Source organism: Schistocerca piceifrons, chromosome 6 (genome assembly GCF_021461385.2).
Source record: "Schistocerca piceifrons isolate TAMUIC-IGC-003096 chromosome 6, iqSchPice1.1, whole genome shotgun sequence".
NCBI classification, from domain to species: Eukaryota; Metazoa; Arthropoda; class Insecta; order Orthoptera; family Acrididae; genus Schistocerca; species Schistocerca piceifrons.
In genome coordinates this window covers 397,329,015-397,617,372 of record NC_060143.1, presented here as the reverse complement: position 1 = coordinate 397,617,372, position 288,358 = coordinate 397,329,015, and the positions used below count along the sequence as shown (strand labels likewise).

General features: G+C 42.2%; 1 non-coding gene across 1 annotated transcript; it reads left to right on the top strand.

Annotated features, from left to right (window-relative positions):
- Window positions 1-182,332: 182,332 nt before the first annotated feature.
- Trnas-gga lies at window positions 182,333-182,416 on the top strand. Its single transcript is given in 2 exon segments — window positions 182,333-182,372; window positions 182,382-182,416. It is a non-coding gene; the product is annotated as a tRNA-Ser (tRNA).
- Window positions 182,417-288,358: the final 105,942 nt, after the last annotated feature.

Sequence of the window (288,358 nt, the reverse complement as noted above, 5' to 3'; positions counted from 1 at the left end):
GTAAGTTTTGGAGAGGAAAATTAATCGTGTAATAGTGACTGCAGCTTTAGTATATTGTTTCTCAAGTGGAGACTGATATCACAATCGTTCAACAGTAGAAGATCTGAAAATCGTCTCACATAGGTCATCCATCATCGAAATCAATGTATGTCCCATGACTGTACCAGTGCGGTCGAGCCCTTTGCGATCACCAGATGAAGATGTTCCTTGTCCTCAGATATGGAGGTATGATTCCCTAAACGCTTGTTTTACAATGACCTCCGCAACAGTCTAACCATAATACAGATTTTTCTCCCTCACTGGGAAAGACAACATTAATAAGATACCTAATACTGACCAGACGTTTATTTACCAGGTTTCGATGTTGTCGCTAGAAGATTTAGAGTTTCAAAAAAAGATTTCTGAATTATTGGTCCTAAATAACCATTATTTTCTTCTTAAACTATATTAAGATAGGTGATCAATTTGAGAAAAAGCAATTTGAGTACCTTACCTCAGAATAAGAAATCTGTTCATCTGGATATCCCAAAGGGCTCCACAGCACAGTTACAGCGGTGGAGCATATTTGGCTTTTGATGTTGGAAGAACTTTGTGTGAATATTTGCAGATCTAGTTCTGTTGAATTATTATGATATCAATCTCCACCTGAGAAACAATACAATCAAGCCGCAGTCACTAGTATATAATTATCTTCACTAGGGCTCACCACTGTTCTGAAATACGCCTGACACAAATCGGGATATTTAGAGGATCACCTCGATTGTTTGAAGCCCTGCTGAACTCCGTTTAATATTGTATTTGTCGAGTACATTATGTGAAGCAATTTCGTTCATTTTAGGTGTTAGGTATAAAAAAGCCGCTACGCTTTAAGAATTTCTTCACAGGTTATCATTAATGTAATGATTTTGTATCGTCATAATGAGTTACTGATTGTTATCAGTTATCAGAATCACCGTACATGAAACGGTAAAACAAAAAACAAAGAAACTTCCTGGCAGATTAAAACTGTGTACCGGACCGAGATTCGAACTCGGGACATTTGCCTTTCGTGAGCATGTGCTCTACCGTCTGAGCTACCCAAGCACAACTCACTACCCTCCTCATAACTATACTTCTGGCAGTACCTCGTCTCCTACTTTCTAAACTTCACAGAAACTCTCCTGCGAACCTTGAAAATCTCATTCTGGAAACATCCCCCCGGCTGTGACTAAGCCATGTCTCCGCAATATCCATTCTTTCAGAAGTGCTAGTTCTGCAAGGTTCGCAGGAGAGCTTCTGTGAAGTTTGGAAAGCAGGAGATGAGGTTCTGCCGGAAGTAAAGCTATGAGGACGGGACGCGAGTCGTGCTTGGGTAGCTCAGTTGGTAAAGCACTTGCCTGCGAAAGGTATATGTACCGAGTTCGAGACTCGGTCGAGCACACAGTTTTAATCCGCCATGAAGTTTCATATCAGCGCACACTCCGCTGCGGAGTGAAAATCTCATTCTAAAAAACAAAGATATCAATTTCAATGGTAAAATAACAATTTAAAACATAAAACTAATATAAGTAAAATAAATAAATAAAATAATTATAAATGTTAAAATTTTTTAATTATGTATGTTGAAAATACTCTCACAGCACATTGCGTACAGTTTATTTTCCAAAAATGCGATTTTAGGAACCGGTGTAATTACACATGGATCTACGTGGTTTGAAAGTTTGTTGAAACTATGTTGTGACAAAAGTTATAATTTTTCAAAATTGGTAACTGTGGTGCAGTGGTTTGCTAAATTTCAGAGTATTACAAAATCTAATCATACAGTTTTCAAGAACGTTAATTCCGAGTCAATTTTTATATGAAAAACGTATTATCATTAAGAAGATATACCCTCTAGACGGTGATTACTTTACGCGATGCTTTTTACCGTTTAAAAGTGGAACTAGGTGGAAACGAAGCTATACTTCCAGACTTGATCAAGATCGTTTATTTACACTTGGGAATGTTCACTTGTTAATCTTGCCCTATTTTTACTGAACAGTTTTTTTAGCATACTATTGTTGTTTCTCATAGTTAAAGACAATAATAGTACACTCTACTTTTATTCCATTTTTCTTGATTTTAATACTGTTGGTAACAGAGTATTCTATCTCTGTTTGACGAGTCTCTGTTTGACGAGTTTATTTTCTTGCCCCCTCTCGGCTGTTTAACGACTGTTGCAAATCCCTGTGGCCTTAGCCATCAGGCCTTCTTCATTCCTCCTGGAACCTGCACTGCCCCACCTTCGCGTATTCTGTTATAGTTTGTTCCCTCACCAGTGATGATCCACAGTCGCAAGTGTCCATCAGCAGTTTCCTCGCACGTGCTGCACCTGAATACACTAAGCTCCATATTGCACCTACAAATATTCACTTTGTGCAGCTTATCTCGAGGAGTTCCGTCATGGATTACAAAACATAGATATCCATGCTATACTTCTGTCAGAGACCTGTCTCAAATCAAGCATTCCAAGAAGCTCGGAAAAACCTGACGGCTACGTCTTTCTAAGACACGATAGATGTAACAGACGAGGGGGTTGAGTAAGGGTATAGTACTATATGGTTCACAACCTACGGTGTTACACACATCGAACAGAAATGAAGATAAATGAGTAGAATGTGTGTTCATAGAGATCAAATTCCTTGACAGAAAGTGCCTAAAATGTGTTCTTTACAAGCTTCCTAAGGTATGTGTTGTGGACTGGCAAGACAGCCAATCCACTAAGACAGGAAGCCGAAAGGCACGCGTTTAAGCTCACGCAGGCTGGCGTGAGGTCTGGAACAGGACAAGTAATGGAGACTAGCAAAAACGGTACGTAGCTTCTGGAATACTTAACTTTAATCCATAATTGGTGAACATCGCTCTTGACGGTACATGTTTTACAGCATCAATATTGACTGGTAATGGCGCCTTGCTAGGTCGTAGCAAATGACGTAGCTGAAGGCTATGCTAACTATCGTCTCGGCAAATGAGAGCGTAATTTGTCAGTGAACCATCGCTAGCAAAGTCGGCTGTACAACTGGGCGATTGCTAGGAAGTCTCTCTAGACCTGCTGTGTGGCGGCGCTCGGTCTGCAATCACTGATAGTGGCGACACGCGGGTCCGACGTATGCTAGCGGACCGCGGCCGATTTAAAGGCTACCACCTAGCAAGTGTGGTGTCTGGCGGTGACACCACAGTATGTATGGTTGCGTGCTTCGAAATTTCTGTTTCAGGTCTCGAAACATATACGAGCACAAGATGTTAGCTGGTGACACTAACATAAATTTTCTGCACAATAGTTCCTTCCAGTGCGAAATTTTGGCAGGTGCTTTCTTCTTCAAATGTGTCACTGCTTCAGGTTTCTCTTACCCATTATAAGAGCTGTAGCCATTCTCTCGTACATGTATTTGCAACTAAATCCCCAAATACAGTGTTTCTTACCTCTCGACTATTTGCACCTGGCATGTCTGCCTGTGACTCAATTTTTATGACGTACGCAGCAGAACGTCCCAGAAAGAAAACACGACTGACCACATACCGAGCCTTCAAATGAAGTAATTTATCTGAACTTGCAACTAAGGCGCACGAAATAGTTTGAGTGACGTGCCGTCTTCCGTTAATTTCTTGGACATAAACGGAAATCCTCTCGATTTACTAACAAAGTTACTCACGTTTGTGACAAATGTGCTCCCATGCAGACCAAAACAATAAGAAGGAAATCTGTACTTGGCTAACTGAAGAAATAAAACAGCTCATGGATCTGAGAGATTGGGCACATCGAGGGTACAAACTATGCCCTAAGTCCGAAAGTCGTCTTGCCTACAAGCAGAACAGAAATAGCCAGTCGAGCCGAGACAAAAACAAAACTCAGGAATGCCCATACGTTAACCGACAACAGATATAAACTAGCTGACCTATGGAAAATCGTGCGCTGTTTTGGTATAGGCAAAGTGAAAGTTGCAGCTGATTTCATTACCGCAGCCGAAAAACTCAACCGATACTTTACATTAACAACTACAACAATTGAAGTGCAAACAAAACAGAAACTCATTGGTTCCTTAATGGTGGCACACGATTGTAGTCACGAAAAATTCTGACTAAAGCATGTTACTCGTAATACTGTCACGAAAGCTGTCATACATATCAGATCAGCTCTAATGGACACGATGGCATCACAGTCCAAATGATGAAACTTGCTATTGACCCACTGCTGTCCACTATAACTGACATAGTGTCCCATTTCCTCGCTTCATGTTCTACAAACCATGGATGGACAGCAGCAGGCAGATTCCATGTTCCTAGATTTCCGAAAAGCATTTGACATGGTGCCCAACTGCAGACTGTTAAAGGTCCGAGCGTTTGTGTTACGTTCCGAGATATGTAAGTGGCTTGAAGGCTTTTTAAGTAGCAGAACGTAGCATCTAGTTTTCGACGACGTGTGTTCAGGGTACCTTCGTGAGTGTGCCTGGGAACCGTGATAGGAACGTTTTTCTTCTCTGTGTACATAAATGATCTGACGAACAAGGTGAGCAGCAATATATAAGGTTGTTTGCTGGTGACACTGTGGTGTTTCGGTAGGTATCCTAGTTGAATGACTATGGGACCACACAAGATGATTTAGATAACATTTCTGTTTCGTGTGATGAATGACAGCTTGCTCTAAACGTAGAAAAACGTAAGTTAATGCGGGTGAATAGGAAAGACAGTCTTGCAACATTCAAATGCAGCAATAGTAGGGTGTAGCTGCACACAGTCACTGCGATGAAATATCCAGACGTAACGTTGCAAAGCGATATGAAATCGAATGAAAACATCACGTCGGTATTAGGTAAGGCGGATGATCGACTTCGATTTATTGGGAGAAGTATGGGAAATTTCTCGCCAAGTGCAGTGTAATGGTATCGCTCATACGTGTCGCATCGCTAGCAATGTGTCATGTTGGGTACCATAAAGACCCAAAGGAGCCAGGCAGTTTTAGACAGGTCCTATGGTTCTGTATTAGTTCCTATAATCTTTTCATTGTACACCAATGATGTGTCATCAATTTTCTCCTGCTGAAAATACCCAATAGACCTGAAGATAGCTATCGAGAATCTTAATACCGACTTTTGTGCACTATCAAAATGGGGACAGTCTATAGGGTTACACGGCAACCCATCCTAAATCTCAGAGGTACTGACTGGTAATTCTAGACTCATTAGCGCGAATTATGGGTAATTCCTACCACGTTCAATCCTAAGTGGGACAAATATCAACTTTTCTATCACAGCATATGTTCTAGAAGAAACAATAGATGAAAATATAAATTGGGCTGAGCACGTAACTGCTGTGTGCAAGACGGCATCAGCCTCTGTCCATGTCTACAAAAATATACCATAAAAAGCTCTTTCCTCTTGATCAGAAAAAGAAATTTCTACGAACACATACTGTATATTACTTCCAATCATTCATTACACTGAAGTTACCCTGCAAAATCTTTCTCAGGAAATCTCACTGTAACGTTACCTAGTTATTAATGTCTGTGTTCGTCGTATATGTGATGTCTGACTCTTTCATCATATTTCACCAGCATATACTTGCCGATACTAACTGCGTGCAGACTGGTGCAGATATATACCCTTTGGATTCTCTACTGTCTTACCAAAGTACACTGTCCTTCATGTTTCTCCTCAAACTTAACGTTCTTTTCTCAACAATTTTGCAGAAATACCCACTCCTATAAGAGAAAAATTCTTTTTACACCACTCCATGGTTGAGCACTTTCACGAAGTCCTTCGCAGCGGATGCAGGAACTCGACTCTGACATAACCTCCTGCACTATACTAGATAACTGAATAACATTCACAACTTCAGAATAGAGCTAGCTACAGAAGCATAAAAAATGGCTACTACTGTTCCTGAACGCACATGTTATCGCCAAACATCCTTACATTTCCTTTCCCCAGAACTCGCTGTATCGAAAAACATCTATTTTGTAGACCTACACATTCTTTTTATATCTGCCACTATCAGCATTGTCAGCGCTGTCATGATGACCGTTTTTTATTGTTATTAAAGTTATTAGTGGCGGCAGCAGCGGTAGTAGAAATACTGCCAGTATTAACCTCTCAGCTCATAGCATTACTTACTCACCTTATTTGTACTGATACTATAACCATTTTAATACTATTTATAATATTAAAACTTCCATTTTTTAGGTAAATATGACGTAAAAATGTACTTCATACGTGACACTTTGGTCCGATGCAAGACAGTGCCTGATGGCCCTAAGCTGTTGAAAAGTAAATAAATATTTCTCCTGAAAGTAGCTTTAAGCTGATGGCTGGGAGTTTAACTGTGTGTGCCACAACTGTAGCTACTGGTGTCTCGGCTGAAGCAGAAGTAAGTGTCACGTTTGCAACCGATTAGGATGCAGTATCTGCTATCGTTCATGTTCCATTCAAAACTGCCCTATTAACGATGTCGACATATTCTTCGCATTTCTTTATATCAGCGTGTTAGAAAGCAGATCCTGAATTGTGTCATCTCGGGCTCTCGAACAGTCCAACACCTCTTTCAGTCGCGGTAGAGTGTACTTATAATCTGTATCTTTGTCTTTACCTCCCTCAGCAGTTGCCGTACTAAACAGCGTTACTAGCTTTCTTTCACTGATTCGTTTCTTACTGAAATTGCTCAAACGTATTTCTGTGTCCGTCTCCACGTCATACCTTGATTTGATTTCGCATGCGAACAATCAGAGAATATAGTACAAGAAACTGTCCATAGATTGCGCTATCGCGCATTGGTGCTACGCTGGAAAATTCAAAGATTATAGCAATACAAACAAACAATAGAAAGCGCTGCCTGCTGTTAAATATTTTATCATTACACGACTTTGTTAAAACCACTACTATCCAACCTGTGAATGAACCTCACCATACTTGCAGAGTTTACCTAATATACATTTGATAGAATAGTAAAGCGTACAACTCATTTGCTGTTCCGAGGCTATATGACTAATGAGTGTTCTGCTATCTGCTGTCTCAGCTCTTACCTCGACTCGCGGGCGTGCAGCAAGCGGACGACGATTTTCGTCTGGCAGCTGGACTCCCACTCCACTGCCATACTATCCTAGTCACAGGTTCCGGGTGTCTGCACCATATTATGCACCGTGCATTAACTGACGTGTAACGTTTACAGCTTTATTTTCGTCTCCAGTCAGAGATACATGTATTACAGAGATGACTAAAGATCAGAGCAATGAACATCATGTCGAACGTGTATTCGATGTAGATGGCTGAGGAATCACTCATGACTTAATGTAAAGCCAACTATGGAACTTGTAAACTTTTATTTGCCTTGACTTTGTGAAACCAGGAACTAGGGCTTAAAGGGCATGTTTGGCTATGTTTGTCTATAATCTTTCCATTTACTGCCTCTTAATGACTGATATTTGACTGCCCACTGGAGTCTTCCTCTTCTATATAATGTAATCTTTAGGTCAGGTGGCACTAGCAACATGTTTTAAAGTGGCATTTTTATCAGCGATCCCCCATAACTCATCCACAACGTCATTAAATATAATGTTAGCGTGTCCCTTGACCCACATAAATGTTAACTTCTACCCGAGAGTACAGGCCTCTTTTTTGTGGCATTCGTAGTGACCGCTACCATTAGATTAGTTTCCCTGAGAAGAGCTCACGTCTGAATATCTTGGAACAACCTTCTACAGTCCAGTAAAAGCGCAATGTTTATATTGTGAGTTTCTGCAACTAATTTAAAGCTTCACGCACAGTTCGTTGGCGCTTCTGTGGAAAGTCTCCCAGGGAAGTGAAATCAGATTCTTTGCAACATGTGCTTGGGCACAGGAATACGCAACAACGCCTGCCATTTGCTGTGGTTTTGAATCCGCCATTATATACACTACCGGTCAAAAGTTTTCAATCACCTGTCACAACTATGGATTTTTAATTAAAACAGGGAATTCATTCTAAATGTTTTATCACATCCCCAATTCCGATAATAAAACAAGTATAATCATGCAAAGTTGGAAGAACAATTCACATTATTTGTTGTCAGTGTTTCACTTTGATTAACGATTGTCGTTGTTGTTTGTCGTTGAGATTACTGACTTCTGATAGCTTAACAGTGGCCAGAATAGCAGTGCACAGATTCCATTGTTCCGTGATTCTATGGCTGAGCAGACATGACGACTCAACCCTTATTTGCCAAGGATTACACACTGAAGCCATGCATGACTATCATGCTCAGGACGAAAGGTGAATTGTAGTAATGACTTACGGCACACAAAATGAAAATTATAGGCGCCTCAGCAAAACGAAAAGTTCTCCGAACTGTGTAACCACAAACGAGATAGAGACAGTTTACTGTGGCCACTGTTAGAGGTCAGACTGTGGGGCAGCTGGTGGAATTTATGTTGTTATTTAAAATGTAGAATGTAATGTAGAAAGGATGCATTTCCCGGCCGATTAACCACATCTGGGGCGGCGGGTGGAATTATTGGTTCAAATGGCTCTGAGCACTATGGGACTCAACTTCTGAGGTCATTAGTCCCCTAAAACTTAGAACTAGTTAAACCTAACTAACCTAAGGACTTCGCACACATCCATGCCCGAGGCAGGATTCGAACCTGCGACCGTAGCGGTCTCGCGGTTCCAGACTGAAGCGCCTAGAACCGCTCGGCCACATCGGGCGGCGGGTGGAATTATTGTTATTTAAATGTTCCTATTATTTATTTAATGCAGTTGTTTGCCGTTCTCAACACTGGCTCTCTAACTACAATATTGGCAACCAGAAAGTGACTAGCAAAACGTGAAGCCTGTAATTAGAATTCCTAGTGCCCACTTCATCTGAGAAATACACTTATAACTACAGCTTATAGCTCTGAGGAATTAGGAGATTGTCTGGAATTCATAATCAAAAACGATTCTGTCTAAAATGTTCACTATATTCTGAAAGTCACAGACCAAAGAAAAGAATCCACACAATCCAACTACCAGAGCAGTTCAGAGTCTAATGCGCTGATACAACTACAACTGTTCAAATTGAATGTTTACGTGAATGCTCGCCATAATTTGATGATAATGTTCATCAAACGCCACGCTAAATAATGGTAGAATGTTTGTCCCGCGGCGGCACGTGAAAATACGACATACGCAAACTGAAGATAGATCATTAAAGTCATCCCAGAATTAACACTTCACTCGAAAACGATTTCATGGTTACGCGTATCCCGAGTAACTTATTACGGCATCCGAGGCTGTTTATAGCAATGATACCGATGCGACGCGACTCCCGGTACAGATGGTGGGCTAATCAGCGTCTGGAGAGAACTGGGGCCTTACTTCCTCGCGCAGCATTCTTACATACACTCCTCGAAATGGAAAAAAGAACACATTGACAACGGTGTGTCAGACCCACCATACTTGCTCCGGACACTGCGAGAGGGCTGTACAAGCAATGATCACACGCACGGCACAGCGGACACAACAGGAACCGCGGTGTTGGCCGTCGAATGGCGCTAGCTGCGCAGCATTTGTGCACCGCCGCCGTCAGTGTCAGCCAGTTTGCCGTGGCATACGGAGCTCCATCGCAGTCTTCAACACTGGTAGCATACCGCGACAGCGTGGACGTGAACCGTATGTGCAGTTGACGGACTTTGAGCGAGGGCGTATAGTGGGCATGCAGGAGGCCGGGTGGACGTACCGCCGAATTGCTCAACACGTGGGGCGTGAGGTCTCCACAGTACATCGATGTTGTCGCCAGTGGTCGGCGGAAGGTGCACGTGCTCGTCGACCTGGGACCGGACCGCAGCGATGCACGGATGCACGCCAAGACCGTAGGGTCCTACGCAGTGCCGTAGGGGACCGCACCGCCACTTCCCAGCAAATTAGGGACACTGTTGCTCCTGGGGTATCGGCGAGGACCATTCGCAACCGTCTCCATGAAGCTGGGCTACGGTCCCGCACACCGTTAGGCCGTCTTCCGCTCACGCCCCAACATCGTGCAGCCCGCCTCCAGTGGTGTCGCGACAGGCGTGAATGAAGGGACGAATGGAGACGTGTCGTCTTCAGCGATGAGAGTCGCTTCTGCCTTGGTGCCAATGATGGTTGTATGCGTGTTTGGCGCCGTGCAGGTGAGCGCCACAATCAGGACTGCATACGACCGAGGCAAACAGGGCCAACACCCGGCATCATGGTGTGGGGAGCGATCTCCTACACTGGCCATACACCACTGATGATCGTCGAGGGGACACTGAATAGTGCACGGTACATCCAAACCGTCATCGAACCCATCGTTCTACCATTCCTAGACCGGCAAGGGAACTTGCTGTTCCAACAGGACAATGCACGTCCGCATGTATCCCGTGCCACCCAACGTGCTCTAGAAGGTGCAAGTCAACGAACGCTGGTCCAACTGAGGCGCCAGGTGGAAATGGCATGGCAAGCCATTCCACAGGACTACATCCAGCATCTCTACGATCGTCTCCATGGGAGAATAGCAGCCTGCATTGCTGCGAAAGGTGGATATACACTGTACTAGTGCCGACATTGTGCATGCTCTGTTGCCTGTGTCTATGTGCCTGTGGTTCTGTCAGTGTGATCATGTGATGTATCTGACCCCAGGAATGTGTCAATAAAGTTTCCCCTTCCTGGGACAATGAATTCACGGTGTTCTTATTTCAATTTCCAGGAGTGTATAAAGCCGCGGTGCGGACGGCTAAGGGAACGCCTGATCAAATCGGCTCTCCCGACTAGCCACTGGGCTAGTAATGCACCACTTTAAGTTATCGAATAAATCATTGCTTCCTTTGCTGATGGCCGATGAAGCTCTCAATTTAACTGTGCATTCAGCACACAGGTAATTAATCATAATAAAAGTCTGATGTGGCTAAGTCAAACATTTTGGGCAAGAGAATTTATTTAATTACACTACATGCAGTAGACGAGCTCTGAACTTGCCCTTTGGAGGTACGCTATCGCTATGGTTTTATAGTTGTTTTGTTGAAACTTCTCACATCTTTATGATTATAGCGGATCTACCTTCTACTTAAATTTAAACACCCTAGCCTTATTTATTCGTCTACGTAATCTATCTTGCTTCCTTAATTTCTAAGACAAAAACCAGAAAATCATGAATTTCAACAAAAATTTTAATTTGTGGGATCCAGAATACTGTTCCTAATAAATTATTATGAAAAAGGAATCTAAATATAAATTTTTAAGTCTCTAGCTCTTTTCTGTTGCGCCAATGATTTTTACAGAAAAACGTTCAAATTTCGAAAATAGTTAAAGTTATCGAACTGATATTCAACACATATTGATTTAGTATTACTCCTGACATGTTAGAAACTTTTCAGGTTATTTACTTGATTTTTAAAGTATTGCGCAGCATTTATGACGTCAGAGCTAGTTACAGCGGACTAGGCTGGCACACAATGGAAAGACTGATGAGAATTTTATAAGGCATGAGTAGGCTGCTTCCCTACATCACCCTATACTTAAAATTTTTTTTTAATGTTAATGAACGAAGAAAAAAAATTAATGACAAAAAGGGAAGCAAGAGTACAGCTTAACTCCCTCTGAAAAACTTAAATTGAAATGTAAACATATAGAAATATTAAAAGGAAACTGATTACCTACTTCAATTATTTAAATTGCTGGCATGTTCACTGCCTCTTAAGCAACATTATCCCTCAAAATTTAAGCAAAATCAATGAAACACTTTGGCATACATATTGCCTTAGACGGACAAACACATAAAAATATGTAAAACTATGAAAATCTTAAATCCATTAAATACATTTTTACATACACAAATTCAAAGAAAATAACACAATTATTCATGATACATAAACAGATGATTACATCTTAGGAGTCTTTTCTAAACCTGAAAGAAAATTTCACAAATCATGACAATTTCATTTTTACACGTGTGGTTGTAGCCGCTTTGGCTGGCATTCTACACTTCCATTCACAAGGGTAGAGGAGGGGATGTTGCTGAGATGTGCGTCCTTTACGTTCACTCTAAATTACATGGGGACAGGGGAGGGGTCACTGTGAATTGTGTCCAAGTCACTCCACACTTTCACGCAGCTACCAGGCTGCCATTATCTGGTTTGTCCTGTAGAACAAACAAAAAGAGTGCCTCAGACTCTGTGCACTTAATATCTAAGGGTGGGTCACAATGAAATGGGGATATATACATTTTATCTTTCAATATGTTACTGGAACAAAGTTAAAAGAACTTTTTAAATTTTACTCTCACGGTTACTTAACTGTCATAAAATTGATAACCAAATGGCTGAAAACCCCGTTGGTCACGTACTAGAGAAAATTAATGCTCAAGGCATACAATCATAAATCCTATTTAATTTCAATTTATTATTTCTGGGCCGGAACACTGAACCAATGCTCGGTACATTCCTGATACATTTGTATTTTATTTACTTAGCTGACTCATCTTCGATTGCCTTATTCTTAGAGATAGTATGAGTATATTTGATTAGCAGTTGTCTTCTCAACCTCTTTCTACATGTGAGTAACTTGTGGCAATAGTACAGTTCTGAGTGTTCAAAATACACTACGTTTAGTTGACTTCTAAATCCACTTATTGGTCCTCTGCTGCTGTGTCAGTTCCACATCTGCAATTATGTACTTACTTCATCGAAGTGTATTTATGCTGAGCTATAAATAATGTTTCACGTCTGCCATTATGTTACTCAATTATGTTGCTAGTGTATGTACTTATTTAACACTCACCCTATTAACATCTAAAGCATAGGGCACCACATTTATTTGATATCTATAGTGTATTGCAGCTGATCAGTTTGCTCACGTGGTAATCCATTCCCACTCGATCGGACGCTGAAACCACAGGTAGTCTCTCTCGACCTACCACTAAAGTACATTAAGTAATTATGGCTAAGCGTAATGCTAAATTCCTTAAACCTATAGGACACCATGAGCTGCTCTGTCTCATCTAACATAAGGGTACCTATGGTCACATTTACGCCTCCAACTCATAACCTCAATACATGGCGGTGTGTCCTGTCACACACTACACCAAATAACGGCCAGCTCCAACCTTATAAAAATTTGAAGGACGTGTCCTTCACGTCTCAACCACAAACACTGTTCAATTCTGTTACACTGCCATTCCTTGCTACACAAGGTGAGTTCATTCTTACAACTTACCTGCATATTTTTCATAACACTAAGCAATCGCTTTTACTATTAATCATTTAGCTCTAATGCATACACTAGGTTTCACTACCACTTCAGATCCTGCTTGTACACGAATTTGTATATCTTCTTAAAATTACTGCTGGTGGACCATTTCCAATAAAACAATAACTTTGTACTTATAATATTACCAGGGTTCTATACATACTTGTTACTCAAATACCTTTGTATCTTAATTACATCATACTTCTCTGTTGTTTATGTCACTGTTAGGTTTGTCACATTAGGTATTTTCTTCACTAATCGGTGGATAGAATGATTACAGAACTCATGGCTTGATAGCCATGACGGAAAATTTTCGTATTGGAAAGACGAGGTCGAATGTTCAGATGGATAGAAAACATGAAGAGAGAGTGAAATCTGAAATGTGAAAGAAGATCTCACACAGCTGGGACTGCACAGCTGCCACACTGTGTAGAGGTTACAGAACAACCTCCTCCCATCAGAATTCATTAGTTTATTATTGGCTTGATAACCATAACGGAATACTTTAGTATTTGAGAGTAAGAGCCGAAATTTTGGTGGATAGGAAAGATGAAGAATGTGTGAGACCTGAAAAGGAAAGAAGATCTCACACAGCTGGGACTGCACAGCTGGGACTGCACAGCTGCCACACTGTGTAGAGGCTACAGAACAACCTCCTCCCTACAGAATTCATTAGTTTCAGAAAATTTTCGTATTGGAAAGAAGGGGTCGAAATTTTTGTAGATAGGAAAGATGAAGAATGAGTGAGACCTGAAATGGGAAAGATCTCACACAGCTGGGACTGCACAGCTGCCACACTGTGTAGAGGTTACAGAACTCCCTCCTCCCTACAGAATTCATTCACTACCTATGAACTTCTTTAGGTCGATCACGCTCCTGAGACCTAATAGCTTTTTACTTTTAGGGTACTCTAGCCTATATGCATTGTCATGTGGTTTTCCTATGATCCTGAAAGGTCCTTGGTATACGAACATGAATTTCTTTGTTTCTGCATTTATTTCCTTTGATTTTTTCCTTGGTTTTGACAAGGACTAACTGACCTATTTCAAAACTGGTCGGTACAGCTTTTGTGTCATGACGCTTCTTCCTTTCTTTCTCTGTGTTTAGCTTACTTTTACTAAGATTAACACCTTCGTCCCAATATCTCCTATTTTTCAGAACTCGTATAGGCAGCTCCCAAGTTTCATCATTAGTTACTACATGTTTATCACTAAAAGGTACTGTAATTACTCCAGTTATTGGCAAGACCAATTTTAACTGGCTTCTTTCAAAGTCAACAACACTCTGATATTTCGACAAGAAATCTATGCCAATTAAAACCTCAGTACTGAGATTATTTACAATTAAGCATGGATGATCAATTAAATTACCATTAATGTTAAAGGGCAGCAGAGTTTCTTGTTATACCGTTTTTTACAGCTTGCCAGTAGCACCAATTATTCTTAGTCCTGATACCCTCATTACTATAAGCTTGTCTTTACCAGGTAATGCATCAAAGAAGGACTGAGATATCGCACTCACCTCACTTCCACTGTGTAAGAGACAACGTACATTGATACCCAACATATTCACTATTATTATAGGGTGGCTTATTCTAGTTTGTACAGGTGGTTCCTCAAACTCATCCAATAGTTCCTTTTGTATTTGTCTCCAACTAAAGTGATCGATATCTGTCTTCATTACATTTAGGTCAAAGTGTGTAGGGGTTTCCTGAATTACATTTTCAGCTGCCTTTTCCAGTCGATCTATTAATTTCAAATCGAAACACCGCACGACTTTATTACATTTAGTTTGCTGAACATGACCCAAATTACTGTAGTCTGAGCGATTCCGCGCCTCCAGATCGGGCATAATACTAGTTACAGCTAAACCACTTTCACTATTATCGTCGGGTTCCTTCTCAAGTGACATCTGGTCACAGCTACTGGGTTCATCGACCCCCGACAGGCTACCCTCTACATTCTCACTTACCTCCTGTCCTAAATCTATTAGTACAGCATCAACATCCTGCACAGGCAATTTAGATAAGAGCACATCATCCTCATCGTAAATATAAGCATGAATTTCTTCTGCTTCTTCACAAGACAATTCAGTATTTTGTAGCTCCTCCCTACCGTTACACTGCTGCGCCTTCTCTTTCTCTTCCCACTTAGAAAGCGTCTCTAACACGGTATCTATCAAATACTGTGAGTGATCTAATATTTCTGCTGTATCCTTAGATGCTACCGACCCCTCATCCACATGTTCAGTCTGAGTATTCTGATCTGTCTTACCAATTACTGTAATTACTGGCTTAGGAAAAGTAACCGCCTGGTGAGCGCCAGTGTCCTCACAGACGGGAACTAGTTTTCCTGCCTCGGCCTACTACTGTTTCCTTTATTTGCGTTATAGTTAACTGGCACAGCATTGCTTTCCGCACTGTTGTTTACCTGCATAATTTTGTTCAGAACAAAATTACTATCATTTGGATGCCATGTTGGTTCTGATAACTATTTCTACAATTCCTACCTCTCTTAGGATGGCGGACACCTACTGTTCTGATGTTTACATTGCCATTCTGCTCGTTCTTAAAACTACTACTAGTGTTATTAACATTTATGTTATTACGTGCTTGCTCCTCATTGGCAGCCACACGCTCTACACGTTCCAAATATTCAATGAAACGAACCAGATTGTCTCTAGGGGCAGATATAATTCTAGTTTGCCAATACCATGGCAGTTTGGCTTCAAGATCTAGTATTATCATTTCAGGTTTTATCATTTCGGCCAAATGTGACAAACGGGAGATCCATGACCTACCAAACTCCTTAATAGATTCCTTGCCTGCATTGAAGCGTTTTCCACTCAAAAATTCTCTCAACACTTCATTTCGCTTATTACTAGACCAATACTCATTAATGAAAGCTGTTTTAAATTCCGCTAATGTTTTACACTTCAACATAACATCAGCTGACCAACGCATGGCGTCACCTGCTAAATGGCTTCTTATAAATGAGATTTTCTATCGTTCAGACCAAGTTGGTGGAATCACATCTTAAAAATCGTTCCAGAAATCTAGCGGGTGGATATTTTTATCTGGATCGAACCTCAAGAACTGCCGACACCCGATAAAAGCGGCGTTTGCAGCTACAACTTGTTGCATACTACCATTGCCAGAAGTTACTAAAGCTACTTTACTCTCAATGTTAGCAATGTTAGTACTGATATTTTCTACTCTCATTTCAACATTATCTACTCTTTGCACAATATGAATAGTATCAGTTTTGATTGCATCTACTTCTGCTTGACATATGTTTACTTTTATATTAACATCTTTAAACCTTTCTGAGCACATTTCAGATTCCGCCTCGATCTTTTCTGTTAACTTGTGCTCCAGCTTCGCATCTTCCATTTGGAAGTCTTTGCAAACCTCAGCAACTTCGGATTTTACTGTTTTATACATTTCAGAAAATTGTTGAGCAACCTTTTTCTTAATATCCTCATGGTTGTAATCAATTTTATAATTCAAACTGTCCAGATCCTCTTTCAACTTATTGCAACCAGCCTTGAAGGTATTGTCCATTACCTCCAATTGTTTATTAAAACTAGTTTGGCTGGCCACAATCTCATACTTTAATTCAGCTGTCATTTTAGCATTACTGGTAGCTATTGCTTGTAATATAACATTTAAATCAATAGCCCCAGTATCTTCGGGTTGCTCACTAGCTGGCTTTTTATCACACTCAGGTGACGAAAAACTGGCTCCAATACCAGAATCATCAAAACTAAATGAAACTTCTGATTGATCAGTCATATCTAACTTATCCTTTTTAAACTCTACCACCTATGATGACTGTTTCGCTTTTAACTCATCAGATAAACTATCATCCAATAAATTAACAATTTCTGATTTCAGCTTTATTACAGGGGTCTCTATTATTGAATCATTGCCCCTTTTCACACTACTGTCATATTTCCCTTTAACATTACTATTTTCATGCATATTTATATTTGAACCGTTGTCTGGATTTACAGTTCCCTCAACAAACACAGGTTCTGATTTAAGTTTCACCTCGGTTTCTTCTGGCAGTTCCATCGCCAACAGTCTTTTAGTGCAGGTTAGTAAGATTTTTAAAAGCCTTTAGCTTAACTTAGTTCCTTCTGCACGACGTATGGCGTTGCCGGCGCGGAGTACCAGGATTACTGATGCGACGCGGCGCGTTGAACTGCAGACGGCACTTTGACGGCTGCTGTGTGGCCCGCAACTGCAGACGCTGCTCCGGTTGCGCCGGCGGAGGACTGTGGTGAGGCGAAACTGGCTTCTCGCGATGCCGGCAGCGCCGCTAGACTCAGTGCCAGCTCCGTCAATCCAGATGCGTTGTTAATCCAATTGCGGCATTCACATGCACACATAACACTATCACTGTTCTATTACTCAGTTGCGTATCGCATTTCACTCCCGAATCCGAATATTTAAAAATCACTTTCACTTTTACTCAGTTTCTTCTTCCCGGCCGATGCACCAATTGTCGGGTGGCTGGTGGAATTTATGTAGTTACTTAAAATGTAAAATGTAATGTACAAAGGAAGCATTTTCCGGCTGATTAACCATATGTGGGGCGGCAGGTGGAATTATTGTTATTTAAATGTTCCTATTATTTATTTAATGCTGTTGTTTGCCGTTCTCAACACTGGCTCTCTAACTACAATATTGGCAACCAGAAAGTGACTAACAAAACGTGAAGCCTGTAATTAGAATTCCTAGTGCCCACTTCATCTGAGAAATACACTTATAACTACAGCTTATAGCTCTGAGGAATTAGGAGATTGTCTGGAATTCATAATCAAAAACGATTCTGTCTAAAATGTTCACTATATTCTGAAAGTCACAGACCAAAGAAAAGAATCCACACAGTCCAACTACCAGAGCAGTTCAGAGTCTAATGCGCTGATACAACTATAACTGTTCAAATTGAATGTTTAAGTGAATGCTCGCCATAATTTGATGATAATGTTCATCAAACGCCACGCTAAATAATGGTAGAATGTTTGTCCCGCGGCGGCACGTGAAAATACGACATACGCAAACTGAAGATAGATCATTAAAGTCATCCCAGAATTAACACTTCACTCGAAAACGATTTCATGGTTACGCGTATCCCGAGTAACTTATTACGGCATCCGAGGCTGTTTATAGCAATGATACCGATGCGACGCGACTCCCGGTACAGATGGTGAGCTAATCAGCATCTGGAGAGAACTGGGGCCTTACTTCCTCGTGCAGCATTCTTATATATAAAGCCGCGGTGCGGACGGCTAAGGGAATGCCTGATCAAATTGGCTCTCCCGACTAGCCACTGGGCTAGTAATGCACCACTTTAAGTTATCGAATAAATCATTGCTTCCTTTGCTGATGGCCGATGAAGCTCTCAATTTAACTGTGCATTCAGCACACAGGTAAGTAATCATAATAAAAGTCTGATGTGGCTAAGTCAAACATTTTGGGCAAGAGAATTTATTTAATTACACTACACGCAGTAGACGAGCTCTGAACTTGCCCTTTGGAGGTACGCTATCGCTATGGTTTTATAGTTGTTCTGTTGAAACTTCTCACATCTTTATGATTATAGCGGATCTACTTCTACTTAAATTTAAACACCCTAGCCTTATTTATTCATCTACGTAATCTATCTTGCTTCCTTAATTTCTAAGACAAAAACCAGAAAATCATGAATTTCAACAAAAATTTTAATTTGTGGGATCCAGAATACTGTTTCTAATAAATTATTATGAAAAAGGAATCTAAATATAAATTTTTAAGTCTCTAGCTCTTTTCCGTTGCGCCAATGATTTTTACAGAAAAACGTTCAAATTTCGAAAATGGTTAAAGTTATCGAACTGATATTCAACACATATTGATTTAGTATTACTCCTGGCATGCTAGAAACTTTTCAGATTATTTACTTGATTTTTAAAGTATTGCGAAACATTTATGGCGTCAGAGCTAGTTACAGCAGACTAGGCTGGCACACAATGGAATGACTGATGAGAATTTTTTAAATCGTGAGTAGGCTGCTTCCCTACAAGACGTAATTCACCCTTCAGACAGGGGGTTCATAGGGTTCATAGAACCACCTTCACACTATTTCTTTACAGTTCCACTCTCGAAGGTCGCGCAGGAAAAACAAACACTTAAATATACTGAACTCTTTCTGCACGAAAACTGGTTTCTCTTATTTTATTTTTATGTTCGTTTCTCCCTTTGAGTGGGGTTGCAGCTTCAGTACAAGCTAAGTGGGGAACATTGTTCTCTTATGGAACCAAACCGGCCAGTTTCCTTAGTTCCACTTATATAAACAAAGCTTTCACTTATGTACTTCTTTTGCTCATTTAGGAGGTGATCTATAACTATCATGACAGTTACTATGATTTATGGCCATGATAGCTGTCGAGTAGCCTACTTGCGTTCATATTTACTCAGAAATTCGAATAGTTCCAATGTGAAGTGGTGAGTACCATGTCCATCTCGGTAGCTATGTGGTTAGCGGGGCGGATTGCTAAGCGAAGCGTCCCAGGTTCATTTCCTGCTAGGTGGGAGCCCTTACTTTGGTATCATCATAATTGACATTACTATTGATAATGCTGAATGGGTAGGGCCCAGAAGCCAGTAAAAAGTACAAAGTAAAAAACTATCATTATGAGGACGGCAATTTATGACCCACAAATGATGCCTTTCCTCCCCCACTGGAGCAGTGTGCGCCTTCTCCTACCAACACTGTTGTCATGTGTTCGCATTGGTCCTCCCACCACCGTCACCCCCATCCTCCCTAGTGCCTTCATCACACTGAGAGTGTCATTCTTAGACTGTACCTCCACTGGGAAACAGCGTGAAACATCTGCAATTTCCAGCACGGTAATGCATCCTCAATGCTGTTTACCGATTATTTGAGGAACATGGTTATAAATATGGGACTTAACATCAAAAGGCACCAAAAAATACACTTTTGCTATTCTCATATTGTAGTAAATAACGTTCCTACATAAGAAGAAAATAGGACTTTGTAACTAACATTACAGCACATGAATGGCAATCATGCGAAAAAATGTCACTATGCATCAACAAAATACTCACTTTCTACTTTGACAGTACAATACTATAGTAAATAACAGCCATATACGGTATCAATGTATTTTATTATATATTTCTGCTCAATAGCACTCCACTCAGTCGGGGCTACTTGAGAGAGAAGATCAATGCAGGCCACCTCCTCCTTCTCGTCCGCTCCAGTAATAACATGGATACACTGCCTGCTGTCTCTCTTGCAGTATGATTTGTTTCAAATTCAGAATGCTTAAGGAAGTGCTGCTGGTTTAGCACAACCAAGAGGGTACTTGCTAATAGAGAAAGGGAGTAGCCCTCATTACCAACGAGTCCACAGCTCGTGGACTAGCGGCTAACGTTGCTACCTCTGGATCACGGGGTCCCGAGTTCGATTCCCGGCCGGGTTGTGGATTTTCCCTGCTCGGGGACTGGGCGTTTTTGTTGTCCTCATCATTCCATTATCATTTATGAAAGTAGCTAGACTGCACTGTGTACAGATTGGGAATATGTACGGGCGCTGATGACCGCGCAGTTGAGCACCCAACAAACCAAACATCATGATCATTACCAACTGGTTCCGCTAAACCACCCGTAAAATTTATACAGAAGAAGATAATAAGACTTATTTTTTAAAAAAGCAATTTTTATTCGAACCTTCATTTATTACCTTCACAGCTTAGTTTAATGGGATATGGGCCATCAACATAGCAATTTCCATCGAACGGTAAATGCTTATCACAGAGTCATACTTGGAAATAACCTCATCACTATGAAACACAGGTGGTAGCTTTTGAAGTTTCTGTGTTTTATTACACAAAGCAGACATTAGTTTTTCGGAAACAGATAGTAAGTACTAAATTGCATTAAATTATAGCGCTCATCCATAATTTTTTATAAACTTTAGGTATAACTTAATAAACTTTTCAGATACAAGTGGGTAGAGAATATATGTTGCTATCGTTTCACCCAAAAGAGAAAAGTCAGTCGTAAATGTACTACGGGAGATGGTCTAGATAAGTATCTGACTGATTGCTCCACATAGGAATCGGTACATGTGGAAATGACAATTGAAAACAAGAAATTTTTGAAGTTTGAGAAATACCAGCACGAGTAGCGTTGCCCCTTCACAGCATACAGTGACTTTAAATGTTTACTCATTTCTAACGCGCTCTGTAAGGGAGACAGCACTGACACATTTGCAATCTTTACAGAGCAGCAGATACCATACGTAGTGTCATAAAGAGGTGTATGATGGTATGACTCAGGTAAAAATCGTTTGAGATCATTTGTCAGGGATAATTCTGAGATTTGGCTGCTCAGTGAGGTAGAACAACTTGCGTGGTATGTTGATCACATTTATAGCACCAACATATCCACGATCAGCTCAGAGGGGAATGATGCCTTATATGAGAAAGCTGTCATATGCCATACTTGAAACGTCATACTTGGGGGCTGCCGTTAGACAAACGAAAAATCCGTGTAGAAATCAATGTCATCTAACGGGGAAGTTCTGCAGCACAGCATACACTGTATGCAACTTAAACAACTACATGCCATGATTCATACTCACCTCCTTCCACAATTTGAGCAGTTATGATGACGATTTCATAACTGTGCACTTGGGCGATTTTGGTTTGTACAAAGACCAGATCATGTTCTGCCTGAGAGTGTTGAGACACAAATCTCGTTGTCGAAGCGAATGACGCCAAACATTACATCACACGATTTATGCAAGTGCTGCTTTAGAAATGCGTTAAGAAGGGCACGTAACTCTCTAAAGCTGCATTTGCCGATGATGCGAACTTCCACTCATGACTAAGAATGTTGTCTTTCCTTACGAATACCTGGATTTCAAAGAAAGACTCAGCGAAGTCACCCACATTCATCGGTAATCTTACAGGCAATGTCATAACGAATTCAGAGTATAAGCATCTATTGAATGTTTAGCAGGAATTCAGCGTCTATGATTTAGGTGAGTATGCAAACTATATATGGGCATGGACATACGACTACTTGCAGATATTTTGGAGAAGTTCTGGATAGCATGTATGACGGCTTACACTTTGAATTCCACATTATATTACATGTTGACACTGGATTTTTGATCAATGTCAATATGGTGCTCTTTTGAGAATGCATCATGCACGGTGGACTTCGGCAATGTGTGAAGAGACACGCCATGGCAAACAAGACGGAAATGGACGGACAGTTCAAAGCATATGAGAGTGTGAGTTACATCACGATCTTCGTGTTAGCAGCTTATTCGGATATGCCACGCAACATAATCTGGTTGTTGGGAAGTTTCGATGGCTGTCTGAGGAGGACAGCCATAGATTAGGTGATTTCAAGAGTGCGGCAGCTGATCTCGTAAATGGTATGGTGTGAAAGTAGACTTGGCATATCCTGCTAGTTTGCATGATACGCATAGCAATTTACCGCTACCTGTGGAGCATCTCGACCCGTGAATGGACTCCAGCCTCAAAGTAATGACGGCACTGGGGGAAAACAGAGATGCATTATGCACTGCAGATACCTCCAGCAACGAATCAATTTGGAAATGGCTCTGACTGGCGTCACCCATGGCATCTCTTTCAAGTGAAGTCACTGGTTGAGGAAATATATAGACGTTAAAATTGAACGGAGAGCCCTTGTGGCATGTGACTTCGGAAAAGATATTTTTAAAACTGATGAATATTGCTATTTTCGAGAAAAACATCGACAGTTTAAAAAGACACCACAAAACTAATGAAGTTTGCTGCTGGGAGAGGCTTTATGGCGTGCATTATGATGTCGCTTGGCCAAATTTTAAACATGCCACATTTTTCAGTTAAGGTTTAGTCGTTCAGGAGAGGGATAAGTTTTCGATGTAGGTCAGGAGAACTGTTTATGTTTGTATGTGGTGTATATTTGACATTTCCTAACTCCATGTGCACCGATTTTACTATGCCCTTCTGAAGACAAAATTCACTGATACAAAGTTACTTTATATGGATACAGACTGTTTCATCTACTAGGTGAGAGATTGCGATCCATATAAAGTAATGAGTTACTTAATGTGGAGGAATTCGTCACGTCTGGATATTCGACCAATAATACTGACAGTTTACACGTCAAAACAAGAGGGTTATCAGAATCGAATCTACTCGGTTTTGAAGCTCTATCAATTCGAATGCAATTCTCAAGATTTCTATGACTATTCCCGCCATCGTTGTCTGGAGTACGACTGCTAACTGCAGGGGACTTATATAACCACGATTGTGGCGGTTGGCACCAATCAGAGAGGGCCGAAACGATGCGAGCGAGGAAGGTGAGGTGGGCAGCTCGTAGCAACTCCGGACCGCCGCGCGACCGAGTGACTGGTGGAGGAAGAGCCCGGCGACACGTGTGGAACTGTCGCTCTCTGCAAGCTCCCTGCAAGCGTTAGGCATCCGCCGTGGTTTCCTTTCCACACCCAGAGCCCGCCCCCACGCACTACTCACTGTGTGTCTCTTGTCTCTCTTAAAATTGTTGTTGTTCGTTCATTTTATAACGGAATCCCAGTACCTTCACGCACAAGCCAAGACTCTCGTTTCTCAAACAGTATTTTGTGTCCGTTTGCCAGGCAATGCTCAGCTACAGCCGACTTGTCAAACTTCTTTTTTTTAAGATGTCTCCCGTGCTCGGTACGACGTGCTGAATTATCTGACCTACATAGATGCTGCTGCACTCGCAAGGGCACCATACACGCGGGGCACACGAAGAGCTATGGCGTCTTGAAGAGGGCGCAGCATATCTTATATTTTGGGCCGGGCTGGAATACTGGTATCAGTCCATGTCAGTACAATACACGTCCTAACTTGCTGCTCATTTTCCCACAGTGTGTCTCCTACTATACTGTAAAAATTTTCTTAGCATGATTTTTCTCTGCTTGCTTACACATTGTAGTAAGCAACGGAAACTATAGTGCGTTTAAAATTAGTTGCGACTTCTGACAGTTCAGTGCTATATTCCACTCATTTCAAAATTATCATCACTATTTAGATGAGGTTTAGAATAGATTCTTCATTCATAAAGCTGGCCGGTGTGGCCGACCGGTTCTAGGCGTTTCAGTCGAACCGCGCGACGGCTACGGTCGCAGGTTCGAATCCTGCCTCGGGCATGGATGTGTGTGATGTCCTTAGGTTAGTTAGGTTTAAGTAGTTCAAAGTTCCAGGGGACTGATGACCTCAGATGTTAAGTCCCATAGTGCTCAGAGCCATTTTTTTTTCATTCATAAGGGTCTGTTGTACTCTTTCCTACGACTAACCGGTGTTATTTTCCTTTGGTAACGATTGCCTTACTGTAAACTTTTATGAGGTTTACGCGATCACGGTCAGCTACCTCTCTGTCCCGTACGCCGGTTAGGAAGGACGAGGTTACAAGGTTCCTAGATTAGCTCTACTAAAACGTATATTTCCTTTCTTGTCTGTATGCTAGTCACGTTGTTCTGTTTGGATACACGTAAGAACTTGAATATCCGTGAATACGTAAAGAAACAAGAAGGAAATATACATGTCCAGTCAGTAAGAACATCAGCTTATAAAAGTCCCCCCAAATCGAACGAACTCACTCCTGACAGCAAATACAATAGAACGAAAGTACTCATCGTGCGGCGCTTCGTCGCTTCCGGCAGAAATATAATAATCTCGTCGCCCCGTGGCTGCCGGAAATAAAGGCCTAGTGCCCTTTGCTAATGACCTTAAATATCAATTATAACTGGGAAAAAAATCCTATGATGAAATCTTCTCGGGTGATTAGCCGCGAGCGGTGGCGTCGTCTAGTTGTAACGTTTCGTTGAGTTTCATACCCATCATCTTTGCCTGAAACTCACCGAAAATTTGCGACAAGACGACGCCACTACTCCGCTGATCACTCGAGAAGATTTTATGATCGGAAAACGCCGAGAAAGGCTACACACTTATATAAACGGTCCTTGTACGATAAAGTCATCCAATGTCTCACCCTGTGCACTCATTATTGTAATCTTTCTACATCGCCTCAAAGGCTTAAGTATCACCGACATGTTGTGCACATACTATCCATCTCCTTCATTTTACTATGCATACGCGCCCACGGTTATGAAAATGGTGGTTACAAGCTATTCAACGATTCTCTTCAGGTGCGAAATGGGTCGCCTGCCTTTATATTTGCGACTCCACAATGTTATCGTCAATAATTTTCCTGACTCTGTATGGCTCACAGCATGTGAATAAAACGTTCTGGTTATTATATCTAATTTTGAGTGATTTCTATTATTCTTAATACCCGCAACATCCCACTGTGCTCTACAGTTATTTTACGATGTCTTATTGTTCATAGATAAGCAAGTTACATTCTACCTATACAATGACGAACCAAAACGTTACGAGCACCAGCTTGTCCGTTTTTTCCAACGAAATACGTCACTGATTCTGCGTAGCAGGCATCCGACAGATTAATGTTAGGTTTTTGCAGGTATGTGGCATTAGACGTCTATGCACAGGTAACGTAATTAAATAACGGACCACTGATTTCCGTTAGCGCTCATGGTACCCGATAGCGACCCAGATGGATTCCTTAGGATTTACACCAGGTGAATAGTGTCGTGGAGACATCAACGTGAGTTCGCCATAATGCTCCTAAAATGACTATGGAAAGGTTCTGGCTCCGAGAGACGGACGGTTATACTGCTGAAAGATGACATGGCCGCCGGGGAAGACATCAAGCATGCAGAGATGCAGATGGTTCACAGCTGTCAGCGTATCTACGATTACTACCCCACGTCCCATGCTAGCGCAGGAAAATGTCTCCCATAGCATAACACTGCCGCCACCAGCATGCGTCAGTGGTGAGCTGCACGTTTCGAGAAGTCGTTCACCTCGATGACAGCGTTTGTGGAAACAACCTTCGACTAGTGTAGCAAAAATGTGATTCGCCCGATAAACTGACATGTTTCAATTGATCGGCAGTCGAAACTCCATGGGCTAGTGCCCACTGAAATCGTAATGTATTTGAGTCATCATGTGAACACGTAGGGGTTTTCTGCTGCGAAGCTCCATGTTCAACAATGTGGGATAAATCGCGGGGTCCGAAACAGTTGTACGTGCTCCAGCATTATGGCGTTTCGGCAGATATTTCACAGATCATCATCTATCCTAACGTACAGAGCAGACAAGCCTCCGAAACTCACGTTCGGGAGTCGTGGAGATCCAAATATTTAGGACCTAGAGATAGTTTCGCTGTCCTTCTACATCTTTCCGTAGGTGCCGACGACAGTAGCACGTGAACATTCGTCCAGGTTGGCCGTTTTTGAGAACCTCGTCCACAGGCACTGCGTAATAATAATCTGCCATTTGCCAAAGTCGCTTATCACAAGGGATATCCCCATTTTCAGCTCATATCTTCGCTAGGCTGAAAACCCGTCCCTGTCTTCACCGCTTACATATTCTTGTGGCCGTGTCACATGCCCGCAATGCCACCAAGCGGCATCCAACGACGGGGAAGGCAGTGATCATAGTGTTTTGGCTTATCAGTGTATACACTTGTACGCATACCAATTGTAAAAGATTCACGAGCTCTCCTATCGCACTTCCAGTGGACACAATATCTCTATCTTCTGAATTCCTAAAGTTACACTTATTACAATTTGTCAGTTAAAGAAAGGTTCCTGTAATTGCACGCCTCTAGTGGAAAAGTCGTTTGATATCGCCTCATAAATCTTCAGCTCCACACTGAGATTCAGAAGGTTCTCGCTGTGAGGAAAGCCATTTATACTAATTTTCATCCCGGTTGCCAAACTGCATCTCAGTGTTTCGTTTCGACAACTGAAAAAGCAAATAGGCATGGAAAAACACTTATCAGTAATTCACCAATATTCCTGTACAATGAAACTCTACTGCTCTCCGTAACTGCAGCCAATTTACCAGCCATTTTACTCTCGCTTCGAGAGTCATTTAGTTTTTTATCTAATTTCTCTCGGACACCCGTCAGTTCGTTTGCAACTCTTACGAGGTACTGCAAAACTGATTGTAATTAGTGAAGTTCGGTGGAAGGAGGAACAAGACTTCTGGTCAGGTGACTACATGGTTATAAATAAAAAAATCAAATAGGGGTAATGCAGGAGTAGGTTTAATAATGAATAGGACAATAGGAATGCGGGTAAGCTACTACAAACATTGTGGCCAAGATAGATACGAAGCCCACGCCTACTGCAGTAGTACAAGTTTATGTGCCAACTAGCTCTGCAGATGACGAAGAAATAGAAGAAATGTATGATGAAATAAAAGAAATTATTCAGATTGTGAAGGGAGACGAAAATTTAATAGTCATGGGTGACTGGAATTCGGCAGTAGGAAAAGGGAGAGAAGGAAGCGTAGTAGGTGAATATGGATTGGGAGTAAGAAATGAAACAGGAAGCCGTCTGGTAAAATTTTGCACAGAGCACAACTTAATCATAGCTAACACTTGGTTCAAGAATCATGAAAGAAGGTTGTATACATGGAAGAAGCCTGGAGATACTGACAGGTTTCAGGTAGATTATATAATGGTGAGACAGAGATTTAGGAACCACGTTTTAAATTGTAATACATTTCCAGGGGCAGATGTGGATTCTAACCACAATCTATTGGTTATGACCTATAGATTAAAACTGAAGAAAGTGCAAAAAGGTGGGAATTTAAGGAGATGGGATCTGGATAAACTGACTAAACCAGAGGCTGTACAAAGTTTCAGGTAGAGCATAAGAGAACAATTGACAGGAATGGGGGAAAGAAATACAGTAGAAGAAGAATGGGTAGCTTTGAGGGATGAAGTAGTGAAGGCAGCAGAGAATCAAGTAGGTAAAAGGACAAGGGCTGGTAGAAATCCTTGGGTGACAGAAAAAATACTGAATTTAATTGATGAAAGGAGAAAATAAAAAAATGCAGTAAATGAAGCAGGCAAAAAGGAATACAAACGTCTCAAAAATGAGATCGACAGGAAGTGCAAAATGCCTAAGCAGGGATGGCTAGATGACAAATGTAAGGATGTATAGGCTTATCTCACTAGGGGTAAGATAGATACAGCCTACAGGAAAATTAAAGAGACCTTCAGAGAAAAGAGAACCACTTGTATGAATATCAAAAGCTCAGATGGAAACCCAGTTCTAAGCAAAGAAGGGAAAGCAGAAAGGTGGAAGAAGTATATAGAGGGTATATACAAGGGCGATGTACTTGAGGACAATATTATGGAAATGGAAGAGGATGTAGATGAAGATGAAATGGGAGATATGATACTGCGTGAAGAGTTTCACAGAGCACTGAAAGACCTGAGTCGAAACAAGGCCCCGGGAGTAGACAACATTCCATTGGAACTGCCGACAGCCTTGGGAGAGCCAGTCATGACAAAACTCTACCATCTGGTGAGCAAGATGTATGACACAGGCGAAATTCTCTCAGACTTGAAGAAGAATATAATAATTCAAGTCCCAAAGAAAGCAGGTGTCGACAGATGTGAAAATTACCGAACTATCAGTTTAATAACTCACAGCTGCAATATACTAACACGAATTCTTTACAGACGAATGGAAAAACTGGTAGAAGCTGACCTCGGGGAAGATCAGTTTGGATCCCGTAGAAATGTTGGAACACGTGAAGCAGTACTGACCCTACGACTTATCTTATAAGCTAGATTTTGGAAAGGCAAACCTACATTTCTAGCATTTGTAGACTTAGAGAAAGTTTTGACAATGTTGACTGGAATACGCTCTTTCAAATTCTGAAGGTGGCAGGGGCAAAATACAGGGAGCGAAAGGCTATTTACAATTTGTATAGAAACCAAATGGCAGTTATAAGAGTTGAGGGGCATGAAAGGGAAGCAGTGGTTGGGAAGGGAGTGAGAAGGGGTGTAGCCTGTCCCTGATGTTATTCAATCTGTATATTGAGCAAGGAGTAAAGGAAAGAAAAGAAAAGTTCGGAGTAGGCATTAAAAATCCATGGAGAAGAAATAAAAACTTTGAGGTTCGCCGATGACATTGTAATTCTGTCAGAGACAGCAAAGGACTTGGAAGAGCAGTTGAATGGAATGGATAGTGTCTTGAAAGGAGGGTATGAGATGAACATGAAACGAGGGTAATGGAATGTAGTCGAATTAAGTCGGGTGATGCTGAGGGAATTAGATTAGGAAATGAGACACTTAAAGTAGTAAAGGAGTTTTGCTATTTGGGGAGCAAAATAACTGATGACGGTTGAAGTAGAGAGGATATAAAATGTAGACTGGCAATGCCAAGGAAAGCGTTTCTGAAGAAGAGAAATTTGTTAACATCGAATATAGATTTAAGTGTCAGGAAGTCATTTCTGAAAGTATTTGTATGGAGTGCAGCCATGTACGGAAGTGAGTCATGGACGATAAATAGTTTGGACAAGAAGAGAATAGAAGCTTTTGAAATGTGGTGCAACATAAGAATGCTGAAGATTAGATGGGTAGATCAAATAACTAATGAGGAAGTATTGAACAGGATTGGAGAGAAGAGAAGTTTGTGGCACCACTTGACAAGAAGGGATCAGTTGGTAGGACAAGTCTGATGCATCAAGGGATCACCAATTTAGTATTGGAGGGCAGTGTGGAGGGTAAAAATCGTAGAGGGAGACCAAGAGATGAATACACTAAGCAGATTCAGAAGGTTGTAGGTTGCAGTAGGTACTGGGAGATGAAGAAGCTTGCACAGGATAGAGTGGCATGGAGAGCTGCATCAAACCAGTCTCAGGACTGAAGACCACAACAACAACAACAACAACAACCGTTGCATAGTCACTACAGGTCCCACAACAACACTTATTAGATCTGATTCGTCGTTATTGAATCAGTGTTGAACTACATCTCCCAGCTCCAGGCTAACATTTACTGCATTTTCATCCGCCACAGAAACAGCTTCCTGCCTCTAAGTATGCTCTTTAATCTTCTCGCTAACCTGTAGTGTATGCCCATTAGCTACAGAAATAATAATCTCTTCTTGAACCTCTGTACTCGTGCATTTCATTATGCTTCATAACTTGGTTCGCAACTTACTGCACAGCTATGATCCTATCTTCTACATCAGTCTGTTCTCTTTCATTAGTACTACATTCCGTTCTTTCGTTTCATCTGAGCTCGTTTCAATTAGTTCCGATTGTCCAAGATAAGAATTAACTACTTTGTTCCCTTTTTGCAACATTTCTGCACTGTTCGTTCACTACATTTGATCTACACCCCGCAAATCCAGTTGCTTAAGATGATCTCATTAAGTTTCATATATTTTATACCCTCAATAAAAAATTTTCCCGAAATATACTTCTGCTTTCGGATCTTTCTCCCCTGCAGATTTGAGATTTCTGAGTAACGCTCTCATATCGTCTTGAATCCAATAGACAATAGAAACATATAGTTCATTGACCATAGTCCTTTCCATCTTGACGCTGTAAAGTAGTAACGATCTACACAGCGTATTTCGGAAACGAAAAAATTTCATACATAACCACATTTCGGGCTCGAGATTCTGGAGTTGGCGGTCATGTGTGCGTGAGGAGTGCTTGCTTGTGTGTATGAATAGTGTGTGTCTCTCTTGTGGTGATGAAGGCTGTGCCCGAAAGCTTTATGTAAGTGTCTATTAATTGGATATTTCCACAACTTGACGTGTCTTCTTTAGGGTAAGTAGCAACCTGTCTTTTCCTACGTTGTTGGAGAGAAGTGTGTGTGTGACCGCTATCCATCTCAACCGTCGTTACTTAAAACTTGCTACCATACAGTTTGCAAAGAAAATGGTATAAGACTCCCTTGGAAACCTTATGGTACATGTATTTATACATTGTGAGACGACTGGAAGCTGTTTTGAATGCCAACGGTTTTCCTACACCTTGTTAGCCATGGTAATGGTATTTCCCTGAATTGTTCACGCTCTGTACACACACACACACACACACACACACACACACACACACACACACACACACACACATTATTTTTATTACGTTTGGTGGTAATATTTTTTTACTTTGTTCTCCTTATACTTATTTTCAGTTTAATATTTTGAATTATGTTACCACTGTATTGTCAAAGAAGACGTTTACTCTGTGTTTTCACCACTTCATGTGAAATATCTTTCGCAATGTTGTTCACCTGTATTGTATGATCTTTGATAACGATAATCAGTTAGATTAATGATGGTCCTGTAAGCAAAAAACAGGTTAATAAAATAAATTAATACTGTTGAACATCCAGTTATGTACTTTTCATTTATAATTACGAAATCGCACCACAGATATACTTAAGATTCATTTAGCATGAATTTTAAATGATTGTTCAAACTTTTGGTATCGCGATTACTCCTTTTCTAAGTTTTTATATTTGTACAAAGTTGTCGGTAGTATGGTAAAATAAACCTGCGCCACACAGTGCCTAACTGTATAACGCTTTTAAGAATTTGGTAGCTGGATCACATTTTGACCCAGTACGTTCATTCAGTCATTCATATTTTAAAGGTTAATGCCTTGTCGATGCAACCACTTTCTTCTGTCTCAAAGTCCAAGCATAATGGAGAAGTGATGGGAGAAATTATTACCTGAAGAAAAATGAACCTATACGAAACTAAATTTTAAACAGAGTTTCTGTTTCATGAAACTCGATCTAAGATGGAGAACATAGCCAAAAAGTCAGCAGTGTTGCAAACAACAGTTTTTCTTATATATTTAAAAAACTACAACTGTGATCGAATAACATTACATGAGAAAGTTCTTTTTATTTATTTTTTTCATTTTATATCGACTCCTTTCTTATGTTTCGACATACATCGAAAATGCCGTTAAAATCTGGTTCTCTATAATTCATTAACATTCATGTTCCCATGCTTGTAATTTACTATACGTATATTTACGATAAGTGAAAAAAGTGTTGTCTGAAAAATTAATTTTTTTTTTCGGGTAATTGGTTTTTTTAAAAATAAATGTGCTCTCGATAATTGGCTAGATCTTCTCACCAGGTGGCACTAAATTAACTGTTTTAGGCTAATTTTCTTCATGGAGAGTTGTGTTCCTGTGATAGTAAATAACTTTTTCGGTTTTTATTAATTGTATGGATGGAAAACGACTTAGAAAAACATGCAATTTTATTGGGTATATTTTTTTAAACTAACTGTCGCAGTTTTTATTTTATTTAAATAACTTTTAAAGAAAGACATTATTGACACTTTTTCACGAATTAAAGAGAAAGAAATTCTTCGACCTTGTGCAGACTAGGTCACGTTAAAAAATCTAGTAGAGGCAGTTAACATTTTAGAGCTATGTACTTTGCGGAGTCTGGCATTGAATACTTATATCATCAAGAAAAAAATACTGGGATATGTTTCATTGACTTTTATTACAAGTAACAGAGTAATGAAGTGAAACATGCAAGGATGCAGAGCTTTTGTTATTTCCTATACGTTCATAATTTTTTGTTTCCAGGTAATGATTTCTGCAAATTTAAAATTAGGCCGTCACAGAATGCTTGGATTAATTGGCTGTTCGTTTTATTTTCGTGTAATCCTCACATTCTATCCTCTTCTCGATGTTTTCCAAATTCTTCACCCTAAGCCATCCTCCTAGTTCCTTTCGCAGCAATTTCCCTTCAAGAATATTAATGATGAAGGTTTTGTGCATGATGACACGCCCAGCGAATTTTATTTTTCTTTGTTTCAATTCCTCCAGTCATATCCTCTCTTCGTTTACTTCTCTTTCTTCTTTCGTAGCAGCCATTTATTACTTTGAAAAATTGGTCTTTCATGTTGTTACCTAAATTTTCCGTAATTCTGCAGGAGACTGTTGACGACATTTAGGTGGGGTAGGGGGCGGGGGCTCTTGGTCCTAAAGTATAATTTTAAATTTAACAGATCGCACATTTGAACAGGTGGAGCAATCTTGGTACTGATAAAAAAAAGGGAAAAACTATTACTTCTGCACTTGATTTGGAAACGAACTTTTCACTTTTAGAGAAATTTAATTGAGGATGAGCCCTCGAGAGTCACATTAATCTAGGTTGCAATATAGGTTTGAAATGCCGCAACCTTCAACAACCCCAAGAGGACCGGTTTGAAAGCGTCCGGTACGAAGTATGTGCAAGTATTGTACCTCAGGAACAAAGGCAGCAGCGGCGAGCGAGTCGGACTGAAAGAACGCCCATCTTCACCCTCGCGCCGTCTCTACTGCTCACCGCCACCCCCATCACCCCTCCCCCCCTCTCCGCCACAGAGCAGGCAGATATCAGCGGCCGGCTACGACGCCACGGCGTCAGTCTCTCTCGCGAAGCCTTGCTGTTGTGACGTCACACCAGAGGACGGAACAGGTAAGACGCCGTAGCCGCATAACGCAGTACTGGTTACAGTCTGAGTCGCTGAAATGGGGACGGTATAGCCGGCTTTCCGTAGAAATCGGTCGGTATGTTTGTGGTGACAGAGATTTGTAGCGTAGTCCGAGGTCTATGTTAGGTAGAAAGGTGAGTATTTGGTTGTGAGTTACCAAAGCAAATGAATCTGAATGCCAAATAAAGGCTGTAGTAACGGGTTGATCTGTAACGTTGCCTAATGCTTAATGCTTTCTGCCATAATTAATCGGTCGATTTCAGCCGAAAGCCAGTCGTAATGTACTCCTTTTCGTTGCTTGCGTACGCTGTGATGATTGTAGGTGGTTGTAGAAACTTTGCATGCTATAGGAGCTCACTTGACGTATATTTCCAATTCTCCCACCCCAGCAATCCGCACATCTCTCGTCGTGTAAATAGATACCATGGAGTGTGCTCATGAAGTCTGGTTTCATTGCGGATACGGTACTCTGTCTCTCTTATGTCATGCATTTGTCGCTGTTTTTCCAGCAGTGAATGTTCCTGATGATTTTAGTGTTGCTAAATACAAATGTACACCTCAACTTTGATTTAATATGACAAAAATTTCTCAAAATTTTGTTCCATTTCGTTTCATTTGTTGTAAAAAGAAACTAATAAAACTCTTTAAACCACACATTCTAAAATTTTTCTATGCTTTAACTGCGTAGAATAACATTAGAAAACAACATTAAACCTGTAAACAGCATGAAGTAATTTTATAAAGATCTTACAAAGTATTTTCAAACTTAATACCCCATCATTAGATATTTTTCGTGTAAAAGTATTGCACTTGTTAAATTCTGACATTACATAAGGAAGAGAAAGACATCACAATTTGCTCTTGCAGTGCTTTTATGGCTAGTAACGATAAAGTGTCAATACGATCTATTGATAACCCCATTTATAATGCCTTAATTTTCATGTATTTCAAATTAATATATCCAGTATTTTCCTCCATAAAAATTCTTGGTTGATAATCATACTGCAAAGTATGTACAATAACATAGCTGTTTCCAGTGGAATAAAACAATATTTCGGCACTGAGGGAGACCACATGTTACAAAAATTAAATAATTTGCCAGTAATTCAAAACTAAATTTAACCACTTGAGTTATAATAACGTCACTGCTTGTGTTATTGGTCTCTAATAAAAGTAAATATTGCCGAAAATTTCCATAATAAGCGAGTTAAAATTATTAATGAAGTATTTTGGAACTATTTATTTTATATCTGGATGTATTTTTGCATCTACACTTTGTACGGATGGTAAAATATATACTGAGATAAATTAAATAACTGAAACGCACCAAAAAACATAACATACATGTATCAAGTATATTAATGACACAGTCCGTCATGAACGCCATCTCAAGCATGGTGGGTAACTGCTTTAATGATATTTTGTTAGTGCTCTAATGAAGAGGTATTTCGTGAAACATATATTTTTTTAGTAAGAATATTAATCCTTATACTTTAAGACAGAAAAATATCAGCATGTATTTTATTATTTGAGAGGTGGCTTATACGAAATCGATTATCCAGTGGCTGTATGAACACTCTTTAAAGAGTGAAATGAATAGTACTGTAAATTACAACAATAACAAAAATTAAATCAGTGTGTGTGTGTGTGTGTGTGTGTGTGTGTGTGTGTGTGTGTGTTTTATAGTGTGATTCTAAAGCAAATGTTAATTCAGGTTCACATGTACCTCAATTGACAACATTTGTTGCTATTTTTTTGTATGCAGAAGAAACAAGAACGAAGGAGAATGTGTACATATATTTTATTTAAAGTCTTGGGCTCTCTTTTTGGCTTGTGTTGCTGATCTCACCTTCTAATGTATGTCTTTTGTTTGTTTCTCACTCGTATACTTACAGACCTGACACCTTTAGTACTACAGGCAGCAACTCTTACGACGACTGCTCGCTTACAACTTGTACAAAGTAACTATGTCACCAGGTTTTTTACTTTCATCTCAGCTATTTGTGTATATACTGCTATTTACCTAATTAGTGGTGCGGTTTATCTACAAACTAAGATGACGATCTTCACTTACTAAAGCTGCTTACAGTGTTAGGTCTACTCTTCATTTACGTGAAAACAGGAATGGCATTTTTATTTTCATCACGTCTTTTGTTTTAAATTAACAGTAAGTGGAAATGTGTAACTAACCTTCCGCTTACCAAAAAATTTGTATAGCTTTGCCTATCAGTTGGACCTCTCAGGCCTGTGATGTTTAAATTGTCAGAAATTGACATTATTTTGACAGCTTACGATGTAAACGACTTTTGAGGTATAAATACTTCTAAGTTATTTTATTTACTTAAAGTTTATATTTCATAAAAGCATAAATTTTATGCTTTTACTGGTGGCTTTTATTCTTATTGCAAATTTGAGCTGGATCTACAGACAATAGCAGAATGTTCCGAGTATAAAGCTTATAACACGTAAATTGACTTTTTCTATCGTTCTTCTCTACACAATACGCACACCTGCTCCTTTTCTTAGCTAGTGGTTTCACTGTTCCTTCCTTGATCCGTTGTTACTAATGAGATCATTAGCTTATTTATCCCTGCTGGTTGTTCTTGAAATTGGTCATTACGCTTTCATCTATCATGTTGAAGAAAACCACTGATAACCGGCGCCTTGTGTTTCTCTTCACACACTAGCAAAAATGGTTCAGATGGCTCTGAGCACTATGGGACTTAACGTCTGAGGTCATCAGTCCCCTAGAACTTAGAACTACTTAAACCAAACTGACCTAAGGACATCACACACATCCATGCCCGAGGTAGAATTCGAACCTGCGACCGTAACGGTCCAGGCTGTAGCGCCTAGAACCGCTCGGACACAGAGGCCGGCTACACAGTAGCATCGGGTCGTCTGGTGCATGACGTCAACAGCGCCCTTTGTGGCGTTGTACTTCATTATATCCTCAGGCTTCTGTACTTGTGATGATGACACCGTTGGTTTCCCACGAAGAGAGCTAAGGACGGTAATAGCTTTGTTTTTATTTGAAACATAGGAGACTGTCATCACATCTGGTTGAAAACCAAATAATGTGTAGTATACTTCACGTCCTTTAGCTGTGACAAAATTAGCATGCACTTCACCTTTATTTTTTTCGGATAATACCAACTAGTATCAGATCTTTTGACAACTAAGGAGGTAAATCGAGAGACCAAAAAAAAATTGTTACGAAAATCTACTTAAAACAGTATGTCTATATGTAATGTAACAAATGTACCAGACGCTACCTGTCGGTACTGGTTTTATAATTGATATAAATGACGTGCATTCTGCCAACCAATTTTATGTGTCACAGCATGTGAAGGTTTCTGTGAGTGGACGGGTTACTCCTGTAACCGAAATTGCAGGTACGGTCTGGTACATTTGACGATGATAGTATAGGAACTTGAGTTTCTGCGTGTAAATTTAATATCTAATAGGCATAGTTATCGAGTTTTCGTTTGCGTCTGAAAGTAAACCGATTTTGTGACATGTGGCGTCTATAAAGTGGATGGATATTCCTTATGATTGGAAGTGCAACACTTTGTGGTCACTATGTCCCCTTTCCTTCAAGACAATGAACAAGGTCCAAATTAATAAAATGCAATCTGACTATCCTTAGTTATAGCTATGAAGGGTCACCCATGGGGTGCCGACCTCACATCTTCCATTAGAGACCCATTCGTGCTACACTCTAGCTGTACCTCTGAGCGCACTAGTGCACGGCCACTATCATCCCGCACAGAGGCTGCAGACCAGGCCACAAAATGTGACGACCGCAAGGGCGCCTTTGGGAATCGATTCGGCCACCCATTAGCGTCATAAGTTGGATGGGTAACGCCTTCAGATTTCCAGGCCGGCATCCCGTACGACACCGCCTCTACCAACATCCCAATCCCCTGAACATGCCAATCATCGTCAATGCGTGCTGACCTCTGCGAGTCAATAAATCCCAGCCACGTGTGTCGCTCCGTCCGCCGTTGGCTAACACCAACGAGAAGCTATTTTGCGCAGTATAAATCCTGACACTGGATGTAGTCACAGCCAGCACTGTCTTACCGACGTCCTCCTGCACTCCGAGTTTCGCATCCTGCACACTATTCCCTGGGTCTTCTCGTACACTCGATTCTAAAACCGTGAAGCTATCTGCAAAGGCAAGACAACTGACTGCTAACTCGACCTTTTGTAACCGATTTAAGTCTAGACTAACCTGTGTGTCTTCCATTTACAAATACTTTTCGCCAGCAGGCAACTGACGAGGATTATGGGTACCCCATTCTTGTCTGATATCAGTTCTGATCTCCAAGTTCCTTGATAATTCCTCTCTAAATTTTATTTTGGACTTAGATATGATAAACAGCGTTTAAGGTCGTACTGGATAGGCCCAGCTCGTTAACTGTGTGAAAGAGGTGATATCTGTTCAAATGGTTCAAATGGCTCTAAGCACTATGGGACTTAACATCTGAGATCATCAGTCCCCTAGACTTAGAACTATTTAAACCTAACTAACATAAGGACATCACACACATCCACGCCTGAGGCAGGATTGGAACTTCCGACCGCAGCAGCAGCGCGGTTCCGGAATGAAGCGCCTAAAAGCGCTCGGCCACAGCTGCCGGTAGGGATATCTGTATGCCGGGTAATAGGCCTTCGGAAATCGACTTCAATTGCTATGTCAGTTGAGATGTGGGAATATGGAGGATTATTTCCACATGTAAGGGGTCTTCAAGTCTTTGATCGCAGTTGGAGAAAAAAGAAAATGCTAAAAGGCTTGCTAAAAGCCAAAGCAATTATCTCTATAAAGGGGAATAAAAATAAATGTAGCTGTAGAAGTATAACTCTCAGTCTACATATTGTACGCCAAAATTGTGAATGTAAGACTAAGGAATATCATGGATAAACTAATATCTGAAGAACAATCAGGACTTAGAAAGGAACGGTCAGCTTGTGGTGTTTCACCTACAAAAAGGAACAGAAAAGAGACGAGAATTCAATAAGGAAACCCATCCTGCTTTTATAGGTTTTGAAAAGGTCTTTGACAAAGTCAACAGAAAAATGCTGTGGAATGTAATGGATGAACGAGAGTATCTATCTCGCATCATAAGTGCAGTTAGGAGCCTATACAAAACATCTAAACTTTAATAGATATGGGAAATATAATCAGAAAGCCAATGAACACAAAGGGCTACGACAACGATGTTGTATTTCTCTTCAATATGTACTTTGATGAAGTGATCAGTAAATGGAAGAAGTTGGATAAAAACGGAGTACGTTTAGATCGTGTCACTAGACTAAACGCAATTTTATATGCAGACGATCTAACTTTGACTGCAGAGATGACCTTCAGCTGGGAGTCTACAAGTTGCAGCAGATAGCCTCGTACTGCAGACATTACCTGTAGGTATAAAAAAGTGATGGCATTTCAGGGCATACAACCAGTAACATACCGAAATAGTGTTGAATAACGAAATATTCGAGCAAGTCAAACATTGCGAAATGACTTATTAATATAACCATGTCGTGTACCGAAAATTAAATAAATTTATTTCCAAATGTGGAACGGTCGTTAAAAGTTTGCAGAACGGAGTACCGTAACAGGCGATTTGTCTAATACATGAAATTAGGAAATAGGAGAAGATGAGGCTGTTTAGGTTTTGTGTGTGAACATGATTTTGATTTTCAGCGTCTGTTCTACACATGACCTTGACTTCCTGAATCCGGCTTAGAACTCACCTATGTAGGAGTCTAGTTGAACCTCAACTCTTGTGAGGGATGCCTTAGAGAAGAGATTCTTCTATAGGTGTTAGGTCTGACCTGTCTTCCTTCTTATCTAGCAGGTGGGGGATAGAAAATTATTATTGTAGTTTTCACTTAATAAAGATTAACTCATTTAAATGTACGGTGGATTGTTTCCTCTTTAAAAGAGGTACCTGATAGTTAGAAGTAGCATTATGGGAATTCTAGGATAGATTACGCTCAATTGGTAGAGTCGATTGATCAACTGTTGCCTATGATGCTATAGTCTACAGAAAGTAGTATCACACGAAAGTTTTGAACAAATCAATGAGGATTTGCAGAAAATAAATGCTTGGTCTAATGACTGGCAGTTATCTTTCAATACTAGTAAGTGTAACCTACTGCGTATAACACAGCGAAAATCTCCATTAACCTACGAGTATACAATAAATGCCCAGAGTTTGGAAGCGGTAACATCCGTCAAGTATCTGGGTGTGACTATTCGAAATTAACTCAAATGGGACCATCAGATTACACATGTAAGGCGAACTCTAGATTGCAGTTTATTGGTAGAATCCTGAAGTGATGCAGTCCTTCAACAAAGGAAATTGCTTACAATACTCTCCGCGGCTCGTGGTCTTGCGGTAGCGTTCTCGCTTCCCGCGCACGGGGTCCCGGGTTAGATTCCCGGCGGGGTCAGGGATTTTCTCTGCCTCGAGATAACTGGGTGTTGTGTGTCTTTCATCATCATTTCATCCTCATTCACTCGCAAGTCGCCGTAGTGACATTAAAGAACTTGCGGAGCGGCGGCCCGGTCACCAATGCCATACACTCATTATTATCGTTACTTAGAGTACTGTTCGTCTGTATGGGACTCTTACCAGTTGGGTCTGATTCAAGAGATTAAGAAGGTCCAAAGAAGAGCGGCAAGATTCGTGACTAGTACATTTAGCCATCGCGAGAGCTTTACAAATCTCATAGAAAGTTTGAAGCTTCATCATAGGTTTAAGAGTAGTCGAATCATAGCTGATAAGGAAAAGCTGAACGAAGCGAAAAAGAGCGTAAAGAGAGCAATGAGAGAAGCATTCAACGAATTCGAACATAAAACATTGGCAAACAATCTAAACAAGAACCCTAAAAAGTTTTGGTCATATGTAAAATCGGTAAGCGGATCTAAATCCCCTATTCAGTCACTCGTTGACCACGATGGCACCGAAACAGAGGACGACCGAAGAAAGGCAGAAATACTGAATTCAGTGTTCCGAAACTGTTTCACTGCGGAAAATCGTAACACGGTCCCTGACTTCAGCCGTCGCACGGACGCCAGAATGGAAAATATTGAAATAAACGATATCGGAATTGAAAAACAACTGCTATCACTTAGTAGCGGAAAAGCATCCGGACCAGACGAGATACCCTTAAGATTCTACAGTGATTATGCTAAAGAACTTGCCCCCTTTCTATCAGCAATTTATCGTAGATCGCTGGAAGAACGCAAAGTACCTAGCGACTGGAAGAAAGCGCAGGTCGTTCCCATTTTCAAGAAGGGTCATAAATCAGATGCGAATAATTATAGGCCTATTTCGCTTACGTCAATCTGTTGTAGAATAATGGAACATGTTTTGTGTTCTCGTATTATGACGTTCTTAGATAATACAAATCTCCTTCATCATAACCAACATGGATTCCGCAAACAGAGATCATGTGAAACTCAGCTCGCCCTATTTGCCCAAGAAATTCACAGTGCCGTAGACACTGGCGAGCAGATTGATGCCGTATTCCTGGACTTCAGGAAGGCATTTGATACGGTTCCGCACTTACGTTTAGTGAAAAAAATACGAGCTTACGGAATATCGGACCAGGTTTGTGATTGGATTCAGGATTTCCTAGAAGAAAGAACACAACATGTCATTCTTAACGGTTCAAAATCTGCAGATGTAGAGGTAATTTCGGGAGTACCGCAGGGAAGCGTGATAGGACCTTTATTGTTTACAATATACATAAATGACTTAGTTGACAACATCGGTAGCTCCGTGAGGCTATTTGCAGATGACACGGTTGTCTACAAGAAAGTAGCAACATCAGAAGACTCGTACGTACTCCAGGAGGACCTGCAGAGGATTAATGCATGGTGCGACAGCTGGCAGCTTTCCCTAAACGTAGATAAATGTAATATAATGCGCATACATAGGGGCAGAAATCCATTCCAGTACGATTATGCCATAGGTGGTAAATCATTGGAAGCGGTAACGACCGTAAAATACTTAGGAGTTACTATCCGGAGCGATCTGAAGTGGAATGATCACATAAAACAAATAGTGGGAAAAGCAGGCGCCAGGTTGAGATTCATAGGAAGAATTCTAAGAAAATGTGACTCATCGACGAAAGAAGTAGCTTACAAAACGCTTGTTCGTCCGATTCTTGAGTATTGCTCATCAGTATGGGACCCTTACCAGGTTGGATTAATAGAAGAGATAGACATGATCCAGCGAAAAGCAGCGCGATTCGTCATGGGGACATTTAGTCAGCGCGAGAGCGTTACGGAGATGCTGAACAAGCTCCAGTGGCGGACACTTCAAGAAAGGCGTTACGCAATACGGAGAGGTTTATTATCGAAATTACGAGAGAGCACATTCCGGGAAGAGATGGGCAACATATTACTACCGCCCACATATATCTCGCGTAATGATCACAACGAAAAGATCCGAGAAATTAGAGCAAATACGGAGACTTACAAGCAGTCGTTCTTCCCACGCACAATTCGTGAATGGAACAGGGAAGGGGGGATCAGATAGTGGTACAATAAGTACCCTCCGCCACACACCGTAAGGTGGCTCGCGGAGTATAGATGTAGATGTAGATGTAGATGTAGACACGCTTGCAGATAGACGACGCGATAAACGGAAGGGGCTCCTCACTAAATTCCAAAATCCGATCTTCGCCGAGGATGTAGAGCATATATTAATACCACCAACTTTCAAATCGGGCAATAATAACCATTCAAAGATAAGGGAAACTAGAGCTCGTACTGAGGCGTTCAGACAGTCGTTTTTCCCTCGCGCGATCCGCGAGTGGAAGAGAGAGAGGGGGGGAGGGGGGGGATATGACTTTGGCACGAATTGTGCCCTCCGCCACACACCGGTTGGTGGCTAGTGGAGTATATATGTAGATGTAGATGGAGATCAAGATGGGTATGCGATTTACTGGAAGAATCAAGGAAAATGCCTAAGCTGACTTTAATTAATGTGTGCCACACTGTAACTTTCCAAACAAAGCATCCTTTTTCACCACATCTACTGAGTTTGTGTTTAGTACTACCTAACAGAACACGGCATCTTCTGTGAATGGAAGAATAAAAAATAATTGTCTATCGCGTGCGCAAGAGTCGTTATGGATCAGAGAAAAGTTAAGCAGTAGCATCTGAATCTAATTACACAAAACAACAAGCCAATGGTAACGCAAGATCCGGCCAACCATACGAAGGCAGAACGCAAATTTCATTGTCCTCTTTACAAGGGCTTACGGAACTTTTTACAAATCTTTTACAGATTTTTGTACGTTAAATTACTTTTTTTGGGCTGGATGGGCATTAAAAAAAATTTAATGGGCATACATCGAGTTTATTACCATGTATATTATTTCTGGAGTACAAAGCACGTGAATAATCCATTTTATGAAATTCCCTCTATTCTGTCACAGCTTAGCCTGCTATACCTGATTTAATAATCACTTCAGCAGTAGCCTCTCTCAGTAAGGAATTAGGCAAAATGATTAGGCGGGAAAAGGAAGGTATATGTAGGAATTTGATCTTTGCGGAATGAAAGTCATGCAAGTGACTGCAAATAAATGGGAATTATTAGCATGCTTTCTACTATGATAAAAAACAGACTGAGAAATAACGCTCTACATGGTGGATAAGAGGGTAAAGTGAGCTCTTCTCAACATCTTACGTAAATTTGGAGAAAGTTCATGATACGATTCTTGGATCACTTAAGTGCAACATTGCTGTTATCATCGCACGCGCGAATATTTATCTGTTAATTCCACTATCGTACAGACTCAACCACTTTCCACGTGGTCTCACGATCTCACACAAAATGTAAGAAGATTTTGTCTCATGAAAATTACTAACGTGGTAATATTTAGTCCGCCCATGTGTTAATGAACAGGGTGGAAAACAGAGTCAAAAACAAACCAAGCGCGAAAGGCATTAATTAAAGTCGGTAACACGTGGATTCACATGTACGAAGCGTACAAATCTCTCCCACAAAATTCAATGCGCCTCAAAACTCAGTGAATCTGACACTCAAAAACTATAAAAATACGGAAATAGTTTAAATGAAACAAGGAAATGCTGATGATTTCGGGTTTACTGATTTCATAACTGACTACACGCTTCGCTACTTAATCTAATTTCATGTCCACTGGAAACACGCATACTTATCGGCCAAGGGCTGGAACACAACTCTCCCTCAAAGTCAACCTCTGTCCTTTGATCATACCGGACGCCGAAATTTTTAGAAGAGAGCGGTAGCACCCGCTCCAGTGGGCCAAAAAGCCGCGATAGCTTCCCCTTGTTTTAGCAGACAGTCCGACCGAGGCAGGAGGGCAAGTGATTTGCTAAGGCTCGTTCAGGCAGACCTCATTACGGCACCAAAAATAAAGGAAATGCGAGGTTTTAAGGGCTGGTAATATTATCTGGGAGAATAATTAAATGGATTTGTTTGGCCTGTAGTAGACATTCAGGTCACTCACCAAGTTTTCAAGCTACTGAAAAATAAGCAATTGTTGTACTATCACAGCAAAGGCCTACATTGATGTTTTAAGCAGCTTCTTACTTCCCACTGTTGAAGAGCAATACGGGGATGGCGTTTACATCTTTAAACACGATCGAGCACCTGCTCACAATGCACGGCCTGTGGCGGAGTGGTTACACGACAATAAGATCCCTGTAATGGATTGGCCTGCACAGAGTCCTGACCTGAATCCTATAGAACATATTTGGGATGTTTTTGAACGCTGTCTTCGTGCCAGAACTCACCGACCAACATCGATACCTCTCTTTAGTGCAGCCTCCGTGATGAATGGGCTGCCACTACCCGAAAGACCTTCCAGCATCTGATTGAACGTAAGCCTGCCAGAGCGGAAGCTGTCATCAAGGCTAAGGGTGGGCCAACACCATATTGGATTCCAGCATTACCGATGGAGGGGTCCGCGAACTTGTAAGTCATTTTCAGCCAGGCGTCTGGATACTTTTGATCACATAGTGTATATACATAGTCCGCTAGCAACTGCAGGTGCTTCATGAAGGGTACATTGTACCACTAATAATCATTTCTCGTCCTGTTCCACTCTCAAATAAAGCGGCGGGAAAACGACGTCTATATGTCTCCATAGGAGTCCTAAGGTATCTTAGTTTATGTCCGCGGTCATTACGTGAAATTCACGTTGGTGGCAGTAGGAAGTTTCTGCAGTGAGCTTCCTATGGCGAGTCCTAAATTTTGTCATTAGGTGTCCTCGAAACGAACGTCGCCTTCCCTCCAGGGAATCCCATTTGAGTTCTCAAAGAATCTACGTACAACTTACGTGTCGATTGAACCTACCACTAGCATACTTAGCAGCCCGCCTTTGAACTGCTCCCTTGTCGTCCTCTAGTTCGACCTGGTGGAGATCCCAGACACTCGAGAAGTACTCAATATTGGGTCCGCTAGTGTTCTCTTCGAAATGCTCCAGCGAAATCAGTACTGCCAGATATTGTCACGTGGGGCCAAGAATTGAAATTCTATGCTTGGGCTGATACATTCAAGATTTCGCAACTCCGGACCACATGTTCTGTAGTAGCGTCAACACTGCGCCAGTTCACACGACGCTGTCTTTAATCTAAGCATTATTCAGCGTTGAGTGTGAGGGAACTAAGAATTGACGGAAAAACGTGGGTCGCTGTATTTTCTGGAACTCTTGCGTCGATGAGCCAGTTCATGTGACGTGCCGGTGGTGATGGCTTCCTCCGTGCGAGCAAGCTTGAGCATCTCTGACAATTTCTCTACGTCGATGCTCAGACGGGACATGGAATCCTAATCCACGTATGATACTAAAGTGTGATGGTTCATTCGTACCTGTATAGTCGGATATTGATCTCCCTTACTTATGCGGAGACTTTGACACCCTTGTCTATATATTTAAGTGTACGAAAACTATTTTCTGGTACAGTCCCTTCCTTCTTCTCACCTTCTTGGTTGACACTGGGTTATCCCAGAGTGGCCTCCACGCTTTGGTGCCTTCGCTCAAAAATTAAACTCACTCAGCTATTTTTATGATCCGATCTCCATGGGACACACCCTCAGTGGGTTGGCAATTTGAAGACTAAACTCTTTTTTATGTGATTTACATAAATATACCCTGTGACTATGTCGACAAGGGATTCATTTAGTGCAAAACGATTCTTTTAAAGTGAATAAATTCATTCGTGCAGTGCAGTAATTGTCATTTTCTTAACTTAGTCCTCAAGATGAGAGTGCACAACTGGAAGAGACCCGCAACTACAGAACCTCTAAACAAACTGAATGCAACAGTCACCTTGTATAGTTAATCTAGATCTAGAGGCTGTGCCTTCAAAGTGTTGTGCCAGTCAAAAAAGGTATCATATTTCTTCATTATCCGTCACATTTGATGGTGGGAACGCAACCTCATTTGTAATAAAAGTAAATAAAATAGTCTTTAGCTGCAGCTGTGATGCTTCCAGTTTTATTGCACGATCATCATCGAGGCTTCACGCAGCATCCTCAGATTGCACCTTTGTACACACGTACTGGACATTCACGTATTAATTCCTAACTCACACACAACCAAAATACCAGTAACCATATCCAGTATTCGCAACACCATGCAAGCGATATTACAGCAGCATATCTTTCCTGTCGCTATAGTGTTGCTCGCGTGGTGTTTCGGTGCAGGGTGAGGTTACCGTTATTTTGGTTGACAGCCTGTTTGACCAGGCAAATGAGCATGTAATTGTCGGTTATACTGAGGTGACAAAGATCACGGGATACCTCATAATATCGTGTCGGACCTCCTTTTGGCCGGTGTAGTGCAAATGTTCGATGGGTTTGTCGGGCGATCTGCGTGAGGAAATCGTTCGCTCTAACTGTCCAGAAAGTTCTTGAAACCAATCACGAGCAATCGTAGGCCAGTGACATGGCGCATTGTCATCCACAAAAATTACATCGTTGTTTGGGAACGTGAAATCCGTTAATGGTGGGAAATGATCTCTAGGTTCATTTGGGTCAGGGGACTTAGTCAAAAAATGGTTCAAATGGCTCTGAGCACTATGGGACTCAACTGCTGAGGTCATTAGTCCCCTAGAACTTAGAACTAGTTAAACCTAACTAACCTAAGGACATCACAAACATCCATGCCCGAGGCAGGATTCGAACCTGCGACCGTAGCGGTCTTGCGGTTCCAGACTGCAGCGCCTTTAACCGCACGGCCACTTCGGCCGGCCAGGGGACTTAGTCCATTTGATGTAAACACAGCCGACACCATAATGGAGCCACCACCAGCTTACAAAGTGCCTTGTTGACAACGCGGGATCGGCGCTCATCTGAATAGGCCACGGTTTTCCAGTCGTCTGTGGTGCCACCGATATGGTCAAGAGCCCAGTATAGGCGCTACAGGTGTTAATAAGTACACTCGTGTCGGTCGTTTGCTGACATGGCCCATTAACGCCAAATTTCACCGCAGTGTCTTAACAGGCAAGTTCGTTGTAAGTACCAAATTGTTTTTTGACGCTGTTTCAAGCAGTGTTGTTTGTCTGTTAGTACTGACAATTCTACGCAAACGCCGCTGCTCTCAGTTGTTCAGTGAAGGCGTCGGATATTGCGTTGTCTGAGGTGAGAGGTAATGCCTGGAATGTGGTATTCCCAAACGATTTCTGAAGTGGAATGTCCCATGCGTTTAGCTCCAACTACCATTCCGCGTTGAAAGTCTGTTAATTATCGTCAACCGTCGTGCGACGATAATCACATTGTAAACCTTTTCACATGAATCACTTGATTATAAATGTCAGTTCCACCAACGCACTGTCCTTTTATACCTTGCGTACGCGATACTACCCTGATCTGTATTTGTAAATATCGCTATCTCGCCACTGTTTTCACCTCATTGTAGGTGTGTACAATGGTGCACCTGAGGATGAGGTGTAAACTCTTGAACTGAACATGCAATAAAACTTATAGCACCGTAACTGCAGTCTGAGGCTATTTTATTTACTGTAATTAACATAATTTTTACCCTATATAACAATCACCTGTAGATAACAGCTGCATACTAGAAGCTTATAACGCAGTGCTAGCCATCTTCCCTGGAGAGAAAGGAGCGGGACTGCATTAGTGGAACGAAGCCAAATGATGCGAAAACGCGCTAGTAGGGATGTGAGATGTGTCAGAATTAAGTGATGAACGAGTTGCCTGTAGGGAGGAAGGAAGGAAGCTTGTAACGGGGATACGGCCGGTGGCGAGGGGGGAAGCGGGGGGGGGGGGCAGGTGGAGGGAGGGACAGAAGTCTCTGACAGCAGCGCAGTATCTGGTATGCCTCGCTTCCTGGTAGCAGGCGCTCTAAAAGGGAAAAGAGACGACGTCCAACGTGCCAGCAGTAAAGCTATATATTTCAGTCTTCATTACAGGCTAACGCGTATTCCGTGTCACAGAAAAAAAAACTGAATGAAAACATACGGCTCCACGATATGAAATGTTGAGCAGATGACGAGAATTGAGTAAAGATCCACTGAATAGCGTCTAGACACAAAGTGCATATGATATTTTTTCTTCGTTAGCCACCTATAACTTTGTCATTTTGATCAATAAAATTCTTCTGCGGTCGGGACCGCATTGTCAATTATAAAATTCCGACAATTCGACGACTATTGCAAACCCAGGAGAGTTTTATTGACTGTGACAACGGCCGCGGAAGCCTACGTTTTCATTTGTCATTTTGATCCGTCAATAGAAGCGAATTGTTAATTCGAGGGTCACCATGTGTTCTGTAGATATCCACGACCGTAATTCTTCTGCTTATAGACCAATGTCAAGAATAGCCTCAGATTTTCCCGAAACGTAGCTTGCCTCCGGCCTCGCCGCAGTGGTAACACCGGTTCCCGTCAGATCACCGAAGTTAAGCGCTGTCTAGCTGGACTAGCACTTGGATGGGTGACCATCCGGTCTGCCGAGCGCTGTTGGCAAGCGGGGTGCACTCAGCCCTTTTGAGGCAAACTGAGGAGGTACTTGATTTAGAAGTGGCGACTCCGGTCTCGGAAACTGACATACGGTTGGGAGAGCGGTGCGCTGACCACATGCCCATCCACATCCGCATCCAGTAGCGCCTGCGGGCTGAGGATGAAACGGCGGCCGGTCGGTACCGTTAGTCCTTCCAAGGCCTGTGCAGACGGACTTTAGTTTTACTAACTTGCCTCATTTATTCAACTTGTATTAGTAACCAGAGATTTTCTTAGTTGAACCATCGCCTTATTTGCAGTCGTTGAATACGTGAGTATTCATTTTGTTACCACTTCCCTCAATGATTTTAGAAATTCTGATGGAATGCTATCCATCCCTTCTGCCTTGTTAGATTTTAGGTCTTCCGAATCTCTTTTAAAATCTGATTCTATTACTTGACCCACTATTCCTTCTGTATCAACTCCTGTTTCTTCTTCTACCACGTCATGAGACAAGTGCTCCGCCTCTGGAGCCCTTCAATGAATTCTTTCCACAAACCTGATTCCTTCTATGCATTTAACAGCGTTATTCCCATTGCACTGTTATTGTTACCGTACTTGATTTTAGTTTCATCAAATACTGTTTTGGCTTTCTTATATACTGAGTAAGTCCTTCCGACAATCATTTCGTGATCGATTTCTTCACATTTTTCATGCAGCCATTTCGCATTAGTTTCTGTGCAGTTCCTGCAATAATTTTTGTTTTCCCGAATTTCCTTGAAAATTTTTTACTTCCTTATTTCATAGATCAACTAATGTATTTCTTCTGTTACACATGGTTTCTTCGCAGTTACCTCCTCTGTTCCAGTGTTCTTCTATTCGAGTTCCGTTATTTCCCTTTTTAGAGAGCCCCAATCCTCTTCAACTGAACAGCCTACTGTGCCATTTCTTATCGCTCTATCTAAAGTCTCAGAACATTTCAGGTTTACCTCATCATTCATTAGTGCTTCCGTGTCCTACTTCTTAGTGCACTGAATCTTCCTGCCTTGTCTCTTAAACTTCATCCTACTCTTGATCACTGCTAAATTTTAAGCTGAGTCTATATCTGCTACTGGGCACATCTTACAATCCAATATCTGATTTTACAATCTCTGCCTGACTGTGTTATAATGTATCTGAAATCTTCGCTGTTAGTAGCTGAAATTTATTGCAGGATTCAATTAATTTTTGTCCTCTCTCATTTCTTGGACCAAGCCCATACTCTCCTGTAACCCTGTCTTCGGTAGACATAACGATTTACAAGTTCATAATAAAACCAACTAGACAAACTACTTTATAATAACCTTTGCAGGAAACCCCTCAATTTCATCCGTTCCGCAGTATCGTTCGCAACTACTCTACCAAGTTTTTGCCGAGCCGAATGATATACAACCTGAAAAACCACGGTATCTGTAAGCTGCAAGACGTTGCCTGATCCTGGGAGCGGCCTGTTAACAGCAACAAATCGAGAACTTGCTCATTCGCGTCCATAGCCAGATTATAAAATCACTGAAGGGCACTCAGAAGGGGGATTAGGCAATTTGCTAAACGAAGCCCAAGTACGGTACCTATCCCCCTTCCCTGAACCAACCATCTGGGAATTACGTCTGTCCCTGGGGTCACAACTCTCTTCGCGACCCACATTCACTTACAAGTTTAAGAGACTCCCCTCAAGTTGAGTTTGAAGTTAATTACTTTTATCCCTTAACATTTGAATCAATGGTTTCTGTTTAGGGCCGGAATTAATGAAACTATGATCTCTCACACGGTTAACCAGATGATTTAACTGCCCCTAAAGGCGAAATACTTGTGTGAGTGTGGGAACGCTGCCCTGCAATAATTGGAGACTGGCTTGCATGCTATCCAGAGGGTCGCTGCAAACAGAGCAAGCGTCATTCACATCGCCTATGGTGTCTGAGGTGAAAACAAACTCGCCCCCCAGTGGGCTGCGTTACCACTGTGCCAAGTCTGAGACTGAGCCTTGTTCTTTTTCCTTGTGGATGACCAGCTCATAATTTAGCAGTTCCTTAGTTAAATAAGAAATTCCAACCACTTGTCTAGGTTCCGCGAGCCATCTCTGTAACAGAAATGCCTAACACAGTATATTGTACTTCATAATCTTAAAAAAATTCTGTCCCTACAATTATACCATTATATAGGACCAGAACCCTATCACTCGATTACAACCACACTCTGCTACCAATGAAATGCAGTAGGGGGCTGGCATTGAGTGACAGGACACCGGGCCTGCTTGTATTAACAGATTTATCAAAAACTAAACCACTCTACTGCCAAATCTAAAAGATCTAAAAATTCTTAGCAAGTACCAACAAAATTAAATTTACTGGTTGGACGCAAGGCAGCTGGTGGTGGAATTTACAAAATCTCTAAAATAACACATAAGAAAAATTTTTAAGAAAATAATCTTAAGAAAATATTTCTGAAATCTTGACATTAAATCCAAGTCTCAACACAGATGTTTAATAAGATCATCAATGTAGTGTATAGCAATAAATTCCGCACTTGAGCATCAGAAACCTACAGAAATAAATAACGAGCACGTATATCAAACCGTATGTAACTAGTAAAAACAAGCAATCCAGGTACATCTGCATCTACATCTACATTGATACTCCGCAAGCCACCCAACGGTGTGTGGCGGAGGGCACTTTACGTGCCACTGTCATTACCTCCCTTTCCTGTTCCAGTCGCGTATGGTTCGCGGGAAGAACGACTGTCTGAAAGCCTCCGTGCGCGCTCTAATCTCTCTAATTTTACATTCGTGATCTCCTCGGGAAGTATAAGTAGGGGGAAGCAATATATTCGATACCTCATCCAGAAACGCACCCTCTCGAAACCTGGCGAGCAAGCTACAACGCGATGCAGAGCGCCTCTCTTGCAGAGTCTGCCACTTGAGTTTATTAAACATCTCCGTAACGCTATCACGGTTACCAAATAACCCAGTGACGAAACGCGCCGCTCTTCTTTGGATCTTCTCTATCTCCTCCGTCAACCCGACCTGGTACGGATCCCACACTGATGAGCAATACTCAAGTATAGGTCGAACGAGTGTTTTGTAAGCCACCTCCTTTGTTGATGGACTACATTTTCTAAGCACTCTCCCAATGAATCTCAACCTGGTACCCGCCTTACCAACAATTAGTTTTATATGATCATTCCACTTCAAATCGTTCCGTACGCATACTCCCAGATATTTTACAGAAGTAACTGCTACCAGTGTTTGTTCCGCTATCATATAATCATACAATAAAGGATCCTTCTTTCTATGTATTCGCAATACATTACATTTGTCTATGTTAAGGGTCAGTTGCCACTCCCTGCACCAAGTGCCTATCCGCTGCAGATCTTCCTGTATTTCGCTACAATTTTCTAATGCAGCAACTTCTCTGTATACTACAGCATCATCCGCGAAAAGCCGCATGGAACTTCCGACACTATCTACTAAGTCATTTATATATATTGTGAAAAGCAATGGTCCCATAACACTCCCCTGTGGCACGCCAGAGGTTACTTTAACGTCTGTAGACGTCTCTCCATTGATAACAACATGCTGTGTTCTGTTTGCTAAAAACTCTTCAATCCAGCCACACAGCTGGTCTGATATTCCGTAGGCTCTTACTTTGTTTATCAGGCGACAGTGCTGATGACAGGTTTACGTAAAGCACAATCATTTGGTCGTGAAGCAGGGTGCCCATGTAGGGCGAAACCAACACTCAACCTCGTTGGCCATCTGAGTTTTTAGGGTTTCGCTTTAGTACGGTAATAGAGAGCGCACTCACTTTAGGCTTAACCATTTCTTTTACTCAAGACCTTTTTAGTAAACCACATGCGTACTCAAGTTATTCTGTAATACATAAACTACTAGCTAATAAGTTTAGAAAAAAATACTAAAAGACACTGGAGAAACTTTAGTAAAAGCGGGTCTTTCGCTGAAGTCACGCCATGCACTGCTTAATTTAGATAACGTCAGTTAGCGCGGCAAAATCCCCGCTAGAGATTTCCACAACACCAGATTAACAGTCAAAAATACAAAGTACAGTGACCTTAATATTTCGTCAAAAGATCACAACAAGTGCTTTACAGGCAACGATGGATGACCAGGATTGCAAGTTAGAGAACAGTCTTTTCACACAAACTATAACGTTGGGGCTGTAATCGGATGCTCATCGTAATTCCCCAGAAGTAGGAACAAAAGTAAACAACCGCCAAATCAATGGTAGCAATCGATTTGAGCATATCCACCAGTCTCCTTCGCTTTCATTTCTTTGAAACCGACTGACAGGAAACCAAACCGCCACCACAGTGCACACAGACTCCTTCAGAGTAATCCAAATCCAAGTACTCAATCGGGCAGTCTCCACTGATCCGCCGACACAGGACATGACCATCCCCTCTGCGACATTCCAAATGCAGCAGCGAGTGAAGGATCTTATCGGCCACGACATCATGGCGCTTGCTATTTACTGTAGCCACATCACCACACAAATCACCAGACACCCGATTAATGAGAGAGAGGAATCGTCACCACGATCACTCTTAAATCGACCTCATTTCCGCTGTTCATGCAGTAAAACTGCCGTATCACGCGTGACTTTTTAATGTAACGCTTCTTTATTACCAATTGTATCCGAGATACATTTTTCAGACAGTATTCATAGGTATCACTGAAATTACGTGCAAAATTACACCATTTTACAACGCATGGTTCAGGAGGTACGACATCAAACAATAAGGTGCCCTGCCGCGTCATGCACGAGGTTTAAATTTATTACCTATTTGTTACAAATTCTATTCGCAATAAGTTTCGCAGACAATATAAAAGTCTCCAGCTGAATGTACATACAAAATTATATCATTTTGCAACAGATACTTGAGGAGACATGACGCCACAAAATTGAGATTCGTAATAAACTGCAGCGTCAGGCATCACGTTCTAATTTATTACGTCTTTATTAATAGCTCTATTTGAAATAGATTTCGCAGACAGTATACAATAACACCACAGAATGTACCGGCAAAATTATATCAGTGTAAGGCACATCGTTCAGGAAATATGACATTATGAAGACTGAGACTTGTGTAAACGAAACTGCAGGGTGAAATTCGCTGCAGATACATGTGAAATACGTTCGCAAGTATGTATGAAATATGTTAAATATATGAGAAATTTATGTGACATATGCGCACTCTGGTGAACGCGCGGATGAATTGCTCCTGATAAACCCCTAGATTGATTTCAAGCGAAGTTGGCACACATATTATCTTCCATCTGGAAGGAAATACTTAGGATAAGAACCATCAGCCTGCTATTAGGATGGGGATGATAACACAGTGATGGTGAATGAAGATGGGGAGGAAGATATACGTTGGGAGATTGTAGGAGGAGACGGACTAACTAAGACTGGAATAAATACACACATCAAAAAAGTTTTGCATCACCCAGGTTCCCAGAACTCCTGAAGATGGACGTTGACTGTGGATATCGTATGACAGACACAGTTCCTTTGACTGTTCAGAGATGTCACTAAACCCGCCCAAAGATGTAAACAACAATGCATGAGCAGCACCTATTAGACGGAGAGAGTCCGACAGCCGATCAGTTTAGGTCGTTCCACCAGGAAGGAGGTACACGGCTCGTGTTGTCTGTAATTAAACCATGCCTAAACGGTCAATACCGCGGTTCGAACGCGTCCGCATTGCTACTTTGTGCCAGGAAGGGCACTCAACAAGGGAAGTGTCCAGGCGTCTCGGATTGATCCAAAGCGGTGTTGTTCGGACGTGGAGGAGATACAGAGAGACACGAGCTGTCATGCCTCTCTCAGGCCGTCCAAGGGCTACTACGGCAGTGGATGAACGCTACCCTGATTGTGGCTTGGAGGAACCCTGACACCAATACGACCATGTTGAATAATGCTTTTCTTGCAACCAGAGGACGCCATATTACGACAAACTGAGCGCAATAGGTTGCACGATGCGCAACTTCACTCCCGACGTCCATGGCGAAGTTCATCTTTGCGACCACGATACCATTCATCGCGGTACAAATGGCCCCAACAACATACCGAATGGACCGCTCAGGATTGGCATCACGTTCTCTTCACCGATGAGTGTCGCATATGCCTCCAAACAGACACTCGTCGGAGACGTGTCTGAAAGCAACCCGGTCAGGCTGAACGCCTTAGACACACTGTCCTACGAGTGGAGCAAGGTGGAGGTTCCCTGCTGTTTTTGCATGGCATTATGTGGGGCCAACGTACGCCACTGGTCGTCATGGAAGGCACCATAACGGCTGTACGATACGTGAATGTCATCCTCCGACCGATAGTGCAACCATATTGGCTCCATACTGGCGAGGCATTCGTCTTTATGGACGACAATTCGCGCCCCCATCGTGCACATCTTGTGAATGACTCCCTTCAGGCTAACGACATCGCTCGACTAGAGTGGCCAGCATGTTCTCCAGATATGAACCCTATCTAACATGTCTGGCATAGATTGAAAAGGGCTGTTTATGGACGACGTGACCCACAAACACTCTGAGGAATCCACGCCGAATCGCCGCCGAAGAGTGGGAAAATCTAGACCAACAATGCCTTGATGAACTTGTGGATAGTATGCCACGACGAATACAGGCATGCATAAATGCAAGAGGACGTGCTACTGGGTATTAGAGGAACCGTTGTGTGCAGCAATGTGGACCACCACCTCTGAAGGTCTCCCTGCATGTAAGTACAACATGCAATGTGTAGTTTTCATGACCAATAAAAAGGGCGGAAATGATGTTTATGATGATCTATATTCCAATTTTCTGTACGGGTTCCGGAACTCTGGAAACCAAGGTTATGCAAAACTTTTTTTGATGTGTGTGTATAAAAGTGCAATGCCGGAAACTCATCTGCTATGCTCATACTAGCAAATAGTACGTTGCGTCTCTGACTCATGTATCGCCCTAAGGACACAATAATTCAGATTCCTGTATCTTTGCTGTAATTGTTTCCCGCGTAGACAGAAATGACAGTTGATGTCTCATAACGAAAGCTAGCACATACAATGCCCTATAAAGCAGCATTAGTTATGCAGCTGACAATTACTGTACACAGTAGGCTTTCTGGTTATAATTCTGACACTTGCACTTAATGTTGTCGCTGTCTGATCTGCTATATCCGGTGTTTCATAACAGGATAACTGCACAAGACATCGACAGCTCTAAGTACAATTTTAGGCTGCCCATTGCGAAACAATATTTTTGTATGTTAGTAGGACAAACTTGTCTGTGTCGTATCTCTGATCTGTTTCTTTGTAGACTGCTCCTGAAAATGGCCTGTAATGACGAAATTGGTCAGTAGCGTAAGATAGTCAAAAGCTACGTAGTATCTAAGGTTTTTGGTCAGAGGCGTGCACGAAAGGAGCAATTTAGACGATGGCTTGTGACCAGCAGAACAGAAGCTCTTCCCCGATCGGCTGCTCTCGGGGCGTTAATTAGGCCGGTCCTCGATAAGGCCGAAACTGCTGCCTCAGGTGGGAGTCCTGTTCCACGAGGCAGCAGTTTAAGCGCCTAACTTTCTACTCCGCAGCCAGCAAGATTTTGCAGACGCGGTGTACGCCTGCGCTCTAAGTTATCGTTATTGCAACATTTTGGTCTATCATCCATCCCTGAGGGAAGATTAGTGTTTAATATCTCGTCGACGTGGACGTTATTAGAGATAGAAAGCTTCTCACCCACCCCCTCCTCTCCCCTACGAGACATAAAAATGAAACAGTAGACGTTGCAAAATTATCGCTTAACGATTTCACAGAATTAAATTTAATTTTTAATAACACCAAAATTAGTTACCAGAGGGTAACTTTTGAGCAAAAAAAATGTAAACGTCTAAAGGTTCTCTTTTGGATACCGCATCGATGTTACATTTTTCCTGTTGTTTATTTTATCTCGTAGATATTAAGAGGGTAGTTCGTTTATTAAGGTCCAAATCGTTAACAGGATGGAAAACACAGTGAGATTCCGACGAAGATTTACACAGATGTGTTGGGCAGTGTCTCTCGTATGCCCATCAATCGCGCCACGTCGCTCTTTCCAGATTTGAGATTACAGTGAGGACGTAATGATCGCTAAAAAAAATAGCGTCTCGCGGCAAGTATGAGACCCTGCTGAGAGATTCCCCCTGATTTCGCGCAGCCCACATAACGTAGCTGTCACGCAGATTCTTCCTCATAATTGTCGGCCCCATCTTGCAGAGCAGTGAGGACGCTCCTACAGTGTTTCCGATGGAAAGTGTTTTACCACCTACCATACAGCCCGGACTTGGCTCCCTCTGAGTCTGATCTCCTCTCACATAAACCGGTGGCTATGAAGACAACATTCTGATACAGACAAGGAGCCGTAGACCAGCGTAGAGGGCTGATGGAAAGCACAGGTGCCTCCCTTCTATGAACGAGAATACTGAAAAATTGGTACAATGATACAAAAAATGTCTGTCGGAGCGGTCACTATGTAGAGAAGATGTGGAAGGTGTATCTGACTGCTGAAAATAAAATAGTTTTGATTTTCAGTGTGGTCTCCATTTCGCGACCGATCGCACCTTAGTTTCCGAGTAGTCCTCGTAGGTTCTCCTTTCCCTCACACCATTTTCGGCTACGAGTAGCCACCTTCAGATCTCTGATACTGGTTTCACAAATCTAATAGTAGAATTCCAACGCAGTGTTGGGAAAAGGATCCGCAGTTGTGAGCAATATTATTATTTATTTTATTTTTCAGTCTCAGTTGCTGCATTCATGGCGATGAGTTTCTATGAGGTCCTTTCATTATCGAACCAATAACTTCGCAAGGTTCTCCAGTTTCGAATATTCCGTGTGTGTAAGTGCCTACTTCACGCTAATTCATTCGCTAACAGATGAAATAGGCACTTGCATTAAGGACACAGGACATTCGCAGTTGCTCATGAATTTACTAATGTCATTTCAGAGTTCTTCGGGCAATAGTTCGATGACGAAAGAAAAAAATTCGAAACTAGTGGCCTTTAACCCAAACTATCAGTTGCATTTGGGACTGCAAAATAAAGAAGCAACAAACGAATGTAACTTATTACATTCTTTTTTAAATGATTAAGGAATTCCGTTGTTCTGGTCACAGAGAAAGCTGTTTTCAATGGTTTCCACTTCTTCAAATGTCTCTCCTAGCGTTCTGCCTATATTACAAAACTTTTTTTTCAGACGTTCTTCTTCTTCTGTTTGTGTGTGAGGGCCTTGTTCTAAATTCATCGATATTCGGTTCTCTTCATACAGTGTCTTTTTAAATACCGGGTGTTTCAGGAGTGGTAGTAGGTATTTTATTATTGCTTAACTTATTAAAAAGCTCGTTAATCACAAATGAATACAGAAGAATGCTGACAGAATAGACATGTAGCAAAAAAAAAAAAAAAAAAAAGTACTTTCTAGTGCGAAATAATCTCATGAGGCTCAGAAGAGTTTCTTCGCAACCACCCTGGTTATTCTTCACTTTGATAAATAACGCAGGTCATTCTCTCTTGAAAGCTTCAGATTCCTTATAAAGATTAAATGACATACGATGAGCTGAAGAACACGATGAAAGTAAAAAGAAGCAAATGCTATTCTCAATCATCTTATAAGGACCCTACAGCCCTAACTGCATAAATTACCTACCTTTTAACACACGAACTTAACAGTGTTTCAGCAGCGTAAGTATATAAAATGCAGTCAACTTCGGGAAGGCTTGAAAGATGGAATAAGTCAGTAATATTTCGATACACATTATTTTAAACTTCTGTATCGAGAAAAGTCAGTGAGTCTGGAACTGCTGTCCCAGATTTAATACATAAAAAGCTATATTTGAATTTGTTCCCGTATCGTCAGCCTTGCTGACGGCAAAGTTTTGCTGGTGAGTTCTCTCTGCACTCAAATCTCTCGTAAAAGGCCATATTTTCCTGCGCCGACAGCGTCTCTGAAGAAACACAAATCATAACTCAAAGACCTCTGCCGGCTCCCGTCATTCCCCTGTTTGTATGGGTGGGGTTCTCATCACGAGTGTGGCTTCTGCGCAACCAGCGGTACTGAGACTGCACTGATAATCGAAATTAAATTTAAGCTGATGGAATGATTAAGATATTGTGATGAGATAACATGTTCTCTGAATAAACTTAATGTTGATTTATCCTTAGAGTACAATAATTCCTTTTTACGTTTAAAGAGAATATACAGCATATTACAAAAAGTGGTAGCACTCATCGAAACAAGAAAAGTAAGTCCAATAAACAAGGGTCTGGAAATGCCTACGTTCTGAGCTAAACCTTACTTCTCCCGTACTTAGTGTCTCCAACATTTCTTTGTTTAATTAGCGATCTACTCATACAGGATTCGGATGTCTCCGTGAGTGTATACCGCTTATAGCACCTAATTTTTCGTAAATGGATCATAAAGTTACTTTATAAGTTTGTTTCACTATCGCTAACAACGAAATTAACAAGAGATATCAAAATGGAAAGTGTGGTAGTAACAACTTTCCGGTATATAAACTCTGAATCATTTATGAAGGATTGAGAACTATTGTAAGAGGTTCACAACCCTGCTGGAGCAAATGTAATCTCGATGTATTGCTCACTTGCTAGAACGACAATTCACAGGCGCTGCTTGAGACATAAAATATCTTTGTCCCCGTTAAAAGAGAGCTGCAATAGAGTCGCAGGTCAGAGCAGTCTCGGCCGAAGTTTGTGTCGCTCGCTGCTACAGGGTACTTGTAGTCTGTCGCTGGTACAACGCAGTATGTAGTTAGTAGTTATTAAAGTCACAGTGCAGAAGAAATTTTAAAATTTTGCTGTATGGAACTGAATAATGATTGTGACCATCTGTAGAACTAAATGATACCAAGGGATGAGATGATGATGAACAAATGAATAATTGTTAATATAATGAAAAATCAACAGTGTAATTAAGTGAACTATCTATCGTAAGGTAAATTTTATTTTTATTGACATGCGCGTAGTTAAGTCACTTGTCTGAGATGTTAATATGAATTTGTTTCAATCCATTCTTTTGTGATTCGTTAGCACCAGCTGACCCAGATTTGTAATATATTCAGTTTTCTCGTGTAATTGATTGTATATCCTTATCAATAACGTAAAAAAATTTCAGAATATAATTGTTTTTGCTAGTCAACTATAAGAGTATAATTTCCCCTTTAGTCATTGCTAGACCCTATCCAGTCATTTATCTAAATAAAAATATTCCAGAATTTTTGGCAGATCATAGTCATGTGTTCTTTAGTTATCAGACGACCAGCTGTGTAGCTGTTTCAGTAAGTAAAGTCAATTTTTCTCGTAATTCAGGTATCAGACAAATGTTGCCCAGTATTAGTAGACAGGCCAGCGTTGCACTAAGCTGTGCCATTTACGAGCAGATATATAGACAGCGTTTATCCGGCGACACCATCACGAGATATGAATTTTTCAGTTTATTTATAACGGACAGATTCAGATTGATTTCACAGGGCCATGGCGTAGCGCTGCTTACGACAACATTTGTCAGTTTTTGTTGAGTTAAGATTTATCAGTTTTCATACATCAGAATTTAATTATCCAAATTTAATTATTTTTATTTTTTATCTTCTGTTGGGGAAGGTTACACATCATTATATTATATATTTTTTATTCATACCGGAAGGTTACACTATGAACGGAATAAACTTACAAACACATAAAAAATCTTTATATCTACACAGCTAACTACACGAAGAATGAATGGAGACGCAAAGAAAAGTATGGTAGAAATAAAGTATATCTTGGTTAAAAAATACTGTGTAACTCATGGCCAATTCCCATTTGTATTTTTTACAGTATGATTCCGTTTGCTAAGTAGACCATGTAGATGCGGTTCCTGATAAAGATGTAGTGCGGCTTACGCAAAACTAATCGGCAGGAGCAGCTGAATGACCACGTATACACAGAGTTCCAACTGAACTAATCACGTCAAAGGCTGAATTCACACCGAGACCGCTGGTTACAGCTACAGCACAACTGACTTTAGTGTATTTCATTACAATACGCAGCGCCCTCTTTACAGGTGTGATGCGTTGACAATAAGTATTAGCTTTCTTTTGAAATTCACATGTTTTATCATTTCATTTATTGTTTTGTACTTTTGAAAACTTATGTATAGGAAACAAATAAGACAGTTGTAATTAAAAACAGTGACTAAAATTTTGTTCGTTGATGCTATCGACTTACCTTTATAGCACGAATACATTTTTATATGTGCACCTGTTTCCTCAAGTCAACATACGGCCTGTCGTAGAGGTTACTTCAGGTATCTGCCATTTAGACACTTTCCTGTTCCAGTCGCGAATAATGTTCGGGATGAACATCTGCTTTTAAGCCTCAGCGGAAGCTCATATCTAACTTCATATTCATGCTCTTTTCAAGAAGCTTCGTTTATAGCACTTATAAGAGTCCCCTTTTGACAATGTTGAACTGACTACACAATTTGAAATTTTGAAGGCATGGGGGATAAAATACTGACAGGGTTAAGTCATTTACAGCTTGGAAAGAAAGTAGACTATAATTATAAGAATCGAAGGACATGAAACGGAAGCAGTAGTTGAGAAGAGAGTGGGAGAGGTTTGTAGCCTATCCTCAATGTTATTCAATCTGCACATCGAGGAAACAGTAGAGGAAACCAAACAGAAATTTGGAAAGAGATTTTAAGTTCAAGGGAAAGGAAAAGAAAGCTTGTTACTGACATTGTATTTGTGTCAAAGACGGCACAATGGATTGTGCCGAGAAAATAAGGTATAAGGTTAGCATCAACTAAAATAAAACAATAGTAATGGGCTGTAGTCAAATAAAATCTGACGATACTGAGAAAAACTGCATTACGAAATGAGACATTAAAAGTGCTAGAAGAGTTGTGCTGTTCGAACAGTAAAATAAATGATGACAGCCGCAGTATACAGGATACAAAAAGGGCATTAGCCAGAAAAACTTTTCTGAAAACGAGAAATTTGTTAACATCACAAAACAAGTTTATGTGAATAATCGTATTCAGGTTTGCAGCTCTTCTTGAGGTTTTTCGTGTTTGCGATTTAAAATTTGGGTTCTACTGAAAATACACCTTGCGCAAATACGATTTATCATTTCGACACCTATTTGTCATCTTTTGTAGTTCAAATTTTATTTCTGTAAAGTATAATATAAATTTTATAATCATTTATCTATTGCTAGTATAAAAACTTCATTATGTTTGGATTGTTTCGATTGTTCAGTTGAAAATTACATTGCTGGTGAATCTATAGTGTTACAGATGGACTTCTGTGCCTCGTTTTGTCGTTTTTGACAGCGAGTCATCTGCAAAGTAGTCATGAAGAAAATTTTTGTGCATTTCTGAAGTACTGTTTCGTGGATAGTGGTTATGTATGTTGCTGCACTAACATTTTCCGTCCTGGTGGGTATCTCTGGATTGTATCTCTTTTCTACTGCTACTGAATACACTGTTTCCACACTGTTATTTATAAAATTTCGCTTCCAACTTAAGTTAACAACCATTTCCCAAGAAACGTGACAAAGCGTGATCTGAGCAAGCACTTCTGTCTCCATACTCATTGAGAGGTGTTGTGTTGTTGTCTATGCTCCCTTGTTCATCGTTTGCCGTATATTTAATTTAGAGCTCATTTTGAATGTTTCATGAGAACTGTTGTAGTGCGCCTAGGTTGGAGGGGGTGAGGGGAGGGGAGGTTGGGGCAAGGGGAGGGGATGTATGTGACGTGATATGATGGTGTGTGTGTGTGTGTGTGTGTGTGTGTGTGAGAGAGAGTAATTGGGGGAGGAGGAGATAGAGAATTATACATTTATATGTTAGGAAGTCTTTTCTTAAGGTATTTGTAGCTTTGTGCGGAAATGAAATATGGACGATAAGCAGTTCAGATGAGAAGAGAATAGAAGTTTTAGAAATGTGGTGCTACAGAAAATGCTGATGATTAGTTGGGTAGATCGAATAACTAATGAGATACTGAAGTGCACTGTGGAAAAAAAAATGGGGCACAACTTGACTAACAGAAGGGATCGGTTGATAGGCCACATCGTGAGGCGTGAAGAAATAGTGCCTATTTGGTAGTGGAAGGAAGTGGAGGCGGGGTAAAAATTGTAGCTTCATTATACTTGTTTTGGACTAGAGATGACAACAAGAACCTGTTTTAGACAACAGATCACAACAACAACAAGCAATATAATCTACTGGTTGACTTTACTAGTAACGTATGCATTTGAATTTTTATACGAAACCCAATTTTTACAGCAAACGAGGGCACTGGACAGTTGACAATTAAAAGAACGTGAAATAGCTGACACAGCATTTTATTTGTTTACTTATATCTGATCAGGGCCATCAGGCCCTCTCTCACTTCGGACCAGAGTTTCACATATAAAGTAACTTTTTTACATCATAGTTACCTAGGAAATAACAACCTAAGAAATAACAATTTTAATATCACAAATAGTATTAAAATGATTTAACTGTCTACACTCACAATGTGAGTAAGTAATGCTGACAATAAACTAATAAATTTAATACTGACAGTACTAGTACTACTCCTACTTCTGCTACTGCTGATGCTCCTGCTGCCACTAATGGTATTAATAGTTACAAAATGATATTGACCATAATAATGATAATTGTAACAGTAATCACACCGGCAGATCTAAAACGAATTTATAGGGGTACGTAATAGATTAAGTAAACTTACACCAGCTAACCGTTCTGGAGAATGAGGAAGATCTGTTTGGAAATAAGAAAGCACAGGATTGACAAGTACGAATAGGGACAATGGTAGTCATTATTGTTGCTTCAGTAGATGTGCCATTAATTGGCTTCTGAGGCCAGAGTTGTTATTAAGATCTCTAATACACTGCGGAAGGTTATCACACAGGCGGGTTCCTCCAACTGACAAGGACCTCGAGAAAGTGGCTGAAAGATGGACAAAACGGATTTTACTTTCATGGGAACGGGGGTTTCTGCCATGTTGTTCAGACAAGAGCGTTAAGTCAGAGGAGAGATATGGGGTACGGTGAACGTTGATAAGTCATTACAGAAGATTGAGTTTATGGAAATCTCTGCGCTTATTAGCATGCAGCCGGGATCGCTGCGTATACTCGTATGATGGTGAAAAACGATGAAAGAGACGAACATCGCAGATATAGTAAACTCAGGCATTCATAAATAGTTCCAGAAGCCGTGAACTTTCAAAGCCTTCCTGGATGACATCGCTGTGATCAATAACTGGAAATAGAAGTGTTTGTAAAAGTCTCTTTTTTAGGATAAGAGGGAAGAGATTTTTATATTTTTGAAGGTCATGGACAGATGCTGATGAATTCTTGGGCATGCCATTTACCTGCTCCGTCCACTTTAGACTTTCGTCTGTTATTACTCCTAAACTGCTTGCTTAAGAGAGAAGCTGATATTTGCTCTAATTTTGGTTAAAGATGGTAGTGATTTCCGATATTTTGGGGTATTGGGTCTAGAACGACCAACCAGTACAGCTTGAGTTTTGGATGGGATGAGCTTGAACCCTATATCCCACGCCCGTTACAATAGTACGCATATATAGGTACTGTGATTCTCTATAGCTGTCTTCAGGGTTATCGGTTTTGCCCTTAGATACAACTGGAGGTCATCAGCTTACATGTGATATTTGCGGCAGGCATAGCATAAGAAACAGGGTGCTAAATTGTGCATGAAGAATTGGTGATACTAGTTCTTCGTGCGTTTGCAGAGAGCTAGGCGAAAGGAAAAGGGAAATACGTGATATCACTAACACGTGAATGAATAACTCATAAAAGCGTTAGACGTTTTAAGGCAATTTTAACTTCTTTGTTGCTGTGGATGGGGCGTGGTTCAGAAACGCAAATGTAAACTTCATTTACCAGATAGGAGTCTACTTCTACATCTACATCTACATCCATATTCCGCAAGTCACCTGACGGTGTGTGGCGGAGGGTACCTTGAGTACCTCTATCGGTTCTCCCTTCTATTCCAGTCTCGTATTGTTCGCGGAAAGAAGGATTGTCAGCATGCCTCTGTGTGGGCTTTAATCTCTCTGATTTTATCCTCATGGTCTCTTCGCGAGATATACGTAGGAGGGAGCAATATACTGCTTGACTCCTCGGCGAAGGTATGTTCTCGAAACTTCAACAAAAGTCCGTACCGAGCTACTGAGCGTCTCTCCTGCAGAATCTTCCACTGGAGTTTATCTATCATCTCCGTAACGCTTTCGCGATTACTAAATGATCCTGTAACGAAGCACGCTGCCCTCCATTGGATCTTCTCTATCTCTTCTATCAACCCTATCTGGTACGGATCCCACACAGCTCAGCAGTATTCAAGCAGTGGGCGAACAAGCGTACTGTAATCTACTTCCTTTGTTTTCGGATTGCATTTCCTTAGGATTCTTCCAATGAATCTCAGTTTGGTATCTGCTTTACCGACGATCAACTTTATATGATCGTTCCATGTTAAATCACTCCTAACGCGTACGCCCAGATCATTTATGGAATCAACTGCTTCCAGTTTATGACCTGCTATATTGTAGCTAAATTATATGGGATCTTTCTTTCTATGTATTTGCAGCACATGACACTTGTCTACATTGAGATTCAATTGCCATTCCCTGCACCATGCGTCAATTCGCTGCAGATCCTCCTGCATTTCAGTACAATTTTCCATTGTTACAACCTCTCGATGTACTACAGCATCATCCGCAAAAAGCCTCAGTGAACTTCCGATGTCATCCGCAAGGTCATTTATGTATATTGTGAATAGCAACGGTCCTACGACACTCCCCTGTGGCTATTTATGCGTAATACGTTACATTTGTTTATGTTGATGCTCAATTACCAATCCACGCACAAAGCGTCGATCCTATGCAGCTCCTCTTGCATTTCACAACATTTCTCTACCGTTTCGCCTTCTTTATTTAGAGCAATATCATTCGAGAAACTACTCATGGAACTTCCGTCGTCACCCAAGCCCTCTCTTAGATACTGTGAACAGTAACAGTCGTATAACTATCTTATGGAATACACTCGAAGCTACTTTCATGTCTGAAGATTTCTCTCCGTTAAGAATGACACAGCTGATCTAACCAAACGCAACCTCATCATTGTTCATTATGCAGCAGTGGGGAATTGTATCGAAAGTCAAGACACACGACATAAAGCTGGACGCCGGTACATGCTGATAAGCCAAAACATTATGACCACGGCCCACCACGATGCTGGTGTCGGCTGTTGGCGCTGCGAGCACGTGACACAGTAACAAAAGTATGTAAGCAGAGCAGACACAGACGGGGGTCACTCTAATGAAGATATGGCCTGCAAATGGGGAAATCCGTTGAAATAAGCAACTTTGTTAAAGTACAGATTATTATTAAGCAGAGCCCGTGAACGAGTATCTCTAAAACGGCGAAACTGGTGGTCTGTTAACATGCTACTGTCGTGAGGTCTATAGAAAGAGGTAGAAAGACAACGAAACTATCATTAAGCGCTTGAGGTTGCACGTGCACGACTCTTCACAGAACATGGGGTTCGGAGGCTTGTCTACTCTGTAAAGTAGGATAGACGGTGGTCTGTGGCATCTCTGCCGAAAGGGCACAAAGTTTGTGCACGCACAAGTGTTTCGGAGCACACCACCCATTGTACATTCTTGAACATAGAGCTCCTTGTCCACAGGTTGACCCATCGACATCCTCAGTTACTGTTGCAGTGGGCACGGGACCATCGGGGTTCGCCCGTCGATCAGTGGAGACGTGTTGCTTCTTTGGGTGAACACTATGTCAAAGGTCGTCTCCACAAACGTCTTTATCTGGGTGAACAGCTGCTCGAAACGTGCAGCGCGCCACGGGCGCAGGTTGGTGTTAGCAGTATTATGCTAAGGCAGTTGTGGGCGTTTGAAAATGTGGTTATTGAGGCTTTTCAGAGGTGGTCACATTAATGTGACTGAAACGTGTATGTGTCATATCTACTGGGAACACAAAACGTTCGTTTTTTTTCCAGTGTAAACAACTTCAAAACGCTGCATATTACTACAGGAATCGCGACTTCTAATGTGTTCTATATCTTTCCATTTTGTAATTAAAGAGTAGGTATTCTCGAACAAGTTACGTTTGTCGTTTGCAACAGTTTTTGTCGGTGATATCACCACGTAAATAATTTCGGACTTGCAGACACATTTAGTTCCTGGAAAGAGAAATACGTTTCTGCAACTAAATATACACTCCTGGAAATTGAAATAAGAACACCGTGAATTCATTGTCCCAGGAAGGGGAAACTTTATTGACACATTCCTGGGGTCAGATACATCACATGATCACACTGACAGAACCACAGGCACATAGACACAGGCAACAGAGCGTGCACAATGTCGGCACTAGTACAGTGTATATCCACCTTTCGCAGCAATGCAGGCTGCTATTCTCCCATGGAGACGATCGTAGAGATGCTGGATGTAGTCCTGTGGAACGGCTTGCCATGTCATTCCCACCTGGCGCCTCAGTTGGACCAGCGTTCGTGCTGGACGTGCAGACCGCGTGAGACGACGCTTCATCCAGTCCCAAACATGCTCAATGGGGGACAGATCCGGAGATCTTGCTGGCCAGGGTAGTTGATTTACACCTTCTAGAGCACGTTGGGTGGCACGGGATACATGCGGACGTGCATTGTCCTGTTGGAACAGCAAGTTCCCTTGCCGGTCTAGGAATGGTAGAACGATGGGTTCGATGACGGTTTGGATGTACCGTGCACTATTCAGTGTCCCCTCGACGATCACCAGTGGTGTACGGCCAGTGTAGGAGATCGCTCCCCACACCATGATGCCGGGTGTTGGCCCTGTGTGCCTCGGTCGTATGCAGTCCAGATTGTGGCGCTCACCTGCACAGCGTTAAACACGCATACGACCATCATTGGCACCAAGGCAGAAGCGACTCTCATCGCTGAAGACGACACGTCTCCATTCGTCCCTCCATTCACGCCTGTCGCGACACCACTGGAGGCGGGCTGCACGATGTTGGGGCGTGAGCGGAAGACGGCCTAACGGTGTGCGGGACCGTAGCCCAGCTTCATGGAGACGGTTGCGAATGGTCCTCGCCGATACCCCAGGAGCAACAGTGTCCCTAATTTGCTGGGAAGTGGCGGTGCGGTCCCCTACGGCACTGCGTAGGATCCTACGGTCTTGGCGTGCATCCGTGCGTCGCTGCGGTCCGGTCCCAGGTCGACGGGCACGTGCACCTTCCGCCGACCACTGGCGACAACATCGATGTACTGTGGAGACCTCACGCCCCACGTGTTGAGCAATTCGGCGGTACGTCCACCCGGCCTCCCGCATGCCCACTATACGCCCTCGCTCAAGTCCGACAACTGCACATACGGTTCACGTCCACGCTGTCGCGGCATGCTACCAGTGTTAAAGACTGCGATGGAGCTCAGTATGCCACGGCAAACTGGCTGACACTGACGGCGGCGGTGCACAAATGCTGCGCAGCTAGCGCCATTCGACGGCCAACACCGCGGTTCCTGGTGTGTCCGCTGTGCCGTGCGTGTGATCATTGCTTGTACAGCCCTCTCGCAGTGTCCGGAGCAAGTATGGTGGGTCTGACACACCGGTGTCAATGTGTTCTTTTTTCCATTTCCAGGAGTGTATAAATTCACTGTACTGTAAATGCTGCATTTCTCATAATTTTCATTACACGATTTGAGGCTCAGTTTTTTGATTTTCCAGCGCGAAATATCGTGAAAATATTGTGGCCGAGGAAAGCACATTAATCGCTGTGGTGTAGTAGAAAATTCCGTTTAATGGTTTTCCGATACCAGACGTCTTCCTGTTTAGCATGCGGATTTAATTTTCAGACGCGTGAAAACCATTTACATAAATGAGTTTTACTGCAGAACAATGGCTCTATTCTTTTTGATACCACACTCTCATATTGCAGCAGACAAATACATTTTTCCCTTATAGAAGTAGATGAAGGAATACGTATTCCCCGCAATTGATGTGGCTGATACCGGTTAGAGTTCCCTTACATTTTTGAATAAAAAAGTGAATATTTTAACGTTTTCAGTATACAAAAAGGGCCTCAGCTCGCTCTAAACTGTCGCTGTCAGCTTCTAATGTGACTTGTTGAGTTTCCTCTCGGTGTGGTACCGCGTCATGAGGTGAAAAACCGTCTCTGTTATTCTTTGAGTGGAGAGGCCGGTTTATACTAAGTGAGTACATAGGTCCTCATATGAGTAGTTTAGCGTTGAATTCCTCTCGGTAAATCAGCTAAGTAATATGTCTGTTCTTGAGCGATGTCTTACTGATTTCTTTTACATCACATGACATTATATTTCATTAGTCGTACTCCATGGAGCCCACGGGGAGTTGTCTCTAGGATGTGCGGGAAGTAAAAGATGTAAATTGAATTTAATTTAAGTACCATACACTGAAACGACTTTATGATGCTGTGTCAAAGAGAAAATTGTAATTATGAAATAAATATTCAGTCTTAAGCTCCGCTAGTTGTCTGTATGACATTTGATGTGCTCATGTAGAGTGTTGAATACATACGAGGTGTAACATTACGAGTCAAGACAGCTGTAACGGAACTTGAATAGCGTAAAGTTATCGTTAAAAACGCACGCCGCGCGATTTGTTACGATTTGGTCGGTCATAATAATAGTAACATGCTTTCGAATACAATTAAAATATAACGGAGATACCTGTTTAGCGTTATTGGAAATAATATGTAATAAATTAATGAGTAAGGTAGCCGATCCTATAAGGAGAGGTAGAATTGGGCATATTAAGGTGTTTTGCTTTATATCGACTAAGCCGATGATACGGCGTCTTTTTTTTCCGTTTACTCTTAGAGAAGAAAAAAAAAAAAGAAAACAAGTAACGAAGTGCTAATTGTGCGTTGTAAAAAATATAGGGGCGAATTTTGAATAGCTACAGTGTATAATCAGACTAACAAATGGACATTCAGTTACGCGAAATAGCGGACAGTGAAGTGTAATCATTAAATTGAGTACACCTACAGGGCGGTCAATTCCGGAATAAGTCTATTCGCATCTCACGAGGGACGCGGTATTGAGACCGGTTTTTATTTTAAATTATATCGCGGAGAGCGGGCTTCAATTTATAAAAAGGAGAAAAGCTGTATCATTATCATTGACTGTTGGTGTCAAGCAACCAAAACTGTTCATCAAAGGGTTTCGGTGAATGAGTGGTGAATGCGAAATGAAACTGTGAACGAAGTTATGTTAAATAAACCAGAAGAGACAAGACAGTTTGGTCGTATCTGTTATTATTCCATAAACTGTAACATTTCTTCTCGTTGTACGAAGCCTATATAGACGATCGTTATGACAATTTGCTTTGAAGGGATCTCGTTACGAGTTAAGTTTTGGGGACCTGATCAACAGGGGATAGTTCGTAGATCTTAACTACTGCAGCTATTCTGGAATCAGGTGCTACCGTGACCGTTGTGTGTTATCAATGGCTTAAGGTCATCATATCTCATGCTCTAAGATCGACGCGCCTTTCCTCTTGGTATAACGGTGTCTCACGGTAACCACGACAACGCCGGCGAAGGAAGATACGGTAGAGAGGGTCACTACAGAAGAAATGCACACTATTTTTGTAAAAATACAATTTTCATTCTGCATGTGTGAAAGTTATACAGTGTGTAGATACATAGTTCCTGCTTCTTTTCAAACTTAGTTCAACCTGTTCCCGTGAGTGGCACCGTCACAGCATGTCTTCAAGATGGCTGCTACACTCGACTTTCGTCAGAAACAACGTGCTGTTATAGAATTCCTGTGCTTTGAATACGAGACAGTGGGAAACATCCACAAGAGGTAGAAAAAGGTGTAATGAGACGCTGCCGTCGATCGCAGTATAGTTAGTCGGTGGGCAAGGAGGTCACGCGATGAAAGCGGGCGCGGCAATATTGAGTATTGTCCTCGCAGCGGCAGGCCTCGTTCTGTACACACTCCAGACAATGTGCAGAGAATTAACTCATTGGTGACTGCTGACAGACACATAACAGTGAACGAATTGTCACGCTACGTTGACATAGGGGAAGGAAGTGTTTGCAGAATACTGAAAGTGTTGGCATTAAAAAAGGGGTGTGCCAGGTGGGTTCCAAGGATGTTGACAGTGGCTCACAAACAAAAAAGAAAAACTGTATGCAGCGAACTTTTGGAACAGTACGAGAATGGTGGAGATGAATTTCTTGGAAGAATTGTGACAGGTGATGAAACATGGCTCTATCATTTTTCACCAGAGACGAAGAGGCAATCAATGGAGTGGCATCATGCAAATTAACCCAAGAAATAATTTCAAAACCACACCTTCTGCTGGAAAAGTTATGGCTACAGTGTTTTTCGATTCCGAAGGATTCTTGCTTGTGGACATCATGCCAACTGGAACCACCATAAATTCTGATGCATATGTGACGACACTGAAGAAACTTCAAGCTCGACTGAGTGGTGTTCGACCACATCGGCAAAAGCAGGATGTTTTGCTGTTGCACGACAATGCACGACCACATGTCAGTCCAAAAACCATGGAAGCGGTCACTAAACTCGGATGGACAACACTGAAACACTCGCCTTGCAGTTCTGAACTGGCTCCATGTAACTATCATCTCTTTGCGAAACTGAAAGACTCTCTTCGCGTAACAAGGTTTGAAGATGATGACTCCCATGTGCACGCAGCCAAACAGTGGCTCCTACAGGTTGGTCCAGAATTTACCGTGCGGGTATAGAGGCTCTGGTTCCAAGATGGCGTAAGGCAGTTGAGAGGGATGGAAATTATGTGGAGAAATGAAAATATTGTACCTAAAGGATGTATATACACTTGTAAAACTTTCAAACAAATAGAATAAAAGATGGATAAAAAAAATAGTGTGCATTTCTTTTGGAGTGACCCTCGTATATAGCATATAGCCCGCCCCTTTATCTGACTCAGTCTGCACTCGTGTCACACGCTTGAAGTCTTAGTAGAGTTGTTTGTACCCTAATGTCATAGTCATACTTTGCAATATTTTTTGTGAAATGAGAAGTACTTATAATGTTAAGGGATACTTATATAGATTGTCCTATAAACCGGATGTCTCGCCTAAGCATGTCAGGCGCATTTTCTCTGTGTTTCTTTTCTTCAAATATCGGAAATTTCGTTTTTTCGATGTATAGATGGAATCACCTAAAAAGAAAAAAAAATAGTACTTCTCAAGTATTTTATTCGACGCTTCGAGTGCACGGAAAACGATGTTTGGATTCCCGTTACAAACAAAACTATTTTTAAAAAGGTATTTTACATGCCCATTTCATAGAGCCGTCCCCAGCGAATCTAGTGCGGTATCAGGTTTGTCGATGTGTGTTAACAGGGACAAAACAGGAAGAATAACAAGTACTCCAGAATTGCCCTGGCCCGTGCTGAGTGTTACCGTCAACCACTAGCGCTGCTCAATCGCTGCTGGAGTATTCGCTATTCTTCGTGTTTCACCGTCACTGTTAATATACATCGATTAACCGGAGATCGCACTAAACTGATTTTGGGTCCGCTCTATAGGACAGACGCGTGAAATTCCGCTTTAAAATCGCTTTGTTCGCACCGGGAAACAAATCGATGCAAGGTTTCACATGACGCACGTGATGAGCAGTATTTGTGTGGGTCGATTCCATATACACAATGCAAAGGCGAAAATGCAGTGATCTGACAAACACAAGAGAAAATGCGCCATTTGTTTAGTTGTCAAGATACCCAGTGTTTTGAAGAGGTCTCTGCAGGACGATCCGAAATTAAAACCAGATATAGTTCTTATCCGTCTGTGTTATGAAAATACTGTCAATGTAACTTGAATTTCCCCATAAAATGATTCCATAACTCGTTAATGAATGGATTATAGAGAGTGAAGTAATTCCTGAGTTTTTGTGTCGTCAATAGAAGTAATCACGCGTAATTCGAAAACAGAATCAAGGCGCTTCATAAATTCTAGGCAGTGGGTTTTACAGGTGAATTGGTGATCTCTCTGTAATCCCTAAAACCTAACACTTTCTACTTTTATTTCAGTTATTGAGGAAAATCTGGCAGAATTTTTTCTTCCAAAATTCAATGATAATTCATTTGCAGTGAAGCATTTCTTGACATTTTCGAATATCCTATTAGCTGGCTTCTCAATAAGGGGACAAGTGATATATTTTATTCCTATACTTGTAGTTCCTGAAAAATATACAGCAGTTGCATCTTTTGAAACTGCAAGTGAAACATTGTCTACGTAATGAAATACATAGGATCCAGAATCCAACGTGTGGTACACTGTGTCTGATTGTTTCATATCCTGAGTGGTTACTGTTATTTTATTGACATGAATCCGACAGACATTCCTTTCTGCCATTCCAAGGTTAAGAACAATGGTCCGGCTGTGCTTATTACTGTGTGAAGTTTCAACTTTTGAATTACAATACCATGATTCACATAATCACAAGCCTTAGCTAACTCACAAAATATTCTCAGTAGTAATAAAATGATTTATTGTTTCTCCTATATCATACCGTTCAGCTGACAGTCCTTTCTCAAAATCCTCTATGCTGTAAAATATTTTCTTCTGGACAGAGTTTGTATAAAGTCTACGTCTGCACCCACACTAACATCTGCATAAATACTCCGAAGTCCCCCGTATGGCGGGTGGTGCCGAGTACCTTGTAACACCACTGGTCATTTCCTTTCCTGCTCTACTCGCAAACAGAGCGAAAGAAAAATGACAATGTGTACGCCTCCGTATGTACCTTAATTTCTCCTATCTCATCTTCATGATCCTAGCGAAATGTACTTTGGCGGCAGTAGAATAGTTCTGCAGTGAGGTTCAAACGCCAGCTTCCTAAATTTTCTCAGTAATTTTTCGCGAAAAGAATGTCGTCTTCCCTCCAGAGATTCCAGTTTCTGTTCACCAAGTATCTCCGCAATAACAGCGGGTAGGTCGATCCTACAGGTAACACATCTAGCAGAGTACACCCGAACTGCTTCTATGTCTTACTTTAATCTGATCTGGTTGGGATCCTAAAGACTAACATTACTCAAGAATCGGCCGCAGCAGTGGTCTATATGCGGTCTACTTTACAGATGAGCTAAACTTTCCTAATATTCTCCCAATAAACAGAAAGCGGCCCTTCGTCTTCTATACAGTCGTAATTATGTGCTCCTTCCTTTTCATATAGCTTTGCAACGTAGCAACTATATATTTCAGCGACTTCACTGTGTCAAGCATCACACTCATAACGCTGTAATCGAAAAATAGGAGATGTTACTCCTACTCATTTGAATTAACTTACAAATTTCCACACAAGCAGCCTTTCTTGAAACCAACTAGAAATTTTGACTAAGCCATATCGTATATTTCTGAAGTCACTCAGCTTCATCAGCAAGGAACCGCAGACTGCTGCTCACCCTGTCCGTCAGTCCGTTTATGCATTGTACTCATGACTAGGCCGTGGAGTTTTGGGTCGTAAGAAGTGCATTCTAGGCGCCTAAAATAGGCTGTTACAGTACCTCATTTGGGCTATGTAACCTAAAATAGGCCCTTAAAAGTGTTATGCAGGAAAACTAAAAGTGAAAATAGCACAGTGTTGACATATGAGCACATTATTGTTCATTAAAAACAAGGTAAATGAAAATGTGCACAGTTGCACGACACAGTAAACATTATATTATAGTAACGTTCCTATTGATCAAAAACATTTTTAGTTTTTCCGAGATAAAAATACAGTAAAAAACACATATAGCCAGCTGTTGAAATACGGGTAATATGTAATTTAATAAACAATGGATAAACCAGTGGTTTCAAACACTCAAAGCGCAGCTGGCTTCACATTAAATAACAAACTATTTCTAGCTTTTTCAAGGAAAAACTATTAGAAGTATTAATTTATATGCCAAAAAAGAACATTCTACACGAGTGGATGAAACAGAGGCTTACTTCACTTTCGGAAATCGTTGGACAGCAATGTTGGAATCGAAGGAGCTGGATTTTCCGCTTAGCATATATGCTGCTGTACAAAAGTCCTTCAGGAAGACGTTCTTCTGCGAAACCTTTTGAATTTTGTCCGTACTTTTTTCCCGCTTCAACTGGTGCTTCATTAATTCTCTTTTTAACTTCCTCTAGTAAAGAAATATTCTCGTAGATAGGTCATCCTGTGCCTTCTAATTCGGATATAATTCATGTCACAAATGCGTAGTGGCTCTAATATAAGCCAAGACCCGTTGGAGTCAGGGATCTTTGAGTAACTGTTTTGCCGAGTTACAGAAGCGGTATTTTCTGGTAGATTTTCAGTTATCTTCTGAACTGCTGGGAGATGCTTTCCATAGTATTCCGCTGTTACTAACCGCATGCCCCAACGACATGATCAGGTGGCAAATGGGACATCTGCAGTTGTTCTTTGGTTACCATTATTCTTGATTGTGCCTTAACAAAAACTATCTTCACTATGGAGATTACTTTATTTACCTTAGCGAATTCCAGTCTTACTTATTCTGCTACACGACTGATACCATACGTTACAAAAGTTACATGCTGCATAAAAGAATACTTAAAGCAGTTGAAATGCTTCAATCATATACGCAACGCCATCTCTGAAGGCCAGAAGCACCTTGTATTCATCCACGCCATTTGGATACAGGATCTTCAGCATATTGTTTGCAAGGAGTGCCAATCGTTGCTGGTTAGTCTTTGGAAGTTGTTTTGAACAAATCAGACAAGCTCTAGATGGCGCATTTGGGACTAACATCCCCATAATCAGATTTGCGATGTACCGACTATGACTGCCAGAGGTTTTATCAACATAAATCCATATTTAAGACCCTCTAATACCTTCTCGGATTCTGTGTAATATGTCAGTGCAAGAGTTAAATCCTCGTACTTTTTAGACAACGCTGACTATGCAGGAACAGAATGATGGTAGCATTTCTCAAAAAAAGGATTTTCCAGTTTTCGGAAATCGATGTTTGCTGCTGCATTAGCATGACAGAAGTCACTGTAGATTTTTTTTTGATCGATCTGCATGCGGAATTAAGAGGAACTTTTTATCGTCCGAAACCTGATACAAGAATGAAAAACAAGATGCTACTCGGTCGGTGCATAAGTTCATGGCGGTTTACCATAAGTTAATAAGCACAACAGATACGTGTAACAGAGATTTTAGTCATCAATAATATACAGGGTGTTACAAAAAGTTACGGCCAAACTTTCAGGAAACATTCCTCACACACAAATAAAGAAAAGATGTTATGCGGACATGTGTCCGGAAACGTTTAATTTCCATGCCATAAACCAGATTTTTGAACCTTCCCCTTTGCATGCAAATCTCGCACAACGGTGGAAGGATCACAGTTCATCACATTTGCCAGTTCTTGAGTATACTGACGTGAATCATTGTGGATTAATGTGTTCAAACGATCTTCATCAAACCCCAAACTTCTTCCCTAACGTAGAGACTCACTAACGCCAAAACGATCCTCCTTATAACGAGTAAACCATTTCCTTGACGTGCTCTGTCCAGTGCCATTGTCGCCATACACGGAGCAAATATTTCTCGCTGCCTCCGCTGATGTCACTCCTCCATTGAACTCAGACAAAAGAACACGTCGGAAATGTTCCAATTTCTCCATTTGGTACTCCATTTTTCAGCGTCCACAGCTCCATTCACTAACTCGAAATGACAAAATAACGATATATGAACTCAAATAGCAACAGAGAGCTTCAAATAGAAACGAAAATCCATAAAGAAACCCAGAGCAACTGGAATACCAACATGCGAAATAAAAACGCTAAGAACCTATGCACCAACCTAATATACAGGGTGAGTCACTATTGCCACCGAGAATAGCTCAGAAAGTAAGATAGTAGCTGAAAAGTTTGTGGGAAAAATGTTGCATGGGACAACTGGGGCCAGAATATGACGTTGCTTTTTTGTTGCTAGGTGGGGTCGCGTCAGAGATATGGTCAACTTTGTATTTTTAAATGGAATGCTATAGCTTGGTTCTTATTTTCTGATAGCGGCTATCGAGACGAATCCAATGATGTGTGAGAGTAAGGTCTTTGAAGGTCAACAAAAGTCAAAAAGGTGGCATGAGCGTCCATTTTACAGAAGGTGTTCGAAGTGATGACCATTGGTATCAATGCAGTGCTGCAATCTTCTTATGATGGATTGCGTGGTATTCCTTATCACATTCGCACTTATCGAAGTAAATGCTCTGACAATTCTCTCTCGTATATCGTGCAAATAGTAAATATTCGCCGAATACGGCATATCCATATAACGTGCCATTGACATTAAACACAATTCGACGGTTTCGCACACTAATGGGAACGGTAAGACTAGTATCGTGGAAATCAAGTGAATGTGAATGATGTATTCCTTCGAACAAGTCGATATGCTTCTCATTTATGGGGAATGCCAACGAAATTCAGTGAGAGCAGAGACTTATACGCTGAAAGTTATCCTCAGCGTATTCACCCTACACGTCGGACATTTAAATATGCGTATGATAAATTGAGAACAACTGTATCTTCAACCCATCGGAAACGTATCCGGCAAAGGACAGTTACTAACTTTTGTATCCCGCCTGGAGGCGGCGCGTGTATCTGCACCTGTGAACTGCTTCTGCAAAATAGGCCGAGAGTGCAGGAAAAGGTGAAGAACTTCGGTACTGCCTGTAGGTTTTACAAGTTTACTATAGTAAAATATATGAGTACATAAATGGTTACTTAACTTTGGTTGAGATGAGCACCTAGGTGCGAAGACGTACAGGTATCAAAGTTAACAGCTACTAGAAGCTATAAAGGCAAAATCTATAGTGGGTCGCCCAATATGAAATAGAACAATGTCGCTTGGTCGTCTACTCGTGATCAAATGGGCTGAATGTGGAGCGGCGCTCGTAGAGTTCCACAGCGTCGGCTAGAGGGCGCTGTGGTCGGCGTAGCTCGTCCGCTCTCGTAGTGCCAACCTACCAGCGTGAACCTACGCTGTGGCATCGAAGCTATCAATACCACACTAACGAAGAAACGGAAACTGGTACTCGTGCTACTGTGGTTCGAGATCCTTGTGTTAGTTCACGTCAAATCGCAAGGGCATCTGGCAAGAGACAGAGAAGTGTTGTTCCTGTTCTGCATCGCCATAAACATCATCCTTACTATATCAGTCTCCACCAAGAATTAACTGGTACGGATTGTATGTGTCGCATTGAATTCTGCGCGACGGGCAGAAGGATGACACATCTATCAATTTGATCTCATTTACTGACGAGGCTACATTCACGAACCATGGATGGGTTAATTTGCAAAACATGCATTAAGCGGCAACCGAAAAACCATGGTGGCTGCGGCAAGTTTCACACCAAAAGCGTGGTCAGTGAATGTATGGTATGGGATTCTGGAGGACAGAATTATAGGCCCCTATTTAAAAAAAAAAATTGTTAAAATGGCTCTGAGCACTATGGGACTTAACATCTGAGGTCATCAGCACCCTAGAACTTAGAACTTCTTAAACCTAACCAACCTAAGGACAACCCACGCATCCATGTCTGAGGCAGGATTCGAACCTGCGGCCGTAGCGGTCGCGCGGTTCCAGACTGTAGCGCCTAGAGCCACACGGCCACTCTGGCCGGCAACGATGGGTCTCTGACACGTTTTTCGCTGATGGCTAGAAATGAGTTGCAGAGACAATTCCCACCGCCTCTGAATTTTTTCTTGTGGGGATTCGTCAAAGACATTGTTTATAAAGGCGTTCCAGCTACACCTGAGGATATGCGAGAGAGAATTGTCAGAGTATGTGCTTCGATATGTGTCGAAGTGATAACGAATACCGTTGAATCCATTATAAGAAGATTGCGGCACTGAATTGATACCAATGGTCATCACTTCGAACACCTTCTGTAAATGCATCTTTTTGACCTTCGTTGACCTTCAAGACCCTACTGTTACACATCACTGGATTCGCCTCGATAGCCGCTATCAGAAAATAAGTACCAAACTAAAGCATCCCATGTAAAAAAACTAAGATGACCCTCATATAAAAAAAGCCGTCATATTATGGCTCGTGTTGTCCCACGCAACTTTTGCTCCACAAACTTTTCTTCTCCTGTGATACTTTCGGAGTTATTCTTGGTGGCAATAGTTATGACTCAGCCTGTGTAGAAGTGTGTGTGATGCATATTGCATATTGTTAAGGGACACTGATGCTTCATTTTAGCAAGACAGGAACAATAAAATACAAACAGTTATAGAATAAAGTTTAGCAAGTTTAGTTTTCCAACCATCCTGTCAATGTCTAGATTTGTGTTGCAATTACAATCTTAAAAAAAATCAATATTTTGTATGTCATTTTAAAAACATTTTTGCTTTGCCCCAGATATATGACATTTCCACATTGCTTGATTTTTATTTATATCAAAACTAAACTCAACAACTTAAAAATTACACTCGTGTGACAAACGTCATTGGGTATCTCTTAATATCGTGTACGACTCCCTTTTTCCCGACATAGGGCAGTAACTTACGTGGTATGTACTCAACAAATCGTCGTATGTCTACTGCAGAAATACTGAGCCATGCTGCCTCTGCGGACTTCCATAATTGCGAAAGTGGTGCCGGTGCAGTGTTTCGTGCACCAACGACCTCTCTATTAGGTTCCCTTAATGTTCGATGGGACTCATGTCGAGCGATCTTGGTGACCAAATCATTCACTCGAATAGTCCACAATGTTCTTCAAACCAGTCGCGAACAATTGTGTCTCGGTGATTCATGTAATTTCGTATAAGTTTTTGCTGACATTGTACACTAGTGTTTATGTTCATATTAAAGATCTCTGGTTGCATAAATATATAATAATTATGTTAATTATGGCGTTCAAGAAATAGTGTTGCAGCTGTACCTCTGATTTTATGTGTAATAATATTTAAAAATTTTTTACATTTACTGGTCCATCAGTAGGGAAGCTAAAGTAAAATCCGTAGTAAATCCCCGCCGCTACGGAAGTCGCTTGATGGGACTGGAAAAGACTTTGATTCCTGTGTGGTGAGTAGTAGAGTCACGTTCTGACTGTGTTACCGAGTGGTCAGTGGCAGCCTTGGTCAGGTATTGTGGCATAAATTCAGTCAAGAAGAGCTAGCGACCATGTAAATGAGCCTCGGATGGAATGGTAAGTGGCCTGTAAACCGTGGCATCATTATTAGTCCTGATTGGTTCAATTTATGACGCCATATCAGAGCATGGCTAACATTAAGAATCATGTTTGCTACACCGCAAATTTTATAGCCAATGTAAGTTGCCACAAGCGCTACAACCTTCAGTAGAATTGCTATCTAAATATGTACATCCAATGGGCCAGGTATTGTGTATTGAAGAATAACATTTTGTGGAATCTCTAAATTACGTGTGAACCAAGGTGCGATTTGTGCTTATACCAGTGGGGGGGGGGGGGGGGGGATGTCTTAGGGGGTTAGTAGAATTATGTATGTTTTTAGCTTGGACCATGGCGTTACGCATGGTTAAACAGCTATTTATAAATAGATGTTAATGCCGAAACTCACTATTCACGCGTGTGCACTATCAGAAAGGCCATCCCTTGTTATATCTTTAAAAGTACATTATAGGTAAAGCTTATTTACAAAATCATCTATATACAGGTATACGAGGAGAATTCAAAAGGTAGAGGCACATTTGTGAAAAGCTGTACGTATTCTGATGATAGAAAACTGAAACATATTAATAGTAGGACCTATTAAAACCTCTCAGTGTTCAGCTCCACAAATTTAAATTATATGTACAGTTTTACTCCAGTGCGTGGGAAATAAACATCCCGGGTTGGGATGCATAAACTAAAACCAGAGGAGGGGATGGTCTGATGCAGAGCGAGGGAAATCCTCCCCCCCATTCCCCCCTGCAAATCGCACACTGGTGTGAACACCCACGATTATCCCAAATCACATTCCTAGAGAGGTCTTTTCCAAGTGAATTAAGTCAGAGTATCCTGTTTCTATTAAAATGACTATTTTGCAATAAAACATTTTGCAATTTTTACTAAATTTGCCGAATATGACGTCTTGCTAGTTTTCTGTACAGTAGGAAATGATTTACTACACATCATTTTCCATATTAAGGTTTCCGAAATTGTTTTCCCAAAGAAAATTTTTTATAAAAGAAGCTGCTATTAAAATAATCAATGACAAAAATATGAAGAACTTATAGCTGCTTGTAAGCAAATGTTATAAAAAGACAGCCGCGTTATTTCTCTTTGAGCAGTTTTGTAAATTAGCAATCGTTTGTTCCTTTTTGTATGTCGTTTTAAAGTGGTTTTTCAAGTTGTGCAGTCAATTACAAAGCCAGTTTGACTTGGATTCCAATGAGAGACTATTTGGTAGGTCCCCTTGTTAAACGTTGAACTAAGCTTTGCATTATTCATTATACTTAAAGTTGTTGCTAAAGGTATTTACCATTTTCTTAATTTTGTATGTTACCATTTACAACTATTGATGGTTCTTCAACATCATATCAGTTTAAGGGACCCCATAAGCTACTTATGTGATAAATGAAAGTAAATGTCTTTCTGAAAAAGTGTAGCAAACAGAACTATCATTTATTCTGCACCAAAACTTTTCTCATAAATAATAACTGTACTGCCCATTTTTATAGAGTAACTTCATGTGCAAATTTCTGAAGCCTATAGTGATCAGTATTGTTTCAAAATCTTGATATTTATTTGGTGATAGTTAACTGAAATAATAGGTCATTGTATTGCCAGTCAGATTTTGTTAGTAGGTTCATATGTCCTTCCTGCTTTCGTTCATTATACTGTATACTAGTTTTGTCAATAGCAAGTGTCATTGTGAGACAATGTAGATTGCTACATTTATTGACCATCCTACGTTCTGCATAAGGGTTAGCTGTTTTATTGTTTTCTATGGCAAGTGTGTTAGAAGAGATTAGTTAGGGTATCAAGTGAGTTTAGTTTTCTTAGGTGAAGTTTTCTCCGCTGTGCCATAAAACTTGATATCGCATTGCCTAATTAGGCTGGCGACCGCATATGTATGTAATTACAGTTTACTTTCGTATTGGTAGAACGTCAGTTCAAAAACTGTATGCTTTGCTGTGGTTTTACTACAATTGCTAGACTCTCCAATTATTATATGTGTGTTCTTTTTATCTGAGATAAGTTCTAGGCCTACTACTACCTATGTGGAAACAGTAGCTGGCTATATTTTTATGAGATGCAGATTTTTTTTTAAATTTTGATTTCAGTTTTTCCAACTAAAATTTTTGGAAAAAATATTTTAGAAATACAAAAAAATTATGTTACCATAAAGAAACTGGTAGCTTTAAGGATTTTAAAGCTGAAATAGGCAAAAATAGGCGTTAACCCGAAACAGCATGTTTTAGGTGCTATAAAATTAACGGTTTCGAGTGTAATTAGTCACGAAAAGCGTAAGTACAAGTTTATTTAAAACTAAGAACTCAGGAAAAAATAGGTTTTAACCTTAAGGTCTACGGTCTACTAGTGACTGTACACAATTGTACATGATTTTCGCAGAAATATTTTAAAATAACGGCAGGTATGCAATGGGTAGGCAATGGTTTGTTTGTGTTTTGTCTGATTTACTGTTAAGTACCTTGACTGTAGTATGCTTAAGTTTTCTGGATATTTACCAACGTGAAAAGACTCATTATGTAAGTGATTCACTATACTACAAAGTTAAGCTTAACAACATTTCTTTATTTCACTACTGATTTCATTGTAACCACTTGAACACTTATTTATAAGAGAGCTAACGATATTTAAAAATTCTGTTGAAGATGTAAGACAAAGCTGAATTTAATCAAACTTGTTGAGAAAGGCTTTCTTTGGAACTGTAGGCTATCTGCTAAGACCCTAAATTATCAGCTACGTCAGAAAAATGTACTTAAAATTCTCTATAATTTTGGGACTCTTTACGTTGGTTTAGTACCTACCTCATTTCTCTTCTACTTCTGCAACTGTTTTCCTTTATGTCAGGCACTCTGGTACTGGAATTCAGAACTTTACCATCGAGATCTGAGAGGTCATTCACCATTAACTATATTATTTACACTATGATTCTGCAGTTCTGATGCGTCTATAAAAATATTGTCAGTAGCAGTGTTGCTGGTATCTACAACTCTTGTTCCAAATTATAGATGGTAAGCTAGATTACACCAAATGGCAAAGGACTATACAGTAGGCTTCTCTACGAATTTTAGGTTAAAGATCCATTTATTACCTCATTATAGTTGGAAGTCAAGAGGTTTAACAATGTATTTTGTAGTTTCGTAAATTATTCAAAATTATCAGACGAAGTCCTGTATACTGTGAGTCCTGTTATTAACTTCCTATTAAAATATCTGTCTTCTGGCAAGTTGATCGACTTTATTATGTCACATACGCTAACACAACAAACACCAGAATTTCATTTTTTGACTGGAGTTATAGCCCCAAATCAAGACTTATTTCACTGTTGGTGAGGTAAATGCCGCACCTGGTAGTCATTATCAAATATTCACAACTGAGAATCCTCTGTCACTAACATGGCTTGCTAATATTGGTCTGAAAGGAACTGAACTCCTCGATGGCTCGGATCTCAAACAGACTGCCCTAGTCAGTTGGCCAGGGAACCAATAAATAAAAATTTACTGTCACCCATTTATATTGAAACCGTCTCATCCTCCGACAAGGACTTGCGTACCATTGGTGACACGTGCACCACAGTTGGCGCGTCCATCAACCTGTTCTCGCAGGAAGACGTGCCACACGCCAAGCAGTGAAGTGTAAGCCATTCGAAGGTGACGGGGCTTAAAAGGAGCATCGGAATCTCCACCTACTAAACATCCAAAACAAAGTCTTTCACATTTAATCATTTGAGAAAAAAATTTATACCTTATGGAGTTCTACGTGAATTGCTGAACTGTATGTAATGGGTCTTGTCGTAATGCAATGGTAATTCATTTTCCTCGAACCATGAGTTGGTATTTTCGTTCATTAGCTGTCTTTTCAGTAAGGGTACTGGTTATATTTTTTTAGTCCTATGCCTGTGCCATCTGCAAAATTTAACAATCCTGTATCTTCTGAAACAGTAACAGAAAGATTATTTATGTGTGCCAGAAACAACAGAGGACACAAGATCGATCCCTGTGGCAGACAACATGTAATTACTTCGAATCCTACGAGTCCGACTGTTATGTCATTAACATGGAAAAGATACAGAGCTCTGAACCAGCCGGCCGCGGTGGCCATGCGGTTCTAGGCACTTCAGTCCGCAACCACGTGACTGCTACGGTCGCAGGTTCGAATCCTGCCTCGGGCATGGATGTGTGTGATGTCCTTAGGTTAGTTAGGTTTAATTAGTTCTAAGTTCTAGGCGACTGATGACCTCAGAAGTTGAGTCGCACAGTGCTCAGAGCCATTTGAGCTCTGAACCATTCTGGTTCTAAATGGCCGTCCACGAATATTGTATTGTGCCAGCCTCTTCATCCAAAATTCCGTAACTTTCTTTACTTCGAGATACCACACTACAACGAGAGTTTGACAACCCTCATTTCTGCAACTTCTGATTTCTTTCACCGTTCTTTCGTTTACTCTCAATCCATATTCAGTACTCATTACAAGCTCATTACATTCAACATATCCTGCAATTCCTGTACACTTTTACTAAGGACAGCAAAGTTATCAGCGGATCTTATCACTGGTGGCTTCTCAACCGGAAATTTAATCCGCTTCTTGAACCCTTCTTTTATTTCTTCTGTGTACAGACTGAATAGTAGGGGTGGCACACTACATCTCTGTCTTACATCATTTTTAATCTGAGCATTACGTTCTTAGTGTTCCATTGTTGTTGCTTCCTCTTGGATCTTGCACATGTTGTACATTGCTCGTCTTTCGTGACAGGTTAATCTATTTTTCCATAATTTTGAACGTATTTCAGAAATTTACAGTTTCAAACGCTTTTTCCAGATCGACAAATATTGTGGATGTATCTCGATTTTTCTGAAGTCTTATTTTCATTATCAGTTGCAACATCAGAACTGCATCTGTGGTACCACGGCTACGCATGACAAACTGATCGTGATCTAACAACTCCTCAGATTTTTTCCATTCTTCTGTGTATTATTCTTGTCAGCAGCTTGGGTGCATGAGCCTTTAAGCTAGCTGTACGATATTTGTCGCACTTAGCTGCGCCTGCTATCTTCAGGATTGTGCGAGTGATATACACTCCTGGAAATGGAAAAAAGAACACATTGACACCGGTGTGTCAGACCCACCATACTTGCTCCGGACACTGCGAGAGGGCTGTACAAGCAATGATCACACGCACGGCACAGCGGACACACCAGGAACCGCGGTGTTGGCCGTCGAATGGCGCTAGCTGCGCAGCATTTGTGCACCGCCGCCGTCAGTGTCAGCCAGTTTGCCGTGGCATACGGAGCTCCATCGCAGTCTTTAACACTGGTAGCATGCCGCGACAGCGTGGACGTGAACCGTATGTGCAGTTGACGGACTTTGAGCGAGGGCGTATAGTGGGCATGCGGGAGGCCGGGTGGACGTACCGCCGAATTGCTCAACACGTGGGGCGTGAGGTCTCCACAGTACACCGATGTTGTCGCCAGTGGTCGGCGAAAGGTGCACGTGCCCGTCGACCTGGGACCGGACCGCAGCGACGCACGGATGCACGCCAAGACCGTAGGATCCTACGCAGTGCCGTAGGGGACCGCACCGCCACTTCCCAGCAAATTAGGGACACTGTTGCTCCTGGGGTATCGGCGAGGACCATTCGCAACCGTCTCCATGAAGCTGGGCTACGGTCCCGCACACCGTTAGGCCGTCTTCCGCTCACGCCCCAACATCGTGCAGCCCGCCTCCAGTGGTGTCGCGACAGGCGTGAATGGAGGGACGAATGGAGACGTGTCGTCTTCAGCGATGAGAGTCGCTTCTGCCTTGGTGCCAATGATGGTCGTATGCGTGTTTGGCGCCGTGCAGGTGAGCGCCACAATCAGGACTGCATATGACCGAGGCACACAGGGCCAACACCCGGCATCATGGTGCGGGGAGCGATCTCCTACACTGGCCGTACACCACTGGTGATCGTCGAGGGGACACTGAATAGTGCACGGTACATCCAAACCGTCATCGAACCCATCGTTCTACCATTCCTAGACCGGCAAGGGAACTTGCTGTTCCAACAGGACAATGCACGTCCGCAAGTATCCCGTGCCACCCAACGTGCTCTAGAAGGTGTAAGTCAACTACCCTGGCCAGCAAGATCTCCGGATCTGTCCCCCATTGAGCATGTTTGGGACTGGATGTAGCGTCGTCTCACGCGGTCTGCATGTCCAGCACGAACGCTGGTCCAACTGAGGCGCCAGGTGGAAATGGCATGACAAGCCGTTCCACAGGACTACATCCAGCATCTCTACGATCGTCTCCATGGGAGAATAGCAGCCTGCATTGCTGCGAAAGGTGGATATACACTGTAGTAGTGCCGACATTGTGCATGCTCTGTTGCCTGTGTCTACGTGCCTGTGGTTCTGTCAGTGTGATCATGTGATGTATCTGACCCCAGGAATGTGTCAATAAAGTTTCCCCTTCCTGGGACAATGAATTCACGGTGTTCTTATTTCACTTTCCAGGAGTGTATTACGAATGTCTCAAGGTATGTCGCCAGTATCACAGATTCTTTATAGGAATCTGAGTGGTGATTTGGTTAAAACTTCCCTAAATCATTTCAGGAACTCCAGTGGTATCTTATCTGTGCTTTCAGCCTCATTTGACATCAGGTCTCCCAAAGCGCTATGGAACTTAGACTCTAATATTCGATCCTGTTGTGTCTTCCACACAGACTCCCATTTCTTCTCATAATACGTCACCAGACAAGTCCTACCTCTCGTAGAGGCTTTCAAAGTACTGTTCCTACCAATACGCTCTCTCCTCTGCGTTTAACAGTCGAATCCCCATTGCACTCCCAATGTTCATTTCCTTACATGTTATTTCACAGAAGGTTGCTTTGACTTTCCTATATGCTGCGTCAGTCCTTCCGACACTCATTTCTTTTTGATTTCTTCGCATTTTTCCTGCAGCCATTTCGTCTTGTCTTCCATGCACTCCACCCAGCGAGTTGGCGCAATGGTTAGCACACTGGACTTGGTTTCGGAAGGACGAAGGTTCTATCCCGCGTCCGAGCATCATGATTTAGGTTTTCCATGATTTCCCTAAATCGCTCCAAGCAAATGCCGGGATGGTTCCTCTGAAAGGGCACGGCCGACTTCCTTCCCCATCCTTCCCTAATCCTATGAGACTGATGACCTCGCTGTTTGGTCTGTTCCCCAAAACAACCTAACCCTCTTCCATGCATTCCCTATTTGTTTCATTTCCTCAACATTTTTGTACTTTCTTGCTTTTGTACTTTCATATTTAAGTGCCTCTCCCTAATCCTATGAGACTGATGACCTCGCTGTTTGGTCTGTTCCCCAAAACAACCTAACCCTCTTCCATGCATTCCCTATTTCTTTCATTTCCTCAACATTTTTGTACTTTCTTGCTTTTGTACTTTCATATTTAAGTGCCTCTCTCGTACTTACGTTTTTTTCTATAACTTATCTGATCATCCTTTTTAGAAAACATTTCTCGTCAAGTGACCAGCCTACTGCGGTATTCATTATAGCATTATTTATAGCGCCAGAGTTTGAAAGCCATCTCTTCATTCCTCAGTGCTTCAGTATCCCTCTTGCTTGCATACTGGTTCTTCCAGACGAATGTCGAACTTCAGCCTATTCTTCATCGTTACTAAATTGCAATATGAGTCTTTATATGTTCTTGAATATGCTTTTCAGTCCAATATCTGATTTCGGAATCTTTCTGACCATGACGTAATCTCCAGGATTTTTCGTCGTCCTGTGAGTTTTGGTGAAATGTTTGAGCGAAACTAAAACAAGATTTCCTAGAAATTACACAACGGGTTTTGGTCTGAATTTTCATAACGCAAGGGAATATGGGACACATTAACAAGCGTTAGATCCAGTTTGGCAAAATGGGTTTATTTGCTTGAAAGTATTCGAAGTAATTCAGGAAAACTTAAATGGTGACTTGAAGGAAAATTTTTGTGTGAATATTCACAGCGAAACGAAAAGTCAGACAAATGATTTGAAAAGATAAAAAATGAAAAAAATTATTGATTTTCGTAGCCGAACTGAGTGTGAAATGAATAAATTTTGGATCAAATTGACCATAATGAGTTGTAGTTTTGCGTGAAAAGAGTTAACTGCTTGAAAGTAATAACTGAAATTAGAAGAAGATAATTAGTGATTTGATTCAAACTTATTATCCGATTTTTCGCAGCCGAAGAACAAGTGGGAAACGGACAAATGAGATATGAAATTGACCTACATGAACTCTAGCTTTGCAAAAAAATATTTAATTATTAGAAAATTAGTTGGTTGAGAAAAAACAGAAATATTTGACGAGCACCTATTGAATGAAGTGTGAAATAGTCCATCTCTTCAAGGCCCAAATTTTTTGGGCATAAAAAGTTTAATTGTTGAGACATTGAGCTAACAAAATGGCTTCCTTCGAATCAAGTACGAAAATAAGTAGATTTAGAGAACAGAATACACCAGGAAAGCAAATGAGGTGCCGAAAAGATCATTCTTCTGAACAAAACTTGAAAATAAAAAGAAATTGAAAAACTATAAAATGGTTCGTAAAATGACTTGTCTAGAAACAAGAAATAAAATTAAGTAAACAATTGTGCACTCCTCAAATAATGTTCACAATCACGTACAGCGAATAGGCTGCCGACTGAGAATTTCAAAGTCAATTATTAATTTAGGTTTATAAAGAGTACTAGAGGATATTTGACTTGTGAAATATACAGACCGTGCAGTCGTCTGTTGTGTGGCCTTAACTTATTGTTATGATCTATGCCCGAAGGATTTTGACTAAAAATTTTTTCCCGTAGGATAGTGAATGCGCGTTCTCAACCGGCATCTCAGTTGCTGTGCATGATTTGGAGCATCTCCGAAAGCGCGTCAAATCTTTCTCGCTTTTAGACAGGTCATTTCACAAAACGTAGACAGTTATTTTTTCAGTTATTATTACTAACGGAAATTTAGTGCAAAACTCTTCACTCATTCCTACTATCAGGCTCATACTCTCCCGCAACTTTGTCTTCTATTACTTCCCGTACAACTATGTTCCAGTCCCTTATGATTATATTCTCATATACTTTCTCCATCGCTTCATCTTCTGATTGTGACGTCTGCGTGTATACCCTAGCTATTGTTGTTGATACCTGGAAACTCTGCAAATCACAGTTAAGTGCCCGACAGAGGCACTTGTTCGTTGAACAACCTACACAATAATTCTCTATTAATCCAATCTCGAACAACGTGCGAAAAAGCAAACACCTGTATCTTTCCATACGAGCTCGTTTTCCCTTATTCTATTATGATGGTCGTTACTCCCTAAGCGAGCTGGTGTCAACAAAATATTTTCACTTTCGGAGGAAAAAGTTGATGATTCAAATTTCGTAAGAAGATTCCGCCGTGACGAAAAAAGTCTTTGTTTTAATGATGTCAACCCCAAATCCTGAATCATGCCAGCGACGCTCTCACCTTTATTTCGCGATAGTACAAAACGTGCTGCTCTTCTTTGAACTTTCCGTACTGCTTTAATCCCATCTGGTAAGGATCCCACACCGCGCAACAGTACTCTAAAGAAGGACGGACAAGCGTGATGTAGGCAGTGTCTTTAGCAGTTCTGATGCATTTTCTAAGCGTTCTGACAATAACAGTTCTTTGGTTTGCCTCATCCACAACATTTTATATGTGTTCTTTTCCATTTCAGTTGTCCGTAATTGTAATTCCTAGGTATTCAATTGAATTTCCGGCCTTTAGATTTGACTGATTTTGAGTGTAACCGAAGTTTAACGGATTCCTTTTAGTATTAATGTGGATGACTTCGCACTCTTCATTATTTAGGGTCAATTACCAATTTTCGCACCCTACAGATATCTTTCCAATATCGTTTTGCAGTTTATTTTGAACATCTGATGACTTTATTAGATGGTAAACGACAGCAACATTTACATAAAACTTAAGACGGCTGCTCAGCGGAGGGCTGATAACACTATCTTGGGCCAGAAATCATTTCTGTTATACTCGATGATTTTTCGTCATTTACTGCGAACTGTGACCTCTCTGACAGGAAATCACAAACCAGTCACGTAACTAAGCCGATATTCCATATGCACGCAATTTCACTACAAGCCGCTTGTGTAGTACAGTGTCATAAGCCTTCTGGAAATCTCAGAATATCTAAGAATATGGAATCAATTTTAAATCCCTTGTGAATAGCATTCAGCACTTCGTGTGAGTAAAGAGCTCGTTGTGTTTCACAAGAACGATGTTTTCTGAATCCGTGTTGACTATGTGTCCGTAGACCGTTCTCTTCGAGATATGCATAATATCGAATACAATATATGTTCCAAAATCCTGGTCCGTATCGACGTTAATGATATGGGCCTGCATTTTACTGGATTACTCCTACTTCCTTTCTTGAATATTGATGTGACCTGTGCAACTATCCAGTACTTGGGTACGAATCTTTCGTCTAGCTAGCGATTTTATATAATTGTTAAGTATAGAGCTATTGCATCAGCATATTATGAAAGGAACCTAATTGGTATACAGTCTGGACGGGGAAACTTCCTTTTATTAAGTGATTTAAGTCGCGTTACTACTGTGAGGACATCTACTTTTATGTTACTCAATGTTAGCAGCTGTTCTTGATTCCAATTATGGAATATTTACTTCGACTTCTTTGGTGAAGAAATTTCGGAAGACTGTTTTTAGTAACTCTGCTTTGGCAGCTCTGTCGTCGATAATATTATCAGTGCTGTCGCGCCGAAAAGGCTTTGATTGTGTATTGCCGCTAGCATACTTTACATACGACAAGAAACTCTTTGGAACTTCTGCAAGGTTTCGAGACAACGTTTCGTTATGGAAACTATCAGAAATATCTCGTATTAAAGTCCGTGGTAAATTTCAAACTTCTGTAAAAGAGATTTTGTGTTCGTTTGAATTTGGCATGCTTTTTCATTGCTTCTGCAACGGTTTTCTGACACGTTTTGTGTACCAAGGAGCATCAGCTCCTTCGTTTGTTAGTTTGTGTGGTATAAATCTCTCAGTTGCTGTCGATACTATTTCTGAATTCCAGCGAAATCTGGTCTACACTTACACTGTTAATCTGGAAAGAGTGGGGATTGTCTCTCAGGAAGGCCTGAAGTGAATTTTTGCCTGCGTTTTTCAATAGGTATATTTTTCGTTTATGTTGGAAGGATTTATTAGCTCGGGATTATTAGTTTCTGCGAGGTCGAGTGTGGTTTCACAGCCGCTTACTATTCGAAATTATTTTCAGAGAATGCGTTAAGCACAATTTCGGATGATATTTTATGCATACCTCCGGATTTAAACGCATATTTTCGACAATATATCGAGGGTAGGCCTAAATTAAAGTCACCACCAACTATGGTTGAATGAGTCGGGTACGCGTTTGAAATTACACTCAAGTTTTCTTTGAATCTTTCAGCAGTTGTATCATCTGAGTTGGGAGGCCGGTAAAACTATTCTATTATTATTTTGTTCCAGTTGCCAGGAATGACTTCTGCCCATACTAATTCACGGGAAGATAAACCACTTCTAACATCAACAAACCTCCTACCGCTGACTGTTTAGCCTATCCTTTCTGAAAACCATTAGTTTCTTCGCAGGAATTTCGACTTAACTTACCTCCGGCTTTAACCAGCTTTTAGTGCCTATAACTATTTGAATATCAGTGCTTTCCATTAGCGTTTGGAGCTCTGATACTTTCCTAACACAGCTGTTATACCGATGGTTTCTGGATCTACTTTCGTCCTACGTTCGACCAGCACCCTTTGAGACTAAAGACCTTTTTGTATTTCCCCGAGACCGTCTTACCTAAAAAAAACACCCAGTCCACGTCACACAGCCCCTGCTACCCATATGGTCGCCTTCTGCGTGTTGTGGACCCCTGACGTACTGAGCGGAACCGAAACCCAACCACCCTATGGCGCTGGTCCACACGGTCGCAGAACAAAATGAAACGTAAAGAACCGATTTAATGTTGCATTATCTACAGCAAACCCCTGGGCCTCTGATTCAGACCTTCTACTCGGCTTTTTGCCAGAGGTCTGCAATCGGACCTGTCGACTATGCTGCATGTGGTGAGCTCTGCTTTCATCTCGCGAGCAAGACTGGCCGCCTTAACCACTTCTGTTAGCCGCTCGAAACCATAGAGACTCCCTTACGATCCAAAGCGACACACATAACTGGTATTGATGTGGACCACTACCTGCAGCTGGATTCACCCTGTACTTTTCATGGCATCCGGAACGACCCATTCCACGTCTGGAATGACTCCACCAGGTATGCGCACAAAGTGCACAGTGGCTCTCTTCCACTTCTCGGAAGCCATGTCCCTAAGGGGCCCCATGACGCGCCTAACATTGGAGCTCCAGACTAAGGATAATCTCACCCTATGTTATTGCCTGGATCTTGCAGGCTGAGAGGTTTCTTGAGGGTTACCTCTGACACAGGACAGGCAACCGCATCTGGCTGAGTGACAATGTCAGCCACAGACAGCACGTGGAACCTGTTTGTCAGACTAACTGAGGAGGCCTTACGTGCCGGTCCTCGGGAGTCTTTCGCCGCCTGCCACGTCCCGAGCTGATCTCCCACTCAAGCACGGGTGAGGGGTCAACTTCCGTACCAGCAGTGATTGGGCTGACCACCGGTGAGCACAGATCGGTGGACTCGGACGTGCTGGGTGTCCGCTGGATACCCTCAGCTGGCCCACAACAGTGGTGCCCATTCACTGTAGTTTGAAACAGTGTAACCGTAGCCATCACAGACTGGAGGTGAGAGCGAAGTGTTACCAACTCGGATCGCATCCGCACACAGCAATCGCAGTCCCTATCCACCGTGGGAAACTAAGCTACATAGGCAAACAAACGACAATCTACACGCACTATGGAACTGTAGGCACGAAAGAAATCGCAATAACTGTGTCTAGTATATCAGATGAGTACGAAGAGGACCCAAAACTGAACTACCAAAACACTCATCTGAGACTAAATAATTCGCTCCTGAAAGGTAATTTCTCACAAAATCGGTTTACCTCCCTGCACAAACGCAACTGCGAGAACCTGTGTCTATTAAATATTAAGAGGCACAAACTCAAAGTTAACTAACAAAGCGTACAACTGAAACTATACAATTCGCTCCTCCCCAGGAAGCCGTAAAATGTCCCAAAATCGGTTAATCCCCTGGTGCTGCTGCACATTATTGCCTATTACTGCCTATTACAATGAGAATTACTCTGTCACTGAACCGATCGCAGGAATTCAGTCTCTGCCCTACTTTCCTATTCATAACAATTTCTGCTCCCTTTATTACTATTATCTGATGCTGTTGACATTACGCATTTTCGTCTGACTAGTAATCTTACTCTTCTCTCAACCTAACTTTACTAAATCCCAATATATCTTGACTGAGCCTTTGCATTTCCCTTTCTAGATTTTCTACCTTTCCTACTACGTTCAAACTTCTGATATTACATGCCCTGACTGGTAGAATGTCATCCCTTCTTTGGTTGTTCTATCTTTCGCTCACGGTCGCCTCCCCCTTGACAGGCACCTCCTGGAAGTCCGAATGAGGGACTAATCCTGGAATTTTCTCAAATGCAGAGATCATCAAGAAATTATTCAGTTACAGACCATATATCCTTTGGATGCATATTGTTTTTCTTTAATGCAGTGGTTTCCAATGCCTTCTGCATCCGATGTTATTGATCACTGCCGATTCTTCTGCCTTTCCGAGAAAGTTAAAGTACAGAGGGCAAGAAGGTGCCGTGAATCCCTATCCGTTCTTTTGCCCTCTTTGACAGGACGGTTGGCGCAACAGACACCTTTTGGTGGAAGTCTTCGGCCGTTATTGCTGAAGATTTTTATTTAAATTTAAGGAGTAGCTGGACTCCAACCAGGGACCTACTACATTTTGACTGAAACACTCTACTCCTAGACCACAGGCCCTCTTTATGTAATGAAACCATCAATTTAGGGCTACACTTTGAAAATGTTCGCGTTACAAAAGCATTTCTGTATAATAAGTTTTAAATCTTTCACTGCAGCAATGCATGCAGAAAATCTAGTAATGGAACCTAATATTTATTCTGTTACTTAATACTGACAATTTTAGGCAGTAGACTGGCCACGTGGTTTAATTCACTCGTGTTGCTAGCCAAGATGTAAAAATTAAATTGATTGATTAGATTCTATGTACACTTTGCTGAAATGGGACGTTTCAGTCTTATGATGTCGATTGCTTTAATAACGATAAGATGGTTCGAATAGATTAATACAATAAATAAAATGTAAGGTTGTGTATAATGTAATGAAGTTCTAAAAATCGCTAAAAACAGTTCAACACTGTATATAAAAAAATTAAATTGTGTCCAGCTTCCTGAATATCCCCGTATAGGCAGATAAAAGTATAGATGCTGTATTAAAGAACTGAAAAAGTCTGAATTACAAGTTTATTGCTGTGTTGTGTCTGAAAGCTTCAAAACTAGCAAACCACAGATTCTTTTCCTGACTATATGTCAATTCTCCACAAACGAAGTGATAGTGTCTCTTTCACCCTGTAAGCAGAGTAAAGAAATGCAGATTTTGGCAAGACAGAGTAACTGTATGTACACTCCTGGAAATGGAAAAAAGAACACATTGACACCGGTGTGTCAGACCCACCATACTTGCTCCGGACACTGCGAGAGGGCTGTACAAGCAATGATCACACGCACGGCACAGCGGACACACCAGGAACCGCGGTGTTGGCCGTCGAATGGCGCTAGCTGCACAGCATTTGTGCACCGCCGCCGTCAGTGTCAGCCAGTTTGCCGTGGCATACGGAGCTCCATCGCAGTCTTTAACACTGGTAGCATGCCGCGACAGCGTGGACGTGAACCGTATGTGCAGTTGACGGACTTTGAGCGAGGGCATATAGTGGGCATGCGGGAGGCCGGGTGGACGTACCGCCAAATTGCTCAACACGTGGGGCGTGAGGTCTCCACAGTACATCGATGTTGTCGCCAGTGGTCGGCGGAAGGTGCACGTGCCCGTCGACCTGGGACCGGACCGCAGCGACGCACGGATGCAAGCCAAGACCGTAGGATCCTACGCAGTGCCGTAGGGGACCGCACCGCCACTTCCCAGCAAATTAGGGACACTGTTGCTCCTGGGGTATCGGCGAGGACCATTCGCAACCGTCTCCATGAAGCTGGGCTACGGTCCCGCACACCGTTAGGCCGTCTTCCGCTCACGCCCCAACATCGTGCAGCCCGCCTCCAGTGGTGTCGCGACAGGCGTGAATGGAGGGACGAATGGAGACGTGTCGTCTTCAGCGATGAGAGTCGCTTCTGCCTTGGTGCCAATGATGGTCGTATGCGTGTTTGGCGCCGTGCAGGTGAGCGCCACAATCAGGACTGCATACGACCGAGGCACACAGGGCCAACACCCGGCATCATGGTGTGGGGAGCGATCTCCTACACTGGCCGTACATCACTGGTGATCGTCGAGGGGACACTGAATAGTGCACGGTACATCCAAACCGTCATCGAACCCATCGTTCTACTTGCTGTTCCAACAGGACAATGCACGTCCGCATGTATCCCGTGCCACCCAACGTGCTCTAGAAGGTGTAAGTCAACTACCCTGGCCAGCAAGATCTCCGGATCTGTCCCCCATTGAGCATGTTTGGGACTGGATGAAGCGTCGTCTCACGCGGTCTGCACGTCCAGCACGAACGCTGGTCCAACTGAGGCGCCAGGTGGAAATGGCATGGCAAGCCGTTCCACAGGACTACATCCAGCATCTCTACGATCGTCTCCATGGGAGAATAGCAGCCTGCATTGCTGCGAAAGGTGGATATACACTGTAGTAGTGCCGACATTGTGCATGCTCTGTTGCCTGTGTCTACGTGCCTGTGGTTCTGTCAGTGTGATCATGTGATGTATCTGACCCCAGGAATGTGTCAATAAAGTTTCCCCTTCCTGGGACAATGAATTCACGGTGTTCTTATTTCAATTTCCAGGAATGTAGTATATTATTCATGTAAAAGTTATGGTGTGAACTGTTTCGAATCAAGAAGTATCACAAGTGAAAACAATCCCCTATTACTCCATATGAAAGCCACTGAAATAGCTTTTAATAGGGAAGGCGATACGTGTGTGGAATGTGAAAAGATTTTAGGTTGCAGCAAGAGAAACGTGTCTGAACTGATGAAACGAATATTTAAAATAACGGACTGAATATCACCTTAGTTTACTAATGCTACCTTCGGATCTCTGTCACTAATTATAATCAACTGGATGCTCATTACTGTTTAGGTTACTGATTATTCTTCACTACAAGCTTACCCATGTCTTGTCACTGGTACAAGAAAAGAAATCCAATAAATCCCTTCAATTACTGGCGTTAAATGTAAGGTCTTATTTCTTGTATAAGATGGAAGTGAAGTAGAAAGTAATTTACTGAACATTTTAATCTTCAGGGGCAGGTACCAGTCCTTTGTTGTGTCATCTCTGCTTGCATCTATACTCCGAAAGTCACCTTTTGCTTTCTGGCAGGGAGGCATTTTTCGTATCACTGTCGTATCCACCTTTCCTTTTCGAGTCGCTAGAGATCCACCAGAAGAACGATTGTTGGTAAGCTTCCACGTGAGCTCCAATCTGCCTAATCTTACTATGATTGTCTTTTTGTATGGAAAACATAAGAGGAAGCAATTCAATGGTTGACTCTTCTAGGAATGAATGTTCTCAGAATACTTAACAGTAGACCACATGGTGATGCAAAACGCTGTGTCACCAGTAACGAAACGGGCAGCTCTTCTCTATATCCTCTTACAAACCGATATGGCACAGTGTGAAGAAAATTCTAATATTGACAGAACAAAGATTTTGCAAGCTACCTCAATTATGAGTGGTCAACATTTCATGAGGATTTTTCCAATGAATCTCAGTCTACCATATGCATTGACTGCTATCTTATGTGTTCATTCAGCTTCAAATGCATGTGATTGTTTCCATTGATAGTTCCACAATCATGAAATCAACAGTAATAGGTATTTCACCACAATTTTCTAGTGTTTCAACATCTCTGTGTACAAAACATCCTCAGCAAAATGCTTTATGTAACTTCTGAGGTTATTCACTAGGTCACTTTTATAAATATAACAGAGTTTATGTGTCTATGTCTGGGATCTCCAAACAAACCTATTGACTCGATTTCAGCCAAACTGGGCTCAGAAACTGCAGGCCTCACAGGTATCAGGAGTGTGGGGTTTACAGCCTTTTAGCTCCAATAGGTGTAGAGATACAGGCAACAACATTTTTCCAGCACCTGGTATACAGGCTACCCTGCATGACAGGCATGTTGTGTGAGAACAGTATCAGCCTGCTCTGAAGGAAAGTCTGCACTGAAAGGACAAGTAACTGTTTCCCAGTCCCTAACATGTAAGCTGCCCTCCATGGCAGGTGGGTTTGTGCAAGTGGTATTGTCTTGCATTATTGAACTGTGTTGCAGGAGCTACAAATGCCGATAACCATGGCTGGAACAAGTTGAGGCAGATAGAAGGGGGGATGGAAGCAGCTAGGAGTAGAAGGAAATGCACAGAAAGGATTGAGAGGGAGGTGCACTGAGGCAGGTGCAAGGTGTACAATGGTAGTGGACATATGGAAAAGGAGGAAGGGGAGCCAGAGATAGAAAGGGAGAGGAGGATATAGTCAGAGGGAGGAGGTGGAGGAAATAGACAAAGAGAGGAGGAGGAATAGATGGAGTGTGAGAACGGTAGAGGTCTGTGAGGTGGACAGGAGGTGGAAGAGAACGAAACAGCGAGGGGGAGGAAGATATGCGTTCAATATCAGTGTCGGACGCTGCAGGACAAACACTAGTTTATATTTATTGTAAAAAGTAGTGGTCCTGTAACATTCACTTTAGGTACATTGGAAGATTTCTCTCCATTAAGAACGACATATTGCTTTCTGTTTCCCAGGTTTTCTTCAGGACAATCACGAAACAGTCTGATTCTCAGTACCTTCGTATTTTGACCATTGGGTGGCAGTGACTATCTCTGTCGAACTTCATCTGAATTTTAACGAACAAGGGCGCCGGTATCTAATGCCCTCTGGGTATCATGGACGAACATAATGAGCTGGGTTTCACAAGGTCGTTGTTTTCGGAATACATGTTGATTTCTACAGAGTGGGCCTTTTATTTCCAGAATAGTAACACGCTAACAGACAACATATTACAAAATTCTACAACTTACTACGTCGTCAATACAGGCCTGTTCGACGACTCCTCTTGAAAACTTGAATGACTTGCACGTTCATCCAATAAATAAGACTGTCTCGCGTCCTGAGGACAAGTTGTTTCAGTTACTCTCTGTTTAAGTGAAGTAGTCTTTCCTCTGCTGGGCGAGTTAGGTTCATTTCCTATCCCGTGGCTACCTATTTGATATCCGTCATTTGACGTGCGACAAATTAAAGGAGTTTAGTTTTTCGGCCTTCTGTATCATCAAGGCGTCATCTCACGGTGAAAGAGCCAATTCCCTAGTGCTGTAAGGTCACGTAGGTTCTGCTTACGTATTAACCCTAACCACTAAGATCACAATGATGCACATCTTAACACATGGAATCACCCACTTTCACTTACATCCGTTTCCTCGCATCGGCTAGCAGTGGAATGACTCCGGTAACCTCTCTGGTAGCCCGTTGATTTACACAATCCTCGGAAACGGCCACAAACCATAGAAAAATATAACAAAGAAAAGAAAGCGAAAATACCAGGAAATAAAATAAGCACATGACGCCAGCATGTCCTGCAAAGCTCGACAAGAATATGCTCCACGATTTACCTATACAAACTCCGTTAATCGTTTTGAACGGAAGCGAGTCATAATGAAGCCGTCAGGCCGATTGGCTCATTAGGCAGAGCAAAAAGCAGCCGTAGCGCTCTGCGAGAGGCCGGAATAACAAGTCGTAATGGCGAGCGGCGGCGCGTCCTGTTCTGACGTACGGCAGCGCCGCGCCTCCAGTAGAATACCCGTCCGACAGCCTAATCAATCACTTTGCGCAAAATATTTTCCTCCACAGCCTCCCGCGCCTCGCAGCCATTTGTCAGTCGGTCAGTGGGAAGTCGTCTCGACGGAACAATCGACCATCTGCTGCCATGCTGCTATTTAAAACATTACATCGCTCTAATTGTCAATGAAGGGCGTTGGAATGATTTTCTTGCCGGCTATAACTCGCATCCGTTGTATCTTCGCGTATGACACCAAGAAAACGACCGAAGAAAGTTGCACAATGGATAGCACACTTGACTCGTATTCAGAAGTAGTGGGTATTCAAATTTACGATTGATCTTCCAGATTTAGGTTTCCAGCGATTTTCCTAAACTCCTTAAGGCAATTGTCGGGATGGTTCCTTTGAAAACGACGTAGCCGGTTCCCTTCGCCTTCCTTGATCTATCTAACCTTGTGTTGCGTCTCGGATAACCAGCACTTTAAGTACTACTTTTCTTCTCATTCACCAAAAAAGTGAGGAGAACATCATCAGTTTACAAATTTATATCCTACCAGGCATATTCAAACAAATAAAGTCATTTGCTTGTATTTAAATATTGGCAAGTCATAACAAAGTAACATGAATGCTGAGTCACCTATTTCGATCGTTTACGAAACGACAGAGGTCATTGTTTTGATTCAGTAATAGTGTGACCGCGGGTGAAAGCAAACAACAATGGCTTCGAAAATCATTGTTTCCACCAGTGGCAACGTGCGACCGGAATCTGATTTTTGAGTACTAAAAGATCTACAGCCTGTCATTGACTTGATGAACAGTCTGCAAGAACAGAAGAGGGTAAGAGGTGAAAGAGTATTTAGACAACGTGATTAGATTAGATTAGATTAGATTAGATTAATACTAGTTCCATGGATCATGAATACGATATTTCGTAATGATGTGGAACGAGTCGAATTTTCCAATACATGACATAATTAGGTTAATTTAACAACATACTTAAGTTAATATAACAACTTTATTTTCTTGTGTTTTTTGTTTTTCTTTATTTTTTATTTTTATTTTTATTTTTTTATTTTTTAATACTTTTGTTTTGTTTTTTTCTTTTTTTTCTAAATTTATATCTAAAAATTCCTCTATGGAGTAGAAGGAGTTGTCATTCAGAAATTCTTTTAATTTCTTCTTAAATACTTGTTGGTTATCTGTCAGACTTTTGATACTATTTGGTAAGTGACCAAAGACATTAGTGCCAGTATAATTCACCCCTTTCTGTGCCAAAGTTAGATTTAATCTTGAATAGTGAAGATCGTCCTTTCTCCTAGTATTGTAGTTATGCACACTGCTATTACTTTTGAATTGGGTTTGGTTGTTAATAACAAATTTCATAAGAGAGTATATATACTGAGAAGCTACTGTGAATATCCCTAGATCCTTAAATAAATGTCTGCAGGATGATCTTGGGTGGACTCCAGCTATTATTCTGATTACACGCTTTTGTGCAATAAATACTTTATTCCTCAGTGATGAATTACCCCAAAATATGATGCCGTATGAAAGAAATGAGTGAAAATAGGCGTAGTAAGCTAATTTACTAAGATGTTTATCACCAAAATTTGCAATGACCCTTATTGCATAAGTAGCTGAACTCAAGCGTTTCAGCAGATCATCAATGTGTTTCTTCCAATTTAATCTCTCATCAATGGACATACCTAAAAATTTGGAATATTCTACCTTAGCTATATGCTTCTGATTAAGGTCTATATTTATTAATGGCATCATACCATTCACTGTACGGAACTGTATGTACTGTGTCTTATCAAAATTCAGTGCGAGTCCGTTTACAAGGAACCACTTAGTAATTTTCTGAAAGACAGTATTGACAATTTCATCAGTTAATTCTTGTTTCTCAGGTGTGATTACTATACGTATCATCAGCAACGAGAACTAACTTTGCCTCTTCATGAATATAGAATGCCAAGTCATTAATATATAATAAGAACAACAAAGGACCCAAGACTGATCCTTGTGGAACCCCATTCTTGATAGTTCCCCAGTTTGAGGAATGTGCTGATCTTTGCATGTTACGAGAACTACTTATTTCAACTTTCTGCACTCTTCCAGTTAGGTACGAATTAAACCATTTGTGCACTGTCCCACTCATGCCACAATACTTGAGCTTGTCTAGCAGAATTTCATGATTTACACAATCAAAAGCCTTTGAGAGATCACAAAAAATCCCAATGGGTGGTGTTCGGTTATTCAGATCATTCAAAATTTGATTGGTGAAAGCATATATGGCATTTTCTGTTGAAAAACCTTTCTGGAAACCAAACTGACATTTTGTTAGTACTTCATTTTTACAGATATGTGAAGCTACTCTTGAATACATTACTTTTTCAAAAATTTTGGATAAAGCTGTTAGAAGGGAGATTGGACGGTAACTGTTGACATCAGATCTATCCCCCTTTCTATGCAAAGGTATAACAATAGCATATTTCAGTCTATCAGGGAAAATGTCCTGTTCCAGAGAGCTATTACACAGGTGGCTGAGAATCTTACTTATCTGTTGAGAACAAGCTTTTAGTATTTTGCTGGAAACGCCATCAATTCCATGTGAGTTTTTGCTTTTAAGCAAGTTTATTATTTTCCTAATTTCAGAGGGAGAAGTGGGTGAGATTTCAATTGTATCAAATTGCATAGGTATGGCCTCTTCCATTAACAGCCTAGCATCTTCTAATGAACACCTGGATCCTACTATATCCACAACATTTAGAAAATGATTATTAAAAATATTTTCAACTTCTGACTTTTTGTTCGTAAAGCTTTCATTCAATTTGATGGTAATACTGTCATCCTCTGCTCTTGGTTGACCTGTTTCTCTTTTAATAATATTCCAAATTGTTTTAATTTTATTATCAGAGTTGCTGATTTCAGACATGATACACATACTCCTGGATTTTTTAATAACTTTTCTTAATATAACACAGTAGTTTTTATAATTTTTGATAGTTTCTGGGTCACTACTCTTTCTTGCTGTCAGATACATTTCCCTTTTTCGGTTACAAGATATTTTTATACCCTTAGTAAGCCATGGTTTGTTACAAGGTTTCTTACGAGTATATTTAACTATTTTCTTGGGGAAGCAGTTTTCAAATGCATTTACAAAAATGTCATGAAATAAATTATATTTTAAATTGGCATCAGGTTCACGGTACACCTCATCCCAGTCTAACTGCTGTAGGCTTTCCCTGAAATTTGCAATTGTTAAATCGTTGACTGAACGTACTACTTTGGAGGACTGTTTAGTATTGCTGAATGGAGCTATGTCATATATTGTAACTAGCTGTGCACCATGATCAGAAAGACCATTCTCAACAGGCTGAGCATTTATCTGGTTAAACTTACCTTGGTCTATAAAGCAGTTATCTATCAGTGAGCTGCTATCCTTTACCACCCGAGTAGGAAAATCAATAACGGGTGTCAAATTGAAAGAACCGAGTAATACTTCAAGGTCATTTTTCCTATTACCCTCTTTCAGAGAATCTACATTGAAGTCCCCACAAATAATAATTTGCTTCCCCCTGACTGACAGATAGCACAACAAGGAGTCCAAATTTTTCAGAAATAGATGAAAATGTCCTGATGGGGACCTATATACAGTTACAATTATAAATGTGCCTTTATTTAATTTAAGCTCACAGGCACATGCTTCTATATGTTTCTCTACACAAAACTTTTTTGTTTCTATACTTTTTGAACAATGATAACTTTTGACATATATGGCAACTCCTCCTTTCTCCATATTTTCTCTCATTACATGTGCAGAGAGCTTATAACCACTTACATTTACCTTATCCATATCAGTAACAATGTGATGCTCAGACAGGCATAGTATATCTATTTCATTCTCAGCTTCTAAATCTTCTAAACAAACCAGAAGCTCATCTACTTTATTCTTTAAACTCCCAATATTTTGATGAAATATACTTACATTATTTTTAATTATACTTTTATGAGAACCTTTCCTTATTCTAACATTTGCAGTACTCTCCTGCCTGAGTTTCTCATTGTGCTTAGGCCTAGTTCTTATACCAGTGGTCACATGGTGTTCAGAGAGGCAGATTATGTCAATTGGGTTAGGTGACTTTAATTCATCAATGCAATTACCTAGGACTGAGATACAACTTGGTGGAGATAAAATTTCTGGTGACTGGTGAAAATTTATAATTGGTAGCTGTGATTGGTGATCCAATGCGCTAGAATTGTGCTGTTTAATTTCTTTCCTAAACTGAAGATTTGTTTCGATCCTGACCTCTCGTAGAACTTGACATCTTTCTGTCTTACCTATCCTAAAAAAGGTGCTGCTCCAACACCTGTAACCACTGGTAATTTACCATTCATGGCAGTGCCTCCCCCCCTTAAATTTCCTGCTATTACCCCAGCCAGTTTCCCCTTCCCTTTCCTGTTGAGATGTAGGCCATGCCTGGTATAGTCCTACCTACTGAGATAATCAACAGGAACCACACCAATATGAGCCCCCGCACCTGACCCAAGCAGCCGTTCCAACTCCAAATTAACTCTCCCAACAGAAGAGTTCAAATGAGGCCGGTCATGGCGTCTCAGGACAGATACAAACTCAACATTGGTGTGTCTCGATGCCGACGCAATCTTTACCAGGTCACACTCTATACTGTACCCAGGATCTCTGTCGATGCTGTTCCCTGGCCCTCCCACAATAACCACGGTGTCTTCCCTGGTAAATCCTTTACAGAGTGAACCTAAATCCTCTGTCACCTGATCCAGACTAGCACTTGATTTGAAAAAATTTGTGACCTGGTATTCTGGTCCTAATTCCTCCTGCAGAAGTTGGCCTACACCTCTGGCATGAGAACTGCCTAACAACAAAACTTTCTTCCTTTTTGATGACTTTCATACATTCTTTTTCAATTAACCATGATATGGTAAAAGATGAAATCATTTACCCCTAAAAGTAATGACCACTACTGTAAGAAAACATAGAAATGAAAAAATAATGCTGGAGTGTATATTTAAAGAGACCTGCCGACACAAGTTAATATTAAGACGTTATATCAAAATAGGCTGGAGAACAAGCTTTTTTCTCGATAGGATTGGTGCACTACAACAGTTATATGATCGCTTGAAGAATTGTGCCAAGCGGTCACAGATGTTTCATGGATTGAACAAAAGGAACAAATATGTAGAAATACTCAGCCAGGATATGGACTTTGAACTGCGGAAAAGCCAAAAATCTACCTCAAATGGTTATCAAATAACACTGTTCAATATAGAAAATAACACGTCGTTTTAACTGATAGGGTCTAAGTCATAGTCAGAAAGAAGAAGGAACATCACTGGGAAAATGTGTGTGATAGTATCACTGGCTACAACAAATCCATTGAGGCGTGGAAGAGCATAAACATATGAGAACTAATACAAGTAACAGAGGTACGAAACAAGTAATATCAATAGAGCTGTGGATAACGCATTACGATAAACTGCTACAAGAATATAGGCAGCAGAATGTCAAAAGAGGTGATTTTAGACTGCGAGAAGACTGAGTAGGAAATAACAAGTAAAAAGGTCAAGAGAGCTCTAAAGAGGACAAAAAGTACTAACGCTCCTAGTCAGGAAAATTTAGAATGGAGCATTTGAAATATGGAGGTGAAAAGATAATAGAACATTTATGAGCTATTTTTTTTAAATAGAACAAGGGAGGATATACCTAGAAAATGGAAAATGTCTTATTAGCAACTATAATAACGGGGACAAGAAGCCTTTTTTCGAATTACAATGGAATTAGAGTAATGCCTTTAGATCAAAACTTTTCTCTAGCAGCATTAAAGAAAAGATGGAGCAGAGTGTGTCAAATTTCTCAGAGGACCAAAGTGTCTTAGAGGTGGTGTATCATGTTTAGAAAACCTTCATAGGCTTAAAATAGCGGTAGAAAAGAAGTGAGCTACAAGTAGGGAGACCGCATGACTCCTGTGGATTTGGAAAAGGCCTATGACCGTATCCCAAGATCAGACATTGCACCTTCCATGTAGAGAATAAAACTTCAGATTGAGTAGGTTAATACACTCCTGGAAATGGAAAAAAGAACACATTGACACCGGTGTGTCAGACCCACCATACTTGCTCCGGACACTGCGAGAGGGCTGTACAAGCAATGATCACACGCACGGCACAGCGGACACACCAGGAACCGCGGTGTTGGCCGTCGAATGGCGCTAGCTGCACAGCATTTGTGCACCGCCGCCGTCAGTGTCAGCCAGTTTGCCGTGGCATACGGAGCTCCATCGCAGTCTTTAACACTGGTAGCATGCCGCGACAGCGTGGACGTGAACCGTATGTGCAGTTGACGGACTTTGAGCGAGGGCGTATAGTGGGCATGCGGGAGGCCGGGTGGACGTACCGCCGAATTGCTCAACACGTGGGGCGTGAGGTCTCCACAGTACACCGATGTTGTCGCCAGTGGTCGGCGGAAGGTGCACGTGCCCGTCGACCTGGGACCGGACCGCAGCGACGCACGGATGCACGCCAAGACCGTAGGATCCTACGCAGTGCCGTAGGGGACCGCACCGCCACTTCCCAGCAAATTAGGGACACTGTTGCTCCTGGGGTATCGGCGAGGACCATTCGCAACCGTCTCCATGAAGCTGGGCTACGGTCCCGCACACCGTTAGTCCGTCTTCCGCTCACGCCCCAACATCGTGCAGCCCGCCTCCAGTGGTGTCGCGACAGGCGTGAATGGAGGGACGAATGGAGACGTGTCGTCTTCAGCGATGAGAGTCGCTTCTGCCTTGGTGCCAATGATGGTCGTATGCGTGTTTGGCGCCGTGCAGGTGAGTGCCACAATCAGGACTGCATACGACCGAGGCACACAGGGCCAACACCCGGCATCATGGTGTGGGGAGCGATCTCCTACACTGGCCGTACACCACTGGTGATCGTCGAGGGGACACTGAATAGTGCACGGTACATCCAAACCGTCATCGAACCCATCGTTCTACCATTCCTAGACCGGCAAGGGAACTTGCTGTTCCAACAGGACAATGCACGTCCGCAAGTATCCCGTGCCACCCAACGTGCTCTAGAAGGTGTAAGTCAACTACCCTGGCCAGCAAGATCTCCGGATCTGTCCCCCATTGAGCATGTTTGAGACTGGATGAAGCGTCGTCTCACGCGGTCTGCACGTCCAGCACGAACGCTGGTCCAACTGAGGCGCCAGGTGGAAATGGCATGGCAAGCCGTTCCACAGGACTACATCCAGCATCTCTACGATTGTCTCCATGGGAGAATAGCAGCCTGCATTGCTGCGAAAGGTGGATATACACTGTACTAGTGCCGACATTGTGCATGCTCTGTTGCCTGTGTCTACGTGCCTGTGGTTCTGTCAGTGTGATCATGTGATGTATCTGACCCCAGGAATGTGTCAAATAAGTTTCCCCTTCCTGGGACAATGAATTCACGGTGTTCTTATTTCAATTTCCAGGAGTGTATAATTAAGAAAATGTGCAAAGAGAAAGAAAATGTGCAAAGAGACAGAATCAAAACTGGAGATTGGATAATACATAGGCTTAACACCACAAAAAGGCTTAAGCAAAGCTGCAGTCCATCCTCAGTGATTTTTAATACTGGAGGCGTTTTACAAAACATATTCAGGAGTGGGCATGCTAGTTGGACAGGAGTGAATACCTTCACTGCTTTGTGCAGATGGCGAACTAATTATTGCAGACAGCAGACAAGATGGGTAAATTTCAGAAAAAATATAAAAGATGAGGTCTTCAAATTAATTTTCAAAAGACAGCCTGCTTGTATACTGATAAGCAAGGAACGGATTTAGTATTCGAAGAGGGAAAAGTAAAAAAAAAAAAGTGAACATTTTGAGTATTTGGTTCTAATATGTCAGTGATGGAACCTGTGACAAAGATAATAAGCCTAAACTATTAATGGGTAAACGAGCGACAAATTCCCTCAACAGACTGGTTTGGAACAGTAATATTAGTCAGTAGACCAAAAATACGTGCATAAACATGGTCACTAACCAAGAACGGGAGGAGCAAGACCAGGGCATAGAATCAGATTTTATATGAAGATATTTACAGGTTATCCGTGAAGTTAAGATCGAAACATCAGAAATATGGGAGAAAATGGAAGTGACAAACTTCATAACGAGCAGACTAGAGAATAACAGACTTCAGTGGTTTGGGCATGTTAAAAGAATAATCAAAGACAGGTGGTCCTAAAACGTGTCAATGTGGGCCTCCGACGTGAATTCAAAGTGGACGGTCAACCTTGTCATGTGAATTACACGCGGTACAGTCACATTAATGTGACCACTGTCTATGGTAGATGTCAACGTGCAATGATCACTCACAGATGGAAGGTGGCAGGGCTAGCAGTGGATGGTGTACAAAGCGTGTCGGGAGCGAGGTGACGCGGAAAACCGAGCAGTCACTGTCGTAATGCGGAAACAGAGATTTATCTGACGTTCAGTAGGGCATGATCATTGGCTTTTGGGCTAAGGGTAGAAGCTCTACTGAAACGGTTAACATTGTGAACTGTTCGTATGCCATTGTTGTTAAAGTATGCAATGTGTTTATTACAGGACAACTATCCAAGGAGTTCCACTCAATAATATCCTAACAGCAGACGCTCTACACAATTTATTAAACTGCCAATACTAAACTCTTAAATAACAACAAATTCATATAACTTACAGAACTTAACAAATGGTTAAAAGAGTGAGCTTTAAAAAAACAATAACGGCGGCTTGCCACCATAAAATCCAAGAACCTTTTACAACAGTGCTTTTAGAGTTTACTCAAAAGACAAAATCCAATAATAAGTTAACTTGGATATACTATTTAAAATGATTTGTATAAAAAAACTTGGAGAACGATAATGGCGCTTGGCACCATAAAATGAAAGAAGCGCAACACACAACCAATAAATATAATAACAAAATAATAATTTGACACAACCAAAGGGCGAGGGCAGCTCCCAACGCAATCACAGACACGCGGGCTCTCAACACTACGGAGCTAACCCACTAGAAACGGTCCCCGAAATAAACCGCTGAGAGCTCCACAACATACCTCCATCTACAGCTCATCACTTACGCACCCTGGTTATGTTCTGTAACACGACAAATAATAACACAAGATAAAATTCAAAAATCAAATAACAATATAAAATCCCGACAGCACATGATAACCACGGCGGCGTTAACTCGGGCGCTCTTAAGTGCCGGAAGGCAAACACAAATCTTAATAAGCAATTCTCGCTTCTTAAAACAAAACAATAAAAGCCAAGCGCACATGAATAGTCAAACCACAGTCTTAGAAGTGCCTTAACAACACCAAACGCGACTATTCCAGCAAGTTAATAATAAGACAGTGAGAAAAATACAGAACATACCACTAAATGCTGTTACACAACCAGATTGACGAGATCGTGTTGTTCAGGTCCCAGAAGACCACATATACGAAGCAGCAGTAATTCACTATGTATATACAGTACAAAACCGACTTTCTTAGCCGGCCGGAGTGGCTGAGCGGTTCTAGGCGCTTCAGTCTGGAACCGCGCGACCGCTACGGTCGAGGGTTTGAATCCTGCCTCGGGCATGGATGTGTGTGCTGTCCTTAGGTTGGTTAGGTTTAAGTAGTTCTAAGTTCTAGGGGACTGATGACCTCAGATGTTAAGTCCCTTAGTGCTCAGAGCTATTTTGAACCGCCTTTCTTAGGCAGACTTTATCTAACATTAAATGTCAAATATACCATACATGAACGCAACTCCGGGCAGGACTCCAGTTGAGCAAATAAATTAGTACCAACAAAAATCGTAACGAGCCACACACACACACAGCGAAAAGTTCCACCAATGCCATCCCACATCAGAATGAAGTTCAGAAACTGCTGCTGGAGCACCCACTGGAAAATCTGACGAGCCAACCGAGCCCACACCCGAACCTGGCAGATGACTCCAAAATTCAGCAGCTAGTTGTCTCCGGGCCAGAGTATCACGGGACCCCACCATACCTCCACATCAGACATGCAGGCAGAACAAGTACGCCGACTCCAATTAATCACCACCGCGTAGCCAGCACAGCGGCGAGTCGCCTCCGCCCCAGCCCACTCTGCTCATATTGCGAGGCACAACCACCTTAGCGCTAGTCACTAGCAGGTCAGGCAGGGCGAACTTCACGTTCCGTGCAATACCCGGAAAACCAACTACCCTCTCCTTTCCGCCGGCCACCGCAAACACACGCCAGCGACGTCATAGCAAATCGTCACCGGAGCGCCATCCGCACCAGGACAGTGAACTATAATCGGTTACAATGCGCGCTCTGAACAAGATCACAAGATAGCGGCGCTCGCCACATCAAAAGTATACCGTACAGAGCAAAATTGAGCTGTCCAAAACGGGCTCCGAGGCTTCATGGGCCGCAGATGAAATGGCCGAGCGACAGCTATAGAGATGCGCACAAGCGAATAGACGTGCAACTCTTGAACAACTGATTTCCCAGATGAACCACTTGTTACCGACAGTGTCTCCTCAACGATCGTTTAGCGAATGTTGATGCGTGTGGGCCTCTACAGTAGGAGCCTGGTTCATGCACCCATGGTGACCACTGATTATCGGCGACGAAGGCTGGAACTTGCACGCCAGTACCGCAATTAGACGTCCACTGACTGGCGACAGGCGGCCTTTCCAGATGAACTAAGTTTTATGCTCCACCTGACAGATGGACGTTGGCGTGCACGGTGTGAAATGTCTGAAAGCAAGTACCAGGTGGGAGCGTTATTGTCTAGAGAATCTTTTCATAGCAATCTCAGCGTGACCTCGTCGTACTGGAATGCACAATGGAACGACCCAAGTATACATCTTTCCTTGGAGACCGTGTCTATCCCTACGTACAGCTTTTTCTCCTCAGCCTGATGGTATCTACGAGCAGGACACTGAAGCGTATCACACAGCTCACAGTGCACCTGAAGTGCGCCTGGGTGAGCCTACCGTACCCCACTGGACACCAGACTCCTCGGATTTAAACCCAATCGAAAATATGTGGGATCACCTCGATCGGGCTGTTCGCACCAAAGATCCTCATCTGGGAAACCTAATGCAGCTGGCCACGGAACTAGAATCGGCATGTCTCAGCATCGTTCCTTCCAGAACTTTAATGACACTCTCCCTGCACGTCTCACGTTGCAAAAGGTGGTTATCCAGGCGTTTTACAGGAGGTCACGTTAATGTAACTCCACAGTGTATATTGATCGAGCAATGGATGAGGAAGCTTTAGCGGCTTTAGGTTAGGGTATGCTAACTGATAGCTTACAAATCAATTGTTTGACAAATACTTGAAACCTACTCATCATTCTAAAAGCCAAACGAGAGCAACACCGCTATTTACACGATCATTTAGTAAGCACGAAATCTTCAGAGAGATGCTTAGTCACTTTAAGTTGCAGACGCTGCAACAGAGGGATCTCACATGGTGGTATGCACAGCTCTATAATACCGAGAGCTTACGACACATGAATAGTCACCCAATATATGGATTCCTCCTAGTTACATCACGTGGAAAGACCATGGGGATAAAACTAGAGAGATCCTTGCGCACATAGAGGTTTACTAGCAATCGTTCTTCCTATGAAATATTCGCGCCTGGAATAAACAAATGGGTAAATGATAGTGGTATATGTAGTGCCCTGTATCATACACCTTAATGTGGCTTGTGAAATGTGCTATTAGAAGTTTATGGAATGTCTTTGTTGATGTTCGCGTTCTGTATTCAGTGTGGTTTAATCTGTTTTATTATGTGTCAGCAGTAGTGCCAAAGAAATCCTACGTAATAAAAATTATTTTCACGTATTTAATAGCAAAAAAGAATATTATTTACTTATTCTGTTAACGGCGTCAGGCGATTCTACAGAACCTAATCGCTTCTGGAGAATATTTTTTTTTTTTTAGTTTTCAGTTCTTATAAGACATAAATAACAACAATTCCTACGACAACCACTTGAAAGGAGGGCCCCGTAAATTAGCCCCCCCCCCCCCCCCCGCCCCGATATTTATATTTGATATTCAAGATGTAATCGGTAACCTTTACGGTTGTTAATTCAGGTCCCCGTCGAAGTGGTAGCAACCGGCGCTAGCTTGTCCTATGGTTATAAGCTGAAGAGACTTTTCTCGTTAGCAGGCGTCTTCTGCCTGTCACCGGTCTAATGGAGAATTGGCAACATTGCAGCATACATTTGGCACCAATGTGGCCTTCGAATTACTTCCTGGACTGGTGCAAAAGTTTCCTTCTAAATTCACTCACTAATATCTTATCATCCTCATTAAATATCCTGAATGATTCTCCCTTAGAGGATGATATAGAAGGTATCGAATGAATAATTTGGTACCAGGGAGCTCGTTTCAACAGAAACTGCAGCTGGTTTCGATATTTACGTCGCTGTTTAGCTGACGAAACTACAATTGAGGCGACAAGGGGGCAAGATTCGTTGCAGATGGCTGCTAGCGTAGGGGTAAGGTGTTTGGACATGAAATTGTAAATTGTGCTTGCTGTCGGTTCAGGTAGTGGTGGCGAAAATACTTCTTCCTCCTCTGTAAAATAGAATCTCGAAGGCAGATCAACAATCAGTAAAGACATCGAATGAAAACCTCTCGGACATTATATCGCTACCTCTATTCTCTAGTCCGTGGATGTATAGACCCAACATTTACAGAATTGCACACATGTTAATCCCTTTTTTTCTGCTTCTGTCAATTATATTGACTTAAGTGTAGCACTGAATGATTTTTTAACTTTCTCTCGCTTATTCGTAATTATTTGGGGTATTTTGCCTTAAGAAGGCAGACTTTTTGTACCGTTATCATGATAAGTTGTCATCAGTTTTTATTACTATATTGCATACTGCATATGGTCTTTTTCGGTAGTTTATTAAACACGGCACACAAAAATGAGCGAGATATTAATCAGCAGCAATGTAGCTCCCATATGATTCACAACAGTTTGACCAAGCATACGCTTGACATTTAACGGCAGACATTAACATTCCTGCATTTTGAATAGTGCCTTACCTCCAGATTTCGCATTTTACATGCACCGTTGCTAAGCGTAAATATATAAAGAAAAGCAACACGATTTCTGCTCTCAAATAAAGGTTTCAGCAATTAATTTAATTTTAATGTGATTAAAGAAGAATTGGAGATTTCCTATATTAAATCGAAATGTATTCCCTATGCATCGAAGGAACTACATAATTTCTATATTTGGGCAGATGGTTCTAAAAATGATCAAAGAGCGTATACCTTTCCTTCAAACACATGTGTAGTAGCAGCATGATGAAGATAATAATAGCAATCATGACAGTAACTATCGAATTATCTGGTAACTTCACACGCTGCAGTTGTCTTTCTCGAACTAAAACATTAGTTGACACAGAAAATTTTTTATATTGGCATCAAATCGGGGCTATGAGGACTAGAATGGTCCTTATATCATGCAGTCATGAGATTAGAGTAATACCCGCATTAGAAACTAGCAGATAATTAATCAGTTAATCGAGAGAGCCGGATTTTTTTCACAGCTTCTAGGCGCATCGTCGTACACAACAACACAATCAGGACGTTGCCAACTCTGATTTGCAGGGATCTGCTGGGTTGATCGCAGTTTGATAATGGCCGAGTGCAGGTTCGACTCTCACTCATGGCGCCCTTTTTTAACTCTCACGAAAAGATCTAATTCACCTATGGTAACGCCAAGTCCAGAATGTTAGATCGCACAGTGGTTCAGAATCCGCATTAAACACAATATCCCTTCACTACCTGCCGGCTAGGATGGCCGAGCGGTTCTAGGTGCTACAGTCTGGAACCCCGCAACCGCTACGGTCGCAGGTTCGAATCCTGCCTCGGGCATGGATGTGTGTGATGTCCTTAGCTTAGTTAGGTTTAAGTAGTTCTAGGTTCTACGGGACTGATGACCTCAGATGTTAAGTCTCATAGTGCTCAGAGCCATTCGAACCATTTTTGAACCTTCACTACCAACAGCGTCAGAGCCTGTTTAAATGGCGCCATAACAAAGGCGGCAGCCACCGAAGGCAAAAAATCTGTCACCAGTAAACTAGCACTAAAAATTTTATTTCATTTAATTTACTAATAGTTATTTCGTTCACAGTGTTCATATTTAATTTTAACTTCAGACGTTGCAATTTTTGGTCCTCGACTGCAATTCGAATTCGGATCTCTAGGAATGCAACGTATCTGGGCTGCGATTCTGGTCCAGTACAAACATATTCATAATTTCATTTTACGCCCTAGCATGTGCACACTGACCTACCACCGAAAAACAATTTTCATATTTAATGTCTTTGTCTGTTCATGAATAGTCAACAGTAACGATAGGTACCGTTATTTCTAGTGCAACATGCAAACATCTCACTACTGGTGAGCAAGCAGTTGATACTTAACGTCTATTTATGGATGGGAAACAGTGACAGTACGCGCCGGGTTCGATTCCCGGGAAAGAAAAACAAATTGTACCCTCACATCATACTAACACAGCTGGCTGCTGGTAAATAAATTCGATTTCTAACATCTGTTTTTACTTAGTTAACAATCCGATAACGTGATGGGTAGAAAATCCCGTCACAACATTTTAAATCATGGCATTTCAGTTTTCAGCACATGCATAGTTGGTTACTTGTGAATGAGAGCATATTAACGTCTTTCGCGGTTAGTTAACAGGGCGATAATTGTTTTGATTTAGTATAAATAATTTCGTCATTCTCGGCTAGTCAGCGTTGATGATCGTTGCCTTGATCCTGTCCCGGGCAGGTGCGAAAGTTTAACTTAGTTAGTAGTGGCTACGTCTGCTGAGTTTCTGTCCAGATCCAGAACAAAAAATTTCGTCATATCATTTATAGTTCAAACATGTGGGCAAATAATTCTTCACGAATAATTAGTACAGTGACGTTACTGTTTACACTCCATTAATATTGCGGTCTCTATAGAGGGTTTACGCTGTTTATCACGTTTTCTTTAAATAGTTCTTTTGACGACCAGTTTATGCAAAAACCAATCTTCCCTGGGACATTTAGCAGGTACGAGAAAACCACTTCGAACAGGAAAAACACTTCGAACTGTCACAGACCTTTATTAGTCCAGACATTGTCTCAGAATACCTTTTCATGCAAACATTTACTTTGTTTAAGGATTGCTACATAGTTTATGTGCCGTAGTTAGTTGTTTTAGATTGTAATGAGGTGGTAAAGCTTTTGAAAATCATTGTAACCTTTACAGGCGTTAGGGACTAACTCATCTCTAATTACGTGTTTTTCTAGTTTTTGCAGTATCGTGGTGTGATGTTACATCGCACGGATTGCCTTAAAGAACAATGTTGTGTAGTGGTCTCTCGCGGTGTCCATTTTGTATAGTCGAACGACTGTGCCGCAAAGCGATTAGAGGACACGCTAGACAGCTAAGTTATGTTGGTTGCATGCATTTCAGGCGGATCACAAGTCAGATCGTTAGTATACTTTTGCGCATGATAGTACATTTTGCAGTCGAAAGCGTCCTGGGACCTCTGCTGTTCCTGATCTATACAAATGACGTGGGTGACAATCGAGCAGTTCTCTTAGGTTGTTCGCAGATGATGCTGTAATTTACCGTCTAGTAAGGTCATCCGAAGACCACTATCGGTTGCAAAGTGATTTAGAAAAGATTGCTGTGTGGTGTGGCAGGTGGCAGTTGACGCTAAATAACGAAAAGTGTGAGGTGATCCACATGAGTTCCAAAATAAATCCGTTTGAATTCGATTACTCGACAAATAGTAAAATTCTCAAGGCTGTCAATTCAGCAAAGCACCTGGGTGTTAAAATTACGAACAAATTCAGTTGGAAAGATCACATAGGTTATTGTGGGGAAGGCGAGCCAAAGGTTGCGTTTCATTGCCAGGACACTTAGCTGATGCAACAAGTCCACTAAAGAGACAGCTTACACTACACTCGTTCGTCCTCTATTAGAATATTGCTGCGCGGTGTGGGATCCTTACCAGGTGGGATTGACGGAGGACATCGAAAGGGTGCAAAAAAGGCCAGCTCGTTTTGTGTTATCACGTAATAGGGGAGAGAGTGTGGCAGATATGTTACGCGAGTTGGGATGGAAGTCATTAAAGCAAAGACGTTTTTCGTCGCGGCGAGATCTATTTACGAAATTTCAGTCACCAACTTTCTCTCCCGAATGCGAAAATATTTTGTTGAGCCCAACCTACATAGGTAGAAATGATCATCAAAATAAAATAAGAGAAATCAGAGCTCGAACAGAAAGGTTTAGGTGTTCGTTTTTTCCGTGCGCTATTCGGGAGTGGAATGGTAGAGAGATAGTATGATTGTGGTTCGGTGAACCCTCTGCCAAGCACTTAAATGTGAATTGCAGAGTAATCATGTAGATGTAGAAAACGACAGTTTGCAATGTGATGAGCTAGAGGACAAAGTTCTTGACAACGTTCGATACTGCTGCCACTTTTTGGGCACGTTACTCTAAGATCGTCGTAGGGCTGCAAAGCCATCAAATGTGATTTGTCTCCTTGGTAGTGTAGTTTGACCGCAGGTTTTTTTCCGAAGTACAAGGTGGAACCACTAGACACTGTTCACAACGGACAAAATTTGAACATTGTCTGTATCAATTGAAGTTGTTTAAGCTTTTTCGGTCCTCCTGTGGGGCGCCTCTTGTGTGGGGAGGGGTCGGGGCAGGGGGACTGGCGGTTCAACATTAACATGTGCGTGAATAAAACGGCACAGGATCGCTCTAAGACCCCCCCAGTTCGGAAATACCGTCGGTGCTACCGACGCACCTTGGTTGAGCATGTTACAAATAGGCGTGCCAGATACATGAACACACTCAGCTTCGTAGCTGCTCTAGCGTCTGAAGGCAGGAATACCCAAGGAGTGTCGAAGGCGTTGCCCAATCGTGAGTCAGGCTGAATGCGCGTCGAAGTTCCTGACAGATACTTTTGCAACGTGCTCAACAATGGTACATGGGTAGAACCCGGACTGGGAAATCCTTTTTTTTTCTCTAGTTTGAGTCTTCAGTTTTCTGACTCGATTGAGGCGGCCCGCCACAAATTCCTCTCCTGTGCCAACCTCTTCATCTCAGAGCAGCACTTGCAGCCTACGTCCTCAGTTATTTGTGGGTGCGTTCCAGTCTCTGTCTTCCTAAACAGTTTTTGCCTGCAGGAACCCCTAATACCATGGAAGTCATTCTCTGATGTTTTAACAGATGTACTATAACCCTGTCCCTTCTCCTTGTCAGTGTTTTCCACATATTGCTTTTCTCTCCGATTCTGCGCAGTACCTCCCCATTCCTTACCTTATCACCTGTAGCACCACATCTCAAATGCTTCTATTCTCTTCTGTTATAGTTTTCCCACAGTCCATGTTTCACTACCATACAGTACTGTGCTCCAGACGCACATTCTCTGAAATTTCTTCCTCAAATTGATCCCTTTTTTTGATACCAGTAGACTTCTCTTGGCAAGGAATGCCCTTTTGCCAGTGCTAGTCTGTTTTTGATGCCATACTTGCTGCGTCCGCCATTGGTTATCTTGCTACTTAGGAAGTAGAATTCCTTAACGTCTCCTACTTCGTGACCATCAATCCTGATGTAACGTTACTCGCTGTTCTCATTTCTGCTACTTCTCATTACTTTTGTCTTTCTTCCATTTACTCTCAGATCATATTCTGTACTCATTAGACTATTCGTTACATTCAGCAGATCATGTAATTGTTCTTCACTTTCACTCAGGATTACAATATCATTAGTGAATAGTATCATTGATATCCTTTCACCTTGAATTTTAATTCCACTCCTGAAACTTTCTCTTATTTCCATCATCGCTTCTTTGATGTACAGATTGAACAGTGGGGGGAAAGACTATATCCCGCTCTTACACCCTTTTTAATCCGATCATTTCGTTCTTGCTCATCCATTCTTATTATTCCCTCTTGGTTCTTGCATATATCCTATCTCCCTATAGCTTACTTCTATTTTTCCCAGAATTTCGAACATCTTGCACATTTTACATTGTCGAACGCTTTTTCCAGGTCGACAAATCCTATGAATGTGTTTTGATTTTTCTTTAGTCTTGCTTCCATTATCAGCCGCAACGTCGAAGTACCTCTCTCGTGTCTTTACCTTTCCTAAAGCCAAACTAATCGTTAACCAACACATCCTCAATCTTCTTTTCTATTCTTCTGTATATTATTCTTGTAAACAACTTGGATGCATGAGCTGTTAAGCTGATTGTGCGATAATTCTTACACTTGTCAGCTCTTGCACACTTCGGAATTCTGTGGATGATATTTTTCCGAAAGTCAGAGGGTATGTCGCGAGACTCACACATTCTACACACCAGCGTGAATAGTCATTTTGTTGCCTCTTCCCCAGTGATTTTAGAAATTCTGTTGGAATGTTATCTATCCTTCTGTCTTACTGGACCTTACGTTCTCCGAAGCTCTCTTAAATTCTGATCTAATATTGGATCCCCTATCTCTTCTGAATCGTCTCCTGTTTCTTCTTCTATCATATCAGATAATCTTTCCCCCCATGGAGACCTTTCAATGTGCTCTTTGCACCTATCCGCTCTCTCCTCTGCATTTTACTGTGCGATTTCCGTTTCACTCTTAACGTTACCATCCTTGCTTTTAATTTCCACTTTGGTTGTTTTGACTTTCTTATATGCCGAGTCAACCCTTCCAACAATCATTACTTTTTCGATTTCTTCACATTTTGCATGCAACCACTTCATCTTATCGCTTCCTGCTTCTTCCATTCCTCAGCGACTTGTATTTCTGTGCCGGCTGCAGTGCCCGAGCGGTTCTAGGCGCTTCAGTCTGGAACCGCGCGACCTCTACGGTCGCAGGTGCAAATCCTGCCTCGGGCATGGATGTGTGCGATGTCCTTAGGTTAGTTAGGTTTAAGTAGTTCTAAGTTCTATCTGATGACCTCAGATGTTAAGTCCCATAGTGCTCAGAGCCATTTGAACCATTTTTGTATATCTGTATTGCTGAATCTTCCTGAACATTTTTATTTTTCCTTCTTTCATCGGTCAACTTAAGTATTTCTTCTGTTACCCATGATTTCTTGGCAGTTAGCTTCTTTGAGCCTATGTTTTTCTTTCCAAATTCTTTAATTGCTCTTTTTAGAGACGTCCATTCCTCTTCAACTGTACTTCCTACTGAGCTATTCGTTATTGTAGTATCTATAGCATTAGAGAACATGAACTGCGTCGAAAAATCTAGGGAAAAAGTCGTTTTACAACACCAGTAGTAAATTGGCTATCTGATCATGGCACACAGTATCTTGTGTTAAATGTTGAAACTTGTCAGGATAAAAAATCTGTTAACTATGAATACAGGGAGGTAACAAATCAGCCAAAAATTGAGAATTTTAAGAGACTGCCCAAAGACATTAACTGGATAGATGTCTACAATACTTCTGAGTCGAATGGAAAATGCAAAGTATTCATTAATAAAGCTACATCCTCTTTTGAAAATTGTTTTCCCTAAATGTTACTCATATCAAACAGCAGTCTAAAAATAAACTATGAAATGCACAAGGAATAATCATGTGGGACAAGAAGGAGACTGTATCTACTATCTAGGAACAACTCTGATGTTAGCACTATAATGCATTACAAACAATACTACAAAATACTGAAGCAAGTGTTCCAGAAATGCAAACAGTTTTATTATGAGGAAAGATAATTCTGTCAGGCAACAAAATAAAAACTATATGGGATATAGTGAAGACAGAGACAGGTAGAGCCAAAAAGGAAGAGGAACAGATAGCTCTAAAACGAGACATTGGTAACAAGTGTGTGTAGCGTTGCAAAGCTCTTAAACAAGTACTTTGTTTCTGTTACTAACAGCTTGGGTTCATCAGGTTCGTTCGGTAAACAGTGCAACGGTGTTTCTGAGAATAATCGTTACAAGTAATTTCAGTACAATGGAAATGACACTCATGTCTCCCAAAGAAGTAGCACCCATCATAAAATCCTTAAAATCTAAGTGTTCTAGTGGTTATGATAATATATCAATGAAGTTGATCAAAGACTGTTCATGTGAGTTGAGTTCTCATCTTAATTTATTTGTGTAATCAATCTCTTAGTAGCGGATCATTTCTACACTGGCTAAAATATGCTGAAGTTAAGTCTCTTTACAAGAAAAGAGATAAACAGATACCATCAAACTATATACCAATTCCACTTTTGCCAGCTTTTTCAAAAATACTTCAGAAGGTTGTGTTCAAAAGTCTCCTTGAGCTGTGAGTGCAAATGGTATATTGTCCATGTCACAGTTTGGGTTTCTTAAGGTTCTGATATAGAGAAAGCTATATACACAGACAGTGAGATTGTACACAGTTCATCAGATGACAAAGTAGAGGGTGCTGGCATTTTCTGTGACCTGTCAGAAGCCTTTGACTGTGTTTATCACGGCACTCTGTTAAGTAAATTAGAATATTATGGTGTCACTGGCAGTGCTCCGAAATGATAGTCTTCTCTAAATAGTAGGAAACAATGGGTGTCGTCATGAAATACCTATGCAATAAACATTCTGTCTTCAGCTGACTGGGAATTAATTACATGTGGTGTAGTTTAAGTCTCCATCTTGGGTCCATTGTTGTTTCTTGTATACATTAATGACCTCCGGTCTGTTATATTGCCAGAAGCTAAGTTTATTTTGTTTGCAGATGATACAAATATTGCAGTAAGTAGTTACCCAAATATAGTTTTAGAATTGGCTGCTAATCAAATTTTCACTGACATTAATAAATGGTTTAAAGCTAATTCACTGTTATTAAACTTTGAAAGGGCTCACTATACCCAAATAAAAAGCTGTAAGAGATTTCCTTCCTGCATGTTTATAACATATGAAGACATGCAGATCAGAGTGGTTGACAGTGTTAAATTTCTGGAATTACAACCTGATAATAAATTAAGTTGGGAAGAGCATAACACATAATTGCTGAAGCGCTTAAACAAGTCTGTATTTACAGTGAGAATTATGTCAGATGTAGGAAGTATTAAATAAAACTTACATACTTTGCTAACTCTCACTCTATTATGTCATAGGGGATCATATTCTGGGGTAACTCGTCAAACCGAGCAAAAGTTTTTAGCGTGCAAAATTGTGAAATAAGACTCATTTGAGGTGTAAATTCAAGAACATCATGTAGAAACCTATTCAAGGAACTTTGTACTCTAAGCAATGCTTCTCAGTACATTTATTCCTTAATGAAACTTGTTGCAAGTAATATATCTCTACTTCCAACCAATAGCTCAATACATAGTACCAATACTAGCAAGAAGAACAATTTGCATGCAGAGCTAAAATCACTTACCTTGGTCCAAAACGGGAGCCAACATTCAGGAACACACATTTTTAATAAATTGCCAGCAACTTTTGAAACTTGGTTTCACATAAGGCACGGTTTAAACAGAGTTTGTAAAGCCGCTTTTACTCTCTAGACAGGTGTCTTAATAGAGACTCATAGTACAGCTTAAGGGTAACAATGTATGTTGGAGTTCAGTATTGACAGTCAAGATTAGGTATTTTGTGTATGACAAATTTATTAAAAAGACATACCTGTATTTCATTCTGACAATGTATTACTTCTGCAAATATTCGCAGTTCCAGTTTATTGTAATGTATTCACCTATTCTGACAATCTCCTGACAAATGATCAGAGTAGTGAGTATTAAATTCAGAAATTTTATATTTTTTTATGTTTTACTTTCTGACTTGTTTTACACCCACTAGAATCATCTCATTTTTTGGGTCGATGGAACGAAAACTGGAATCTAATCTAATCAAGCGTATCTCGTCATTCCTTACTACTCCTGTATCCCACTTCTTTGCGTATTGATACTTCCTGACCAATATCTTCTGCCTACTCTTCATCACTATTACATTGTGATCTGGGTATATACCTGCTCCTGGTACACGTAACAATCCAGTATTTGATTTCAGAATCTCTGTCTGACCATGGTGTAATGTAATTGAAACCCTCCCGTATCACCCGGCCTTTTCCGGGTGTATCTCCTCCTCTTGAAATTCTTGAACAGAGTATTCGCTGTTACTAGCTGAAATTTATTACAGATCTCAATTAGTTTTTCTCCTCTCTAATTCCTTTTCCCAAGCCCATCTACTCCTGTAACCTTTTCTTCTACTCCTTTCCCTACAACTGAATTCCAATAAGGCATGTCTATTAGATTTTCATCACATGAGGGAACATTTATCCTTTTATTTACGCACATGCTAATGTTGCCCACCCCCGCCACGTGAGCACGCCTCCGAAAGGCGCGAATAGGAGGGCTGAGAAAGCGCAAACACCTTTCGCTGTTTTGGAACGTATTACACTTTCGTTGAACGGTGAATTGTGGTTCCAACCCATATGCAGGAGCAAAAATTGCGGTCGCACTACACTTCAGCGGGGACAGATAATATTCGATGGTGTTGCAGTCCCACGATTTCCTTAGAGTAGGGTTGAAAGGCCCAGGATTTGCAGAAGTGCGAAAAGTGAAATTTGTCATCATCCATTTTTTTGCTCATCGCACTGTGAATTCTCGTTTTCGACCCCAATATACACTCCTGGAAATGGAAAAAAGAACACATTGACACCGGTGTGTCAGACCCACCATACTTGCTCCGGACACTGCGAGAGGGCTGTACAAGCAATGATCACACGCACGGCACAGCGGACACACCAGGAACCGCGGTGTTGGCCGTCGAATGGCGCTAGCTGCGCAGCATTTGTGCACCGCCGCCGTCAGTGTCAGCCAGTTTGCCGTGGCGTACGGAGCTCCATCGCAGTCTTTAACACTGGTAGCATGCCGCGACAGCGTGGACGTGAACCGTATGTGCAGTTGACGGACTTTGAGCGAGGGCGTATAGTGGGCATGCGGGAGGCCGGGTGGACATACCGCCGAATTGCTCAACACGTGGGGCGTGAGGTCTCCACAGTACATCGATGTTGTCGCCAGTGGTCGGCGGAAGGTGCACGTGCCCGTCGACCTGGGACCGGACCGCAGCGACGCACGGATGCACGCCAAGACCGTAGGATCCTACGCAGTGCCGTAGGGGACCGCACCGCCACTTCCCAGCAAATTAGGGAGACTGTTGCTCCTGGGGTATCGGCGAGGACCATTCTCAACCGTCTCCATGAAGCTGGGCTACGGTCCCGCACGCCGTTAGGCCGTCTTCCGCTCACGCCCCAACATCGTGCAGCCCGCCTCCAGTGATGTCGCGACAGGCGTGAATGGAGGGACGAATGGAGACGTGTCGTCTTCAGCGATGAGAGTCGCTTCTGCCTTGGTGCCAATGATGCTCGTATGCGTGTTTGGCGCCGTGCAGGTGAGCGCCACAATCAGGACTGCATACGACCGAGGCACACAGGGCCAACACCCGGCATCATGGTGTGGGGAGCGATCTCCTACACTGGCCGTACACCACTGGTGATCGTCGAGGGGACACTGAATAGTGCACGGTACATCCAAACCGTCATCGAACCCATCGTTCTACCATTCCTAGACCGGCAAGGGAACTTGCTGTTCCAACAGGACAATGCACGTCCGCATGTATCCCGTGCCACCCAACGTGCTCTAGAAGGTGTAAGTCAACTACCCTGGCCAGCAAGATCTCCGGATCTGTCCCCCATTGAGCATGTTTGGGACTGGATGAAGCGTCGTCTCACGCGGTCTGCACGTCCAGCACGAACGCTGGTCCAACTGAGGCGCCAGGTGGAAATGGCATGGCAAGCCGTTCCACAGGACTACATCCAGCATCTCTACGATCGTCTCCATGGGAGAATAGCAGCCTGCATTGCTGCGAAAGGTGGATGTACACTGTACTAGTGCCGACATTGTGCATGCTCTGTTGCCTGTGTCTATGTGCCTGTGGTTCTGTCAGTGTGATCATGTGATGTATCTGACCCCAGGAATGTGTCAATAAAGTTTCCTCTTCCTGGGACAATGAATTCACGGTGTTCTTATTTCAATTTCCAGGTGTGTACATGGGAGCCAACGTTCCAAGGGAAGGGGCTCTGAACTCCATCGCAGAGGCGACCGAAGAAGGGGTTAGAGGGTTGTGATGACTTCTCTACCGTGTGGCTCGTGCACGGTGGCGTTGTGCAGAATTGTGGTGAAATTTAGTACAAATGCGACACCATTAGCCTACCATAGAGTTCAGATGTGGCCCTTTCCTGTATGTGTCGGCACGATGCTATTTGAAACGTCGCCGTACCCGATGATGACGTTGCAGTATTTTGAACAATTACAGAGAAGGGTCGTAGGCATCTTTGAGGAAAATTTCAAAATTATGCGTCGGAAAGGGAGACAATTACTGAGTTTCAGAAAAGTGATCCTTCAGTTGTGTTGCACATAGTATGTTGGAGATCGCGACTCGAGTGCTTAATTTGCCTTTGGCGGGCAGTGCTCACACCAGCAAGTCTACCCAGGCACACGCACGACCTACCCTACCTGCTACACTTCTATCAATACTTCTGCTGCCATATAAACTTCACAGAAATTATCTGGCACAACCTGTGTGGCTAGAGCTCGTGGAAAGAGGGATATTGATGAGAAGTGACTTAGGCATATGCTCTTACAATTTTTCTTTTAATGGATACTTATGACTGATTCAGAAATGAATACATAAGAAACTTGTTAACAAGTCAAATTTTCAATCCTCGGCAGAGACGTGGTACAGTTCATGTAACAGGGAAAGTCTACGGCTGGCACCACGGTTTCGAAATGTGCAGTATAATCGAAGGTAGCAGTTAAGTGCTTTGTTTGCAAAATGCGTTTAATTTTTAAATTTAAAGGTGGGCATGGTGTTACACGGTTTTGTTTGCAGGTATCGATTGCAAAAAAACTGTGTATTAGAATTTTAGCCAATGGTTAATTATTTAATGAACTAAATTGTGTGTTTCGCCACTGTGCTGTGTCATTGGTGATATCACCAAATCATCAAAATATGGTGTTATTAGTTGTATATTAAGAAGTATAATAACGATAGATGGTTTATATCTGAATAACTATTTTGTCGCCAAATACTGGGAATAGTAGATCGTATTAACTTGTAAGCACATTGAATTTCATGTGGATTCGAGTCACTTGCCACAGGGATGAAGCGTCCGCAATGAAGATAATGACAGAGCAATGGCGAAACATGTAGTTCGTTAAGTCAAATATCAGTCACAGAATAGAAAGGCACTGCATAACAAACCGCTGGTGGAAAACGCCATCGGTTATACATACTCTGGACTTAAATGATCATCTTCATGTGCTTTTTTTCATACTTAGAAAGTCGAGGTCACATTCGGAGCCTCCCACTGTAAGCAAGAAACACCGATGTTATTTGGAAAAGCAGAAGGAAAAGTCTTCCATCGCCGACTGACCAGCAGCAGAACATCCCTTTTTTTTATACAAAATCCGCGATTTCCATCGGAGGGTATCGTTGATGTCTTTAACAACTCAGTCAAATATGCGATGCGTTTCAGGTACAGAACGAAACGGATCTACAGCTATGCAATAACTTCTTTGTGAATATTCAGTATTCTCGTTTGCACTACCATAACAACTGCAAGCAGACCCACACAACAAAAGTACAGCAGAGATGCTATGCCATCATGGCAGAGCAGTCAATAAGTATTATTGTTCTTTTTTAAGATCCTAAGAGTAGTCTGACACAGCTTACCATGTTATTCTACCATGTTCAAGTCTCTTCATCTCTACATAATACCTTCATCAAACATCCACTTGCACCAGTTAGTATACTCAAAACTCGCTCTGTACAATTTTTACCCCCCTCCCCCCCTTTACCTTTTCCTGTGTTGCCAACTTACTCTTTCATGTCTCTGGATATAGCCTGTCAGTCTTTCCAGAGAAATTGGAAAATTAATGAATAGACTTGTTTATTTATTTTTTAAAGTATTTCCAGCGTGCTGGGATGTCAGAGGGTCAGCGACTTGTGATACTACTTCAATATGTCAAACAACCAAAGTATCAAAATACCTCTTTCTATGGCTTGATGATGACTAATTTCAGTTTTTTATTCATAACCCTTTCTGAAATCATAATGTGAAACAACAGGCTAAAATTACAATTTGTTACAATTAGTACCAAACACCCAATGCGTGTCACAAAATCTAAAGTTTATCGAATTAAAATACGTACCATGCAGTCGGAATAAGTATTGATCCTCATAGCAAAAATCTTGACAATCGTTATCAAAAGGAATACAATGGAAGCGATCATGAAACCGGATACAAACAGAAACTGACAGTCTATCCTCAGTCAGACTAGGAAAAATTTCCTGCAAGACACATAGCACCACTCTAGGTGTTTTTTTGTCTTATTTACAAAATGGACTTCCTACTTCGATTTAAGAACGAACGGTGTATAACTAAACGGTGTACAATTTCTTGGTGGTGCGACTTACACACCCCTGTAGTCATTATTTTGTTGTACTGATGATGATTACGGTATGCAATGAAGGCTTCCCTAAACGTCGGATAGGGGCACTACACACAAGAAAATTTCCCCAGCAGACTGAGGTTAGCCTGTCAGTTTCTGTTTGTATCCGGTTTCATGATCACTTGCATTCCATTCCGTCGGATAACGATTTTCATGATTTTTTGCTATGTGGAGTAACATTTATTCTGATTGGATGGTAAGTTTATGATTAGACACTGGACTTTGTGACCCGCATTGATTGTTTGATACTTCATGTAACAAATTGTAATTTCAGCCAATTGTTTCACAGGATGACGTGAGAAAGGTTGACGAATAATAATCCGAAACTAATTATTACCAAGTAATAAAAAGAGCTAGTTTTCAACTTTGCCTGTTTGTCATACTGAAATTTATTTTCTCCCCGATTGGATGCAATAATTTTTGTTATGGTTCGCATGACTCCCCTCGTCGGAGGTTCAAATCCTCCCTCGAGCATGGGTGCTTGTGTTGTCCTTAGCGTCAGTTAGTTTAACTTAGATTAAGTAGTGTGTCAGCCTAGGGACCGATGACCTCCGTAGTTTGGTCCCATAAGAACTTCCCACAGATAAAAAAATACAAATAATAGTTTTCGATAGTTGCCCATGCAAACCATCAGATCTTCAGCATTCTCTTGAAGTATCACATTTCAAATAATTCTAGTCTCTTTTTCTCTGTACTGTTTATCGTCCAAGTATCATTTCCGTATAACGCTACATTTTGTAACAACAACGACTCTGTACTATTGTACATATAAGTAATTCTTTTCATCTGATTTTACGATAAACTTGTGTAATTGATGTTCTGATTTCATTTCTTTTTGTTTCATGCCATTATGTTAAGAAAACTGTAAATAAGTTTCAATGTGAATATTAATGTTTATGTCAAATGTCAAGTAATATTGTAATAGAAGTAAAATGTAACAAATGTTGAAACTGTTGTAAGATGCTTGAAATTGTAAGTGTGCGTCTGGTCCATACGTAGGAAATGTGTTAGGATATGTAGAATGCAAAACTTCGGTTGAATACCCTGTCTGTCAAGGAGCGGTAAAAGGTGGATGGCAGGCGAGCGCGGGAAAACGCGCGGGCACTGCACGGCACAATGGGCACAGTAGCAGTACGAGTTTGGCACTGGTTTGAGCAACACCTTCTGGAGCGAGGAGGCTCTCCTGGAAGACATAGCTTCACTGAACCTCGGGTATGCCGTTCCAGCGCTCACACAGCATGGCAAAATTCCATAGGCACTAAATGGAAAAGTATTGCGATGCTAAGAAGAATTAAAGTGCCGATACATCAAGAGCCATAGCTGTGGTTGCATGTGTGCTCTGTGCCTCGCCATCTTGCTGCCCGCCAACGGCCGCATCGATACTAGCAGGTTGAAACTTTCACTACTGTATTCGTATGGATCAGAGAGTGAACTGTCTTTGTTTGGAGCAATAATAACTTAAATTTTAGCAGAACTTTTCCATCATTCAATTATCCTCACAACTAATTTAGACAGGGTCCATTCCAACCGTTGTGCAATCCGAGTGTCCCGAAGCGAAAATTAAAAATTGTTTTAATAATAATTATTTGCAGAACTAGCTATATTAGAATGGTGTTTAAAGAAATGTTTTGTTAATGAACCAGTAAATGAATAGAGAAGGTCTAATGAAGTCGAAAGATAACTTTAGTATTGATATAGTAATGAAGTTTATCATTTCGAGACAGATTTAAAGGCATTTAAATGAGCAATAAATAAGGTGAAAAGAGTAGTAACTTATATACTGGAAATCTTGAATGACTAATAAATTCAGTAATCATTTTTTTAAATACAGCGATCGTAACAGTTTCAGGGTCCCCCCTTCATTCCTTTGAATTCTGAAGTGTTCTAAATTGGTTTGACCAGCAACAGTTAAAGTCAATATAAAAGTCAAAATTTATCAGTGTTTTATCTTTATCAAAATTGACATTTTGTGTGTGTGGCATGAAAGTACAATTTCTAGAGTAACCTATGCCCGATTTTAATCAGATTAATAGACAGTATAATGTTTTGTAGTAAACATTATAGTGTAGTGTTATGTATTCATGATTTTCCATATCAGTACAGAACGTGAAACTATCAGTTCGACAGATTTTCTACTATATTATGCAGTGTTACAACTTCTTGTTTTGCATGAATATATACCAACTTGTACAGGAAAGAAACTCAGTTAATGCCTAATTAGGCTGGCGACCGTGTTATTGTCACATTGGTAGCATCTTCTGGTTTTCCTTTGATCCATCCTGACGAGTGATTGCATTTCGAACTTACTTGACGGATCATTGTTATTACAGAGTGGATGTAAGTCTGATTTGCCACCATTCAGGTACACGCGGTCGATATCTATGCGAAAATCCTTTCTCATAAGATGAATCCCGCTTACCATAGCACAGGCTTTAACGAGTACTGTGTCAGGGATTACAATTTCAATTACCTTTTAGAAATAACTACGTAACACTTACTCGTATATTGATGTTACTATACAGGGTACACACGAATAAAACCGAAAATCTCCGAGGAAGGATTGCTGGCTGGATGTTTTTGTTGTTGGGGTCTTCAGTCCTGAGACTGGTTTGATGCAGCTCTCCATCCTACTCTGTCCTGTGCAAGCTCCTTCATCTCCCAGTACCTGCTGCAACCTACATCGTTCTGAATCTGTTTAGTGTATTCATCCCTTGGTCTCCCTCCACGATTTTTTACCCTCCACGCTGTCCTCCAATACTAAACTGGTGATCCCTTGATGCCTCAGAATATGTCCTACCAACCGATCCCTTCTTCTAGTCAAGTTGTGCCACGAACTCCTCTTCTCCCCAATTCTATTCAATACATCCTCATTAGTTCTGTGATCTACCCATCTAATCTTCAGCATTCTTCTGTAGCACCACATTTCGAAAGCTTCTATTCTCTTCTTGTCCAAACTATTTATCGTCCATGTTTCACTTCCATACATTGCTTCACTCCATATAAATACTTTCAGAAACGACTCCCTGACACTTAAATCTATACTCGATGTTGCTGGCTGGATATGGAAGATAAAAGGTTCTATGAACATGTGCCTGGAAACGCATCGTGGACATGGTAGATGATGCTGATGAGTGAATGTTCCTCTGACCACGTGCCATGTGTTTCTTGTGTGTTTCAGGGTGACTGATTTACGCAGCATACTGTACGCAGCAGTATGGTGTGCCATTTATGTCGGAAACAAGCCCAGATGGTATCTGCGTACCATCGAGCAGATGGAAACAATCAGGAGGCAGCACGGCAACACCAAAACAAATGCCCTCAAGGGCACCAACCACGTCACACAACATTTCAAGCCCTATTTGAGCGTTCGTGTGACCATGGGTCCTTTGAGACAGAAAAACGTCCAGGTAGGAGGAGGCGGACTGTGCACATTTCAACTTGTCTGCGACATGAGCTGCAAATTCTAAGCGATCCCAGCGTCAGCGGCGGAAATGTGCGACAATAAGTGTCGGGCGGAGTACAATACGACCGCCTCGCTCTCCCTCCCACGCAATTTCTTTTGGAAGAGATACTGTCACGACACTCAGACTGTCACACAATTCAGACTCATTTTTCTTAAATAACATTTTATTTGGTTTCCATTTTAACTGATCCCCCTGAAATGTCTCTCTCAGGTAACATTACAATAACAAACTGTTGTGTTAACCTGAAAATAATTTTCTATTGATCTAGGTGCTCTTATCCAGAACCCACTTTGAAAAATTTTCCCTCTGCGCTTTAAATTGTTCCTTTAACTAACAGTTTTTTCAACAGTAAAGTTATTTAACTTTTCATTCAGATTCCGAACAGTTTCTTTTATTCAGATTTGTTCATCGGTTAATTTTTGTATGGCCCCAGGAATGCCCTAGTATGCGGATGTCAATACCGAAATTTCGGATGTTAGGGTATCCTGCTGTAGTGAAAAATTTGTTAGATCCGTTCAGATTTCTGCCTCTCAACCATTTCCATCTTCTTGATCGTACACAAACACCATTTCGGCTTGTTTCCGGCACGCATATCGGACTATTTTGCTACGTACAGTACGCTGCGTCGGTCACACAGCCTGCAGCACGCGAGGAACACACGGCAAGTGCTCAGAGAATCTTTCATTCGTTAGACCCATCCACCGTGGCAACGATACTTTTCCGGGCATATGTTCATTGAACTCTTTTTCTTCCATTTCTCAATAGCAATCCGCCCCTGTAGTTTGTCGGTTCTGTTAATATTCACCCTGTATTTCTCATCCTCTTATCTAATTTCCTCAGCATTACCTGACTTCATTCAACTGCACTCCATTGCCATTATGCTACTTTTCTTGGGATTCATTTAACTACAAGTTCTAATGAACTGCTGATCCAAGACTTCTCTTGTCTCTTAAAAAAATAACAATGTCATTGACAAACCTTAAAGTTTTAATATGTTTTCTGCAAACTTCAATTTCCTTTCCAAATATCTCCATGGCTTCACAGCTTACCCGGTGTGCAGATTAAATAACATCAGCGATAAGCTACAATCTTATGAGCCATTCTCAGCTACTGCTTCCTTTTTATATCCTTCGATTTTTTATACATGCCATCTGGCTAGTGCAAAAGTTGTAGATAATATTTCGCTTCCTCTATTAGATCATTTCAGCGAGTGCATTTGAGACATGACTGGTAAACACAACCATGATTATTTAGTCAAAACAAAGATGAGTGGTCTATGATAGTCGTAGATAAAGCATAAATAACAAAAAAATAGAAACCAGCAATTAGTTTTAGCGCTCTCAGCCAGTAACGAAATTTCCCTAATGATAGCGGATACCGTCGGAGGTTCGAGTCCTCCCTCGGGCATGGGTGTGTGTGTTTGTCCTTAGGATAATCTAGGTTAAGTAGTGTGTAAGCTTAGGGACTGATGACCTTAGCGGTTAAGTACCATAAGATTTCACACACATTTGAACATTTTGTTGATAACGGATAAACACTTGATGTACGCCTCATCTGTCATCTATTTCAGTGATCTGTAAAGAAATATAGTCCTAGCTGATTATCTGGTGACATTCAAAAGAAGAAGAGGCGGGTTCCAAAATTCGGCTTAGAAGCAATGTTCGTTGCCTTAGCACACCGGTCTCATCAAAACCCGAATTTTTAAGAGACGTGGGCAACCGCCGGCGTGCGGCCCGTGAAAGAGTTACAGGCAATGAAGGAATCAAATTTTGAACATTTATTATTACAGCAAGTTAAATGTTATCATAACCAGATGCTATGTCGTTTAAACTGACTTCTCAACGGGTCTAATTTGTCATTGCAGCAGGACACACTAACATCCGAAATTTCGGAAATGAAACACGCGTACTACAGCATTCGTGAGACCACACAAAAAGTAACTCACGAACAAATTTGTAAAAAAGACATCTTGAACTTTCTTAGTCCTGTCTTCCTCAGTTACGTGTAATATTACGGTATATTGATAATTTTTACTTATGGACCGTCTGACAGCAACGGAATAAAACACAGTTTTAATGCCATACGTGTTCCGCCTTTATTTTCTGCAAGGCGTCATCAGTGGCCTGGAATGTGTACACATGTTAGCTATTTAATTTAAATTTTTGTTGCTGCGCCTATAGGTTATAAACAGTTCTAGTGGTTGGTATTTCCTAATAAGTAGCAATGTTTCGAACCGTACTTACAGGTTGCTTGGACAAGTTCTTACATATTACGTTCCTGTTGCATTTTTGGAGTTGTTCTTCTTATGAATACCAATTTGCGGTTTTTTCCCGCATTCCACAGCACTAGGAACTGAACGCTTGTTTCAATGCAATGATTTGGTTTCTGTTGCCGACTGTCAAATGTTTTTGCCAAAGATCGAATGGTGTTGCCAAACTTCCGAGTGTAATTATTGAAGTTTCTGTGATCTGTTCGTGTATTTGTGTATGTGTGTCCAGATGATGTGGGGAAGAGCTTTTTTTTATGTTATCATTTCATTTATTAAGTGTAGTAGGTTTGTCACATGTTTGTTTTCTGCTATGACTTCTTGGATGTGAAAGTTTTCTTGCATTTGTACATTTGTCATGGTTGCTTATTCTCATTATTTTCATTTCTTGTTCCATGCTTGTAGGATGATGGTTGTGGTGTTTTAAATGCTTTGCAAATGTGGAATGATTGTTTCATACTTCCAACATATGATATGTTCTTTGTAGCTTGTTTCAAAATTCCTGCATTTCATGCCTATGTATACTGCATCACACCTTTGACGTTGAAGTTCATACATTCCTGATTGTTGGAATTTGTCCCTCCTGGTAGCTGGCTGGCTTAGGTGTGATTGGAGGGTTTGCCCAGGCTTATATGCTATTTTGAAGCCCTGTCTCTTTAAGATGTTTGCAACTCTGTGTGTTAGTTTATGTGTGTAGGTCATGGTGTACCATTTGGTGTTGTCATTGTGTGTGTTTGTTGAGTGTGTTTGTAAGTTTTCAGCTTGTGAGTTCCTTTGTATTCTGGAAATGTTGTGTTTGTTTGTATTTGTGATTTTATTTTTTGATTGATCCTGTGTACCATATGTGTGTCATACCTGTTGTTCCTAGCTATTTGTATGATTGTTCTCATTGCTTGTTCATAGTTTCTTTTGCTAAGTGGGATTCTGTTTAATCTATGTAATATATGTGTTAGTGCTGCAAGTTTCTGGCTGTGGGGATGGTTGGATGTGGAATGTATTATTGTTTGTGGCTGTTGGTTTTCTAAAGATGTTAAATGTATGTTTGCCATTTTCTTTTTTTATTGTAATGTCAAGAAAATTTATTTGATTTTCTTTTCCTTTTTCAAGTGTGAATTTTATGTTCTGATGAGCTTTGTTTATTTCTGAATGGAGTTCATCTATTTTTTCATTTGGCTCATCTACCATACAAATAATGTCATCCACATATCTGTACCAATATATGAATTTGAAACTTTCATTAATGGTTATCTTTTCAAATATCTGATTTTCTAGGTGACTGATGAAAATGTTTTCGAGTGTTCCTGATATTGAGGATCCCATGGGCAGTCCATCATTTTGTAGATAATATTCTTTCTCAAACTGAAAGTAGTTTTGTTCAGCTGTCAGTCTGAGCATATCTGTTATTTCTTTTAGTGTGTCCATCCACGTTTAGTTAACCTAACTGAGACAGAACTACATGAAAAAGAAATAATGCTCTTGGAAAAAGGTTGAAACACTGCACCAAACGCAAAGTGAACAAAAGAAATAACAGATACGTTCAGACTGACAGCTGAACAAAACTACTTTCAGTTTGAGAAAGACTATTATTTACAAAATGATGGACTGCCCATGGGATCCCCAATATCGGGAACACTAGAAAACATTTTCATCAGTCACCTAGAAAATCAGATATTTGAAAAGATAACCATTAATGAAAGTTTCAAATTCATATATTGGTACAGATATGTGGATGAAATTATTTGTATGGTAGATGAGCCAAATGAAAAAATAGATGAACTCCATTCAGAAATAAATAAAGCTCATCAGAACATAAAATTCACACTTGAAAAAGAAAAAGAAAATCAAATAAATTTTCTTGACATTACAATAAAAAAAGAAAATGGCAAACATACATTTAACATCTTTAGAAAACCAACAGCCACAAACAATAATACATTCCACATCCAACCATCCCCACAGCCAGAAACTTGCAGCACTAACACATATATTACATAGATTAAACAGAATCCCACTTAGCAAAAGAAACTATGAACAAGCAATGAGAACAATCATACAAATAGCTAGGAACAACAGGTATGACACACATATGGTACACAGGATCAATCAAAAAATAAAATCACAAATACAAACAAACACAACATTTCCAGAATACAAAGGAACTCACAAGCTGAAAACTTACAAACACACTCAACAAACACACACAATGACAACACCAGATGGTACACCATGACCTACACACATAAACTAACACACAGAGTTGCAAACATCTTAAAGAGACAGGGCTTCAAAATAGCATATAAGCCTGGGCAAACCCTCCAATCACACCTAAGCCAGCCAGCTACCAGGAGGGACAAATTCCAACAATCAGGAATGTATGAACTTCAATGTCAAAGGTGTGATGCAGTATACATAGGCATGAAATGCAGGAATTTTGAAACAAGCTACAAAGAACATATCATATGTTGGAAGTATGAAACAATCATTCCACATTTGCAAAGCATTTAAAACACCACAACCATCATCCTACAAGCATGGAACAAGAAATGAAAATAATGAGAATAAGCAACCATGACAAATGTACAAATGCAAGAAAACTTTCACATCCAAGAAGTCATAGCAGAAAACAAACATGTGACAAACCTACTACACTTAATAAATGAAATGATAACATAAAAAAAAGCTCTTCCCCACATCATCTGGACACACATACACAAATACACGAACAGATCACAGAAACTTCAATAATTACACTCGGAAGTTTGGCAACACCATTTGATCTTTGGCAAAAACATTTGACAGTCGGCAACAGAAACCAAATCATTGCATTGAAACAAGCGTTCAGTTCATAGTGCTGTGGAATGCGGGAAAAAACCGCAAATTGGTATTCATAAGAAGAACAACAACTCCAAAAATGCAACAGGAACGTAATATGTAAGAACTTGTCCACGCAATCTGTAAGTACAGTTCGAAACATTGCTACTTATTAGGAAATACCAACCACTAGAACTGTTTATAACCTATAGGCACAGCGACAAAACTGTAAATTAAATAGCTAACATATGTGCACATTCCAGGCCACTGATGACACCTTGCAGAAAATAATGGCGGAACACGTATGGCATTAAAATTGTGTTTTATTCAGTTGCTGTCAGACGGTCCATAACTAAAAATTATCAATATACCGTAATATTACACGCAACTGAGGAAGACAGGACTAAGAAAGTTCAAGATGTCTTTTTTACAAATTTGTTCGTGAGTTACTTTTTGTGTGGTCTCACGAATGCTGTAGTACGCGTGTTTCATTTCCGAAATTTCGGATGTTAGTGTGTCCTACTGCAATGACAAATTAGACCCGTTGAGAAGTCAGTTTAAACGACATAGCATCTGGTTATGATAACATTTAACTTGCTGTAATAATAAATGTTCAAAATTTGATTCCTTCATTGCCTGTAACTCTTTCACGGGCCGCGCGCCGGCGGTTGCCCACGTCTCTTAAAAATTCGGGTTTTGATGAGACCGGTGTGCTAAGGCAACGAACATTGCTTCTAAGCCGAATTTTGGAACCCGTCTCTTCTTCTTGTGAATGTCACCAAATAATCAGCTGGGACTACATTTCTTTATAGATCACTGAAATAGATGACAGATGAGGTATACATCAAGTGTTTATCCGTTATCAACAAAATGTTCAAATGTGTGTGAAATCTTATGGTACTTAACCGCTAAGGTCATCAGTCCCTAAGCTTACACACTACTTAACCTAGATTATCCTAAGGACAAATACACACACCCATGCCCAAGAGAGGACTCGAACCTCCGACGGTATCCGCTATAATTAGGGAAATTTCGTTACTGGCTGAGAGTGCTAAAACTAATAGCTGGTTTCTATTTTTTTGTTATTTATGCTTTATCTACGACTATCATACACCACTCATCTTTGTGCTACAGACGCGAAATTTTACCGACAGGAAGAAGTTGCTGTTATATGCAAATAATTAGCTTTTCAGAGCATTCACACAAGGTTAACGCTGGTGGCGACACCTACAATGTGCTGACATGAGGAAAGTTTCCAACCGATTTCTCATACACAAACAGCAGTTGACCGGCATTGCCTGGTGAAACGTTGTTGTGATGCCTCGTGTAAGGAAGAGAAATGCGTCCCATCATGTTTCCGACTTTGATAAAGGTCGGATTATAGCCTGTCGCGATTGCGGTTTATCGTATCGCTACATTTCTGCTCGGGTTGGTCGAGATCCAATGACGTTAGCAGAATATGGAATCGGTGGGTTCAGGAGGGTAATACGGAACGCCGTGCTGGATCCCAAAGGCCTCGTATCTTTAGGTATCGTGTTGAAGCTGCATGGGTAGTTTTACTTTTACACGCCATCCAAGCTGTGTTTGACTCAATACTCAGGCGTATCAAGGCCGTTATTACGGCCAGAGGTGGTTGTTGTGGGTACTGATTTCTCAGGATCTATGCACCCAAATTGCGTGTAAATGTATCACATGTCAGTTCTAGTACAATATATTTGTCCAGTGAATACCCGTTTATCATCTGCATTTCTTCTTGGTGTTGCAATTTTAATGGCCAGTATTGTAAATATGTATCTGAATGGCGTGACAGTCTGAATGGCGTGACAGTGTCTCTTCCAAAAGACATTGCTTGCGAAGGAGAGCGAGGTGGTCGATTTGTTCTCCGCCCGGAACGCATTTACGAATATTTACGCCGCCGAGGCTCGCTTAGGGTTTGCAGCTCAAGTAAAAATTGGCTTCCATCATCACCGCTGAGCTGAACAACAGAGAAAGACACGGTACCAGTCTGATCGCGAAGCTATGGCCCATGTGCTCATATGTGTGCGGAAAATGGAAAAAGAATGCTCAACTATCTTGCAGGGCTGCGGTTAACCGTACTTTTGTTTCTAGACCAGTGCTAACAATACAGAATTGTTATTTAATGCTTTCTACCTACGTCTATGTTGGACAGTGATGGATCGCAAACGTTGGTAGGAGGCAAAAATCGCACGAATATTACCAGCTACTCACGAAATGTGCCGATTTGAACAACGGCAGCAGAGGCCGTAGCTTGGTGAACAAATAAGTTGTCTATCGTCTCAGTGGAATCAATCTTACTCTTTTCCGGGTGAACATAAAGTGAATGTAGTTTCAAAAACGTGTGTTTCGAGGCACAATCTGTTAGCGTGCCGTGTCGTGTCAGAGTGCCATTAGTACCGGTGCCTTCCTCATAAGGGAACCTCCCCATCGCACCCCCCTCAGATTTAGTTATAAGTTGGCACAGTGGATAGGTCTTGAAAAACTGAACACAGATCAATTGAGAAAACAGGAAGAAGTTGTGTGGAACTGTGAAAAAATAAGCAAAATATACAAACTGAGTAGTTCATGGAAGATAGGCAACATCAAGGAGACTGGAAGTGCAGGAGCGTCGTGGTCTCGTGGTAACGTGAGTAGCTGCGGAACGAAAGGACCTTGGTACAAATCATCCATCGAGTGAAAATTTTAATTTTTTATTTTCAGTATATGTAACAAACTCTTATCTTTCCATCACTTTTTTTGGGAGTGATTATCACATTTACAAGAAAACGTAAATCGGGCAAGGTAGAAGAATCTTTTTACCCATTCGCCAAGTGTACAAGTTAGGTTGGTCGACAACATATTCCTGTCATGTAACGCACCTGCCGTCACCAGTGTCGTATAGAATATATCAGATGTGTTTTCCTGTGGAGGAATTGGATGACCTATGACCTTGCGATCAAATGTTTTCGGTTCCCATTGGAGAGGCACGTCCTTTCGTCTACTAATCGCACGGTTTTGCGATGCAATCGCAAAACACAGACACTAAACTTATTACAGTGAACAGAGACGTCAATGAACGAACGGACAGATAATAACTATGCAAAAATAAAGAAAGTGAAATTTTCACTCTACGGAAGACTTGAACCAAGGACCTCTCCTACTGCAGCCGCTCACGCTACCACGGGACCACGGCGCTCCTGGGCTGCCCGTCTCCATGATGTTGCCTATGTGGCCCATGGACTACTCGGTTTGTATATTTTGCTTATTTTTTCACAGTTCCACACAACTTCTTCCTGTTTTCTCAATTGATCTGTGTTCAGTTTGTCAAGGCCTATCCACTGTGCCAACTTATAACTAAATCTGAGGGGAGTGCGATGGGGAGGTTCCCTGTCAGTAAAGATTAGCAACAGGGATGCGATAGTTCTCATTTGATGCGCTAGGAGAGCTGCTGTCGTGTCACTTGACGAGGAGGGTTAGGGGCTTAATGATGTAAGTTTATCAGGCCCGGGGTCACTAAATGTTACCCATACCTGATCTAGGAAATAATACTTGCCCACAACTTCAGCGAGAATATCTTGGAAACAGTTTACCTCTACTCAGATCGGGAGAAAAGACTTTTACCGTAGGACATGACATATTAGTAAGGCATCTGCTACTGAATCGACGAATAGTTAATTTGGCACTGGTAGGAGCAACAGCAGGGGTACAGAGCCACTGGAATGTGGGAAACACTTTGTAGAGGATTTTAAATTGTGTCACAGCTGCAAAATACTAACGCGAATTCTTTACAGACGAATGGAAAAACTGGTAGAAGCCGACCTCGGGGAAGATCAGTTTGGATTCCGTTGAATATTGGAACACGTGAGGCAATACTGACCTTACGACTTATCTTAGAAGAAAGATTATGGGAAGACAAACCTACGTTGCTAGCATTTGTAGACTAATCTAAGGACATCACACACATTCATTACCGAGGCAGGATTCGAACCTGCGACCGTAGCGGTCGCGCGGTTCCAGACTGAAGCGCCTAGAACCACACCGGGCGGCCTCAAATTCTAAAGTTGGCAGGGGTAAAATACAGGGAGCGAAAGGCTATTTACAGTTTGTACAGAAACCAGATGGCAGTTATAAGAGTCGAGGGACATGAAAGGGAAGCAGTGGTTATTCAATCTATATATTGAGCAAGCATTAAAGGAAACAAAAGAAAAATTTGGTGTAGGTATTAAAATCCATGGAGAAGAAATAAAAACTTTAAGGTTCGCCGATGACATTGTAATTCTGTCAGAGACAGCAAAGGACTTGGAAGAGCAATTGAACGGAATGGGCACTGTCTTCGAAGGAGGATATAAGATGAAGATCAACAGAAAGCAAAACGAGTATAATGGAATGTAGTCGAATTAAGTCGGGTGATGCTGAGGGAATTAGATTAGGAAATGAGACACTTAAATTAGTAAAGGAGTTTTGCTACTTGGGGAGAAAAATAACTGATGATGGTCGAAGTAGAGGTGATATAAAATGTAGACTGGCAATGGCAAGGAGAGCGTTTCTAAAGAAGAGAAATTTGTTGACATCGGGTATAGATTTAAGTGTCAGGAAGTCGTTTCTGAAAGTATTTCTATGGAGTGTAGCCATGTATGGAAGTGAAACATGGACGATAAATAGTTTCGACAAGAAGAGAATAGAAGCTTTTGGAATGTGGTGCTGCAGAAGAATGCCTAAGATTAGATGGGGCCGCGCGCGATTAGCCGAGCGGTCTAGGGCGCTGCAATCATAGACTGTGCGGCTGGTCCCGACGGAGGTTCGAGTCCTCCCTCGGGCATGGGTGTGTTTGTTATCCTTAGGATAATTTAGGTTAAGTAGTGTGTAAGCTTAGGGACTGATTACTTTAGCAGTTAAGTCCCATAAGATTTCACACACATTTGAACATTTGAACATTTGATTAGATGGGTAGATCACATAAATAATGATGAGGTACTGAATAGAATTGGGGAGAAGAGGAGTTCGTGGCACAACTTGACAAGAAGGAGGGATCGGTTGGTAGGACATGTTCCGAGGCATCAAGGGATCACCAATTTAGTATTGGAGGGCAGCGTGGAGGGTAAAAATCGTAGAGGGAGGGAGACCAAGAGATGAATACACTAAGCAGATTCAGAAGGATGTAGGTTGCAGTAGTTACTCAGAGATGAGGAAGCTTGAACAGGATAGAGTAGCATGAAGAGCTGCATCAAACCACCCTCAGGACTGAAGACCACAACAACAACATATTTACGTAGAGATGAGAATATCAGCACATGTAGGAAAACAGAGGACAAATCAAAGTATAGCGTAAGTATCGTTTGACTAATCTAATTTAAAATGTAAAATAAACGAAAAGGTGTTCCGTGTAACAAGGGTCATACCGACAACCATGGACTCGCGAGTGCGGAATGAGCCAGACTACCAGAGGAATATGTTGTGAAACTATTTGTTTATGAAAATTGACACAATTAGTGCTTCAATGATTATCTCTTGTACGTAGCTAAGACGCTTTTTACATGGTACATATTTAATGTACTCATTCTGTAGACCCAAATCTTTGACAGTGACTTCCCACGTACATTTTCTTTTGCCCATCCAACTTCACGGACATTGGATCCCCTTTGAGAATTCAATCTGTAGCTCGAAATTAGTCCACAAGCTCTGTGAATGAATTATCGTTGTATCTGCCTGAAATCCAAATATTATAATATGGATGCATTTCATTGGAGAATTTAGCAGAAAGGCACAAAAGTTGCCTAACAGGCACATTAAGTAAGGGGAGATCTCTTCCTGCACTGGTGTACAAGGTAAAAAATTGCAAGACTGGTAAAGTTAAAATTTGTAAGTAATTCTTGCTTAAAACGTAAAGTACTTGTAGTCATGTTGCGTATATATGTACAATCATATGCTGAGGCCATTTTCAAAAAGAACACTGTCATACTGAGATATTAGTGTCTTTTAGAAAGGTGAGCTCCCTTACTTTCGAAACAGATACACAGACGTGCTTTGTGCCTATTGGCTTTCGGAAGGACGACGGTTCAATCCCGTCTCCAGCCATCCTGATTTAGGTTTTCCGTGATTTCCCTAAATCGCTTCAGGCAAACGCCGGGATGGTTCCTTTGAAAGGGCACGGCCGATTTCCTTCCCAATCCTTCCCTAACCCGAGCATGAGCTCCGTCTCTAATGACCTCGTTGTCGACGGGACGTTAAACACTAACCACCACCACCCACCACCTATTGGCTTTCGGGACGTGCCCATACAGCCATCTCAACAGTACAATGTCATTTTCGACGATAGAAACTTAAAGGCAAGTATACACCACGTCCCGGAACAGATGAAGTCTCCGACCAAGCCGGGAATCAAACCTGGGCCCAATTGCTTTGCAATTCCCATCGCTAATCGTGCAGTTACAAGGGTGGACATTCAAAGACTTTAAATGTTGTAGCTAAGAATGCGTAGCATTACACATACATACATATATCACTCTCTCATCTCTCTTTCTCTCTTTCTCTCTCTCTCTCTCTCTCTCTCTCTCTCTCTCTCTCTTTCTCTCTCTATCTCTCTCGCTCACACACACACACACACACACACACACACACAATCTGGCTATTTCTCTATTTTCCATACATAGAGAGAAATTGTTTATTGTCAACATCCACATCTGCAGGGTGAAAATGATAATTGTTCACCACGTACTACACTGGTGTAGAAGAAATCAAGACGAATAACTTGATACAGTACTCAGAGAAGAAATGAATGGGCCGTTTCTTGTGGGATATTTAAAGTAGTTTAATTTTGTGCTGGGCTACGTTTTCGATAGACGCTGCGGTTTTGAGTTATTCAAGAAAAACATACAAAAATGACTTTCAAAAGGACCTCTACCACTTTATTCACCCTCGTCTATCAGGCGTTTCAGTATACCACTGTACATAAATTTGCGACTACACGAATTATTTTCCACCTCTTTTGGCATTCATTGCCTGTGCTTTAACGCTTCGACTTATTAGGCTTTTCGTTAACATTATAAATCTAAATTTTCCCGTGAGGGTATTGGAAGGAAACAGACTTTTGTAAACGTTATGCGTAAATTAATTGTGTATACAATACTATGTCAACGTAGCCCCCATAAGTGCAGTAGTTTCATAGCAAAAAGGCCAAAGAAAACGGTCCAGTTGTTAATTATAGGCTGTTAAAACTCTCAAAACCCCAAACGGGCCTCGGCATGCTCAAGAGATACCGACCAACCGCCGCGCCATCCTCAGCCGATAGGCGGCCCTGGATGCGGGTAAGGAGCAGCGTGTAGGCAGCACACCGCCCTCCCGGCCGTTGTTAGTTCCCGTGATTGGAGCCTCTACTTCTCACTCAAGTAACTCCTCAAATGCCCTCACAAGGGCTGAGTGCTCCCTACTTGCCAATATCTCTCGGCAGACGCGGACGGTCACCCATTCAAGTGCTAGCGAATCCCGACACTCCTTCATTTCGTTGACCTAACGGGAACTGGTGTTACCACACTGCAGCAAGGCCCTTGGCGGAACTCACACAGCTGTAAGGTAAAGTTTGTACAAAGGTCCAGGCTACGAATAAGCCGGTGGCGCAATAATAACACAGAAAAAAGACGATAAAAAAACGTCGAATATGAGAATAATTCGTGTAATCGGAAATTTTTGCACAGTGGTAGGAGGCAGTGCCTTTAAAAACACTCTGAAAATCCTGACGGGTGGTGTGTGAATATGGGCTTCGGCGTGCTTTTGAAACCCTCATTTGTACGCGTGTTTTTGAATAATCCAAAAGCCGCAGCCTCTACCAAAAGCACATCCCAGTACAAAATTAAACTACATTAAATTTTCTGCAGAAAAATATTGTTTTCATTTTTTTTCTCTGGGTCGAATAGTTACGCTTGCAGAGAGTGAGAGAAAACATTGAGAAGTTCGCGCTTCGCGCATGTGCTGTAGCTTAGGAGGTTTCTGTAGGCCGATTTGTGGTATACGTGAAATGTATTCGCCGTTGCGAATATGGACAACCATGACCTCTATAATGAAAGGAAGACAATGAAAGTTTATGACGGAGCAGGACTCGAACCTGGATTTCCCTCTTATCGCTAATGGTCGCCTTATTATCAGCCTATCAGTGCAAGCCCCACGCTAAAATCCTGACTTCCGTATATTATAAACCATCTGTCTACAATCTGCTCTCGTACACTCATTATATTTCGGCACAGAGGAGACATTTTAATTGAAAATCGCTCGCTCTATGTCGGCGAATAAATATGTTGCATTGCCTGTGTTGTTCAGAATTGCGATCTACATCTACCTCTACATTTATACTCCGCAAGCCACCCAACGGTGTGTGGCGGAGGGCACTTTACGTCCCACTGTCAATACCTCCGTTTCCTGTGCCAGTCCCGTATGGTTCGTGGGAAGAACGACTTCCGGAAAGCCTCCGTGCGCTCTCGAATCTCTCTAATTTTACATTTGTGATCTCCTCGAGAGGTATAAGTAGGGGGAAGCAATATATTCGATACCTCATCCAGAAATGCACCCTCTCGAAACCTGGACAACAAGCTACACCGCGATGCAATGTCATGTATCAAATTGGTCGTCTCGACTTCCTCCACGCCACTGTGGTAGGTTGTAAACAAGTGTCGTTTTCGCCCTGTATAATCCGGCAGCGACCATAGAGTGCATGGCGATGGGTACTGTGTATGACATTGTCACTTACTGCTTTTCCGTTCCAGTTGCGAACACTTCGTGGGAAGAGCCATTGCTAGTGAACCTCCGTGTAGGCTCAAATCTCTCTAACTTTACATTCATAGTCTTTTAGCCAGATGTACGTAGGAGAAGGGTATTCTTGGTTGCTTCTTCTAGGAACGTATACTGTTCGAACTTTAATAGTAAACAACAATACCGCAGCGTCCGCGATTGGATTTTGCAGTTTATCTCCGTAACGCTTTCGTGCTTGCTAATGTCTTACAGACAATTCAAAAATAATTCCAGTTCCACGAATCCGGTCAAAGTCTCTGCAAGATTAATGCCGGAACCGGCGCTCCCGTCCCTCAAGTTCCCGTATGGGAATCTACCCCACTGACAGTGCGCTGAAATGTACTAAGGGTGTAAGTGTGGTCACTAACAGACCGCTGCAACTCTTAGAGTAGAGAATGGAAAAAAAAGTTCAGGGAGCTCCTGAAGACGTCATCCAGCCTTTCTAAGCATTCTGGTTTATGCTCCACAATGTTTTCCTTTCTTTAATTTTTTTAAGTTAGTGTCCTTTTGAATACACTATGTGAGTAGTAGATGTTTGTTCGATAAGATCAACTAAGTAATTGTTTTTTTTCTGAGGTTTGCACGTATGAAAGAATAAGTGAACATATTTGGCTACCCACTCACTGGATGAGAAACAATTCCCTTTGCAACTAGTTGATGAGTAATGTGCAGCAACCGAGCATGCAACACCATGATAATTTTCAACGTTCAATTTGTAGCGATTAAGGACAATAATAAGGACAATAATAAGAATATAATAATCCCAATCCCAAAGAAAGCAGGTGTTCACAGATGTGAAAATTACCGAACTATCAGTTTAATGATAGCAGCAAAATGCTAACGCGAATTTTTTACAGACGAATGGAAAAGCTAGTAGAAGCCGACCTCGGGGAAGATCAGTTTGGACTCCGTAGAAATATTGGAACACGTTAGGCAATACTGACTCTACGATTTATCTTAGCATTTGTAGACTTAGAGAAAGCTTTTGACAATGTTGACTGGAATACTCTCTTTCGAATTCTAAAGGTGGCAGGAGTAAAATACAAGGAGCGAAAGGCTATTTACAATTTGTACAGAAACCAGATGGCAGTTATAAGAGTCGAGGGGCATGATAGGAAAGCAGCGGTTGGGAAGGGAGTGAGACAGGGTTGTAGCCTCTGCCCGATGTTATTCAATCTGTATATTAGCAGTAATGGAAACAAAAGAAAAATTCGGAATAGGTATTAAAATCCATGGAGAAGAAATAAAAACTTTGAGGTTCGCCGATGGCATTATAATTCTGTCAGAGAGAGCAAAGGACTTGGGAGAGCCGTTGAACGGAATGGACAGTGTCTTGAAAGGAGGATATAAGATGAACATCAGCAAAATCAAAACGAGGATAATGGAATGTAGTCGAATTAAGTTGGGTGTTGCTGAGGTAATTAGATTAGGAAATGAGAGACTTAAAGTAGTAAAGGAGTTTTGCTATTTGGGGAGCAAAATAACTGATAATGGACGAAGAGGATGTAAAACGTTGACTGGCAATGGCAAGGAAAGCGTTTCTGAAGAAGAGAAATTTGTTAACATAGAGTTTAGATTTAAGCATCAGGAAGTCGTTTCTGAAAGTATTTGTATGGAGTGTAGCCATGTATGGAAGTGAAACATGGACGATAAATAGTTTGGACAAGAAGAGAATAGAATCTTTCGAAATGTGGTGCTACAGAAGAATGCTGAAGATTAGATGGGTAGACCACATAACTAATGAGGAGGTATTGAATAGAATTGGGGAGAAGAGGAGTTTGTGGCACAAGTTGATAAAAAGAAGGGACCGGTTGGTAGGACATATTTTGAGGCATCAAGGGATCACAAATTTAGCATTGGAGGACAGCGTGGAGGGTAAAAATCGTAGAGGGAGACCAAGAGATGAATACACTAAGCAGATTCAGAAGGATGTAGGTTGCAATAAGTACTGGGAGATGAAGAATCTTGCACAGGATAGAGTAGCATGGAGAGCTGCATCAAACCAGTCTCCGGACTGAAGACCACAACAACATGGAGAATAATGATAAAACCTGCAGAAAATTTATTGAGAAATATTAGAAAGATTATATCTTAGATGGCTTTATACGTTTAAGGATCAATTTAAACATAAACAGGACTTGCCTTTTCTGTTTCAGGTATCGCGGTATGACGCCAAAGGGAGCTGGTGTCTTGATTGCGTTATTGGCCAGTAAGTACTTCTCGCAAATTATTTATTTATTCTACTTTCACCGAGATCGTCTATGATTTACGCATGACACTCAATTTTTTTTCCCACTCCCGCAGTCCAGTTACCTATCTCATTTCTTTACTGATTCTGTCTTCCGCTGTTTCATGTACGTTCTTTCTTTTCCCCAAAATATCGTTGGAAACATAATGTCTTTCACATATTGCACAACTGTAGGTATGTTCAGTACTTCTACTCATATTTTTAACATGACGAGGCCATTTTCTTCCCCAAAACTACTTCGATTTTCCTTTTCTTCCCTCAGCCATTGTGCATAAAGCTTTCTATATAAATCTTCAGTCATTTTTTCATCTTAACTACGACGTCTTCTGATTTATGAGACAGTTCTATCTTAGACTTTAGCGTCTTAGCGATACGTTTCCACTTCTGGCCCAGGTTGCTCCGGCTTCTCTTCCTGTTCACGAGAGAAACGTGTGTTATGTACCAGCACTCAGCTTGAAGAGTAGTGAGCCGCGTCGGCTCCCTTTACTTTTACAAATTGCCCTGCTCGTCCGCATGAGATCGCGGCGGCGGTATAGAGTGCGCTGTTGAGGTAGGGGCGTGTCGATGATGTCGTATTCGGGGAAATGAGGCGTTGACGCGGGGAGTTATGATCTAGGACCGGTGGTGTTTGGTGGCAACGTCATCCTCTCACTGTCTCAAGGGGGTCAGTTGTCTAGAATTTATGACGACGGTTACTGACTTTGGGTATTGGAAAATCTGTGTGTGTACAACGGCTTTTTGGGGTCAGATCCTTACTTAGTGTAGAGCTCACTCAAGTCTTTCCGAGTTTATTAATTTGTCATGTGGTGACCTAGTTGCGTATGGTAGATGATTCTTGGGGGCAGAATAAAGCCCCCTTGATGCTTGTTCACCCAGCGTGAATTCTGGCTTCGAGAAACCCTCTTCTTCTCGAACTTTTTGTTTGTGAACTGGAGAGGAGCCGAGTTGAGTTGCAAATTTCTAGCTGTTTTAGGTTTCTTAGTCCATATCCGGCAATATTTATGAAATTATTTCTCTATTCTACCGCCTTATTTTGTGATACCTACTGTGCGTGTGTACTGTAACACATTTACTCGGCTTTATCCATCTCGCTGAGCAGCGTAACTGAGGCCGTGTTGAGCGTGCAATGGTTGACCTGACTTAGACACGCCTTTAGTCTGTTCCAGCTCACAGACAGTGTACTGTGCCGCCTTATGGTACTCTTGTACCACAGTGTGTTTGCAGCCGTGGTTCTATGTGCTTCTACGCTCCATGCCGCCGGCCGGTGTGACCGTGCGGTTCTAGGGGCTTCAGTATGGAACCGCGTGACCGCTACGGTCACAGGTTCGAATCCTGCCTCGGGCATGGATGTGTGTGATGTCTTTAGGTTAGTTAGGTTTAAGTAGTTCTAAGTTCTAGGGGACTGATGACCAGAGATGTTAAGTCCCATAGTGCTCAGAGCCATTTGAACCATTTTTTGCTCCATGCCGGCCTGCACCATCGTCGCCGAGGAGTCACCACTCGCAAAATTATATAATTGCAATGTATTAACTATTTCATGTTACTGCTGCTGTTTCTCTTTCTAAGGGCCTAAGCACCCAGTTATTGTATGCAAGTTTCATACCACTTGTTTTAACAATGCAATGTGTTTTTAAGCTTGGCCAAGTATTTTTAAATTAGTACTGGAAGCTACACCTGTTGTAAACTGCTCATTCTTTTCGTTTAGTACTATATTTAATGTGACAGGTCTCCCCTCCCGCCTTTCTTTTAATGTGTTTTGTATAACCTCTCAAATCTTGTAAGAGGAAAAACATATAATCTGCATTGGGTGGCTTAAGCCTTGTGGTTAAGTGGTTTATCTTTGCCAGACATGCTATCCGTGCGTTGTTCGCTAAGACCATCATTGCGCTGGGTAATGTTCCTTGATACACTGAACCTTTTTTTTTTTTTTTAAAAAAAAAGGAGGGAAGGAAGAGGCACAGAACCAAACATTCAATCGGTTTGAATCTCTTTGAATTCTAAGGCTAGTTATGGAACTGGCATATGTTTCGTGCTAGAGATACACGTGCAAGCAATGCCTAGTCCTGACGTTTGATATTTATTGATTTATTTTTTAATTCTACAATACAGGCTATTGCTCCATAGTTTCATGATTGTTGAATGTTGAGTCAGAGCAATGGGGGCAAGCACGAAACTGCTCGTGAACTTTTTTCCTTAGTTTTTTACTCACTTTTTCTAACGCACAATATCGATATGGAGTTTGAGATTCAGTCTCTGGCAAGAGTTCGTCACGACTTAATATACGGCGGGAGTCGAGAGTATAATATGCGCTACCTCTAGCCGTGTTGTGCACTTACACACGTGACCTGTCTAGTACAGCCATTGGAAGCCATTAGACCGCAACATTTGATACTGCGCTCGATAAATGCCTGTTTTGCAGTTTTCTCTCTTTCGGTATTTATTATGCATTGATTCTGAACGCCGACCGTGCTGTATTTTGGACTTGTTTTCAGTCCACCGTTCAACATGTGAATTTAGTCGTCACCGACCATTCAGAACTGCCGTTTGTTCACAGCTCACTGCATCACTGTGTGATGTGTAATGTTGATCTTCTTGCTAAGTCTGCGTTTGGGATAGGGTAGGGTTTCCCTCCTATTTCGTCCGTAATTCATCAACATGCTCCAGGAATCTTCTTCAGGTACAGCGTGTCATACCCGGAACGCCCCACTGTGTAGGAGGGTCCGCAAATAATGAACCTAAATAATTATCGAAGTGTGTCCTGTACTTCGGTTGGCGGCTGAGAGCTGTCGTCATCAGTAGGGACCAAAAATCGAGTCTGCCTTTGGTGAAAAGTATACACCGTGGGACGCAATATATCACCAGGGAGACAGACTCCGGAAATCGCCGCGAGAGTAATGCCAGCACGCGCTGAGTGAGTAGCCAGCACTCGCTGGTCGCGGCGCATGCCAGACGGTCTGCATCCAAAACATCGATGGAGCATGTCGGACACAAGGAGTCGTCCTTCAGATGAATGGAATGTAACTTCTGACGAGTAGCGAACTTCCCGTTCACAACCACGCACAACAATGAACGCAGCGTGGTAGGTAGAAAAGGGGCGTGTACTGCTCGCCACACCGTGTTCCAGCCAACTAAGAGGTGCCGGTGTGCGACCGTATTAATAGGTTGGTGTTGTTAAGGCGATAATAATCTTTCGTGTTGCGCATCCGTGTTGACGGAAGTCCGATTGTAAGTATCTGAGGTCAGTCAATAACTCTCTGAAGTGCGCGAGAGCCGGTAAAATGCGTCCCACAGAAACAGGTGGATGGAGAGCGCGGTGCCGCTTCAGCTGTCAGGGTGCCCGCCAGATTGGCGTGGGCAGAGGTCCATGAGCAACGCTTAATGTTGAGATAATGCGATCTCACACGGTTGCAGACATTAATTAAACCAATACTGCCCACCCGCTGCTGCAGGCAGGGTGGCGTATCGGACGTTAAAAACAAGACCGGCGCTCACTAATATGTTGCTTGAAATCTGTCGGCCATCTTAACCGTCACGGGAAGGACATGCGCAAAATAGTTCAGTTTGGAGATAAGATAGATGCTGACATAACGAGTTCGTAGGAGCACGTCCATTCGACGCAATTTGTTGTCTGGTGTAGTACCCAGCGGTACGTGGCTGCCGCTGTGCGGGGAACATTATGGTAGAACAGCACATCTCAACATCTGAGTAGGACACCTTGTTACCCCTAGACCGCTAGTGCATGAATGAACACCAAACGTAAACAACGCTGACAGCACGATTCTACCAAAGTGAAAAAAGTCTTACCGATCGAAAAATGTGCCGCCGAATTGCTAAATAATATGTCACTCTGTACCGGTACTTAGGAGAAATATCGAGCAAAGCTGAGGCGTGCAGAGCCTCAGCCGGCGTATGGGCACATCATGCTCGTGTGCAGTTTGGCACGCCGTGATCGGCCCTGTTTAGATGATCAAATAACAGTTAATGCTGAATACAGTAATTGATTTATTACAAGTGTTCAATGAAGTCATGAAAGTCAAGACAAAACGCCTCATTATTTTTATCATGACATTGTCACTGAGTCAATTTATTATTTGATGTAGATTAACGTCGAATTAATCCCTGATTATCCGTATTAACCCGATATAATCGCCTGACAAATTCCTTTTGTTTCCTTATATCAAGAAAAAATACGCAGGTTACCATTCCCATTACTTCAAGGAGCTGCTATTTTTCACTTACCAACATGAGAGCTTAAAAAAATGTGACCAAAATTGATTTAGACACAAGTAAATGCCTTCAAAGTTTACTGGCCAACATTTTGAGCAACAGTAAAAACGTTTGTACTACAAACGCTCTGTTACGATTTGAGAAGTCAAACTTCACAGTAAATTAATTGCAAGTATTAATGACGGTTCTGGATGTAGCAGATTCAAGGTGATGGTTGTTTTAAAGTCTTCTACCAAAATTGGGCTAGAAGTTACTGTAGTGGCAGAGTAAGTTATTGTAGTTCTTATTCTAACACCCTAAGGGTAGAAGGGGACAAAACTATACAAAAAATAACTAAAATCCAATAGAGCATAGAGATAAACATGTCTCATTCTATGAGTCGGGAATAGGACACTTGACCCAGAAATTTCGATAATTATCTTTTTCTGTGGGTCAGTTACCAGTCACCTCATGGGAGATGTAATAAAAAAATCGATGTGTATTATACGTGTGGTACAACGGCTGAAACTTTCCATAAGAGAAAAATGCTTTTGTCCATAACTGCGGTTTCTGACCCCTGTGATCTGGCGTCATGTCGCAATTAATAACCAAGTAGGAGAAATTCGTGATTCGTCCGTATGTGTCAAGTAATTGCCTAGCATTATTGACACTGAATTTTAGAGTATACTGTGTTTTTATTTTGCTATTTCTAAGGACTTAAAAGCATAGCAGAACACGGGACATTTCGACATGATTTCTTCGTGGCACGCTTTATCCAGGTTTCGTTTGTGTTCTTGTGACTGCTGCGAGATGGCAGCACAGCATGTGGCCTAAGCGCTGCTCCCTTAGTTACAGCCCCCTCACCAGATGGCAACCTCTGCAAGTTCTCTTGCCCTTGCGCGCAGAAATAATGAAAGAAAAATCCCTCTTTGATCAAGCATCCAAGAATTACGCACAATGTACCGCGACCGGTGTAAATCAGTCGTATTGCGGTGAATCAAATTTTTAAAAAATACAACTTAATTATTATTACCTAAACCAGTTTGCAGTTCTGTATTAATTAGTGACAATATCAATCATGTCGGAACTAGACGATTTTCTTGTGTATGGTGGGATAGCAGTTAAGCGACGTGACATATATCAACAACAGACGGTACCCTCATTTGCAAAACTCTTTCTACTGTGTTGAAGACGTGATGAAAGCAGAAATATTGTTTTAAAAAAGTTAATTCCTTGCTTTCCCTTTCTGAATAAAATTTTACTTAGGTTAAAACATGTGTTAGTTTTCCCTTTTCTGCAATTAACTTTGTTGTTGTCGTGTCCTTCTTGTGACAGACAAAATGATCAGGAATACCGCAGCTGTGACCCAATTACCAGCGTCTTCTTCCGATTTTGTACACATTGTCTGTACACTAAATAACGAAAAGTGTGAGGTCATCCACATGAGTGCTAAAAGGAACTCGTTAAACTTCGGTTACGCGATAAATCAGTCTAATCTAAAAGCTGTAAATTCAACTAAATGAGTAGGTATTACAATAACGAACAACTTAAATTGGAAGGAACACACAGAAAATGTTGTGGGGAAGGCTAACCAAAGACTGCGTTTTATTGGCAGGACACTTAGAAAATGTTATAGACCTACTAAGGAGACTGCCTACACTACGCTTGTCCGTCCTCTTTTAGGATACTGCTGCACGTTGTGGGATCCTTACCAGATAGGACTGACGGAGTACATCGAAAAAGTTTAAAGAAAGGCAACACGTTTTGTATTATCGCGAAATATGGGGGAGAGTGTTACAGAAATGATACAGGATTTGGGCTGGACATCATTAAAAGAAAGCCGTTTTTCGTTGCGACGGAATCTTCTCACGAAATTCGAATCACCAACTTCCTCCTCCGAATGCGAAAATATTTTGTTGACACCGACTTACATAGGGAGGAACGATCACCACGATAAAATAAGGGAAATCAGAGCTCGTACGGAAAGATATGGCGTTCATTCTTTCCCCGCGCTATACGAGATTGGAATAATTGAGAATTGTGAAGGTGGTTCGATGAACCCTCTGCCAGGCCCTTAAATGTGATTTTCAGATTATCCATGTAGATGTAGATGCAGATGTAGTTGTAGATCATGTACAAGGGCTGTTCGGAAAGTGAGGTCCGATCGGTCATGAAATAGAAATGAATGTGAAAATCAAAAATGTTTTGTTTGCAACAGTTAGCTACATCTTCCAGTTACTTTTCTACATAGTCGCCGCTCTGGGTTAGATATTTGTCATAGCTCTGTACCAACTATCAAATCACCTCAGCATAGAAGCCAGCCATTTTGCTCTCTGCCATTTCTCTACGCTGGTTACAGCTCATTGTCTGTTCCAAAATGTCTGCATAGCCAGTGTTCATGTGAACAGAGATAAAACTCAGGGGGAACCAATTGCAGACTCTGTTGTTGGTGATCAAACACTTCCCATCGAAAACCCTGCAGAAGCATCGTCATTGCTCCTGCAGAGTGCGACAGAGAATTTGCATGGAGAAGGAAACACATGACAGTTATGTTTTGCAGGCTGCATGTCATCTGGCGAAATTTCCGACCAGACTCTCGTACTTGGCGGGAGACACTATGCCTTAGGCGTCTCTACATGTTCCCTGTATGCTCAGAACTGAAAAAAGTGACGTGACACGATCGAGGGGCATGCTAGAGAACATTGCCAAACCCACTGTGCAAAGGGTCAACGGATTTTCACTGTTGTTGCCATTTCGCGACCAATCGGACCTTTATTTCCGTTTAGCCCTCATATTATGTGTAGAAACTCTTGATCGCGTATTGCATTTCTCTCGCTCAACAATTTTTAACGTCACGCTGTAACTACATTTCAAACACTGCTAGTGTTTACGGTTTTGTATCATATAATGAGCTCCTAATGTAAAGTTTCAGATATTAATTTTGCTATGCTTAGTATCAATAGATTTAATTTGCTGATGATTGATTTCACTTTAGTGGCAGAAAGTTTAAATACAGAAATATTTATTTGATTGTAACTGTCGTATGTGTCCAAGCAGCTACATTTCTCCATTCAATCAACATGTGCTGCATACGAGTTTAACAGTGAGAGAAATATCACTGTTAAAATGTTATTCCTGTTATGAACATTCCATGCTATCATATCTCTAAAACGTTTTATCGTGTCTTTTGCGATATTCAGTTTTTAACATCCTCGGCCTTATCATGTACATGCAAGGAGTCTTCAGAAACAAAGGGAATCCGTAATTTCGTATTTTCTCAGATAATTCGTTTCAAATTTTCCAATAAAAAGGGAAAAAAGAATAAATTTTTAGAAATGTTGGATGTTGCTTTTATTGAATCTGCTATGAGTGACAACATATGGCATATTCTTTTCGAAGAAGATGATGAAGACATTGAAGGTGAAATGCACCCTGGATGCCGCAAGACATTATCAGCCGATGAATTTACAGAAAATGTCAATGGCTGAACGACGGCGAATCACAGTCATAGAAATTTCTGATGACGTTAGCATCTCAACTGGCTAATGAAATGAAATTTTTCGGATGTTTTGGGTATGAAACTTGTGACAGGAAGATAAAGCAAAACATGAAAGTTTCTCATGAGTCGCTAGATGAAGTCAACAACTGCACAGAAGCAGTGGCATAACAGGTGACGAAACATGGGTTGACCAATAATAACGGTCAGCCGTAGCAATGGAAACGTTCTGCATCTACAACAGCACTGGTTCCCTACCTTTCTGGGGCCATTATCCATGACTGCAGTCAGATACTAACTACTACCCATCACATCCCTTCCCACACCATCACCAAGATAAGCGTACCCCTAAACTTAAGGATAAAAAAATTGTCTTTGAACACATCCCCTTTCTTAAAATGAGGAAAGATAAATGATGTTTTATTGAACCACAGACTTATGCGACAATTGGTACTGCTTATTTCTAACAATCTCTTTTTTAGTGATGAAGCAGATCTAAATTGTTGCGAGTGCCACGTAAAACTCCTTCTCAGAAAAGAAAGCTAACTACCCACGTTGAGGATAGATATTTGTTACAAAGCAGTTTTTTTCTGCACTACTCCTCTTCCTAGCGACGCTTGGTTCACCCACACCCTGCACTGTCGTTTAAAGTCACCCCCCGCCCCCTTTCTTCTGAAGCAGCAGACATTGTATGAATTAGGTGGCCAACGCTTCGTGTCTGATCATTGTTAATAACAATAAAAATAATAATAATACAGCACAGTCCCACAGCACAATAGTAGCCATTAAATAGTTACTTTTGAGTTGTGCTGTCAATTAAGTCGCTTATTTTTAGGATGTGAATAATAAGGAATTTCTGGTCTATTACTCTTAGAAGGCATTTTCATGAGATATTTAACCACTGTTAATATGTATAGCAATTTCACTGCCACAGACGTATGGTACAAAGTATGGGTGTATTGGATGGACTGTGTGAGGAAGACCGTGCTTATAAATTCGTTTCACAAGATGTAACACGTACCACGCTGTGTCACACGTTAATACCTACATTCTTCCGCTCCCGGTAGGTGAGCGGTCAGCGCGAGAGAATGTCAATCCTAAGGGCACGGGTTCTATTCCCGGCTGGGTCGGAGATTTCCTCCGCTCAGGGACTGGGTGTTGTCCCAGTCATCATCATTTCATCCCCATCGACGCGCAAGTCGCCGAAGTGGCGTCAAATCGAAACACTTGCACCCGGCGAACGGTCTACCCGACGGGAGTCCCTAATCACACGACATTTATTTAGTTGCATTCGAAAAAAAATTTTAATTATTCGTAATTTACGAGTATGTAATCTATATTACAGTCGTATGAAACAGTCATGACAGAAATAACATTTCGATAAAGCTTAGTTTCCTGTCCACAATACAATTAAAACCTTTTTTTCTTTTGCTCCGGAGAAAATTTAATTTTATGTCTCGGGGTGCAAAGGGGAGTTAGCTTATTGGCGTACGTATCACAGAACGTCATTAATAAGGATATGAAGATCTCTAAATGAAAAAATTCTGGGTTAAGCCAAATCGTGGCAGTGCTGAGTAGTAACCGAAAGACAGTTAAATAAAATGACTGGATAGAGAACTTTTTGCGGCCCGCAGCTCGTGGTATTGCGGTCGCGTTCTCGCTTCTAGCGCACGGGGTGCCGGGTTCTATTCCAGGCGGGTCTGGGATTTTTCCTGCCTCGAGATGGCTGGGTGTTGTTGTGCCGTCTTTATCATCATCATTCATCCCCATTACGGTCTGAGGAAGGCAGTGGCAAACCACCTCCACTAGGACCTTGCTTAGTACGGCGGTGTGGGTCTCCCGCATCGTCCCCTACGCTCCTCGGAGTATGGGATCTCATAATCATCGTAGATTTTTGCGTGCATCAACTGAGGAGAATAAACATTTTTTTAACTTAACGAGCAGTGCACAGGGAGGTGAACCAGACGCCTATCGAATTTGCGCACTTGATTTATGACCACTGGTTTAGTACGCTGGTTGGTATGAGTGTAGTTTCCAGGTGCTTTCTCACGTTCTTTTAGAGAAGTACAGGGCTGCTCGCAAACCTCCGCATCACAAAATGTCTGTGTTGTGGCCTTCGGCCTGAATGATTCCATGCTGCTCTCTGCATTAGTCTATCCCATGGAAGCTCCGCTTGACTACTGCTACCTACTTTCTTTTCAATCTGCTTTTGTCAAGTCTCGGTCTCCATGGGCAGTTTTATCCCCTCGCTTCACTCTCTTCCCTTATCAAAGTGATTATCATCTTGATGCCTCACGACGTTTCCTGTCTGTCCCTTCGTTCTTTTCCCCTAATTCAGTTCATAGCTTTCTCATTAGTAAAACGACCTATCCATAGAATCATGAGCATTCTCCTCTAGCACCACATTTTCATAGCTTATATACTCTTCTGTGAGTAGTGTGTTTATCGTTCACGCTTTACACCCGTGCAAAGCTTAACTGCAGAAAAAATGGTTTCAGATAATACTTCTCCACATTTTAATTCATATTCGACGTTATAAAGTCCTTATAACGCTGTTACTAGGCAGCATGAAACCACTGGCTGAAGAAACCATAGGCCAGTGTCAATCTGACTTTGTCTGCGGACGATCGTGTTGATCACGTATCAACCTTGATGCAGCTGTTAAAAAATTTTTAAGTTCGCTTGGGAATTGCATCTTCATTGATTTTCGACAAGCTTATGACAGCACTGACCGCTCCGTGTTATGGAAAACGTTAGAGACATTCGACAACCCATCGAAATACATCCGACTAACTGCAGCTTGCTACACTCAATTAATTTGTCAAGTACGGTTCGGGCTTGAACCAACTATCGCCACCATTCAATATTCGAAACAGATGTGATGCGGAGAATTATAAACCGTGAAACTGGTCGAATCAGAGAAATGGAGAAAGTGGGAACAGACACAATCTTGGCGTTTGCTGACGATGTTGTCATTCAACGTGACACCCTTGAGCAAGTAAACGCTGATACCTGGCATTTTCTCCACAATACGAAGAAAATTGGGCTGGTGAGAATGATGATAAAACAAAATGTTGGATCACGACGTCAATTTCTCCTCACTCCATTGTTGCTGACGTTCATACTTTTGAGTGAGTTCAAGATGTACGTTGGATCTGCACTGGTTAATGAAACTCAAGTGACGAAAGTAGTGAATCAACGAATAATAAACGCTAATCGCATGTTCTTCAGTAAGAAAAATTTATTCAGGTCGCAACTAATATCACAGAAGAATAAAACCCAGCTGCACATAACAGTAATACGGCCTGTACTTTGGTATGGTTGTGAAACCTGGGCGACATCAGCAACGACTAAAGAGAGGAAGGTATTTCCGAAGATCTATGGATCCATGAACAATACCACGGAAGGTAATTAGGAACGAAAGAATAAGTTCTACCAGGGGTTTGAAAATCAACGCATTGCTTGAATATTAGGACAGAAGAGGCTACAGTAGTTTGGCCACATCTTTCAAGTTGATGGATCCCTTCCATATCGGGTCTCCTATTTTCAACCTGCCGGAAAACACCCAAGGGAACGCACAGGAACGCGATGGAAGGATCGAGTGTTAACAATCGTCAAACATGTGGAGCCGACAGCATTGAAAGGTGAAGATAGAAACCCGCATCGATGGACTACCATCTGCAGTACTTATCTCCTCTGATTACCTTCTTCTGTTGTGGTTTTTTTAACGTGCTTATTTCACATTTTTCGTAACGTGTTGATTCGTTTTGCCTTTGGAGTGTGGTTATTTCTTTCTTTTTTCTGCAACAGGCCTTGAAAACCCGTTAATGAAATAAATGGTGCTGATGATAATGAGTAAAAATAGCTGAAATGCAACAACACACAAAACACAGTTGACGTTACTCACAGAAGGTGCACACGACATCTCTCCCTCCATTTACTCGACGACACTGGCAGCATAAAAGGCATCCAGTCACAAAGTTAAACAAAGTTACATAAAGTGAATTTGCCAGGTTATGAAAAAAGTGAACACTTTACGACCGGATAAATTACAAGAAAGAGAGACAGAGACAGACAGACACAGAGAGAGAGAGAGAGAGAGAGAGAGAGAGAGAGAGAGAGACAGGCAGAGTAACTCTTATGAGTACCTTTGCCCTCCAACCAATAGATAGAGAAAAAAAGGGCTTTGCACCATTCGAAGAAGCAGATCCTTGCAAAAGAGAGAAAAATCTTCTATGACAGTGGGTATCTGACGTATTAACGCTCCAATGCTGTTGCAACTGTTACCTCACAATAAATATTTTTCACACGTCCAACGTAAAAGATTTCATACGCGAGGTGACATGTTATTGAGTTCGTTTGAAATCAGAGCTTGACTGTTAGTGATTTCCGGGTATCAGAGACGATACACAAAAAGTGAAAGAAAACAGAATAAACTCATCCCTGGCGGTGCTACAGAGACGAGAAAACTAGGCCAATGCTCACGGTTCTGTGAGAATTCATTTATTTATTTTTCTACTGCAGCCTCCGCCACTTCCTGTGTTAATTAGAATTTTTCCCATTCCGTACCTGATGCGGATACCACTGAGAACGTACCATGGAAAATAACTGCCCCCTCCCACGCTACAGATATTGGTTCCACTGCACGCTTTCTTTCTATATTTGGGACAGTGCTTCAACTTATATTTGCAATGTTATCTTGTTACTTTCATGACGAATACGGTTGATATGAATTTTACGAACAGATGTCGTAAACGAGCGTTAGGGTGATTCAGCATTCAGTACCGTTTGACCAAATATTTTAATCATTATTGCCTGTTGAAATAAAAGTAGCTGTACTTTTACTTTCTGTGAGAGATATATCCGGTTTTTAAAAGCAAAAAAGTAACGATGGATGAGAAAAATCGGTTTAATACCCCTGCAGCATGGTGAAAGACGTATTTCCGACACATACGCGCATATAAAAGCTACTATGTAGCAGACGTGGCTTGCCCGTACTCTTTTGATCCGGAAATAAGATAGCTGGCGTTGAAAAAAATTAGCTATCAACATTTTGAGGCGAAAGATGAAGTGGAGCAAATACAGTGCAGAGTGAGAGAAAGAGGCTCGTAGTTATCAGTTGATGTGATAACACACTGAATTTTAATTCGGAAGCTCTCTGCGGTAAGTGATGACGTAACGTGCTGCCTCTGTTGATGCTTCTGCAGGATTGGGCCATTAATAGTGATCCTTTGTGTCTTATTCCAGCACTTCAATCTACACAAATTATCCGCATGTAGACTTACGTGGTCGTTGTCACCTTCAGTACGTTGTTTCCGTGTAACTGAGAACGTCACTACATTGCTATATTGACGAATGATTTGCCACGGTTTTTCTCAGTTTTCTTTAGGATGACAAATTTAAGAAAACATTGACAGGTATGTGAGCCTGCAAAACTTCTTACGGGTATGTGAGAGCGTTGTTGAGTCGTTACATTAACTAATATATATTCCTGACATTGTCAGTTTGGGAGCTATCTGCAAGCCACGATAGCTAAAAAAGAATTTTATTGAATGACCAGTTTCGACAGAACTTTTCCGTCATGACTGGATCTCATGCATAAGATACTATGATGGCAGCATAGCTCTGTCGAAAGCAATCATTCAGCAAAATACTTTCCCAGCGATCTCGGTTGTGATGTTTCTTCAGTTACTACAATAACCATTGCTCCAGTCACTGTTGCTGTTTTAGTCCGTGCTGAGATGGCCGCAATTAATAGTATTTTCTGCGATTACAGTACCAATGATCTCCTTTATTATGAAGTCTAGAAGTCACAGTTAGCAGGCTTCTCCCCGGTTATATCGTTTATGAATTTCTTTGTGATCAAATCTCAGAAGTTGGTCGTTTTGGTCAGAACCTTCAATTTTCTCGTAATCGATGGAGTGTCCGAGCAGTGTCACTCGTCTGCCGATGTGTTGTCGTAACCTGTATACATATGGAGTCCTGTACAGCGTTATGCCAAGACACCGATCGTTTGCCGAGGCACAGATCGTCTTGTAAGTCCGTGAATGTTGTTACTAACAACATATCTAGGTACGAACTGTACTGGTAGATTTTAAGAATAGGAGCAGAAACACAGGCAAAAGAGATAGAGAAGAGGGAGGGCATGAGATGGAAGACGTCAATGACGAGGAAGTTCAAATGGTTCAAATGGCTCTGAGCACTATGGGATGTAACATCTGTGGTCATCAGTCCCCTAGAACTTAGAACTACTTAAACCTAACTAACCTAAGGACATCACACACATTCATGCCCGAGACAGGATTCGAACCTGCGGCCGTAGCAGTCACGCGGTTCCGGACTGAGCGCCTAGAACCGCTAGACCACCGCGGCCGGCGACGAGGAAGTCTTAACAGACAGAAGTCTGTAGTGCCCGTGGTGAGAGAGTAAGTGTTGCGACGTGATACAGAAATGATACTGACTATGAACTAAAGTATAAATCTGATTTAATAGGTAACGTAGAAAACTGTTAGACTTATGACATGTTGTCTTGCTATAAATTACAAAAATGCACCGTGAGATAGTGCGGCTATTGATCGTTTGTCCGTTTTTCCATAAGATTAATAAAAGCAATATTACGCACAACAGACATTTAGTCATCAATAATATATTATTCTACGTTATTTACAACAGTTGAAACGGCCCTGTAGAGTCGTTTCGTAAGACTGTTCATTTTATTCAATCACGGCTCATGTGGTTTACCGCGTAATTGCAATTGTTCTTGTTAACCTTCCACGAGGAGTCAACAGCGGAACTAAGTGAAATTGTAGGCCTCCGCGACGTAAAATGGATTTTGTGACATTACATTAATATTTTAGTACACTATGTTTCAGTTTCCTGATCCACATATATCTTGTTCCTCCCTCACCTTATCTTTTTTGTTCGTGAATGGGGATGAATTAATGCCTTTTCGTATCCTTCTGGGTTTATTTTGTGGTGGGAGCGGAGTTGGTCGTCGTCTGCTGAGAGCGATGTCTGCTTCTCGTTACGAGAGGAACACAGAATGACCAGCTTAGGATTCCGGTACGTGAGCAGAGAGGTTTATCCCTTTTGGTCCGAAGTTTGTTTGTCTGTCAGGTTGGAGCAGGAAGGGAACCCCTCTGGTAGCTTCCGTTGCACCGGTAGTTACGAGAATCTCAAGGGAGAACGGCCACTCTTCGTCTGGTTCTTGTTAAGTATGGATGTAGCTCCTAAGTTAGGGCGCAAATAGGAGGTGTGTAGAGTCGCGTTTTACCTAAGCTAAATTTAGTTGCAATAGTTTTATTCAGTATAACTGAAGCGTCATGATTTCACAGTCAGTCTGTGCTACGAGTTTTCAGTATTAACTAATGATTATGTTCGATGGTTATATCGATCGTACCTTACCTTGTTCCTTTGGAACGACGTGGTGGGCAGGATCCACCACAGTCATGATTGGAGTGATCTAGCGAACCTGTCTCCATTGTGAACATGAGTGTAATTGAACCGTGGTATGTCTGTCGCTAAAAATTGTGGCCCGGTGATACGACATCGTTGTTTGGAAATATTAAGTTCATGAATGTTTGCAAATGGTATGCAAGTAGTCGGACGTAACCATTTCCAGTCAACGATCGGTTCAGCTGCCCCAGAGGACCGAATCCATTCCATGCATACTGGTACCTTCTTTTAAGGATTGGAAAAGGAAAGGCAACCTTTGGAGCTAGTCAAGCTCGAAAACAACGCTTCTGGTGTGGTTAGCGGCTGACCACAAGAGATGAACATTTACTTAATTTACACAGGCATGCACAAGTATACAGAAACTTCATACTTTCTCTTCCTTAAAATATTGAGACAAATAATCGTTAAAACATTAAAATTATGCAATTTTTTTAGAATGTAACATCATTCAAAATATTTAAAGGTTATTACTGAAATTCCAAATCACCTAAATTTCCTTTCCCTTCAACATTAGAACCAATAATCTTTATAGGAAATTACGATAATCGAAGGTATTTAGAATAATCACTGAAGTTCTAGGTTGCCCAAGTTTCCTTTTACTTTAAACATTAAAACCAATAACTTTAAAAATTTAAAATCATCCAAGGTATTCTTTCTAAATTAAAGGAGCTTAAGTTCAGTAACTCTTCCACGTTAGTGCACCAAACCTGGCCATAGGGATACTGACATGTGACTGGCTTAATGCCAGTTGAACCAATCCGGTTGGCAGAAAACCAACGTTACGGTAGATACTGAAGAACCAATAACAAATTTAATTACAATTTACTGAAACGTAACATATGCTAATATGGCCACACAGAAATCAATCTTTCATTGGTGTCAGATACGTGGTTAAATGGCTGACGTTACTACAGTCCCAGGCCAAGGACAATTCTTTAAAAGACAAATTATCACTGTCTTAACCAATTTTACTTTCATCCTGCCTCTTGAACATGAGGCAGTTTGCAACAATAAGGTAAACTTCGATGGGACTGATTGACAGCTCTGTAATCACAGAAATTAACTCCCTTACAAGCAAATTTCGGCCAGTGGTACATGACAACAGGAATCCACAATCACAAAGTGCCCTGAAGCTGGTAACATTTCCTCAGAATACCATGCACATAGTTCAACATGATTTACATACTCCGGAAGGATTGCAACAGAAAGGCATCCGCTTAGCCACAAATACATGGAAATTTACAGAACACAGCCAGGGTACGATTTCGTGACACTGCAGTCAATGGTCAGTCTAACCCGCTCTTCGGCGCAACATCCAGTGTGATGTTTCCTAGGGAAAATAGGAGACTTGCTAAACGAAAACAGTTTAATTTACAGGATGAACATTTACGCGCCCGAGTCGATCGCAGACGGATGAATTACTGTTCCAGCCAAGACTAATGACCTTGTTCAGATTCCAAACTGAATACCAACGCTCACCAAAATCAGGGCTAGGCATTAGTTCCGATGTGATGCACCATCCGCCGACTAAACAGCAACCCCTGGGCCACTGGCTCATCGCTCGGCCGACGCCCTAGCACTTCCCGTGGCTGGAGCCCAGAACTAACATGATCCCGGCTCTCGCTACACCGCTTACTTCGCCCACCGTTGTCCACTACACCAGTCACTACATGCTCGCCCGGTGGGCGCTTAAAACTGCAGTTCACGCCTGGCATCTCTGACCACAGAACCATCTTTCTTTGCGTACAGGCACGCTGACGCCAGAAATCGATACGGTCGCATGTATGCATTACAGAAGTACGAATCGAAAATCGTACACAGCCCACACCATTATGGAGCCACGATTAGCTTGCACAGTACCTTGTTGACAACTTACGTCCATGGCATCGTGCGGTCTGCGCCGCACACTAACCAGCATCTGCTCTTACCAACTAAATTCGGAACTCATCTGACAGGGTACCAGTCGTCTAGAGTACAACCGAACCGAGTCCAGGAGAGGCGCTACTGGCGATGTCGTGTTGTTAACAATCCCACTCTCGTTGGTCGTCTGCTGCCATAGCCCATTAACACCAAATTTCACCGCACTGTCCTAACAGATACGTCCCACACTGATTTATGCGGTTATTTCACGCAGTGTTGCTCGTCTTGTAGCATTACAACTCTACGCAAACGCTGCTGCTGTCATTCGTTCCGTGAAGACCGTCGGCCACTGAGTTGTCCGTGGTGAGAGAAAATACCTGAAATTTAATATTCTCGCCACACTCTTGACGCTGTGGATCTCGAAATGTTGAATTCCCTAATGATTTCCGAAACAGAATGTTCCATGCGTCTAGCGCCAACTACCGATACGCGTTCAAAGTCTATTAATTCCCATCGTGCGGGTATAATCACGTCGGAAACCTTTTCGCATGAATCACCTGAGTACAAATGACAGCTCCGTCAGTGCACTCCTCTTTCACACCTTGCGTACTCGATACTCCGATACTACCGCTATCTGTATACGTGCATATCACTGTCCCACGACTGTCCGCAGCTCGTGGTCGTGCGGTAGCGTTCTCGCTTCCCGCGCCCGGGTTCCCGGGTTCGATTCTCGGCGGAGTCAGGGATTTTCTCTGCCTCGTGATGACTGGGTGTTGTGTGATGACCTTACGTTAATTGGGTTTAAATAGTTCTAAGTTCTAGGGGACTGATGACCATAGACGTTAAGTCCCATAGTGCTCAGAACCATTTGTCCCACGACTTTTGTCAGCTCATTGTAAATTAAAAGTCACTGGCCGCGTTTTTCTGTCACTATGAGGTGCATTCAAGTTCTAAGGCCTCCGATTTTTTTTCTAATTAACTACTGACCCGAAATCGATGAAACTGGCGTTACTTCTCGACGTAATCGCCCTGCAGACGTACACATTTTTCACAACGCTGACGCCATGATTCCATGGCAGCGGCGAAGGCTTCTTTAGGAGTCTGTTTTGACCACTGGAAAATCGCTGAGGCAATAGCAGCACGGCTGGTGAATGTGCGGCCACGGAGAGTGTCTTTCATTCTTGTAAAAAGCCTAAAGTCACTAGGAGCCAGGTCAGGTGAGTAGGGAGCATGAGAAATCACTTCAAAGTTGTTATCACGAAGAAACTGTTGCGTAACGTTAGCTCGATGTGCGGGTGCGTTGTTTTGGTGAAACAGCACACGCGCAGCCCTTCCCGGACGTTTTTGTTGCAGTGCAGGAAGGAATTTGTTCTTCAAAACATTTTCGTACGATGCACCTGTTACCGTAGTGCCCTTTGGAACGCAATGGGTAAGGATTACGCACTCGCTGTCCCACAACATGGACACCATCAATTTTTCAGCACTGGCGGTTACCCGACATTTTTTTGGTTGCGGTGAATCTGTGTGCTTCCATTCAGCTGACTGGTGCTTTGTTTCTGGATTGAAAAATGGCGTCCATGTCTCATCCATTGTCACAACCGACGAAAAGAAAGTCCCATTCATACTGTCGTTGTGCGTCAAAATTGCTTGGCAACGTGCCACACGGGCAGCCGTGTGCTCATCCGTCAGCATTTGTGGCACCCACCTGGATGACACTTTTCGCATTTTCAGGTCGTCATGCACGATTGTGTCCACAGAACCCACAGAAATGCCAACTCTGGAGGCGATCTGTTTAACAGTAATTCGGCTATCCCCCAAAACAATTCTCTCCACTTTCTCGATCATGTTGTCAGACCGGCTTGTGCGAGCCCGAGGTTGTTTCGGTTTGTTGTCACACGATGTTCTGCCTTCATTAAACTGTCGCACCCACGAACGCACTTTCGACACATCCATAACTCCATCACCACATGTCTCCTTCAACTGTCGATGAATTTCAATTGGTTTCACACCACGCAAATTCAGAAAACGAATGATTGCACGCTGTTCAAGTAAGGAAAACGTCGCCATTTTAAGTATTTAAAACAGTTCTCATTCTCGCCGCTGGCGGTAAAATTCCATCTTCTGTACAGTGCTGCCATCTCTGGGACGTATTGACAATGAACGCGGCCTCATTTTAAAACAATGCGCATGTTTCTATCTCTTTCCAGTCTGGAGAAAAAAAGCGGAGGCCTTAGAACTTGAATGCACCTCGTATGTGAAGTCTATTCTCAGGAAGCACTGTACGGATTCTGATAAGAATTTCGCTAATAGACGGACTGAGTCGCAAAGGAGGTTCCTGTAACTTACTGCCGCCACTCCAGACAAGTGGTCTGTCATTAGATAGCCGCTCGGAGTGGCTGCTCGGTTTGAGGCGCCATGTCACGTATTGCACGGCCCCTGCCGCCGGAGGTTCGAGTTCTCTCTCGGGCATGGGTGTGTGTGTTGTTCCTAGCATAAGTTCGTTCAAGTGGTGTGTAAGTCTAGGGACCGATGACCTCAGTAGTTTGGTCTCATAGGAATTCAAACACATTTGAATATTTTGTCATTAGATATTAGTCCTATCCGATCCAATCCGGGGCGGATCCTAGTTATAATTTAGTGTGATATATATGAACTAGTAGGTAGTAATAGAATTACTGATGTTTTCATCTGCAAAGAGGAGTAAATACTTGAAGTTTTACCGAGTCGCGCAGTAACTGGACAGTTAATTATAATGACAGTACTAATTGTTTATATAAGTGATATCGGAAAGGTTGTGAACGAAACCGGTACAGGTAAGTAGTTGCTCGAGACTTATAAGCCACAAACTAATCGGAGGCTTTTCATACTATAGAATCGAAATAGAGAATGTCGGGATGACATTCGAGGAAAGGACACTGGTGGTGGTAGGTCGAGATTTTTAACAGCGCGTAGCGTTGCGCAGTAGGAGGTGAGCCGCCAGCAGTGGTGGATGTGGGGAGAAAGTGGCGGAGTTTTGAAATTTGTAAGATTGGATGTCATGAACTGCTATGTATATTATGATTCTTCAACACTATTAAGGTAAATACATTGTTTGTTCTCTATCAAAATCTTTCATTTGCTAACTATGCCTCTCAGTAGTTAGTGCCTTTACTAGTTTGAATCTTTTATTTAGCTGGCAGTAGTGGCGCTCGCTGTATTGCTGTAGCTTGAGTAACGAAGATTTTTGTGAGTCAAGTGATTTGTGAAGGGTATAGGTTAATGTTAGTCAGGGCCATTCTTTTGTGGGGATTATTGAAAGTCAGATTGCGTTGCGCTAAAAATATTGTGTGTCAGTTTAAGGACAGTCATGTATAATTGTTCAATGGGGACGTTTCAACATCAAAAGAAAATCACGTAGCTGATAACTAGGAGCATCTTAAAACATTAATTTTTATTTGTGTTATTTTTCTAGCTATTTTCACTTAAAATTTATCCTTATTAATGAAGATACTTTTATATACTTACAATTAAGCTGTAAATTACTACTTTTACTACTGAATTATTAGTACCAAAATTAAAAAAACTGTTTATGTAGAAAATACTCAGTTTATGGTACGACATGAAGACTAGGGTAATTTTTCAAACAGCACTGAGTAAATAATTATCTCCTTTTTCGTAGCGTTATTTCGTGTACCAGGGGACCGTCATGTTAATTTGGATTTGTAAATTCAGTGTTAGAGATTGGCTGGGTGCCCTGCCTGTCGCCACTCTCCCCCTCCTTCTCTCGGACGGAATGTGTGTACCCCTTCTGCTTACGTCTAGTGGTATCCCATCTCAAAGTGTGAGAACATTCTCGAGCTGTTTGCGAATCGTCTAACTAAGATGGGATGTGGGTGCCAGCACGGCTTTCACCTACTAGGGTGTAGAAAGATGCTTAAAATCCACTTACAGGCTGTCCAGGACACTGGCTTTCATCGTCAATCCACTGTGCAGATTCGATCCTCGGGCATCGCGATTCCCCTAATCTAGGAGGTGGCGTCTAACGTGCGATGTTATGCGGATGGGTCCATTGACTAAATAATAGTAATAATAATACCCCATGTCGCTATGTAATATACACTAAAGCATCAAAGAAACTGGTATAGGCATGGGTATTCAAATAAAGAGATATGTAAACAGGCAGAATACGGTGCTGCAGTCGGAAACTCCCACATAAGACAAGTCTCTGGCTCAATTTTTAGATCGGTTACTGCTGCTACAACCGCAGGTTATCAAGATTTAAGTGAGTTTGAACGTGGTGTTATAGTCGGTGCACGAGTGATCGCATATAGCATCCTCGAGGTAGCGATGACGTGGGAATTTTCCCGTACATCCATTTCACGAGTGTGCCGTGAATATCAGGAATCCGGTAAAACATCAAGTCTCCGACATCGCTGCAACCGGAAAAAGATCCTGCAAGAAAGGGACCAACGACGACTGATGAGAATACTTCAACGTGACAGAAGTGCAATCCTTCCCCAAATTATTGCAGATTTCAGTGCATGGTGATCAACGAATGTCAGCGTGCGAACCAATGAACGAAACATCATCGATAATGGGCTTTCGGAGCCGAAGGCCCACTCATGTGCCATTGAGGACCCCACAGCACAAAGATTAACGCCTCACCTGGGCCCGTCGACACCGACATTGGTCTGTTGATGACTGGAAACATGTTGCCTGGTTTAGTTTCAAATTGTATCGAGTGGAAAGACATGTACGGCTACGGAAACACGCTGATGAATCCATGGACACTGCATGTCAACAGGGGACTGTTGAAGCTGGTTGAGGCTCTGTAATTGTGTGAGCAGTGGGCAGTTGGAGTGATATGGGACCCCTGATATGTCTAGATACGACTCTGACAGGTGACACGTACTGAAGCTCCTGTCTGATCACCTGCGTCCATTCATGTCCACTGTGCATTTCGACGAACTTGGGCAATTGCATCAGGACAATGTGACAACTCATACGTCCAGAATTGCTACAAAGTGATCACAGGAACACTCTTCTGAGTTTAAACACTTCCGCTGTCCACCAGACATCCCAGATATGAACATTATTGATCATATCTGGGATGCCCTGCAACAAGCTGTTCTCCACCCCCTCATACTGTTACGGATTTATGGACAGCCCTGCAGGATTCACGGTGTCAGGTCCCTCCAGCACTGCTTTACACTTCATCGAGTCCATGCCGCGTCTTTGTGTGTATATGGTTATACATGTATGAACATTATCTGTATCACTTTGTACGTCTTTTAAGAAACAATTTTTGCTTCTCTTGCAAAATTTAACAAAATGGTGTTTCCATTGTCTATCATCGACATGTGTTCCGTGTGAGTGCGCTTGTCAAGGTTGTTATGCTCATCTATCTTTGCTCTGGAAGTTCTATAGGTTCTTTGCCGGCCGAGAGAGGGCTTTGCCAGCGAAGGCGATTGAAGCGGCTTTGCCAGCGAAGAGAAAGACGCAACCGAATGCAGTTCTCCTCGTGGCTGCTCGCTGGTCACAATACTGGGAGTCGATTTTGGCCGGTATTGTGCGTAAGACTGAACTCTCTCACAGGAAGGAAGGTAGCCTGGATTCATTAATGTTACTGAACATCTGTAACGAATGTGGAATGGTTGTCACCGAGAAAAGATTGGCTGGTGAGCAGTTTCTGAATTTTACACTCACTAAGTTGTAGGACGTGGTTAACGAGGATGATTTATAATGATCGACACGTCAGACGTCTGCAGTTGCTGTCATCAGAATACTAGTTGATTCGTCTCCATTATCGTGTGGATAAGTTGCTACAGCAAAAATAGTACTGCAGTCGGCTTGCCTGATGGTACCGTTTTCTTATAGGTCGAGTTAATAAGTCTTCTGTGCAGTAATTAGATATATGAGCTCATTGGATTTGCCATTTTAATTTTACAGAGTTTAACACCATATGTTTTAAACATTTGTGTACTTGTGTGTTTAAGCTGTTGTAGTACTGGTCAGTGTTGTCTGGCCTGTAATTACTGTTATTTTCCAGTCTTTTCAGGTCGGCCATTCAGCCCCAATTGACATTGTGTAACAACAGCGGATAGACTCGCGAAATGTTATTGGCTAGGAGTCACGTAGTTCAATGTAAATTTTGAACTATCGCCAGTAAGCGGAAGCAATCTAGGGGATTGGATTTTGAACGTTGAATTTTACTGTTTGTTCTACACTCCTGGAAATTGAAATAAGAACACCGTGAATTCATTGTCCCAGGAAGGGGAAACTTTATTGACACATTCCTGGGGTCAGATACATCACATGATCACACTGACAGAACCACAGGCACATAGACACAGGCAACAGAGCATGCACAATGTCGGCACTAGTACAGTGTATATCCACCTTTCGCAGCAATGCAGGCTGCTATTCTCCAATGGAGACGATCGTAGAGATGCTGGATGTAGTCCTGTGGAACGGCTTGCCATGCCATTTCCACCTGGCGCCTCAGTTGGACCAGCGTTCGTGCTGGACGTGCAGACCGCGTGAGACGACGCTTCATCCAGTCCCAAACATGCTCAATGGGGGACAGATCCGAAGATCTTGCTGGCCAGGGTAGTTGACTTACACCTTCTAGAGCACGTTGGGTGGCACGGGATACATCCGGACGTGCATTGTCCTGTTGGAACAGCAAGTTCCCTTGCCGGTCTAGGAATGGTACAACGATGGGTTCGATGACGGTTTGGATGTACCGTGCACTATTCAGTGTCCCCTCGACGATCACCAGTGGTGTACGGCCAGTGTAGGAGATCGCTCCCCACACCATGATGCCGGGTGTTGGCCCTGTGTGCCTCGGTCGTATGCAGTCCTGATTGTGGCGCTCACCTGCACGGCGCCAAACACGCATACGACCATCATTGGCACCAAGGCAGAAGCGACTCTCATCGCTGAAGACGACACGTCTCCATTCGTCCCTCCATTCACGCCTGTCGTGACACCACTGGAGGCGGGCTGCACGATGTTGGGGCGTGAGCGGAAGACGGCCTAACGGTGTGCGGGACCGTAGCCCAGCTTCATGGAGACGGTTGCGAATGGTCCTCGCCGATACCCCAGGAGCAACAGTGTCCCTAATTTGCTGGGAAGTGGCGGTGCGGTCCCCTACGGCACTGCGTAGGATCCTACGGTCTTGGCGTGCATCCGTGCGTCGCTGCGGTCCGGTCCCAGGTCGACGGGCACGTGCACCTTCCGCCGACCACTGGCGACAACATCGATGTACTGTGGAGACCTCACGCCCCACGTGTTGAGCAATTCGGCGGTACGTCCACCCGGCCTCCCGCATGCCCACTATACGCCCTCGCTCAAAGTCCGTCAACTGCACATACGGTTCACGTCCACGCTGTCACGGCATGCTACCAGTGTTAAAGACTGCGATGGAGCTCCGTATGCCACGGCAAACTGGCTGACACTGACGGCGGCGGTGCACAAATGCTGCGCAGCTAGCGCCATTCGACGGCCAACACCGCGGTTCCTGGTGTGTCCGCTGTGCCGTGCGTGTGATCATTGCTTGTACAGCCCTCTCGCAGTGTCCGGAGCAAGTATGGTGGGTCTGACACACCGGTGTCAATGTGTTCTTTTTTCCATTTCCAGGAGTGTATTTGTTTCAGCTCGCTGAAACCTGGAATTCTGTCAGCCTGGCTATTTTTGCATATACCTTTAAAAGAAAGAAAAAACAACTCCCGAGCAAGCCGCCTCGTCATCCTCAGCCCTTAGGCATCACCAGAAGTGGATACGGTGGGTAACGTTTTGAGCACACCGCGCTCCCGGTAATTGTCAGTTTTCGTGACTGGTCGCTACTTCTCAGTGAAGTAGCTCGTCAATTGGCCTCACAAGGGCTGAGTGCGCCCCACTCGCTAACAGCACTTGGCAGACCCGGATGGTGATCACTCCAAGTAGTGGTAGCCAAGCCTGACAGCGCCTAACTTTCGTCATCTGACGGGAACCGGCGTTGTAGCTCGCGCGTGGTATGGTGGCTGATGCGCAGTCATCAGTTTTCGTCCAAAGCGCAGGGCGAGTTCATTAGTTTGTTCGGAAGCGGAGGCCTAGAATTGTCGGTAGCTATGACAGAATCGAGACGCGCACCGTTCAGTCTTCCTCAAACGATTTTACAGAAACTATTCCGCAAAAAAGTTCGTTTGTGCTTTATTTATACCTTTACATGTCAGGTTACGATGTGTCCACTTCGTTAATGGTCATAGTTATTGTGATATTTACGTTAAAGTAACACACTGCGCAATATTCGGGAAAGTGTGCAAGGAAAATCGAGGTCGCTATGATTTTGAGATTGGTGCATACTACCTCATATATTACTACATACGTAATTCGGCTAACATACTGAATTGTTCTTTAGACTAGGGTAACGGTATATCTGTCAGCAATCTCGAGAAAATTGATCAGAGGTAGCACACTCATTTGTGATCGCGCCCTGTCAGCGATGAAGCCCAAGTGAAATATTCACAAGATTCCTCATATTTCTTAAACGGTTCAGATATCGAAATGAGATTTTGGCAAATGATGACATGCAAAGAGGAGAGTATTTTACCATATCGTTATCATGTAAAATTTCATTATCTATCTTATTCCAACAACTGCAGACATTTTCGATGAAAGGATGTAATTTTTAAGGGCTATCTATGGATGGTAAAGCGAGACGAAAAATGGTTCAAATGGCTCTGAGCACTATGCGACTTAACTTCTGAGGTCATCAGTCCCCTATAACTTAGAACTACTTAAACCTAACTAACCTAAGGACATCACACACATCCATGCTCGAGGCAGGATTCGAACCTTCGACCGTAGCGGACGCGCGGTTCCAGACTGTAGCGCCTAGAACCGCTCGGCCACCCCGGCCGGCTAAAGCGAGACATGTACGGGTTTTGGAACGACATATGTGAAAACATTATACGTTCTTTCATACTGAGGATGTGCTTTTTCATAAGCTACTGACTCTACTTTTCCTGTTCCTGCTTTAATAAATCACTGTTTCAGTATTCTCTCGCAACTGTTTCTGCACATGTTAGTAAAAAGAGACAGTGTGACCTCCTGTGTTTTGGCAAAAGAAGCAAATTTTGACAGGGCAACAAGAGAAACGTGTAGGTTTTACTCAAAATTCGCCACTCTTGACGCTTCTCTGAAACTTAAAAATGGTTAACAAGCTAGGCGAAAATAACTCGCTGCATTTTTGCCGGAATTCTTTTTAGATACTAACGAAAGCATAGGTGGCAGTAGACCTTATTGAACGGTCACCACGCAACTGTGGGCGTGGAGGGGTCTCTCTTAATATTTACAAAAGTGAGCGTAGGTTTCAGTTTAGAACGGCACCTCCCCCTCCAGCGATCGGCATTTCCGCTACAGCGCTCTGAGCGACTCCCCACCACCGCCGCTCTCCCTTCGCTTCCCAAGCCGACTGTGCATCTAGCAGCCACTGGATTTTGTGTGCACTATGTCACTGCAGAAAAAAGGAAACCAAAACACTAGCGACTAGTTTTGTGTTTATTTCCTTCCGTTCATAACAGTTTCTTAACTCTGTAAGTTAGCTGCCGAGCAATTGGAATCATCCTACACTTCAGTGAAATGGCTCAAATGGCTCTGAGCACTATGGGACTTAACATCTGAGGTCATAAGTCCCCTAGAACTTAGAACTACTTAAACCTAACTACCCTAAGGACATCACACACATCCATGCCCAAGGCAGGATTCGAACGTGCGACCGTAGCAGTCGCGCGGTTCCGGCCTGAAGCGCCTAGAACTGCTCGGCCACCGCGGCCGGCACTTCAGTGAAATTGCCTTGCATGTTTCTTTTTTTCTTTTTCAAATAGCATTTCTTGCAAAATTGTAACAGTACCTTCCATTTAATTAATACCCTCCACCTGATCAGTCCCTATGCTTTCTTTCAATTACTTGCAATTGTTTTGTTGTTACGGATGTACCTCGACAAAAAATTTTGTACATTTACTCTCTTAATGTAATAAGTTGCCTTCTACACGATATTGTCAGACAGTGATTGTTACATAAATGACACTGCCCTCTGGTTTCTCTGAGCCTGAAAAGATTGTAGACTGATATTTTGATTCAAAATTTTTGTAACTGTGTGGTAAAATGCCTTCTACGTATTCTGTGCGAAATCCTTAGTATATAAATTTATCCCTGTCAGCCTGTCAGTCTCCACTCCATTACCCCCGCCCTCCCCCCCCCCCCCTTCATCATTAGGCCATGACAAACTGAATACTTACATGTGTAACCCTTAATTGTGGATCGTGTATCCCTGGACGCATTATTGAATGTTCTTCTAACCTGTTCTTTTATTCATGACGCAGGCAGTTGACTATACTTCTACATGAACAGTCTGCAGAACACTACACTAAGCAAAGCGGAGGATTTGTTGTACCAGTGATATGGATTTTATCTTCTAGTTCATTCGCATATTCAGTGGGAAAAATGACTGTGCCTCACTATTCGCCGTGATCTATTTTACTCAGATGATACCTACGTGATACAAACGAAGGTGGCAGCATATTGGTCGGACGGTCTTCTTCCCAATTGGGCTTCGCGAGAGCTAAGTTTCCTTTCTTCCCATTAAAGATCCCGAGCATTTCTGCTACACTTTCGCATGGCCTGTACCTGCGTGTTACGATCCCTGTAGCACGTCTGATGTATTCGGCAACTGCTTTCATGCTTACTAGATCAGGACTGCAAACAAAGATAGAAGACTCTCAAGTTACTTGACTTAATCAAATTGGAGGGTACGACGTGTAATTGTTTACATTTTTTCGGTTCAGAAGAAAACCTGTGTTGGACAATGTCGCAGTTAATTATTTTTATTGATTGTTAGTTTCAGCTTCATTAGTTACTCGTCTTCGGACCACAGGATACATTTTTGCCATGTACAATCACCAAAAGGTAGAACACATCACAAATTTTGTATAACTGCAGTTCCCAATCTTATTATTCAGCTTGCTGAAACTTTAGTGTAAAATCATACAAGACTAAGAGATGGTCGCATCCTACGTTTAATAATATTACAAAATATAATATCCACATATGCAGAGTGAGATCGCAATTAACACACTACTTTACTCTAGAGAAGTAGCGTTAGTAAACAATACATACTTCTCACTCAGTTATATGAGAATTTCTGAGTAAAATATGTGTATTGTTTTCTGATGCTACGTGTCTAGAATAACGTAGTGTGCTAATTGTGATCTCCGCACACATGTGGAGATTGTGATATAATGTTACTACACGATGGAAGCTGAAAAACGAAACTGAACTGTGCAGCTTGCAAAATGTCTTCATATGTGGCCTCCTGGTTGGTAATTATGCACATAAAACGATTATATATATATATATATATATATATATATATATATATATATATATATATACAAACACACACACACTATATATAAATATATATATATATATATATATAATGTGTGTGCGTGTGTTGCAGATGACTAACAGCTTCAGCCGAAACTGTTGTTGTTGTTGTTGTGGTCTTCAGTCCTGAGACTGGTTTGATGCAGCTCTCCACGCTAATCTATCCTGTGCAAGCTTCTTCATCTCCCAGTACGTATTGCAGCCTACATGCCTCTGAATCTGCTTAGTGTATTCGTCTCCACGCTGCCCTCAAATACTAAATTGGTGATCCCCTGATGCCTCAGCACATGTCCTACCAACCGATCCCTTCTTCGAGTCAAGTTGTGCCACAAACTCCTCTTCTCCCCAATCCTATTCAGTACCTCCTCATTAGTTATGTGATCTACCCATCTAATCTTCAACATTCTTCTGTAGCACCACATTTCGAAAGCTTTTATTCTCTTCTTGTCCAAACTAGTTATCGTCCATGTTTCACTTCCATACATGGCTACACTCCATACATATACTTTCAGAAACGACTTCCTGACACTTAAATCTATACTCGATGTTAACAAATTTCTCTTCTTCAGAAACGCTTTCCTTGCCATTGCCAGTTTACATTTTATATCCTCTCCGACCATCATCAGTTATTTTGCTCCCCAAATAGCAAAACTCCTTTACTACTTTAAGTGTCTCATTTCCTAATCTAATTCCCTCAGCATCATCCGATTTAATTTGACTACATTCCATTATCCTCGTTTTGTTTTTGTTGATGTTCATCTTATATCCTCCATTCAAGACACTGTCCATTCCGTTCAGCTGCTCTTCCAAGTCCTTTGCTGTCTCTGACAGAATTAGAATGTCATCGGCGAACCTCAAAGTTTTTATTTCTTCTCCAGGGATTTTAATACCTACTCCGAATTTTTCTTTTCTTTCCTTTACTGCTTGCTCAATATACAGATTGAACAACATCGGGGAGAGGCTACAACCCTGTCTTACTCCCTTCCCAACCACTGCTTCCCTTTCATGTCCCTCGACTCTTATAACTGCCATCTGGTTTCTGTACAAACTGTAAATAGCCTTTCGCTCCCTGTATTTTACCCCTGCCACCTTCAGAATTTGAAAGAGAGTATTGCAATCAACATTGTCAAAAGCTTTCTCTAAGTCTACAAATGCTAGAAACGTAGGTTTGCCTTTTCTTAATTTAGCTTCTAAATTAAGTCGTAGGGTCAGTATTGCCTCACGTGTTCCCATATTTCTACGGAATCCAAACTGATCTTCCCCGAGGTCGGCTTCTACCTTTTTTCCATTCGTCTGTAAAGAATTCGCGTTAGTATTTTGCAGCCGTGAGTTATTAAACTGATAGTCCGATAATTTTCACATCTGTCAACACCTGCTTTCTTTGGGATTGGAATTATTATATTCTTCTTGAAGTCTGAGGGTATTTCGCCTGTCTCATACATCTTGCTCACCAGATGGTAGAGTTTTGTCAGGACTGGCACTCCCAAGGCTGTCAGTAGTTCTAATGGAATGTTGTCTACTCCCGGGGCCTTGTTTCGACTCAGATCTTTCAGTGCTCTATCAAACTCTTCACACAGTATCATATCTCCCATTTCGTCTTCATCTACATCCTCTTTCATTTCCATAATATTGTCCTCAAGTACATCGCCCTTGTATATACCCTCTATATACACCTTCCACGTTTCTGCTTTCCCTTCTTTGCTTAGAACTGGGTTCCCATCCGAGCTCTTGATATTCATACAAGTGGTTCTCTTTTCTCGAAAGGTCTCTTTAATTTTCCTGTAGGTAGTATCTGTCTTACCCCTAGTGAGATAAGCCTCTACATCCTTACATTTGTCCTCTAGCCACCCCTGCTTAGCCATTTTGCACTTCCTGTCGATCTCATTTTTTAGACGTTTGTATTTCTTTTTGCCTGCTTCATTTACTGCATTTTTATATTTTCTCCTTTCGTCAATTAAATTCAATATTTCTTCTGTCATCCAAGGATTTCTACTAGCCCTCGTCTTTTTACTTACTTGATCCTCTGCTGCCTTCACTACTTCATCCCTCAAAGCTACGCATTCTTCTTCTACTGTATTTCTTTCCCCCATTCTTGTCAATTGTTCCCTTATGCTCTCCCTGAAACCCTGTACAACCTCTGGTTCTTTCAGTTTATCCAGATCCCATCTCCTTAAATTCCCACCTTTTTGCAGTTTCTCCAGTTTTAATCCACAGTTCATAACCAATAGATTGTGGTCAGAGTCCACATCTGCCCCTGAAAATGTCTTAGAATTTAAAACCTGGTTCCTAAATCTCTGTCTTACCAATATATAATCTATCTGATACCTTTTAGTATCTCCCGGCTTCTTCCATGTATACAACCTTCTTTTATGATTCTTGAACCAAGTGTTAGCTATGATTAAGTTGTGCTCTGTGCAAAATTCTACTAGGCGCCTTCCCCTTTCATTTCTTACCCCCAATCCATGTTCACCTACTACGTTTCCTTCTCTCCCTTTTCCTACTACCGAATTCCAGTCACCCATGACTTTTAAATTTTCGTCTGCCTTCACGATCTGAATAATTTCTTTTGTTTCATCATACATTTCTTCAATTTCTTCGTCATCTGCAGAGCTAGTTGGCATAAAGACTTGTACTACTGCCGTAGGCGTGGGCTTCGTGTCTATCTTGGCCACAACAATGCGTTCACTGTGCTGTTTGTAGTAGCTTACCCGCATTCCTATTTTTTTATTCATTATTGAACCTACTCCTGCATTACCCATATTTGATTTTGTATTTATAACTCTGTATTCACCTGACCAAAAGTCTTGTTCATCCTGCCACCGAACGTCGCTAATTCCTACTATATCCAACTTCAACCTATCCATTTCCCTTTTTAAATTTTCTAACCAACCTGCCCGATTAAGGGATCTGACATTCCACGCTCCGATCCGTAGAACGCCAGTTTTCTTTCTCCTGATAACGACGTCCTCCTGAGTAGTCCCCGCCCGGAGATCCAAATGGGGGCTATTTTACCTCCGGAATATTTTACCCAAGAGGACGCCATCATCATTTATCCATACAGTAGAGCTGCATGCCCTCGGGAAAGATTACGGCCGTAGTTTCCCCTTGCTTTCAGCCGTTCGCAGTACCAGCACAGCAAGGCCGTTTTGGTTAGTGTTACAAGGCCAGATCAGTCAATCATCCAGACTGTTGCCCCTGCAACTACTGAAAAGGCTGCTGCCGCTCTTCAGGAACCATACGTTTGTCTGGCCTCTCAACAGATACCCCTCCGTAGCGGTTGCACCTACGGTACGGCTATCTGTATCGCTGAGGCACGCAAGCCTCCCCACCAACGGCAAGGTCTATGGTTCGTGGAGGGGGGCAGCCGAAACTAGTAATCATTTAAAGTAATAAATTGCGATCCAGAACAAAGAAGTATTTTTTCTGGATCCGATATACGTTAGTCTAGATTCTTCCCACTAGAGTCTTGTAGGGGAGTTCCTTTCCAGATGTTGCTTTGCCCGATCCTTTCCAGTAGTGTTCATATACCATCCATAAAATTAGTCAGTTTGTGTTTAGGAAAGATAAAGACACCAAAGATGCAGTTCTGACGTTGAAGTTGAAAACAGAAGCAATACCGAAGAAAAACCAAAACACGTTCATTGGATTTGGCGAAATGTAAGGAGTTTGACAGTGTAAAATGTTGCAAGATATTTGAAATATTGAGAAAAATAGGGTTAAGCGATAGTGGAAGAAGAGTAATACACAATACGTACAAGAACCAAGAGTGAAAAATTGGACTAGGAGACTAAAAACAAAGTGCTCGGATTAAAAAGGTGTAATACAGGGATGTAGTCATTCTCAGAAACATCTTCCTCGCATTAACGCTTATATTTGTTATTAGTAGAGCTCTCTAAATTTGGAATGCTTTTTTCGCCAATGCTGGTCTGCATTCGATGTCCTCCTTGCTTTGTGCGTCGTGGGTTATTTTGTTGCCTAGGGAGCAGAATTCCTTAACACCTACTTCGTCATCTAAATTCTGTTTTTAAGTTTCTCGCTTTTCTCATTTCTGCTACTTCTTATTTCTTCCGTCTTCAGTCGATTTACACTCAGTCCACATACTGCACTCACTAGGCTGTTCACTCAGTTCAAGTGATTCTATAATTCTTAATCACTTTCACCGAAGGTAGCAATGTTATCAGCGAATCTTATCATTGATATCCTTTCATCTTTAATTATAATTCTACTCTTGAACATTTCTTTTATTTCCGTCATTGCTTCTTCGAGGTTGAACAGTAGGTGCGAAAGACTGCATTCCTGTCTTACACCCCCTTTAATCGATGTAGGTCGTTCTTGGTCTTCCACTCTTATTCTTCCATCTTTGTTTTTGAATATCTATTACTCGTCTTTCCCTACAGCTTACCTTTATTTTTCTCGAAGTTTCGAATATTTTATCATCTGACATTGTACGATGGTTGGAACTTAAATAGTGGCAACTATTTATTCACAACCAATACAAGAGAGATACATGGTTGTACCTGTTACTGTCCTTCAGAGTAGTAACCATCGTTGTGTAGAACCCGTTGCCAGCGATGTGGAAGGCGTAGTATACCGTTATCAGAGCTTGTTCTGTTGATGGTGGGAATGGAGCGGTCTACTGCCTGTCGAATCTCTGGAACAGTTCTGAAGCGAATGTCACGAAGTGGTTCTTTCATCTTCGGAATCAAATCAAAGTCACAAGGACTTAAGTCTTATTACTGTTCGTTTTTGGAGCATCATCTGCGACCATCTTTGCGAAACAAGTTGCGACACTTTCTACGCAACCCACCCATCACTTGCACGACAATGCGCGGGCGCATACAGCGCAAGCTGTGGCTGCTCTGTTCGGTCGATGGGACTGGGAAGTACTGTACCACCCACCATACTCCCCGGACTTAAATCCTTGTGACTCTGATTTGATCCCGAAGATGAAGGAACCACTTCGTGGCATTCGCTTCAGAACTGTTCCAGAGATTCGACAGGCAGTAGACTGCTCCATTCGGACCATCAACAGAACAGACTCTACTAAAGGTATACTACGCCTTCCACATCGCTGGCAACGGTATCTACACAACGCTGGTGACTACTCTGAATGACAGTAACAGGTGCAAACATGTAACCCTTTTGTATCAGCTGACAATAAATAGTTGTCCCTATTTAAGTTACAACCCTCGTAGAATTTTTTTTCCATGTCGAGAAATTCTATGAATGTTTCTTAATTTTTCTTGTCTTGCTTGCACTATCAACGCCAACGTCACAAATGCCCTTGTGGCCTTTGCCTTTCCTAAAGCCAAACTCACTGTCAATCAACAAATCCTCAGTTTTCTTTACCATTCTTCTGTATATTGTTATCAACTTGTATGTATGAGCTCTTAAACAGATTGTGCAATACTTTTCAGACTTACCTGCTCTCGCTGTTTTCGGAATTCTGTGGGTGATGTTTCTCCGAAAACCTGATGGTATGTGGCCCGTCTCATACATTCTACGCACCAGCGTGATTAATCGTTCTGTTGTCACTTCCCCAATGATTTCGGAAATTCCGAAGGAACGTTATCTATCCATTCTGTTTTATTTTGTCTTAAATCATCCACAGCTCTTTTAAGCTCTGATTGTAATACTGGATCTCCTATCCCCTCCTTTTCGGCTCCTGTTTCTCCATCTGTCATATCATGAGACAAGTCCTCTCCCTCAAAGAGGTTCTCAGTTTACTCTTTCCATCTATCCGCTCGGTACTCGGCTGTTACCAGTGCAATTGCAATTGTCCTGTTAATATTTTCGCCATTGCTTTTAATTTCCCGAAGATTGTTTCGACTTGTACGTGCTGAGTCATTCCGTCCGACGTTCGTTTATATTTCGAATCTTCGTCTTTCCTGCAGCCATTTTGCCTTAGCTTGACTACATATTCTATTTATTTCATTCCTAAATGACTTGGATTTCTATATTTCTGAATTTATGTGAACATTTTTGGACTTCCTTCCATCATCGAACAACTGACGTATTTCTCATTCACCTTTTCTCTCATCACGTGGTTTAATACCTGTACTATCGTTGTTGGTGTTGGTTTGCTGTCAATGGTGAAGGGAACAACTTTGTCCGTCAATCGTGTCAATCAACTGTTCACAGTAACTCACGGTCTCCCCTACCTTCCTATTCATAACGAATCTTACTCCCGATATGCTATTTTCCACTGACTGCGGATATTACGCTACATTCACATGACGAGAAAACCTTGTCTTCTTTCCCTTTCACTTCGTTATGCACGATACAGCGTCGGTAAAGTCTAAATAATGTGAAGAGGAATGTTAAACAAGAAGTGTACTGAGTGGTTAGAACTTCATATTACGAACTAAAATTGTCGATAAAGAATGGTTTGTAATATAAAGTATGACAAGCAATCAGATCATGTAGAAGAATATTCGCCAAAAATGAATCTGTCAAATAGGCGTTGTAGATGTAATGCCACTTCTTCGGACAAAAATTGAAAAAAGAAAAAACAGCAACCAATAACCAAAAAATTTCCCCAAAACAAGTTCCAAATTCCATGAAAAGTGAACAAGTAGCCAAAGTTACATTTAACACTATTATTTGGATAATAACCAGTAATTGAAACAAGAAGCTTAGTAATTTATCAACTTACAAAAGAAAGATAGTATCTCAGTAAACTCAAACTCAAAATCATAGTAAATCGCAAAATCATCATAATTAAAATTAGCAAAGTGTAACCAACGAATCAAAGAATACTTCGTGTGAGTACTCTTTGAGAATCTTGAGTAATGGCTAAGGAAAATTTGATCCATTGTCACTACGTTACGAGAGTTAGCCGAAGCTGGTCAGAGTTGTTTGAATACTCGTATATGTAGGCGCGGTTAGATGGTTTTCGGAAGTGATTGTTATTGTGAAATAAACCATTCGTGCCAATTTACGCATTTGTGATTACAAAATTGTTTAGAGACATAACTGTGATCTTTTACGTGCTGCGATAATAGTTGACTGAAGCGCTCGGCACATATATAGAAACTCTTTGACGTTAGGAAGCAATCGCAATGATACGACTTATGAAAGATTTGAAGTTACAACCAAACTTTGGGGAGGTTGGTGTGGATGGAACTAAATTGAAGATATCATTAATGTTTTTATAGCAACTGTTAAACGATCGAATATAAACGAGTTAATTACGACGAGTAGCGTAAAATTGATCACAATTGGTGAAGTAAATGTCACGCACACATCGAGAGCTCAGTTCGGCACCGTTTTTTGTAACATCGCCTTTACCTAATAACAGTATCATCGTCCTACCGACTTCGCCGTGTTTTAGCCAGGGCCGATCAATACTAATCTATCAACTACCAACTAGAAAACCGGTGACGTTACAGCGTGTTGCTTTGAACACACAATACGAAGTGCAATTGCTTATGTCAAATCCAAAGTTAATTTTTACACTTAGTTCCGTATTTGAAAATACCCAATTTAGAAACGTCTGCCATCAGCATAATTTTCAGAAGCCCCTGCACATATTATGGGTAAACTGTGTTTTTTATGCTCACTTTTTACATGTTTTCGATAATATTACTCCGCCTAAAGTAGTCGAAAGCATCAATTGTGAGACTAATCATGAAAATATTACTCTTCCTTTCTTCTTCCATATAATAGCAACGGCAGAACTGCGTCTGTTGCAGTCTACATTTACGTTCTGCGGGGCTCCTTAGGGCCCTGGAGCAGTAGGATGCCAGGATAGCTCTGCTAACAAAGACGCCAGACAGAGGCACGGAACACAGAGCCGTGGCTCTGCCATTGGGCGGAGGGAGGGGGGGGGGGGGGGGGCGCTCCCAGCCTGGCGGCTCTTCCAGCGGAACGCACGGCGGCTGTCGGCCGCTCCCCCAACAGAACGCCTGCAGAGCTGCCAAGCGCTGCCTGCCACTCACCGGTACCTAGATCCGCTACGTGAGGTCTGTGCATAGCTCTGACGCCGAGTCTTTGCCCTATGAAATCAGAAACTTGGGACATCCCATCTCAGGGATATTCAAAACGCGCGCTAGAAAAAAGTTGTCGGTATTTTGAACGTCATAAATGATGCCCAGTTCGAGAAATAAGGCCCCCCCACGTTACCGTCACGTTCAAATTACTTCTGGACTTAGGCGGGCTGGAGGTGGTGGAAATTATCGATGCGGTTTTTGATGCTCCACTTCAATCACAAGAGCTTACCACCACAGACGGACATTTTACTATCTGACGTATGCAAGGTTTCCCCAAAACTTAGTTCCAGACCGAAATAGCAGCCGGCCGTGGCGGCGGAGCGGTTCTAGGCGCTACAGTCTGGAACTTGTGACCGCTACGGTCGCAGGTTCGAATCCTCCCTCGGGCATGGATGTGTGTGATGTCCTTAGGTTAGTTAGGTTCAAGTAGTTCTAAGTTCTAGGGGACTGATGACCTCCAAAGTTAAGTCCCATAGTGCTCAGAGCCATTTGAACCATTTTTGAACCGAAATAGCACATGTTAACAAATTAGGCAGGTTTCCTGTATGGTTATCTAAAACATTTATGAGTGGAATTTACGTTTATAGTAACGCACTTTCCAAATAAATACTGAAAATTCTCTTTTGTGTATACTTTACACCGCTGCCTGCATTTTACTATCTGACGTATGCAAGTTTTCCTGAAAACCCACTTCCAGACCGAAATAGCACATGCTAAAAAATTAGGCAGATTTCTTGTATGATTGTCTAAAATATTTATAAATTGAATTTCAGTTTATAAAAACGCACTTTCCAAATAAAAACAGAAAAATATCTACAGTTACAACTAGAACTGTAAATATCGTTGCAGATAACAAATAATTGCCGGCCGGGTGGCCTAGTGGTTCTAGGCGCTATAGTCTGGAACCGTGCGACCGCTACGGCCGCAGGTTCGAATCCTGCCTCGGTCATGGATGTGTGTAATGTCCTTAGATTATTTAGGTTTCAGTAGTTCTGAGTTCTAGGGAACTGATGACCTCAGAAGTTAAGTCCCATAGTGCTCAGAACCATTTCTGCTTAGACAGGTCACGAAAATACTTTCCTTAAAACAGTGAACTTTTTCGTCGGTGAATCTCAGGAAATCTCCACTAACCTGTCAGATTTACGTAAGACATTCTCACGACATTGGAAATTTAGTGCTGTAGTTATTGGTTATAAGTTCCGCTTTTTATACAAAACACAGATTTTTCTTTTTAATCAAACATATTTATCCGTAGCTCGTGGTCTAGTGGCTAGCGTTGCTGCCTCCGGATCACGGGGTACCAGGTTCGATTTTGCGGATTTTCTCTGCCCGGGGACTGGGTGTTTGGGTTGTCCTCACGTTTCGTCATCACTATCACCATCATCATCATTCCTGACAGTGGCTAGATTGTGCTGTGAAAAAATTGGACTGCGTGAAAATTGGGACTTTGCATGGGCGCTGATGACTGCGCAGTTGAACGCCCTGCAAACCAAACATCATCAAACATATTGCGGCAACTCTCTGCTTCATCAGTGGGTTTTATTAGCTGATCTAACAAAGTGAGGCCTGAAGATAGTTTTTGTTCGTTGCCGTCCTTACCTTGATTCTGCGTTTTATGGTTTTGCAGAATATTTTGTATGATGTCCTGCACTGTTCGGCGCGGAATTTGAATTTTATGTACCTTACATATAATCTGCGCGTGTAACCCCCTTTAGCAGTTTGTGTTGTCTTTTCTGTAAAGTTCTTCTAATATCTTAAATAAAGTGTCTTTACAGAGTGTAGTTTATTGATTTAAAGCTAGTTTGTCTTCTGCTACTGGTTTCTGCGCTTGGAAGTTTCCTTCTAGTTTTAGTTTGTGGTGTAGACTGTGCCTGTATTTCAGTATTTTTAAATCTGTTGCCATTGTAATTGGATGGTGGTTACGGGCTATTACGTGGTCAGCGTATGTGCTGTGGATGCTGCTACTTTTTAGGGTCTGAGGTGCTCTGAGTATCTTGTTTTTAAGTTCCTGCATGTTTATCCTGTGTTGATTGTTTCATTTACCTTAATGCAAGTGCACATTGATGTGGCATCAAATACTATGAGGCTTGCTGTTTCTTTCATGGCTATATTCTCGATCCTCTCTACTAGTTGCATTGAGTTTTCTAGGTTCTTGCTTTAGAAGGTATATACACTCCTGGAAATGGAAAAAAGAACACATTGACACCGGTGTGTCAGACCCACCATACTTGCTCCGGACACTGCGAGAGGGCTGTACAAGCAATGATCACACGCACGGCACAGCGGACACACCAGGAACCGCGGTGTTGGCCGTCGAATGGCGCTAGCTGCGCAGCATTTGTGCACCGCCGCCGTCAGTGTCAGCCAGTTTGCCGTGGCATACGGAGCTCCATCGCAGTCTTTAACACTGGTAGCATGCCGCGACAGCGTGGACGTGAACCGTATGTGCAGTTGACGGACTTTGAGCGAGGGCGTATAGTGGGCATGCGGGAGGCCGGGTGGACGTACCGTCGAATTGCTCAACATGTGGGGCGTGAGGTCTCCACAGTACATCGATGTTGTCGCCAGTGGTCGGCGGAAGGTGCACGTGCCCGTCGACCTGGGACCGGACCACAGCGACGCACGGATGCACGCCAAGACCGTAGGATCCTACGCAGTGCCGTAGGAGACCGCACCGCCACTTCCCAGCAAATTAGGGACACTGTTGCTCCTGGAGTATCGGCGAGGACCATTCGCAACCGTCTCCATGAAGCTGGGCTACGGTCCCGCACACCGTTAGGCCGTCTTCCGCTCACGCCCTAACATCGTGCAGCCCACCTCCAGTGGTGTCGCAACAGGCGTGAATGGAGGGACGAATGGAGACGTGTCGTCTTCAGCGATGAGAGTCGCTTCTGCCTTGGTGCCAATGATGGTCGTATGTGTGTCTGGCGCCGTGCAGGTGAGCGCCACAATCAGGACTGCATACGACCGAGCCACACAGGGCCAACACCCGGCATCATGGTGTGGGGAGCGATCTCCTACACTGGCCGTACACCACTGATGATCGTCGAGGGGACACTGAATAGTGCACGGTACATCCAAACCGTCATCGAACCCATCGTTCTACCATTCCTAGACCGGCAAGGGAACTTGCTGTTCCAACAGGACAATGCACGTCCGCATGTATCCCGTGCCACCCAACGTGCTCTAGAAGGTGTAAGTCAACTACCCTGGCCAGCAAGATCTCCGGATCTGTCCCCCATTGAGCATGTTTGGTACTGGATGAAGCGTCGTCTCACGCGGTCTGCACGTCCAGCACGAACGCTGGTCCAACTGAGGCGCCAGGTGGAAATGGCATGGCAAGCCGTTCCACAGGACTACATCCAGCATCTCTACGATCGTCTCCATGGGAGAATAGCAGCCTGCGTTGCTGCGAAAGGTGGATATACACTGTACTAGTGCCGACATTGTGCATGCTCTGTTGCCTGTGTCTATGTGCCTGTGGTTCTGTCAGTGTGATCATGTGATGTATCTGACCCCAGGAATGTGTCAATAAAGTTTCCCCTTCCTGGGACAATGAATTCACGGTGTTCTTATTTCAATTTCCAGGAGTGTATTTTCCTTAGTCTTGTGTGTGTGCGGTTTTTTTTTTTTTTTTTTTTTTTGCGGTAGGTGGTTTTATGGAGCATTTCTGAAGTTGATGGCTGGTGTTGAAGGGGTATATTCCTTGTGCACCTTTGGTAGGGGTTTAGAGTGGATTTTTTGTGTCATTCTCTGTATCTGGACTTTCGGGAACGTGGTTTTGATATTTTTCATTGTATGTTGAACGTTTCTCTGGTACCTTGCTGTTTGGTCACTAGTCGGTTTGGTGACGCTGTTGTTCTTCAGAAATACTAACGTTTTATCTTTCAATTAAAATTGAAACAAATCAGCCCCCGGTCACAATTTTTTAGTTTTATTAACCAGGTTTCAACACATCTAAAAGTGCCTTCGTCAGAATTTAAACATTTAAGGTGCTCTGTAACATAATTGCAAATTTGTGGGAAGAAAAAAATTATTATATAAAAAATTTACGTACTGACTAACAATACAAGACACTGACAGTACTTACAGACAGTACTTTATTGCAGTCTTGAAAAAGGCTCTTCGGATGGCTGACTCGAGGGACACAAGAATCTCAGTGGTAGAGCGACCGTGGCGGAAGCCGCCCTGTCATGGAGCCAGTACGCCACGTGACTGCAGGACCCAACCCAACTGCCGACATACCATACGTTCCAGCAGCTTACAAAGAATGTTGGTGAGGATGATGGGCCTATAGCTATTCACATCAAGTGGGTTTTCGAGGGGTTTGAGCACCGAATGATGGTACTCTCCCGTCATTGCTATGGAAAGACGCCATCGCACCAGATCCGGTTGAAGATGACGAGGTGATGTCGCTTGTAGTCAGATGAGATCTTTAATCACCTGACTGTGGATCCGATCTGACCCAGGAGATGTGTCTGGGCAATGTGCAATGGCACTGAGGAGCTCCCACTCTGTAAATGGGACGTTATAGAATTCACTGTGGCGTGTAGTGAGCGAGAGGATTTTCCCGTCCAGCAGCCGTCTGAGAGTGCGAAAGCCTGGGGGGTAATCCTCCGATGCAGACGCTCGAGCATAGTGCTCAGCACAGTGTTAGGCTATCAAGATACCGTCGGTAGATAACACGCCATTTACGTTTACACTGGGACACCTTTTGGCGTCTGGTACCCGAAAACACGTTTGATCTTTGCCCAGACTTGGGTAGGTGATGTATGGCACCGAATGGTCCAGACGTCTCTCTCTCCCAACATTCCTGATTCCGTCGTTTGATAGGTTGGCGAATGCGGGCAGGGAGCCGTGTAAAGGCTATGAGGTGCTCCAGGGAACGGTGCCGCTTATGTCCCTGTAGAGCGCGACGACGCTCTTTAATTGCTTCAGCGACTTTCGGCGACCATCAAGGGACTACCTTTCGCTGGGGGCACCCTAGAGAGTGAGGATCGTGTTTTCTGCCACAGAAGCGATTGTTGTAGTCACCTTGTCAACCATCACATCGATGTTACCGTGTGGGGGAGATTCAATAGTGACAGCAGAGGTGAAAGTTTCCCAGTCCGCCTTTTTTAAAGCCCATCTGGGAAGGCGTCCATGGGCCTGACACAGGGGCAGTGATAGGAAGATGGGGAAGTGCTCACTACGACGCAGGTCATGTTCTCTCCAGTGGATAGGGAATGTGTGAGGGCACTTGTATTTAAGACGCAGAGGTCGAGTTGTGGCAACAAATTCTCGACAGCTCTGCCTCTGCAAGTAAGCATGGGGTTATGGGCGTTAAAATCTCCCAAAAGTAGGAAAGGTATAGGGAGTTGATCAATCAGTCCAGCCAATGCGTTCAGAGGTACTGCACCACCTGGAGGAATATATACGTTGCAGACAATTATTTCCTGTGTCTTCTTTATTCTGACAGCCACAGCTTCGAGGTCTTTGAAGGGGTACAGGTTCACTGCATACTGAGTTCAGGACATAATCGCAAACTCCACCTGACACTCGATTATAGTCGCTATGGTTCCTGTAATATCCCTTATAGCCGCGGAGGGCACGGTTCCGCATTGCCGGGAACCAGGTTTCCTGGTGGGCAATGCAGAAAGCAGGTGTAGAGCTTAACAGTTGCCGTAGCTCAGCCAGGTGGTGGAAAAACCGCCACAATTCCATTGGAGGATGACGTGATCGCGAGGCTGGGAAGGCGCTGAACATTCAATGAGGTAGTTTACGCCTCAGGGTCACTTGCTGCAACCGATGTATTTCCTGAGGCGTCTGTATCCATGGTGTCTGTGGATCCGACAAGATCTAGGCCCTTAGCAGACGCCAGAATCTCCACCTCATCCTCAGAAGCAAAGCTTGTAGGTAGCAGTGGTGTGGGTGCCACCGCAAGTCCCTTGGACTTGGGGGTCTTCTTTTTGGATTTCTCTCGCTGCTCCACTGCTGCTCCTTGGGTTTCTCTGGCTGGGAGGGCTTGAATGATTGATTCTCTGGGACTGAGGATTATCGTGAAGCCCTACAGCCAGCTATTTCTGGGCACTTCAGCCACTGGCGAGTCATATTTCCCACTAGCAGAAACCTGGGAAGGGAATGACCCAAGGCACCACTTCATAGCGATAGGTGCCAAAGAAGACTTATGCCTCTCCGACTGAGAAGTGGGGACTGATGTCCCTGATGGTTGGGGGAGGGGGGCAGTGCTCCTGAGGTAGGTGGTGTGGAAGCAACAGGAAGGGAAGTGCCCCCCCCCCCCACACCATCAAGGGGACATGTGTAGTCTTCTGGTTATGAGAGCTGACCAGAATTCGCAGAACGGATGGGGCTAAAACAGTTCTCGTAGCGGTAGGAGGTCATAGTCACAGGATTTAGGTGCTCAAATTTTCTCTTAGCCTCAGTGTAGGTCAAGCGGTCCAGTGTCTTGTGTTCCATGATTTTCTTTTCATGCTGTAAATCCTGCAGTCTGGCGACCAAGGGGAATGATGCTCCCTGCAGTTGACACAGATTGGAGGCGGGGTGCATGGAGTATTGGTACGTGACGGACGCCCACGATCTCGACATGTGATGCTGGAAATATAGCAGGAAGACATATGGCCGAACTACCAGCACTTAAAGGAACGCATAGGGGGAGGGATATAGGGCTTTACATCACATTGGTAGACCATAATTTTGACCTTCTCGGACACTGTGTCACCCTCGAAGGCACAGATTTTTATTTCAAATTTCCTGTCGCTTCGTACTTTCCGTGTCTAAGTTGGTGCCTCCCATAGTGCCCGCCTCCCCCCCCCTCCCCCCCCCCCCATATCCAGGAGAATGGCATCCCGCAGGGCTCTGTATTGAGTGTATCTTTATTTTTAGTGGCCATTAATGGTCTAGTAGCAGCTGTAGGGCCTTCCATCTCACCTTCTCTGTATGCAGACGAATTCTACATTTCGTACTGCTACACCAATACTGGTGTCGCTGAGCCGCGCCTTCAGAGCTTCCAGTTTTTGGCCGCAAAGTCATGTGTTATGCACTTCTGTCGGCGTCAGACCATTCAGAACCAGAACTTCACCTTAATGACGATCCACTCACTGTAGTGGAGACATATCGATTCTTAGGACTGGTTTTTGACGCCCAATTGACTTGGCTTCCTCACCTTAGTCAGCTTAAGCGGAAGAGAAGGCAGCACTTCAATGCACTATGCTGCCTGAGCAACACTAACTGGGGTGCAGCTCGCTCTACGTTGCTGCAGCTCTACATAGCCCTTGTTCAATCCCACCTTGACTATGGGTGTCTGGTTTATGGTTCGGCGGCACCCTCAGCGTTTACTCGATCCACTGCACCACTGTAACGTTCGCCAGCGACAGGAGCTTCTAGGACGCTTCCGGTGACCAGCGTCTGTGGAGCCTGGAGTCCCTCCATTGCACACGTTCATAGTTCTCCTTCGCGTCCGAATCACCGTCTCTTTTTTTCCACCAACGGCAGTTCATCTCCCGGATCGGCGTGAGGTCAGGGCTTACAATTGCAGTTTGTGTCTCATCCCTTCTTTCCAAACTGGAGTCCTCGCCTTATCACCTATACTTGATGTTTATTTATGTACACCTCCATTGTGTACACCTAGCCTGTGGCTTCGCCTGGACCTTTCACATGGCACTAAGGACTCATTTAACCCCACGGCTCTTCGCTGATGCTTCCTCTCGATTCTTGACATGTACCGAGGCCACAATGTGGTTTACACCGAGGGCTCGATGGCTGATGCTGACTTCGGCTTCGCATATGTCCATGGACATCATTCCTTGTCCGATGGCTGCAGTGTTTCCACTGCTGAGCTGGTGGCAATATCTCGTGCTCTTCAGTACATCCTTTCATGCCCTAGGGAGTCGTTTCTTCTGTGTACTGACTCCTTGAGCAGTCTACAAGCTATTGCCCAGTGCTATCTTCGTCATCCTTTGGTAGCGATCATCAGGGAGTCCATGTATGCCCTGGAACGGCCCGGTCGTTCAGTGGTGTTTGTCTGGAGACCAGGTCACGTCGGAATCTCAAGCAACGAACTTACAGACAGGCTGACCAAATAAGCTGTGCGGCAACTGATTATGGAGATCGGCTTCTCTTCAACTGACCTGCGTGCAGTACTACGCAGCAAGGTTTTGCGGCTTCAGGAGACGAGATGGGGTAACCTCAGCACGCACATCAAACTGCGTGCCATTAAGGAGACTACGAATGTGTGGCAGTCCACCATGCCTCTCGCAGGGACTCTGTGGTTCTCTGCCGGCTCCGCATTGGCCACACTTGGGTGACACACGGCTATCTCCTGCGCTGTGATGACCCACCTCAGTGCCGGTGCGGCGCCCGTCTGACAGTGGCCCATATCTTGGTGAGCCGTCCTTCTTTGGCTGCCCTGTGACGGACCTTCGGTTACTGGACTCGTTGCCATTAATTTTAGCTGACAACTCCTCATCGGCTAATTTAGTTTTACGTTTTATATGTGATGGTGTGTTTTATCATTCTATATAAGTTTTAGCGCATGTCATTTGTCCCTTTTTTTACTCTAATGTTTTTAGGGTGTATGTTTTAATGTGTCGCGGAGTGGATGGCTTTTCCTTTTTATTCTCGTGGTCGGCCAGCCACGGTCATCTGCTCTTTTGTATTTACCCCTTCTACCCGTTTCTTGCTTCTCTCTGTGGTTTTCTTTTCTTGTTTTGTGAATAGTAGTGTTGGTTGTCCTTCTGACATTCTTCTGGTTCTTCCTTTCTCCTGTTATTGTGGTGTACGTTTCCTTTCTTTCCTTCTTTTCCTTGTGTAATTATTTTACGGGGAACAAGGGACCGTTGATCTCGTAGTTTGGTCCCTCCCCCCACCCCTCTTTTAATCCAACCAACCAATCTTAACTGAAGTCGGCAGTGTCCTCTTAAACAAAAAGCAGTAGATAACAAACTGTAGGTCCACTTGAACGACACAGTGCTTCCCCATCAGAGTCAGCTAGACTGTCTTGGAATGAATAGGACGCTATCTTTCTGGTAGTATCTAGAAAAATGTTTCTTTGAAATGAATCATACAAACAACTTGATCCCGATGCTTGTCAGTACTAGCTGGGAAGAATCAGCAGATACACTTCGAACCTCAGCGCTCAGTTTACTGTTTTCTACAGTTGAAAATTGTGCTCCATATGTAAGATGGACTCAGCTCAATACAACAATCAGAATCATTTCTATTTCCATTTGCTTAAGACCTACTCCCTTAAGCTGCCTTTAAACACTCAGCCACATAGCTCCTCCTCTATGAAGAAATCAACTTCCCAGTCATTAAGATGTTTCTGGGTTGAGAAGAAACAAGCTTACTCCCAGAAATTTGCCCCTGCGACTGGCGCAACAGCTTGCTGACAGCAACTTCATCACTGAGAGCAATGGCATGAAATCTGGACTATACCTGATGTGCGATATCTTACTGATCCTCTAGAGACCCAAAGGCTTTGAACTCCCACCGCACAAGTGGAAGAATATAAATCACATCGGAACAAGATGTAACCTGCAGAAATGTGGTAAGCGGCCCACACCAAGCGCTGACTGCAGCACCGAACCAAACTACCTGGCACATTGTTGGCGAGTGTAAACTGAGAGCTTCCCTGGCTGAGTCAAACGACTTGTTCATGCCCGGAGCATAAAGCCCCGATAGTATAAGGAGACTGGACGTTAGAGTACAACACCAGTTCTTGACATATTACCTGTATTTATTTACATTCTGTTCATGTTGACTGTATTTCATGTATAGTGCTACACACTGAATAAATACATAAATCCGACTGTGAGACGAGATGGTCAGTGCCTTCTTGGAAAAATGTTTGAATTTGCCTATGGAACCATGATTGTAGCCAGGCGTACACTTCTTCGTCCGAAGCAAATCAACGGCTACGAACGTCTCCTTTGTCGGCTCCAAAAAGTTGGAAATCACACAGGCATAAGCCGGTACTGTCTGGAGAATGTGTAAGTGCCCCCCCCCCCCCCCACCGAAAGTAGTGCAATTTAGTCGAAACCACCTGGCAGCAAAATATCCGCCCACATGTTGTCACTTTTGTTCCGACTAAGCTGCAGAAATATCGCTTGGAAGCCCTTCCACAGCCTCCGTAGTTCTGATGTCTTCGCGCACGGTTTACATGTTTTTGGAGCCCCCAAAAAATTCGTTGCCATAGATTTGCTTCGGAGAAAGAGGTGCCTGCTCGGATACAGTCATTGGTTCCACAGGCAACTGCAAATATTTTTCCATGAATAGATTAGCCGTAACAGATATAGTGATTACTTTTGAAATAACGAGCAGTTTACCTACTTTTTTCGATCTGTCTCGTTTTTACTTCACTGCTTCTTATAGTAACGGCTCTATAAAATTTACGTGAGGTACTCCCAGAGTTACCTTTACATCTGTCGGTATCCTCTGCCTAAGAGCAGAGGTTGTGAGTTCTGTCTGCAAGGAAGTTGTTAATTCAGTCAAGAAACTGGTAACATCTTCGGTATGGAACTGTATCGAATGCCTTCCTGAAGTACTGGAACACGAGATCAAATTGGTCATTGTCTACTTTGATTATCTACAATTATGAATGCAGAGAATTTATTTTAATTTTTAAAGTAATTTTTACTTGTAATTTTACTATTCAGGTGGACAGTGATTTTTTAGCATTTTCCCTCCCAGTGTTTACCACGATTAACTCTGTCGAAACTGAAGCACTGACAAGGACAGAAGAACCATGTCGATATTACATATAAGGGAAAATGTTACTGACCTCGATGCGGTTAGTAGAAATTGACATATTGACACATGTTGTGTTTCCCAAACACTCGCGCTGATGTGATATTTACGTGCCAGCTGTTGGTCTGGAACGGCCAGTGCCGAATCTGCGGTTGTCGGGAGGTCGATTAGCGAGGGTGGGGGGGGGAGGGGGAGGGGGAGGGGGTGGGAGGCTGCGGTAGGCTCGCACTGCCAAGTGGCGCCACATGGAGCCACGTATGTGTAACGGTTGGCAAAACAGGGGCGTGGGGTAGTGGGTGACTGCGGAAGCTGCTGGCGTCTCTTTCGTCGTGTTAGCGACACCAACTAGTGTTTGCTCGAGTTAATATTGTTGTGGTTACTCTTTCTGGGCAGACACTATATTAGATACTGATCCTTCTGTCGCATGAGACGTTTTAACTAAGGTAAAGTGTGGGACCAGTGTTCACTCATAAATGACTGTTTTGTGAGCTTTCTTTACTTTCTCGAGTTTTAGTGTACTAAATCAATTTGAGTTAAAAAAAGAATACAATACAGTTCAATTGAAAATATCACAAAGCTCCGATTGCAAACGATTTCCCACGCCGCGGATTAATTGTTGTTGGGGCACTGTTCACTTGAGAAGGGAAGTTTATATTAAACATACGCGAGTAAAAAATTTTTACCACGAGCATTCATAGCCGATTTCCGTTAAAAAATTAGAACTCTGAAATGTCTTCGAACAATAACATGAAATGCGTAATTACTTTCAACAGTGACTCCTGCCAGACTGTGAACTATTATTGGTCTCACAAGTTGGATAAAGTCCCCCAAAACAAAGATCGACTTCTCAGTATGTTAATTATCGTAAAATACCAACAATTGTCGTGGGTGTTGGGGTGTCGTCTCCAGTACATGTAGCATGTTACCACGCTGAGGATCCTACACATGAGTATCACAGTCTTTTGTCTTTGTCTACTTCTCCACATGTGCGACGTAACTCATTACACATAGGAATTAAAGACATCAGATGCCCCTGGGTACTGATTTACATCAATGGGGAAATCAGTCTCCAGCTTACTTCGACAGAGTTAATCGTGGTAAACACTGGGAGAGAAAATGCTAAAAAATCACTGTCCACCTGGACACAGTGGTCACCAGTCACACAGGCTACCCTAGCATGCCTCGCGCGAGACCCAAATTCTCAACTTATACCACACACTAATTATGTAGTGCCCTACTGATTAGCCGATTTACGCTAGAGTTCAAATTTGGTGTGCATGTGCACTGAAGGGATCATTGTTCACCTCCGCCTTAATTGTATGTATGTGGTGTCCGTACTTTAGGATGTGTCCAAAAGAATAGACACTCCCCCCCTCACACACACACACACACACACACACACACGTACTTGTGTGTGTGGTGGGGAGGGGGGTGGGGGGCTAACTAATTACGTTGTTTTCTACATGTAGGTAGTGAGGTCAATGCACCAGTAAATTGGTTGTAGTAATCATCGTCATTGATATTATGGAAAACGTTGCAGTTAGATTCACTGTCAGATACGTCCTTCTTACTTCTGCTTTTTTCTTTTCTGGTTGCTCATAAGACAACCAAGTACAGCTTTCCCTTTCTGTTGCCCAATCCACTGTGTTGTTTCTTCTCATTCACCACATTCTTCTTCATTTGAACTCTATTCAGATTTTTTTTCCTAGGGTGTGCACACTTGTTTTCTTTCAGGGTACCATTACTCCACTCTGGCATTGCCTGCTTACGCATTTAGGTACTTTATGTTAAACTATTGTTACTTACAATAACTGTTGTAGTAATACTATCAGAGAAATCTAAATCAGGAATAACTGCAAGTTACCTTATTATCCGTCTGCTGAAAATAAGTGGAGAAATGGATGCTTCATTGCCTAACAGTCACACATTCCATAGCTGATATCGACAGTCTTCTTGTTCCTGTTCGTTACCTACAGGTATTCTCATGACTACAGCAAGTGCTGTTAGCTGCTACCCCCTGTACACAATTACCAAACTCTCTTCTATTGCTGGACGCAAGACCACTGAAGATAAAACAACAACGTGTTTGGATTTTTCATACTCCATCGTTTTTGTGTAATTAAGAAACGACATTGTATTCTGCAACAAGCGTCTGTTTGTATTGCAATTGACCGCCCCATAAACCAATCATCATCTTCGTCATCATTGTTTGTTTCATGATCTTCACAATGAAAACAAAACTAAACCTGAAGATGACCACGTGATTGAAACCGTTGTAACTCACCTTTTTGTCACTTCTTGGTAGAATACATTCGTAATTTTAATTGAAAAGCACAAAATCATAAACGCTGTGCGGTTTTAATTTATTTCGTTCAGCGGTTTTCAGTTTACAAGACGGTCAATATCATGGCTTTTTAAGCCGCAAAATAGGTTACTGAAATATATTAATACCGTAGGATATAAATAGTTTCGTGCTTCCACTCATAGTGTTTGTTTTCTCTTGATAGTTAGGTCCACATCCATCAAATACTAGTTAAATGAAACAAGTTTCTACTGAGGCTGCAACTTGATGTTATCCATTTTCCTGAAATTCGGCATAGTCATTCTCAAACAATAAAGCATATTTTGTGTTAATAGGTAAATGCTTGATAGTGACCATGAGGCTGAAATTGCTCAGTAGCATGTAAAAGTATGACATAAAGTTATAACCTCGGCGATAACAAGTCTTCACTTAATCACCTATAATGACTGAAACCAATTTCGACAACTAAAGTAGACATACAGCAGCTTTTAACGAAATATGAGTTATCTTACATAAATAACCATTAGATTTACAGAATGGTAATGTTTTCCTATTTTAGACCAATGTGTTCCGGAGCTAAAACTTCTTAATCAAAGAATATACAGACGTCTCTTAGGCGTTACATCTGTTTCAGTTCAAGATTTTCATTTGTCCCGAAATGTTCGTCTTCTAAGTCTGTGAAAAAGTTCCATATTTGCACTTGAAGTAATGGAACAAGTTTTCAGCCTTGAACACGCCAGTTTCAGTAACGCCGTGGCCTAAGATGGGACCACACCTTTTATTGAAACTGAAACTGATGGTTATTTGATAAATTCTGGGCATTTATTTAACAATGTCAGTATCTGAACTGTCTTCGGAAACAGAAATATAGTAAGCGATCAAGACGGCTTTATTCGAAAAAACTGCAGTAAACGCCATAAAGAATGTGGATGTTTTATTGACAGAAACAAACGCAGAACAGTAGAATTCGCCCATTGTTTTCATTCACACGCGTGTGCTTTCCGTTATAAGTAGTTTAGGCTACAAGTATGTCCCTTATCGACCGCATTTATCCTATCGCGGAAAGTGGATCTACACTTTAAAAATGCTTCAAATGGCTCTGAGCACTGTAGGACTTAACTTCTGAGGACATCAGTCCCGTAGAACTTAGAACTACTTAAACCTGACTAACCTAAGGACAACACACACGTCCATGCCCGAGGCAGGATTAGAACCTTCGACCGCTCGGCTATCCCGGCCGGCACCTACACTTTAAGGTAGAATCTGAACCACCTGTTGTCACTGAAGACTTTTCACGTCACTGAAAGGTGGAAGCTAGATTAAAAGCTGACTGAAAATTTGCATGATACGGTTGGGATTCTTCACCGTGACCCCTCGGTTTCGAGGCACGCGCTCCAGCGCAGACCAGGGCCCTACCAACGAAATTAATGGTATATGATGTTTCGGAACCGAATGCGAACCGGTTCGTCATTATTACTATTGAAATGGTTCTATTCAAAGTGTAGGAGCTGATGTCAGGAAAGAAGATGTCATCCAGATCAGTAAACACATTTAATTTGTACTTTAAATAAAAGCTATATTGTTAAAATTAATTTGTTTGGGACGCAACTCATTTATTTTCCCAAAGTTGGTATGTTAGCTTCAAGAAATAGAAAGCATGTGACTCTGTGACGAAACTATGCCTTTGGAATGAATATATACTGATCTGCAATGAGTATTTGTGGCTTTTAGTGTGGGTGAAACATTCCGCAAACTAGTTACCTTTATGGAATAAGTATCACTGAGAAACACATTTTTTCGATATTAGATTTGAGTTTATAATCTATTTGCGAAATGGTAGCAGGAATGAACGAGTAAAAAGTTCAGAAAATGGTGTCTGTATTTGATCATTGAGACGGATCTGTGTATCAATAGTGTGGAAATTGAAAGAAAAGTCTTTAAACCGTCGACGAAGCTCGCTAAATTATGAAATTATTATTGTGGCTTGCAATGTCAGGAAAATACGCCGAATCGCAATTTGAGCAACTCGCTGTTGGAAGAGGATTGAATTAGAACACTCGTCCATGTGTGCTCAAGTGTCTAAGTTGCTACCAAGTCTTCGCATGCAGCACCTGTGAAACGGTTTGAGTTCACCAAATCCAGGGATATATTACAGTGTATGGCATTACCGTTTATTTTGAGAGATGCATATGGGGCCTGAAGATGGCATAGCGGAATGCCGAAGCTGGTTGTCCTGGTCAAAGCAAAATAAAACATCTTAGTTACACGGCTGTAGGAGAATTTAATTGATAATGACAATATATACAAATAAAGTTCACTTACGCATAGTACTACACAAGAAAATACATTCATTCAGCTATTCAAGACTTCCGAAAACTTTTAATTCAACCCCACATTGACATTTTCTATGGTATATCTGGCGGGGATCTGGAAATGGACCCACACATCTCACAGTAGATAGGAAGTAGCACGACATTACAGATAGTCATCTAATGCCACTAAAGTAACATCTTCACAAATCGTACGTAATAGAGCCGTTGTTCTTGATGCAACAAAGCAATTCCTTAGTTGGTGGTATTAGCTGCAGTCTCTGGCTGCTCACAGGACATGTTCTACTTTGTCCGGAAAAAGCTGCGGTCATATTTAGTTCAATCTTGATAAAATGCCAGTCTGGTACAGACGAATATTCTGCTCTCATTCTAGAAAAATGTATAGTTGTGAGCATTACTAAACACAAAAATCTGAAGTCCTTACACCATTCGAATACAGCATGAACGAATCGCAGTCGTTCACGTCATACACTCATTGAAAAGTAATAATGTGTAGAGACATAAAGTGGGACGACGACATAAGCGCAGCTGTGCTCTCAGCAAATGACTGGATAAGATTCATTGACAGGATTGTAGGAAACTACCAGCTTGTTTACCGAAGAAATTTCATCCAAAATACTTCCGGCGTAAGTCACCATCATTCTGACAACGGCCTTACCTTTGAGCAGTCAGATGACCAGAGCACTCTCTTGCCGTTAGGGTTGGAAACTACTCCTGAAAGACGGAAGAATCAGCAATTATCAACGGTATGAGTCTGTAAAAGGCAATGGAAATCGCAGCTTTAAGGGCACTTAATGTTTATCCACAGAACATGTGGCCTGTAACTGAAAAACTCTCACTATGACCTCTCCATTGGTAAAATATTCCGGACTAGACCCCTGCTCGGATTTCCGGAAAGGGCCCCACAGTGTGGAGGTGACCACGAGAAAAACTTTGAATAAACAACGAAAAGGTAACTTTCTACGAGTCGGGAAGTGGTCTATCAGAAGTTTAAACGCGGTAGGGAAAGTAAGAAATCGGAAAAGAGCAATGCTAAAGCACACTCTAGATATTGTTGGGTCAGTGAAGTGAAATGGAAAGAACACAAAGCTTTCTGGTCAGACAAGTGTGAGGTAATACGAACAGCAGCAGAAAATGGTGCAATGGGAATAGGATTCATTATGAATAGGCAAGTGGGACAGAGAGTAATGGAGTTCTCGCATCAGACTCACAGAAAACCCACACGCACGACAATATTTCAGCACACATGCCGATGTCGTAAGCTGAAGATGAATAGATATTGAAAGTGAACTTCAATAAGTAAAGCGAAATGATCTTAAGACATGTGAGTTTGGAATGAGGTTGTCGGGAAAAGCGTAGAAGAATGGTTGACTGGAGAATATGGGCTTCGTAGTAGGGATAAGACTAATTGAGCTATGCAATACATTTCAGCTAGTAATAGCGAATACTGTCTTCAAGAATCAGAAGAGGAGGAGGTATACTTGGAAAAGACCAGGAGACACAGAAAGGATCCAGCTGGATTACATCGTGGACAGGCAGAAATTCCGAAATCAGATATTGTGTTGTAAGGCGTAGCCAGGAGCAGATACAGACTCAGATCACACTGATGAAGAGTAGGCTGGCGTTTAAGAGACAGGTCATGAGGAAGTAATTCACAAAGCAGTAGAATATGAAGGTACTAAGGAATGAAGAGATACGTTTGAAGTTCTCTAAGGCTATAGATACTGCGGTGAGGAACAGTTCAGTGGGCAGTTATGTTCAGGACTCGACATCTCTAAAAAGGGTAGTCACGGAAGCTGGAAAGAAAAACGTAAATACCAGGAAAGTAAATATGAAGAAACCACGAATAACAGAAAATATACTTCAGCTGAACGGTGGAAGAAAGACGGAAAAAAAAGGCTCAGGGAAATTCAGTAGTCGAGAAATATAAGTCTTTTGGGAATTAAATGAACAGGAAGTACAGAGAAGCAAACGTGAAATGGCTGCATGAAGAAATGCGAAGAAATCGAAAACGAAATGATTGTAGCTAGAACTGACTCAGCATATAGAAAAGTCCAAACAACCTCAAAGAATTGAAGGCGAGAGCGCTAATATTAAGAGAGAAATGGGAATTGCACTATTAGCTGCAGAGGAGAGAGAGGAGAGGGAGAATAAGTGGAAAGACTACGTTGAGTGCCTCTATGATGGGGGAGGACTTGTCTCATGACGGAATAGAAGAACAAACACGAACCGACAAGGAAGATATCTGAGATAGAGTATCACAATCAGAATTGAAAGGAGCTTTGGATGACTTAACATCAAATAAAACAGAAGAGATAAACAATATTTCATCGGGATTTAAAAATCATTGGGGGAAGTGGCAACAAAACTACTATTCGCATTGATGTGATATACGAGCAGACTTTCGGCAAAACGTCATCCACAAAATTTTAAAGATAGCAAGAGCCGACAAGTGCGAGAATTTTTGCATCGCAATCTGAACAGCTCACGCATCTAAGTTGCTGACAAGAATGATATACAAGGGCCTTTCGGAAACTAGGTTCCGATTGGTCGCGAAATGGAAACCATTGTGTCAAGTTTGGCACAGATGTGTTGCGTAGTGTCTGATATGCCAGTCGATCGAGGCACGTCGTTCTTTTCAATTCTGATCGCACAGTGAGCTGGTAAAGATGCCTAGAAGGTACTGTCTCCCGCCAAACACGAGGACCTGGCGAGAGATTTCACCTGACGTCGTGCTGATCACGTATCGTAAGTTTCACGTGTTTTGTTCGTCATGACAATTCTCGGCTGCACTTTGCAGGGGCAATGAAGATCCTACTGCAGCGTTTTCGACGGGAAGTATTTGTCCACCTACAACACAGCCCGTAATTTGCTCATCTTGAGTTTCATCTCTGCTCACATGAACCCCTGGCTCTGAAGGCAACAAACAGTTTTTGATATTGCTGAGCAACAGTCATACAATGCTTTTTAAGGGAACACACTGCCATTTGACTGTTTCATTGTTTATTTAAGTACACGTGTTAAGTATCCTGCAAAATATGTTACAGAGATAAAATCAAACTCTCGAAAATGGCATAAAACGTCGAAACCTGCGTCGTACTTAAATAAACAACAAAAGACCAAACGACTGTGGGTTTCTTTAAAAAAGTAAGAAGACAACATTTTAGGACAAACAAGGAGCTTTACACGAACGTAGTGAACTGGCGGGTGCATGTTATGACGAGGGTATGGAAAGTTGGTACAACGCTACGACAGATGTCTATGTCGGAAAGGCGACTGCGTAGAGAAGGAGCTGTAAGGCGTAGCTAACTATTGCAGATAAAACGTTTTTGATTTTCACAGTCGTTTCCACTTCGCGACCCGTCAGAACCTTTTCTCCGAATAACCCTCTTAGAAATGAATGGATAAGAAAATTGAAGATCTGACAGATGATGAACAGTTTGGCTTTGGAAAGGTAAAGGCAAGCTTGAAGAAAAATTAAGACACGTTCATAGGATTTGTCAACCTGGAAAAAGGATTTTACGATGTAAAATGGTTCCACATGTTAGAAATGCTGAGAAAAAGAAAGAAAGAAAGGTAATATACAATACAATTGTACAAGAACCAAGAGTGAACAAGGAGACTGAACAACAGAGAACAAAATGCTCGGATTTAAAAGGATGTAAGACAGGGTTGTAGTCTTCCTTCCCCTACTGCTCAATCTATAAACCGTAGAAGCAACGACGGAAAACTGGAGCAGAAGAGCGTGGAAGCATTTGAGATATACTGCTACAGAAGAATACTGGAAATAAATTAATAAGATAAGAAATGGTGTGTTTCTCCGCAGAATCGGCGAGGGAAATGGAAAACAGTGACAGGAAGAAGGGTCAGGTTAATAGGACATCCGTCAGGACACGTGGGAATAACTTCCATGATGTTAAAGGGAGCTGCAGAGGGTAAAAACTGTAGTGGAAGAAAGAGATAGGAATACATACAGCAGATAATTGAAGACGTAGGTTACAAATGCTGTTCTGAGATAAAAAGGTTGACACGTGGGAGGAATTCATGACAGGGCGCATCAAACCAGTCAGAATACTGATGACTCAAAAAAAAAAATTCATAAGACCTACATAACAAGAAGTGTGGTGCCAATGATAGCAATTTCACTGCCGCGGGTAACAGAAATCTTGAACAGTTTTAACCTCTTGAATATTAAGAAAGGAGCCCTTTCGCGAAAATCTGGTTAGAAACTTCCAAATGCAGTCTTTCAGCACAGAAACTACGAACATTCTTGGTAACCGTAAGTCGCTATACCTTAGAGATTGTACGGACAAAAAGAGAGAACTAACAGCTATCACGGACTCGTACAATCAGACACTCTTCCAACGCTCCGTCCGTAAATGGAAATGGCGAAATACCTTTACACACTGTCGACATTTATCACTGCAATACCAGAAAAGAAGGAAAATAACGGATTTTTCTTAATGTGGGTATCCAGGGAGTATGTAAACATGTCAGAAACTAGGGGTTTATTCTTGACATTAAGACGTTACAGAACGTTCATTTGAGCAAAGTTCCGAAAATCCTTCTTTATTATGAAAGGATATGTTATGCATGGCACAAAACTTATACATTTACAAAACACATTTAAATAGGAAGTAAGTAATCGACATGATCACCTAGTACAGTCATGTATTCTCTGAACCTGCTTTCCATGCTTCGCCGTACGTTGTGTAAAACTCCCTGACGTGTTCCGTTCTCGGTCGAACCCACTTCGGATACAGTCGATCTGAATATCGACAATGGGTGAATACACCAAGGATTTTAAACGTCCTCAACAGAAGAATATCTATCGGATTGAATTTTTGCGATCGGGCAGCTCATGCAAAGGATGCCCCTCGATCAGTTCACGTTTTGGAAACTGGTTATCGAGGTATTGGCAAACTATCCGTACGAAGTGTGGTGGAGCACCATCGTCTACAAATCGCATACCTCAGATGACGTCTAGGGGTACGTCAGAGAAATGAGGCAACTTATGTCTGAAAAATTTTGTCCAGTAACAAATTGTGGAGAGAAGTGGGGACCAATGAGTTGGTCATGACTAATTCCACTCAACACATTGAGGCTGAACTTGGTGATGTCTGTCTTGCCTCCCTTCATGAGGGTTTTCATACTCCCAGGCGTGACTGACATGATAACTCTGTCTTCTCTAATGTGTTCTCAACGTACTCTGTCCCTCATATCTCTCCTCGACCTTAACGGTCTTGTCTGAACAACGTGGTATAAATACCGCTACCTATTAGAAGAAAATATTTTCTATGATATTACAATGCCTGTGTTAGTACCAATTACGATGCAATGTTCCTTCGGCCATGCATACATTTCCGAAGGAACAGGCAATGGGATGAGCACAGCAGTTATCAAATACATCACATGTAAAGGGTGTTCAAAAAGTCGCTCCGCAATGCCGTATGATTGTTAGCCGCTCGTGCCTTATGCCGCATTGAATATACCGAAACGAAACTCAGTGAAATACAAGTTATTAATTTATTGAATATTCATTTATTCGCAGTTGCGAATATGGACATCCATCAACTGTGTAATGAAATGACAGTGAAAATTTGCCCCAGACCAGGATTCGAACACGAATTTCCCGCTAACCACCGTAAGTCCGGTCCGGCACAAATTTTCACTGTCGTCAATCCATTGCACAGCTAATGGTTGTCCTTATTCGCAAACGCGAATACGTTTCATAAAATCCTGTCTGTCTCATTCCATCGCTCAGTTACTTCCTCGAATTCCTCCTCGCCAGTAGAAAACCAACCCTGGAATAACCTCCCTCGCCGGCCAAAGTGGCCGTGCGGTTAAAGGCGCTGCAGTCTGGAACCGCAAGACCGCTACGGTCGCAGGTTCGAATCCTGCCTCGGGCATAGATGCTTGTGATGTACTTAGGTTAGTTAGGTTTAACTAGTTCTAAGTTCTAGGGGACTAATGACCTCAGCAGTTGAGTCCCACAGTGCTCAGAGCCATTTGAGCCAATAACCTCCCTCATTGTATCAAAGAACTCAATAACATCTCCAGTTTCAGAAGACAGTTAATGCCACGTCTACTGAAACAGCAATAATGACTACCACTGTACCACTTGTCACTCCAACACATCCTTCTTTCAAAACTGATCTTCCTCATTTCCCAGTATTCTTAGCTGGTGCAGTCTCCTTGGATTTCTTCTCCCCAGAACTTACTACATCAGAAAACATCTACATTGTACATCATCTATATTATACACTAAAAATTCTTTTTATGTCTTCCACTAATATTATTTTTATTATTATTATTATTGTTAACATTATCATTACTAGTGGGGGCAGCAGCAGTAGTACCAGTAATAGAAGTACTTACTCACTTTGTCTCTATAGATAGGTAAATCATTGTAATACTGTTTATCATATTAAAATTGTTATTTCTTAGGTAACTATGATGTAGAAAAGGTACTGTATGTGTAAAAGCCTGATCCGATGTAAGAGAGGGCCTGATGGCAATAGTCACATAAATATATAAACATCATGTCATGTCAAAAGCCACCCAAATCGGTAAATAAGGTGCAAGCTAAGAACTGCAAAGACACGGCACGCTCTCCTAACAAGCGTTACAGAAATTCCTAGCGGAATGTCTGTCTCATTAAATTCTTGCATTCACTGAAGGTGACACGGGTGCAGAAGATTTTCGTGCAGAATCTTTAAGGTCGTCATTCAATTAACACCTTCCCTTCTTGCAATTCTCCTTGTACTAGTTGACGAAGTTTCATCCACTCGTTCGTCCAGCTCCGACATTCGCACATCATGTGATCTCCCACCACCTGTAACTCTTTTTCGAATGAGTTTGGCTCTCGCAAGCGTCGCTGGTGTCGTATAAACGTAGTTGCACTATTAACTGTCTCCAACGGTAACATTTAGCATAAAGTAGACCTGCTGCAACCGCTTCCCATCTGCTAGGCCACATGCAGTTCACATCCGTTGAATCAGACAAATGGTTCAAATGCCTCTAGACTATGGGACTTAACATTTGAGGTCATCAGTCCCATAGACTTAGAACTACCTAAACCTAACTAAACTAAGGACATCATACACATCCGTGCCTGAGGCAGGATTCGAACCTGCGACCGTAGCAGCAGTGCGGTTCCGAACTGAAGCGCCTAGAACCGCTCGGCTTTTTCAGACAATGAATACATCTTCGTTATGTATTGTGATGGAAGTTACCCTAAATCGGAATAAACGACAATCAGACATAACGAAACAAATGGCATGATGAACTGAAATTAAGAAACTGGACAAAATTGCACGTTTGAGATAAGTCACGCAACCAGGAATCATTACGGGGAGTTTCTTTCACATTTTCCTAACGGAGGATTTTAGGACTTACGTCCATATGAACTTTTTGTAATATTTTGATTCCAAGAACAGATCCGTACAATTTCTGACCTCATTTTATACACCCTCCATAGCTTTGCAGGAACAATATACACGTTTGAGTCACTTTACTGTGACCACCACCTATATTTGTTGTCAAAGTGGAACAGCACTCACAGATGGCACGTGGCAGCGGTGGCAATGCAGGGTGTATAAAGCGTGTTCGGGGGACGCAGAAAACATTGCAGTCATCGTCTTAATGCGGAAACGGAGCGATTTATCTGGCGCCCAATAGGGCAAGAGATTGACTGTAGGTCAAGGGTGGAAACATTCTATAAACGGTTAAGTTTTTAAAGTGTTCGCATGATGGTGCAATTAATGTATACGGTACCATGCATGGCAAAATGGCGCTATCCGAAAGCTGCACCACAATCCATAGATGACAGGAGTGGACGACGACTGTAGAGATACGTACGGGCGAATGGACGTGTAACTGTTGAGCCGGACGCTGTGACCGAGCGGTTCTAGGCGCTTAAGTCCGGAACCACGCGGCTGTTGCGGTCGCAGGTTCGAATCCTGCCTCGGGAATGGATGTGTGTGATGTGCTTAGGTCAGTTAGGTTTAAGTAGTTCTATGTTCTAAGGGACTGATGACCTCAGAAGTTAAGTCCCATAGTAGTCAGAGCCATTTGAACCATTTGTAACTGCTGAGCAACTGACCGCCCAGACGAACCAACAGTGTCTCCTCAACGATCGTTTAGCGAACGTTGCTGTATGCGGACCTCCTCAGCAGGTGTCTGGCTCATGACGAAGGTTACAATTTTCACTCCAATACCGCAACTGGAGATCTGCTTCGTGGCGAGAGGTGGCAGTTTCATACGCTAGCGCTAGCTACGTGGCGCTATTGAGAACCATCATAGTGTTAGGTATGGACCTTCTGAACCCTTGGAACCAACAGTCCCATACCAGTCGTGGGCTCTCCATTAACGCGAGTCGCAGAACGGTAAGCCGCAGTCTCGCTGTAGAAACTCGACGTTTTTCATTCTAACACGAGGCAATGCACAAACAACAATACTTGTAATGAGATTTATGGATGTTAAATCTGCTGTGTTAATCTTTTATTACATAGGGTGGTCAGAAAAAGTATGAAAAGCTTGCAAGGGTGTTGCACCGTAGGTTGTGCTGAGAAATAATTGTTGAGAAAAAAGTACAATATTTTGCGCCGTTTCCGACTTAATTAACTTAATTAACATTTAAGTTAACCAATCAGGCCGTTGCGCGTGCAAATACAAACGGTCGCCAGAGATGTTTTTGTCAAAGTGGTCTCTGTTTTGTTTCCTAAAACCGAACAGGAGAGCGATACAAAAATTGGACAGGGCACTGTAGTAACAATCGATCCTGATCCAAAGGCTGGGCAGTCTTTTGTACTATCATCTACGCCGTGAGAATAGGTAACACTAATTGTGCTGACGGGCGGCCTGAATTTGCGCGCGCGACGGCTTGATTGGCTAACTCCTATGTTAATTAACTCGAAAAAAGCGCCACGTAGAGAATTTTTTCTTGGCAATTATTTCTCAGCAGAAGCTACAACACAACATCCTTATTAGCTTTACAGACTGATTCTGACCATCCTGTACATAGAATGTAGCTTGCGCTGCTCCGACCTGTATGGGACGATCAAGAAGTTTCCGTTGGAATTCCAGAATCGGTATGCCAATCAAGCAAAGCTGCTGCTATCACTGAGGCAATCATCCCACCAATGCACCAGGGTGAAGATACCTGTTTGATAAAGTATTGTGTCCTGTTTCGGGAATAATTCCGCAACTGCCTCTTTGACATCCTCGTCCGACGGGAATGTTCGGCCCCTCATGGTCTTTTTTAAGGGACCGAAGGCTTGATATTCGAATGGAGAGAGAGCAATAGGGTAGATGGTCGAGTGGCTCCGAGCTGGCGTAACTTCTGCGTTACGTTATTTGCTACGTGGGGACGTGCGTTACTATGATGCGGCTAGACCCATTGTCGCAGATTTCCTGGACGTTTCGTGTTGTGTTGGCAGAAGAGCCAACACCGTGTTACTAGTGGAGGCCGAAATGCACGCGCTTTAGCTCACGCAGGCTGGCGTGAGGAGGGAAGAACTATACTGACGTGAGTTCTCGAACATGACAAGGAATTAGAATTCAGAAAGCGGACGTAATTAGTTTCATACTTAACTTTAATCCATTAATGGAGAACGTCGCTCTTGATGGTGGTACACGATTCACAATTTTATCTGTTCAGAATAGTAACTGAATATGGCGCCTTGCTAGGTCGTAGCAAACGACGTAGCTGAAGGCTATGCTAAACTGTCGTCTCGGCAAGTGAGAGCGTATGTAGACAGTGAACCATCGCTAGCAAAGTCGGCTGTCCAACTGGGGCGAGTGTTGGGGAGTCTCTCTAGACTAGACCTGCCGTGTGGCGGCGCTCGGTCTGCAATCACTGATAGTAGCGACACGCGGGTCCGACGTGTAGTCACGAACCGCGGCCGATTTAAAGGCTACACCTAGCAAGTGTGGTGTCTGGCGGTGACACCACATTTCGCCTTAATTGCGTGCCGTAATTGCTCCAGTGTTGTGCAGTACCGTTCCCCAGTGATAGAGACACCATGTTTCTTGAAATTAATAAACAATGGGAACCGGTAATCAAAGAACAGGTAGAGCTTTACCTTTCCAGAAAATGGTTGCCTCTTCAACTTCTTGAGATGAGGAGACGATTGATGACACTACAGCATCGTCGACGCTCTAGACTCGTGTTCCCAGTGGTGGTACTACCTTTTGTCGCCTGAAATAATGCGCTAAGAGAACGCGTTGCCTTAAACATTGAAACCCATAAGATGCCTCAGTCGAACAACCATCCGTTTTGTTTTTGTTCGGCATTCAAGACCTGAGCTACCCACTGGCTGCAGACCTTAAAATAACCCACTTGGTATCGTCGTAATAGACAAGGTTGACCTCCCAGATCGACCGGCGTCTTGCGTACAATCGCGACCAGCATGAAACTGGGAGCAGCATTCGACAGAAATACTTCCCCATACACTTCATTCTCCAATGTATTTCTACCGGTATATGTCGATCGTAAAGCAAGAAAAGAGTAACAGCACATTGGTCTTGTTTGAACACAGTTTCTAGTAACATCGGAAATACACTAATGCCACACTAATCCGTCACTTAGGTATCAATGCTTATATACCTGCATCTGAGTCGCGTCATGTTGCACATACGTTACAGCAACGTCCACAAACGGCAACCTTTTGGTCGTCCCTTATTATTTGTAAGACTGTATTGTAATGCTAATCATCTGCATATCTCAGAATGTAGTACACTACACGCCCATTGGACGTTTGTCGCATGCCACCCTCATGGCACTGTAATTTTAATGACCGCAAGCATGATCTTCACGCAGTTCAAAATGATTTACACAGTACAGGTGTAGTTGGAGAAATAAGGTAAAACTTTATGTATTTATAAACATAAATATTGATTAGTTACTCCAGAATTACCCGAAATTTCGTTGCTATTGTCAATAGCTGCCTCTAACGAAGCAGCTTAACCACACAACTTGTTCGTGTGGCTTTGGCAACCAAAGTGCAACATCGGTGACGACACTACGTTTTTAAAAGCTGTGTTCAATTACAGAACGGGGACAACAGTCTTCCCGTGACAGAGAGTGCTATGTGAAGGGGACGTGGTAGAGGCGGTGTCACTGCGCTGTCTGGCTCGTAATTTTGGCAGCTCGCGTTCCACACTCGAGTCACTACCATCTACCGTGCACCGACGCGCTTCCAGCAGCAGCGTACGTGCGGATGATTCGTGAGCTGCGCTGGAACGCCGTTGCATCTGTCAAACGGTGGAACTTGGCGCCGGAACATCCAAGGCATGTGTGCTAACGCTCCGACACTGCAGGCAAACGTCACACGAGTTCTGCCCCTGCAATGCTCCGCAGTTATAACTATTACTGCTGCTCACGTGTACTTGGTTGGAGGAAATTTAATACCCTTACGATATTCCAGGTAGGTTTTATTTCCTACTAGCATAGCCGGTGTAGCTTTTATTTCGTATTCTGCTATTTCTGGAAATATTTTTAGCAAATTGTCCCAATCAAAAGTAATGGAAAAGAATGAACATATCGTGACAAATGAAAATTTATCCCAGACAGAGATTATTGGAACCTAGACCTCCTGCATATCGCGAGTTGTTACCTTAACCGGTTAGGTCACTAGACCTGTGACGGATTAGCCTTTTGATTTTTACAGTGCCAGAGAAACTTCGTCTTAAAACGTCATTTTATTTTCGAGCACACTACGAAGTGTGTACAGTAGAAACAGAGATACAAATTATCCAAAAATTTTAAGAACTCGTTGTTGCATGCTGCTGCACGCTTATTGAGTTCAGACAGGGACGGATTGGGTGAGTGGGGAATGAACATCATTCGTTACAAGAACAGTAGTAAATTCCATTTGCTTCGAAACACAGATTCACTTAAAACCCAAAAATACAAAAGATTCATTATAATAATTTCATTTTAGGCTAAAAGAACAGCAAGTATTGTGATTAAGACAATAAAATAACTGGAGAAGCCAGTTAAATTTAAACTGAACAGTCTGTCTCCAGAGCAACAAAGGTCGACTAATAAATTAGCTAACCTCGGGAAGACACAAAACAGAATAAACAACAATTAATAACAAATACATTTAATTCAAGATTTAAAATTAGTAAATGACGCAAAGTCGGGCTTTAAATTCCCAGAACAACTCCGGAAGTGATAGAGCTTAAACAACATCTGCTCTGATGTCACCCGAGGCGGGATGTTTCACAACAGCAACTAATACTAGCTGCCTCTAAAACATACACAAAATACCATTATAAGACAAAAGAAAAGGTTTACATAATCGTGCAACAGCGATATGCCAAATTCAATTCCCCGCAGGTTAGGTAAAGGTATCTCTCTCTCCTTACGATAAATCAAGCAACTGGAAGATTATGTATACTAAATAACAATCACAAACACACTTTCCATGCGTCAAGCAAATAACGGCTATTGACAATATTCTATGAAGTTTTGGGATTGCAGCCAGATAACGTTAACTTCCCACGACGACATTTCGCCTGACAACCATACAGCCATTTTCGGGTGAGTGTCTTGCACTGGAGATTGTTGGTTCACATCACTACTTTTACACAGAAAATAGGCGCGATGACGCATGTGCAACACCAGCAGCTACACGAGCGACCTATATGGAGTTACGTGTCCTCTTGGAATATAGCTCCAACTACAGTGCTGAGGTGCATGCGTAATGCAATACTACGTGCACGCTCACTTCCGAACGCACACTCGCGTAGCTAAAATGCAGACGTCAAAAATAATGAAATTAGATGTCGCTAGACTTGTCGTTTGGCATTAAATGATTTCTTTTTGAAGAAAATAAGGAAATCGCTGGGTCAACGCCTTATCCAGTTGAAAGCCACCATTAAGATTAATAAGATTCCTTAATAACCTAATCGCAGAAGGACGTCGTGGAAACAAAGATATTCGTGGCAGCGTAAGCCATGGAATGTCGTGTGGAGACACACTGCTGTGCTATGGCTGACTTACTCGGCTTCGAAAGGCAAATGTTTCAATGATGGTCAACGCATCTTTCACGCACTGTTCGTATCTCTGACCAATGTAGGCTTCGCCACACTGAGTTGGTATTCTGTTGACCTCAGCCTTCGGAAATCCCAGAACGTCGTTTGCCGAACCAAGAAGAACACAAGTCGATGTAGGCGTGGGGCATATACCTTTGACATGATGTTTTCTTAAGATTCTGCCTAATTTCGACGAAATATGCCAACGTATGCCAACGTACAGGATGAACGCACAGAACTTAAACAGCTCCTCCTCCTATTGTTCTTGTGGATGGTCACGTTTGTTCTGCCTTAAAACTGCGCTGATCTGATGTGGAGAATGTTGTGGCGTAACAAGCTAGCTACGCCACACTGAGAAGGGAGCCGAAAGGCACGCGTACACACACGCCGACTGGCGTCAAGTCTGGAACAGGATAAGTAGTGAATTCTAATAAGAAAAGTATGCAGCTCCTCGAATACTTATCTTTTAATGCTTCATTGGTTTACAACGTTCTTGATGAGACATTTCATACGATACTATCAAACTATGTAAGGCTAATGGCGCCTTGCTAGGTCGTAGCCATGGACTTAGCTGAAGGCTATTCTAACTGTCTCTCGGCAAATGAGAGAAAGGCTTCGTCAGTGTCGTCGCTAGCAAAGTCGTCGTACAACTGGGGCGAGTGCTCGTCCGTATCTCGCGACCTGCCTTGTGGTGGCGCTCGGTCTGCGTTCACACAGTGGCGACACGCGGGTCCGACATGTACTAAATGGACCGCGGCCGATTTAAGCTACCACCTAGCAAGTGTGGTGTCTGGCGGTGACACCACAGAGAATATCCATTCTCTTTGAATACTAATGGTAGGTGTTCCAGCTGTTTTGCAATGTTCTCTCCATCAGACACAACATGTGCCCGCTGCACCAACGTTTGGACACCCATAGTTTGTGATGGGTGATGGCAGCTAGACTCCTGCAGATACAGGTCTGTATGTGTGGGCTTACGATAGATGGAATGCCCCAATGATCCATTCACTTTCTGTCTGATCAAGACGTTCAGAAATGGCAGACAGTCACCCTTTCCCTCTTCTATCGTAAATTTGATATTCACATGGATAGAATTCAGATGCTGAGAAAAGCGTGACAGTTCTTCTTCACCATGGGACCACGCTACAAAAGTATCACGCACATATCGCCAGAAGACTTTTGGTTTAAGTTCTGCCGGATCAAGTGCCCTCTCCTCAAAGTCTTCCAGAGAGAAGAGAGCCCTACCCATCGCAACACCGTCAATTTGCTCAAAATATTAGGTGTTGAATAAAAAGTATGTCGAGGAAAGAGCATGATAAAATAGCGCTGTCATGTCAGCTTTGAAGTTACAGCTCATGAGTGATAATGAATCCACGAAAGGTACCCTAGTGAAGAGTGAGACAACATCGAAGCTTATTAATACGTCCAACTCGTTGAGTTGAAGTGCATTCAATCTGTTAATAAAGTCACGTGAGTTGCGAGTATGATGTGAATACCTCTCCACAAAAGGTCTCAGTAAAGACAGAAGATGTGTAACTAAGTCATACGTTGGAGCGCTGATACTGCTCACAGTAGGACGTAATGGAAGACCTTCTTTATGCATTTTTGGAAGATGGTATAATCTAGGTGGAACAGAGATATGAGGTCTTAATCTTTTCCCAACTTCTTGCGGAAGGGAAGAAGAATTAAGTAACGCTGTCGTTTTTCTCTCTACTGTCCCTGTGGGATCTTTATCAATCTTCCCATACCTTGGTTCACTCAACAAGCTATAAATATTAATATATCTCACGTGGTAAGAGCGCAGTGGCGTTTCCTTTATGCGCCGGGAGAACCACTGTGTGAGGATGTTCCCGTAGCTTGTGGTGCTGCCCTTTCCGTGGGGAAATGTTACTCCTCTGAGGTGTAGCTCTCGTAACAGTGCGACGTGTTTCACGTCTGATTTCTTCTGCAGCGTCGCTAGGAACAGGTCTAACAGCTCCTTCAATAGCATTAACAAAATTAGTTAAGGGTAAGTCAAAAGACCATCAATAACACTCATTAAATTTATACCGCCAAATACATTTATAAATACATGTATAAAGATGAAGGCATTAAACAGGCAACAAGTAAACCCACCAGAAGGACCTTCATGACGGGAGACTGCGCTTACCTGAAACGAGGCGATGTACTACACTTGCATTAGTGACAATTTGGCGTCAGAAAAATTCACTCACCAAATGCGGACAGATGCTGAACATTGCCACTTGGAGAATCTTGGGAGATCTGAACAGCGAAAATATTTTCAAGATGTTTAATACTAACACCCGCTGTCACCCCTCCGCTCTATGCCGACGGCAAAACCACGAGAAGGCACCGACTGTCACAGTGGTGCACTTGTGAGCTGCCTGTGTGCGAGGCACTGGCCCTACATTGTCGGTGAACAGACTCTCCATTGGGTGTTTGGCAGAGTTGGGTTTGGCGACCTTACACTTGTGGTAGCGGCCGATGATTTCCTTCCGTTCTTAAACAATGACGGCCATGTCAAGGACTCCTTAATCCTATGGATCGTTATATAGATACCAAGATTGCGCCCCCCCCCCCCATGACCGACTCGTGATAGTATTTGAATACAGCCTGTAGTGGCGTAGCAAGACAGCCACGCCACTCGGAAGTAGCCGAAAGGCACGCGTTAAGCTCACACAGATTGGCGTGAGGTCTGGAACAGGACAATGTCTTGAGAATTGCAATAAAGTACGAAAATCTCGTAATACTTAACTTTAATCCACATTTGTAGCACATCGCTCTTGATGATACATGCTTCACAATATTAATTATCAAAGCTATGGCGTCTTGCTAGGTCGTAGGCAATGACTTAGCTGAAGGCTATGCTAACTATCGTCTCGGCAAATGAGAGCGCATTGGTCAGTGAACTGTAGCTAGCTACGTCGGCTGTACAACTGGGGCGAGTGCTAGTAAGTCTCTCTAGACCTGCCGTGTGGTGGCGCTCGGTCTGCTATCACTGACAGTGGCGACACGCGGGTCCGGCGTATACTAATGGACCGCGGCCGATTTAAAGGCTACCACCTAGCAAGTGTGGTGTCTGGCGGTGACACCACACAGCCAATACCATAAACCCATTTTTCCTTGCGCGGAAATAGAGAATCCCCCTTTTTAGCTCATACCCCGTGACGCCTTCACCGGATTCCTAACAACGCTTGATAGACCCCAACTCCGAATCCTATTCACACTGCTCGCCTAGGTCTGCGAACAAGCCTGGCACATCGGTACGCACTGCGCTAGCCACCCCCACTCTCTCCTCTGGTTTTACAACGATGCGCCAAACAAAATCTGAAATCCCCCTGGTGGTAAATAAGACGGTCTAGAGTTCGTAAGTCGAAAACATTCCTCTGGTGAGAGTCAAGGAATGGGATGTGTATGCCACAGGCCAGCATTCCTCATCCTCCTCCTGCAGCAAAACTGCCGCTACGCCTGAGCTGGAAGCATTCGTTTCTAAGATAAAAGGAAAGTCGAAGTCTAGGACGGCCAGCACCAGAGCATTACTTAACGCTGCCTTCAACCTGTCGAAGGCCGCGTGCTGGTACATAGTCCATTTGAAAGGTTCCCCTATCCGACAGCAGATTTTAAAGGATCCACTAGTTGCACGAACTTGGGGACAAATTTTCGAAAGAAACTGAATATTCTCACGAGTCTGACTTTCTTTTCCTTACTCTTGTTTGGTAGGAAATAGTATGTAACCAGAGTTCATGAATGGTCAGTCTTCATCCCATTGGGCGAGACCAGACGCCCCAAGGAAGAACTCTCTTGACATGTGGTATTAAACTTGGAGGGTTTCACTATCAATGTCACCTCCCCCCAACAACGACAGGACCTGACGGAGGTGTTCCAGCCGTTCAGGAAAAGACTTACTGGAGACTACAGCATCGTCCAAGAAACTGTACACAAGTCGAAGCTTATGGTCGCCCAACAGATAATCGAGGAGCCTAGACTAAACTGCTGCTGTCGACAATCCGAAGGGCACCCATATAATTTCCACTCTGTGCTAAATGCCGTAGTCGCCTTGGATTCCTCCGTCACAATGGTTTGGTAAGATACCTGGTTGAAATCGAGCATGGTGAAATACCGAGCCCCACCAGCCAAGTAAGGCGATGGTGTAAACTTGAAAGGGGAACAAGTTCCAGAGCCACCTTACCCTTAAAAGTACGATAATGATCTACTGGCCTATGTTCTCCACCATTTCTCTTTGCCAACAAGAAAATCGGAGAGGCATGATGAGGTGCAGAGGGCCAGTTAATTTTCTCACTCAACATGTTTTCCGCTACCTGATGCAACGCCTTCATTTTAGGAAGCGGCAGCCTGTAATGGGGCTGGCTAACTGGCACCTCATTTGACAATTTTCTATAAAAATCTCTGGGAACTCCAGTAACATTTTGTGGAACCCTTGGGCTTGTTCCCTGGACAAGTGATCCATCTCCGACCCACCACTCTAGGCTACTTCCGAAAAAAACGCCTAAGAAATTAACGTACCGACACAAACGGAACCTTACAGGTGGACAGAGCTCAAAATGGAAAACCCCTGTGAATAATTCAAAACTAACCCAATGTTCTTGACGAAATCAAATCAAATTCTTACAGCAAGTCAGTGTTCAGACCTTTTCCCACCAATACCTACAAGGTCAGGAAAAGTCACTAATCTTGCAGGAACCCAGTCAGAGCAAGAATTTGATTGTCAACGGCGCTACAAGTACCGGGTGATCAAAAAGTCAGTATAAATTTGAAAACTGAATAAATCACGGAATAATGTAGATAGAGAGGTACAAGTTGACACACATGCTTGGAATGACATGAGGTTTATTAGAACCAAAAAAATACAAACGTTCAAAAATGTCCGACAGATGGCGCTTCATCTGATCAGAATAGCAATAATTAGCATAACAAAGTAAGACAAAGCAAAGATGATGTTCTTCACAGGAAATGCTCAATATGTCCACCATCATTCCTCAACAATAGCCGTAGTCGATGAATAATGTTGTGAACAGGACTGTAAAGCATGTCCGGAGTTATGGTGAGGCATTGGCGTCGGATGTTGTCTTTCAGCATCCCTAGAGATGTCGGTCGATCACGATACACTCGTGACTTCAGGTAACCCCAAAGCCAATAATCGCACGGATGGGTTCTGGGGACCTGGGAGGCTAACCATGACGAAAGTGGCGGCTGAGCACACGTCCATCACCAAACGACGCGCGCAAGAGACCTTTCACGCGTCTAGCAATACTTTCTTTTTGTTCTAATAAAACCCCATGTGATTCCAAGCATCTGTGTCAATTTTTACCTCTCTATCTACATTATTCCGTGGTTTATTTGGTTTCCAAATTATACTGACTTTTTGATCACACGGTACATCCTGCGCACATTCTAGGGTCAAATCATCAACCGGCTTCTCTGCCAGACACGACAAATGAGAGCAAGGTGACCCAGCTTGCTGCAGCAATAGCAGCCCCCCCCCCCCTCCCCCTTACGCCAATGATGTTACTCGAGGCGTCGCCTTTACCAGCGTCATTATCACTGAACTTAACGGCTCCCATTTCGCTCTCATGCCTTGATCAGCTTACAAACCTCAATGCTAGTAACCAAACGATCTAAGTCATTGTAAGTGGCCGTCCTTTCAGCAAATACACAGGAGCGATCCTTCAGCTTCATGGCCTGCGCAGCAGTGGCTACCACCCCACACTGACACCACACATCAAAAGCAAATGCTGCCCTTTCGTACCTCCCACATGTCTTACGTGAATGGCTCTCCCATGCGTTAGACACGGAAAAGGTATTAGTTAATTAAGTCACTCTAAACTCTGGTGGACAACCTCTCCCTCAAGACACTTGCGTGCAACTTTCGCAGACGCCCAGTCCACCAGGACAACCCTAGCCATTTCGGCCAAATAGCCTCGATGCAGCCTATACAACTTTTGAAAGATTATGCTACAAGAAACCTTGAACACATTAAACTGCCTCACAGAAAACAACAAAAACCTAATTAATTTTTGCACATTATCGATGGCCAGGTATTCTACCCCTTTCAACAAACTTTGTAACGTCCCCTTAGAAAAATTTATGAATTACTGTGCTGATAAACCTCTTACATTATTTGATTTTCAAACAGCTGAGCAGAACTGAACGTACTCAGACATTTCGCATTTCGCTCTTTACCTATTCTGATCAACACTGAACTGACACACAATATTTTTAGCGCAACGCAATCTGACTTTCAATAATCCCTACAAAAGAATGGCCCTGACTAACATTAAACTAAACCTTTCACAAATCACTTACCTCACAAAAATCTTCCTTACTCGAACTACTGCAATACAGCGAGCGCCACTACTGCCAGCTAAATAAAAGATTCTAACTACTGAAGGGACAGCTACTGATAGGCATAGTTAGCAAATGAAAGATTTTGATAGAGAACAAACAATGTATTTACCTTAACAGTGTTCAAAACTCGTAATATATACATCAGTTCATGGCATCCAGTCTTACAAATTTACTGTCTCTGATGGACACACGTCCAGAGCATTCGCTCTTAAAACTCCGCCATCTCTCTCCCCACATCCACCACTGCTGGCGGATCACCTCCAACTGCGCAACGCTACGCGCTGTTAACATCTAGCTGCCCAACACTACAACAGCAAACAACAATGCAAACCAGCCACAGACTGCACACAGCACAGTCAGTAATTTTCATACCGAGCGCTACGTGGCATTACCAATAAAAAAACCTAAACAGCCTACTTACAACTTGAAAGAGGGTTTGGCAATTTAGCTCCATCTCCCTGCACAAGAAGAATCTCCCGAATTCCCTAATAACAAGACGCTTTCTTCCTCAGTCGCACCTGGACCCCCACTCTAATGTAAAACACTCACAAGGGAACCTCCCCAACGCACCCCCCTCAGACTTAGTTATAAGTTGGCACAGTGGATAGGCCTTGATAAACTGAACACAGATCAATTGAGAAAACAGGAAGAAGTTGTGTGGAACTGTGAAAAAATAAGCAAAATATACAAACTGAGTAGTCCATGGGCCACATAGGCAACTTCATGCACACTGTGAGCTCAGGAGCGCCGTGGTCCCGTGGTAGCGTGAGCAGGTGCAGAATGAGAGGTCCTTGGTTCAAGTCTTCCCTGGAGTGAAAATTTTACTTTATTTATTTTTGCATGGTTATTATCTGTCCGTTCGTTCATTGACGTCTCTGTTCACTGTAATAAGTTTAGTGTCTGTGTTTTGCGACCGCTTCGCAAAACCGTGCGATTAGTAGACGAAAGGACGTGCCTGTCCAATGGGAACCGAAAACATTTGATCGCAAGGTCATAGGTCAACCGATTCCTCCACAGAAAAACACATCTGATATATTCTATACAACACTGGTGACGGCATGTGCACCACATGACAGGAATATGTTGTCGACCCACCTAACTTGTACACTTGGCGATTCTTCTACCTTGCCCGATTTAGGTTTTCTTGTGGATGTGATAATCACTCCCAAAAAAGTGATGAAAACATAAGAGTTTGTCACATAAACTGAAAATAAAATTGAAAATTTTCACTCAATGGAAGATTTGAACCAAGGACGTTTCATTCCGCAGCTGCTCACGTTACCACGAGACCATTGCGTTCCTGCGATCCTATTGTCCTTGATGTTGCATATGCTCCCATGAACTACTCAGTTTGTATATTTTGCTTATTTTTTCACAGTTCCACACAACTTCTTCCTGTTTTGTCAATTGATCTGTGTTCAGTTTTTCAAGGCCTCTCCACTGTGCCAACTTATAACTAAATCTGAGGGGGGTGCGATGGGGAGGTTCCCTTGTCAGTGACACATGTAAGTCCATTACTCTGGCATGCAATTCACTGATATTCCCCATAGATTGTAAATAAAACACTACCATCCTCGATTTGTTCAAATAAAGGTGTGATCTGCACCTGGATTGAGTACACTTGTGCTCAGGATGGGTTTCTACCCTCTGGGAATGTGAGGTTTCTCTCAACCTCGGAAAGAGAAGCAGTGCAGCACTCCAGTGCGGCACGCACCTGGCCAATACAGTTTCTGTTAACTTGCACCAGGAGCGTCACTACCCGATGGGGATGCGAACACAGCTCTCCAACATTGCAATCTTCCAATTGGCCAGAAATGGCCAAGTCATACTTGAGCGGCTCCTTCCTAAGGCAGCTGACACCCGTCCCTAGCTGGCGCTCCAAATCACCTACGAGTGCATCTGAAGCCAAACACAAGAGTAGATTTTGACAAAGCAAGAAAATTACTAGCCAAATTACTAACATCAAAATCCCTATAACGTAAGTGACGAATGATGTTAAATTTAATAACCCGACTTCCGAAAGTGTCAATGGCCTTGCAGGTGTGGTAACACCGGTTCCTGTTAGATCACTGAAGTTAAGAACTTGGATGCATGACCAGCTGGGTGTGTTGAGCACTGTATGCAAGTGGGGAACATTCAACCCATGTGATGCCAGCTGAGAAATTTCATTACTGAGAAGCAGCAGCTCTGGTCACGAAAGCTGACAACAGTCGGGAGAGCACTATGCAAAGTTTATCACGCTCTGCTACCGGTTTGTTGCGTGTCACTGTATGCTTATTGACTTCGGACAAGGAAGGACTGGGCGAGTGGGGATTGAACATAATTCATTGCAAGAGCCATACTAAATATCACTTATTTACAAATACAGATTCACTTAAAACCGAAAAACACATAACATTCAAGATAATAACTTCCTTTTAGGCTAAAAGAACAGCAAGTACACTCCTGGAAATGGAAAAAAGAACACATTGACACCGGTGTGTCAGACCCACCATACTTGCTCCGGACACTGCGAGAGTGCTGTACAAGCAATGATCACACGCACGGCACAGCGGACACACCAGGAACCGCGGTGTTGGCCGTCGAATGGCGCTAGCTGCGCAGCATTTGTGCACCGCCGCCGTCAGTGTCAGCCAGTTTGCCGTGGCATACGGAGCTCCATCGCAGTCTTTAACACTGGTAGCATGCCGCGACAGCGTGGACGTGAACCGTATGTGCAGTTGACGGACTTTGAGCGAGGGCGTATAGTGGGCATGCGGGAGGCCGGGTGGACGTACCGCCGAATTGCTCAACACGTGGGGCGTGAGGTCTCCACAGTACATCGATGTTGTCGCCAGTGGTCGGCGGAAGGTGCACGTGCCCGTCGACCTGGGACTGGACCGCAGCGACGCACGGATGCACGCCAAGACCGTAGGATCCTACGCAGTGCCGTAGGGGACCGCACCGCCACTTCCCAGCAAATTAGGGACACTGTTGCTCCTGGGGTATCGCGTCGAGGACCATTCGCAACCGTCTCCATGAAGCTGGGCTACGGTCCCGCACACCGTTAGGCCGTCTTCCGCTCACGCCCCAACATCGTGCAGCCCGCCTCCAGTGGTGTCGCGACAGGCGTGAATGGAGGGACGAATGGAGACGTGTCGTCTTCAGCGATGAGAGTCGCTTCTGCCTTGGTGCCAATGATGGTCGTATGCGTGTTTGGCGCCGTGCAGGTGAGCGCCACAATCAGGACTGCATACGACCGAGGCACACAGGGCCAACACCCGGCATCATGGTGTGGGGAGTGATCTCCTACACTGGCCGTACACCACTGGTGATCGTCGAGGGGACACTGAATAGTGCACGGTACATCCAAACCGTCATCGAACCCATCGTTCTACCATTCCTAGACCGGCAAGGGAACTCGCTGTTCCAACAGGACAATGCACGTCCGCATGTATCCCGTGCCACCCAACGTGCTCTAGAAGGTGTAAGTCAACTACCCTGGCCAGCAAGATCTCCGGATGTGTCCCCCATTGAGCATGTTTGGGACTGGATGAAGCGTCGTCTCACGCGGTCTGCACGTCCAGCACGAACGCTGGTCCAACTGAGGCGCCAGGTGGAAATGGCATGGCAAGCCGTTCCACAGGACTACATCCAGCATCTCTACGATCGTCTCCATGGGAGAATAGCAGCCTGCATTGCTGCGAAAGGTGGATATACACTGTACTAGTGCCGACATTGTGCATGCTCTGTTGCCTGTGTCTATGTGCCTGTGGTTCTGTCAGTGTGATCATGTGATGTATCTGACCCCAGGAATGTGTCAATAAAGTTTCCCCTTCCTGGGACAATGAATTCACGGTGTTCTTATCTCAATTTCCAGGAGTGTATTTTGATTAACACAATAAGTCCTAAACTGAACAGTTAATCCCCAGAATAGCAAAGACTGAATAGTAAATTAGTTAATCCCAAGAAGACATAAAATAGATGAAATAGTAATTGATGCTTAAAACTTAACATCGCCGAACCAAGCGACTATATAACATTATGCCCCACTTATAACAACCCCCTCTGTGATAGGCTACCAGTACTGCATGTATTTCTAGTGACCATCACTAATGTAGAGCATCTAATAAAAATATTGATTATAATAAATATCATTGGAGTGTCTGCTTCTACATGACTGAGGTATTTTGTTGACTTTTACCTTTAACGCTGTTCGTTACGATGTTTCCGTTTGACAAGATTAGCAAGCAGATTCTTTCACACTGGAAAGACACACAATTTTGTACTAAAACTTCGCGGTTTCTCATAGTAGGAAAAGACATTAAAGTCTGTATGCAGAATAAGTTCTTAGAGATATAAGCCTCACCGACTCACTGTGAGGGTTAACAAGTGCTTTGGTACACATTTCGATGTATACAGGGTGTTACAAAAAGGTACTGCCAAACTTTCAGGAAACATTCCTGACACACAAATAAAGAGAAGATGTTATGTGGACATGTGTCCGGAAACGCTTAATTTCCATGTTAGAGCTCATTTTAGTTTCGTCAGTATGTGCTGTACTTCCTCGATTCACCGCCAGTTGGCCCAATTGAAGGAAGGTAATGTTGACTTCGGTGCTTGTGTTGACATGCGACTCATTGCTCTACAGTACTAGCATCAAGCACATCAGTACGTAGCATCAACAGGTTAGTGTTCATCACGAACGTGGTTTTGCAGTCAGTGCAATGTTTACAAATGCGGAATGGGCAGATGCCCATTTGATGTATGGTTTAGCACGGGGCAATACCCGTGGCGCGGTATTTTTGTATCGAGATAGATTTCCAGAACGAAGGTGTCCCGACAGGAAGACGTTCGAAGCAACTGATCGGCGTCTTAGGGAGCACGGAACATTCCAGCCTATGACTCGCGACTGGGGAAGACCTAGAACTTCGAGGACACCTGCAATGGACGAGGAAATTCTTCGTGCAGTTGACGATAACCCTAATGTCAGCGTCAGAGAAGTTGCTGCTGTACAGGGTAACGTTGACCACGTCACTATATGGAGAGTGCTACGGGAGAACCAGTTGTTTCCGTACCATGTACAGCGTGTGCAGGCACTATCAGCAGCTGATTGGCCTCCACGGGTACACTTCTGCGAATGGTTCATCCAACAATGTGTCAATCCTCATTTCAGTGCAAATGTTCTCCTTACGGATGAGGCTTCATTCCAACGTCATCAAATAGTAAATTTTCAGAATCAACATATGTGGGCTGACGAGAATCCGCACGCAATTGTGCAATCACGTCATCAACACAGATTTTCTGTGAACGTTTGGGCAGGCATTGTTGGTGATGTCTTGATTGGGCCCCATGTTCTTCCACCTACGCTCAACGGAGCACGTTATCATGATTTCATACGGGTTACTCTACCTGTGCTGCTAGAACATGTGCCTTTACAAGTACGACACAACATGTGGTTCACGCACGAGGAACTCCTGCATATTTCAGTCGAAGTGTTCGCAGGCTTCTCAACAACAGATTCGGTGACCGATGGATTGGTAGAGGCGGACCAATTCCATGGCCTCCACGCTCTCCTGACCTCAACCCTCTTGACTTTCATTTATGGGGTCATTTGAAAGCTCTTGTCCACGGAAACCCGGTACCAAATGTAGAGACTCTTCGTGCTCGTATTGTGGATGGCTGTGATACAATACGCCATTCTCCAGGGCTGCATCAGCGCATCAGGGATTCCATGCGATGGAGGGTGGATGCACGTATCCTCGCTAACGGAGGACATTTTGAACATTTCCTGTAACAAAGTGTTTGAAGTCACGCTGGTACGTTCTGTTGCTGTGTGTTTCTATTCCATGATTAATGTGATTTGAAGAGAAGTAATAAAATGAGCTCTAACATGGAAAGTAAGCGTTTTCGGACACATGTCCACATAACATATTTTCTTTCTTTGTGTGTGAGGAATGTTTCCTGAAAGTTTGGCCGTACCTTTTTGTAAACCCTGTATATAAAACAGTATTGCCTTCAGGAGTTGTTAAAACTTCCGTGCATCAAATTAGTATATTGTACAATTTCCGCTCTTTCGAACAGTAATACATTTAAACCCACACACGGTAGCTGCGTGGACTAGGGCGCCTTGCCAAGGTTCGCGCGGCTCCCCCTGTCGGAGGTTCGAGTCCTCCCTCGGGCATGGGTGTATGTATTGTACTTAGCGTGAGTTAGTTTAAGTTAATTAAGCAGTGTGTAAGCTAAGCAGTGTGTAAGCCTAGGGACCGATGACCTCAGCAGTTTGGTCCCATAGGAACTTACTACTAATTTCCAAAAATAATACATTTAAATAAAATTACTGTAAATTCTCAGAAATATAATAAAAGAGAAGGTGTTTATATAGTTACAAACATAAATTCTTTAAAGTCGAAATATTTGTTTGTATATAGATTTTAAGAAATATTGAATTATTTATGAAAAAGTTAAGTGTATTTCTGGAACATAATAGATTGCTATTTAGCGAACAATAAATTTCCGCAAAATATTACATGAATTACATTTGGAAAAAGATTCGACCCATGTGGCATATAGAGTAAAAGCTATAGGATTTTTATGAACAAACTTCCAAGCTGAAAACTATAAGTAATGTTTCAATATGTTGTTAAATAATTTGGAAAATTGAAGTATGATGTGTTAGTCCAATACACATAATCATGCACTTTATAACTGCAATTAGAAAGAACATTCCCGTAAAAAGAGATAAGATTGTAGTTTTCGTTAAACTAAGGATGGTATCGCAAACTATAGTTAACACAGGAATGCAATTGTCTTGGTTTGTTGTACACTCCACATAACCTATACCGAGTAGGGATTAACCGCCTCTTACCCCTGAGGTCTAGATTCGCCATACGCACGTGAGCATTTACGTCTAACAAAAATCTAAGTTTTCTACCCCTCTTTTACGCGAATCAAACAACATTCCGCCACTACGAAAGATTCTGCAGCATTGCAATTTACTGGTAGCGCCGCTAGACGGGCTTGGAGGTCCCATTGATGTTTAACGTTAGTTTATTTACATTTCATTCTTTTCCACTATCCCCTTTATCTTCGTAATCTCGCTCTTTATGTCGCATATTCACTCATTTTTTTCGTTGTGGCCGATGACAATCACTTCTTGTATGACCAGAACGCACACGACAGCACTTCACATCAGCAGTAAACACACTTCTTCTAACTCGAACTCCCACTGACGTTTCTACATACATGAACCAAATCATTATGATCAGCTATTTAATAGTGTACCCACTGCAAGCAGAGATTCTGCTTGGTATGGATTCTACAAGTCCTTTACAGGATTCCAAAATTAAGTGGGATCAGTATCCCGCAAATTACTGGACAGTGGTTTGCGGGCACACAGCTGGCGCCCGATGGGTTTTCTAAGGGTTGTAGATCAGGAACAATGCTGGTCAAGACATCAGTTTGAATTTACTTTAATGCCCACTAAACCCACTGTAGCACGATTCTAACCTTGCAGCATCGATATTTATCCTGCTGGAAGATGTCAGCGTCACAACGGGGGAGTTAAAGTGCGAAGCGTTGCAGGTGGCACGCAATAACGTTCTCATAGTTCGCTGCTATCATTATGTCTTCGATTATCACCATAGATCCCATCGAAGCCCAACTCAATGTACCTCATAGCATAATTCTGTCCTCACTGGCCTTCATCTGTGGAGCGGTGGATCTTTTGCACATCTATTCGTGTGGATGACGGCGTGTAAGGACGCAACCATCGATCTCGTGTAACAAGAAATGGGATTTATTCGACAGGCGATACTGTTCTATTGATCCAAGGTGAAAACTCAGTGATGTGCCCACTGCAATCATAACTGATAATACCTTTGGGCCAACACAGGAACACGTAGGGGTCATGTGATGTGGAGCTCCAGGTTCAACAATGTCCTTCGAACGGTGTGTTCCGAAACACTTGAGTCTGTACCAGCATTGTTGTCTGTCATCAGATCTGTTACATATCGCTGCCTACGCTGGGTTACACAGTGGGGGGATCCTCCGACGTTCACGTTTTGTGATGAGATGTGATCGTCCAATACCATACGGCCTACTCGTTATTTTACCATCCCTCAACTGCTTTCCGAAGGTGCTCACGAGAGTAGTACGCCAATAGGCGACCACCTTCGCCGTTTCAGACATTCGCATTTCCAGCCACTGCGCCACAACAATGTGTCAAAACCGCTTATAAGCGGATTTCCGCATTTGCGGCCCATATCTTCACTATAATGAGTGCCTGTTCAGACCGAAATAGAGAATCATTCACCTACGAAAATGCAGGAAGAAGCTTTTGGCGAAAATTCAGAACACTTTGGTGTAGCAGAGAAGCAAGGTCAGAGACGGATGCAGGAGTGATATATGATATAGGCGATCAGGATTTTGTGACTCAAATGGGGCAGTTGTGTGCAGAGTGCGACAGCACACATCCTGAGGAATACACTGCGCTGTCTACAGAAGTAAAGGGAGACTCATCAATACAGGACTTAAATCTGCAACCGAAACTCTACGAGATTCAGAGCTAGTTCGTACAGGAAACAAACACCTACTACAAAGAAGAAACCATAAAACATAGACCAGAACAGATCCACGACAGATTTATGAAAGTTCAGAGAAAGTTATGCAACTAACTAGACTGGAAGAGCTGATCACACGCTTACTACAGAGTTAAGACATCTAGTATGGTAAAGCATTCAAAAGAGGACTGTATTACTTTTTCTGTACCTTATTTCGTTGATAGAATCTATCTCAGAGAGAACAATCTGACAACAGAAATGGGAAAACTAGAGGAATTATTGAAGCAAATATCTACCAGAAGAAATGAAAATTCTTAGATAATTCGTACAAGCACTTTGTGATGACGCAAGTTTGTATAGCATGTGATTACAGGCGAGCAGGGCAAGACTGTTGAATACATACCCGTTATCACTAATTGAGATAAATATAGGACAGCTTAATGCCTTGAGAAATGTCAGCGTATTGCATGAGGCTAGAAGACTGCGAGAAGAGTTTCAGATAGATGTAATGTGCCTCCGTATACTAAGGCGTGTGAGGTCCTCAGTATGCCAGTACCTATCTAGGTAAATAGTACTTAACAAGGCCATAACAGTAACAAAAATATCACAATACTGTTCAGAACACGTAATACGTGTGGAAATGCTAACAGGAGAGGAGAGTTGTATCCTTTTTTTTGATGTATTTTCTGTTTAGTGATGAGATCGCCTTGTATCTGCTAAGACTAAAGGATATTAGCCACCTAGGACGAACTAAGCCTCTTGTGTACTCCACTGATGCCAACGCGAAGTCAGTATTGTGGCATAGCCGCCTAACTGATGGCAGTAGAAGACAACAAGAAGAAGCTATTATGTAACTCAACTTACAGGAATTGACTACATCTCATTATCCGCTAACTTACGGAGGGAGGGTCGGAGCAACGTGAAATAGTGAAGTCACTTTAGCAAACACTGTAGCAGCGCGACTAGTGAAAGGCTGGAAGGTTGCGAGTGGAATGACATACTGACCACAATATCATACACTATAGCATTACTGGAAGGGAAATCAAAGACGCCAAAGAAGACGTGCACTTAAGGCCAAAATATAAGATCCAGGACGCTAACCGGGGAAGAACTAAGAAGAATGTTTTAGGCTCAGTAAGCCCATCGCTGTTAAAGAGGAGGAGCCGACAGTGGCTACACACAGAACAGTGGAGGCATCTATACCTGCCAGAAGAGGTCATTTTAAAGGGGTGCCTTGCATCTGGACCGAGTCGCTGCAGAAATGAAGATGCAAAACAAGAAAAGCCAGGAAGCTATACCAGAGCAGCATGAACCAAAAAGAAAGAATCAGAAGACTGCATAGGTACCGGTATGTTAAACAACGTTTTAGTGGAGAGTTTCCGAAAAGAAAAGTGGAACGATGGAAGCAATTCGTGGAGGCTAGCTCAGAAACCGATCCGAGGGGTGTACCATATAAAACAACCTGCGAGATAACACGATCACCAACAGTCTTATCCACGCTCAAAAGGAATGATGGGACGGTAACAGAAAGTTAAGAACAGTCAGCTGCCCTGCTAATGGAAACACTACTTTCTTACGATAGACAAGAAGGCGAGACGGATGATCAGCGTAGGTTACGGGATTTGTTATGGGAAGAATATAGGACTAATAAACTTGCCTACGTCTTCACACAAGAATAAATTAGGCAAATAATTTTAAAATTGAAAAAGAAAAAATCTCCAGGACTGGACGGGATACCTGCCTTATGCGACCAGTTAGTTACTTCTGTGACCTCTACAATGCGTGTCTCTTGCAAGGAATAGTCCCTGCACCGGGGAAGAACGCTGAAGTTGTGATGATTAGTAAAGGACAAGATAAGCATCCAGTGATATCCTAACTCTACAGACCAATTTATCCTTTGAACGTTTTCGCAACATATTTGAGAAACTATTATGGAAAACATTACAAGATCACATACTGGTACTCGAGGAGAGCCCTCACCGGTACAGGTTTAGAATAGGCAAGTCAACTGGAGACGCAGTTAATAAGGCGATATCGCTAGCGGCGATGATTGATGTTCAAATGGTGCAAATAGCTCTGAGCACTATGGGACTTAACATCTGAGGTCATCAGTCCCCTAGAACGTAGAACAACTTAAACCTAACTAACCTAAGGATATCACACACATCCATGCCCGAGGCAGGATTCGAACCAGCGACCGTAGCGGTCGCGCGGTTCCAGACTGTAGCGCCTAGAACCGCTCGGCCACCCCGGCCGGCTGATTGATGTTGCTGGCACTTTTGATAACCTACGGTGACCGTCTTTCTTTGGGCGCCTAAGAGATCTGGGGTCTCAAGAAGCGCTGTATACTTGCCTGAGAGATTATTGCCACGTGCGACAGGTTTCTTTAACATGCCCAGAAAATAAAATAACGAAGACAAGAACAAAAGGCAGACCGCAGGGATCAGTTTGTGCTCCGGAGTTTTGGGATGTAGCACTGGAGCCCATACAACAGGAGTTATATGAGAGCGGTATCATAAGCGGAGTGGTGGAACTTGCAGATGAGGAGCTGTTCGTTGTAAGTGGTGACTCCAGAAGAATTATAGAAGACAAATGTAATGCGGACCTCCGCGAACTTGAGGGCTGATGTCGAAGTGTTAAATTGTCACTAGCGCCTCACAAAACATCGTCACTCCTGCTGAAAGGCAACCTAATAAGAAACGCTAAAGTAAAATTAAATGATGTAACGATTAGGAGAAGCGCAGTAACGGGATATCTGGACGAACGTTGTAACTTTGTACATCATGTAGAGGAACCGGGAAGAAAAGATACAAATGCAATAAATGAAATTATAACCATTACACATAGGCAATTTCGGCCTCCGTAGAAGACAGAGTATACCACCAACCGATATTAGCATCATCGTAGGATATGGTGCTAGTGTCTGGGCTTACAGCTATTGAAGCCAGTCTTTGTAGTGAGAAGAGTTCAACGAGGCATGCTACTGAGATTAATGGGTGCCTACTGCTATACCCCGAATAATGCTTTGTTATTAATTCTAGCAATATGCCTTCTGGACTTGGAAATTAGGAAATGAGGAGCCTTTTACTGGTTAGAGAAAGGCAGTCACATGGAAGTACGAAGGATGCTTGGAACTGTGGCCAATTCGTAAAAGGCAATAAACGATCACATATTACAACTGTGAAAAATGAATGGGACACTTCAAGCACTGGAAGAAGAACATAAAAATTTCTCCCTAGCATTAGGGAAAGATTAAAAATGAGATTTATTAAACCATCGAGTGGACGGATGCATTACCTGACTGACCATGACCTTTATGCCACGTATCCAAACAAAATTAGAATACAGATGAATGAGAGCTGCGCCTGCGGCAGTGTGGGCACATCAGAACACACATTATGGGACTGTACGCTCTATAAATATGAAGCGGATAATGGACGTAAGATATTAAGGAGGTTGGATCCCAAAGCAGCAATAAGGAGCGAGTCGACCTGGCGCATCTTGGACGGCTCTGCAGCCACTGTATCCAGGAAGGCCAAGGAAGACTTAACGAGACATTCAGCCATAAGTCATCATGCCTCAATCCAGGATAGACGACGTACTCTGCAGATGGAGAGAAGACAACTGGGTTCGGCTACCACTGAATGAAATACTATCCCAAGAATCTACATTGCGCTGGTACAAGTGTGGACCTTAAGAAGTAACGGTGGTCCTGGAATTACTTGCTGCAGTGGAAACGCTGCTGACGTGTTGCCCGACGACCAAAGAATCCAGCAGACTACGATTGTTGGCTGGGGTAGTATGAGGACGGATCCAGTACCGGACACCGCCATTTACAAGTTATATGCACCCAAATAAATGAACAAAAGTAGCACAAATTCTACAGCGTTTGTAGTAGATCAGTAGCTGGGTTATTGGTCAAGAATTTTAATGTAGTTTTGTTGTAGTAGAGGTGGTTGTTTTTATCTCTTTTGTAATTAAGTATCAGAAATAAATAATTAATATATAATTCAATGCTGTCGAAGAAAATGTGATTTGTATGGCCTATTTTAACTTTTCAGATAATAGGTTGTAATTATGAAGAATAAATAAATGCCCATTCGTCTCTTCCGATTACATTCTTCCCTTACTGCGTCACGTACCGCAGTGTTCAACCTCGCAACGGGAAGAGATCATAATGTTTTGGCTTATCAATATATATCCTCCAGTGCCTATGACGTCAGCCAGGTCCTTTGGAAATTCTGCGCATAACTTTCTCGACACATAGTGTGGCTGTCGACTTACATATGCGTCCAACGCCGTTTCGCTGCCTGTGCAACGACCCTATTCGTTTCGTCATTATCTGTTAGTTGACAAGTATTAACATTAATCCTTCGTATCCTGTTTACAGTCTTCTCGACATATTCGGTTTCCTCATGGTACACCCCATTTAACAGTTCGCGATAGTATCTCCGACTACTGCGCATCACTTACCGCTGTACCAGACCATTCCTGAATTCACTGAATGATTGAGAGTTTCTTAGACCTCCATGGCATACAAAATAAACTTTCGCGTCTACTGTCAAGCGGAACTTGGTCATCTGCAACAACTGTTCATCTCTCCAAAACCCTAATTTTGCGGCTGTCAACAGGTTATCCTCCCTTGTCTTGCTCGACAAAAATTAATGCAGCAGTAGCTGAAACTAAAACAGGAGCAGCCAAACTGATCAACGCCATATCCTCTCTTACAGCATCCAACTGCCTATGTAGCTCTGTATTATCCGCTCTCAGCTGAGCTGTCTGATCCAATAAAGATCGTTCGCCTTACTGAGTGATAACCCCTGTGCTTTTTACTCAGTCATAATGAAGCCTTTATCTAGTGAGTAAAAACAGCGCAAGGTAGTATCTACGGCAGATGGGGCATATAATTGCGGCTGATTTCACACAAGGTGCACTGTGACCTAACAAATTATATCACGTGCATCCCACTGGAGAAAAACCGCCGTAGTCTTCCCTTACACATCTCTTACAGTAATTTCAATATATGTCCTCCTCTGGCCCAACGCATCTGACGCTAAGACTTGTACGTCAATCCAGCTGACCGGCCATTATTCTTGAAAGATAAACACACACACACACACACACACACACACACACACGCACACACACACAAGGGCGGGCAGAAGAACATTTACTGCACTCACCCTACTGCGCTGCCAATGATGTTCATAGTTCCCATGACGTTGTTAGTCCACTGGTCGTTTCTGACGCCAATTGGAACTGAGTTAGGATGGCTGGAGTGTTTATCCCATTGTAGGTCGTGGTCATAAGGCAGAGTGGTTGGCGGAGCAGCAGGTACCTTGAACCACATTGACTGAATGAGTGAAACACGAGTCAAAATGAAGCAGAATCGTTTTTCTAATCGTCATGTAAAGTCTATGGGCGCTCGATTGTGAGGTTATCAGTGTGTCATTGTCCAAACAACACTCGTCTTCTGTGGTAATGCTCCAGTACAGTCATAATTTGTTATACTGTACTGAAAACGATTCACGTTGTTCTTCTCGAAAAATCTGGAGCATCCGACGTAACAAATTCAAGCGGATGCAGAATATTAAAATATTTTCATTTACGTTCTAATGGCAGTACCATAGGCGCAAAAGAAATAGTAAGATCTTTGGCAGGCATTCTCAGACAACTGTGGTTCGATGTTTAACTTAGGTAGAGGTAACTGGTCTTTGGTTTCGAAAATATTCTCTGACATGGCGAAAATCAATGAACGTACAAGGCTCACCTCGACGTGGGTGCCAAGCAATTGATTTACAAATTTAGTTGCTGCATGATAATATAATCTTTGTTCTTCTGCGTGCGTAGTTCACTGGAATTACACGTACACGGTAAGGTAAAACTGGGATGAACGTATTCCTGGTGTTTATTTGGAGGGATAACTCGCCATTTTACATTATAATAAAGGAAATATATACTGTGTGAATGAGTACAGTCGTGGAGTAGAGAACAAAATGAGGCAGGGGGAGTGGAGAATTACAGAAAGCGCTATCCATAATATATCTCGTACATTTTTTTGATACTCTTCAACATCGCAATAAAAATATAACAGGATTTTCTTTACTATTTAAAACTGCTCGCTTATTAAGCGCATCTTCTGCTCATCTAATGATTAATTTCAATTTCCTCTATGATATGTCATGGTTTGGACTTTTATATACAACGTTTTCATAACAATAGTACTTATGACACGCTTATTTTCTTTTACCCGTTCAAATTTATTTAGGACTAAAAATTCGGCGGGAGTTTGTGGAGCCCTGGAAAATAATAGCTACGCCTCGTACGCATCACGCTGCAAACACTCGTCCATTATTCAGCAAACAAAGACGAAAATGAAAGGATTGTTCCATGTTCCCGCCACATTTTTAATATCCTGTTTTTATGGTGATGTACGAGAGATAACTGTAAACGCATTTACAAAATTTACGAGATGCCAGAAACTGTTTCGTTAATGTAGATATGTGAATTCAACATGTGAACGGAATTTGTAAAACAAACAATATTTTTCGTAATAAACAGTATTCTGTTATAGAAAATTAACGCGGCATGAACTAGGCAAAATATGACGCTTAATATTCTCTTCAGGCACATAAGAGCCAGGGATTCATTAATAGAAACATATTTCTGCGTTCATAAATATCGCATTATGTCATTCAGTTGCACTTCATTATTCTAATTCAATTCCGTTTTGGAGCAGCATCACGGCCTTTTTTCCGCTTTCCAATCGATGATATATTATTTAGTCAAGAGAGATGAATGTTAATTAAAGATCTTATTGTTAGTGATAACGTTGGTTATAGTGTTTCCCTATATAAGGATGACAAAATAAAATTGTCTCAAAAAGTATTTATAAAAATGATATCGAACTGACCATTGCTTATCAACAGGAGAACTGGTCATCACTTAAAATTTTGGAAACCGTGATTTCGATCCACGATTCGTTTACAGGCGTGTCTGCGCATGCGCAGCTCCCACATGCTGTATTGCGAATACTTCGCCTGCATCATTATGCTTGAGTGAGTTAGAGTATCGGACGCGTTTAGCAACCACATTTACATCAACATCTACGCTACTCCTCTGCTGGTCACTCTCAAATACCTGCCAGAGGAGTTTTTCGAACCACCAACAGACTGTTTCCCTACCGTCGCTTTCTTTTACAGGTCATGGGATAATTGAACAACTAAATGTTTTCTTACGAGCTCTGGTTTCTTTTATTTTATTACGATGCTTGTTTCCCCTTATGTTCTAAGGCGACAATAAAATATTTTCACATTCAGAGCAGAAAGTTGGTAAATGAAATTTCGTGAAGAGATCTCGCTTCAATGAAAACCGCCATTTTTTTAATGACTGCCACCCGAACTAGCTTATCACGTCCGTTACACTCTCTCGCCCATTTGCGGTAATACAAAACAAGATGCCCTTCTTTGGACTCTTTCGATGTCCTCCCTCAGTCCTGTCTGGTAAGGATCCCATGCCACACAGCAGTACTATAGAACAGGACGAACAAACGTAGTCTAGGCACACTCTTTAGTATATTTGCCGATAAAACGCAATCTTTGGTTTGCCTACCCCGCAGCATTACGTAAGTGATCTTTCCAATCATCCGTAAATATAATTTCTAAATATTTAGTCGAACTAACAGCCTTTAAGATTGCGTGATTTCTTTTCGTACTCATGTGGATGACCTCGTACTTTTCCTTATTGAGAGAAAATTGCCATTTTCGGACCGTACAGAAATCGTGTCTAAGTCGATCTGCAACTGGTTTTGATCTTCTGACAACTTCGCTAGTCGGTAAATTACAGCATCATCTGCAAACAATCCAAGAGGGGCTGCTCTGATTGTCGCCTTAGGAACTGCAGAAAGCTTGCAACACATCACCGGATATTACATCTATGATTTTCCATCTGTTACTAAGTGCTGTGACATTTCTGACAGAAAAAGAAGAATCCAGTCGCTCAATGGAAACGATGCTCCATAGGCACGGAATTGGAGTCACCAGCTGAATGCAACACAAAATAGTACTCACTATGAAACAGTTTGCGCTCATTGGCGAGCTTTATGTGAATCACAATTCGTGGAAAGCGTGTTAGAACTGTTTTCACAAGAGTTTAAGACTGGAAATAATTTGGAAAACCCTCCAGAGAAGTTTGCAATGCACAAACGTAGTGGTAAAAATGGCGCGAAACGGGCTCTGTAACGAATTAAAACTGTGAGAGCCCGAAAAGAATTCGAACACCAGGAAACATTGTTCAAGTGAAGGGAAGCGTAGGACAACTTCCGACGACATTTCAACGCCGTTTATCTGTGCAAGTGGCAATTAAGACATCCTTGTGTCGAAAAGTTATCAAAAAAGACTCGCATCTGTATCCTTACATAATTACTGTTGTGCCTGAGTTATAGCGCCGATATAAACTGACTTCTGCCGATGGTTTCTGACCGGAGTGGAATCAGGACTTACGATTCCCCAGTTTTTAGTTTCTTCAGATGGCTCCTGGTTCAGCCTGTCGGGGTATGTGAACTCACAGAACATGCTCCATCATGCATCAGAAAACCCACATTGGCACAGTGATGAGAAGCTGCACGATTTCTCCAGATTGGTGTTTGGTGTGCAGTGTCTGGAGAGCGCAACATAGCACGATTGTTCCTCCAGATCCTTAATGATCACCGATAAGTCCAGAAATTCTTAATCGATATGCGGATCAAGTCACAGAAAATGAATGACAGTACGGATTCGTTCAACAAGAGTGAGCAGCAGCACACACCTCCTGCGGCTTGGCAAGTGTGTTCTTTGAGTAGAGGTCAGTCAGCAGAGGCAGAGCAATCTGCTGGCCACCTCGACCGCTTAATCTCCCTCCCTCTGATTCGCCGTTGTGCCTGAGGCGGAGCCGCTAGGCGTGTCTCACAGCTTGATAAATCGATCACGGCGCTGCATTGACGAAAACAGTCACCATTTCCACCTTATTCTATGACGTTCATTAGCGAGGATCAATCCCGCGCTGTCTTACCGTAAACATTTTGCGCACCGGTTTTATTTTTTCTTTCCCCCATTTTGGCAATGTTCGTTTATTTTATGATACGCAGGCACTATGGTGAATTTACGTGTTGCTCCGGAAATAATAATACTGATGGAGTTGCTGGGGAAGATGACGATATCAGGAGCTCCTGGTAAAACCTTCAGAAGCGCTGTGCATTCAGTTTGGACAGTAAAAGGGGGACAAGCAGTTCACATTGGAGTGACTTGACGAATATTATGACTAGCAGGACATTAAAAGGTGTAAGGGAGATGTGTAGGAGGCAACTTAACAGTGATTGGTTTGTTGTGTTGTTGTGGACTATAATTAACACTACATTAGCCTAAATTTTTGTGGAATTCTGTGTGACGTTTTTATTTCAGAAACTGGATACATTTTATTCTGATCTTTAAAAAAAATCACTGGCTGGATAATGTTCTTCACTGGTTTAAGAAAGACGCGTTTCGCCCGGGTCGAGCATCATCAGGTACAACGGAAAACGGACATAATAAATTACCGGACGTGGTCCTATCCTAAACTACTATAACCAAAAGTGAAAACCAAAGACGTACGTACACTGCTCGACAATTGATGAGGAACAGAGATATTATTGGACAGGAATAAACACAGGCAATGAGGGACGATATGAAACACCGTACATAGATGAGGAATGGTATACTTACAGCGGAAAAGGATAAATATTTCATCGCATGGGAAAGCAGGATAACAGACATAAATAAAGTTCACAGGTCACGCTCCCAGCACAAATGTTGATATTGGACTATGAATAAGGAACATGCCCTATTCGCGTACTAAGCACATTTTGCACCTGTTTTTCATGCTGGTTATTAAATTGTTGAAGAGTCCTTGATATTGTCCCGCTCCTATGTCCAGGCGCATTTCAGTTCTTGCACTGTTTGGCAAGGGGGTGTTGGTGGAGAAACACATCCGCCAAGACCATCTCGGGCGTGATGTACAGAGATTAAGACCCAAGAGCACACAGGCCACTCCATACATTCAAAGTCTTCACTTTTCAATGTGTCTGACACCTTAGCGATCATGTGTGGGTGGGCACTGTCGGCTCTAAACAAAAAGTCTGAATCTACTGCATTCCTAAAGAGAAGGACATTATCCAGAATAGCCTGCCTGCAATACCGCAGTTCTGTAACGGTACCTCGCGCAAAAATATGCAACAGTGTTCAGTCACTGTGCATACTCGCTGCTCACACCATAAAGCCTAGGCCATGCCGATGTCGTTCATAAACATTTTGTGGTGTGTGAAGTGTTCTCCTCTGTAACTGGTGGTCAGAATCAGTTGCCACAGCGAAGCAGAATTCGTCAGAGAACATCACTCTGAATCACTGTTGCTGATGTCCGCCCCGATAGCTGAATAGTCAGCGTGACGGACTGCCGTCCTAAGGGGCCCAGGTTTGATTCCCGGCTGGGTCGGGGATGTTCTCCCGTCAGGGACTGGGTGTCGTGTTGTCTTCATCATTATTTCATCCCAATTCGGCCCGCAGGTCGCCCAGTGTGGCGACGAATGTACACTACTGGTCATTAACATTGCTACACCAAGAAGAAATGCAACTGATAAACGGGTACTCATTCGACAAACATATTACACTAGAAATGACATGTGATTATATTTTCACGCAATTTGAGTGCATAGATCCTGAGAAATCAGGATGGCGTGTACAGGTACAGCTGCCCATGCAGCTTCAACACGATACCATAGTTCATCAAGAGTAATGACTGGCGTATTGTGGCGAGACAGTTGCTCGGCCACCATTAACCAGACGTTTTCAGTTGGTGAGAGATCTGGAGAATGTGCTGGCCAGGGCAGCAGTCGAACATTTTCTGTATCCAGAAAGGCCCGTACAGGACCTGCAACATGCGGTCGTGCATTATCCTGCTGATATGTAGGGTTTCGCAGGGATCGAATGAAGGGTAGAGCCACTGGTCGTAACACATCTGAAATGTAACGTCTACTGTTCAAAGTGCCGTCAATGCGAACAAGAGGTGACCGAGACGTGTAACCAATGGCACCCCATGCCATCACGCCGGGTGATACGCCAGTATGGCGATGACGAATACACGCGTCCAATGTACGTTCACCGCGATGTCACCAAACACGGATGCGACCATCATGATGCGTTAAACAGAACCTGGATTCATCCGAAACAATGACGTTTTGCCATTCGTGCACCCGGGTCCGTAGTTGAGTGCACCATCGCAGGCGCTCCTGTCTGTGATGCAGCGTCAAGGGTAACCGCAGCCATGGTCTCCGAGCTGATAGTCCATGCTGCTACAAACGTCGTCGAACGTTACGTGCAGATGGTTGTTGTCTTGCAAACGTCCCCATCTGCTGACTCAGGGATCGAGAGGTGGCTGCACGATCCTTACAGCCATGCGGATAAGATGCCTGTCATCTCGACTGCTAGTAATACGAGGCCGTTGGGATCAAGCACGGCATTCCGTATTACCCTCCTGAACCCACCGATTCGATATTCTGCTAACAGTCACTGGATCTCGACCAACGCGAGCAGCAATGTCGCGATACGATAAACCGCGATGATAGGCTACAATCCGACCTTTATCAAAGTCGGAAACGTGTTGGTATGCATTTCCCCTCCTTACACGAGGCATCACAACAACGTTTCACCGGGCAACGCCGGCCAACAGCTGTTTGTGAATGAGTAATCAGTTGGAAACTTTCCTCATGTCAGCACGTTGTAGGTGTCGCCACCGGCGCCAACTTTGTGTGAATGCTCTGAAAAGCTACTCATTTGCATATCACGGTATCTTCTTCCTGTCGGTTAATTTTCGCGTCTTTAGCACGTCATCTTCGTGGTGTAGCAATTTTAGTGGCCAGTAGTGTAATAAGACCTGCACCAAGGCGGCCGGACCTGCCCTGTATGGGGCCTCCCAGCCAATGACGCCAAACGCTCATTTCCAGTACTGCTGATGCCAATCAAACTGCTCGCTACGTCAAGGAGGTCTTCCCCGGCGATGGCGTGGTTGAGGTAGGATGCATTTATCATGACTCAAACCAGCCTCATTTAATCACTGCGAAATGGTTCGTGAAGACACGTGCACCAGAAGCGGTTGCAAGGTCTGCAGCTTAGCAGTGGGATGTCCGTTTCTCTTCGCCACTAAGGCTCCATATCAATCCTTTTGTTGTGTGATGGTCCTTCTACGACCACCGGCGTGCTTTCACATAGCATTTCCACCTTAAGGGACAATTTTTAATCACGAGATTACACTTTTGGAACACCCATGACTGTGGTCACAGTAATGACACTGCGAATGACTTCAAACCGTCTAACTGCTCGTCCACGATTGTAAGCACTCGTTTAACACCTTGCAGACATGTTGCCGTACCACACCGAATGTTTCACTAATCGTTTCCACAAGAACTTTTGTCAAACAGTGTACTAAATCATTTTGCAGAGCGTTCGTCCACAGGCTTCGCTGCATTTAACACATCCCGCCCTTTACATTTCCTTTTGCTATCATTGGACGGGTGTTCTGTAGCAACTGCCAGTTGTTCCGTAGCAAATGTCAGTTGTTTCTTGGCAATTGCGAAATAATATATATCATACGAAAAGAGTACGAGAGCCCGTATAAAATATAATTACTGCCACAAAGCATTCATCAAATACGCCTAAAGTACGCGGTAACCGAACGTGAAGGATGCTGTAGAAGACTGTATAAAATCCACCGAGAATAAAGTTACAGAAGAATACTTGAAAAGTGTAACCGTCGATTTAGCTCGTGCGATGTGGGTCGTCAGTCATAGCAGCATAGACTATGATCACGCTAATAGACTGTAATCATGACCGCAGGACAATACACTGATAAGTCAAAACATTGTGAACACTCCCGACCGCAACGTTGGACGTGACCTGATGGCGTCACGGATACGTGACACAGTAACAAAACTATGTAAGCGGAGCAGACACGGACGGCGGATCACCCTAGCAAAGATATGGGCTACGAATGGCGAAATCCATTGAGATACCTGATTTTGACAAGGGGCAGAATACTATTAAACAGAGCCTGTGAGCGAGTATATTGAAAATGGCGAAGCATGTCGAGTGTACACGTGTTACTGTCGTGAGCATCTATGGAAAGGGGTACGAGGACAGTCAGACTACCACTAGGCACGAAATGGTTGGACGTCCACGACTCTTCACAGAACGTGGGGTTCGGAGGCTTGTCAGCTGTGTCAAGTAGGACAGATGGTGATCTGTGGCACCTTTGCCGAAGAGCACAATGCTGGTCCGCGCAGAAGTATTTCGGAGCGCACCGTTCATTGTACATTGTTACATATGGATCTCCGCAGCAGACCACTCCTAGGCGTTCAGATGGTGATCCAACGACACCGCAAATTACTATTGCAGTGGGCATGGGACCGTCGGGATTCGACCACCGATCAATGGAAACGTGTCACCTCACTACACTACGTAAATGGTAGTCTCCACTAACGCCGTCGTCAAAGTGAATGGCGTCTCGAAAGTTGTAGCGTGCCACGGATGCAAGCAGATAGGAGCAGTATTATGCTATAGGAGGCACTCTCCTGCGCTAGTAAGGGACCTGTCGTAGCAATCGAAGACACGCTGACAGGTGCGAATCAACTGCATCCTTCACACCTGATGTCTTCCCCGACGGCGATGTCATCTTTCAGCAGAATAGTTGTCCGTGTCTTTGACCAGAACCGTGCTACGGTGGTTTGAGGAGCATTGTAGTAAACTGAGGTTGATGTCTTGGCAACCTAACCTGCCTGATGTAAATCCTATGGAACCCATCTTGGTCACTTTTGGGCGCCACCACCACGTACGCTAATCAGCGGTCCGTTATTTATGCGAGTTATATGACCTTCTGCGTGGACTTCTAATGCCACTTACCTCCACAAACCTACCTACAAACAGTCGGGTCCCTGATACGCAGAATCAATGATGTATTTCGTTCCAAAGACGGACAAAGAAGCTAATATGCGGGTGGTTGTAATGTTTTGGCTCATCACTGTACACGGTACTGATGGAATCAGCGACTCATAACCTCAGTGAAGATAACAAGCATGTACGAAGCCATCAGTAAAAATAGGTTATAGTAAGGGAAAGAAATTTTCATAAGCGAGTGACATATACGTACAAATAGGCAGTAAACTGTATAAATATTTTTATAGGATACTGCCCAAGAACAGTCAGGGTTTCAGGCATAAATAAAAAAATAATAATAAATGCGAGAAAAAGAAAATCGGCTGAGGAACGTAATACTGTAGATATACTAGGTAAGTTGACATAAAATTCCTAATTGAAACTATGCAGGGCACGAGTTAGAACATTCTTAAGCAGGAACGCTTGCCAGTAAAAAACTATGCAGCATGACTAAACTAAAAGAGAGCTAATAATCGTCAAGTACGTACAGCGTAAAACACAATTAGTTCATACAATTCTGCGCTCACGAGTAGGATACCTCGGTATGAAACTAGACAATACGCCAAACCTCAAGTATTGCATGAAAAATAATGCAACTACAACAAAAAGTTTTTAAGGTAAAACCATAGAAGAAGCCTGCAACAAGTCGTATAAATTAGAAACAGAAACTTCATAATAAGGTATTATGCACCGGGGGACGGGCTAGAAGGCACATAAGAGAGAGAGGGCGCGTGTCAATAAAATTAAGTAAACTGACTGAATCAAAAGCAGAAACTATAATTCTGGAGAATATAAATACCTATACGATTAGTTTGTAAGCCTAAAGTGCCGTAAGACTCCGCCGTGAATAGCAGAAAAAGTACAAGCCGCCGGCCGGGGTGGCCGAGCGAGCGGCTCTAGGCGCTACAGTCTGGAACCGCGTGACAGCTACGGTCATAGGTTCGAATCCTGCCTCGGACATGGATGTGTGTGATGTTCTTAGGTTAGTTAGGTTTAAGTAGTTCTAAGTTCTCGGGGACTGATGACCTCAGATGTTAAGTCCCATAATGCTCAGAGCCATTTGAACCATTTTTTGAACTACAAACCCCAAATAATCTACAGAGAATTCTGTAATTACAAAAATTAGGATTTTTTGTAAGTTAAAGATCATAAAGAGATAAAAAGCTAAACCAAGCACTATTGATTAAAAATCTTTGTCGGATCCCAAACATTCTTTAAAGGTAAGAAACGTAGTTACATAAAACTCAGGTTTTTCTGGTCACGTGACTATTAGTAAGACATCCTTCCTAGTATATCAGCGCTTAACTATTTTAGTTTCATGTTTTTATACTGCGCTCCCAAAAGAAGGAGACTTAAACTTCCGGAAGAAATTCAAATAGTTAAGAACTCATATACTAAGAAGGATATAGTACTCAATGGGCGACTGGCCAGCAAAACTCCAGCTTTTTTATATCTCTGTGTTCCCTATCTTTCAAGACTTTCTTATGTTTGGACCATCAGTAAGGCTTGGTTTAGATTCATACCTCTTTATTTTTTACCATACAAAAATCCTCGTTTTGTAATTAAACTAGTAAACTAATGGTGTAAGCCTATACATTCTTCACATTCATATTTTATGGTTTTGATTCAGTACGATTACTTAACTTTATTGATACGCACTCTCATGTGCCTTCTCGCCCGTCCCCCGTTGCAAAATACTTTATTACGAAAGTACTGTTTCTAGTTTATAAGACTTATTTTAGGTTTTTTATAGTTTTGCCTAAAAAGTACTGTTTCTAGTTTACAAGACTTATTTTAGGTTTTTTATTATTTTACCTAAAAAGTTAGTGCTGTAATTACATTTAAATTTGTGGAGTACTTGGGATTTTCTTGTTTTATACCGAAGGTTCCTGCTCACGAAAGCAGAATTATATACTAGTTTTTGCTCCTCTAAAACAAAGCTTCCCTGTTGCTTTGGAGTGCTTGCTGATGTTAGCTGTCTATCAATTTCAAATGCTGTAATTTCAACTGAATGAACCTGCTATAGTGCGAGAGAGAAACATATGTGTTGTAATATCGACAAATGATTAGCGAATACTAATATTTGTGTAAAGCTTCGAGTTATGGACAACAAAACTCTGAGTAGCGTCACATCGTATATCTTGCAAAATGTGGGATGATACTTAACTGCATAAGTATCTTGTATCTTAACCTTTTCCACTGATTAATTATTTAATATTAGATGCCATTCAGCAAAGGTAAAAGTGCTAGCTACATTAATACCCACGCAACCAAAATAAATTACCTAATAATATCATCTTCAACGGCTTATATAAAGTTTATGAATTAATAAATATTTCAAAATTGTTTTATAAATTATGCTTCGAGTTAAGTTACGTATAATTTATAAGAAATACGCCATATCAGACGCACAGAAAGAACGTGACTGTTTTCGAATGTTTTATTATAAATAACAGCAACAAATAATGCATTACTATCATTATCTAGTAATTTAAAAATTCCACGTCACGTTTTGGAATGCTTTATTATAGGCACTTGGTGGATTTAGTTGTAACTTATGTATCACAGAGGTGTAGGGGAACTTACAGTGCTGTCTAGAATTATAAAGGTCCGTGTTTTGATCACTAATGCCAGCTCTCCATCAAGTTATAAAAAATACGCTGTAAACGTGGAACATGTATCTCTGTCACGGCGGATGACATCTGGAGTTTACATGAAAGAATTATACGTAGCCGGCCGGTGTGGCCGAGCGGTTCTAGGCGCTTCAATCTGGAACCGCGAGATCGCCACAGTCGCAGGTTCGAATCCTGCCTCGGCCATGGATGTGTGTGATGTCCTTAGGTTAGTTAGGTTTAAGTAATTCTAAGTTCTAGGGGACTAATGACCTCAGATGTTAAGCCCCATAGTGCTCAGAGCCATTTGAACCATTTTTGAATTATACGTAGGAAGTTCCTGCCACTTGGTGGCAGCAAATGAAGCTACTATGTCACTGACTTCTATTGAAAGGAAGGAGATGGTATTAGAGGGGAGAGGACATGGACGAAGATGGAAGTAGTAGATGGCTTCCCTCTCTGTCCATGTCCTATTTTCCCCTCAAATTGCAACATTATATATATATACGTAGGTAATTATTTATAAAAGGGATGGTGCAGTGATTTCCCATTTCGAAATAGCATTTAAATGTTTGTAAAAAGAGCTTTTGAGGCCTTGAATAAGAATGGGAAACATCTTCTAGTATGTGTCAGATTCCGATTGTGTACGGGTCGTGGCCTGTCGTGACTGGTGTTTATCAGTCTTCGACATGTGCTCACGGTGATCAACAGTACACAGCAGTCATACGAAAATGGTTTCGATAGTCTCAGAGAGACCAAACGCAACGCCATGCTGGATCTCGAGCCCATCAAGACTAGAGTCGGAGAGGACAGCCATAATGTTTGCTCAGCTTTGTAGCGTTGTACAGCCCCGTTATATACCTCTGCTTTGAGCAGACAGTGCGACGTCTACAGCAGGACAAACGTCCATTATGAAATCCATAATTGCAGCTTCTCTGGATGTGGCAGGAGAGATTGACACGCTCAACGTCGACACTATACCAATGTTTCCCAAACTGTGTTCCAAGGAACACTGGTATTCCGTGGGAAGTGAATAAGGGCTCTGCGAATCACTATTAATTACATGGCCTCTTTTCTGACATTTTTTATTGTTTAAAAGTTTGTTACTGTGTAATTAGGTTTGATTCAAAATTTAAGTAATTACTGAATAAATAAACTTTTTCACAATTTTTAAAAATTTTGTTAATTTCGTTAACTTTCAAGATAAACAAGGTGATCCATCAAGGTCCCAGGATTCTCAAAGTGTTCCAATGTGTTCTGTCAGATAAAGAGTTTGGAAACCCCTGCGCTAGACGCAAGTGCGCTACCACACCTTCTCTGCAGACGCGCTGTAGTCTGTGTACAGTATCACGATGACTGTATGCGCGAGATGGATCTCCGAGGAAAATTAACGTCGCCACATTGCATTTGTGATCATCATACGACCCCGTCACTAGGCTTGGTGGTATGGGTTACTACTGGATATAAGACACAATCATCTCTGTTTAGCATGGCCGGAAATATGATTATGAGCCACAAAATTACGATTACTGTCCACCGTGATGTTGGTGGAGTTAACGAAAGTATATACGTGGAGCAGACACGGACGGGGGATGACGCTGGATAAGATATGGGCTATAAATTGGGAAATCCATTGACATATGCGACTTTGAAAAAGGGCAGAGTAATGTTACGGAGAACCTGTGAACAAGTATCCCGAAAACGGCGAACCTGGTCGAATGTTCACGTGCTGCTATCGTCAGCATCTACGGAAAGAGGTAGGACAGTGGAACTACCACTAGGCGCTAAGTGGTTGGACGTCCACGACTCTTCACAGAACGTCGGGTTTGGAAGCTTGTATGCCCTGTAAAGCAGGATAGATGGTTTCTGTGGCATCTCTGCCGAAAGAGAACCATGATGGTGCTCGAACAAGTGTTTCGGAGCACACCATTCATCGCACATCCTTGCTTCTTGCCACTGTAAGAGGTCCATGACAAAGAAATTTATTGCTAGCGCACTCGAGCAGATGTAATTTCGATGGATTACTCACGCGCTGCTATGTAAGCTATAATAGAATCACAGACCAGAGAGCAGTGTCAACTGCTGTAGGAGCAATGTCGGCAGCAGTAGTGGTAGTAGTCGCAGTCGGGCGGTTGCGTCGGACGTGGAGAGCGATGGCCGTGCATGAACGATACAGTATAAGGCAAAAGCAGCCGCGCGCATATGTAATTTGTAACAACTGATTTTGTACTAATGTTATATCAAGTCCCATGTAAATTTCCTTAAAAAATTCTTTTAATAATAATCTTTCTTATAAAAATAACATTTGACAATAATTCATCTGAATTTAATGATTTTACTAATTTCTCCTATCCATCGTCATCCCGATTATAGTAAAGAAAAATCAGTTGTTTCTTTTATACATCTAGCGGCCAGCATTGCACTCGGCTATGCCAGAAAAATTTCTTATGGGAGCAGATATATAGGGTGTTACAAAAAGGTACGGCCAAACTTTCAGGAAACATTCCTCACACACAAAGAAAGAAAATATGTTATGTGGACATGTGTCCGGAAACGCTTACTTTCCATGTTAGAGCTCATTTTATTACTTCTCTTCAAATCACATTAATCATGGAATGGAAACACACAGCATCAGAACGTACCAGCGTGACTTCAAACAATTTGTTACAGGAAATGTTCAAAATGTCCGTTAGCGAGGATACTTGCATCCACCCTCCGTCGCATGGAGTCCCTGATGCGCTAATGCAGCCCTGGAGAATGGCGTATTGTATCACAGCCGTCCACAATACGAGCACGAAGAGTCTCTACATTTGGTACCGGGCTTGCGTGGACAGGAGCTTTCAAATGCCCCCATAAATGAAAGTCAAGAGGGTTGAGGTCAGGAGAGCGTGGAGGCCATGGAATTGGTCCGCCTCTACCAATCCAGCGGTCACCAAATCTGTTGTTGAGAAGCCTGCGAAAACTTCGACTGAAATGTGCAGGAGCTCCATCGTGCATGAACCACATGTTGTGTCGTACTTGTAAAGGCACATGTTCTAGCAGCACAGGTAGAGTATCCCGTATGAAATCATGATAACGGGCTCCATTGAGCGTAGGTGGGAGAACATGGGGCCCAATCAAGACATCACCAACAATGCCTGCCCAAACGTTCGCAGAAAATCTGTGTTGATGACGTGATTGCACAATCGCGTGCAGATTCTCGTCAGCCCGCACATGTTGATTCTGAAAATTTACAATTTGATGACGTTGGAATGAAGCCTCATCCGTTAAGAGAACATTTGCACTGAAATGAGGATTGACACATTGTTGGATGAACCATTCGCAGAAGTGTAGCCGTGGAGGCCAATCAGCTGCTGATAGTGCCTGCACACGCTGTACATGGTACGGAAACAACTGGTTCTCCCGTAGCACACTCCATATAGTGACGTGGTCAACGTTACCTTGTACAGCAGCAACTTCTCTGGCGCTGACATTAGGGTTATCGTCAACTGCACGAAGAATTGCCTCGTCTATTGCAGGTGTCCTCGACGTTCTAGGTCTTCCTCAGTCGCGAGTCATAGGCTGGAATGTTCCGTGCTAAGTAAGACGCCGATCAATTGGTTCGAACGTCTTCCTGTCGGGACACCTTCGTTCTGGAAATCTATCTCGATACAAACGTACCGCGCCACGGCTATTGCTCCGTGCTAATCCATACATCAAATGGGCATCTGCCAACTCCGCATTTGTAAACATTGCACTGACTGCAAAACCACGTTCGTGATGAACACTAACCTGTTGATGCTACGTACTGATGTGCTTGATGCTAGTACTGTAGAGCAATGAGCCGCATGTCAACACAAGCACAGAAGTCACCATTACCTTCCTTTAATTCGGCCAACTGGCGGTGAATCGAGGAAGTAAAGTAGATACTGACGAAACTAAAATGAGCTCTAACATGGAAATTAAGCGTTTCCGGACACATGTCCACATAACATATTTTCTTTATTTGTGTATGAGGCATGTTTCCTGAAAGTTTGGCCGTACCTTTTTGTAACACCCTGTATATATCCGTTGTCCGGTGACTTCATTGAGGTAAGAATTTTCAATTTGTTCAGAATGATCTTTCACGGTCATGACGCAGCACTACTGACGTCCAAAATTTACCAGTTTAAATTCCCAGTTAATTGTTGAAAGGTTATATATGAGTCACAATTTTTTTGAGACCTTTGTCACATTTTTATTGCGAGGTTACGGAATTAATTTTTGTTGAAAATGGCTCTGAGCACTATGGGACTTAACATCTGACGTCATCAGTCCCCTAGAACTTAGAACTACTTAAACCTAACTAACCTAAGGACATCACTAACATCCATGCCCGAGGTAGGATTCGAACCTGCGACCGGAGCAGTCGCGCGGTTCTGGACTGAAGCGCCTAGAACCGCTCGGCCACTACGGCCGGCTTAATTTTTGTGTTGGGACGTTACAGCATGTTGACTGAACGACACACCGTCAGTTAACATAGCAGTGAGCACAGGAGAGTCGGGATTCGACCATTTATCAATGGAAACGTGTCGGCTCTTCGGGTGAATTACATGTTTGCTAACACTGGCTGGTGGGAGCAGTATTATGCTAACAGTTGCGAAACCCCTGCATCCCTTCACGCTTGATGTCTTCCCCGACGGTAATGTCACCTTTCAGCAGAATAATTGTCGGTGCCTCAGAGGTGAACCGTGCTACAGTAGTTTGAGAAGCATTATAGTGAACTCAGTTTGATGTCTCGGCGACCAAATTCGCCTCGTGTAAATTCTTTGAAACCAACCTGGGTTGCTGTCGGACGCCATCAACGCGTACGCGAGTCATCGGCCCGCTATCCACGCGCATTACATGATCTATGCGTAGACATCTAATGCCACATACCTTCACAAACCCACCAACAAACTGTCGGATCCCTGATAGGCAGAATTAGTGATGCATTTCGATGCATAGACGGACAAACAAGTTATTAAATAGTTCAAATGGCTCTGAGCACTATGGGACTTGACATCTGAGGTCATCAGTCCCCTAGAACTTAGAACTAACCTAAGGACATCACAAACATCCACGCCCGAGGTTCAAATGGTTCAAATGGCTCTGAGCACTATGCGACTTAACTCCTGAGGTCATCAGTCGCCTAGAACTTAGAACTAATTAAACCTAACTAACCTAAGGACATCACACACATTCATGCCCGAGGCAGGAGTCGAACCTGCGACCGTAGCGGTCGCTCGGCTCCAGACTGCAGCGCCTAGAACCGCCCGGCCACGCCGGCCGGCTATCACGCCCGAGGCAGGATTCGAACATGCGACCGTAGCGGTCACGCGGTTCCAGAGTGAAGCGTCTAGAACCGCTCGGCCACAGCGGCCGGCCAAGTTATTAAGCAGGTGGTCTTAATGTTTTGGCACATCAGTGTATAGTCGACGGGAGCTACATTTCTGACCTGTTATGACTGTTGGCTTGGAGGTGTTCGTGACGTCACCTTTCAACATGATATGCAAAACGGCATTTTGCCTATGTCGTTCTGACCTACGTCAATACAGAGGCAGTTCAGCTACTGTCCCGGCCAGCCTGTTCTGCAGATCTTTCGCAAATTGAAAACGTTTGTTCATGTGTCACTAAGAGACTGTCACGCCCCCGCACGCCAATCATTATGACCGATGAACACTAGAACAGAGTAGAAGCAGCGTAAAACGACGTATCCTTAAGTGTCATCCAAAGTCAGTTCATCTCCATGGCCACAAAGGGTAGATGCGTTGTCGCCGCCAGAGCTCTATGCACTAAATTTCACACACTGACCTTATAAAACTTCATACTTTCCTAGCCTTCCAGGCTGCCGGTTGTGTATTTTAAATCTGTAGAGTTGATATGACTAGACTACCACTGAGATCGCTGCTCACCTGATTTTTACTACCTCAAGGAACACTGCGTGTATCAATATTCTCAGCTACAAGTGACGAAGGTGACTGATGGCTGTTTTACCACCGAGTCTAAATGTTATAACACCAGAATGCTTCATGCTGTGTCTGTAATAGAGCATATAAAAAGAACATTCTTTTTCATTGTGTTGCGTTCGAAACTAATGATTAGATTTATTACAAATTTGCAGACTAACCATTACAGATAGAGGCGTGACTTTTTCACACCGACGAAAAGCATGTTCAATCGTGCCTTTTGCGCTTAATAGTGGAGGAACACTTTAAAACAATAACGACATGTTCATAGGATTTGCCGACTTAGAGAAAGCGATCGACAATGTAAAATTGTGGAAGATGTTCCGAAATCTCAGTAAAATAGCCACAGAAACATTAGAAAACCAAGAACGAATTCTATAAACAGAGATGTAATCATTCGCCCTTGCTGTTTAATCTATACATCGATGAAGCAAGTACAGTAATAACCCAAAAGTTCAGATGTGGGATTAAAATTCAGGGTGAAAGGGTATCGATGATAAGATTCGTTGATGACATTGACATCTTCAATGACAGTGAAGAAGAATTACAGGCTCTGTTAAATGAAATGAACGTTCTAAAGGGCACACACTAACAATTCGCCGATCAAAGACCAAAGCAGAAGAAATGAGAATAGGGAGAAACTTAACATCAGGGTTAAGGGTCACGATGTAGACTATGTGAAGGAATTCTGTAAGTGAAATAACGAATGGACGGAAAAAAGGGAGTAAAAAGCGTACTACGACAGGAAAGGAGAGCACACCTGTCTAAGAGAAGCCTCCTAATATCAAACATTGGTATAATTTGATTAAAAAATATCTATGAATGTATTTCTGCAGTCCTCAAGTCTCTGCCAGTTCTGATTATCAGCATCTCCATGTTTATCTCCCACGGGCACAGAAATGTGTGACTATTCTTTCTGCCCTTGCTTCTATGCACTCGATAGCCTCTGTTAGTCTTATTTTGCGCAGGTCCCACATATCTGAGTATTTTAGGACATGTAGCACAAGTGTTTTGTAAGCAGTTCTCTTGTAGACTGCCCAGTGTTCACGTTATCCTGCCGATGAATCTAATATGTCACTTGTTGGTTCAATGCCATTATACTGATATGATGCTAAGTTCTGTATTTTATGATGAGCACTGTTTTCCATTTATAAACATTTGAAGCAAGATACCATTCTTTGCACAACATTGCAGTTGATAAAACATACAGCTCGTCGTCCACTCTCTTGCCTGATTCGTTAATTTGTCGAAAGGAAGTGAGCGGGTATAGATTAGGGCTTCGTGAGTGGGCTACAGCCAGAAAGGAGTCTGTACTGTCGGCATCCCTGTTAAACCACCTATTATGGAGACCAAGTCTTTAGTAAAACGTACATTTGTGTGCGGGACCGTGTTCGAGTCTCGCTCCGGCACACAGTTTTAATCTGCCAGAAAGTTTTAGATAGTATCTTATCTGGCATGTCTAGTAGACAGTGTAGGAGACATATTGTTGGGAGCCATTAATGCCCACTTTGAAATACTGTCAAAATCTGATTATTTGTGCGGCTTGATTCAGAAAGCACTTCATTCTGCATAATTAATATTAGTTGCCAGATCATTAATATACAAAATAAACAGTAAGGAAGGCAACGAACATCCCTGGGCCATATCTGAAGATGATCCTGCATCTGTGGATGACTCTTCCTCCATCCAATAACACATGTTGCGAAAATACAGATGTAGATAAAGGTCTTTCCTTAAATTGCGATTCACTATCAGATCAACCCGTCAAATCTTCAGCATTTCTTAAATAACACGTTACAGATTTGTCTCCTAGCTTTCCTGTACGTTTTACAGAGCGTTTCAAAAGAATATACGTATTTATTAAACTATAAGACTCAGAACTATGAAACTTTGGACACCGACTTACGAATCTCTCAGCCTTAGATTATAGACGTACAGTACGTCAAATGGTTCAAATGGCTCTGAGCACTATGGGACTTAACTTCTGTGGTCATCAGTCCCCCAGAACTTAGAACTACTTAAACCTAACTAACCTAAGGACATCACACACATCCATACCCGAGGCAGGATTCGAACCTGCGACCGCAGCGGTCGCGCGGTTCCAGACTGTAGCGCCTAGCACCACTCGGCCACTCCGGCCGGCTTTCAGTATGTCCTCCGCCCGTAGCATGAACAATGTAACATCGATATTAGAATTGCTCCCGTACTCGGGTAATCGAGTCCGTCGTCACTTATGTTATACCAGTCGGGTTCCGGTTCTTCAACTCTTTTATGTTCTGAGGTACTGATATTGCATAAACGTTGTTATTAATGAAACCTTTCAGGAAGATGTTACAGGGCGTCAAAGGCGGTGACCGTCGAGGGCAACTGAGAAGTGTGGAGTCGCCGGCTGTTTGACAAGGAATCCGAACATTCGGCAGAGTTTATTCAGACATTCAGGGGAGGGAGTTGCCCGTCTCATTCAAAAATGAAGTTGTCCTCATTTAGCCTCAGAAACAACTTATTTTGTAGCATAGTAAAATACTGCTACCCGTGTTTCCATGAAATATGAATGGGCCGTAAACAGATGAGGTGGATACCACAGGAAAAAATACTGATTTTGTGTGAATCTCGTACATTGTCAGTGTGTGTATATGTGTTCTGTAGGCTTCAAATTCAAACATTATGTTCGCTTACTTTCCTATCAACGTGGAAAGTCGCTTCATCACTGCTTGTGCGAAAGTGTTACCAAGAATAAGTCTCTGTAATACGTTTATCCTTCTGAAACAACCTATTTTAGGAAACGTGTCGTGTAGCTGTTAATAAAGCGCCTGTTTAGAGATATTTCATAAATTTAATTGATATTCTCAGCAGTTACGTTGGTGTTCACGTAAATTAACTAGAAAGCGCGTGACATAAATGAGCCACAGCATAGCTTAGGAAGCTTCTCCGAGAGTCCACGTTCACGCAGGAGTGCTTTTCAGTATCAACCAAATCAAGAAGGCGTCGCTGGAATAGCTCCACGGGCGAAGTGCATCCTACCCTTCAGCCTAATCTCGAGCTATTCATCTTGTCGCAAAGCCTGCCAACGAAAGGAGATCCGCATCGCCGCTGCTATTAGCGTTTGCAGTGGCGCCCAAAATCTCTAGGATTTCCAGCATTTCAATTACAATATTCTCTTCACGTAATTGCGAAGTTTAATGACGTCCTCATGAGGGCTTTGAGCGTAATATCTACTGACACTGTGAAAGAATTCTCTTTCTGACTTTAATTACTTTCACATACCAGTGACATTGCGAACGAATGACGAACGGCTGTCAAGTTGTAATTAAACAGGCCTTTTACGTAGAATCATATGTCCGGAAACTGTTTGCGTGTTGCAAAGAAAATTGGACCACCCCTTAAAGCTCGTATTAACCACTCATGCTTCTTACGTCGGTTTGCTGTATTCTAAGCTACACACAACGGATGCTAACTCCGTAAGACCACATTCTGTCACGTAATGCCCATATAGATTTCCCTACGTCTTTTGAATTGCTTCTCTTTCCTTGCGCCTACATTGGTCTCTCTCGCGCGCGTGTGTGTGTGTTTGTTTGTTTGTGTTTGTGTTTGTTTGTAGCCTGAGGGTAGTCATTCGTTATTTTTTGCTAACTAATCTAATGCTAATTGCCCCTCACATAATTATCATAGGAAAGAATGTTATCATGTAATTGTAGTGATTCATCACTTATTTTACAGTATTAGTATATTCGAGTGAGAGAATGATTATAGGAAAAAATCATTACTTACTTTCGGCTGTGTTGTCTACGGCATATTTCTTGCGTTGACGTTGTCATAATTATGGTTCGGGTTTTGATTTCAAAATTAAGACACACGTGTTCTCTTCGTTGTTACCTGAAAGTAACTAGTGCACGTTCTACAGTGACATGAGGATTCATTCCGATATTTGTTACAGTCGAAAGTCATTTGTGTGTAAACATCTTGACTCAGAACAAATTGTTTAAAAAATGTTAGTCTCACATGGTACCAACACACGGTTAAAGATGTATAAGATAAACTTCTAAATAATTACAGTAATTTAAAAATTTGAACTATCACGTGATCCGTGTACAACAAAGTGTATAAATCCGTGTATTATTGTGAAATACAGTTTGTATGAACCTTTATAAATTCAATGTGTTTCATGATTCAGTGTGTTTTATGTGATTATGTGTTTAAATTACCCAAGTGTGCGCCAGAATAACTAATTCTTCAAGGCCGGCTTTACGTTTGGGTTTTGGAAAGACGTCGACGCCACAACAAAACAACATGTTAGTAGATACCGGTATGGAAAGTCCGATTTCAAGAGGCGTCCAGGGCAAGAATGAGAACAGTTTCACCGGATGTTCACAAACCATTCGCACACGCTTACGGGAGGCAGCCATAGGGATGCTAATAAACAGAAACTTTATTGACTGAACTTTATGAACTGAATGTAGACCGTGACTGGCACCACGTCATGTTTCCAGATGACTCAATATTTAGCGCGGTAAGTGAGGGTCTGGTTGTGGCCTACAGCTCACAGGGAGCAAACTACGACCCACAGTATGAGATAGCCGCATCACAGTCTCATGCTAGAGGATGGACGACATCAGAGAGGGCAGAGATACTTCATATAATTTATGGTTATCTCGCCACGGACCAGTATGTCCGCATCATGAAACTTACTATGGTGCCGAGTGTGAGGATGTGGTATCTCAATGGAGTGATCCAGTTCCAGCAGGACCACTCACTGGACCATAAGCAATGCAGCAATGGTTATCGCAACAGGCTGACTCTGACGTGATCGGCTGGCCTCTTCGAGATCGGGATTTTAATCTGTGGGCCAGAATGAAGCATCGCATTAACTTACACTGGCCGACACGTACGGCACGCACACGTGGCGAATAGTGCGACCTACTGCTGGATAAATTGGAGCATATAGCAAATGATAAGACATATTTCTAGAAGCTGACCGACTCTAAGTCTCGTCGTACGAGGCAGGTAATTATTAACACATGGTCTGGGGCTAGCGTCTTTCATTAGTAATCATAATCTCCTAGTTCCTGAGTCCGGTCCGTGCTACATCTTAAATTCAGAATGAAAATAATCAGCATTGGCGGCCGAAGCCTTGCGGCATAATAAGTCACCCTCATTCTGACAACGGCTTTGTCAAACAGGGCGGAGGAACTGACAGAGGTTCAGCTCACTCTCTTGCCCTTGGGCTGGGAAATTGCCACTAAAGGTGGAAGAATCGGCAATGATCAGCGATGAGGATGCACAATGTTATGGAATCCACCCATTAAAGACACACAATGTGCATCCACAAAACATGTGACCTGTAATTGAAAAAGTGTCACAATGATTTCTTCACTGGCAAGGATTTCGGAATAGTCCCCCATTCGGATTTCCAGGAGGGGACTGAAAAGGTGGCCCTGAGAAAAATATTGAATAAAAAATAAAATGATGACGTTCTATGTGGCGGAGCGTGGAATGTCAGAAGTTTGAAAGTGGTAGTTAAGCTATAAAATCTGAAAAGGGAAATTCATATGCCCAATCTAGATATACTGGGTGTCAGTGGAGAGAAATGAATATTAGACAAGGATTTCTGGTCAGATGAGTATAGGGTATTATCAACAGAAGCAGATAATGGTATAACGGGAATAGGACTCGTTATGGATAGCATGGTAGTGCAGACGTTCTGTTACTGTGAATATTTCAGTGATAGGGTTGTTCTCGTAAGAAAAGACAGAAAAATAACATCGACAACGATAATTCATGTATACAAGCCGATAACAAAAGCTGAAGATGAAGAGTTGGAGAAAGTAAATGAGAATATTGAATGGATAATTCACTACGTAAAGTGAGACGAAAATTTGTCATAAAGGACTGGAATGCAGTTGTAGGGTAAAGAGTAGAACAAAGGATTACGGGAGAATATGTGTTTTCGTACTCAGAGTAGAGAGGAAAAAGACTAATTGAATTCTGCAATAAATTTCGGCTACAGATAGCGAACACACTGTTCAAGAATCACAAGAAGAGGGAGGAGAGATACGGGAATATTTCAGCTGCATTGCACCGTGGTCAGACAGATTCCGAACTGACATACTGGATCGTAAGACGCAGCCAAGAGACTCAAATCCCAATTTAGTAGTGATGGAGAGTAGGCTTAAGGTTAAGAGATCAGTCAGGAATAATCAATAAGCAAAGGAATGAAGAGTTCCCTAAGGCTGTAGATACAGCAGTAAGAATAGCTCAGTAGGCAGTACAACTGAGGAGGAATGGACATCTCTATAACGGGAAATCACAGAAATTGGAAAGAAAAACACAGAAATACAAGTCACTGAGGAATGAAATAAATAGGAAGCGCAGGGAAGCTAGGACGAAATGACTGCATGAAAAATGTGAATACATCGAAACGAAATAATTGTCCGAAGGACTCACTCAGTATATAGAAAAGTCAAAACAGCCTTCGGTGATATTAAAATCAAGGGTGGTAATATCAAAAGTTCAATGGAAATTCCACTGTTAAATGCAGAGGAGAGAGAGTGGAAAGGTGGCAAGAGTACACTGAAAATCTTTGTGAGGAGGAAGTCTCGTCTGATAACGTGGTAGAAGAAGAAACAGCAGTCGATGTGGAAGAGATAGGGGATCCAGTATTAGAATCAAAATGTAAAAGATCTTTGGAAGACTTAAGATCAAATAATGCCGGAGGGATTGACATCAGAACTTCTAAAATGATTGGGGGAAGTGGCAACAAATCGTCTATTCACGTTGGTGTGTAGAATCAAAGAGACCGGTGATATACCATCTGACTTCCGGAAAAATATCAGTCACACAATTCCGAAGACTTCAAGAGCTGACAAGTGCGATAATTACCGCTCAGTCAGCTTAACAGCTCTTCCATCTAAGTTGCTGACAAACTATAATGTACAGAAGAATGGAAAAGAAAATTGAGGATGTCTTAGATGACAATCAGTTTTGCTTTAGGAAAGATAAAGGCACCAGCTAGTCAGTTCTGACGTTTTGGGTTGATAAAGGAAGCAACACTAAAAATCAAGACACGTTCATAGGATTTGTCAACTTTGGAAGAGAGTTCGACAATACAAAATGATGCAAGATGTTCGAAATTCTGAGAAAAGCAAAGGTGCGTAATATAGAACATTTAGAAGAGCCAAGAGGTAATCATAAGAGTGGAACTAACAGCGAAGTGTTCGGATTGAAAAGGGTGTAAGACAAGGATGTAGTCTTTTGCCCCTACTGTTCAATCTATACATCGAAGAAGCAATGATGGAAATAAAGGAAAGTTTCAAGCGTGGAATTAAAATTCAAATTGAAAGGACGTCAGCGATAAGATTCGCTGATGAGATTGGTATTTTCAGTGAAAGTATCAGGATATCCTGAGTGGAATGAACACTATAAGGAGTACAGAAAATGGAATGTGTTAATAGAAGAAAGACAAGTAGAAGAATCACAAGTAGCAGAAATGAGAACAGCGAGAAACGTAACATCAGAATTGATGGTCACGAACTACATGACGTCAAGGAATTCCAGTACCTCGGCAGCAAAATAACAGATGACGGCCGGAGCAAAGTGGACATCAAAAGCAGACTAGCAATGGCAAAAATGGCATTCCTGGCCAAGGGAATTCTACTAGCGTTAAACATCGGCAGTCATTTGAAGAAGAGTTTTCTGAGAATGTATGTTTCGAGCACAGCATTGCATGGTAGTCAAATATGGACTGTGGGATAACTGGAATAGAAGAGAATCGAAGCATTTCAGATATGATGCTGCGGAAGAATGTCGAAAATTAGGTGGACTGATAAGATAATTATGAGGAAGTTCTGTGCAGAGTCAGAGAGGGAAGGAACACACGGAAAACAGTAACAAGAAGAAGGGACCGAATAATACGACATCTGTGAAGAGATTGGAATACATCCAGCAAATAATTGAGGACATAGGTTGAAAGTGCTACCCTGAGATGAAGAGGTTAGTACAGGAGAGGAATTCGAGGCAGGCTACATCTTACCTGTCAGAATACCGTTGATTAAAAAAGAAAAAAAAAGTCTTATGGTGGATGAACCTCATACTATCCTCATTCCTAATGTGAAGCTTTCCTCGCCTCTCATCACTTTATGTTCCAACTTTTCATATAAATTTATGTTTGCTAGTTGAAAATCTGCATGAAATCATTGTATTTTATGTTTTATTTATTGAATTCATGCTTCCTTAATGTTGTAACATGAGTCAGTCAGAGAAAACAATTTTTTTTGTGGCCGCATTACACAACACACACTTAGAAGTATACAAATAAACAGTGAACATTGATGTAAGAAATTGTGCTGTGTCAAAAATACATAGTTTTGCAAGTTAGCGTAGAATTAGACCCTAATTATCAGTGTCTAACGGAGAAAGGAACGAAAAACGTTCTAGCAGACGGTATTTACTGATCTAGGGGAAATTCTAAGCAGAAATTACCGTAAGTAAAAACCAACCATTTGTTAATGGTCTGGTTTTCAATGAATAAAACCAATCAAATTTTAAGTATCTTTAATTGCAGACCATTGATGATGATTTTCTTCAATAAAGCGAAACGTACCTGGTAAGAAGAAAAAGCATTTTCTTGTAGTTGTAGTGACGGAACAAACCTACCCTCAGAAAAGACTTAATATCGGCCAATATAAGAACAGGTAGTCCGCTTTGATAGCTGAGTGCGTGTTGTCTGTATGCCGACACGATAGCTCAGCGTTTTCGGTTAGAGATCTGGCTGCTCTCTGTAATAAGAAGCTGAGTGAAGGGATCAACAAAGAACTTCAACGTATGCTATGTGAAGTCCGTTGCGACCAAACGCAACGAACAATAACGAAAATTTTTTTTAAAGAAGTCGTCAGTGAGGCAGAATGCCATGCGAGGGGCCTAAGTTCGATTCCCGTCTGTGTCGGGGATTTTTCTCCGATCCGGGATTGCGTATTGTGTTGTCTGCATCATCATATTATCCTCATCGACACGCAAGTCGCCGAAGTGGCGTCAACTCGTAAGACATGCATTAAGCAACCGGTCTACTCGACGGGAGGATCTCCCCACACGACATTTCATTTCAGTACAGATAAACCCTAAAATAACAGTATTCTCTTACTGTCTATCCAATATTTTATGGGTTTATTGTGCAAAAAATGTGCAATCATGCCACACAAAAGCTCATTTTCAAGTTAACATCCTTCGGGAGTCCATGCACTATGGCCATTTCACTACGTTAGTCTTCAGAGTAACTACCACTGAGAAACTTCATTCAGTGGTATTTCCGTACTGCACATCTGATGTATTGTTCTTAATTACATCTGTATCAGACTCCAAATGAATAGATTATGTTTCGTTTGTTTCTCTAGTTTTCTGTTTCAAGAACAAAATTTGCGCTTCTCACTCCTTCGTCTCCGTTACAGATTCCTTCTCTTTGAATTGTTTGAAACGCTCCCTGCATGGAGACGATGTTAGCTATTTGGATTCAGAATGTACTGATTTTGCTAGAGTTCGGGGCTCACGAGGTGGATTGCTTATGTTGGGAGCTGGCCGTATACCATATGGTCTAACATCTTCCCCATTGTTTGTATCCTGTGTGTGAAACTGCTGGTATATTACAAAGTTATTGTATGTAAATGTATGCCTGATACATGACAAGAGACCCGTTTTCCAGGGTATATTTGTGGTGTTTTCCATTGCTGTGCTCTCAATTAGATCGCTCCAAGTAACCCCGTAATTAAGACTGAGGTTATTACTTGGCGTGGATTATTTGTCCACCACATTTCTATTTCTGCGGTAAACACGTTTTCAACGGTCCTATGAATTCCCCGCAAGCGGCTGCAGTTTATACGTGGAATGTGGTGATAAACAGATGATGTTTCATCTCTCCAGAGCTTGAGAGTTAAACGGACGAACAATTGAAAATTCCAAGCCTGGACGGAATGTTAAGTGTTCGTGGAATAACTGGGCTGCTTTCATATTTTCGCGAACGTGAGGACTTTTGAATATCTCAAGTGCGCCAATATTGTTTGCACTGGCAATCGGAATGCGCAAATTGAATAACAATCTGTAGCTATCTCAGTGAGTCGGCAGGATTGGTTGCCAAGCAAACTTCTCCCAAGCTAGTTATTTCCGTTCATACAATATAAGATTAACTGCCGCTGCACTAAAAAAACCTGTTTATAACATACAAAGAGTACTATTAAAACGAAACAAAAACGTATTGCACAGTGCCTGAAATCAGTTTTGTGATTAATGTTGTTCAAATATACGTACATTAACATATAACAGTACAAGGCCAGGAAGACAGAAGGTGAAGAGGTGACAGGTGAAGGATGCCATTCAAAAGACACATACAATGTTATCGTTCAACAAATTCCTCAGAAATTCTAAGATTCCAATTCAAAGATATTATGTTTTACATTTGTAAGCCACTTTTTCTTATTTTTCATTGCAAATAACACATTAAATAGGCAGACTATTATATGTGCTCCTAAAGATAAGACAAAATAATTTCACTTAAACAAGAAAATATATAAAAATACTATTTCGTCTCTACAAGGTGGACACGGTTTTCACTTGCTTTGTGTATCACACACAGGTTGGCTTATACCAATAAAGTATTAGCCCAATAGTATCATCCCCATAAGGCTCACAAAGTTCACAAAACTGTCAAACCACTTATTAAAATTACGAGTTTGAATCCAGTTACTAGTATGACACGGTGAAATTATACTAATATGACACAATGTGTCCTAATATGAGCTACTGTCGCATATCAGGATACCCATGGTGTCCCATATTAAGAATAGGTCACCTTGCTCTAGAAACTTAGCCTCACTGTGATGCTGATCGGTTTGCAAGACAGTTCATTACAGCGAACGAAAGAATACACTGTGAAGATGACAATCCTATGAATACTATTGAAACAGCTACACAATTTTTGATATTACAGCCTTACAAGCATATACACTAAAAAAAATTGAAGTCCAACACATATAATTAATCATTCTCGATAATATGCGTAATGTTCGTCTTATCACTGTTCACACTAAAATAGTTCACTTAAGGACTTTTGTACTAATCAAGACAAGCTACCACAGAAAGCCCTGGCCGGCCGGTGTGGTCGAGCGGTTCTAGGCGCTTCAGTCTGGAACCGCGCGGCCGCTCCGGTCGCAGGTTCGAATCCTGCCTCGGGAATGGATGTGTGTGATGTCCTTAGGTTAATTAGGTTTAAGTAGCTCTAAGTTCTAGGGGACTGATGACCTCAGATGTTAAGTCCCATAGTGCTCAGAGCCATTTGAACCATTTGAACAGAAAGGCCATTGGCAGCTACCACGACGGCAGCATAAGAAAATTGCCAGATGGTGGAACATAGCTCGATTCAGGGAGTGTGACTAAGCGCTTTGACTGTAAGCTACTTGGATAGCAACTCTAACATCTCTTTCGGACCGCATCTACCGCTATTGGTCAAATCACTACGTCTTTCACAATCACTGTCGGCATCCTATACTATCGTGTATAATGTTTAATTAATATTGATTTCCAGCGTTCTGTACAGCACGTCTTGGTGGTATGGTGATATGTTTCCACTGTAACAGAACATGGACATTAATGTAATGAAGGTTTGCCACAATTTGTGAAGTGGCTGTACACCCCGTGGATGCCCGATGTGAGATTTAGCCATTTGCCATACGAACTGTTTTGTTCTATCGGCTGTGCATCTTGCAGAAAAGTAAGTGTACGTGCTAAAGGTACTGCATCAGAAGACATTGTCAGAAAATTTTCAGGTGCTAGGGGTTTTCTGGAAATGATGTCTCCGTTAATGTAAAAAAATAAACAGTGTTTTCATTAGTGCAAGGTATACAAAGTGAGTAAGTTGTTCAGAAAAGCGGGTAATCTAAAACATATTCAAGTAACAACAGGGAACAATAAAAATGAAAGGCTAAGAACGAAGTGACAGAATTAAATAGGATATAAGACAGGGATCTATGCACCGAACATGTAAAGGCGGAAATTAAAGAAGAATTCAGGAATGGGGTTTAAATACAGGGTAAAACGATATCAATGACAAAATTTGCTAATGACGTTACTATCATCATTGAAGGTGAGGACCAATCGGAGGACCTGTTGAGTGGAACGACCAGTCTAATGAGTACAGAACATGAACTTAGGATAAAACGAAGAAAGCCTAAAGTAATGAGAAGTGGCAGCAATAAGAACATTGATACACTTATCATCAATACTGGTGACCAACTAATTATGAACTGAAAGCGTTCTGCTACCTTCCAAGGAAACTGACACGCGAAGCAAAAAGGACATTAAAAGTAGACCTAATACAGGCGAAGAGGGCAACTCGGACCAGAAGACGTCTACTAGTATCGAACGTGGCCCTTAATGTGCGAAAGAAATGTCTGTGAATGAAATTTGTAACACGACATTGTGTGGAAGTGAATAACGGACTGTGGGAATCGAAGAATTCGATATGAGATGCTACCGAATGATGATGAAAAATATGTGGACTGATAAGATAATAAATCCAGGTTCTCTACGGCACTGGCAGAGAGAGGGGTATATGAAAGACACTGAGAAGGAAAGGGGCAAAAATGATTGAACATTTGTTAAAACGTCAAGGAATGTGTTCCATTGAACGTGAGGAAACTGCCAAAGGTAAAACCTAGGGGATGACAGAGCCTGGAAGCCATAGCACAAGTAGCTGCAGATGTTGGTTGTAAATGGTGCTCTGAAATGAAGGTTCGGCACAGGGCAGAAATTCGTGATGGGCAGCATAAAAAAAATTGGTAACTCCCCTCCCCGCTCTCCAATTGAAAATAAAAAAAATGTTAGCTCATAAAAATATTTCTGTAACAATCCTTTATCCTTTAGCAAATAGCATAGAATATCTGACAGGTTTTCTGCCGTTATGTAGACAGGAGTGACACCACCAGCAGTTGACCAATGGTGTAAACGCCCAGAAGATGACCCCTACCTCGGGTTGAAACCGGTTGGCGGTATAATAATAATAAATGCTATTAAGACTGTTTTTGAATACAAACATGTTGTCAAAAAATCAATGTCTGACAGGTGTCAAAGCAAATTATAAATTGGGATCATTCGTCATAGTTAAATCGTTGTATTTTGCGGACTCATTTTTCTAATTAAACAACAGATAACATTATGTGAAGCTGAAAAAGAAATGATGTGCAATTTTATCTCACTAGCGACGTGAGTAACGCCGACTTGGAATATGTTCAAGCTTATTAAATTTGAACCACTGTGTTATTGGGTAATCTATAAAGTGCCGTCACATCAACAAATCGCCACTGCTCACCGCAAAATTGTATGTCGCCTAATGGCGATGCACGCACGTGACACCGCAAGGAAAGTAAGCAGGATGTCCTAGGAGTAATGGTCGATATTAGGAGTAATGGTCGCTATTTAGGGATATGACAGAAACAATCATTCGAATGAAAAAGTCCTATAAACACGGGCTGTAAAATGCATACGTTAAAAGCTATGAGCACTTTTTCTTGTTTTTTTTTTTCATAGAACTTCCTCCAAAAATATGGAACTCAAAAAGCCTGCAGGAGAAGATATTTGTTTCAAAGATGAAGAAACGTTAATAATTGACAACCAATGTTGTACAATCGCAATAAAGTCATGAGATGTTCAATTGACACTTTTATTAGAATATGTTATACGTTTCGGAATTACACCCATCTTCAGACATCACAAACTTCAAGTCCTTCCAAACCAACCAGGCGTACGGCCTTGACAACTCAAAGGAAGTGTCGAATAACATATGACTGTAACTGCCACACAAGCAGTCTTGAAGCAGAGCGCATATTGACTTTATTGCGATTGTACAGCATTAGTTGCCAATTATTAACATAAAAATGATCACAGCCTTCAGACAGATTTTATGTCCTGTACATCATCGATGAACAAATGGTCATATATCTCATGCTATGCATTGTACAGCCCACGTTTATTAGACGTTTGGACTTCGAATGATGGTTCGTGCCATATCCCTGAATATTAAGGCTCTCTCTTGTGACACCCTGCACAAAACATAACGGATGGGGAATCATTACAACAATACGTGTTGCAAGTGTGGGAAATCCTCAGACATAAGCGATTTTCTCAATGAGTAGACTGAGTCTCGGAAACGGCTAAAAGGGTTGGCTGTTCGTGTGCTACTGTCCTGGGGACCTACAGAATGTAGCTGAACGACGGAGAAATCGCAAGTAGGAAACAAAATGCCGTACGTCCATGCCACATCACTGAACGCCGAAGTCGGAGATCTGCCCTTTATGTAAAGCATTTCAGGTGGACATCTGTGGCAAATCTGACGACAGAATGCAATTCTGGTGCTGTCTCTAGTCTTTCGAAGGACAGCTTTCAGTTCACACTGTTGAGCATAGTTCAAATGGCTCTGAGAACTATGGGACATAACATTTGAGGTCAACAGTCCCTAGAAATTAGAACTACTTAAACCTAACTAACCTAAGGACATCACACACATCTATGCCCGAGGCAGATTCGAGCCCGGAACCATAGCGGTCGCGCGGTTCCAGACTGAAGTGCCTAGAACCGCTCTGCCACAGTGGCCGGCTGTTGAGCATGGGCATCCACAGCAGCCCCCACGTTTTCGCATGTTGACATCACGACAATGTCAACACGGCTATGGAAACATCGCGATTCGATCTTAGATCAGTGAAAAACGTGTTGTCTCTTTACGTAAAACACGATTCATGTCACACCGTATCGCTGATCGTGTGCGGATACGCCACCATACATGCGATAGCTGCTTGAAACATTCACAGAGCCACAGAGGGTTTGAGCAGTATTATACACTACTGGCCATTAAAATTGCTACACCACGAAGATGACGTGCTACAGACGCGAAATTTAACCAACAGGAAGAAGATGCTGTGATATGCAAATGATTAGCTTTTCAGAGCATCCACAAGTTTGGGGCCGGTAGCGACACCCACAACGTGCTGACATGAGGAAAGTTTCCAACTGATTTCTCGTACACAAACAGCAGTTGACCAGGGTTGCCTGGTGAAACGCTGTTGTGATGCCTCGTGTAAGCAGGAGAAATGCGTACCATCACGTTTCCAACTTTGGTAAATGTCGGATTGTAGCCTATCGCGATTGCGGTTTATCGTATCGCGACATTGCTGCTCGCGTTGGTCGACATCCAATCACTGTTAGCAGAATAAGGAATCGGTGGGTTCAGGAGGGTAATACGGAACGCCGTGTTGGTCCCAACGGCCTCGTATCACTAGCAGTCGAGATGACAGGCATCATATCCGCATGGCTGTAACGGATCGTGCAGCCACATCTCGACCCCTGAGTCAACAGAAGGGGAGGTCCGCAAGACAACAACCATCTGCACGAACAGATTGACGACGTTTGCCGCAGCATGGACTATCAGCTCGGAGACCATGGCTGCTGTTACCCTTAACGCTGCATCAACGACAGGAGCGCCTGTGATGGTGTACTCACCGACGAACCTGGGTGCACGAATGGCAAAACGTCATTTTTTCGGATGAATCCAGGTTCTGTTTACAGCATCATGATGGTCGCATCCGTGTTAGGCGACATTGCGACGAACGCACACTGGAAGCGTGTACTCGTCATCGCCATACTGGCGTATCACTCGGCGTGATGGTATGGGGTGCCACAGGTTACACGTCTCGGTCACCTCTTGTTCGCATTGACGACACTTTGAACAGTGGACTTTACATTTCAGATATGTTACGACCCGTGCCTCTATCCCTCATTAGATCCCTGCGAAACCCTACATTTCAGCAGGATAATGCACGACCGCATGTTGCAGGACCTGTACGGGCCTTTCTGGATACAGACAATGTTCGACTGCTGCCCTGGCTAGCACATTGTCCAGATCTCTCACCGATTGAAAACGTCTGGTCAATGGTGGCCGAGAAACTGGCTCGTCACAATACGCCAGTCACTACTCTTGATGAACTGTGGTATCGTTTTGAAACTGCATGGGCAGCTGTACCTCTACACGCCATGCCCAGGCGAATCAAGGCCGTTATAACGGCCAGAGGTGGTTGTTCCGGGTACTGATTTCTCAGGGTATATGCACCCAAATCGCTTGAAAATGTAACCACATGTCAATTCTAATATAATATATTTGTCCAATGAATACCCATTTATCAGCATTTTTCTTGGTGTAGCAATTTTAATGGCCAGTAGTATATCATAGGAGAAACTCGCCAGTGCGTCTATGCGACCTGCGGAGTAATCGACGGTACCATGACAGCCGTGGACTTCGTGAACCTAACGCGGGTAATCTGCATAAGACGACGGCTATGGCATTTTCCAGGAGGATAACTGCTTGTGTCACACGGCCAGAGTCTCACTGCAGTGGTTGTAGGAGCATTGATGTTTTGACCAACAGATTTGCCTGATCTGAACCCGATGGGCCGGCCGGAGTGGCCGAGCGGTTCTAGGTGCTACAGTTTGGAACCGCGCGACCGCTACGGTCGCAGGTTCGAATCCTACCTCGGGCATGGATGTGTGTTATGTCCTTAGGATATCCTTAGGGTAGTTATGTTTAAGTAGTTTAAAGTTCTGGGGGCCTGATGACCTTAGAAGTTAAGTCCCTTAGTGCTCAGACCCAATTGAACCATTTTTTTTAACCCGATTGACGACATCTGAGATGCTATCTGGCTCCATCTTCACTGAACATCTGCCCATGTATTACGGAAACTGCTGACAGCGGATAGATATCTTGTGCCACATACCTCCGGAAGCCTACAAATAACTTCCTCAATCCATACCACGCTGAACTGATGCTATATTCCATTTCAAAAGCCGTCCAACACGCTATTAAGGAGGTGGTCATAATGTATTGGTTGATTAGTGTATCTTTTCTATAAATTGACTAGTTTTACATAGTTTCAATAGAGGTAATCATTGTAAAAATAAAGTATCTAACAAAGTAACTACATTTCGCGTTTAAGGGTACTAGAGCTGGTACCGATCGATTTCTGGTTACCAGAATGTGCACCAAACCTCTGTACTTTCTGAAGAAATACACTGTTAGTGGCGACCTGTCCTCTGGATTTGAACACGGTGGAACAAATTCAAAACATTTTCGTATGCAATCTCACGAAAAAAAAAAATTCGCTTGACATACACTATTACATTCACTATTCACGCTAGTCAGTTCTAATGAGTTAATAGAGACAAAAGTTCCTTAGAGATCGATATTATCGTTATAGGAGACTGAAAACCTCAGTTGTATAATGAAGATGTAGGAAATTGGCTGCGCTTAAATAATCAGTGTGCTCGAAGCTCGGTACTTACTGTTTATTTGAATCAAGTACAAGCTATGGAACTCCAACATAGATTCACTGTTAACTTGGGTGCACTATGAATTTATGAGAGACCCACGTCTTGGTTTATGTCACTCGCTAAAGCACCAGGAGACAACAAAAACACATTACGAACTTTAAGATTAACGACTTTTATGGCGGAGACGAATTTAACAGGAACTCCGACTCTCCGTTTATTTCACAGGACAGTGTCATTAGAAGCGTAACATGGCAGAAATAGGAGCTGAACATGGAATCTCCTGTAATGGTATTAAGTCATGACTGGCATTGATTACATGAAATTTTCGTCGGTAGTAAGCTTGTATACTGTCGTCCTAGATAACACTGGCGTCTTATAAGAAAGCGTCACCGAGTTGATGTATTTCCTAACCGTAAACAGAGAAGAAGTTGCGATAAACATGCTAAACGTTCTTCCGGGATTCGAACCTGGACCTACGACATCAATGGCAGTACGCTACCAATTTAGTTATGCAGCCACGTCTCACGAACCGAGTCGAACTTTCAAACTGGTGTTAGTTTCTCTCCCTATCTTCGACACTCGCAAATGTCCTTCGCTATAAATCTTCTGGTGGAGAATCTCATGTAGGTACCAGGTACCACACGCCTCAGACCTACCACACAGGCAGTTTATCCAGTATACGGTGCGTCGAACATTTTCGGGGGAAAGTGCGCCTTAGGAAAAATATAAGGACGAATAGAACGGTGAACCTTACATCGTTAGGAAGCTGCTAGACTAAAACGAAAAACTCAGATTGAGAATATCAAAATCGAAGTGGCAGAAATACAGTTTTTTCTAGTACTTCTAAGCCTCCTTGTGGTACCAGTTGAAATTGTGGATTTATTGTCTTTTCATTTACCAGTGCCTTTGTTGCAATGTAAGGTTCAGCATTCTATTTAGCCAGATCGGTTTGTGAAAAAGGATCTTTTTATTCAGTTTCAACAGTTTGTTGATAGGGAATCAGAAACTTCTTTAATATTTCATGGAGCTTTTATTAACGAAGCTATCAACAGTTGCAGCACATATGTTTAGCGACTAGTCTCGAGCTCAATGGTTTATTTTCAACCCTGGCGTACTGAGGCTTCACTGAAAGTGACTGGTCGTAATAACAAACAACAAAATGGCAATACATGTTTATAGAACGTTCGCAGAATGGAGTGACTGTCACCATCCATTTTGATTTGCTAAGAGGCACAAATGGATTATGACAATCATTCTGCGAACATTTTATGAAGCTTGTGTTGCCATTTTGATGTTTATTATTAAGATAAGTGCCGCCTCTTCCACATTTAAGGATCGTTCGGAGAGACGTATTGTTCCATTGACGAGAGCTAAGAGCTGGTCAGGTAAAGAGAAGGCAGTACCTGGCGGGCAGAAGAGAAAAATACCGGCTGCTGCCACTCCATAAAGTAATAAGATTTGCGTGTCAGGTTCATACATTAGTCGTATAGCGATATATGTCACAATCCATTAAATGGGTATAACAGAAGAGAGGGATGACAATTCTCAATTCGCAATAGCGGTGGGTACTGCTTATTTGCTACGAAGTGACATTATAGTACCATGCAGAAAGAATTTAAGTCTTTGGATGACAATGAAAAAGCAAAGAATTACAACTACCGACAGACAGGATTCATTGTCCTTTACAACAAAAAACACTATGTGCTAAATTTGCAAATATGGAGAACGTGAAGAAATGTGTGGTACGAATAGTAAAATTTCTGAAGTTGCACGCATTATTCCATTGTCATTTGCAACCGTTATCAGTGAAACTGAACGGAGAGTATGGAGACTTCATATATTACTGCAATGTGTGATGGTTAAGTCAAGGGGCATGGCTGCAACAGTTTTTCGATTTAAATCTCGGTATTTATGGAAATTTGTGGTAAGGTCTTATGGGACCAAACTGCTCAGGTCATCGGTCCCTATGCTTACACACGGGGGGAGCCGCGCTATTTATGAAGGAAAGTTGAATGCAGGAATGAAAATTACAACATCCAGAATGGATTGCAGACTTCGTATTTTAAATGGCCTTGACAGTACACTGTCCACAGTAAGACACAGCGAGGTAACATCTTTCACATTTGATCGGGATTCATTTAAAAGGAAAACAGCATTGTAGAAGGGACAAAGATAATCCAGTTTCTTAAATTTACTGGCGGTAAAAGAGTCGTGAGTTTCCTTCATTGTGATCTAGCGAGAATTACAACGATAGTTTTACAAAGACTTTGATGACCTGTCAACCGTACATCTGTTTACGAACTGTTTTAGAGACCGTTTCGTCTGAGTTGAAAGCTCTCCTATGCATGTGCAGATGTAATTGATTGACCAACAAGGTAATTCCAGTTTTAATCAGAAATCTTTCTACACTATAACTGTCCAGGATGTCTACGTTCCCTTTCTCTGGTAGGTTTTCTAAGTTCCATAATGTGGTTAGAAAAGTGAAACGATATTTCGATCGACATATTTGTGTGAAATACCTTTCTTCGATTATGAATCTAAATATGTCACGATTACGTGGCAACTTGAGTGCGAAACTCTGTGAAATTGTCAGCATCTGTCCGTACGTCTGTGTTAGTATCAGTCACAAATTACATTATGTCTACAGTACGCCAAACATAATTTATTAATACTGAAAACTTGTCTTGCTTGTGATCAGTGTTGTTGACAAATGCGAAATATAAAACCAAGTCATGTGCAGTACGACTGCACTGCTATTTAAAAGCGGCATGTCCACTGTTTCCCCTTTTCCCCCTCCTCGCGCTGTATGACATTTGAAAGGTAATATAATTTAAAAATACCACATGTATCTGCATGAAGTAGTAATGAATTTCATGTTATTTGACTAATTACTAGTTTTAATTACATTTATTTAATAGAACACTCATATTTATAACCGTCGACAAGTAAATGAAGAAACGTACAGTTTTCCTGAAAATGTATGACTGTCGTGATTTGCGAAATCCCTTATAGCTGCAATCTGGTAAGGTACCGGGAACTACTTTGCACCTCGACGCTTCGAGCTGCAGACACAGAGACATGCCTCGTTTGGAAGTTAATCTTAGTAGCGGTGAGACGTTGCTAATGTAGCAAGAACGAATAACGTAGGTGCAATTTTTTTGAATATCACAAATTTGCGCTTGTGCTACAAAAATAAAGGTTTGAGAGAGAGTCGAACTGTCGTCTCTTATATGTTCGTCTTACGACGCTCGAACGCTAACCACATGATAACCAAGAAGTCTAACGTCCGGCACCTACTCACAGATACATCGGACACAGAATAGAAGCATAAAACTTCTCTTGCGGTTTTCTCAGAATTTCCAGACTGGTGCACCTTACTATCTGCGCATTACGTTGTTTTACTGGCATTCTAAAGGTGTACAAAGTTTGAAGGAAATCCGTGACCCCAAAGTTGAGGCCTTCCCTTGTGAGCTACAAAAACACGCTTCAAGGTCGCAGGTTTGAGTCCTGGTCTGGCACACAATTTCAGTCCACCAGGAAGTTAAATAAGTAACTAGTAGCTAAACTTGACCATAATCTCTAAGTACCATAAATTAAACCCCCCTCAGCACTTTTTCCTGTCTGTAAGTGAAGGCTAATCGCAGGAACTACTGAAGGAATTTTGATACGGTTTGCAGTACTAGAAAGACTAATTTACGAGGAAGATTTTTGTTTATCACTTTGTATTATAGACGAATCGTCTGGCTCTAGGTACTTGGTGGTACACATGCAAAGATGGCACATATCGCTAATAATATCTGGTGGATATAATTGAAGTGCCGGTATTCACAGAGGTCCACTGTGGGCTGTAATTATCATATCGCAGTGAAACTCGGTAAATATTTTAATGCGTTAATGACGAACCGATTTACGCTGGAAAAAATTAGTCCCAATTTTAGCCATCAGATGCAAATCTGGCGATGTGAAAACAAGAAAGCGCTATAGAAATGTTTCCATATGTAACAGGAACGGGTATTGGGCAGAAAAGGTCAGACAAGGAGAAAACATATGTTGATTTAATTGTTAACTGCCGCTGACACAGTTTGTTCAGTATGAGCACCGAAGACTTCGAGGAGCTGCCGCATCCGTAAAATAATCTGATCAGCAGGTGGCTGCCGCAGTTCCAAAGTAATCTGATCAACATGTTCCCATGTACTGGCATGCAGATCTGGTAGAGACCAAACTTGTTCCTTGTACACGTGTTCTTTTAGCTAACCCCAGAGTAAAAAAGGCACATGGATTCAGATCAGGTGATCCAGCAAGCCATGCATCTGGAAAACCTCTCGAGACAACTCGTTCTTGGAAGGATGCATTAAGTGTCATGAGGTGTTGACACACCTTACATCAGCGTAGTGGTTTCGACTCTCTTCAAAAGCAGCAATCAACATACTGTACAAGCAGACCTCTATAAGGTGCTGAGTTCGCGGTACACCTGCCAGGCCCTCTGGGTGTATTCTCTCCAACAAAGAACTGATCTAGAATAAAAGTTCTTGTGACTCCACACCAATCTCACACGGCAAGGGCAGAGGCTCTTCGTACACAACACACAGTTTAACAGTACCCGAAATTTGCCAGTTCCGTGTATTCACTGCGTCCTGTAGTACAAAACGTGCCTCTGCACTCCACAGAATATCGCCTGGCCACATGTCATCAACTTCGATTCCTGCCAGAATCCGAAGAGGAAATTCAGAACTTTCCTGAATAGTCTCTTAAACTTCACCCTACTCTTCATCACTACTACATTGTGATCTGAGTCTGTATGTGCTCCTGGGTACGCCTTACAATCCAGTATCTGATTTCGAAATCTCTGTCTGACCATGATGTAATCTGACTGAAATCTTTTGGTATCTACCTGCCTTTTCCAAGTATATCTCCACCTCTTGCGATTCTTGAGCAGTGTGTTCCCTATTTGCAGTTGAGACTTATTCGAGAACTTACTTAGTCTTTCTCCTCTCTCATTTTTAGTCCTTAGCTCATATTCTCACGTAGCAAAACGGTTCAAATGGCTCTGAGCACTATGGGACTTAACATCTGTGGTCATCAGTCCCCTAGAACTTAGAACTACTTAAACCTAATTAATCTAAGGGCCTCACATACATCCATGCCCGAAGCAGGATTCGAACCTGCGACCGTAGCAATCGCGCGGTTCCGGACTGGGCGCCTAGACTCACGTAGCATTTTCGTCTACTTCTTCCTGTACAACCGCATCTCAGTCCCCCATGATTATTAGATTTTCATCTCCGTTTACGTGCTGAATTCCTATTCAATATTCTCATATACTTTATCTCTTCAACTTACGTCGTCGGCATGTATACCTGAACTATCGTTGTCGATGTTGGTTTTCCATCGATTCTGTTGAGAAGAATCCTGTCACTGATGTGTTCACAGTAACACACTCTGTGCCGTACCTTCTATTCCGTACATTTTCTGATGATGCTGATATTACCCTGTACACATCCGACCAGATGTGCTTGTCTTCTTTCCATTTCATCTTGCTTTTCAGATTCTCTAGCGGCCTTACGACGTTGAAACGTCTGACACTGCACGCTCAGAATCGCAGAACGTTATCTTCTCGTTTTTTATTCAGCCTTTTTCTCATGGTCACCTCCTCTTGGCAATGCCCTCGCGGAGAACCGAATGGAGGACTATTCCTGAATCTTTTACAAATCGAGAGATCATCATGACACTTTTCGATTCCAGGCCACATCTCCCGTAGATACACATTATGTGTCTTTAATGCAGTGGTTTACTTTTACATTGTTATCCCCTTGGTCCTTATTTCTATTGAAGTGATAACGTGGCGTCCCATTTTCTTAAAGAATGGAAACATTATTTTAGTGATTGTAATTGGAATCCGGAAAACCACACTGAATTTCACTGATTAAAATAATATGTTAGGAAACTTGATTTACGAAGAGTGCCAGAGAAGACAAAGAGATACCTTTAGAAGATTCGATATAAGCAGGTCTCAGTTCGAGCAATCGGTTTCCAACGTAGTCCTCCATATGCAACTTCGGGTAACAGCTTACGATGTTAGCGTATTGAGATGTACCACGGCAGACAGACCCTGGTAAACGAGTAGAATGCTTTGGGACAGGCCCTGGATACTCAGATCAAGATTTCACGAATATGAATTTCCATTCGTTCTAGTACGTGAAGAACTACAAGACACCGACAGAGCATCTCCTCCCCCCCTGGGGTTATGACCCGCACAGAAAGCTATGCACTCGGTATGCTAGCTAACTAAAGACGGAGATATGTCCGGTCCTGAATGAATCTTAGACATATGATGTTTCAGCTCTGAAGGAACGACATACCAAAGCATACAAAATAAGATGGGTGGCATGAACAGCGTTTCTGCCCTTAGATTAAGGTGACGTTGAGATTTGAGGGACATCAGACGACAGGGGCGGGTACTGTATCGATCACAAGAAGAGACTCATCAAATGCGGATCCCGCGAAGCGGGAAGACGCCAGGAAGGAAAACTAAGTTTTAAAACGTAATCTTTCTGGGCTTTTCATAATGTCGGATTATTCAAAATGCTTCGGTGTAAGTTTGGTTGTCAATTTCTCGAACAAAAGGTTCGCTAAGTCCCTGTTACCATAGCTCGACGGCCCTATTCGCCCGATACAGGTAAGAAGTGCTGAGCATGAGCTACGAACGTAGAATAGAAATTCTGCGTCATAACAAAGGAATGTTATTTTGTCCCGAGTCAACAACTGCCACGATTCTTTCAGATTCTTACTGCATTTCAACAACACGTGTTTTGCGAGTACCGTTGCATAAAGTTTTTCAAAGGTCTGGTTTCGGTTATTCTGTTGCAAAGAAAACCTAAAAGCTGCAAATTTTAGCAATTGGATACCGTTCGTACGGAATTTAAGAACAAATTGCTGAGTACAAATTTTGTGTAACGGAAGTAACTCTAATTGATAACTTCCATTAAGATGCTGGGCACTGAAAATTAGTATAATAAAAAATATTAGAAGTACATTTTTGTTTTGTTTCATTGATCCCCACGCATTAGGTGCAGTAAGATTCCAGTTTTTTATCATCGAAGGTAAAGTATTTTCATTCCACTCATAACATCGATGAAAACGTTTTCCTAAGTTTAGTTTCTCATGTTAGGAAATATCACAACGGATAAATTTAATTACACAGGTGAAAACGCAAAATTTGTGCTCAACTCTTCCTCGTTTCTACCTGATCTCACTAACGAGAAGTTGTCTTATAAGAACCAGTCATTAATTTACACTTTTTAACGCAGTGGATCATGATAGTAACATATTATCCCTTACAAAAGAAATGAAAGCCAGATATATTACTTTTCTCACCGACAATATGATTTTCATTTTGTTTTTTCGGTACACTGTCAACTTCGACCATTCACTGTTCTGCCCGCAGTTTTTCAGTGGAAGATTCTTTTATCTATAGGCACAATGAGATGATACAAGTCCTTTGAATCGTTTCGAAAGTTTTGGAAACACGCTTTCAAAATGACTTCCTAGTTTGTTTGTTTGGAATTCGGCTTATTTATATACTGAGTTTTACTCGAAACATAAAGCACTCCACCATATCAGCAATTTCACGATTCTTCAATCTCACGGTCTCTCACCTCTATGCCATGAAGTATGTCGCTCACATACTTTAAATCGTGTGTTTCTATAGTGCCATATCTTACGTTCTCGTACTTTCACTGTTAAATTGCTTCATCCAGTAACAGATTGCCATGTGTGATCGTATTGAATTCATATTAAGTTATTCTGTACCTGAGCGATAACTACTGCTTGAATCAAAATCATTTGTCAGTGCATGAGACCTTCCCGTATTACATACAACGAAGTAACATGGACCTGCGTACATACACATTGACACATTAATCACTTAAGTATTGGAGCATGACGAAATTCCCCTTTCAAAAGCTACTTGTTAGTTATATGAAATTTACGATACCTCGTCGCATTAACAAACGTGTGGAAATGCCACCCCTTTCTCCTATCACATTCACAAAACTAGGTGGTGAGCAGATTGTTCTGAGACAATAGTCATTTTCTTGCTAGCAATCGGTACTACTTTTTCGCAGCAGTTCGTGAGAAAGTCACATAACAGCTGAGGAGACTAATTCAAAGTTCTTAGTTAAATAAATCAAAGCTAATTGCTTCCTTTCCAAGTACAACCAACGTAATGACAGCACAAAATCTGGAGCAGACAGCCATCGTTGATGGTGGTTGAATTTTTGTTAGTGGCCAAATTGACTTCTAGGAGAATGCTGCAAAATTTAGAAAAGATTACATCTTTTAATACCATCATCAATTTTGCTGGGCCGTGTCTGTCATTCACGGGCGAAACGGAATCATAGGTTGGAGACTGTTGCCGCAACCATTAAGGTCTCACGCTTGCATTTAAGTTTGAAAAACGGTTTGTGATTATAGGTAATTAATCTCAGGGATGCTGTGGCAAGTTTCAAATGAATTAATGAGTGGCAGAATACTAATTGCATTCGGACATTGCGTCACCACGCCATGGTCCGTTAAGCTCGCTCGTATTGGCGTTGGCTGTAACAATAAAGCATTAAAACATTTCATGTACTTTATATGTATTAGGAGAACTGTTAAAATCAGATCTCATGAGACTTAACTAATTTACATTAATTTAATTGCAAATGGTTCAAATCTAATATATGACACTTACATCGCATTTGTCTACACCAAAGAAAGATTAATCAGAGATACGCAAGGAACGCAATTGTAGTGCATCCAGTAAGTATAAAGGCTAACAATCAAGAGAGAGAGATCCATCAAGCCCACCTACAATACATCAGACCACAGCACAGAAACCAAGATGGCGGCCGTCTTATGCCAAGTATTTCAGCGCTACCCTAATACGAATAATTTACAAACTTCATAAATGGAAAGTAGATTCTAAATTGCGTAAGAAATGTATTGTTATGTATTTTTCTATCTTCAAACTTAAATAAAAAGTTGTCACTAAGCCACAAATTACGTAATAAGAACTATGACGAAGTAAAATTATGAGATGCAACTCAAAATCAAATCCAAACGTCTACAAAACACATGTAAATGGCATATTTGGACACTAATAATAATTTGCACAATAGAAGCTACATAGCAATAATAAATGCAGCGTGTAACTAAAGCTCAAAATTGTATTAAACAATATGCAGTTAATTCTAGTCACTGTCATTACGTAATATGTTAGAAATGTTTGATTTTGAGTACCTGTTGGATTTATTTGCTGCTCAGCTTGGCCACTTTGCGTTTTGTTATTTTTGCTGCAATGTCTTCGTGAGTTCCTCTTTTTTGTTTGACTAGTGTTCGAGCAATTTCCTTTGAAACGCACTTTTCATTCAACAGTTTTGTGTAATTATTAATAAAAATATTTGAAAGCACTTTAATACTTTACTTGATTATTGTCTTTAAAGGAATGCCACATTTGCACGCCTCACTGAGGTTACTAACGGCATTTTCACACAATTCAGTTCCTAAGGCAAGTACTGCATCTCTCTGATTTTCAAGTTTTAGGAATTCTGGTTCATATGTGCTGCTAATCAGAACTTGAAAAAGTTTATATATATTACAACACAAGGAATTCATTATAGAAGAAGGACACTTCAATCCCCCACGATTCAGCCGGTTGAAATAGGAAAGGAGTTCTTTGGTTTCACACTGCAACAAAATTTCATCCTGTGTCTACAACATTTCTTCACAGCCTGAACATTTTCCACCTTTTTGCAGCTTCTCAAGCACTGTTTTGCTGGTGTAGCTAGCTATACAAACCAAGACTTTCAAGTCTTCATCCATCATGGGAATGTTTGCTAGTTCCTCTAGAGCAGGTTCTAATTAATCTAAATTTTCATACGTTTGGTGTTTTATGCTGTAATTTACTTTTGCTGCAAAATCATTTAATGTAAATTCACCATGTTTAGTAGATATGAGCTTTAGTAGACTTATTACTTTCAGTTTCCTCTCAGATTCCAAGATCTGCTCAACTGAAACATTATATGTGCAGCCACTTAGCCTTCTATAAGCTCCAAATCTTGCTTCCAAAGCACCAGTTTGTAATTTTGCCGTAAGAATATAGGACCAGTTGTAAGTGTTAAAAATGTATCTGCATAACTGAACTGTTGTTGCAAGTGTGTGAGAGAAAGCAGTATATGTTTCATTGGTTAATTTTCCATGAGTATGCAATGCATGCCAGATATCAAGAAATGTTTTCAAACTTTCAAGAAACACAAGTTTGGAGTCAGTAGGTCCAGTGATTGGGCTAGACTTATCATCTGATGTGAATTTGCCTTTCATGGGATGCTGTACATTAGAAACTGTCCACTATTTAATGATTAATTTCAAAAACTGAACAATGCCATCAGAAATCTCAATCCCCTGACTTTTCAAAATTTCTAGTGCTGCCACATTTTTAGAATCAAAAACACTGAGAGCAAGGATAACATTCTGTCTCTCAATAGAAGTTGGATATACTGCCTTTCTCACTAGCTTTGGGGCAAGTTTCAATAGTTTATTTTTCTCAGAATGAAACAGGTTTCTCAAATCTGAAAACTTTGCTTCACTGACAGTATATTCACATGCAGCATTCCCTTCATCACTGTGTAGAAAGGTACTGATGAAAGCAAATGTATCCTCAATATTTGGCATTATGAAGGATTCATTTTTTCCATCCAACCAGTTATTTCTGATACACTTAAGCAAGTGCACATTGTCAAACAGAAGAAAGAGAAATTTGGATGGAGCGACTGGATTTGTAATACACGGCTGTAAAGTACCACCACACATAAGCTGATACATTTTCCTATTTGTGCTATGGTTATCTGTTACCAGGCATATAACATCATACTGAAGCTCATGCATTAACTTTAATACATCAATTGTCATTTTCAGTAGAGTATCAGAATTAACATTTTTTACAGGAAAGAGAGCTATCACTTCTTTATAATCAGAATGTAAGGATGATGCCATGAAAACCTGCATTGTACCTGCTGTTGTAGTATCTGAAGTATTCTCAGCAACACCAAGTATCTTTCCTGCCTTATAAGAGAATTTTGAATTAACATAAACTTCATCTAGCATCACTTCTCTGAAGAAATTTATCTTTTTCCCTCAAAAAAGCTACCTGTGATGGACCAATACAAGGTTTATTTGGACCCATTTTGCATAGAAACTGCATAGTTGTCTTGTGATAGCCAGAGCGAGAGCACCAGCAGCAGCGAGTACTGTTTGTATAAAGCGTTTATTTTGCATTTTGTTTACGACCTTCCACTAAGGAAGGGATTCTATTTGTGTTTATCTGCTCTGCATAGTAACTAACAGTTCTTGATAAAACTTTACGTAGTTTTCGTGTTAGATTTCTTAGTGTTTTCTTGATCGTTTAGAACAGAAAGCGCCCTAGAACCGTCTTTTGTTTGTTTCGCGGCCGTTAGCCACTAGTCACTTGAATCAGCAGTTGTGACAGCCAGAGCGAGAGCACCAGCAGCAGCGAGTACTGTTTGTATAAGGCGTTTTTGTACTTATTTGCTGCGCTTAGCTTTTAAATAGTTTTTCTGGGAAAACCTAGCGTAGTTTTCGCGTCTCGTATTTCAGTGAGTGTTTCTTGATTATCAGAGTAGCTCATCAGAAGATTATCTTGGGAATTTGTCACCGTATAGAGTAGGGTAAACATAGTCATGTGTAGGGACTGTGTTTGTTGTGAGCGGACGCAAGGAGAATTGGCCACTCTTCGGGGGCAGGTGGAGGCTTTGTCTGTTAGGCTCATCGAGCTCGAGGCGCAGGCGTCGGCTCGTAGTGGCGTTGGGGCAACTGTGGTGAGACCTATGCGTACTTCGGTGGCCTTGGAATCACATGGAACCCCTGATGTCGCTGCGTCTTCCGGCAGTGAGCATCATACCGGTCAGCCATCACTCCAGGGTGAATGGCGGACAGTGGTGGGCTCGCGCGTGCCTGGCCGAAAGGCGAAGGTGGGATCTGGCCGCGTGGCAGCTGCCTTACCCCTTTCCAACAGGTACGGGGTGCTTCCTAGTGGTGACGACATCGTTTCCGAGCCACCACAGGATGCCTCGCCTGTTGGGCCAGTGGCCGATTCTCCGGCAAGGTCCCGACAGTCACAGAGGGCGGGCCTATTAGTTATAGGGAGCTCCAACGTTAGGCGGGTTATGGAGCCCCTTAGGAAAATAGCGGGTAGGTCGGGGAAGAATGCCAGTGTGCACTCGGTGTGCTTGCCGGGGGGTCTCGTCCGTAATGTGGAGGAGGCCCTTCCGGCAGCTATTGAACGCACTGGGTGTGACCGGCTGCAGATAGTAGCACATGTCGGAACGAATGACGCCTGCCGCTTGGGTTCTGAGGCCATCCTTGGTTCCTTCCGGCGGCTGGCTGATTTGGTGAAGACAACCAGCATCGCACGCGGAGTGCAAGCTGAGCTTAATATCTGCAGCATAGTGCCCAGAGTCGATCGCGGTCCTCTGGTTTGGAGCCGTGTGGAGGGTCTAAACCAGAGGCTCAGACGACTCTGCGACTATAATGGTTGCAAATTCATCGACCTCCGTTATTGGGTGAAGAACTATAGGGCCCCCCTAGATAGGTCAGGCGTTCACTACACACCGGAAGCAGCTACTAGGGTAGCAGAGTACGTGTGGCGTGCAAACGGGGGTTTTTTAGGTTAGAGGGACCCCCCCCTTGGGCGAAACGATAAAATACCTGACGGCTTACCAGAGAGGACATTATCATCGTTGATAAAGAACGTCCGTCCTCAGAGACCAAAAACAGGAAAAGTTAACGTAATATTGGTAAACTGCAGGAGTATCCAGGGCAAGGTTCCTGAATTAGTATCTCTTATTGAAGGAAATAGTGCGCATATAGTATTAGGAACGGAAAGTTGGTTAAAACCGGAAGTCAACAGTAACGAAATCCTAGACACAGAATGGAATATATACCGCAAGGATAGGATAAACGCCAATGGTGGAGGAGTATTTATAGCAGTAAAGAATTCAATAATATCCAGTGAAGTTATTAGCGAATGCGAATGTGAAATAATCTGGGTTAAGTTAAGTATCAAAGGTGGGTCAGATATGATAGTCGGATGCTTCTATAGACCACCTGCATCAGCAACCGTAGTAGTTGAGCGCCTCAGAGAGAACCTGCAGAACGTCGTGAAGAAGTTTCGTGATCATACTATTGTAATAGGGGGAGACTTCAATCTACCAGGTATAGAATGGGATAGTCACACAATCAGAACTGGAGCCAGGGACAGAGACTCTTGTGACATTATCCTGACTGCCTTGTCCGAGAATTACTTCGAGCAGATAGTTAGAGAACCAACGCGTGAAGCTAACGTTTTAGACCTCATAGTAACAAATAGACCGGAACTTTTCGACTCCGTGAATGTAGAAGAGGGTATCAGTGATCATAAGTCAGTGGTTGCATCAATGACTACAAGTGTAATAAGAAATGCCAAGAAAGGAAGGAAAATATATTTGCTTAACAAGAGTGATAGGGCACAAATCGCAGAATATCTGAGTGACCACCATCAAACGTTCATTTCTGAGGAAGAGGATGTGGAACAAAAATGGAAAAAATTCAGGAACATCGTCCAGTACGCCTTAGATAAGTTCGTACCGACTAAGGTCCAAAGCGAGGGGAAAGATCCACCGTGGTATAACAATCATGTACGAAAGGTACTACGGAAACAAAGAAAGCTTCATCATAGGTTTAAGAGTAGTCGAATCATAGCTGATAAGGAAAAGCTGAACGAAGCGAAAAAGAGCGTAAAGAGAGCAATGAGAGAAGCATTCAACGAATTCGAACATAAAACATTGGCAAACAATCTAAACAAGAACCCTAAAAAGTTTTGGTCATATGTAAAATCGGTAAGCGGATCTAAATCCCCTATTCAGTCACTCGTTGACCACGATGGCACCGAAACAGAGGACGACCGAAGAAAGGCAGAAATACTGAATTCAGTGTTCCGAAACTGTTTCACTGCGGAAAATCGTAACACGGTCCCTGACTTCAGCCGTCGCACGGACGCCAAAATGGAAAATATTGAAATAAACGATATCGGAATTGAAAAACAACTGCTATCACTTAGTAGCGGAAAAGCATCCGGACCAGACGAGATACCCTTAAGATTCTACAGTGATTATGCTAAAGAACTTGCCCCCTTTCTATCAGCAATTTATCGTAGATCGCTGGAAGAACGTTAAGTACCTAGCGACTGGAAGAAAGCGCAGGTCGTTCCCATTTTCAAGAAGGGTCATAAATCAGATGCGAATAATTATAGGCCTATTTCGCTTACGTCAATCTGTTGTAGAATAATGGAACATGTTTTGTGTTCTCGTATTATGACGTTCTTAGATAATACAAATCTCCTTCATCATAACCAACATGGATTCCGCAAACAGAGATCATGTGAAACTCAGCTCGCCCTATTTGCCCAAGAAATTCACAGTGCCGTAGACACTGGCGAGCAGATTGATGCCGTATTCCTGGACTTCAGGAAGGCATTTGATACGGTTCCGCACTTACGTTTAGTGAAAAAAATACGAGCTTACGGAATATCGGACCAGGTTTGTGATTGGATTCAGGATTTCCTAGAAGAAAGAACACAACATGTCATTCTTAACGGTTCAAAATCTGCAGAAGTAGAGGTAATTTCGGGAGTACCGCAGGGAAGCGTGATAGGACCTTTATTGTTTACAATATACATAAATGACTTAGTTGACAACATCGGTAGCTCCGTGAGGCTATTTGCAGATGACACGGTTGTCTACAAGAAAGTAGCAACATCAGAAGACTCGTACGTACTCCAGGAGGACCTGCAGAGGATTAATGCATGGTGCGACAGCTGGCAGCTTTCCCTAAACGTAGATAAATGTAATATAATGCGCATACATAGGGGCAGAAATCCATTCCAGTACGATTATGCCATAGGTGGTAAATCATTGGAAGCGGTAACGACCGTAAAATACTTAGGAGTTACTATCCGGAGCGATCTGAAGTGGAATGATCACATAAAACAAATAGTGGGAAAAGCAGGCGCCAGGTTGAGATTCATAGGAAAATGTGACTCATCGACGAAAGAAGTAGCTTACAAAACGCTTGTTCGTCCGATTCTTGAGTATTGCTCATCAGTATGGGACCCTTACCAGGTTGGATTAATAGAAGAGATAGACATGATCCAGCGAAAAGCAGCGCGATTCGTCATGGGGACATTTAGTCAGCGCGAGAGCGTTACGGAGATGCTGAACAAGCTCCAGTGGCGGACACTTCAAGAAAGGCGTTACGCAATACGGAGAGGTTTATTATCGAAATTACGAGAGAGCAAATTCCGGGAAGAGATGGGCAACATATTACTACCGCCCACATATATCTCGCGTAATGATCACAACGAAAAGATGCGAGAAATTAGAGCAAATACGGAGACTTACAAGCAGTCGTTCTTCCCACGCACAATTCGTGAATGGAACAGGGAAGGGGGGATCAGATAGTGGTACAATAAGTACCCTCCGCCACACACCATAAGGTGGCTCGCGGAGTATAGATGTAGATGTAGATGTAGATGTAAATAGACAGGATGAGGTAATGTTAACACATTTGTTTTTCTCAAGTGATGGTAGGCACCAGGAAATGAAAAGCAAATGGTTGCTGCCCACATCAAAAGCTCAGGAGAATATCTACTTTGCTTTGTTATTGCGAGTTGTAATTGCTCCAAAACAAATTCTATTTTAGGTGCTATTTCAGCGTCAAAATCACTACCAGCTTTTAGTGCTTGTTTGAGAACATTGACTAAAATTATAATCTTGTCAATGGTGCCAGTAGCATTATCTGTGAAACCATTTAGGTGACTCACCAGATTATCAAATTTCGTCCACTTGTCACATTTCAAGTTCTCTTCCTCTCCAGACTGTAGTGTCCATTTCAAGGTTTCTGTAGGCAAACATACATTTTTGTGAAACACTTTTACTTCCAAGGAACTTGATATCTTGAAGCACACTGAAACTAATGACACATCACTGACTGAATCATCCTATAATTTAATGAAAGATACGTAGTTATCCTTTACTAAAATCGTAAATGGAGAAACATTCCTTTTCTGCACTTCGCTTTTAAAATGCTGAAAGTCAGGTATATTGTCATTTTCGCACCACTTACTGAAACTAAATTCATCACGTTCCAGTAGCTGCTGAACACGATCTTCAGGATTCTTCCTTTGCTTTGGAACTGGTACTGTGTGATAAGAAGGTTGATTAGGAAAGATGGTTGGAAATGCATCATTTGTTAGTTTTGGTAATTTTCGTGGCACACGTAATGGTTCACTATTTTCCAAAGGAAAAATGTCTTCCCTAACCACAAACTTAGGTTCAAAATGCTTAATGCATACCACCGCTTTATCGTTCACTTCAAAATTATTCCTATGAATTAGTTTAATCCATTTGTTCCTCAATGCTGTTTCCTTGGGAAACTTAAATGTTGTGGTATCGTATGTTTTGCCGTAATTGGATTTACATCTTGGTACACAACAGCTACGACCCATCGCAATAACAGTTTACACTTTAAATTATGCCGAACTTACTACAGAATCTAGAAAATAAATACTAGCATAGCACTTTTGACGACATTCACAGCATATAGCATAAATAACAGCTAGTAATAAATGCTTTCTCTTCTCTTGAACGTCACGTATACAATGTTACACACACGCGTTATGGAAACACAAGCACGCTGGTTTGTTTCCCCCACGATTGCCGCCATATTGTCAACTATCGATATCTGCCTTAAGGTCTGATTTATTGTAGGTGGTCTTACTTTCTAAAACAAAAAAAAGTTGCACAGTCGATGGCAATCAGCCACAGACTGACAGATGCTATATCTTTGAAACATATTTACGAAATTGTAATTACATTTCTCAAAATGAACTGTAGTAACTTATTTAGATTTGAAATTGTTTACAGTAAATAAAAGGTAAGTACACGTTTTGTGCATTCCGTGGTTTTTACGGCGTTAAATTTACATAAAATTATGTGGGCCTGTCCATGTAATGCTTCAAGCCCGCGTGACTATATGGCCGTAGATTTTCTGAGTAGTCATCGCGAATATCCCAAATCCATGACTCATACTTTTAAAATTTCTGACGATTATAAAAACGCGACCCAATCGCCGCTCATACGAGTACATACGTTTTACTTTTCCAGCACTGGCAAAAGAATGACTCCAGACAAGATTGCCACCACGCATTTACTCCCGTGCACTGTCGTTGCGAACATTCGCATCAACCGTTTTCCATGCACACTTAACACTATTAATCTTACTGTGTACAGATGTATAAAATCATAAATAATATGGATACTTTCCCAGTTTTACGCTTTGTTTTTCCTGAGTTCATTACTTCTCTCAATAATCAAAGTTTTTTAAGTGTAAACGCTACTTTATATAATGTTACTGTTAATAAACACGAAACAAATAGACCTAAATATATTTATACTAAAGAACCAATCCTAAATTGATATGATTCCATTACTTTCATTATATTATTAAATATTTGTCGTAAAACTGGCCTTTTCACGAATGGATTGCATATCCTGACTTGTTGTATAAAACATATAATGTTTACAGAAATGTTACTGGTAGGTTACGATAGAGCTCTGCGAGGTCTATCAGTGGACGCCTACTTTATAAACTATATTCCTGTTATTGTCAGTTCGGGGGCAATCTGCAATACATGATAACTGGAGAAAACTTCACAAGCCGAAACCACTAGAAAGGCTTTTTGCTGGATGATCGGTTTCGGCAGAGCTATGCTGAATCACTGGATATTATTCTTTAGAATTTTTTACTTTATATTGTCCACCAGTGTTGCAAGACGCTTCACACTGCCTATGCACTTCCGACTACCGTGAAACGCAACACTGATGGACAGTATGTTGTAAAAACTTTAAAGAATAAGATCCCGTGACGACAGCTTAGCTATGTCGAAACCGGTCATCAAATAAAATACTTTTTCAGCCATCTTGGCTTGTGCAGTTTTTCTTTTGTTTATCAAATTCCCACACGGAGTCAGGACGAAACTAATTTTTGAACTTCATTTTCATTGTATAATTTGCTTGATAGAGGGCAAGTTTTCACGCATGCGCTCGACGTATTTGTCTCTTTCTAAAGATGTTGCTTTTCCTGTAACTAAAGTGAATCGGTTGTTATTGAATTTGCACCAACTTAGTTGTCACTTTGGTCAGTCAATGTCGCCGTGGCAGGCCACCCCTTCCATCCTCCTCACCAGTGGCTAAGCGCACCAGATTTTTCCAGCTGCCGAGCCAAAGCAGGAGTTTATCTGCTGCTCCCCCGCAGCTGTGGTATATATCATAGCCTCAGCACCCGCCAGAGAGTCTGCTGAGCCTTGCCGCCACCCCTGGCGATCGCCACAGCCCAGGAGTGGCTCTTGGCTGGGTCCAGCCGGCGCGCCCCTCAGCTGTCAAATACACTCGCACTGTCGCGTCTGCTTTCCCTGTCACAACAAGATGCGCACACACAGCCACGTCTCCCCCTTAAAGTTTTGGGATTCAGCCCTTTCACGCCGTGTTTTCATAACTTTAACAGCGAGCCATCACAGCTGCCAGCGAAGGCATTTGTAGCGATCACTTTGCCTGTTTGCTCTGCGAGTTAACTGCACGCATTAGTTTGAAGTGAGAAGTTGCTCGGACCATCTTCCCGCTATCGCCAGTCAATGGGCTGCTGTGCTGAGTAATATGTGCGAAGAGAGTATTGTGGTTTCAGGGGCAAACAGAAATGAAGAGACACAGTTTATTGGCCAGTGAGATGCTAGTTTGGATTTAAAGCTGGATTGCCCATAAAGCAAGTCGGGAGATATCCTGAATTAACAAAAATGCCCCATTAAATACATAAATCAGAGACTGCAAAGAGTCCTAAACAGAGAGTGGTTCCTCTGTTGCTCAACCCTTCACATGTAATTTTTCCTCCTATCTATGTAATTATGTAGCTATGTAGTTCTCAATTCGTTCGAGCAATCAATCATTCATAATAGGAAACACAATCATAACTCAGTCACTCAAAATGATTCAGAAATTTTACTTGTTAGAATGAAATCAGGTGATGATTCTTCTTCTCTGCAGGCTCGTGCTTTGCGGCAGTCTGCTAATCTGTACAAATAAAATGCCTCGTAATTTTGGGAGCGTTGTATAATCAGTCAGGAAACCTTAGATCAAGCGGATATTTGGCTTTGATGAAGTTTAACCTTCCGAAGCAGTAATGGAGCTCTTGGATTATTAAATGCAGGTTCGTATCCAGTCTTTCGGAAGTTCCCTTCTGATTAACAACTACGCAATATATCGATGAATATCATTAATTCTCAAATGTTAAATACACACCTTCTGTATGAAGGAGCAATATATATATATATATATATATATATATATATATATATATATATATATATATATATATATATATATATCCCTTTTAATCGTACAATTTCGTGTCAGTTATCTTTTGTCATAAATCTCAATATTCAGATTACAATTCTTCAAACAATGCTCAGGCTAATCGGCACGAAGACAATCTCGGAAGCTCTTTTTTTTTTTTTTTAACAACCACCAGAGAGAGTTCTACAAAACAGTAATTATGCGCTCATGGCATAGCTATTGTGTGAAACTACTTTGCGCATGGATTCTGCGAGTATGAAGATAGAAAATTAATAAACGTCATTCAAGGGTAGAATTGTATCACAATAAATCATCGAATATCAAGAGATATTACAATTGCCCCTCGCAGCGAGCAAAGTTAATGATAATACACTTTGCGAGCTAACAGAAAAAATTTGTTGGGTTGTTTATTCAAAAAAGGAATAATTTGAATTAATAGAATTTTACTATAGAGAGTATGGATAACATGTTAAGACAGTAAGTTACGAGAATACCTAAGCTGTAGCTTTTACATGTAGCGGGGTATACCGGCATCCCGAGTTCATAACCAGGGAAGATGTAGATTGGTGTAATTACGGAAAAGGTCTACCCATTTGGGAACTGGCCTTCACAGGGAAACCCTGGAAAACCCGGAAGAATAGACACCAGTTCAGGTATTAAAGAAGATAGGAAAGCCTAAATCCAGTAATTTTGAAATATATAGAAGTTCCATAGATTAGATCGAAGGAAAAGTGCCTCATAGCCAAAAACAAATTTACAATATTGCTCAAAAGAAATTTTCAAAATTCTTCTTTCGACGGTGTAGCCGGCGATCTCGTTGTAAAGTCGATGGAACAGGAACACTGGGTACGGACAGCAGGTAGGCGACGTACAGCGTTTGGTGGGGGCGGTACGGAGGACAGACGATGGCTTATGGTACAGGACAGAAGCTGGTAATGAGCCGTAGAAACAGGAAGATGATCTCAGGAACAGATGGTCAGGGACGTGAACATGGAACAGGTTTAAAGTGGAATAAGAAAAGGTTCTGACTGAATAAATCACTGGAAGAGAGTGGATTAAGGCAACAAAGTCCATATTTCATCGTTGAAGATCGGAGTGGATTCGTACATTCTTCCATCTGTACTAGACTGGAACATCCATCAGTCCTGACAATCGCGAATTTTTTTGCAGACCTCAATACCAAAGTTGTTTTGCATTACAACTGCTGATTGTCCAAAACCTTGCCAAATAGACTGTGGGCATTTAAATTTTGTTGTAGCTCATATCGAATGTATTCCTCTCAAAAAAATTTTTTTTTCTAATCTTTGTTTTCTTATAGTGCAGGTGGAAGTAGAGCATTGAATCTGTCGAGGTTTGCTTTCAGTTACGAAATTATGGATAAAATTTAAGTTTACACCTGATGAAAAATTTTAAACATAGGCATATGACAATGACTCCACAAAGGGAATAATTTCTAGAAAAAATTCTCTGAAAAATTTTCATTATTCTTATAATTAATCGATTTATAGATCCACCTGCAAATAAATATCATTAATGATGACGTATGTTCATCTAACAAATCAGAATCTTCTTCATTCTCTCATGAACATTTATGGAAATATATTTCAACAATTATGTCCATAATATGAAACACACAAACTGCTATTCTTAAAATGTTAATTAAAATTCTTAAATTAATTCTTCTGGTAAAGAAGGCATAATGAAAAATCTAAAAATTATAATAATTTTCTCTCGCGCAAGCAGAGAGTTTCTTCAGTTGTTTGCAGCAGTGACATTCTCGACTGTTGCTCCATTTCACAGTTCATTTGTTTTCTCGCGCGAACAGCGCACATCATACACACAGCGTATTTACCTACATATCCCGCACTGTTCAAGTTTCACACGCAATTCTCACATAAGTGCCGTGTCTTGAGGAAATGTAGATGCACTTTCATTGTATATCACTATGGCTTCTGCTCATAGTCCACACTTACAAACACTAATAATTAGCAAATTCTTCTACCTATCTTAAAATTTTGTGCAAAAATATCACAGGAGTAATCTCACTGTCTCTTAACCTATCACAGGAGTAATCTCACCGTCTCTTAACCTATCACAGGAGTAGTCCCACTGTCTCTTAACCTATCACAGGAATAATCTCACTGTCTCTTAACCTATCACATTCTTCAGTCCATTGCCATGGCACATCCTTCCGCAGAATCCGGTTTAATACATCAGAATTCATGGCTTGATTCTTTATGAAACGACGGAAAAACGATGCCATACCTATAAATCCCTTCAGCTGTCTTTTATTCCGTGGTGATGGAAAATTTCGAATTGCACTTATCTTCTTCTCGGTAGGCAGGATACCTTTCGTATCTATCATAATTTGTGGTAAAGCAAAATGAGACTTCTGTAAGTTTACTGTAATTCTGGTTTTCTTGAAAACAGCAAAAATCCTTTCCAAAATATGCATATGCTCTTCCCACGTTTTCGTGGCTATTAATAAGTCGTCAACAAACACAGTTATACGACTGCGCAATTCTGGTCCAAGAACATAATCGAACGCTGAAATAAATATTCCGGCACTAATATAAAGTCCGAACGGGACAACTCTAAATTGGTAACTTCTCCCGGCATAGATAAATGCAGTATATTTCCTAGATTCTTCATCCATTTGGACCTGCCAGTACGAACTTCTCAAATCAACACTATTTAAGTACGAAACATCCTGGAAATTTTGAATTAATTCATCTATATTTTCCGGATGAGTTCTTACAGGTACTATTATTTTATTAATCTCTCTCGCATCCGGAACTAATCTTACGTTGCCTCCAGGTTTTGGAACGACTAAGAGCGGAGAACAATATGGACTAGTTGATGGCTCAATCAAGTTCCATTCTAACATTATATTTATCTCCCATTGAACAGATTGTTTTAAACGCCAAGGGATCGGATAGTGCGTGTCTGATGTGGCTTCACTTGTAGGTGACAAATATACTCTTTAATAATTCCTGGTTTATCAAAAATCTCTTCATATCCCTTTAACAAATAATGAAGCTGCTGCCTTTGTTCTCCGGTAAGCTGATTTGATTCACTAGCTTTTATCATTGTTGTTTGGTTAAAGTCCTCCTGTTGTATCAAATCCTTTGAAAGCTCCTTCCAACGACCGTTTGTAGTGTCAATTAACTGAATTATGGCACCGCGACAATATTTCTCATGTACCGTCTCCTTTCTACACTCCTGGAAATGGAAAAAAGAACACATTGACACCGGTGTGTCAGACCCACCATACTTGCTCCGGACACTGCGAGAGGGCTGTACAAGCAATGATCACACGCACGGCACAGCGGACACACCAGGAACCGCGGTGTTGGCCGTCGAATGGCCTAGCTGCGCAGCATTTGTGCACCGCCGCCGTCAGTGTCAGCCAGTTTGCCGTGGCATACGGAGCTCCATCGCAGTCTTTAACACTGGTAGCATGCCGCGACAGCGTGGACGTGAACCGTATGTGCAGTTGACTGACTTTAAGCGAGGGCGTATAGTGGGCATGCGGGAGGCCGGGTGGACGTACCGCCGAATTGCTCAACACGTGGGGCGTGAGGTCTCCACAGTACATCGATGTTGTCGCCAGTGGTCGGCGGAAGGTGCACGTGCCCGTCGACCTGGGACCGGACCGCAGTGACGCACGGATGCACGCCAAGACCGTAGGATCCTACGCAGTGCCGTAGGGGACCGCACCGCCACTTCCCAGCAAATTAGGGACACTGTTGCTCCTGGGGTATCGGCGAGGACCATTCGCTACCGTCTCCATGAAGCTGGGCTACGGTTCCGCACACCGTTAGGCCGTCTTCTGCTCACGCCCCAACATCGTGCAGCCCGCCTCCAGTGGTGTCGCGACAGGCGTGAATGGAGGGACGAATGGAGACGTGTCGTCTTCAGCGATGAGAGTCGCTTCTGCCTTGGTGCCAATGATGGTCGTATGTGTGTTTGGCACCGCGCAGGTGAGCGCCACAATCAGGACTGCATACGACCGAGGCACACAGGGCCAACACCCGGCATCATGGTGTGGGGAATGATCTCCTACACTGGCCGTACACCACTGGTGATCGTCGAGGGGGCACTGAATAGTGCAGGGTACATCCAAACCGTCATCGAACCCATCGTTCTATC